Raw genomic sequence first — 288,358 nt, 5'->3', positions numbered from 1 at the left:
TGTAGAAGTGTGTCGCTGTGCATTAGTCTGGCTGGGACACTGGAAATCCACACTTGGCCAAGAAGCCCTCTGCGTGGCCCTGAGGAAGTCACTGTCTATTAACGCAGACTTCTTAATAAGGTCCTTATGAGGTTAAAACATCTCTCTGAACTCCCTAGAGAGCACAGGGGTGGGGCACATTCACTCCTAGGCAACCTTCTGGGTTGCACTGCAGCAGTAGGTAATGCCAGAGGCAAAAGTGGGAAGAGCAAAGGAAGCAGTGCACCTCCGTACAGTGACTCTATTCCAGCTGTGTAAAGGCCACAGGGTTCTGTGCAAGCAAGAGGCATTATTGCAGTTCAAGACGTATTGCAGGCAAATGAAGGCACTTGAGAAAGACACGGAGCTGGGTATATGTTAATGAATCGACAACAAGTAACTATGGATTATTATTCTAATAATGGATGTTGGAGGGTTTTTTTGAGATAAAGTCTTCATACTGGGCTGGAGGAGGACTATTCTTGACATTTAGTGATAATAACAACTGGAGACCCCCTTTTAGACTTTTTATGTGGAAATGAAAATGAATGAACTTGGGGTGTCGGGGGTTGAAGATTGGAAAATAATGTGATAACAATAATTACGTGACAAAATATGATGATATATATTAACAATATTTCAGCTGCTACTAGCACCACCAGTATTACTACTACTACTGTTAGCAAGAAGTCAAAATCCTTTATGCGTCCAAGCTAAGCATATGCATCTTTTGAGGAGTAACTCTGCTGTTATTTGACTTAAAAAAAAAATTCCCTGGAACAGTTCACAGCATGTATATGCTAAAGGAGATGACTCATCAGAGAAAACAGTTTCAATCAGTCAATCTTTGTGGGTTAGAGTGAATTGCTGGGAAATTTCAAGAAACTACAGAGACAAGAAAACAAACAGAAAGTAGGGTTCAGTGAAGCTACCCTGCAGTACTAATTCCAGTAGTTATCTCCATGAGTGAGACTGTGCTGACAAATGGATTCCTAGTGAAGCAAGTACCCATAAGTCCTCCTGGGATACAGAGACATTCCCTTCAAAAATTATTTGTTTTGCACTTCCAACTCTTTCTTCAGAGTAACTTGCACACAATTGGTTCCAAGTTTCCTTGACAGTGGTTCCTTTTGACAATATTCAGTAATGATGTAAGAGCTCAGCATGTATATAGGAGCTAACTTATTAGCTACCGTATTTTTTGTCCTATAGGGCGCACCGGCCCACAGGACGCACCTCGTTTTTTGGGGGGGAAATGAATAAAAAAAAATTATTTCTCCCCCCAGCCACGGCTGCCGCCCCAAGCCTTGCGCACACCTGCCCGAAGCACGGGGCGCCCTCCGGAGGGCTCCCCGTGCTTCGGGCTGCAGGCTGTCGCCCCAAGCCTCGCGCGCCCGGCGGGACCTCCCGGCGGGCTTGCAAGGCTTGCGGATAGCTTCCTGAAGCCTGAAGAGGGGTTGGTGCGCACCGATGCCTCTCACTCTCCAGGCTTCAGTGAAAGCCTGCATTCGCCCCATAGGACACACACACATTTCCCCTTCATTTTTGGAGGGGAAAAAGTACATCCTATGGGGCGAAAAATACGGTACATTTGCTTTTGTGTATCTAATAACTTCCCTTAATTATCTAAGGCCTGAAGAGGTTCCCCCCATATATACATGGTACAGCCAGGTGGTAGACATGAACTTCTACTCCCAAAGGCCAAGGATGTGTCCTGCCTCTCACTGTCCCACTCTCATCTTCTTCTCCAGGTTTTTCGTACCGATCTGATAACAGCTATGAAAATCCCAGATTCTTACCAACTGAGCCCAGATGAGTACTACATCCTTGCTGATCCCTGGAGGCAAGAGTGGGAGAAAGGTGTTCAGGTGCCAGCAAATACAGAAACAATCCCTGAACCCGTGGTTAGGTAAGCCTGATGTTCTTCTGCTTGTGAGATACCTTCAGTTGGTTTCCCCCCTTCAGAGAGTGCCATGTTCTGCCTCCTATGATTTAATGAAGAATCTTTACATGATCCCAGTTGTATAGGGTAGCTTTACGGGGTTAACTTTTCCTGTGAGGGAGTTAAGAGTCAGGCCCAGTGTCACCATGTGGCATCCTCCAATAGCTGTTATGATATCAACAAACTGCTTTCTGATTTAGAGCTGTTTGATATGCCTGAGAGAATCTCATTTCTTCTTTGACTCACTTGGGTTCTGAGCTAGAAGGCAGAAACAGCATTAACTTAGCTGTGCTGCTGTTGGAATAGGATCAGTCCCAGCTTTAACCACTGCACCAGCAGAAATCGGATTGCAAGCATGAAATGGTTCAAAGGAGTTAGTGGTTAATGAGAGGGTTTATGTGCACATGAAAATCTATCTTGGGTATGATTTTCCCTGAGGTGGCAATCCAAAACCTGCTTGCCTGGGTTAAGCCCAATTGAATTCAGTAGGACTTGCTTGTTACTAGACATGATTAGAATTGTGCTGTTACTCCAGATAATTTGAGTGGATTTTGGCCGCCAAAAGTCTACTGCAGGTTGCATTATATGGAATGCTGTTGGGGGATAATGAATCCCAGGCTGTTGCTACGCTTTCCATCCTCCTGATCTTTCCTATTCTGATGGCTTTGCAAAGTCACAGGACAACTATGGTAAGTTAAAGTCAAGTGTGTTTGAACATAAGTGATAAATGTCCCCCCGTATCACCAAATTCTGTTTTCAAAGATTTTCATAAATCCAAACTGGACAGAACTGTATTCTATCTCCCTGTTTTCAGAGTTTCTTTCAGTGATACATTATATGGCAGGGATGTCCAACAGGTTGATTGCGGGGTGTCCCTGGTCAATCCTGGGACCCCGATGCCCCCCCCCAAAAAGCTCAACAACTTTGGCTCATCCTCATTTTTTTAATAGTGGGAGTAGATCACAGTCTCTTGGAAGTTGGACTTACCTGTCATATAGGGTCACTTGAAACTCTGAAATTGTTCTCCATGTATTGCACATTTGACCATCCCCAGGAATGCATTCTTATAGAAACCATAATGTGGTCCAAGCTGCCTGTAGATGCAGCTTCAGGGAAGTGATTGCCACAACAAGTGTGCTGCCACAAGGACACAAATTTCCACTGGGAATCTGGCTTTTTCCTGGGGCATCCTGTGACTCCTTGTGGATGAGGCTGACTGTGAGACACCCCATGATTTTGAGAAGTATTGTTATTGTTGGGACATATTGGCACAACATACCTAAGTGAGTGGCCGGTGCTGAGAAGTTAATGGTGTTGAATAGGCATTTGTCTTTCCTTTTTCATGGTATATCTTGTAGACCAGATGTTTATGGCTTGGTGCTGTGATAACCCGGGTTAAGACTTTATGATAGAATACGACTCTTAGTAAGTAATTGTTCAAGATTCTGCAAAAGAATTCTGGCACAGAACAGTTCCAAACCCAAATCTCCCATCTCCTGGCATCCTTATTTGCTTCTTATTAAACGCTGAAGCCCAAATGGAAAAGGTCCTATTTAAACTAATTCAAGGCTGCTCTTGCACATGATGTACTGCAAAAGCAACTGACTAGCATTTGAGCAGACTTTGGCCAAGAACATCCCTGCCTCTGCATTTTGCCATTTCTTTTTTCTTTCCTGTGTCTTTTCAAGTCAACTTTGATATCGATATCAAAGATCCTGGGGCTTTCTGCACTTAAAAGATGTTACATGTAATTCTGAAACCCACTGTTAATCTGTGAAAATCAGTGCGTTGAAAGAGCTCAGGAGGATTTTAAGCGCATTAAGGTGTTTTCAGATTTCATGCAGGAAATTCCTCCCCTCCCCCCCAAAAAGGATGGAAATATTTCAGTAAAGTCAATAACTGCCTGAAGCACAGCTTGTCCAGCAGTGACAGCAGCAACAGCTGTTGGTGGAGGAAAGTTATGAAATAAACTTTTGTGCACTCATCTCCTTCCATAAGGATTTGGGGAAGGTTGGGGGATGAATGACACGACTGGAAAACAACCAAACTTCAATGAGGAATCTAAACGCGTCCAAAATGGAAGCCATAAAAATGGAATTTGAAGTTTATTTAATCCTTAAAGAAATGTTGGGTGGAATATCTATTTTTACCAACTTTGATATACAACCACAGTCTGTAGTCGTAAATGTCCTGCTCTAGAGCTGAAGGTTGATTTTGGTGCTGTGTCAAGATGAAAAGTGATAGCCTGACGTTGCCTGGGCCGGAGGTGCCTATTTAAAGACAGACTAAACGGATTCACTTTTTTTTTTTTTTGGCAAGTATACTTTGCAGGCAAGCAGTTTGTTTAATGTAATCTGCTCTTTCACCCCACTGAGGAGGTAGCCAAAGGCTCTGGACACGGCCCAGCACAGAGGTGGGCACCCATAAAGCCTTTGAAATCAAGGCTTAAATGTTCCTAACTCCACATTGGACTGCGGACCCTGACCAAAAGATTGCATATGGAAGCTGTGTTGTACAGTGTTTCAAAGGGAGAGAAAAATGCTTTTGCATAAACCAAAAGCATTTTTCTTGAGAAAGGAAATGTGTCCAGTCCTAGGGCTGTTGTGCTTCAGTCTTCATTATTCCACCATCTTTTCTGAACTAATTGAATCATCTGCCACACACTATCAAGCCATTGTTGGCATTTCACAATACCATCTGAAGAACTCTTGACTCTTGGCAAAGGTTATACTGAACCCATTTGTTCTGCCCTATCAGATTTCCAAGGTTCAAGCAGTGGTTTCTGTAAACCAGGCACTGATTTCCTACACCAGTCATGGGTAGACCTAAGGTTTGCAGGATCTACTTTTGACTGTTGTAACTAGAACCCCAAGCTCCAGCAACCAGAACTAGGTGCAAAATTGTGGCTCAGAGCCAGAAGCAAAGTGGTGATTATCACAGCTATCTGCCAACCACCCATTCCCACCACCCTTCTGAGTAATACCCCTCCCCACCTTCTCACTATATAGAAGGATCTGGCAACTTCTGTTTCAGTGTATCTGAAGAAGTGTGCATGCACACGAAAGCTCATACCAAGAACTAACTTAGTTGGTCTTTAAGGTGCTACTGGAAGGAAAAAATTTTTTTGTTTTGGTGATTAAGAGGTAGCCTCAATTAACTATTGCTCTCAATGAACCATACACTTGAATAATCTCCATATGCAAGTATAAATCTATATCCAAGGTACTACAAAAGAGAGATTTCAATGTATTTGAGGGGATATCCTATTTAGGGGCATTAGAAATGTCATTTTACTACAAATCATCCTACAATGTACTAGTAGATAGATCCTGATGTACTTTTTAGCCACTCTTGCAAGGGTCAGTGGTCTGAGACGATGAAATAAGTTTGATGTGGGATACCAGCAGTGCAGCCTGGAAGGGTCCTGCACTTGGGAATTAGGTGATCTCAGATAGCCAGTCACATGCTATTGCCTGCTGCAGTCATTCAGTGTGTTCAACCCATCACGTAGGGAGGCCACCTGAATCCCTTTCCAGCTCCAGAATGTCTGCCACTGGTAGACCTGACCATCTCAAACTACACAGGAGCACCTTTCACAGTTCTGCAGGACGTGGCCCTTCTCTGTTGGCTGTGGATAGGGTGCCACCCAGCAGAGTTCATCTGTACTTCTATCCCTTTCCTGCATCCATCCTTGCTCAGCCATCTGCACATCATTCTAAATTAGTGAGTCGAGATGGAAACCACAGCTTCCTGTGTCAGTAATGCAGGTGCATCTAAAGTGCCCATTATTTCCTGCCAAGTGGCCATTTCAGTTTGCAACTTCTTACATTTTCTCATAGGCTAAAAACAAGAGTCCCACTTCCATAGGAACATATCAAGGCAGCTTTTATCTTCTAAGCTAAGTTTCAAAATAAGGAGTGACTTTTCAGGAGTGTTGCTACCACCTTGCAAGTCTGTTGTATCTCAGTTGTGACCACATTTTAAGAATGGGTAGCATAGCCACTTGCCATAAATGACTGTAGTTAGCGCAGGCAATAGAGAGAACCAGGAGTGTGGAATATAAATAGTGACACTGACGGCTGTCTTTATGGCAGCAAACAGGAAGGAGGGACAGGGGATGTATGCATGTATTGTTCCTTCTCTGAATACCCCAGGGGCATAATCACTTGTCCAGGTGTTTTCCACTTTCTGTCATATGCTAGATGATAGTCCCATTCAAAAGAGGAAGGCGGATTTCAAACACAGAGTTTATGACTTCTGGCTATAAACAACACTTTGCACGTTTCGCTTTATGACAAAAACATGCGCCCTCAACATTCTGTACATGTGAGACCCTGGAAATATGTTTTCTGTTTTGTTCAAAAGCAGGCTTCAAATAAAAACTGAATTTATGGAGGGGTTTCAGACTCTTTGGAAATTTTCTTTCAGATGTTACAAAGTCAGTCCTGGTTAGCTGATGTTAGAACTGCTGTAGGGAGACTTTGTGATGTCTGAAACCACGTTTCCCCCATAAAGATGAAGTAGCTACATAGTTGGCCCTTGAACAGTCGCTCTAATCTTCTTTTTTTCCAGAGTGACTACCCTGGACCAGTTGAATAAGGAGCAGGTGCTTCAAGGCTTTACAAAGCTGCCCGTGTCTAATAAATGAGTAGATTATTTGGATTGATTTTGTGCCATCTGAAAAGAGTCACAAAACCCTCATGCCAAAGAAGCCTTGGAAAATCCCACACCTTACTTACAAGAGGGATTTGGCTACTCGTTAGAGAGGGATGGCTCTGCCATGCAACTTAGCAACTACTCCCCCTTTTTCTGCAGTGTCCCCATTCCTACAGTATACACACCTGGGGAGGGCCTTAAAGTTGTTGAGGTGACATGTGGGGAATGAGGTAAGAATATGTGACTTAAAGAACCTGTACATGAACAAAGCAGCAACTTTCTTCTTCTTCTTCTTCTTCTTCTTTTTTACCAGTTATACCACATCCTTCCACTGCAACATTTGGAATCTCAGACCTTAGTGGTTGTCTTCCTCTTAATGTTTTCTTTTCAATTTGCTCAAATAAACAGCACTGATGACCTAATGCTTGCTCAAACAAAAATGGGCAATTGCCCCCTCTTTAAGGTCTCTTCATAATGGGACAGCGTAAATGCCTCTCTGAAAGTGAAAATGAAGGCCGTGGGGTTTTAAGCCAGCAAGGAGACAAATGCCCTGTGTTCTGTTGTGCTAATGCTGTCATTCTTGACAGTGATTTACATTGGAAATTCCTAGAGGGGAAAAGAGCCATACCAAGGTCTGGAAGCCACAAACACAGGCAATAGCATGTCATGACACATTTAGGAAATAATTCCGCTACATGCCATAGACAAATAATTTTCCTTCGTTAGCAAATGTTTAGATGATGCACAGATAATTTTTTTCCCCTGGGAGGGAAAGACGGAAGCAAGATAATTTCTCTGCCTGTTCCTCCTCCTCTCCCAGCAATGAAGTCATTGGCTTCTGAAGGGAAATATTTTTTTTGCTTTTCTTTTCATCTTTAAGCTTGGGTATCTATAAACTGACAGCCTACTTCCTCATTGCCTCTAGGTGTGCATGCCCCAGACTGAAAAATAGGTTGTGGGACATATTTCTAGTGCTCCTGAATTCTGAAGCTTGGGGTAGGGAAGGCAAGAAGGATTTATTTAAAGATATATATATATATCTATATATTTAAATTATGATAGTGAAAGCCCCCTTGAAACCACTTGGTCAAGAAGTAAGAGTGCTCCCATTACTGTTACTGAATACAAAGGAAGAAGTGATTTCTTGATGGTTTTCTTGGGTCTGAGCCCATTTGATCCAGCCACAATCCTCTCTCTTGTTCCCATTTAAAGTCTGCTTCATACCATGTATTAATTTCTTTGCTCTCCATTATCATTGTGTCTCTTACCTGGCAAAATTTTGGCACAGGCGTCTTGCATCATGAATTTGGGAAGGCAGGCTCCCAGTGCCTTACTCTTTGCACCATTGTGCTGGCATTCCAGAGATGATACCCACTGACCCGCTCTCCACTGCCATTCAGTATCATCACTGTGAAACCTGTCTTGCTTGAACCCATTTGCCTCCAGATTGTCTGCCCTGACAGCTATATTGCTCATGCTAGGCAATCGTTTCTTCATCATCCTTTTCTGTTAAAGTTCTGTTATTTCTTTATTTTTTTTGCAGAGAAGTTCACGGCAATTTTTTAAGAGACCAAATGGCTGCAACAATTTGAATTGATGGTCCCCTTCAATAGTTTCTCCAAATCGTGTCGGGGAGAAAGAGTCAGACAGAGTAGGGCCCACAACATGGCTCTGCCCCCAGAGTCACATCTGCTAATCCTAACCCTCACCACTCCACACCTCCATTAGGGCTGAAGATCTGAAGTGGGGATCCTGGCTCCCCATGTGATTGAGATCCCTGACCATGCAGGGTTCTCAGGCATGCAGGGAACCTGCACTTGTTGAATGTCACTCGTGAATCAGCTGAATAAAATGGTAGAGGCTGTTGTAGAAACCACAGCTTGGAAACATTAAGTTCCAGTTTCAATTCCTGGCACTTCCAGTTAAAAAAGGATATCCATAGCAGGGTACCTCCATAGCAGAGAACCTCTGCTTAAGGTTCTAGAGAACTAGATAGACCCCTGGTCTAACTGAGCTGAAGCAGTGGTCTTACTCTTTATAAAGTGACTTTTTATTAATGCAGGGAAATGATCAATTGGAAACTTGTTTCTGTTAAAAAGGAATTGGAACTGCTTATGGTTAAGCAGTTGATGATAGCTATATCCCCTTTTTTGCAGTACTGTACTGAAAGACCTCAAAATGCTTTGCAAACAGTCACAACTTTCTGGCAGTGCCTTTTCTGTGTATACTCCATGTGTAATATGAATCTGTTTGTAAGTACATTCTGGGTCACTGAGCAACTGTTCTTGATTAGTGTTTTCACTAGACAGTGTATTACAACAGCATCAAGGTCTGGTGTGTTAATACTTTTGAAACAGGGATGCTTGATGAGGACTATTTTTCTGGGTGTGACAGGTTGTGAAATCAGTATCCTCTATAATTCTTGGATTTCACCTTAGTAACTGGTGAGGTGGTTCAAGTATCAAGATGAACCATTGTTTATCGTGATGACAACAATCTGCAACAAACCTTGGGCTTGAGTACTCTCCCTCCTCTCTTCTCAGACATGGCTGCAATGAGCAGATTATAAGGTTTTGCTCTGGTTGTTGTTGTTGTTGTTGTTGTTATTGTTATTATTATTATTATTATTACTACAAACTAAAACTTCAGCCAGTTTGCCTATCAGCTATGGTTTGTTTGAAACAGGCCAGCTTCAAACCATTGAATTCATTGGGGTTTATTCCCAAGTAAATGTGCAGTGGTACCCCGGGTTAAGTACTTAATTCGTTCCGGAGGTCCTTTCTTAACCTGAAACTGTTCTTAACCTGAAGCACCACTTTAGCTAATGGGACCTCCTGCTGCCGCTGCGCCACCGGAGCACGATTTCTGTTCTCATCCTGAAGCAAAGTTCTTAACCTGAAGCACTATTTCTGGGTTAGCGGAGTCTGTAACCTGAAGCGTATGTAACCTGAAGTGTATGTAACCTGAGGTACCACTGTACTTAGGACTGCAGCTTTCATGTATGCACTGGCCTCGGGTGTAGCTTCCCTCTCCTACCCTGTAAACATGTAAGTTTGAATTATTGTTTCTAGTCATTCCCATTCTGTATAAAGCTGTGCAAATGATACCAAATTTTTTAAATGGCGATGTACATTTCTTGCCTGAATTCATCTCTGTGAGTAGCCTCGTTAATATTTTTATAGGTCAGATTTCATAGAATTCTAATCAGCTGTACAGGATTTGAAGCACATAGCAGATGCATGAGTGCACCCACCCACCAAATACAGTTCCTCTTGTCTTTTAATAGGTGGTTGCAAATGCATGCATTTTTAATTGAAACACTTCTGGAAACTTTATGTTGCTTTGATAATCAATCCTAGTCCTTTTAATGTTAGTAACTCTGGTCTAGCTCAGACCTACAGAACTTTTGACACCCCCACCCCAAAAACCAATCAGAGTCCACAAGCCATACATTTCAGGCCACCAGGATCTCAGTAACAACAGCCAGGCTAGGACTGTAAAAAATAGATTTGGATTTCGCTTCTGTCGGCAGTGCACACTATCTCTGAGAAGTTCCATCCCACAAATTTTTACGCTTCCCTCCCATCACATATGCAGAAACATGCCCCTTACTCCACACTCACACTGTCTGCAACAAAGAGGGGGCATAGATCATGACTGGCACCCAGTGCCCCCTTAAAACTCCACTCTGTTTTCAAGAACTGATTTACGTATGCAGTATCTCCTTGGTCCCAAAGCCTGACAAGTGAGTATTCAGTTCCCCCTACTGCCCAATCCATTCCTACCACTCAGAAGGGCCTTTCTCATTAATGGTTTCTCTGAAGAATAGGCATTAACAGCTGGTGCATCGAGCGGCAAATATGCAACTAATATCACTGAACATTGCTGATATTTACAATACAGCAAAATTGTTTTTTGTCATCCAATCCCCTCACCCCAAAAATCTGTCCCTTTGTTTTTGTTGGAATGGAACCAAATCTTTACTTGTTGCTCAGTGTCTTGATTCGATTTGTATCCATAAGCCATTCTATAAAATACTGAAAATGTTCCCCTTAATCTCTTGTGTTTTAATAATAGACTCCCGATTATCCCTCGGAGACACTGCTGTAGGTTGCAAGTGCTTTTATTCTCAAGTACTCTGCGTGGCAGTTATCTTCTGGATGATGGACTGGAGTCCAGACTTAAATAATTCATTTGTTCAGCCTGTCAATTTTTTCTAGAAATGTTAAAAGTGGGAAAGGCATGAACACCAACACTTTTTGGACTTAACTAGTCGGCTGAGTGTCAGGCTATTTTAATACACCAATAACAGCTTGGGATCTATTTTAGGAATGCTGTCTACTGGATGGCAGCTTAGTCTTCCTGTTTGTTTATTTATTTTTAACCTGTTAAAAATGTATCTTCAGACACCTCCCCCGGAACAGATTTCCTGTGGAATTTTCAGAGCTGCATAGGAATGTGGCCAAGCTGCATGCATGTTCATATTTGTTGTGAAGGCTCAATGCATAATGGGATTTGTAGTGTTCATTTTTGTGGATCAAAATGGGGGGGCACATGCTGTCACTTAGTACAGTTGGAATAGGTTGCAATGAAGTTAGCTTTGCAAGTGACATGGTCTGCAGCTTGCTGAGAACCTCCTGTGTTTCTTATTCAGAAGAGAATTGTGGCACGTATTGGTAGTGTTGTTGCTTGATGCGTTGAAATTTCAATGAGTTAAAACAACCACGTGCACATATGCAAATGGGCACATGCGATTTTAAAATAGGATAATAGAGCTATCGCAAGAATAAATAATTCCCATTGCTGCGCATGTGATAACAAGAAAAACTTTCCTGGTCCATGGCAAGCCTGTGGTGGACTTGCAGAAAGTAACAGAGCAGCTTAGAATTGAATCCAGGCAAATCAAAAGAGAAAACCTGTTTTCTGACTCACTTCTACAGGCGTTGTTCGCTGTGGCTAGGATGGATAGTAAACAATCATGGTAAGGGTTTTAAGTTTCATTCCTGTGATGAAGTAGATAAAGTGCTGGGACTGAATGTGAGAGATGCAGACTGAAATCCCTGCTGAGCCACAAAGCTCACTGGGTGGCCTTGAGCCAAGTCAGTGTCTCTCAGCTTAAAATTCTTGGGCCATTACTGTAGTCCTGTGAATTCTTTTGACCCAAAGTCTTAAAGGAGGGAGACACAGGCAGGACTGTTTGCATGATACTTTTCCACGCCTCTTCCCCACCCTCATCACAATGCATAGAAAACACATGTGCATTAGCTAATATAGGTTATGATTCCTGTGTGGCTTGGGGAGGATGGGAACAGAGCAGGAAAGCACATAAGCCTAAGTCCAGCTCCTAATCTCATAGGGCATAGAGATGAGTTCAGAAATGCATCACATTTTAACTCTCTCAAACATGCCACCAGCTGAGATATTCCATTCTAGACAGTGCTCTTGGTAGAGCTGGAAGTGATCCAAACCAAAGGTATCTCTCTGGTAGTAGACTTTAGATGCCAGCGCACTCTCTCTCTCTCTCTCTCTCTCTCAAAAACGAGGGATAAGGTTTCTAACACATTGTTAATTTCAATTTAATGAGCCAGCTCGTGTTTGAGAATTGGTATCAGTGTTGCCAAAAGTGTATGAAAATAAGCTTTGAAAGGGGGAAGGATGGAGCAATACATTAACTGGAGCCAAATTACTAATACAAAAGCATCTGGAATTATTTATCTAATTATCAAAGCAGCAATATTTTCAGAATTCTTTCAGCAATGAAACAGACAACTATTCATTTGCACTCCTCGGTTAAAAAGTGTGGAAAGTGTGCTGTCCTCCCACACCCACCAATAAACTATAATAATTCGCTTTCTGATAACAATTATCACAATGGCACTGATGCTCACTAATAACGGAGAGATGGTGAGATGTCTACCAAAGAGGGATCATAGTGTCCTTGGTGTATACATGGCAGCTGGAGCCCATATGTAATTTGCTTGCAATGTAAACAGACCAGTGGCTATTGATGCCCAGTGAAAAGTTGGAAGACTTCATGGGAAAGTTTATTAACATTTAAAATCCTATATTGCTCCCTGCTACAACACTTGATTTTAAGGATCATAGTCATGGCGGCTTAGTACATGCCATTCATGCACAGAGATGGGTTCTGTGTTTGGATTGTGCTTTTGTCTACCTTGCACAGAAGAGTTTTCGGGGCGGGAGTGGGAGAAGAATGCTTCCGATAGTTGAAGGAGCTATGATTCAGAGATGTTTGTTTCCAGACATTTTGGGATCTCTATTGACTTCAGTGGGAGTTTCTAAACTTCTGTCACCTCGTCTGCAGATTTTATATACCATTCCATACCGTTGTCTCTCAAGGGTGAGAAATGATATAGGAGTGAGTGTGGGATTCATTCTCTCTCTCTCCCCCCCGTCTATTTTTGCTTCTTGTGCAACAGCACACCAGCACACCTGCTGCATTGTCATGCCTTCAGACCCTACCAGTGCAAGGGGACTTGCTAGCATGCTTGTTTTTATCCATAGAGTGTTACTTGTAGATAGGATTACAGCTTTTACTTTCATTGAATGATATTTTGTTGGTTTACCAGTGGGTATGATTTCGGAAAACTTTTCAGTCTTTCCTAGGATTTCTCCCCGCCCCCCAAATAATATCACTAGCCCCTTCCCATATCTGTGAAAGTCATAAGATCTGGCAAAGCTCTAAATCGTTTTGCCAGATACATTTAATAAGCAGCTATAATTATCAGAAAATGAAAAACATCCCTTTTACAGTGTGGTTCATTATTATTTTTTGAGTTGTGCTATTTTTGTAAAATAATTCCTGAGTGAATCAAGGTGGCAGTAAATAACAATGTGAGATTTCATTGAAGACTGCTAGCAGAACTATCTTCCCACTTTAATAAGCTGATTTGTTTATAGGCATTGGCCACGGAGGCTTTATACTAGAATGTAGGTAGAGAGAAGATGACTGACTAATGCATTTGCCATAATAAAATTAAGGATTTGCCTAAGGGAATTAGTATATGGAATGATGTAGCATGCCTATCTAGCACATTAAAGAGGAACAGTTTGTATATAAAATAAGAAAACACATTTGCTCCTGCTGGTTAGCATTCATGATACCGAATACTCAGGAGCTGGACTGAACCATTTTTCAACCACACACCAGCTTCATAAAAAAAATTTTTTCCTTCCAGTAGCACCTTAAAGACCAACTAAGTTAGTTCTTGGTATGAGCTTTCGTGTACTCTGCAGAAGTGTGCATGCACACGAAAGCTCATACCAAGAACTAACTTAGTTGGTCTTTAAGGTGCTACTGGAAGGAAAAAAATTTTTTTTTTGTTTTGACTATGGCAGACCAACACGGCTACCTATCTGACACCAGCTTCATAGTTCAGCTATTGGCTTATTCCGCCCCCCCCCCCGCAAGCGCCTCTGGCAGTTTCTCATGCAGTGTTTTAATTGTTGTAACCTGCCCTGGGACCTTGGGGTGAAGGGCGAGTAATAAATTTTAATAAGAACAACAACAATAACATCATAATAGTACTACTCAGGGGCAAGCCTAGGTTGGTTTGTTACAGAGAATACCAGAATTTTTGGCCAACAACTGTTCCCTGGCAAGCAGACTGGTATGGTACACATGTGGTTGCCACATTTATGCAATACACAGTTAAGTGCATACCTACTGTATTGTATGTGTGTGCTCAGAAACATACATGAGGTGACCCTGCAGCTATAAAACTAACATTTTTATTTATTTTTTGCTTCTGCAGCTTCCTTGAGTGTGTCAGGGCTGTTGCAGCCATTCAAGGATGTGCCCTGACTGGCCTTGATGCAACAAGCACTGTCTGCAAATATAGTAACAGCTAGCCAGAAGTGATCACTAATTGCAGTAACGGAAAATGGGCTGTGCCTAAGGCATAAAACATGACCAGGAGTCTGTACAGTTGTACCTTGGAAGCTGAACGGTATCTGTTCTTGAAGTCCACTTGACTTCCAAAGTGCTCGAAAACCGAAGCATGGCTTCTGATTGGCTGCAGGAAGCTCCTGCAGCCAATCAGAAGCCCCGTCAGATGTTTGGCTTCCAAAAATAGTTCGCAAACTGGAACAGTCATTTCTGGGTTTGCGACTTTCGGGAGCCAAAACGTTCGGGAACTAAGTTGTTTGACTTTTTGTGTGGATATCATGGTCCATATATTGTATGCTCCACACAAATGTTTCCCCAAGGACAGTTGTGTAGTGAAGATTTGAAATACCTGAAATGGCCGCTGGCTTCCGGTTGCATGGCACTTTATCGTGCATATTCCTGCATAGTTGCTGTTAGGAAGGCACATGGAACTAATCACCCTTATCCACTTTTCAGAATACATGTGTTTTGTTTTGTTTTATTTTATTTTATTTAAAAAGAATTAATAAAGATATTCAGAAAGTAAGGAACCATTGTGGTGTTATGAAGCAGCTACAGGAGAAGAAAAGCTAGAGGTGAAAACAAATCATATGAGAAAACCCCATGGCATCTGGTTCAGGCAGATAGCCAGGCAAATGCTTTATTTATTTCATGGCCACATACTGTGCCCCCCGCCAGTAGTTAAGTCATGATTATTTGTTCCATCGAGGTCTCTTGGGCTGGAGTGGCTCCCCAGGGGGCAGAGCTTCAGCGATGTCCTTCACTGGGAGAGCTGAGGAGATGGCAAAGTCATGGATGCACAGAAGCAGCAGTGGGAGCACCGCATTGGCTTTGCTGGTGTGTCTGCCACGTCCTGACCTCGCTGCCTCCTGTTCTTCCTGCTAAGCATCAACTGTAGGAGGCTGCTGCAGTAGCTCCACATGACCAGGAGAGCCATCCCTGGTCAAGATTAGTTTTTAAAAGGAGTATTGCATGTTTGAGATGTGACCTCAGAAGCTGCTGTTTCTGGAATCACTAAGCCATACATGTCACCCCTGTGTTCCAAATCTACCAATCTCCACACATCTGTTGGAGGCCCTGGTTAAATGGAGCAGCTCTTTAGCCCAAGGTGCAGTCATGGTTGTTCAGCCATGAACCCTCCGGTTCGTGTCTAATTTGTAATTATGAGGATAAACTGTCAATCTGGAGTTGAATCAAAATGATCTATATGACTCGGGGCACACCAGTTATAGTCAAACAGTTGGATGTTGGGATAAATGTAAGTGCTGTTCACACTGACGCTCCTCTTACTGCATAGTTTGTTAATTACCTTCTACCTTTAATGAGGGGGAGAGGTGGTGGAAGGAGCACACAAGTTCAGAACCCGCTTTTGATCTTGCCCTATATAGAATTCGATGGTGAAGCAATATCTGAACAGGTCCCAATTACTAGTTAAGGGATGCTGCTTTTAATCCTGGCACGCAGAATATTCACAACAAATGTTCAGTGTCGTGGATGAGTAACACATACAATAAATTTGTTGCAACTTGTTTTGGGGGAGCAGTAATAATCTGGGAATCAGTTCTCTGCTGGGTTCCCAAGTATGTTTTGACTTCAGTAGAACACAATTCTATGCACATTTAGTCAGAAGTAAGTCCCGCTGAGTTCAGCTGGGCTGTGTTGATACCAAACTACTGCGTTTGGTGACCAAATTGGCAAGAGATTTGTTCGCTTACTGTTCTGCAGAGGCCTTTTTGGTCTCCTAGTCTAGGCTGATATTACCAGAGCAGTGCCACAAGGCCTAAGTTGCTCTTTGTCACTTTTGATTGCACTAGGCAAGTCACTTCTTTTCACTGTACATCTTGTTATCCCATTTATCTTGCAGCAGTAATGATTTATTTCTCACATTTATTCCCCACCCTTTCTCTAAGAACCTGGCGGCAATTTTGGTCCTTAGAGAAAGGACCTTGAGGCAGGGCCAGCTGCTCCCATATGAATTTGCCTCAAATGTTAATACCCTCATCAGGCACCTATCTCTAAGTAGCCCCACCTTCTGAGGTTAGGTGAGCAGCTGCCAGGAGCAGGGTCATTCCCCTTTTCTGCACCCTATTTATAGAATTCCCTACCAACCTGACAGTCCCTTTGATGATGATAGTGTGTCAGCTAAAATGATTTTATTTTCCCAGACTTTTAGTGGCAAATAATAATAATAGAATCATAGACTTGTAGAATTAGAAGAGACCACGAGGATCATCTAGTCCAACCCCCTGCAATGCAGGAATCTTTTGCCCAACGTGGAACTTGAACCCATGACCCTGAGTTTAAGAGCCTCATGCTCTACCAGCTGAGCTATCCCAGACTGAAAAATCAAGAATGTTACTGTGGTGCTGCTATTGGTTTTATTGATGTATTTTTTTTGTTTGTTTTGATGTATTTTATGTTTGCTTGTTTTTTCAAAACTATTTTGTTGTAAGCTGCCTGGAGGACTCTGCTCAAAAGGCTGGGTAGACATTTTAAAATAAATAAATACACAGATGTCACTCCCATGTTATTCTTGCCACAGCCCTGTGAGACACGACTATGCCAAGATCACCAGTGAGATTCATGACCAAATAATATTTTGAACCCAGGTCATTCCGGTTCAATTATAGCATCCTAGCTGCTATACGACACTTATTCTCTAGATATATCATATTACAAAAGCTATGAATGACAAATTACAACATAGAAGCAAATGCCAACCGATGGAATTAGCGTTCAATGCTGTGTCTAAAAGAGAGGCTTTTGCTGTGTGGGCTGAGGTGAACTGATGGTAGATTGTAATCACAAATGATATTTTTGACACATCTGGTCTGAAATACGTTTAGGTTTTGCCTCCACTCAGTTGAGTGCATTGTTTATTTATTTTCCTTGTATTGTGTGCTTTCCAACCAGCTCAATAGACTACTTCCCTTTAACATCATGAATTCAGGAACTTAAATTTCTGTCTGAATTTCTGTCTACAGCCCCATTCATGTGTGCCACTTAGCACTTAAAGCTACATATAAGCAGGGCAAGTGATGACGAAGGTGCTAAACTTCATCCCACCCCTATGTAACTGTGCCCATCGCCACCGACAAGTTGGAGGGCAAAGTCCAAAGTGGGGAGACTCATCTACTAGTGGAGGCTGTACCATGATTTAGATGCCCAATTTTGCAGGGCCCTGTATGATGTGGGAAGGCTCAGCAAGTACAGGAGTGTCTCTGCTCCAGCTCTCAGAAAGCGGCTGGCTTAGCAATGCTGAGTGTCTGTGGAGTTTACCATGCTTGGAGACGCCTGTGCTGCTTGTGTGTAGCCTTTGCATGCAAGCAGCACAGCTGAATGGGGCAGTTGAATGTGTGAACTGAATCCATGGAACAGAATTACATTTGAGGTGATAGGTAGGCCACACCCCCCCAAAGCACTGGAAATAATGCAGGGGAACAAGTTTTTTTTTTGCTCTATAAGACTCACTTTTTCCCTCCTAAAAAGTAAGGGGAAATGTGTGTGCATCTTATGGAGCGAAAGCAGGCTGTGCAGCTATCACAAAAGCCAGAACAGCAAGAGGGATTCCTGCTTTCCTGCTTTCACTGTGCAGCGATCCCTCTTGCTGTTCTGGCTTCTGAGATTCAGAATATTTTTTTTCTTGTTTTCCTCCTCCAAAAACTAGGTGCGTCTTGTGGTCTGGTGCGTCTTATAGAGCGAAAAATATGGTAAATATAAGTGTCTTCAAGAAAAAGATAGGCATAAATTACTGAAACGCATCCACTACCTCTGAGCTGCACAGTCCCTAAAAGGCACCAGAGCTTACTCAGCAGAAAGTTGAACAGAAAGTTCTCTTTCGTGGCAGCCCTCCTTCCTTATCATGCTGAATTCGGCCTTGAACTACTTGCCTCCTGGCTGTCTATCTGTTTTAATAGACCTCCCTTGTCATTCATATGCCACCAGGAATCATGGGAATGCAATTTCCCGTGGGATAGGCAATAGCTCTGCTTTGCACATAGAGGGTCTCAGGTTGAATCGCCAGCATAAGCTCCTTCCCTTGGGATCTCTGCTCAAGGAATTTTTAGAGCTTTTCATTTTCTCACCCTCAGACTGGGATGTACCATCCCACACATTTCACTGCCTTAATGTTTGATGAGCCTGGGGTGGCACCCGCTTAGGACTCCAGGTTAACCCTATGCCACCCAATCAGCAGACAGGTAAAAACAAGCATTCTCATTTTATATACAAGCACTCCAGGACAGTAAAGTCCAGTTCCTTCACAGTCTGTGATAAAAGTCATTGTTTGATGTTGTTCGCCTGCATGTTTGAAGTGGGCCTTCAATGTCTTGTTCTCCTTGCTTTCCAAATTTACATATCCATCGTTTCAGGGCATGCCCGTGTCCACCATGCATTTAAACTTTATCTGAATATCTTTGATGTCCTCCATCTGGGCCATTCAGATGAATGTAGCTGAACTGTGTATGAACAAATGGATCTTGTACCTCCAGTGCAGGCTTTACAGTTTCAGACATATCTGCTTCCAGAGTAAGGAGCCCTCCAGTGCCTCTGGCTGTAAATGAAAGCTTTTAATAGGGTGGTTTGCTGCACACCCTGAGAGGAGCTCTCAGAGGTTTCCTGTTCTAACATCACTTATTAACATCATCTTGAGATGACTCATCTCTGCCTTTCAGTTCGTCTTGTTACTCCCACCTCTGGCACGAACTTCAAACGGCTTCAAAGGGGGAAAAATATATAATCAGCATACCAGACTGCAATAGTGAAGGAGCATCTCCTGGCTATTTGCTTAATTTTTGCAGGTACAAACCTTTCCACATGTGGGATAAGCAGTCATGTGGCTCCTCTCTTCCATGGTAATGACAGAGATGTGGGGCTTTTTTTAAAACATCAGCAATAACAGTATGCCCATCGAACATTTTTTTTTTAAACTTTTGAACAATCAATTATATTTGCCTGGGGTAGGGGAGGAGGGAACCAAGCCTAGCAATTGGGCTCTGTGTAGATGCTTCAAATTTAAAAACAAAATTTCCCAATTTTAATAGAGAAATGATTTCCCTTATATTATTGTATTTTACTTAGTCACCTTTAGGTTGAATGCATTTATTCTTTTAATGGTTTCCCCTTTCAGTGTATTTATCCCCTGCCCACTTTCTAGCCTGTTTGAAAAGATTCCCTCCGTACATAGGGATGAGTCACTCAGTTCCTGTGACATTTTCTACCCCCTCCAATGGTTATGATCAATTCTTTCTGTTCTCTTATCTCCCTGTATATACCATGCAGAGCCTTTAAAGTTCAAAAGTGTTATCTTGTTCTCTTAGTGGCAGGCTTATCTCGACATAAAGTTGGTTTCATTCATATTGTTCCCTCCTTTAAACTTAAGAACACTCATCCTGGGCTTTTTGATGTTCACTCTTGGTGCTTCACATTAAATCCCCATCTTTTTAATTCTGAACCTGGAACATTCCTGTTTTCCACCCCACCCCAACACCAACAGAAGCAGCTAAGATATGAGGCAAAATTGCAGCTGCGAGACCAAATCTGCAATGGGTGTTTCACTTACAGTAGGTACACTCAGTGCCTCCTGTTGGCCCAGGCTGAACATCATTTTTAAGGATGGAAAGGCATGCTTTTTAAGCATTACATGGCAAGGATTTCAACTTCTGTATCTCTCTCGCTCCATAATTCACCATTTACACCGTGACAAATAATAATGCCTGTTAGCTACCAAGTTATTTTCAAGGTTTAGGGACTGGGATAGCTAAAGGATTGCCTTCTGTTACTCAGACCTGCTAGGATGTTAAGATCAGTGGAGGAAGCTTTGTTATCAGGTAGCTTTTTACAATATTTTTCTTGCTGACAACATGGATGGGCCTTCTCTGTAGTGGCACCCACTCATTGAAACACTTTCTCTCCTGCTAGACTGGAGGCACTCACAGGAGACTCTTAAAACACATTTCTTTTGCTGGGGCTTTCACCAACTAGTTTGTTGGCCCATTTCAGATATTATGTACATTTCTGACACTGGACAATATCTAACTAATGTGTCTTGCTAGCACAAGTGTTTACACTTGCATAGCAGAACATCCTTCCTCTGCATGCCTTCTGAAGTTCCAGAGCAGATTTGGGGAGGACACAGGGGGAGGAGAGGGGGAAGCGCCATTGCACAAGAGTAAATCCTTGCACTGATGGGTAGCTTGAGTTGGATGCTGCCTATTTATTGTTTGCTATTGATCTTCTTTAAGTCACTGTGTAAGGTTATATTTGCATCAGCCCTAGCTGTGGTAATCACTGACTAGGATTGACCTTATACTCAGAATTTGAAAACAAAGTTTGAAACGGATATGCAAACCCTGGTTATGAGTGAATCTGGTTATATAGTTAAAGCAAACTATAGAATTAATGTGTGTAGGAAAGAAGAGGGGTATGGAGTATGCATGTCTGCATCATGTTTCTGATCTCAGTTGTGACTGCATTGTAGCCTGACAGCTCTATGGCACCAGAATGCTGTTGGTCAATGGGAATTTTCATGCTGGCCAGATGTAAAAGGAGAGAGGGTTCCTGCCTCTTTATAGAGTTGTGTAGAAGAGGGAATTTCAGCAAGTCATGCGAAGCCCTGGGTAGGAGTCTTTCATGGCCACCATAGTTGTGTTGCCAGTTTTTAATCTGTCCTCATCCTTTGAGGCTTGTGTGGTACTAGTGAAGTGCTAACAATTTATACTTTGCGTACATTTATGTGAATTGGTGCTCAACATATTTTAAAAACGCACACGCAAGATCTTGTTAGAAGATAAATTCCAGATTCTGCACAGGCCTTCTTCAAAAGTGCCAAAAGTGATTGGTCATAACAGCAAGCCTCTTTTTCGAAAACAGCGATAACATAACTTACATCTGAATCTATGACTCATTCCATAACTGCCTCAGAACTTACAAGGCCAGCTTTTGCCTCACCAAATGTAATTAAGAGGGCTGGGGAAAGCACACAAATCTTGGCTTTCCCCACTTCCATCATAAGACTTGAGGTAGACCAGGAATGGATAGCATCCTGCCCTCTGTATGTTGTTGGACTACAACTCCAATTGTCTCTTGACTATTAGCCATGCCAGCTGGGGCTGGTGGGAGTTGAAGTCCCCCAACACATAGAGGGTCACAGGACCCCCATTTCTGAGCTATACAACATTTTAATAAGTGAGAGAACAAATTTGCAGTATCCTACCTAAAAAGCGATACCCTGAAAGAATTGCACTCTCATAGAACCTTCCGCTAGCCTAGAACATGGGCAGAATAGAGGGAAAGGATCATAGAGAGAAGGAGCAGTGAAAGAGGACGTTTATTACAGAATATGTGGCAGACAAGGGTGACCTTAGACCCATTAATTTCTCACCCATAATTAAAATGGGAATAACAGTGATCTACCTCATGGTATTAGTGTGAGGGTGAATGAAATAATAGTTGTATAGCATCTCACATGCTGAAAATGCTATAGAGATGACTGATGATGATAATAAAAAGAATTTGGGCCTCTGGTGAGCACCCTTGACCTAACTATCCATCCTTCCTGTCTCCAGATGATGTTTCACACCTGAACCATAGTACATTAGCCTGCCTTTTATGCCTCTCTTTTATTTCCATTGTTAACATATTTATGGCAGGCAGTATTCACTGTGATGGCTTTTTTTTTTTAAGCCTTAAGTGGTTTCACAATGGTGCTGTATATTATAGTGCTAGACCCCTCCAAAAAAATAACTTTGGGGAAAGGTAGTCGTTTATATGTTCCTAGGGTCTCTGATGCCCTATTCATAGGTGATAGTAAGGAACACAATATCCCTGGGATAATGTTCGGTTTTAGATTTCAAGGAAACTTGAAGTATATTTTGGCACTGGACTTCACATTAGCCCACTGCCAGGCAACAAGTCTCAGCTTTCCTCTTTGGAGCTGGAGAGGAGGGGTGAGGTTTGTTTTTGGCAATGGGCCTATGAAGCTCTCGCAGCACAGCTCCACAACAGCAAGGCTCGCAGTGCCAAAGTAATAAATTCCAGCCTCCTCCTTCAGCTTGGAACTGGGAAGGAGGAGACCAGGGATCTTCCCCATTCTTATGCAGGGCTGAGCACCTCCATAGCATGGCACAACTGTGGGGAGGATCCTCAGCCCCTCCCCAGCTCCAGGGTTTGGCAGAAGGTTGGGTCATGACACACTTGCCAAAGGACGAGGCAACATTGGTGGAGTTGTGGACCTCTGGGCGTTATGCTTGGCATGTTATTTTTAGACCCATTCCTTAATTATACTCAACACTGGATTTGTCTTTATTATGCTTGCAGTATACTGAGTCCTTGTTTCCACTGAATTTTCTACAATCCACTAATCTTTTCCTGGGTAGTTTAAGACCTCATCAGCCTATATGTCGTTAGATCCCTCCACCTCCTCTCATTTGCATCACTTTGTCCTTGCTCATGTTGACTCGTACAGACCAGCGCTCCCCAACCTGGTGCCCTCCAGATCATAGAATCATAGAGTTGGAAGAGACCACAAGGGCCATCGAGTCCAACCCCCTGCCAAGCAGGAAACACCATCAGAGCACTCCTGACATATGGTTTTGGATTACAGCTCCATACAGCCAATTCATGCTAGCTGGGGCTGATTGCAGGGCACCGGGTTGGGAAAGTCTGTTTTAAGCTGTTGTGTGGATTTGTCATCCAGCTTAGAGAGCTACTTTTCTACCCTTTTCCACCTTGTTTGGGATTTCACCATCCTGAATTAATTGAATGTTATCTGCAACTTTACTAGCTCATTGTTCATCTCTTGACTCCATATAATTTATGAATAAAGTAAACAGAACCAGTTGCAAGAGGTAATCTTTGAGAACCTTATGTTTCACTTCTAATAATGGTAATAATGATCAACCCCTAGCTCTTCTCTCTCTTTTTTAATTCACATACATAATGTTTGGTGGTCACTGCTCTGTGCCCACTGGCGGAAGAAGAGGAGTGCAGGGGGAGCTCACTGCCCCCAGCAGCGCGATCCCAGTGGGGTGCCATCACGGCTCCCTCCCCCCCCCCGTCCTGGGCGCCGCACTCCTGCAGGCGGTGTGCCCCACACCCAGGACATGCGCCACGCCCCCAGGATGCGTGCCAGCCTCGCCCCTGCCTGCTCTCTGCCCCCTGGTACCGGAGCATAAAGCTCTGCCACTGTCTGTACCTTCTTAAGACCTTCTGAGGCAGAATGAGTCAACAAGTTTGATATTATTTGTTTCATTTATGTATCATTTCGGTTGAAGTGATTTCACAGAACAATAGAAACATATACAAAACAATTGCATATATAAAAACAGATAAAACGGCTGCATATATAAGAACTATAAAAACAATTAACGCATATTAAAATGACTGCACATACAAAAACAATTTCCAATCAAATACAGATAGATACCAACTGGGACAAATAAGCTTTGTTGAAAGAGGGAACTTTCAGTGTGTTAGCAGCCATTACTCTCACCTATGGAACCCAGAGCAGGAAGTGCCTACCAGCAAATTGTTCTGGGGCCTTGGGAGCAGAGCCTTTATACTCAGTAGAAAAAGGGAAGGGTTTTGGCTGTTGTGACCAGGAAGGCACACTATACAGGTTAAAGCTTACTGAGATCCCCATTTGAAAGCAGCAACCCAGAATAGTACCTCAGGAGACCCAGAACCATGTTTCATGTTAGCTCTAGAAGGCCTTGGGCCACCACACTTCATATTAATTAGCAGGAGCAAAAACCCAGAGAGTCACATAATGAGAAATGTAGTTTCCTTCTCTTCCAGCTCTTGGGGGTATTTCTCATTTTTTTCCTCTGAACTGACTCTAAAAAGTAACAAGACTCCCTTCATTTCACCAGGGAGTTAGTCCCTGGCATAACTCTGGCAGCCTCCTTTCTTCTTTCACCTCACGATGAAAAACAAAAGCGGAGGTTACAGTGTAAGGACACAACTCACTGAAATCCTGAGAAAGCCCAGGCCACAGTTACCATCTAGTTTTAATCTATAGTCAAGCTTCAGGTTGTTAATTATGCTGGTTAACAGGTTGGCACTTTTTGCCTGAATTTTAATTGAACAGACCAAAGAAAGTACTTCATCACAAAACACATAGTGCAATTCAACATTGCACTATCGCAAACATTCTGTCTGCTCAAGCAGATCACTTTGCCAGATGGAACAGCCCCCCTCACCTCCTCCGACACACTGTTCTGGGGGTTCTCCAGAGCTGTTCAGAGCAACTTTTGGGGTGAGGAGAGGGGTGGAAGCACCATTGCACAAGCAGAAGCTCTTGTTTAGAGCTTGCTTTAATGGAGTGTGTCACGTGAATGTGTCCTGTGGTATTGTTGTTGTTGTAATTCATTGCTACAAGACATGCTGATGGTTGAAAGGGGATTAGAAAAATTCATGGAGGATAAGTCAGTCAGTGGCTATCGGCCATGATGACTAAATAGAACTAATTTTGCAGGATAATAACTATTTCTTGAAGTTCACCATTACATAGCCTTGTCTAACCTGGTTCCCTCCAGATGTTGGTGGATTGCCATCCCCATCAGCTGCAGTCAACTTTGTCAATGGTCAGGGAGTGATGGGAATTATAGTCCAGATCACCCGTGGTGCAGTAAATTTGGAAAGGGTGGCATCTAGGACATCATCCGTATACGAATTCAGTCCATCCTGTGAATCTCATGCAGTGGGCTATTGCTAGGAAAACTCCCACCACAGCCAAACAGTTAGTTATTACAGAGTTTTGTGGCATGATTTGCTTCTATGGTAAAATAAATGCCATAGATATCTAAGTCAATATATTTAAAAGGTTGCCCTCTTCATTTAGGACTTCACACTCGTACTGCACAGGTGTAAATGTGTTGCTCAAGTCAAAAGTAGTGAATCCAAGCATTTAAAAAACACACCCAAATAACCGCTGTTAGTAAGAAGAAACTTGCAGCCCAATCAGTTCTAGGAGCCACATACTGCCTGCTGTACATGTGTTCAGCATCAGCTGTAATGCACTGCCTTAATACACTGTTGAACCAGTGGTGTAAAGCTGGTAATCCAAGACAGCTTTGGGACATAGGAGGAAAGTGGAAACCTGCCTGTTGCACTGGCAAGAGCCACCAGATGCAATGTAATGTTGATGTGCAAAGCTGTTTCATGGGTCAGAAATGGGCAAAGCAGGGGCAAGGACCCATATGTTCTAGCTTAAAGGTGTTCCAATAAGAGCTAACTGCATTAATTCAGGCTGTGAATCTGCAGGGCCTGGAAGACCTCCTATGAAATACATGTTGATCTGACATGTATTTAGACTGGTGTATGAATAACCAGGATCTGGCCCCTAGTTTCCCTCCTGACTGAGCAACAGCAGAGAAGCTAACCCACACAGTAATGCTACAGAGAGTACGGCTCAGCACTTAACAGAATCCATTACTCTCAATGTACGGTCTTGGTAGTGGCTCTCCCCCCCCCCCCCCGGGCTAATGGAAACAGCTTTACACCTATTACATGGACATTGTGAAATTCTGCACACTTCAGGAGACTTTCTTGGAAATGAAAAAATACTTTCCTTTTTTGTAGCCTCCCATCAGCTTTGTGTCAACATTGGAAGCCTTCTGCTGTGTTTGCAATATAAACGACTACAGCGGGATTCTGGTAGTTTGGAGACAAGGGCTGTTTTTAGTTCTAACCATTTTATGACTAGCGGTTCAATTACTTATGTTCTCAGCTATCAAATGGACACTGTGATATTTATTTTAAGAGTGTGTCAAGAGGCTTGATTCGTGTACATTTGTAAATTAGGCACTGTGAATTATTGCTGTTAGATGAGAGGCTGATGCCTTAATTAAGCTATTAATAGCCAGCCATAATACCCAAACTCTATCCTGTGGTGTAACATATGGAAAAGAAACACTGAGACAAATAAACCGTTTTTGACATGTTTTGCCCTAATCTAGCGATTTCTTATGCGTGTAGGACTCCAATATACACACAGAGATTCCTCGCTTGAAGCCGTGTTACACATTATGTTCTTTTCTTTGTGTGAATTTTTTATCCATTGGTATAAATGGATTTATACACACCCAAACTACAGGATGGGCATTGGATTTCTGTGTTTCAAAACCTTCCCCCACATTTTACATCAGAGGACTGAGACAACATGAATGTGACTGATTTTCTAGTTTTACAGCAGTGAAATGTTTTTGTTCTAGATTGTGAACTGCACTTCTATTGCAAAGTGTGTGTCAGTCAGCCTTCACTACCAGAAATTTTTATCTAGAGCTCCCATAGTGCTGATGAACAGTTATGGTCCAAAGCATATGGAGGACAACAGATTGGTGAAGCCTGGTATAAGATTCAGGGGGCATTGAAGGCATGAAACTTTTGATTGATGTGCAGGTTACACTTGTCATATAGAAATTGTCCAAAACAGTGTATGTGTGGTGCCAGCTCTGCGTGGTAGCTGTAATATATGAAATGGGTGCAGCCAGCTGTGTCCCTCCAGATGTTGTTAGATTCTTTAACTCCCATCACTCCCAGCCGGAAGAGTCAGGGATGGTGGGGCTTTTAGTCCAGCAACACCTGGAAAGCTACTGCTTCCTTAACTCTGGTATAAAGCAATCTTGCAGTGTGAACTAGACTCATTGTGCCTCCATGTTGGATCAGATATTCTTGATGGAAGTCGATGTTGGTGTGGAAATGCTCCCATGTGATCAAGGTGGTCCACTTGGCAATCCATCCATTCTACACATTGCAGCTGTTGCATTGGTAACTCACAATGTGAAACAACAACAACAAATAAGCTTGCTGTGGCATAAGCTTTCACAGTTCAGATGCAATTTTAAGAGGTCTTCATGATGCAACAGCAACATAAGAATTGGCTCCAGGAAACATGAGCTAAATGCAACTTGCGTCCGCCTTCCTTCAGATGTTGATGCATTCAGAGCAAACTTTAAGAATGAAGCTGTGCAGGATCTTTAATCAGGCAGGTCAGAGGGGCTATGAGAACAGCTTGTGGGAAGGGTGTGATTAACAAAACGGGGAGTTATCAAAGAACTGAGAGGACGGTTTTGGAGAACAACCTATTAATGAGGTGGGCGTAACCTTAAGTTAAAATATAAACAGACTTTCTTTTTAAAATGGTATTGCTAGGCATTACACAAGTCCCAGTTCATTGTCATTTCAAGAAAAGTCAAAGGCTGTAATTTACCAAGGAGAGTGACTGACAGCCTGACCCCTGCTAGGCACTGCACAAATGTAACTCATGGGATTTGTTATTGTCACCATCCCAGAACTGGCATAAACTTGCAATTGCTGAGCTTTAGGCCATGCAAGAGGCATACTCAAGTCATGATGAGGTTGCCAGCAGCCCCTTCCCCGGGTCACAGGTACTGTTGGAGCAGTTCTGTATCGTTTGCACAGGCACAGACTCTGGATTGACACTGTCTTTCCCCTGGTAATTCAGAAATCATTGCACGGCTTGGTCTCACTTGTAGTGTTCAGGATGCTAACTTTAGCTGCAGCGGCATAAGTCAGTGTTTGCAACTAAAGTAGCCCCTCAGGACTGACTGCCAGAACTATAATGTTCAGTCCACATCTTCTCTTCTGTGATAATGTTTTTTATCTCTACCATAGAGCAACATGTAGAAAGTTAAGAGTTAAATGTAGTTACTCTGTACCTCAGGTTTTTAGGTGCTTGTAGCCATTATCAGCATTAGACAGGTGATTGCGAGACTGGGTGAAGATTTATTTCTCACCATTGGAAAGTGTCTCACCTCTAACTTCAGCAGAGCTTCATTTCAAATTCTCTTCTGTGAAGTGATAATTTTCAACAGAAGCCCTCAGGGAGACACACACACACACACACACACACACACACACACACACACAAAACACCCCACAAGAGTTGTGCATGCACAGCTCTCTGCAAGCCACCAATGCTTAAAACCTGAACTTTCAGTTATCTTGGTACAATATCATATGTGCAATGTTCAAATCCTTCCCCAACCGCATGCAGTCTGCACTTGCATCAGTATCAGAGCTACTGTATTCCATAGGCTTTCACCGCTCTACTTGAACAAGCTCTTTGGCATTATTCTCACCAGCAAGTGCTTTTAGCTTTTGTTTAACAGATGCTTAACACACCTTATCTCCACTTGTTTTGTCACAGAAGCCCTGTAACATTGCAGTTCGAATGCACAGAACAGGAATAGGGAACCTGTGGCTGTCCAGATGTTGTTTGACTTCAGTAGCCATTGATCAGTAATATTTGGAGGGCCATAGGCTTCCTGTCCTTGGTGTAGTGCATGAGAGGTGTTCAATGATTGCATGGACTGAGCACACACATGTTGGGCTCTATACTTGTATTCCCCTGTGTGTAATGCATGGATGGGAGGTCAGCCCAGGAAACGGCACTGGGCACAAACTCTACAAAGTTACTGGGTTAGAGAGACACCCACCCATCGCAGCTGAGGAAGTTACCTATATTCATTCCTGGGATTCTTCTGTTCACCATCATTTCTACTTTAGAAATCAAACCTCCAGGATAGTGTCATTTAATATCACTAAGCACAATCCCCTTTCATTGGGGAAAAAAGTGGTGAATGAACATAGAATACAAATGAAACAGAAACCAGTCATTCCCAAATAACCCTAAATAACCCTACAGCAATATCTGTAGCTCTTTGCTTTTGTCCATGTGAATGTAGCCTTGGATAGGTACAGTGAATGATCTTTGCAGTTTAATGCCAGGCTAAAAATAAAACCTTCTTTCCGCTAAGGTTCAAAGCCCAGTGCTTTTTGAGCATCATCAGTTGGATGCATTTCAAAATATCACCTGTTGCAAGCTGACTGTTCTGTAAGCAAGTTATGTAAGTAGGATTAATAAAGCTTTAAAGCCTGGTCATGCTGTGTAGCTGGATCAGTTCAGACGTTCTTAGTGGCAGTGAAAAAGCAACACATTTATTGTCGCTTGATCAATTTGCAAAAGAACACTAAGCTTTCTATTTAAAGTAGCTGCCTCATGATTTAACACAGACTTAGATTGTACTGATACTAAGATGTCAAGAGAGTGTTTAGGGCTGAAATCAATCATGGTGGCATTTTTAAAACTTCAACAGACCTTTAGAATAGAATTGAGCCTGCAGATTTTAAAGGAGTCATTTCCTCTTTAATCCAATATACAGTATTTCTGGAGAATCAGTCATGCAAAGGATTATTAGATGGCATTCCAAGTATGGAAGACCTCTCAAAGGACAGTTTTGTTATATGTGCAGGAAGCTGTATACTGAAAAATTGTGAGGATAAACCGTTCCTGGCAAAAAGAGAAAAGGCATAATTCACAAATGTATCAAAAAATAGTTTTGATTAAAACAAAGCCCTAAAATAAGGTCTGTTCAATGGAACTGGCCATTGGGAGTGGAATTGATCTATATTCTGGTCTACTACCCTAGAAAATGTCTTCACAGAACTGCTGTAGGTGAAAAGACAAAAGTAATTATTATATCTGAGGTGGTGATAGAGAATTTGGTTACCACTGGTGACTTCACCTGTTGTCACACTTGCTAGATAAATATACATCCCAGGTTGAGGGGAAAGGCAAATTTCCTGGATACAATAAATTGTTGGCATCCATCTGTCTCAAGAGACAAAGCCATGGATTCAGATATGGGGAAGGCTACCATTGCTTAGTATGCATAGCTCAGGCCTGTTGGTTGAAACCATTATTCAAGCTAGAACTATTAAAACATGAGCTATTAAAACACTGAGGTCCTGCTCCGAGGGCTTTCTGGCGGTTCCCTCTCTGCAAGAAGTCAGGTTACAGGGAACCAGGCCCTGTGGAACATCCTCCCATCAGATGTCAAGGAAATAAACAGCTATCTGACTTTTAGAAGACATCTGAAGTTTAGGGAAGTTTTTAATGTTTGAACTTTTATCATGTTTTAAATATTCTGTTGGAAGCCGCCCAGAGTGGCTGGGGAAACGCAGCCACATGGGCGGGGTATAAATTATTTATTTATTTATTTAGGAGGACAAGCCTTGCTAATGGAAACCAGTGTTATTCGTGTAAAGAGAAGGTTTCGCTTCACCAACCTTTTTAAATACTAGTTTTAAAAAATCAGTATAACATGATAAACATAGCATATGACACAAACTTTAGTGCTTCAAATAACATCAGTTGTGATTCTACTCCCACCCAACTGTTTAGATAAGAAAGACACCACAGAAAACAAACACTAAACTTTTTTTAAAAAATGCTCAGGAATCTATCCAGATTTCCCTTTCTAATACATTATAACCTTTGACCAATGTTCCATAAATCCTGAAAAATCACATTCCCTGCCTTTCCCCCTAGCCTGCTGAATATAAGTCAGTTTTTCCATTTCAGTGTGACATGCCAGACATTAAATAACCACTCATTCAAATCTGGTGTTGTATTTACTTTCCAGTGTGTAGCATAAACATTTTTAGCAGCTACTAGGGAATCCATCAAAACATTCTTCCTTTTACATTTACTTCCTTCATTAGTCTCCTCAGAATGACTTTTGGTTCTTTTCTATGTCTTCCCCTCTCATCAAATCCCAGGAACTTGCCTCCACTGGGCAATCTCATAAAACATGTAAATCTGCGTCAGTCCTAATGGATTCCCAGTAGCAATATATAATTGCTTGGATTCAAAGGCATATTGTGTGAGCAGAAAGGCACTTCAACTTGCACATCGTACCTCACCCCCAACTTGAATATCCCAGTTTCCCCAGTCCCTCTGCAGTTCCAGAAGGTTCCTTGACCCCCAGGAGTGGTTTTTTGGAGGGTGCAAAACATATTTTTATGTGGACCCTTCTGTTCCAGAAGATCTCAGTGAAACTGTTGAGGGACATTTCCTTCTCATCCCTCCTCCTCCCGCCTTCCATATTCTCTCTTGAAAGTGTAAGAGTGACGTGAACTGAATGATCACGAACATCCCAGATTTCACATTATTTCCTGAAGGACAAGGAGGATGTTGCTCTTCCTCTGCTTGTTTTTGTCAGCACCAGTGTATATTGGCATTTGTGTCACAATGTGATATTTCCAGGGAGAGATGTGATCTTTGCAAATACCATGGCAAGCTTCAGCTCCTGAGTGTGCCGAGAGCTGTCAGAGCTGGCATCACAGCCCGCTTCTCAGGCCGAGCTCTTCCTGTGATGGTATATCATTATGTGTGACACTGTTGTTGTGTGCGTGGCAAGTGTCATGCGTAATGGTGCCAAGCTGCTGGAAAACAGCAGGAGAATTGACAGCAAATGCCCATTCAATTCCCACCCAGAAACTACATGGGCAGACAAGGCCCCTTTCCTTTCCTCATCCTTATTTCTCAGTGTTCAAGGCCAATCTTCATGAGTGATGGGTGTGACACCTTCCCTTACGAAACATCCCCCACATCCCAGCACCTCTGGGAAATAGAGAACATTAAAACTCGCATAGAGCACTGTTGATATGCAGTTGCCAATCTGGGCTGCTACCCACATGTGCAGATGTCTACAGTACTAGGTACCACACACTTAGTATGTAGAAGTCTCCGAATATGCTATGCTGCATACAAATGAACTGCTACTGTATAGTGAGAAATAGACAATATATTTATTTCTGAATCGCTTTCCCATGAAACATATTGAAGTGATTGGTCTACAACCAAAACATACGTAATCATCAAATAAAAGTCTCACACAAGCTGAAATTGCCTGCCCACTGAGGAGCCTGTCTGCTGCGTCTCTCAGTGATTCACGGCTTCAGCCTCGATGTCTCCCACTCAGCTTTTCCTGGGGGTGGGTAACTTTGCTGCATGTCTGCGTTGGGTGTAGTTGGATCATGTAGTTGATCCTGATGCAGAGATGCGCCAGAATTAACAGCCCTTCAGAGGAAGCACAGCCAAATCCAGAGCTCTTGCACGCTCTCAAATGAACCTTTTTTGGGGGATAAGATTGAAACATGCCTGCAGCTGTAATTCACTCATAAAAAAGAACAAAAAAGTGTGCCCAAGCTGTCAGAAGTTTTGGGATCCCTAAGCAAGCCTGGCATGGATTCTTTTGCTGTTTAACGCCATTGCCAACAGGGAATTAGCTGCTAAACAGAACATAGACATGTCATGGTCCCTGCCCATGGCTTGATGCTTCCTTCTTGCCAGCCCTCGAGGCCAATAGCACTTGGACCTTATACATGAGGTTGCTGTGCATGGGACAACTAAAATGTATGACAACCTACACGGTTTTTGCCTTTCCATTGTCTCCTGTGTGTTTTGGCAACATTTGTGCCCTTTTCATTAACCATCTGGCAAGGATGCTGTCCAGAGAAAAATCACTTCTGGTTAAATCCCCTTGAAATCAACGAGATGCCAATTCTTAAATTCAACTTGGGACCAGTCTTTCATTTAAATGGGACTTAAGAACACCCCCAACCAAAAAATGCCCGCCGTGTATTCCAGCCTTGATGTTCCACAAGAAAGGCAGATGCACCCCTCTTTTCTCTCTGTGGCTCTGTTTCTCATACTTAACCATTATGACTCAACAGCTGAGTTTGCTTTCTGTTATTGGTTTTGTTTATAGGAAACCCTTCATCAAAAGACAACAGGGTGGTTTACAGTGCGCAGTAAAACAATAAAATCAAACAACAACATTGCAACCAACAAAACAATAAAATTCAAACAAGAATTTGCAGAGCCATAGTACCACAGCAGCAAATTAATAAATATAGGTAACCCAGCTCTAATGAGTGAGGATGGCACAAAGGTCTGGGTGAATAAAAGATGGTGATGAATCATCAGCACCAAAGATGCAGGACACGGCACTACTGCAGAGAAGGCCTTCCCACAGTTCACAAAACAGGTGATGTCCACAGCCAGGACCACAATAGGATGGTGGGTGGTGCAGCGAGAGCTGGCTGGTTTATGGAGACACTAAATAGCAAGGAAGTTGTCATTTTGTGGGGAAAAAAATACAAAATATCTGAGCTTCCCCACCTTTAGAAAAAGGGGCAGGAGGCTTAGAAAATAAGTGCTTTACCCTTAACAAGCACAGTTGTCAGTTTTTATTTTTTATAGACCAGAAGAAGCAGAATTCTTTGGGCTTATTGTCTCCTTCTGGAAGCCCTCAAAGTAAATGACTTTAATTGCTTGGCTTTGCCTACCTCAGCTGAGGCTGAAACAGCCTGTATTCACTTATCATTTTGTATCATATATAAAAATCCCATGGTTATTTCCCCTCCCTTCTCTTCCTGAAGTGGTGGTTTGTACATGTGATTATTCTGAGTGATATCCTCAGCAAGCTCCAGGGAAAAGAAAGCCTCCAGTGTCATAGGAAACATTATGAGAAGATTGATGCAGGCAGATTTAGCCGTAGGTAGGGTTATTTGTTTGACTTCAGAATCAAAACATGTGGGAGGTTGTTGCCGACAGGCTTCTAGTAATGCTGGCAAAGCAACAACAAAAAAAGGGAAATAAAAGAATCACATCTAGTGGGAGGGTGGGAAGAACCACTTTAATTCATTGTGGTGTGAGCATAAGGCATTTGAGTTTCAGACAATCTTATGGGCCCAGCTCTACAAGCTCTACTACTGGTTGCACCCAATAGCTTTTCCATAGATCAGGAGGTAAAAGCAGAAACTAAAAACATGACTCAGTCTGTGCGTTGAATGTGGCAATGTGTGCCATAGCAGGTGGATGGGAAGTAATGAAGCTGGAGGGAAGTAGTCAGGAATTGAGTTAATCATCCCCTGAATTTACTTCAGAAAGAAACTTGTAGTTTTCGGTCCAGTGTAACAGACAGAACAACAGAATTAGAGAAAAGGAAAGGCCAAAGGGCATCTTGTCCATCCCTGTAGACATATTCATGCAATTCATGGTGTCAGGATGGAATAGAGCCACAGGGTGTCATGGGGAGGCCAGTCGGATGTTAAATGAGCTCTTGTACCTTTAATGTGTGGAAGGAGGAATTTCAGCTGAAATTCCTAATTCTTCAGAGCTATTAAAGGTGCTTGAGCTCTGTCTTCTTTTATATCTGGTCACCCTATTCTGTTCATATTTGTGGCAAGCCTCTGGTGCGCCAGATGAAGAATGTTAGGTTAAGACTCTAGTAAACACAATCCCATTACCATTGGGCCACAAATGCAGCACTAGAACAGAAAAACAATACGCTAACGTGGGAGAGTTTTTGGGTTTTGTTTGCTTCTTCCTTTGTTCTGGAGAGGTTGTTCAATTTTTTGCTATTGTAGTAGGGTTTTTTTTAAAGAAAAGAAAAGAAATAAAGTCTTCTTATTTCCAGTCTTCTTTGTAAATAGTACACACACACACCCCCGTACTCTTAGGGCAATTGTAAGCATTAGGTTTATGTGGCATGTACTTCCAGATATTTTCAACCAGGCATGGTTGTCACCTATAGAGGTAAGAACCAATTAAAAAATCCAAATTAAGGAGTTACCTTCAGCAGTACAGTCGTACCTTGGAAGTTGAACGGAATCTGTTCCGGAAGTCCGTTGGACTTCCAAATCGCAGCTTCTGATTAGCTGCAGGAAACCGCAGAAGCCTGTTGCATGTTCGGGTTACAAAAGAACATTCGCAAACTGAAACAATCACTTCTGGGTTTGCAGCGTTCGGGAGCCAAAACGTCCGGGTTCCAGGGTGTTCGACAACCAAGGTACAACTGTACAGTGGTACCTCAGGTTACATACACTTCAGGTTACAGATTCCGCTAACCCAGAAATATTACCTCAGGTTAAGAAATTGTGCAGCATCGGCAGCAGGAGACCCCGTTAGCTAAAGTGGTGCTTCAGGTTAAGAACAGTTTTAGGTTAAGAACAGACCTCCAGAACGAATTAAGTTCTTAATCCAAGGTACCACTGTACTAGCTTTATGATTAGGTGGCCTATCTAAAAGGCCATCATATTCAATTATTTACTTTTATTATTTTATTGTTAATACAGGGGATTTCCTGTTGGACCAACTGTTTCGTGCCGTCTCTGGTCTCAGGTTCATCCTTAGAGATAATCTTGTAATTGTTTCCTGATAAACGCTGGAGTTACCTTTTGGTACAGCAGCTAAATCACTTAGGGTTGCATGCTAGAACCCAAGGTTCGGTTTGGGAAGGGCTTCTTCCTCAGTAATATTACCTGTGACTTAATAGTTGAGCAGCAGTTCCATGGTCCCTTGAAAGTTACACCTCTTGTGGTGCCAACACTAAAGGTGTCCCCGAAACCATTTGCCATGTGAATCACTTCAGCAGTCAGTTTTATCAGCAAGGTCAAGGGGGAAGTACTCAGAGCTTTGTAACAGTGTTGAATGGTTATATCTTTCTTGTCACTCAGAAACACCTTTTTCTTGACGCTGCTGATTATAAAAACCCATTACGTAATCTTTATTCTCTTCATGTTAGGTCTTTTAAAAAGCACTTCCTGATTGTCAGAAAGGTCAATAGTTCCCAAACAAACCATTATTTTTGTGTCATTGGTTTTGACAACACCTCAAAGGTCTTTCAAAGAGTCGGAAGTCAGTGCCACTTTTGAGGTGATTCTAAATTGGCTTTAATAATAAGCACATGCCCCAGATAATTTTCCCAGTCTGGCACTTCAGCCCTGTAGAATTTGAGAAATTTTGGGAAGTGATTCCTTTTAACTTCTTGGTCATTTGTTTTTGGTGTGCATCTGCAACTCATTGAACTCTTCAGCCAGAAATTACTAAAAACTAGCCATCTTTTCTCTTCACATCTTAACCAGCTTAACTATCACACCTTCTCTGAAGAAATCCTAGTGGCTATAGCTCTGTGAATATGCCAATAATCTTTCTAATTGATTTTTTAACAACTTACAAAACTATGCTTCACAGGTTCCTTGAGAAAAGCCATAAGGGTTAAACCACTTTCCATTTGTGGTATAAATGTTGCTAAATTATTCTGCTCCAAAATGGTAAATTTTATATCAAGATGAGTTGACATTTAGGCATAAATTAAGCTTAGACGTCTTAAATTTCAGTATTTAAATGCCCATTCTTGTAAAAAGGAACTTCTTGCTCCCTGTACCTCTCTTTTATGTCCATGCTTGTTTTCTTCCCTAGGATCGTTCCTGTTCTAGAACATTCATCACCACAAACCTCACCAAGCAACCTGTCCAGCTCTGACAGTTTAGATGTCACCAGGACATACTCCCAAAGAGCAAGTCGCTATGACCTGGATGAAATCGATGCTTGCTGGCTGGAACTCTTCAACATGGAGCTTAAGGAAATGGGTAAGTGTTGTTGTTGTTGTTGTTGTTGTTTTGTTGTTGTTGTTGTTGTTGTTGTTGTTGTTGTTGTTGTTTTTAATTCTCTCTTGGGTTGCACACTCACCAGTCTTAAACCAAAGACAAATTTTCAAACCAGTAGGCTTTCGTGCATATTGTTGGGGGAAAAAAGGGAAAAACTGTCCCAGTCTATGAAGGATGATGATCTTTGAGAAGTTGAAAGGCAATAGGCAAAAGTCAATCTAGATGGAGGATAAGGCTGCAGTTGGTTACTGGACAGTGTCTATTCTCTGCCTCCACATCAGAGGTAGTATGCTTCCAAATACCAGTTGCAGGAAACCATGGTATGCTGGGAATGCTCTTCTGCTCATGTTCTGTTTGTAGGTTTCCCACAGGCATCTGGTTGGCCATTTTGAAAACAGGATGCTGCACTAGATGGGCCTTTGACCTGATAAGCAGGCTTTTCTTATGTTCTTACTGATATATTTTTTAATAGCACCTATTACTTTGAGATTATTGTGACTTTTTCATATCCTACAAATGTTATAAGCAAAAAAGGGAGGAGGAGAAGTTATATAAGATGTATTCTTACTTTAGCAGTACATTATTTTCCTAGGACAATTATTTTGTGCTAGTGGACATATCTGCCAATCACTTTGTCGCAGATTTGGGTAGAGTGAGTTTGGGGACAACCCCATGGACCAGGACTCTGTATGTTACCAAGGCAAGATAGCTCCACGTTACTGATTTCCTCGAGCCTCCTGCTGTTCTGGTGAAGGGTCATATTTGTGAGCATACCTCACCATAGCCTATCTGAGCCTTCAATATACTCAGTTCTGTGAAGTGGGATGGTGCTGTGGCAAGGTTGACACAGCCGTTTACCAAACGTATTACAGGAAATAAGCTGGGAATTTACCACATATCTCCTTCACTAAGGGTTTTCCCCCCTTCTCAGGACTAAGCTATATTTATTCAGTATACATGCACAGCCCCCACAATCACACTCTTATGAAAGATCGAGTTGAGGTAGATGTCACAGCGTGTGTGTAAAGGTGTGATAAACTCCATAACACATTTATGTCATTTCTCTAGGGCTGTGTCCTACATTTTTATCCTACACTAAAGTTGCAAGCCTGCGCAAACTTATTTCTGAGTATGCCACATTAAAGACAGTAGAAATAGGACTGTAAAGCAGTCCGGGAAGTTTTGACTTAGAAGTGTCCAAAGTCTTGCTTTAATTAGTACCTTGTTTCCCTTCCCTTCCATTGCTGGTTCCAGAAATTCTCATATTGCAGTAGGAATTCCCTGCTTAAAAGTGGGTATGGGGACAGATCTGTAGCCATATGGATTGTAGATTTGTTGGCACATTGGTCCGAAAATACAAGCTTTCCAAGAAGTCAAGTGACACCTTATTGGGGCCATCCTGAGAAAATAAGGCAGCATTAGAGTTGTACCAAATTAGGACCCTAACAGGGGTCCTAATTTTAGCTTATGGAAGGCAGTGTATTGGCTGTTGCCTGATCCTCATCTTGTATATTCCATTTTAAAAACAAACTAGTTTTTGTCCTCAAAGGAAAAACAACAATGAAGAATTGCACAGAAGCTTACTGCTACATAGAGGGTAAGGAAAAATACCTATTAGAGCCTCTATGCATGTCATCACCTGCCTGATGACATGGAATTGCTCTACCTAGTATAATTTCTAATGCCTTTTCCATGCTAGTTTATATCCTCCACCCCTGAGATGGGATTTTTAGCTGTGCTGATTACACATGCCTCCCAGAAATAAACAAATATTCTACTTTTCTGGAGTACTTTCAATATAAAGTAGACATCTCTACCCAGAAGCAGAAAAGCCTCAATATAAACAAAATGTACAATTAATTCATCAAGCACAAAACAGAAAAAGTCCATTTTCTTTATCAGAAGCTCATGCTGGCTATCAGCTCCCCTACTTGGTGGAAATACGCAATGTAAAGAGCTGCCAGCCGATAACGTGATGAACATTTAACTGTGTCTGATGGTTTTATTGGTTGCTGCTGCTGCCATGTGCGATAATAAAGAAAGTTGGTCTAAAGTAATTTGGATCAAACACTGAACTACATTCACATATAGGACATTATAGGCAGCATAAGACTGTTTTCCTTTTAAGCAGAAGCTGGGCCATTTATGTTTTTATTAAGATTTCACGCCATATATTGTGATCTCCGTTTAATCCAAAGCTATTGTATGATTGTGACTAGTGAGACTTCAAAGGCATGAAAAGTCCCTTCGCTGTTACATAGCCATCTCTCTCCCCCCCCCCACAGAGCCCCCCTTCTGTTCTATCCTCCTGATTCACTAGCTGAGCTCAGTCTCTTTCTGCCACAAATATATTCTCAGAGAATTTGCAAAAAGGTTTTATCTAGTGAAGTCATCCCATTACTGCAAGGACTTCCACCTGTAGCTCACAGGTCCTTCCAATGAATCTCAAAGTTAATCTCAGCTGTTTTAATGATTTCCTTTGACACAAACTTCTCTGCATCACTGCACATAGGGCTGAGCTTAGATTTTCAGTGTCCATTTTCTCGTGCCCCTGGTCCCTCCTCTGTGGTTGGCATCTTAGGCTCCTCCTTGGGCCACAGTGGCAACAGCTATGGGCACTACTGCTTTACAAGAACACCATTTCATAACTTATTCCCCACAAGAGACAGAGAAACAGTGGGAAACCAATGACCTCCCCCCCATCCTAGTATATTTGAAGAGGACCTCCAGCTCCTATTGCAAGCAAAGTCTTAGCCCAGCTCAGAGCCATAGTAAGATAATTTATTCCTTTTTTTTGCCTTTAGAGGCAAGCAGAACAACTTTTCCAGGTCTGTTCTTCTATACCTCTTGGGGGCTAGTTGAGAAGCTGATGACCCCATTGCGTGCCTCAAGCATTATACCATGGAAATATCTATTCGTGCTGCAGACACTCAGAAGGAGATATGATCATTCCAACTGACTTCCACCTTTTGTTGTGGTGGGGGTACTTTTTCTTTAGCAGTTGCCCAATGGCCCCAAATACTGCAAATCCAGATTTTCCAAGTAGCCCTACTTCCAAAAATTTAACACAGCCCTAACTAGAAGAGTTACCTGGCCTGTTTATTGAAATGCTAAGACTCTTCAAGGTATATTCCATGCTGATGGTCCTAGGCTGCTGTCCTACTCTCGGACTAAGTCCCATTGAATTCCTTAGGGCTTATTTTTTGAACGTACGTAGGATCATTTTGTTTTGTTAATTTGTTAATTAGTTACAGGATGTAACTGGAAGTAGGCGATGTCTTTAGTCACCTGAGAAGAAGTGGGTATGAAACAGTTCCAGAGGGATGGTCGCAAAATCACATGTTCTAAATGAGTTGTTCTTTAATACCTCTGAACTTAGAGTAATGAAGGATGTAACTGCACTATAATGTCCTCTATAATCTACTGGGGAAGGTAGAAAATAATAGAAAAAGAACCAGCAGGGAGACTCCCAAGAGAACGTGTGGCTTTAAGCCAGAGAGCCCAGAGTCTGAAAACACAAATAGCAGCTTGCCCTAGAATCAAGAGTCTCCAACGGAAGCTCTTTAAAAATGGACAACTGACTAAAGGAACTTTTAAGAGCTAAATACACATAAATAAACCACAGCAATGCTGATGAAGGGAAAACCAGAAAGCCCTGTGTGGTTTGTTTGATGGCAATAAAATAAGTGGGCCACAGATTCAGCAAAAGATTTATAGTAGGTGTCTTGGCAGTTTCTAATACAGGAAATCAGCAAGCAGGCAAGGTAGATGCTTCTTGTTTTAAAAGCCAGCTTGTGTAAAAATATTCATTGGACTGTAAGATGGCATGATACTGTATATTAAAGATTGCCTTAATATATCCTTTCATATTCAGTCATGATGCTATAATTCATAGGATGCAGATGTGTGTGTTTGTAGGTGTTTGTGTAGGTGTAGACTGTAGGCAACAAAACGATATCAAATTACTAGTGAAAGACTCAGAGACCACAATATGTTATTTTCAAATCCATTGTGTAATGCACTTCAGATTGTTTGTCTAAAGTATCCCGTGGATCTTGGAATTCAGAATCAAAGGCTACCCTACTGAAATGTCTGACCAAAAACTTGGAAAGCATGCTGTGACATCAGAGCAACTAAGCCAATTGCAATCGGAGAGTTAAAATATTGGGGAACTTCTTTAGGCATTTAATGACATAGAGATCCTTGCATCTTTAGGGTAAGGAACCTGGCCACTTGCAAGAGTAACAAGCCTACTGTGGCATGAGAGCAAGTCAGCCATTAGCATCAATAGTAGCAGAGCAATCAGAGGGGGATGCAGTACTGTCAAGAAAGAAGTTTAACAGCATTCATTGTCTGTCATCCAGGCAGGATCGCACATATTAATATTGAACTATCAAGTCATATGAGTGACTGATTTTCAATACATATGTCTAAGCAATACAGAATTCACAAGAATCAGTGCTAAATTCTGTTACCTGTATAAATTATACAAATTGGACAACTTCACATACTTTATTTTGCAATTTAACAAATTTGCATAATTCAAACATGGGGAAGGCAAGGAACCACCGGAAATTTTTGACATCACCTGTCTGACTTCTTGATATCTCAGCACAATTTAAAGCATATATTTCACACTATTTATGCCATTTCAAGCATATCTTCAAATCCATAAGAAGCAGAAATTACTCTTTTTAAAGCTGAAAGCTGATATTCTCAGGGAGTTGAATTCTCTGCTTTTTCCTGCAATACGACTATTGTTTGTGCCAGAGGTTTTCAACCTTTTAAAGTCTACAGCTCAAAAATACATTCTTTCTGCAGCACATCTTCCCTTATTGAGTGTACCCTCATTCTAGAAACTGTCCAGCACTGGCATTTCATTCCTCCATCACTCTTGAGTATGGTAGACAAAAGTGTGTCAACTAGCCCTGGTAGAACGCTGAATGCACCTGGTCCTGTGGTACAAAGATCTTACTAAGACTGATAAGTTTAATGGTACCTGGTAACTCCCCCAGGTGTTTGTTACTTGATCTGAAGGGCACATTCAAACTCCAGTGTGGTGTAGTGGTTAAGAGTGTTTGTTGTGGGGGAGGAAGGGAAAGGAGAATGTTAGCCGCTTTGAGACTCCTTAAAGGGAGTGAAAGGCGGGATATCAAATCCAAACTCTTATTCTTCTTCTTCTTCAGTCTCACAGCTCAGTCTTTGGAGACACTTAGTTTAGGACAGTGATCACTCGTGATTTTTGGTATACCTCACATAATATTTTTATGACATTTTTCAATTTTAGCTTTGAGGTGCTTTCTCCCAAAAAGTTATATGCTGCAACGTATTTGCAGCTCCACTGTGCTGTTTACGTTTTTCTCTTTTATTGTATTATCCTTTCTACCATTTTTCTTGCTCTGTTTGTCCTTCTTTGAGACTTGTAGCTGCTTTCTCTACTTGCATAACAGAATGAAATAAAGGCATATTTGAGGGGCAGGAGGGGAGAAAATTGTAGCTGCTCAGGTACCGATGGCCAAGCTAGGAGTCCTTCCTGTTCCCCCAAGGGTCTCTTGTGCCCTTCAAGTGGGGAGACTGGCCCCTACCTATTTGAGAAATCCTGATCTAATGCACAGTCTCCAGTAAGGCTTAATTAAGGTCTATTTATTCCTCAAGGAGGAAGGGAAAGCAGTTATTAAATTGAGCTTGGGTGCGTGGGAGCAAAGCTCTTCTCATGAGCAGTTGATTTCCTGATCAGTCTTGTTTGTACTGCCAGTAACAGCTGATTAGAGGCACTGTCAATAATGTCTCTGTGTTCGGCTTTCTCCTGATGAGAAGGGGCTGAGAGATGAAGATACACTTGTAGATGGAACTGTAGGAGATGTTTCACATATAATTTCCTGAAATACAGTTTAGTATATTGGTCTTTTACAAAACAGCTAGCACTTGATTTTGAAATAAATAATTCTCTTGTATACTTTGTAGACCCAGAAATGTGTATACTTTACAACTGGTTTCGACTTTAATCATCAGTATTCTATATTTTACTCAGTTTTTGGACCAGAGCACATATGCCTTCTACCAGATCAGACTGTTTATCCATCAACCCCAGTATTGTTCACTTTGCGTGGCAGTGACTCTCCAGGGAGTCAGGCAGAGGCATCTTTAACATCACTTGCAATGTGGTTTCCTAATTGGAGATGCCAGAGATTTAACTTGGGGACAAAGCATGTTCTCCAACACTGAATAGGGTAGCAGTCTGGCTAGTGCTTTCTGTGTTCTGCAATGTGTGTCTTATGAATGGGTAAGGTGGATAAGTAGAACGCAAACCCTACTCCAGTGGTTTTCAGACTTTCTTGTCTGGACCAAACTTCCTTGTCTGAATAAAAAATTGTTCATGCCACACCAATTTTTTTTTTACTGATAAGAAATACATTGGGAAGCAAAAAGAAGTCACCCATGGCAGTGCTTGATTTATAACAAGCGAAATCAATTACCTTATAAGATGATCATGGGGCATCCAGAAAGTATCAAACAACAAGTCTTCTCCAGCACTCTTGAACCGTGATTCTGGATCACAACTAGGATTGTCCTCAGTATCGATTCATGCTCCTGTTCTCATTTTGAAAAGATACCTATCCATATTCTTTAATATAAATATATAGAGATACAGTACAAATACAGATACTATACTGTACTGAAATGTATAAATGTTTCTTTGATTGTCCTTGAAACTTCTTGCCACACCAATACGGCACGCCACACCCTTTGAGAACCACTGCTCTACTCTGTTGCCCTTTTCATGTTCCGATCTTTATTGAATTAAAGATTGGTTAAAGATTCTTTAAACTCCAACCTCCCGCCCTCCCCTGAGCTGTGTCACAATCTATTTTATTTTGTCTTTGCAATGCCTTGTAGGTATCTTCAATTTATGAAACTGATCTTTTTTTGCGCTTCAGTGAATGAAGTCTGAATCAAAACCATTGATATATTGGTATTGTATCTGAAGTAGTGCTTAATACTGTTCCGTCTTTCATCTCCTTGGCACTGTGTATTTTATTTCTTGAACTGTGGGTGGGATGTGGGAAGCCATGTCCTTTTAAGCATGGATTCTACTTCCTTTAATTGTCAGGCCCACTTCCTTCTATCTGCTTTCCAACCAGTTCCTGTGGTATAGATCATCCTTGTTCATGTCTGACTACATATTGCTATTCATATATTACAAACAGGAGGAGGATGCCATTAAGAGTCAGTTCATCCATTTGTCTTCCACATGTATGGTTACCAAGCTCTTTGATTTTGTAGGGGAAGTGAACTCATCTTAGGATAAAGTTTGCCGGAAATACCCTATAATCAGTTTAGAAGGCAGCTTTCATTTTCTTGGAACTCTTTTTGGTAACCCATGTGTTGCACAAGAAGCCTTCAAGTGAGGGCTGATTTTTTTTGTTCTCATCTCTTTTTGTATGAATAAGAAAACCAGTAAACCCACTGCCACTTAACACTGTGTTAACGGTTTTGAATGGAGGATGCAATCAATCATAGGAACTAGATGTGAACTAGCAATTATAGAAGCCTTGGAAACAGATCTGGAGCTTGGTCTCACTTAGTTTTTCACCACTGTCAATCTGAAGCAGCTCCATTGGACATTCCAGAGCTGATTTTGTTGGTCTTTCATTAAATAAGTTATTACTTTTTACAGATCATGTGCAACATTGCTATTAAAATTGATTTTTTCAAATGTATGCAGCCGTGGGATGTATTATTAAGTTCATAATATGAAGTATTTAAAAGCCCTCAAATGATCAATACAAATAAGTGCTTTATAACTAGAGAGACCCGAGGTCTCATTGACTGCAATATTTGCCTTCATGGGGGCGCAGAAGCATAATTCGAGGAAAATGTTCTGCTGTATTAGAATTAAAAATCCATGCAGATCTCTCTGGGACAGCACTTGAGGAGCTAGTAATGATTCAGTTACTGCTGGAAAATCCATTAGGATTACCACTTCTGATGTAGTGGATGTTCTTACAAAGAATGATAGAAAAAATGACAAAGCCAGATTTGTTGATGTTCTGATCATTTTACTTTGCCTGTGGTTGCGATCCTATTATAGACTTAATCCTACTAAAAAGCACCATTGAACTCAGTGGGATAGAACTGTGTTGTAACGTAAGGAAAAGGGCCTTTTCAGTTGTGGCATTCCTTCCCTAGAGAAGCCCAGCTAGTGCAATCACTACTGTTCTTTGAGAAAACAGTGAAAACAGGTGTAGATAATTCTCCACGTTCATTTAATCCTACTCCAGGACCCCCAGTACAGGAGCAAAGCTTCTTTGGGAGCATTGGGGAGGTATGTAAGTTGCTGCTTTCCCTGCCCCTATCTCCTGGTAAGCCCCCCTCATACACACATAGGAACAGGGCTATATAGGGGCAGCACTGGGGGCACTTTGCCCAGAACCTCCTCAAAACCTGGAGCCAGTTATGCATTCGGACTTGAGAGGATATTAGGAACCCAATAGCCTCCTAATCAGAGTTGTGTCAGAACAGATCTGTGATAGGAGAGCTTTAATGCAGAGGCTGTGTGTGTGTGTGTGTGTGTGTGTGTGTGTGTGTGTGCTGATTATAAAGTGACTTCTAAAAACATTTTGCCATCATCTTAAATTTAAGAAATAATTGATGTTGGTGGGTGGCATAAAGGGTGCTAATTGGTTCCTGTAAATCTTTTAAGTGCATTAGCGGGATGTGCTCATAATGAAATATCGAGGAGCTTCATAGCGCACGCTTGGCTCATCTGCTAGCTGTATTTTGTTTCATTTATGGAGAAGGGTTTCTGTGGCACTCATCACTGTATCACCTGAGCATCTTAATGCACCACTTTAAAAAGAAGCAAGCAAGCATTGTGTTGTTCCTTTTATTCCTCTTACAAAGGAAGCAAAATCAGAGGTAAATATTTAGAAAGGAAGGAAGCATGGAAGGGCCCCTTCAATTTCTAAGTTAACCCTTTGACGTTCATGGGATATATCCAGAGTTGGTGATTTGTCAACAAGTTCACCTCCTGATCCTAACAAAGCAAGTTTTAGCGATTTCAGAGGAAAGCACTTGCATGTACTTAAACAGAGATCCCCACCAATATTGAAGTTCGGTCGCCAGTATTTTTGATTTAGGACTTGTGAGTTCAGAAAGCACTGGAAAATGTGATTTTAATGAACTTATATGTGAAGAAGGTTTTAAAAAATATACCCCTTCCAGCTCAGAATTTCCTGACCTCACCATACTGTAGCCAGATTGCATGATTTATCTTTTGACAGAACTGTGCCTCTAATTTCCATTGGAATATTTGAAATGGTTTGGTATCATTGTCATTGAACAATCAGAGCACACCAGGACAAAAATCGTATGTGCCCAAAATCCAAAGGAAGGGTTTGGGGGATTAAGGGAGAGAACCAGTCCTATGTATTTCTCGTGCTTTGAAATCCCAGTTCATGTTCTGATAGTTTTAATAGTTTTTATTCTTGCAGCATCCCTGTGGGTAAAGGGCATTTTCAAAATAAAGCAGACAGATTTTAAGTGCCTTTCTTAAAGCTATATAAGAAAGAACATTGTTGTTGTTATTGTTGCTATTGTTATTATTTATTAAATTTATATACCACCCTTCGTTTACAGCATAAGAATACCAAATGAGAACACAAAATATGTAACAACGACAACTAAAGAAAACCAATAACCCCCCTCCCACAAACATGTATAAAAGGTCATAAATTAAAAGTAAGATAAACATTTAGTGCATAGGAAATACTGTCTCTGATTTGAAATCTGCCTCATGCTGCATTTAAAAACATGATGCCCACGTGCTTACTGCTGAAATTTGCCAAAAGAGTAAAATAAAAAAGAAGACAAAAGACTTAGGGCTTAGCTGATAGAGTTTCTTCCTGTTAAAATTGTAGGATTGCAGCAATATTTATTATATCTCAGTATCTGAGAATGGTTATATATGTTATACATATTAGTATGCATGTGTGTGCATACACACACACACACACACACACACACACACACACAATTGGGTTTGTGCTGTTGGGAATCAACTAATGACACAGCCAGTGGCCTTAAAATTGTTGCTCATGAGCAATTTTATCATCCTCTCCAATATACTCTGCAGGGCGAAAGGAGTACTGGTTTCAGTAAATTGATTTCAGTTGAAGTGCAGTTTAGCTGGAAATAAGTCTCAGTTATTGCACAAGGTGGTTCATCTGTTAATATTTCTCTCTGGCTTATTAAGCAATTCATTATCAGAACACTTCAAAAGTAGAAAAATGTGTATTTAATGGGAAACTGTTGATCCTCTTGCCATGGGACTAATATGAGCATGCCAAACCACCACACCTCTACCACATAACATCATTATGAAGACGTGGTTGATGAGAGTCCATAGAAAGAGAATTCTCAATGGGATGATTGGAGCCTCACCCTTACCTGATGCTAATCTCAGCGGAGAGATTGCATTGGCAATGCAAAGTGGGATCCTTTTTAATAGTGTTTTGTAGTACTGCCCTGGGGGTAGAACTACTGAAGGACAGGGTATATAAATATAATTACAAACCAACCAACTAACTAACTAAATAAATAAACAAACGGAGAAGTTCTGTTTGAAAGTTTTGAATTTATGACTACTTATTTTAGACCGTTGTGAGGTTTTGACACATTTCATTGCCTTTTGCTTTCTATGAAAAACACTAGAGTTGACAACCTTCTTGCTGGCATTCCTCCTGTACCTGTATTTTTGTCCTAAAGCAGGACTGGCAGAAATTAAGCATTTGACACTTTCCTCCAAACATAGATCTGATGGGAAGCATCACCTGTTCTATTTCTGCCTGTCATGCAGTTTTTAGGTGCAGCAGTCCTTCCTCTTTAAAAAGTTGGCAATTAGTAAACATCCATCAAGCAGTATTTCTATCCATCGTAACTCATTTTACATAAGGAGGGATATAAATAGATAGCTTCCTTTCCATAGTGATTGAACCACGGCTTTCCCAGGCCTGTTTTTATGTAGCAGGTCCCCGCTATCAGAATGCTCATTATCCAAAATCTCAGTTATCCAAACACAAAGAATTCTAGCCAAACCTCGCTACACAAATGGCTGATTCAGATATCCAAAAAGCCGAGAGTTTGCCCACTTCCTTACTTGTTTGTGTTTTGCTGGTTGGCGGCAGCCATTTTAAGCAGAAAGCATGGAGGGAGGACGAGAGATTGGACAAATTGGAGAGCTGGAGACAAATCCCCCCCCCCCTGTTTGACTTCTGCTGATTGGCTGCAGCAGTTTCAGTCAGAAAGCAGGGAGGGGAGGAAGAACCAACAAATCACGAATTAGATATGTCCCCATAGGAAATAATGAAAGCCATCAACTTGTTATGCAAACACTCGCTTAACAAACAATTTCCTGGGATATTGAAAAGCAGGACCTGCGTGTACTTTTGAATTCGTTTGTGTTAGTCTAATTACATAGTCCCTTAGCGCTGTGTCTGGGATTGCTATAGTGATTCCAGCTCTCTTTCAAGGGGGGGGGGGCTGCTTGCATATTACATTTCCCCTGCTGCTCTAGAGTGAAAATCACTGAACTATCTAGAAATGGTGCTGGCTCTGCACTTTCTCTCTCTCTTATGCCTGTGACATACGTGAAGAACAAGATACTTGATGGCCAAGAGAGCTCCTCTGTTGAACGCTGTCAAAAGCCAATAGTTCCACTCAGTAGTTTTTTTGTTTTTTTTTAAAGAAAACTTTATGAATAGCAATAACTTTATATGATGCTGAGGAAGATAAATGGAGCATAAATGGAAAAAGAACTTTACCCTCAGGCCTCGTCGTTTAGCGATTCATAAGCCATTAATCGCCTCATACCCATCAAGTACATTTGTCACTTGAATAGGCTCCGGGGTACTTGTGAGTGGAGCTTGGCAAACTAATTACAGTGCTAATGTAATTAAACATAAATGGAATGCAAGTGTATGTGTGTAAGAGACAAGAGAAGGAGATTGGGCATATAACCAACGAGCGTTCCCGTTCATGCAGGCATCGCATATAATTCTTGCTTACTGTTTAAAAGCCCCAGTGGAGCTCCAGTCTTCTGCTCACCTTCAGAACTAAGCGAAGCCAGCCAGGAGATGGAAGAGGTTTTTCAGCAACTCTGTCCCATTTCTTGTGGGTTCAGCTGGCGGTATCACTAACAATGAAAAATTTACAGTCTTCACTGGCCAGAGGGAAAAGGCTGTAACAGAAGGCGTAGGGTAAGGATACAGTTGCAGGCATAAGAAGTTTGTTTCCACTTTGAATTAAATAGGCACCCTCTCAGTGCTTTTGTCAACTCTGGCTTGGTGTTACATTTCTTTTGAAAACTCTCTCTGTACCTTCTTTACCTTTGTCCTGCTTTATGAAAGGAGAACAGTTTGGACCCAATGCTAAGCCATAGTTTGTTTAAACCACAGCTTGTGAAGAAGTAGGGTTCCACTCACAGACAAAGGAGCAGCGGTTTATTTCATTTGAGGTTAATTTCTTGTCCCCCTGCCTCTTTTTAGCATTTCAGGCCTGGCTTCTGTTACAGAGTTTTTATTGGGAGTAGTGACTTTCTTATTTCTTTTTATACAAGTGTTCATCTTCCTGTTTAACTGGTGAGCTGAACAATGCAACCTCTGTAGGCCAACTTCTTCAGAGAGGTGGCTAAATACTACTAGATTATAGTACATTCTCTGGAATTCCATTCTATCTATTCCACAGGTTGACAAAAATCCTTACCTCTTCCTTGTTCCAGTCTTTGACTGCATGCATGTGGGGTGCCAATTGCTGTGAAATCCTTGTATCCTTAGCAGCAGCAGAGGGAGTCGATGAGAGAAAGTCTTGTCTGCTGTAGCTGTGGCATAGACACTGACCTCTCTGTGTGTTTTAGGTCCCAAGAATACCAATTTAGATTACACATATTAAGAAGTTTATTCACCTTCCAAGGAAACATGAAGAAGTGTCAGGTGTGTGTATGGGTTTTTTATTGTCCTTTACTGGACAGTACCTGTCACATGCTCTTCATAGCCTTGATACCTAGGTCCAGCATGACTGCCTCAAGGGAGCATGCATGCTTGGGTCCATGGAAATGGCTTTCTGGAGTCACTCTTCGGTCAACAATGTACTAAGTACAGAGGATTCGCAAATGTGGCTTTCCCAGAAGCAGAGCTGCAAAAAGCACTTGAGTGTGGAGGAGCAAAGGTTGGCATTGTCTGCTTCCTTCGTGTGGGTTTTTGCATTGGTTTTTAAAATTGGATAAGTTGCTAAGAGCAAAATTATGCTTTTATTATGCGTTCCAGGATAGATGTTAGGAAAATGGCCCAACGTTTTTCTCAGGTTTTTTCTTCCCACAAGCGTGCTGCAGAGCTAGGCTGGAGAGAGAGGGCTAGTCAGCAAGGAGGTTTGTGGAGGAAGAAGCCTGCTGTCAGGTAGAGTGAGGACAAGGTGCAGAAAACGTTGCCCCGTACCTCTGTAACCATGCAAAGTGAATGGCTGGGATGGAGATTTGGGGGGAAAACTAGGATGAAGTCAAGAAAGTCTGATCAGACATGACACCAAACCATGGTTAATGCAAGTCAGGATTGCCATGGTTTCAGATTATGGTTTGTTGGCTCCCAATAAACCATACAAACCATAGCTAATTTGTTGGGAAGTGTCAGGGAACTGACATCGGAGCCAGGAGTGGAGGCAAGGCTCCCAAGCGATGCCGGAGAAGGGCCCAGCAGGGAGAGAGGGGACTCATCGGCTGGGGAAGGAAATCAGCGTAACACCAGGGATAAAGGGGGGCGGATGGGGGAATCGGAGAGGGGGCTCCAGGACTCTTCACCGGAGACAGCGGGGAGAGCACAGGTCCTCCGCTACCCACACCCACCCTGCGCAGAAGACTTCCGCGCAGGGAAAGTAGGCGTAGACTTGGCGTCAAAGAACTTCTTTGCTGGAAGAAGTTCAAGAAACGCCCACTGACGGATTCTGCTAGCGACTGAAACAGCCACGAAGTGAAGGGCTGTCCAGCCAGGAAAAGGTTTAACCAGGCAACCTCGCCAAGAGTGGCGGTAACTTACGCACGAGCAACCCCATATAACCATTACAGGAAGTGAGTTGAGATGTGGAAATAAAACCACAGTTAAGCTAAACAAACCGTGGCTTAGCATTAACTTGAAACATAGATTCATAGCAAAGGCACTGCCATGACTGCTGTTCTACTTAATATCTGTACTGGCTCTACCTCAGATTTAATGTATGAGCATTAAGAAAAATGTGGTCAGTTACGGTAGAGTATTTGTTGTCCTCTACCTTAGTTTACCTGCATAAAAGAAAAAAGAAAAGAAAAGGCAGGAATCATGCAAACTAGGGCTTCCAAATATTGAAACTTGTTTGGTTGACTGGCTTTGAATTACTTAACAGTTGGTTGACATAGAAATAATTGCTTTACATTGAAATAAATACATGTTTTTTCTCAGCACAGGTGTCATTTAGGTTATTTGTAGAATGGAAGTGCTGATTTCTCATTTAATAGCACAGCAGAATAATTTGTTTAGACAGACCTTGCTTCAACTTGAATGGATTGTTCAGTTAATGCTTTCAGTCCTATGAAAGAATACTTCCAATAATATATAAACAAAGAATCCTCAAGCTAGCTAGCTTTGTCACATTTGGCCTGCAATACACACTTCAGGTTCTGTAGCAGTGAAGAACAAGTAGAAAGGCACTTGTTTTCCAAAACATAACTGGATCCTGAAATGGTTGATGAACTGACTTGTTCTCCTCCAGCTCATGGAAAGCATTCCAGTAGCTTCAGGGCTAGGGTCCTCCTCCCCCCATTTTCCAGAGGCACGGCCCTTCAACCTTTGTTGATCCAGAAGGGGATGGATCTCCCTCCGTGTTCCCATGTCAGATCTGCCTAATGTCAGAAATACATAGTCTTGTCAGAGCTCCAGAGAAATTTGACAGTCCTCCCCAAAAGGATAGCTTTGATCTTTTACCCAGCCTGTCATGAATTAGGCAGGGCAAGTGCAAGTGAAATGGAACATTAGTCCATTCGGTACCTCTTTGCTCCCTCTCACAACTGGGTGGTGGGAGTTCACAACAGTATCTGCAGGTTCTGTGGGTGGAATGAGCATCTGGGGGCAGAAAGGTAAGGACAGCAAAGGGATTGCAGCCTACACAACAGAGGTATTTTGGTGCAGAACGCTCCGTTTTCTCTTCTCACTGCCATCCCCCCACATCACTGCTCAGCAATGGCATGATATAAGCTCTGCTCCTTTGGTGGTGGTGGGGGGGAGGAGCAGCTTGATCAAAGGGGCCTTCCCCAGCCATTCCTTACCCTGGTCTTCACTTAAACAAGAAGGGAAAAGGGAATAGAAGCAGCTCCCCAGGAAGAGGCAGAGAGAGAGAGAGGCACCACAAGAGCTACAACAGGTTTTCTGGCATTGTGATCCTACTCAGTCCTCAGAGAAAAGGCATGTGTCGTGGTCAGAAACCTTCCAGGATTTGATTATCTAAATGCACATAGCCTCTCCTTCCTTGACTCAGGATCTCGATTAGTGAAAAGGCTTACCATTTTAAAGGGTGCTGATATGCATACTCAAGCTCTCGCTGGACAATGCTTCTTTATACTGCCATCTTCAGTATAAGCCAGTAGCTATAAAACCCCTCTCAAAAAGTTGTCTGTGTGTACTGTGCCATGAAGCAGTATATACTAAGGCTGTGTACCAGCCACAAGATTCAACCTGTACCTGTAGCTTTGGGAAGCAACCCATCTGTTTTAGCAACTTTTATGTCTTTTCAGCTCAACACATTATTTGAGACCAGATAGATCTGTTAGAAAAACGAATTTGTTGCTTTCTTTCCATTCACTACAATGAGGAATATAAACAGGGATATGACTTTTTTAGTTTTACAGAGGTGCATGACATAAGAGCCTCCCCAGAATGGATTAAGCCAACAAAATTGTAGGCAACTGATTTTTTTATTATTTTTTTTAAATGGGGTTTCTGTTCCCCATAACATATTTTTGCAGATACAGAAAGAGAGAGCTCTCTATCAACTATGCTTCACTTTTCCTTTTTTCTTTTTTTAAAAAGGCCACCCAGGTCTACCTGGGACTTTAGGAAGTTCCTGATCCATTGCTTTGTTAACGGCACAATCCAACTACAGAATATGAAAACCTCACCCAAATCACCCCTATTTGCCTTATAATTTGGGAAGTACACAGAGTCAATGCATGCTTCCTATTATATATCAAATTTAGATTCTGAAAGCATCCTGTAGTCATCCATGAGGTTTGCCAGCAGCAAAACTGGTACTGTTAGGTTTCTCTGCATGTTCTAGCGTAACTATTCTAGCATTTGAAAGCCCTAGTAGGGAATTGTGTTGTCTGGCTGGCTGAATCCCAGACTGACATAGACATGCAAGATGCCAATCCAGATCCTTGCCTAAACATGTCAGGCCAAGGAAAACAGCATGAAAATGGATGGCTCTTTGAGACGCTCTTTATGTTGCCCAGGTGTCCAAGCACATTGTAGATCTGCATGTTTTCTGAGCCAATTACTCCCTGCCAAAATCCAGATAGTGGTATCTGAATAAATTGTTCAAATCACATACACCTTATTCTCTCTACAATGTTTAACTCTCCCTTCTCCCTCTCTCTTTTAATATTGTGCCTATCCTTGGTCTTCTGCACAGCTGTTAACACAAAACTGCTCAGATTTCTGCATTATTTTCCATAATTTATTCTGTGTACAACCTTAAGTTTTTCAAAGAATTTAGTGTGCTTGACAATTTAGTGTGGCTGAGCTTGCAGGGCAGCAGCAAAAAGGGTTTTCTTGTGTGTGTTTCTTGTGGCTGATTAGCTGCTCTCCCTGTGCAAAGGTCAGAGGGGGCAGGGTTTCTCTTGAGGTAGGTGATTAGCTGTGGGAGGAGCTTATCAGAGCTTGCAGGGCAGCAGCAAAAAGGGTTTTCTTGTGTGTGTTTCTTGTGGCTGATTAGCTGCTCTCCCTGTGCAAAGGTCAGAGGGGGCAGGGTTTCTCTTGAGGTAGGTGATTAGCTGTGGGAGGAGCTTATCAGTTTGATCCATCTTTTAGATTTAGGGGAGCTAGTCTCAAACGTTTGTTGGGGGAGACCTAGGTTTTTTGGGGGGGGAGTTATTTGTCCTGTCTTCACGCTTTTTATGATGGAGGACCGCTGTAGTCACCCCCAACGACACGTTCTCAAGATGGAGGGTGAGGGAACAGCTGCAGTCACCTGCGGTTCCTGTGCAATGTTTGCCATCTTGCCAAAGGTTGCAGGCAGCTTTACCTGCAGCAATTGCATGTTGATTGCCCTCTTACAAGACAAAGTCCAGCAACTGGAGGAACATGTAGCTACGCTCCAAAGAATTAGAGAGCTGGAGCTCTTCTTGGAAGCAACAGAGCATACCGTCTCCACCAAGGAGGAAACAGGGGACTCCCCTGAGAAGGAGGCTAGTTCACCAACACAGGAGCCAGATATATGGAGAAACGTGACTCAAAGAAGTAGGAGGCCCAGGGTTCGCTCTGATTGTTTAGAAATACACAATCGCTTTGAGGTCCTCTCCCCTAGCATGGAAGACGAAGAGCAGACTCCATTTGAGGATCTCTCCCTCATTACAGTCGATCGGGTATATGAAGACGAGCAGCAAAGTCAGTCCTCAGGGAATGTGCAGGCGACCTTGGAACGGACAGCTCACGGAAGAACCCCGACCAGACCTAAGAGGAGGCGTGTAGTGGTGATAGGGGATTCCCTACTGAGGGGGAACAGAAGCAGTGATCTGTGGGCCTGACAAGATGTCTCGGGAAGTGTGCTGTCTCCCCGGGGCTACGATCCAAGATGTAACTGAACGACTGCAAGGAATCATAAAACCCACTGACAAATACCCCTTCCTCTTGGTTCATGTGGGAACCAATGACACTGCAAGCAATAGCCTCCAGAAGATCAAAAGAGAATACGAGGCTCTGGGCAGGAAATTGAAGCAATTAAATGCACAAATTGTCATCTCATCTGTCCTCCCAGTTGAATGACGTGGCCCAGGGAGAGAGGGAAAAATAGTGGAAGTGAACAACTGGCTTCGCAAATGGTGTAAACAGGAATGGTTTGGATTCTTAGATCACGGACTGCAGTTTCTTAAAGATGGACTTCTGGCAGGCGATGGGCTGCACCTCACAACGGTTGGGAGGAATGTTTTTGCCAAAAATCTCAGAAACCTTATCAGGAGGGCTTTAAACTGACTAATGTGGGGGAGGGAGACAGTGCTCCTGAAGGTAGGAGTCTATCAATTGATGAAGATGATCATCCAAATGTCATAGACCAAATGGAGCAGACAGCACGCAGACCTAGTGGTGGGAGGAAAAAATCCTTAAATAAGAGACACGGGGGAATGATTAATGGACTTCAATGTCTGTACACTAATGCGCAAAGCATGGGAAATAAACAAGATGAGCTTGAGCTCTTGGTACAGCAAACTAAATATGACATAATAGGCATCACTGAGACCTGGAGGGATAAGTCCCACGATTGGAATGTAATAATGGAGGGATACAATCTATTTCAGAGAAACAGACCAGACAAGAAAGGAGGAGGAGTGGCGTTACATGTCAGGGATGTGTATACCTGTGAAGAGATCCAAGATTTAGAACCTCAAAGCCAAAGTGAGAGCATTTGGGTCAAAATTAAGGGAGAGAAGAATAACAGGGACCTCATTGTGGGAGTTTACTATAGATCCCCAAGCCAAACGGAGGACATAGATGATGCCTTCCTGGAACAGATGGCCAAGCATGCAAAAGGAAGGGAGATAGTAGTAATGGCGGACTTCAATTACCCGGATATTTGTTGGATGTCAAACTCAGCCAAGAGCATAAGGTCAAACAGATTCCTCACTGGCCTTGCAGACAACTTCATTGTCCAGAAAGTGGGAGAAGCAACAAGAGGAACAGCCATTTTAGATCTGGTCCTAACCAATGTTGATGACCTGGTTAGTGGGGTAGAAGTGGAAGGATCATTAGGTGCGAGTGATCATGCTCTTCTGAAGTTTACTATACAGCGGAAAGGAGCAGCCAAGCATACTAGGACTCAATTTCTTGACTTTAAGAAAGCCGACTTCATAAAACTTAGGGAAGTGCTGGGTGAGATCCCATGGACAGTAATACTAAAAGGAAAGGGAGTTCATGATGGCTGGGAGTTTGTTAAGAGGGAGATAGTAAAAGCACAACTTCAGGCAATACCAATGAGACGGAAACATGGAAGGTGCCTAAAGAAGCCAGGGTGGCTATCTAAAGAACTTTTAACTGAGTTAAGATTAAAAAAGGATGTGTACAAAAAATGGAAAAGGGGGGAAACCACCAAAGAGGAATTCAAACAAATAGCCAGCACGTGTAGACACAAAGTCAGAAAAGCTAAAGCACAGAATGAACTCAGGCTTGCTAGAGAGGTTAAAAGCAACAAAAAAGGCTTTATGGTTATGTTCGTAGCAAAAGGAAGAACAAAGAAACAGTGGGGTCACTCAGAGGAGAAGATGGTGAAATGCAAACAGGGGACACAGAAAGGGCTGAACTCCTCAATGCCTTCTTTGCCTCAGTCTTCTCCGATAAAGAAAACAATGCCCGACCTGAAGAATTTGGAGCAAATGATTCAGCAGAGGAAACACAGCCCAGAATAACTAAGGAGATAGTACAAGAATATTTGGCTAGTTTAGATGTATTCAAGTCTCCAGGGCCAGATGAACTGCATCCAAGAGTATTAAAAGAACTGGCAGATGTGATCTCAGAACCACTGGCAGTCATCTTTGAGAATTCCTGGAGAACAGGCGAAGTCCCGGCAGACTGGAGGAGGGCAAATGTTGTCCCTATTTTCAAAAAGGGGAAAAGAGAGGACCCAAATAATTACCGCCCAGTCAGTCTGACATCAATACCAGGGAAGATTCTGGAGCAGATCATTAAGCAAACAGTCTGTGAGCACCTAGAAAGGAATGCTGTGATCACCAATAGTCAGCATGGATTTCTGAAAAATAAGTCATGTCAGACTAACCTGATCTCGTTTTTTGACAGAATTACAAGCCTAGTAGATGAAGGGAACGCAGTGGATGTAGCCTACCTTGATTTCAGCAAGGCTTTTGACAAGGTGCCCCATGAAATTCTTGTAAAGAAGCTGGTAAAATGCGGTCTTGACTATGCTACCATTCAGTGGATTTGTAACTGGCTGACTGACTGAACCCAAAGGGTACTCATCAATGGTTCCACTTCATCCTGGAGAAGAGTGACTAGTGGGGTGCCACAGGGTTCTGTCTTGGGCCCAGTCTTATTCAACATCTTTATCAACGACTTGGATGATGGACTCAAGGGCATCCTGATCAAATTTGCAGATGACACCAAACTGGGAGGGGTGGCTAACACCCTAGAGGACAGGATCACACTTCAAAACGACCTTGACAGATTAGAGAACTGGGCCAAAACAAACAAGATGAATTTTAACAGGGAGAAATGTAAAGTATTGCACTTGGGCAAAAAAAATGAGAGGCACAAATACAAGATGGGTGACACCTGGCTCGAGAGCAGTACATGCGAAAAGGATCTAGGAGTCTTGGTTGACCACAAACTTGACATGAGCCAACAGTGTGACGCGGCAGCTAAAAAAGCCAATGCAATTCTGGGCTGCATCAATAGGAGTATAGCATCTAGATCAAGGGAAGTAATAGTGCCACTGTATTCTGCTCTGGTCAGACCTCACCTGGAGTACTGTGTCCAGTTCTGGGCACCACAGTTCAAGAAGGACACTGACAAACTGGAACGTGTCCAGAGGAGGGCAACCAAAATGGTCAAAGGCCTGGAAACGATGCCTTATGAGGAACGGCTAAGGGAGCTGGGCATGTTTAGCCTGGAGAAGAGGAGGTTAAGGGGTGATATGATAGCCATGTTCAAATATATAAAAGGATGTCACATAGAGGAGGGAGAAAGGTTGTTTTCTGCTGCTCCAGAGAAGCGGACACGGAGCAATGGATCCAAACTACAAGAAAGAAGATTCCACCTAAACATTAGGAAGAACTTCCTGACAGTAAGAGCTGTTCGACAGTGGAATTTGCTGCCAAGGAGTGTGGTGGAGTCTCCTTCTTTGGAGGTCTTTAAGCAGAGGCTTGACAACCATATGTCAGCAGGTGTTTCCTGCTTGGCAGGGGGTTGGACTCGATGGCCCTTGTGGTCTCTTCCAACTCTATGATTCTATGATTCTAAGAGGTGGGGAAACAGAAATGTGTAAAGAGAGAGAAAGGACTGGATACTGAGACCTAAACGCTTGTGAAGGGGTGTGTACTGGGAATAGCTACAGGGCAAAGAGAATAGAGAACCAAAGTCCCAGCTCTCAATCACTGGCAGTGCTTCACCAAATGCTACAAAAAACCAGCTTCTTTCTACTTAATAGCTTTAACTAGGAAGTAACTACTTGTACCATAATCATACCCTAGATCAGTAGCTCCCAACCTTTTTTGACCATGCCCCACCTAAGCATCTCTAAAATCCTGATGCCCTCCTCCCGTGAGATAATTCTTATTATTTAAAAAGTGAACTCCTATCCACGTGGAGGAAGCCTAAAATGAGTTATTAACTATTAATAACTCATTCTCGAATTCCCACCCCCTTAAAAATCAAATTGCCCCCCTGTGGGGTGTGTACCCCACATTAGGAACCATGGTCCTAGACCCAAGCCCAGGAGGGGGTGACATTTCAGGGTCAGGACATCCTGAACTGCAGGCCCATTACCATGAAAAAGAATAAAAGAGGCTAAATTGCCAGACTTAATTATCTGTAACTATATGGGGTATCTGGACACTGGTGGCACTGTGGTCTAAACTACTGAGCCTAGGGCTTGCCGATCAGAAGGTCAGCAGTTCGAATCCCTGCGACTGGGTGAGCTCCCGTTGCTCGGTCCCAGCTCCTGCCAACCTAGCAGTTCGAAAGCACGTCAAAGTGCAAGTAGATAAATAAGTACTGCTCCGGTGGGAAGGTAAACAGCATTTCCAGGTGCTGCCTTGGTTTCGCCAGAAGCGGCTTAGTCATGCTGGCCACATGACCCGGAAGCTGTACGCCAGCTCCCTCGGCCAGTAAAGCGAGATGAGTGCCGCAACCCCAGAGTCGTTCACGACTGGACCAAACAGTCAGGGGTCCCTTTACCTTTTACAGTGGTACCTCGGGTTAAGTACTTAATTTGTTCCGGAGGTCCATACTTAACCTGAAACTGTTCTTAACCTGAAGCACCACTTTAGCTAATGGGGCCTCCTGCTGCCGCCGCGCCGCCGGAGCACGATTTCTGTTCTCATCCTGAAGCAAAGTTCTTAACCTGAGGTACTATTTCCGGGTTAGCAGAGTCTGTAACCTGAAGCATATGTAACCTGAGGTACGACTGTATATGGGGTAACTACTAAAGGTGCACCATTGATATCCACTACCCCCTGCACACTTTTACAGGGCCATGCATACCCTGAAAAAAAATGGGGTGGGGATATTTGGAGACCTGGGGAGGAAATGGCAAAATTCTTACACCTTTTTAGGCTCTCTTTAGGTTGCTAGCTCTGTAGAGAAAACACACAAACAAACAAACAAACAAACAAAATATGCTTGTAGATGAAATTCTAGAATTTGTGGTTTGAGTCACCAGAGAGTCCCGTGCCACTCTGTGTGACATGCTGTCTCAAGAGCGACAAGCCCCAAAGAGTTCCTGCTGGCATTTCCTAGTTTGAGGCACCAACAGGGTCTGGCAGCAGGAGGGTGGAACAAGCACTACAATAATCAAGGGCATTAACATCACAGGGAAAGTGGGAGTCCATGTTGCCTATAGGATTTATAAGCCCCAGGACATATGTGGCTTCTGAATCCTGGCTTGCTTGGAAGCTGTTGACCTTAGTTTCAGAGACGTACATAGGGTCCCTTGCATCCTTGCAAGGAGCTGATACAGCACCCACCCACCCGCCGAAAAATATCACTTTACTGCACGCTTTTGTGCCATGGTGCAGGAAGGACTGGAAGCTTCTCCTGTGTTTGAATTCACTGCGACAGTGGCGGCATGCCATCACACACATACATTGTACACTCCATAGTCTGAGAGATGATTTCTTCCCCCTCCCTGGGCCTGCGCCCCCCAGCAGGAGCCAGTTTCACAAACCCCCGGGTACGTCTCTGCTTAGTTTCCAGTACACATATGGCAGTAAGCTATGGTAAACTTCACTTACTACTTTGTTTTGTCCACTCACATGAAGGAAGGAGTGAAGCAGCAGCAAGGGGGTTCTGTGTACTTATATGAATTTCCATTCATTCATCGAAAACATGTACCTCCTGCTCTGCAACTGGAAAAGCTCCCAATTAAACAACTAGCAAACCAGGCTTTCAATACATGACGAAAAGAAAAGGGGATGGGAAGCGAAGAGGAACAGAAGCTCAACCTATTATTCTGTTTATTTTGCAGTCTGGATCCAACCTTTACACTATCTTGCAGTTGTTACTTTTCTGCCTGTATTAAGAGAAACCTTTTATTCCCCCCCTCTTTTGATCCTCACATTCAGTTCATCACATCATTGTCCCAGGGGTCATGGCCAGAGGTTAGGGTGCACCACCTTAGAGATCAACAGGAAGCTCATTGGACAGGAGCACCTGCAGAAGAGCCTTTGAAGATAGCTTACATTGATTGGTCAGATGTAACCAGTGTATTTGGTCTCAAGGGGAGTTCATAGAAGAATGGATCTGAGTGATGGGGAGCAATGTCTAAAGGGCATTTGTTATTTGCGTAAAATTAATATGTATGCTCGTCATATTCTCATGTCTGGCAGTCATGCAGCCAGAAACATAAGAAACTTAAACAAGGGGACCTAAAAAGCCCAAAGGACACCAATCAATGCTCTAATATTTCAAAATAGGAAAAAAGGAAGCAGATCTGTGTTACAACTTTGTATTGGGTGCAGAGGAATAATTATTGGGCCCTGAATATGCGCTACAGGAGTGTAAGTTGTGATTAGCCAATTGTGTTTACACTACTGATTTTGCACTGAATGCAATGTGTGCATATTGCAGATAAATCACAGCATCATTCTGTACCATGAACATACGGTGTGAACCATAACTGAAAATCACTTTTATGATCCTGCTTATGAATAAGATAATCTGTATCGCTCTACAAATTTAGTTAGGTGGTTGTAATTGTGTACTTTTGATTTAATTGTGGTCATCTAACCTGTTTTCTTTTGCATATTCATCATTTATTTATTGATTTAGATTTCAATTGGGGAAATATGATGCAAATACCCTTAGCAAAATAAAATGTGTAGCAGCAAGAGTGTCTTGCAAATATAGCACTTCTCAAAGTACCCCTCTGAGACACCCTGCTTATTCAGTGTTTTTAAAGGTAAGAGCTATGGTGCGCTAGTTAGCCTCATTGTACATGCTCAGTGCCAGGCTGTTCCATTGAACAGTGGGGTTGCATTCCTATTGGCCTTGGAAAAGTGTTGAAATGGAAAAAAAAACCCTCAAAGAAGAAGTTGAGTGAGAATGAAGGCTTGGTGAAATTTTAACATTTGTAGATTTTCCTGCTTTAGTTGCTAGTTTATTTATTTATTTGTATCTTTTTAAAAACTGTATATCATTTCTCTCCCATTATCAACATCTTAGCTAATTAACAAAATATCAATAAAATGTCCAAAGAACAATTATTAAAAAACAAATAATCACATGACTAAGGTAGCAGCCAGAAATTACTTTAGCTAACAAGACATGTTTGGTATAATTTCAAAGTAAAGATTCCTGCTGTGGATCAGCCACTGACAGGATCACATTACTAGCTATTGTTACTGAGAAATCTGGTATAATGAGAATAAAAAGCAAAGTAAGACATACAAAAAGTAAGCAGACCACCCCACTTTAGCATATCAGCTGACTAGGGAAAACAAAGAACCACTACCACAAAAAGGGGTAGATTTTAAGAGTGCAAGAAAAAAAAATTTATAAATATTTATACAGTTAACATAAATACCAAAAAATACAAAACAAATTAATTTTTCACTTTTTGTAGAGTTTGTGAATGCCCCCTCCCCTTTAAATTTTGTGCGGGGGGTGTAAAGCAAACTAATAAACACATTGTGAGCAGTTGCCATTACTGTTAAAGTGGATCAGTTTTCACAAGCTTATTTGCATCAAAGCATTCTTTTTAAAAGTTCAAACAACAGAGAACATCCTTGCAAGACATAAATGTTGATACTGCCAAAGCAAATTATTGGCACTGGTTTGACTGATCTCATCCCTCTTTACGACCCACTGTTTGCCACTTTAATGGACACATCCTTTTGTTACTAACTGTGACACATAAACTCAGCCTTCAGAACCAAAAGCAGCTTTCTGAACAAGACCTTGTTTTACCAATCCATTTGTCTATTCAACACTATAAAGTGTTTCTTTTATGTACAATGGCCTTGTGAAAATACCCTTTATAGGTAGTTACTTATGTAGCTCAGGTACAATGGCAGGTACTCCAGGGAGTTGCTTCCAGGGCTAAAAAGCAAGACTGGTTAACAGAACAGTCATAGTCCATTGTTGTTTCTTTAAGTAGGCACCAATTATAGTCAAGGGAGGCAAGCATTCTTTTCTATGCCCAGCTTTGGCACATATTTCGATTGGGCTAAGGTGATGAGGCTCTGTCAACGATGTGCTCCTTTTGCGTCGGTTGTGCTGCAGTTAAACATAACACCCACCCTTTCTCACTGCGACAAAGTTTGAGAACCCTTGACATTAAAGTAATTTGAGCGTTGTTTTTGGTCTTTTAGAAAAGCCAGAAATGGATGAATTCACCTTGGAAAGAGTACTGGAGGAGCTGGAGACGCTGTGCTATGAGAACATGAACGTTGCCATCGAGACAGAAGAAGGTCTCGGCATAGAGTACGATGAGGATGTCGTGTGTGACGTGTGCCGCTCGCCAGAAGGAGAGGATGGCAACGAGATGGTTTTCTGTGACAAATGCAACGTCTGTGTGCACCAGGTGAGTAGCATTTCTCACTTTGCTGAGGCAGTACAGCCCCCTCCCCCAGAGGACTTAGTTGCCTGGCACACACCAGAACCAAGAATGACAGCCATCCTCCAGCCATTACTGCTGTGGCTTGTCATGTCCTCTCATGACATGGGAAAGTTTGGGCTTTTCTTCACAGTTAGCGTGTGCATTGAGACAACAGTCTTGCCTCAGAGGTAAGAGAGAGGAATCACTGCTAGGGAATAGAGGATGCCTCCAAACTCGTCCTGCTTATAATCTGCCGGCCTGCCTTTTGCATTTCTTATTCTTCGGTATTTATGTTCTTCATATGTTATTTCTCCCTGTATTTTGTTTTGTATTGTATTGTGTTCACATTATTGCTTACCATAATATTGGAGGAAAAAGAGACTTCCTTCAGGCCCACCTGAACATAGGCTTAAGTAAATTCACACATGCCTGTGTTGACCAATAGCTTATGCTGGTATAAAAACAGTAATATAACGGGTGTAAGGCATGGGGCTAAGTTCTTAAGTTTCGCCCCATGATTTCCTTCCCCTTTTTTACTCAAGTATAGTTGAATCTGGTGTATCTTTAACTACTCATTTACATGCCCTTTTGTAACAAAGTGCTGGTTGATGATTTAATGGTCTTGACTGAGCTGAATATGGCTGTGACTAAGAGAGGATCTTGGATAAGTTGCTCGCATTCAATTTAATAGACAAATACGTAGCAAATATCCTATACAGGTCTGTCCAGTCAAGTTTCCCGACTGTCCTTTAGAAGGAAAGAAAATCCATTGAAGTCAGGCCATCAATAGTGTGAACCTGACTCTGGGATGTTCTGTGTAATCATAGGTAGCTTCCTTTAGGCAGAGAGAACAGGCTTTCTCCTCTTTCTCTTTTGGTGGAGTTTAAGTGCTGTCACTTGCTAGCAGGATTTGCACCAGAGCATTTTGGGATTTAGAAAAAGAATTGTTGAGGAGGACACAGGGCACAGCTTCCATCACTGGTGTCCATTTCCTAGTGGATCACAGTTATACAAGTCTTTGATACGTTAAAAGTAAAACATTATCATATCTTCCAGAGATTACTCTTAGGATGTTACAAGACCAGCATTACAAAGAGGAGTCAACTCTAGTACAAAAGGTGCATGTCCTTAAGTAGAACATGGAAATGAAATGTACGGTATTTCTACAGAAGTAGCCTCATGTATATGGAAAAAGTAGTCAGCATCATAGTGCTAGGAAGGCTATGGGCTTCTAACTTTTCCTTTCCAGTGAGTCTTCTTTTGTTTTTGTTCCCTGCCCTCTTCATGTCTATAACAACTCCTCACTTATATGACCAGCCCTCTTGTCACTTTTTTCTGCTTTCGTGTGTTGTGACACAGTATAAGAAGCTTTAAACACATCCCCCCCCCATGAGTTCTAATGCCAAGGAGGCCCAGGAATCATAAATATTTCTTACACGGCAGAATATAGTGTGGGCAGGCTATATCCCTGGGTTGATCCAGTATAATGGAAGAAAAGGGTTTCGATAACTCTTTAAGTGTTGTGTACATGAAAGAATTTCAGAACATGCTCTCTCTCCCCCCCCCCCCAACTATATACAACAAGCTGCACCTGTCAGACAGCTGCAGAAGTTCACTTCTCCTTTGTATCTGTTTACCCTCATCCAGACAAATTCTTCCCTGGTTTATGTGCTTGAGCAATAAATTTATGCAGAAAGACACAGAAGTAGTCCCTTGTGAGGTTTTTTATTTGTTTGTTGGTTTTGTCTAATTGCTTCATTTGTTGATTTCACAATTTCCCCCAATACATTCAAAAGCTACAATTTTAAAGAGAAGTCCAGCAGGGACAGCTGTATTTCCATGGTAGAAAAAGTTCATGGTGTTGAACTTTTGTCTGTCTTACATGGGACAGAGCCTTTGTCAGAAAAAGGTGGTGCTTAATGCACCTCATTGGAGAGTTTCACGCTGTGTTAAGAAGCAAACATTTCTTCTCTCACTCAAGGCTTGGGCTCATGATTGAATTCCTCCAGGAAGGCAGGAATTGCTATGTCAGACTGGCTGCATCTTGACCAGTAGCAACCAGCAACCCCGGTCCCTTCTGTAGCCTCTTTAAGACATCGCAGTAAACTGAAATATGGCTTACCAAAACCATGCAACTGAGCTGGCTCTCAGAAAGAAGCTTCCACCCACTTTGCTCCTCCTCAGTCTTTTTAGCTGTGCTACAGGTCATGGTTAACAAGGCGAGGCCTTAACTAGGATCCTGGGTTCACATGTTCTGCTCAGCCAAGCCTTAACTTAGCTGCCCCACCATACTGTACTAAAAGGACCGGGGAAGAGCAAAGCAGGTGCAAGCTCATAGTTTGCCTTATCATGACATGCAAACCACATGCAGACGAGGAAGGCATGCCTTGCAATTGCCCACAAAGTGTGTCACCAGCAGTTTCTGTGCACGCTAAAATTTTACGACCTTATTTTGGCCCTCTACCAAAAAGCAGATGAGAAAACTTTGCCTTTAAAAAACAACAACAGTCATATGAATTTCAAAATTGGAAACAGGTAGGGGTGCTGAGGGGGGGGGGACGCGGGTAGCGCTATGGGTAAAACCTCAGTGCCTAGGACTTGCCGATTGCATGGTCGGGGGTTTGAATCCCCGTGGCGGGGTGAGCTCCCATCGTTCGGTCCCAGCTCCTGCCCACCTAGCAGTTCGAAAGCACAATTAAGTGCAAGTAGATAAATAGGTACCGCTTTCTAGCGGGAAGGTAAACGGTGTTCCGTGTGCTGCTCTGGTGCCGGTTCGCCGGAGCAGCTTCGTTACGCTGGCCACGTGACCTGGAAGTGTCTGCGGACAGTGCTGGCTCCCGGCCTCTAGAGTGAGATGAGCGCACAACCCTAGAGTCTGTCAAGACTGGCCCGTACGGGCAGGGGTACCTTTACCTTACTAGGGGTGCTGAGAGCTGGTCTTTGAAGGAAATACATTTTCGTTTGGTTCATTAGTACCCTTTGCTACTTCTTTGGGTGCAGTTTGTGTGTGCCCCCCCTCCTTTCCAAACAAGTATGCTGTTGATCTCAGTGTAGGGATGCAAATGACAGGTGAATTTGAAGGCAGTTGATTATAGATTCCTCTTTGCTCCTAAGGATTTCTTCTTACTCCATTCTCTCTGGCACAGTTAAATCAAAGCTGTTTAAACACTGTGCTTCCAAGACACATGAGCTCAGAATGAAGAAAATGGATATTGGATTTTCTTTAAAAGTCCATAATGTGATTCACACACTAACCTACAAGTGAACTAACCTGGAAGGAAGAACACAACAATCTGGGACACATTGTGAATTTTAAGGAGCTTATAGTTAAAGATTGCAAACAGCTGCAGGAAAGAGCACAAATTCTACCTTTTCCAAGAGGAACTTTAAATTGTGCATCAACTGCCGTCTTGCCACACACGTCAGATCAATTAAATGAATAAGTCAGGAGCTGGTTTTGGATTACCTTTAGGCTTTAAAATTTACCACCTACAGAGGGACCTGCTAATGAGGCAATGAGCTTTTAACGTCTAATGTATTCATTCCAGTATGGGTAGCCCACACTGATGGGCTTGAGCTGTAGCTTTTGTGGAAATGAACCTGAGGTGTTACTCTTTCTCCAAGAGTGCCTTAGTGACTTTCAGGGTGGCTTGAATTCAACATGAACATAAGGAATTGCTTTTTACTGAGTCAAAATGGTCCATTTACGCTGGGGGAAGGAGAACCTGTGACCCTCCAGATATTATTGGACTCCGGCTTCCATCAGCCCCAGCCTGCATGATCAATAGTCTGGGACAATGAGAGTTGCAGTCCAGTAAGATTGGGGTGGGGAATCTAACCCAAGAGTGTATGCTCTGACTGGAAGCATCTTTCTCCAAGGCTTCAAGCAGGTCTCAGGCTTCTTTAATCCTGCTAACTTGAAATGCAAACATACTCCCTCCCCCATTTTTTAAACCAGGAGGTGCCAGGATTGAACCTGGGACCTGCTGTATGTGACAAAAACTATCCTCTAGAAATCCATGACTCTTTAGTACAGGCATGTCCAAAGTCTGTTTCGGGGGCCTAATGTGGCCCGCCGTTTGATTTAATCCAGTCCCCGTAGCAGTATACGTCCTGGGGTAAAATCCTAACAAAAGCCCAACAACGTCAATCCTAGAAACAGCTCAACAATCTTGGGGTCAAATTCAACAACTTTGGTCAGCCCTCACGCATGTTCACTTCATCATATCTGGCCCTCTTTGAAAAAAGTTTGGGCACCCCTGCTTTAGGATGTTAATATGCCTAAACTGCCTCAAAAAAATGAGAGCCCAGTACCTGTGTTCATTCCTCCCATGTTCACTCCTCTCCCAGTTGTTCATTAGTAGCAAAGATACCAAGCTCTGGGATTGTCAAAACACCAGAGAGAGGAAGAGCTCTGTAATGAGATCATCATTCAGCCCCCATCATGGGTGAGGGCCAGTTTAAGCTTAGGGATGTCCACAGTACATATTTATTTATTTTTTATTTCCATTTATTAATTGCTTCCTTTCAAATATCTCAAAGCAATCTTGACAACAGTTTTTTTTAAATTATGTAATTTAAATTAAATAATTAGTAAATTATTTGAAGTTCAATCTAGGCATAATTGCACAGTGATGTACCGTTTAAACATCATACATAATATGTGGGTGTATAATGAACGAAATCTGGAAGTTAATGCCACTTTTGGCATATAAATCATTTAAACTTTGCTGTGGAATCCTGAAAGGTGTGTTTGGAGCATGCCTGCCTACACACACACACACACACACACACACACACAGTTGCATAACTTCTAGAATACTTAAGATTTGGACACTTGTGACTTGAACTCCAGTGCTTTGTAAATAATCATACTGATGGATTCTCAAAGACTAAGAAAATAAGACTGAATAATGTAAGAAGTGCAATATGTCTACCAACAGGTAGACACATGGAATTAAATGTATCAGAGATAGCCACATTTAATTTGCCTGTCTTGGTTGTAGTGTATTTTACAGTGTTGTTTTCCATCCCTCATAAAAACAACTTACTTTTTGCAATATGTTTACTTAGGCTTGCTATGGAATCCTGAAAGTTCCCATTGGAAACTGGCTTTGCCGAACCTGTGCCCTTGGAGTCCAGCCAAAGTGTTTACTCTGCCCAAAGAGAGGGGGAGCTCTGAAACCCACCCGGAGTGGGACAAAATGGGTCCACGTTAGCTGTGCCTTATGGATACCTGAAGTAAGATACTAAATGACTTTCTAAGTGGTAGGTAGATGTGATATAGATGAGATATATTTGGATTTCACCATGCCAGGTACTGTCCAGAATCATTGCCAAGGATTATGTTGAGCACACAGGACTTAAGGATGCCTGAAATTAAAAGCTTATTGTTGTTCAGCACTGTGATCTCTAAACAGTCCATTCAGACATTCAGAACCTTCTCCATGCAATGTGCTATAATTATCCCCAGGGCTATTCACACTACAGTTGTAACATGCATTGCAGGCATTCCATGGGTACACCTGCAGTTTCCTGGTAGCAGTTTTCACAGTTATTTCTGTTTCACATATTACATGATTGATGTGTCAAATTTAGTTTGTATCAGAGCCACCCTTAGAGTTCTGTTCTTATCCTTTGAGAAGATACATGATGGCCAATAATTGGTGTGTTCTGTGTTGTGCTCAGGTTAGCATTGGATGCCCTGAAAAAATGGAACCCATTACGAAGATATCACATATCCCAGCAAGCAGATGGGCTTTGTCATGCAGTCTTTGCAAGGAGTGCACTGGAACATGTATTCAGGTAAGCAGTTATCTGTAGTCAAACTGTGCACCACCCATATCAGAAAGATAAAGAAATAGTTTTAATGAAATGCGTGTTGAGAGTCACTGGCAAATAATATACACAAGCAACCAAAAGGCGCAACCTGTTAGGCCTTGCTGGGTGTTTATAACGTTTGATTGATTGATTGATTTCATTTCTATACCACCTTTTTCTTCCAAGGAGCTCAAGATGGTGTACCCCCTAAAAAATTCATCCTCACAACAGCCCTGTGAGATAGGTTAGGCTAAGAGATGGTGACTGGCCCAAGGTGCCCTTCTTGACTGAGTGGGGATTTGAACCCTGGTCTCCCAGGTCATAGTCCAACCTGCTAACCATTACCTTTCTTTACATTGATCTCACTGGCTTTTATGTCATGTGCAGCTTTTAGTTGGAAGGGAAAGGAGAGGGATTCGCCCTCCTCTCCCAGTGTCTCCATGGAGTCAAGGGGGTTTGTGTGTAAATTATTTCCCTTCCTGTCAGGTTTTGCAGGAAGTAGCAGCAGAATGTTGGTCTTTTTTATCTTTAGTTCCCAGGTAACAAGATATGCCACTGAATACAGTCGAGTGTTCTTTTCCACTTCTTTTATCACAGTATTTTATCTTATCCAAGCTCACTTTGATCTCTAGGAAGATTACCGAAGTGTTGATCTCTGGGTCCAAAGGGAGGATCTGTCAAAGATTGTTTGTATGTTGAGGCTGTAACTGTCGTGAGACAGCTATCTGGTGGAAGGAAAGTCATGTGCTATATGAACAGAAAGTGTGAAGCCACCACCATAATGTTTGGGGCATTGTAAGGGAGAAATTTTAAAGCAATCCCTTTTAGCCTGAAGTGAAACCTCTCACACACGTTCATTAAATCTTTCCAACATTTGATTCAATTCCATTTGCAATGGCTCTGGGTGGATCTGCTTATTCACCCTGCCAGATGGAGATATTCTGTCATAATGGCAACTGCTTTTGAAGAACGGAAGGGCAGGGAAACGAGACGGCTACACTTGGCAGCGTTGGGTGGGGGGTGGGTGGGAAGAAAAGGAAGAATTCAGTTTTCTCTGAGACTTCATCCTCTTAGCTCTGGCTCGCGTGTTAGTTTTGAAATGCTCTGAGCTGAGTGGATTTGCATGAAAGGTCACCTGAAATGGAAAACAGGGTTTTATTGTCTCCTTTGCTGACATCCCACATTTCATAAGTCTTCATAAGACTGACAGTTGAGCTTTTGTTGGCGCTGGCCTCGTAAGAGGGAGAACATTTTCACCAAAAGAAGGAATGAAAGAAATATGTAGATGATTCATTTGTTTAAATGTTTAAGCAATGACTAAGCATCAAACTGAAACATAGGGGGGGGGAATTAGAATTCAGATCTGCCCCCACTTTCATCACATTAGGATTGCAAATCTCATTATTTGTGTTGATGTAGCATCTCCATCTGGGTTTGCTTATGCAGGTGAAATTTAGCATAGAAGACTCCACAATAGCTTTATAAAATAGCTTTTGGCTGGGGGCGGGGGACAACTTTCCTGAAACCTTCCAGGCAAAGGGATCAAAATTCATGCAGCTCAGTGAAAGTGACAATAGCCAGGGACTTAGTGGAGAAAACTAATGGAGTAGGTAATGGAGTAATGGGGTTGCTAGGAATTGTGTTACTTGTTTGTATAATCGTATACAAATCCTTCCTCCTTTACTTGTATGATTGTATTACTATAACCCACCCTGGAACCTTATGGTGAAGGTCAGATAAGAACTATTATAAATACATTTGTTGTTGTTGTTAAATTTATTACCCACCCTTCGCCAACAGGTCTTGGGGCAAGTTTCAACAATCTAAATTTAAGAATTCAAAACAGTTAAAACAGTTTTCAGCCACAGGAGTACGTTGGGCTCACAGGCAGAGCTGCATCTTGAGCATTCTCTGAACACTCTGTAATGAAGAAGCCACATGCACCTCTGTAAGAGGGAATTTAGGGGCAGACACAGAGAATGCCCTCTCCTGGGAGGCGGCACTACCAAGAGGGCCGCCTCTGCTGATTTTAACATCTGGGAAGTGCAGTAGGGAAGGAGGTGGTCTGGGAGATAGTACCTTTAGGCAATGCAACATCAGTACAACTACAGTGGTACCTCAGGTTAAGTACTTAATTCGTTCTAGAGGTCCGTTCTTAACCTGAAACTGTTCTTAACCTGAAGCACCACTTTAGCTAATGGGGCCTCCTGCTGCTGCCGCACCGCCGGAGCACAATTTCTGTTCTCATGCTGAAGCAAAGTTCTTAACCTGAGGTAATATTTCTGGGTTAGTGGAGTCTGTAACCTGAAGCGTATGTAACCTGAAGCGTATGTAACCTGAAGCGTATGTAACCTGAGGTACCACTGTACACTGGTTTAGAGGTTCAACAGTGATACAGAGGATCATTCACAATAACCACGTTGGCGCGTAAACATATGACTTTGGTTTTCCAAGGGGCAGGGATGTGCAAGAGTACAGTACTAAGCAATTCCCTTTTTGAAAAGACTAAGTCTACAACCCTATACAGTGGTACATTAACACAATTCCCAACTCTTTCTACCTTTCAGTATATTCTTCCCCCTACTCTGCTGTATGGTTTTATTCTGCTAGCTGGGCTGGAGGAGGGGAATAATGCATCAATAACGTCTTCATTATCACTTTAATGCAAGGTTCTTTGGTAGCTACTGCTGAACAGGTACTTTTTGTTGTTGACCTGTCAGCTCAGCTTGCTAATTATTTCCTATTTGCATTTCGGGCAGAGTCCCTGACAACTGCTACTTGCCATCTGTCAGAGGAAACCCAGGATGGGTGGCATTCTGTTTGTTTTATCTCTAAGGTAGCGCGGATAATCTTTCCTTCATAAAAGGGCACTGTGTAGGCTGTTGTTCTAGCAAAAGTCATAAACAATTTAATAATGATATTAATACTGTTTGTGACGCAAATAGGGAGGGGAGGGGAGAAAATGAGATGCATTTATTTCAGTAGCTTTGCTAAGCCGGAGAGGTCCTTGCCCAGCTTTCATCTCAGCACTGCAGCTAGTTGTGTGCACAACAGCACAAAGGATCTTTCCAATCACTCATTTTAAAGTACCCCCAGATGTTACTCCAATATAAACACAATTGGCTCCATCAGTAGCTATCTAGCTATGTATGCAGTAAAATTACAGCTTTGGCTACCGGACAAGAAAACTCAATCAAAGCTGTTTACTGCTGGCAAAAGCCTGTAACCTCAAAATGCAATAACACTTAGGAAAGTGACTCCGCTGCATCTTTTCAACATAGTCTCCCATCCCCAGCCCAGGTATTTATATCAGGCAGGCCTATGATAAAAACCGCATGATAGCAGAACAGCATTGCTTTACAAATCTGGGCACTGATACTGTGCATCCAGCAAAATGAATGAGAACTCAATGCTCCGATCCTTAGGTCATGTCTGTGTCAGTACATCCCACCACACCTTATCCCTGCATGGAATGCAGTTTAAAATATTTGATTAGATCTGCTTTTTAGGGGCTATCAGATCACCACCCTGGATAGATTTCTGTTAGTAGCTCCACAAATGGCAGAGTGTCCCATAGCACTGTTATGGCTCTTTTGCCCTCCTTAAGATCCTGCAAATATGAGGACCAAACCTGACCTGTCAGTATCAGACCTCTTTGTTTAACCCTAGGTCTGCCCCAGTCACAGGGATACGGGTCTGCCTTTTTAGAGGAAAGGGAGATGCTCAGGTGAGGGGGAAGTGAACTCTCTTTGCCCCAACCTCTTATATTCCCTTAGCATCGTCTCACCAGATGTTTTTCCTGGAGCTCAGCAGAGGAGAAAAGCACCTTAAGGGACCAGTGGGGCAGAGATAAAGCTGCACAGAGTGTGCATTTAAAACTGAACATAAAATTGTTTTTCCTCTTCCCTGAAATGCCCTCACACTCAATTGAGTATGTGTAGTATCCCGAAACGCTTCTCAACATCCTTCAGGAAGTGTCCCCTTGCGTTAATGCAATCATTCAAGCTGGAGCAACCATGGTTCTTAACAAATATATCTGAACTATGTAAACTGCTCAGTGTGGTGTCTTCAGCAATAAGGTCTTCAGAACAGCTCCTTATTGCTGTTTAACTGGCCATTAGCAGCTGGAATAGACTGATTTCTTATGGGTTATGGCTTAAATAATTACCTGACACTCGGAGCTATTAAAAAACAGTTAATGAATAGTGGGTGGATCCATGAGGAGACAGCAGAGTTACATACAGCTAGCTGGGGAATGTGTTATATTGGGTAGGAAATGGCACTTCAGATGTTGCTGCCTGGGGGAGGAGGGGGACAGAACAAATTAGATAGGGAGGGCTTTAATAAAATTGTTTGATTTTTTTCCCTTTAAAATAACTGTTGACAGCTATTTAGCGACTGCAGTGAGCGTTAATCAGTTAATTTTTATGTTACTAGCTTGCCAAAAGCTTGAGGCTCACTTTTTTGTTCTCTTTCTTTTTAATATATAATTAGAGGACATATATCAAAGGGGAAGATACTGTTAAAGGTCCAGTCTTTCCAGGGGCATTGCAAGCCCCTGAGAGTGTAGATTTATTCATGAACTTGTGACCCAGTCTGCGACCCAAAAATCACATTAGCTAAGGTAGTTCAAAAAGAACAGAACAATGTGGTAGAAACTCTGGTCTCACCACCACCCTCATAAACACACAATAATATCATATGAGTGTTTCAGAAGGGCAAATGTATGCTTCGGCAAGGAATATGCATTAGTTACGTTTTGCTGCTAATTTCCCACAGTTCCATAGTTCATGTTTGTTGTTGTTTAGTCGTTTAGTCGTGTCCGACTCTTCGTGACCCCATGGACCAGAGCACGCCAGGCACTCCTGTCTTCCACTGCCTCCCGCAGTTTGGTCAGACTCATATAGTTCATGTTACCCCATGCTAATTAGTATTATATCATAGCTAGCTGACCTTTTGACCAGCACGCTGGCTTCAAGTATCAATAACTTTCAAAATGTAGTAAGCAAGGCAAACGCATGGCCCTTGTGTGCTCTGAATAATTGGTCACCAGGGGAAAATATGGAGAGGAGAAATAAAAATCCTCCATTGTTCTTTTCTGATTTGCTATTTATCAGGATGTTAATGTTTGTGACATCCTACAGAAATTGCATTAGCCACCTTGGAATCCTTTTGGATGAAAGGCAGTGTAAAAATAAACAAGCCAGTAGATAGATAGATAGATGGATAGATAGATGATAGATAGATAGATATAGATAGATTGACCTGTACTTCCTCTGCGATGCAGCTTGTTAATGTGAAATCAGTGCACTCTTCCTGCCCTTCCCCTCCAGAGGAGAGGCCACCTGGACAAGCTTCAAGAAGAGCAAAGAAAACAGCAGATCACATCTTCACCCCATTCCACATAGCACCTCTTCCTGGATGGGCTTTCATTCTATTTTTGCTAGAACAAGGCTTCTGAGTGTAATCAGTGGAAATATAATAAAAAATTAGGAAAACTTGGCCTGGCCATGCAAAATACCTGACCATCACACTGAGCCAATTTGGTGGGACACAGGATCAGCTGTGCTGTATAATTAAATATCTCCTCAGCAAAATCAAGTAGACAGATCCCATGAGGAATGTTTACATGAAGGAAAAACAGCAAGAACATAAACGTAGCGTGTAAGCAAGCTGTAGTGTAGTGGATAGAAATGTACTGTGGAAGATGAATAGTGAGAGAGGGCATTATGGAGGGGTATTTTTCCATCTCCTCAAGAAAAGTGAGGGGTCTGAACAGAGAGTAATGGGGATGTGGTACTTTCCACCATCACCCTCTGTTAATTTTACTGCTATCTTTAATTACGGCAGGAATTTTTTTGCTGTTGGTACTCTTGTAAAAGTGATCCTAGTTAACCATGAAATGGTTTTACAAGAATACTCAGGTCTTCGCTCTGCTTTCTTCCCCTACCTGTTGCAGTGTTCCATGCCTTCCTGCATCACAGCCTTCCACGTAACATGCGCCTTTGAACGCAATCTGGACATGCGGACGCTTTTAGCAGAGAACGATGAGGTGAAGTTCAAGTCCTTCTGTCTTGAGCACAGCAGCGGTGCCACTAAGCCACCAGACGAAGCACGGACGGATGCAGATCAAGGCAAGCTGGATATGGAAAAAGTAACGCTGAGGAAACAGAAGCTCCAACAGTTGGAGGAAGACTTCTATGATCTTGTGAAGCCCTCTGAAGTGGCTGAGAACCTTGACTTGACTGAGGGGCTAGTTGATTTTGTCTATCAGTACTGGAAGTTAAAGAGGAAAGCCAATTACAACAAGCCTCTAATGATGCCCAAAACCGATGAGGTGGACAACTTGGCTCAGCAAGAGCAAGATGTGCTGTACCGACGCTTGAAGCTCTTCACACACCTCAGGCAAGATCTTGAAAGGGTGAGTAGAATTACAGGCTTTGTGAAATGTTCTGCTGTTCTACCGTTTCTAGTAATTCTTTAACTCCAGTGGCCTGATTACCCTAACAATCACTTAAACTTCACAGCGCCCAGGCATAGCTTCTGTTCTGATCGCTATCTGTATATTCATTTTCGTTACGATTTTTACTCAAGGAGTTCCATATTTTTCATTTGCCTGTCTAGATCATCCTTTTGTAAAGATAACGAGAAAAGGCCCAGCCTTCCTCTTTACCTTGGAGCTAGGGAGAAGGGAGAATTTGTCCCCACAGCTGAGTGAGCTTCCGAGGGTTCAGTACAACAGTGGAGAAAATCCCCACCCTCTCTCCAACTCAGAGAGGAAGGTTTGGCTGGCACATGGATCTTCTTGGCCACATGGGACCAAAATGAGCATCAAACCTTTCCTCCTGTTCCTTGGGTACCTTGTGTGACAGAGTGAAGGACTCAAAGCACTTTTGTCAGCTAGCACTAAAACAAGTCCCTGCTTCTCTTCCCCAGGTGACAAATGAGGGCTGCACTCCTGTGTATATTTACCAGGGTTAGGCCGGAATGAACACAGTCAAACTTTACTTCCATGTAAACCAAAAGTTGTAGGTCCATGCTTACTCCAAGCAAGCACAAAAATCAAATGGAAAAATGGGGGTAGGAATTTTGTGTGTGTGTGTGTCTGTCTGTGTGTGTGTGTGTGTGTGAGAGAGAGAGAGAGAGAGAGAGAGAGAGAGAGAGAGAGAGAGAGCAGAACAATACTATCTGTTGTAGGTCCATGACATGGGGTGTCTTTCAGCACAGACCCATTGGCTTGGTTAGAATTAGCTCTTGAAAAGCTCAGTAGGGAAGTCAAATGCCCATAAATCCTGCAGTCCCTTCCACCCCACCACACATTTTGGTCCCTCCTAAGCAAATTTTAAAAAGGGACGCGGGTGGCGCTGTGGGTAGAACCTCAGCGCCTAGGACTTGCCGATCGTCAGGTTGGCGGTTCGAATCCCCGCGGCGGGGTGCGCTCCCGTTGCTCGGTCCCAGCGCCTGCCAACCTAGCATTTCGAAAGCACCCCCGGGTGCAAGTAGATAAATAGGGACCGCTTACTAGCAGGAAGGTAAACGGCGTTTCCGTGTGCTGTGCTGGCTTGCCAGATGCAGCTTGTCACGCTGGCCACGTGACCCGGAAGTGTCTGCGGACAGCGCTGGCCCCCGGCCTCTTAAGTGAGATGGGCGCACAACCCTAGAGTCGGACACGACTGGCCCGTATGGGCAGGGGTACCTTTACCTTTACCTTTAAGCAAATTAAAAGCACACTGCTAGGATAGCATAGACAGAAGTGTATCTCATTAAATTTATTCTTTTCTTTGTGATTAATTTTTATACTAGGAATCAGTTTCTAGATACGGCCAGGGAATGCTTTGTTAATAATCTTTTCAAAGGAATGGTCAATGTTGGTGAAGTTGCTCAGTGTAACAATTTATGATGACAGACCTTCATCTACTTTTATTTTGCCCTACTTTTCCCCTGCTGTGTCTAGTGCAGGCTGTGCTGCCGCATGCAAGACAGTAAAAGGAAATTTATTAGAGTCCTGCTTTCTGAAGTTCCACGTTGCCAGAACTCTTGGACTCTTGTAAATTTCTCTTTTATTAGCTATGCATACAAAAACAAACAGTGGCGGAACCAACTGTGATGCTACAGAAAGTAGAGGAGATGGGGGCAGAGTTGGCACTGCATAAACAACTGAGGAGATGGAAGACACAAAACAAATTGCCTAGTGAACATCTCTTGAGAAAGGAAAACACAGAGAAGCAGAAAGGAAAAGCTAGGAATGGGAAGCAAAGAGGATTTAATAGTGCATGGGAATAAATGTACAAGGGGTAAGCGCTGACAGAGGATATTGCAGGTGTCATCCTTGTGACTGACTGCCCTAGTTGGGCCACGTTCAGAGGTGAAACTGTGGAGGTTCAAATAAGCCATGAAAATACAAGATCCGTCCTGATCAGAGAGAGGAAGATGAAGAATCAAAGCATTTTGTAAAACACTGTATTCACACTTAATTTTGATTCTTTCTCCTATGATTATATGTGTGCTTACGTTAAAATGTATCGCTTGCCTTTCTACCATAAACAGTACTCAGCAGCACTCTTTTTAAAAAATGCATCAATGTATATGATGCTTCAGAAGGTTCACAGGAAATGCAATTCCTGATCTCTACCATGTGAAGCTGGGGGACTTCATGCATTTTGTGTATAAATGCCACTGGGCCTTAGGAAGTGTTCTGTAGCTTCATGAAGGAATTTAATGCTTCACTTTAAAAAAAACACACCTTTTTACCCCCTCAAAAATTAAAAAAACCCCAGCTAGTGTTAAGTTTCTTCCAACTCATTATTATTTCTGCACCAGCTGCTGCTACAGTCTTAAAAACAGGTTTGAAACCAGCATCATGCCCCCAAAATGCTATCCAGATCTCTTCTTATGATGAGGATGGGGCACCTGAGGCCATCCAGATTTTGTTAGACTCAACCAGTCCAACAACATCTGGAGGGCCACAAGCTCCTCATCCCTGTTTTATGATGTAATTCATGGTCAGAAACCTGTTTTCTCTGCTCTTTTACAAATATTCTAATTGATATTAAAAACTATATGAGAGCCCAAATTAACTTTATCCATAAGATACAATTGCATCTAGGACAAAATTGTTCATAAAAACCACTATTGACACCATTTCAATTCAAAAGAACCAGGAACAAGAACAGGGCCAAGAAGAGGAATATCACAACACTTGAGTTGAGGCTAATAGTTCAAGTTCTTTAATAAAGTACTAGTTTTTGTGGAGCGGGTAAAGGGGCAGGATCCTGCATTAAACAGGAACAGTAAGTGACAGATCACAGGATGAGGCATGGATTGAAAGGGGGGAACTCGTGCCAATCTGAAATATCTTTAGAATTGGACTAAAAGATTTTAAAAGTGGAATAGAGATTTCCTGAACCAGATATAACCTTTATCCTAGATGACATGATTATGCATTGAGAAACTGTGTTGGTCTTACAAGATTGCTCTTCAGCCATGTACATTCCCTTCACCCTTTATTTTCTTCCTGTAACATAGGAAAATGATTCTCTTGCTTACATTTCTGATCTCTGTAATTTTAGGATGTTGAAGCTGTGTTTTTAGCAACAAAGACAAACACAGCAAAACAAGCTTCCGAGAGCCACTGTCCTAACTTCCCCCGAGACTCAGTGAATTCAAAACAATGCAGCTGTAAAAATTAATTTATCTTAATCAACTTCAGCAAAGCTTCATAATCTTTCAGTTACTTGACAGAGAAGTGCAGCTTGTTTATGGTGTGTGTGTAGTTTTAGCAATGCTGGTGAAAGTAGTTAAATGGCCAATAAAAAGCATTTTTCTCTTAGACATATAAATTAAGAAACTGAAAGACATTCTAACATATATCTTGCCAGAGGCAGCTGTTTCCCTTGTAAAGAGATTTCAGTCTGATGTTCACTTCAAACCATAATAAATCGAAAGGTGTGTGTTAAAATATAGATCACATAAAATATATAGTGCATAAATCACATTTCTATACTTGAGTCTTGGGTATTTATTCTTACCGTTTTTTTCTAAAAACTTTTCCACCTCTAAAACAGGACCTTCCAAAATTTCTTGAGATAATACTAACATTTTGTATGGGTTTGCAGTCCAAACCATGTAGGTCTGACAGGAAAGTGCATCACTGTTAGAGCAGTCATGATACGTTTATGCAGATAAGACAGTATTGTTTCGCACCAACTTCCTTCTCTGTCATCCACTTTCTTATTGCTTTCTCCACCAGTTTTATGGTGGGACTAGGAGCTGTCTCAGTATATTTCAATGTGTGTATTATAAGACCAAGCAAGCAATGTATAAAAAACTTCACCTAGGGGTCATCAAAAAGAGCATACAGGATATATTCACAGTGTGAAGACTGCTTTCTAGGGTGTTTTACAGATAAGACAAACATTTTACTATTTAAACCTTCTTCCATAAAAACCTACTATTCCCGTTACAGTGCCGCCCAATTTCTAGACCCACCCGGTTTTTTTAATGCCACAAACCTCCCATCATCCTCTGTTGGTTCACCTCAATTGTCCCACCTTCCACAACTAGTTGTCCACATTTCTTTTAACCCGTTTTTATACCACACCATTCCCAGTCTCTGTAGTCCATTTTCACCACCAGGTTTTGATTCTAAGCAGTCCATAGTATTTAGTTTAGAGACTATCTTTGCTTTATTGCCCTGGGTAACAGCCTGCAAGTTCATGTAGAGGCCCCTTGTTGGCTATCTTCAGTTACAGATATTGCAGCTGGGGAAAGTGTCAAAGGAGTTGCAAAGTGTAATCATGGCTTGAGTTGGTATAAATTTACAGATCTGAACCTAATGCAGAAGTGGACTATGTGAAAGGGAAGTTCACAGAGCAAAGTGGACTATCCACCCAAACCTAAAGTTAAGGAGGGCAGAATATCTGGCACAATTCCTACCAATAGGCAGCTATTTAAGCAATGATTGGTCTCCCCACAAAAAAACCAACAAAAGAAACATCATTGATAGGTTTAAAATAAGCATTCTTTGATCACTGAGTACCCACAGGAGTTAGAAAATACTGAAAGCCTCATCTATTAGCTGGAGGTGTCATACCTTATAGTATTTAAGGCTTGTTCCCGTGAGCAGATTGATTCTTGTGTTATTATTCAGGATTAGCTGTCCATGTAGGAACTACTTAATCCTGTGAGTGCTTAACCAAATTTTAGCCTGATCCTACCTATGTTTATTCACAACTCAGTCCCACTGAGTTCGGAAGGCTTTCCTCCCAAAGAAGCATGCATATGATTATATCCCTAAAAAGTAATTGTGCAGTAGGAGCCAAACCCAGGAGCTGTGTATTATTGAAGCATTGTATTGAATCCAGGATTCGGGCTACTGCACTCACGCAGGACCTTTGTTGCTTTGGCAATGGGAGAGCACAGTCAGAGCTGCCCTGAATAAAATTATAAATAAAACTCACAATTATATCCTCATAAGATGATTGTTTTTAGATTTGGTGCACAATATGCATTTTACCAATCTACTCAAACCCTTTTAAAACCTTAATGAGCTTGTATCAGTAAAGTCAAGCCCTCTGCTTTTGCATATTTAGTTCCCTTTGAACTGTTACAGCACACATTCGTTTCAGGAGGGTGTTCTTTTTCTGGCTAATTAGGACTTATTGAGGAATTAGTCATATTTTCAATTCACTTTTGATTGCTTTTACTTCCAAACTGACATCATATTTTGTATTCATGTTACTCCAGGAAGCCTTTATTTAAAAAAACAAAAAAAAAACCCCAAGAAAGACAGAAAGAAAGAAACAAAACCACCCATTCACAGATGTGACAATTTTAAAGTATTCCACTGTCCTGTTTCTTTGATTCTTTTGCCCCTCACATTATTGACCTTGATAGACCAAAATTAAGAAACTGATGCGGGTGGTGCTGTGGGTTAAACCACAGAGCCTAGGACTTGCCAATCAGAAGGTTGGCGGTTCAAATCCCCGCGACGGGGTGAGCTCCCGTTGCTCGGTCCCTGCTCCTGCCAACCTAGCAGTTCTAAAGCACAGCAAAGTGCAAGTAGATAAATAGGTACCGCTCCGGCGGGAAGGTAAACGGCGTTTCCGTGCGCTGCTCTGGTTCGCCAGAAGCGACTTAGTCATGCTGGCCACATGACCCGGAAGCTGTACGCCAGCTCCCTCGGCCAATAAAGCGAGATGAGCGCTGCAACCCCAGAGTTGGTCACGACTGGACCTAATGGTCAGGGGTCCCTTTACCTTTTTTATGCGCTATCCCAGTCTAGATTCCATTGTGTCTTAGGGTGGTAAAAAGCCCCCATGCAAAGCAATGTGTGTTTTGTCAGAAAAAGGGCACCTGCATGCTTCACTGGGTCAGTTTTTGCTTGCAAAACTGCATGGGCATTTTTTTACCTGGATATGTTAATATAGATAGGGACAACAAAGCACCTCAGTGGCAAAAAAAAAATCAATAATTTCAGGGGTATTTTTTCCCCACCAAACACCTTTCAGAAGCAGAAAGAACCATAAATTGTAATACCTTAAATTTTGGGACATCAGTTACTATTGTGCAGGTGACAGTCTCCTAGAAGGATTACATTGTAGGTCTACTCTGACATAAACACTGCAATGAAAATGCACCCAGTCTGGATGCAATTTTCTTAACTGCACCCAGAGAAAAGAATAATTGTTTGAGTGCAGGGTTTGTCCTCCTTAATTACATAAGGAACAGGCCCTTGTTTTTATTTGTCTTGCTGGTTATTTACAATTAAGATCCAGGAAGCTCACTGCCCAAAGTCTCACTCACATTAATTCATCAGTGAAGACAGAAGAAACCCAGATAATTGGGCAAGTGTAAATTCATGGTGTTTCTGTCACCATAAAGCTTTCAAAAAAAGCCTGACAAGCAAACAACTCTGTTTACTATTTTGGTTCCAGCTAGCAGAGATTAATGGTGAGGGGCAGATCAAATGTGATGTTAGAGATACACAGGCTCCTAAATATTTGCACTGTTTTGTAAAAGCTTACCAAAGGGATGCATAGCCATGGATATCCAAGGCTTACTAAAGAGATGGATATTCATCTCCCCCACCAAAAAGCGAGGGGGAAGAATGAAAAATGTTATGTGAATATCATTCTATGTCTGTATAAATTACTGGAAATATTGTTGAGGACATTGTGCATTAAGCACTCCAGTGAAAATTTACTTTTCCTCCCTACGTTCACGCCATCCCACAGTTTTTCTTCAGAAATACAATGCTGTTATGAGGGGGATTTGTTTATTTATATACACATAGCCTAATCCAGTCAATTGGCCTACAAACATGGAATCAAGCTTCCACATGCACAGTCCCTAGTTGGAAGAAGATTCATAAACACAAGTAGATGTAAACAACAACAACTATATTTATACCCCAGCCATCTGGCTGGGTTTCCTCAGCCACTCTGGGCAGCTCCCAACAGAATACTATATTAAAAACCGTGATAAAACATTAAAAACTTACCTAATCAGGGCTGTCTACAGATGTCTTCTAAAAGTCAGATAGTTGTTTATTTCCTTGACATCTGATGGGATGGCATTCCACAGGACGGGTGCCACTACCGAAAAGGCCCTCTGCATGGTTATATGCATTTGTGATCCATCTATTAGGGCTGCACACGCATAGCTATTGGGAACTCTCTTTTTTCTGGAGTGGGTGGGGAAGAGCTGAATTTAGTCATTTTTCCTACCTTGGACACTGTTCCTCTTGTGCAAATACTTCGCTGAATTCAACCCCCCCCCCTTTTCTTTACTTGCTTGGAGATCGCTTCAGGACTTTTTAATGTAAATCTGTATACAAATTTAATGAGCTAAACATCATGCAAGACACAGAGTTGGTGCTTAAATTGGTTCAGAACTTTGTTTTGGTTTTGCTTATTTTGGGTTGTCGTCCCCCCCCAAGTGCCTGTTATGCACAGTTGTGGGTAAGGTCCTGATGAAATAGCACAGTTTCTTAAAAGTTTGATGCAGGTAGGAGTTGGCAGGGATTCTGAAGGAGGGGTCTCCAGAGAGATTTTTTGTTATGTGAATAAAGCTTTATTTTCATACCAGCTGCTGTTATTGTTCATGGGCATGAGTGTAACAGCATTGCACAGGGCTTTAATGAATCAGAATTTGGCCCAGTTAGTATATGAATGAACCAGGGCAGACTTAGGTCAGAAGAGAATGGGTATATTTAGATGCCTGTAAAGTCTATATTTACTTCACACTGTGCCTCTGACAGTGTGTGACAGGGTGGCTTAAATCATCAATGAAGTCCTGTTAGAGATTAGCAACAGGCTTTTCATGCCCCTGTACTGATTTGGAAAAGCAAATGTTAAAAATCAGGAGCTCTTCTGCTTGAAGACTGATCTTGAACTTCAGGGGTCAGGGGTCGAGGTCTTGGACCCCTGCAGTTGCCTCAGCATGATAATGTGTCAGGAAGTAATTTGACACTTGAACAGCTCTTTTTGGTCTCCTTGATCTGTGTCTGGGCTTTGCTTTCTCTTGAACAGCTATGCTGTCGAAACAGGATAGCCAACTGGTACAAGGTTTTCTTTTACCACTGACATTCCCTCTGCATACAGTATTTATGCTGAATGGAGCTTTTCTCTGAGGGGGATTTCTTGCAACTGGGTCATCAGTCACTGGTGAAATGACAGCAGCTCTCCTGAAGGAAGCAAGACAGAAGTGACCTTTGAGTGACTGGCTTTGTTTTAGAAGCACTGTCATTTGCTGTACACCTGCCAGAGAGAAAGGTGTTATTGTTTTGAGTGGGGGTTTTTTATTTTTATTTTTAAAAGAAGCATTTGGAAAATTCTGTGGCAGATTGTTGTCCGTGGGGACAAACAAAGCCAGTAGTAGTAAACCACATCCCCCGTCTTAGCACTATGAAGAGTTGTGGTTTTCCCCACTCCTTGTAAACCACAATCTGTAGCCAAAGTTTGTTAGTGTACCGATCATGGTTTGTTGGAGTGAAACAAACCATAATCCCTGGTTCGGATATAACACTAAGCCAGAGTTTCCTCTGCATGCTAGCAGGGAGCCAACAAATAGTCCAGAAAGATGCACTCATGGTGAACCATTAACTGTGGTTTACCATGCCATGCAAAGTGGGCCACTGTATCTTTTTGACATTTGTAGATCAATCCTGCTCCTCAAGGCTCCAGCAGTGTCTGCAAACTAAGCCTTTGCTGTATAATTCTCTTCCACTATACAGAGCTCTTACTAACAACACAGGACCTTTAAACGTAATGACAGAAAAACTTGCAGTTCTACTGCAGAATTCCATAAAAGTACTATTTTATATAGACACATCCTGAACCAAGCTGTATAATTAAAACAGTAGGTTTTAATTATATTAAACATATCCTACAGATGTTGCGATTTTAAAGTTCATTCCCGTTACCAGAGCCATGCTCAAACAAAATAATGCGCTGTACCAATAGTTCAATCTTTGTTGGAAGGAAGGACAGCTGGGCTGCCTCTGGTCGCCGAAGGCACAGTAGTTGCCTGCTTGAGAGCGGTTGTACCATAGTGGCTGGATTTTGAGCTTGGACGTGGATGCAGAAGATCCAAAGTCCAATCCTTTCTTATCTTTGACATTCATTTAGTGGCCTTGGCCAAGTCACTATGTCTCAGCCCTGCCTGGCTGACATTGTCATATGAGAAGGATATGAGTTGTTGTATGAGAAGGATAAAACGAGACAATTTCATCTCTTCCAGCCTAGAACTTTGTTGTGCCCTGCAAGTGTAGGGTAGAAAATTTTATTTAGAAGAAGCAGAGACTTATTTGTCAATAATTATTAAAAGATTCAAGACACAACAGAGATTTTCTTACCCCAGTCTATGACTCATTAATATTTGCTAGTCATTGCAATTACACAACCATCAAGACTTGTAGTAAGTACTGACAAAGTTCACTCTTATGCCAGGCTGTGTGAGGTTTAGATTGAGTGGCAATGTCACTCCACTTGGCTCTCCTGACTGATTTGACTGGCCACCAAACATGTCCACAGGAGGGCCACTGGTCGTATTGCTGCTGGCAGAAAGCCCCACAGCAAGGTTTCATTGGATCTCAAGGTGGATCATAGCTGTCTGCTTCAGGCCCAGTCCGGAACCAGTTGCTGTTTCAGGCTGCAGCAGGCGTGGGAATTGGGCTTGATCAACCTGCCCACCCTCTTCTCTGCTGTGACTGCCATGAGTGATTAGACTGCAGATGCAGTGATGGCTCCACAGTTCTGCAAAGCCCTGTCAAGGGGGTGGAAGAGTTGGCACTGCAGCCTTAGTTATAACTAACATTAACTGCATTGGGGTGTTGGCGTTTCCTAAAATGGTCTTCTAATGCAGAGCAGATGTGTTAGCTGCAAACATTTCCCAAAGGCTTCAATATCTTGGGCAGGACATTTTTTTCAACCGAAACTCAGTTCTGGAACCTCTCAGGTGGGCACCATTGCCATTATAAGAGAACAAGGGAGGTATTCATGGTGAATACCACCTCTTTTTCTAGAAAAAAAGCGCTGATCTTGGGTAACAGAACATCACCCTTAACTAACAGAGACATAGGTAGCTTACCGCATTTTACTTCCTCTTTAAAAGAAGTTACTTTGCCTCTCCCCAGCACCAGCCATGGTCTATATATTTTGTTTATAAGAGTTTGTAAGCTTCCTTAAAGTTTTAAAAACATGCGAAGAAGCAGTTAAATATTCCTTAAAGGCAACCTAAAATTAAGGACCCAGAAGAAATATGATCATTAATATTTCCTTTCTTTTTCTTTATGGAAGTTCTCCTGATTCAGAGAAAAGGGTCTTGAGAAAGTGAATTGTTTAACTCAATTTAAAGGCAAGATCTAGGGAGACTCCCCCACCCCAAGAACCAGCCATGTGTAAACTGGAATGTGCAGGTTAAGAATTATTTTTTTTTAGTAGTTTGGAAACTGTAGGATTTAATTAAAGCCATCTTATTTTAATTATCTTAGCTAATATGCTTTGATTTTGGTTTTATTTTCTTGAAAATGTTTAAAGAACTATTTTTGAAATGATTAGTTCTGTTCATTCCTTGATCCCTTGGATAGTCTTGACACCACTGTCTCTTCTCTGTTTCCTTCATGAAGTTCTCTTACACAGTCCCCATTAATTTCAGTGGGGTTTGCATAACTCCCCAGTGACTCTTGCCCCTTGTATCTAAAATGGGGACAATGATGTACTGCCTAATGTTACTATGAGAAAAAATGAGAAGTGGATTGCAAAATACTTTTTACATTAAAGGCATAAGTTCTGCCTGCACTAAGGTATAAGAAAGTACAGAGACTTGTTTGAGAGATGTACTGCTGCAAGTTTTCCAACAGGGTGCCTTCTGACAAGTGCAATTTGCACATTTCACTTGCCCTCATTCTTTCACCATAGTTCTTGCTCTCATACACTTCATGGCATGTGTAGACTCTCTCCTGCCCTCCACAGATCAACTCCATTCCCGGATTAAGACTGGACAAAATATTTGTGGCATCTTCTCTTTGCAAACAATTGCTGCTTGAAAAGGTAGATAAGCTACACCCCCCCCCAGCCTATTACATGAATTAGATGCCAGACGGCCTCTGTTGATGGTCAAAGGCAGCTTATAGCAGCCTTTGCCTTGAGCCCAGGTATAGAAAACCTGCCACTCTCTAGATATGGCTGGACCCCAACTTTGGCCAATGGTTGAGGATGGTGGGTATTTCACCAACATCTCGAGGACCACAGGTTACCCATTCCTGCTTTAGGTTATTGTCCGTTATTCATAGGTATCGGGCTGATAACTGATCCAAGAGGGAGGTGTTTCTTTTGTTGGTGGTTTCTTGCCCACAGTATTTGCATTATTCGAACTGCCTCCAGAGTGTACAGGAATGCAGGCATGAAAGATGGAGAAACAAAGTGTGCCATGGAAAGATTTGATCACGATAAACAAGAGGGCAAGGATAAGCAGAGAAATGGGGTGGCATTTTAAGTAGCTGAGATGCCAGTGGATTTTTGTCAGAATTCACTACTAAAGTAGAAACCGGGCTTATTCTATTTTGCAGGTTAGGAATCTCTGTTACATGGTGACAAGGCGAGAGAAAATGAAGCACTCCATTTGCAAACTCCAGGAACAGATCTTCCACCTTCAGATGAAACTTATTGAGAAGGACCTTTACCCAGGTATATGTTCCTTCTGGGGCCCAAAAAGCCTACTGTCAACATAATGATTATTGCTGATGTGTTTGCTGACATTTTAAAGTGCTACATTTATTTATTTATTTTTGGTAATGGGTATGTATGTGTTCCTGTAAAGATGCATTAATTCAAGAGCTTAATTTCTAAATATAAGCTGCAGGAGCTCAGCTTGGTTGGATGTCATGCTCACTCCCTCTTACACTCCCTCAAGCCAGTTTAAATAAGGAACGGTCAGAGATTTTTTTTAAAACCCCCACTTAATGTCACTATGTTAAGTCATAACATGACTTATAAAAACATATTTTTTTGTTATAATAGGAAACTACCACCTAACCATTCCAGAGAATTAATTATTATTCATTTGTAATGCCGAGCCATGAAAATCTGAAATGGTACTACAGTTAATTGGTTTGCCATTAGCTACCCAGAGCCTAGCTTACTTACACTGTAGAAGCTGTAGCTGTTTAAAAGGTAACCCAGTGTGTCATCACCCAGCTATTAATGGGGATAAGCAACAAGGTTCCTTCTGAACACATAGGAAATCATCTTAACATAGTTAGCAAGACATCAGGGCAAATCCTTTAATTTCCTGATTTGCAGAAGAACCTGATATCGCAGCTCCTGCTGACCGTGTGCAAACAAGCCATATGTCACATCTAAGGTAGAAATTAGCTAGAAATCCTAACTGCATTGGTTAATTTCTGTTTAATCAACCTGACCTGTTATGAAATCCTATTGCAGAAGCATGCTGTTTGCTTCCCACCTTCTTTGGATTATTATTGCTCATCTTGGCCCCCAAGCCTCTAGACTTTAGTGTTTTTAGTGGCAGCATCTGGTTCACTAGCATGGTTTGCCAGCAGTTACACTGGCTTCCTGGCAACTGCCTCTGACTCTATTAAGGATCAAAGGTTGAACTGCTGGCAGCTGATCTTTTTGCTCCTCTTTGCTCTTAGCTTTATCTGCAAATTAAGTTGTGGCTATCCGTTAATAAGGAGAGCCTTAAGATGCATGCAACCATCGGAAGATGTTAAAAATAAGCTCCTTTGAAAAGGCGCACACCCAGCCAAAAAGCACATAGTTGTTGAGTCCATATCTTGTAAATTAAAAATTAAAAAAAATCCCCATTTGCAACAAGAGCACAGAACCCAAAACTCAAAGCTATGTAACATTTTCTCCAGAAGGAGCATCTGGCTGTCTGGCAGAGTTTCCAGTCAGTTGTTGTGTTTGTGGCTTTGGAGCCTCCTCAGAAGCCATCACGTGGTTAGGGTTTCTTTAGGACTGTCTGGACCGCATTCTCTTTTGCTGAAAGCTTTCTTCTCAAGTTCAATTTTGAGGGTCTGAGGAATGTGTTACCTGAGAAATGTGCGGTTCCACGTTTCTTTGACCACGATGCAAACTTTCTTTGTGCACAGAAGATAAGATCCCATAACTACATTTATGGCAACCCAAGCAGAGGCAGACAAAAGCTTCAGAAAACTCACATCAGGGACACCAGTGTAGGGCCCTCCAAATCCTATTTTACAAGTTCCATCAGTCCCTGCTAACTTGACCAGTGGTCAGGGATGATGGGAGTTGTAGTTAAACAACATCTGTTAGAATAGACTCCTGTTGTGAATGGATCACTCTGTTTTTACCTTGTATACATTTGGGATCATCATAGAAATGTCACAAATCTCCTGCTGTATACTTGTGTTTTGAGGCATGGTGTTTACAGTTTTTGCAGTATTCATGCATCGCTCGAGGCCAACTGGGGATCATTGTTTATGCATCTAGTGGGCTCTGGTCCAGAAATGTTTATGCCAAAAGTAATATGTTAAACTGCAGTTCTTACCCTGGCTGCTGCCTGGCAGGACTCAACAGAGCAGTGGGGCCACAGTAGGATGCGCAGCCCTCTAGGTGGGTGGGACATCCAAATGACTGATGCTCTGATCATGCCCAGATCGGCATCCAGTAGGTCTGGGCTGGCTCAGCCCTGGAACACATGCAGAAGGGGAAACTTCCCGCTGCCGGAGGCCAGCAGGGCTGGCACAGGGACATCCAGGACAGCCCAAAGGGGGTTTGGATCACAGTATTTTGTCAGCTGCTGTGTAGCGCTCTTTTCTCTATAAAAAGAGAGCATTAACAAAGGAAAGAAGTCTAAACTCAGCCATATTTTCTTCATTATCTTAAGTTTTCTTACTGGAAGGAAACAACCACGATATAACAAAGTGTTAGGGAAGTTCCAGAATTTCCAGTGGGTTTAAGGTCACCTAATTCTGTGCCGGATTCTGGACGATGTGTTTTCCCTTTTTTTAATGGCATGACTCATCCTATTGCTGCAACAGTCTGTGGGGGTCACACATTTCATAGACTTAATTTGCTAGGGTTACTTCCTCATTGGCTAATATTTCACTTCAACATGTTTGTGCAGATTTGCAGATTAGGTTGGGAGTCAGGTGTCAAACAGGAGCCTGCATAGCAGAAAAGGGGAGTTATATTTATGCTTAATTATTGCCAGATTGAGGGGGGGGTTGCAATAATTGGGGCACATTACTTAACAGCAGCTTTTCACTCAATTAATGGAAATAAACGGGAAAATAGAGATAGCAGTGGAATTAGGACCACTTTGGAAATTCTGTGTCCAAACAATATTGCCATTAGCAGAACTATTAAGAGGGGCGGGGAAAACAGAAGGTGAAGGTGGTAGGGATGTCATGAAAACCTTCAGTGCATCAAGAATTGATGCTTATCCCCAGAAGCAAGTTACACAGTGACTAAGGGAACAAAATTCATTTCAGGCTGAATAATTTAAAGTCCTTCTTTGTGAACATTCTATGGAGCGTATATGTTCAAAATAGTGCTTTGCCCTTCTTTCTTTCTTTCTTGCTTGCTTGCTTGCTTGCTTGCTTGCTTTTTTGCAGACCTTGAATTTTCTGTAACTAGTAGCAAAGCAGCCATTATTCTAGAAAACATGTGAATTTGCAACAATAATTTATTTATTTTAGTAGCTCTGTTTGAATACACTAATAAACTCTTGTGAAGATAGCAGTCATCATGGCACAACTAATCAATATAACCTACCTACAAGAATATTCAAATATTATCTTGGAATTTCAGTTCCTATACAGTGGTACCTCGGGTTAAGTACTTAATTCGTACTGGAGGTTGTTCTTAACCTGAAACTGTTCTTAACCTGAAGCACCACTTTAGCTAATGGGGCCTTCTGCTGCCGCTGCGCCCCCAGAGCACAATTTCTGTTCTCATCCTGAAGCAAAGTTCTTAACCCGAGGTACTATTTCTGGGTTAGCAGAGTCTGTAACCTGAAGCGTATGTAACCTGCAGCGTATGTAACCCAAGGTACCACTGTATTACATGCAAAATGCCATAATAAATACAAATGATGACTGGTATCCAGAGTGAGTCATGGGTACGTCTGCACAAGCATGGGTGGTTTTTTTCTTTCTTTCAGCCTCTTTCCACCTTTGGGCATAGCTGTCAACTTTTCCCTTTTCTTGCAAGGAATCCTATTCGAAATAAGGGAATATCCCTTTAAAAAAGGGAAACGTTGACAGCTATGCCTTTGGGAGAGCACTAAGGTTGAGGAGTTTCCACCAGAAACAGTGAGATAAAAATACCATGTGGATGCATAGAACTTGTGCAATGCATTTATAGTTGTGAACCACTTAAAAGCCATTTTGGCATATAAGCAATATTTAAACTAATAAAGAATTGGAGGAATCCAACATAGCACTGAGCAGGTCACTCCATCAGCATACGTATTTCTCAAGTTTCACCCTCACAAGTTGTGGTGATAGCCATTTACTTGAGTTTCAAAAAGGATTGACAGACTGATTTAAGAATTGGTCTATCAATGGTTAATGATAGCTGAAAGGAGCCTTGTGGACCTCCAGTTGTTGTTGGACAACAGAGAATCCTTATCCTGTCTGTGACTCCTTCCCTACTCACCCCTGTCTTTGCTGCAGAATTTGGATCGGAGCTTTTTGTTTGTGTTCCTTACACAGAGTATATATAGGCCTGCGTGTAATCAGACTTCAGATAAGGGAACTGTTGTTTATATAGGGTGATAATGGTAACCTTGAGAATTCAGTTGAACTATATTATCCATGAGCCACATTTGGATTAGAAGTGTGTTAATATTGCATGTATGCTTGGGAAAGACTGTCCCCACCTGCTAATCTAGCGGTTGTTCCTGCCAAAATAAGCTGTCAAGGAGAATATTGCAGCTACCATTTGATTCACATGGCAGCTTCCATGCCGGTTTTGTAATTAGCCAGGATGTTTTGGTGCAGGTGTTTTGTTTCAGTCGCCTACTCCAAATGGTTCACATTTGCCAGTTTAGATTTTTATTTTATTTTTTACAGGAGCTGAACTGATTGGAGCTGAGTTGCCTTTTCTGTTTCAGTTGTAGTTGAGATTTGACTGCTAGCCTCAGGTGATGCAGACTTCCACAAAAGAGCTAGTGAGATTGAGAGAGACTTGAGACTGAAGAAGCTCTTTCCGGCTTCCTGTTAAGTGAAGTGGAGCTTTGCCACTGACAAATGCGGAAATGGGATCAAGCCACAAATATCAGTTCTGTGATTTAAGGAGAAATTGCAGCTTCACTAGAAAAAGCAATCTCAGCCATGAACACAATCATAAGGCAGCATCTTTGTTTACTGCTCTCTATGATTGTAAGCCTTTAGGCAGAGCCTCTGCCCCACCTCCAGCTGGGTAGAGCACCTAATTATTTTACCTCTTTTAAAAATAGTTATAACAAGAATACATGGGCCTCATGCTTATCTCCCCATTTATACAAATCAAACCTCTATTTAAGTGAAATAGGAATAGGTTTTTGTTTTTCCGAGACTGATATGCAGATCATTCACATACATGCCACTCTGCTTTGGCAGTCACTAGCTAGACCTGCGATAATCATTTTCACACATACTTTCTACTTACAATGTGTTTGGATAAATAATCACTCTTGCCCTGGGAGTTTAATTTTGGCACATCATTCTGTAATCCCAGTGGTCACAGAGGCTATTAAGTAACCCCAAGAAATGCATGAGAGTTGCATTTCACTCTTTTGATCTGTAGCCCAGAAGCCTTTACTTCCAAAACAAATCTGTTTTCTTGGAAATGTGCTTAAAGTGGCCTTTCGTGCTGTCACTTGTGGTCACTTTGGAAGCTTGGCTTGTGAAAGATGAAGTTATGGAAATTCTTGTAGCTTGTCCTATATATCACAGTGTAGGTTGTATATTCATGTGATACTCCAATAGGCAACTATATAAGGGCTATTAATGGCGCAGGTTATGGCCCATGATAATCGGGTTTGCGGTTGCCACTAGCCAGGCCACCCTGCCAGCCCCTCCTCCACTTTGCAAGCAGGGAAAAAATGCATTATCTGTAGCTGCTGAAGGAGTAGTTAAATAGATGCAACTTTTCTCCTTCAAGGTTTCTGACTAATGTATTTCCTCTTAGCACCCCTAAGAACAGCCAGGCAAGTTTCATGGAAGGAATAACATGTTACCTGGCCTCTCTCTATCTTTTAGCAAGTAGAAACCATAGCTGGGGGTGAGGGAGGGGGAGAGAGATAACCATCTGGACCAGGGGCATCTGCTGAGAGTAGGGGGAAGATAGCCCCCCCCCAGTGTCATTTCTCTTGAAGCTGCTTATTTGTATGGTAAAGGAGGACTTGTGTTTATGCAGCCTGTAAATGTACCCCCCCCCCAATTGGGCAAATACTAATTTGCAGGAAGAGATTGGGAAAATATATCATGGGGCAATGGGAGACTTAACTCTGTTCCCCAGCCCAACAGTCTCAGTCTGTATCACACCTCCCTCCCCAGATGCTCTTTTCCAAAATTTAAAGAGATGAAAGAGCCAATTGTGCAACTTCCTTGTCTCATCTAGTTTTGCCCCCAGATACACAAAAATACCAAATTGCCACTCTAAGGAGTATGGGCACAAAGGTTTGGTATTGACTTCTTCAGAGCTTTGGTCCAGGAACTGGCACTTGCAGGTTTCTCTTTAACCCACTTCTGGTTTCCAGAGCAGGAAATGGTTGAGATGAGCAATAGACTGCCAGCAGCTTCTATGAAGTGGGCGCCCTGGTAGGAGGCAGTGGGCTGGAAGATGAAGTGCTATAGGCCATATGTTGCTCACTGTACTTCACATAATATATTTATGTCTGTACCAATTCCTGGGTGCAAGGGATGGAGGAGGCTTGCTTTTTTATGATTATGGGTCAATTAGACAAAAGATGAAATCACTTCCTCAGCAAGTAGTTACACTGTGAGTTATAGCCCTGCCAAATTGGCATTGTTTGGAATCGAGAGCCTGCATGGAGCTGGTAGCCCTTGGAAATTGGCTGAATCTCCTCAACTCCTGTTGCATTTAATTGGGCACAAGGATCAGTGTTGTGGATAATTCGTTATTAGTGTTACTATCCTTGCACGGAACGACATGCTTTCTGAACAAAATGCATTGTTGAGATTGACCCAAGATGTCTTTGTTGTCTTTTCTTTCTGGAGGGAGAAAATTCTTCCTCATCCATCATTAGCCCAGTGCAAGTTATTAATTAATGTATGCCACAGAGGTTAATGAGCAACATCTTGGTGAAGCATATTTGGCACACTTCACTTTTGGAGACGGCCCTCGTAAAGTTAAGCTTGCCTTTTTATTTTGCCACTGATGAATAATCATTTAGGCATTGCCTCTTGAAGTGGGAAGGGGCTGCCCGTTTAAAAGTGGGAGTTTTCTATTTATCTCCCGTGAACTGAAAAGCTACCCCCCCTAGCTGTCAGACTTTGAAATGCAGCTGTTGTTCCTTTTGACAGGCTTCCTTTTCAGAAAGGCTAACATTCATATTGCTGTTTGGAAGCATTGCAGCATCTAAACAAAAGCCAGATACTTTTATTTGTTAAGTCAAGTGAAAAATGGGTCTGCCCTTCTCCAGTTAGCTGGCAGGAATTGAGCAAACATCAATGTTGCTTTTCTTTCTTCGTGCAAGTCAGTTCAGTACTTGTGAGGGCTGGGTGGGGAGAGGGAAGTATTTGATTGGCATGCCTGGAAACATAAATTCTCCACATCAGTGGGTTTATTAAGTGACTACCAAGGACAGCCTAATTAGTTTAAGCCAGCAGTTCTTGAACACCACCACCATTTGTATTCTTCCTCTTAGCACCAGACTGTTCTGCATGCTTGGAAATAGGTTCATAATAGTATGGCCTATTGATGTGTGCCATGGTAGCTGCTGTGTTTATCTCTTAACCACCAGCCAGCATGTAGAGGCAGTTCTCTTGCATTAAGGAAGTAATCTAACCATGAGCTGTCTATTTATCTCACATAACATCAAAACGGGTAGAAGCCTACTAAAACGCAGGGTGTTAGCATTCCCACAACACTATTACAACAAGCTGTCCACCACAAGCAGAATCAAGTGTGCAAATTCATTTTTCATGTGGCATCCTAATACGGTCCTAGGTGTAAGCATAAGAAGAGCCTGCTGGATCAGACCAGTGGTCCATCAAGTCCAGCGATCTGTTCTCACAGTGGCCAACCAGATTCCTATGGAAAGCCGTAATCAGGACCTGAGCACACAAGAGCTCTTCTCTCTTTGCAGAAGGAGCTCTAGGCAGGACCTCGCTGAGAATGCTCAGCATCCCAAGGAATAAGTAAAAAGCTTGGAGAAGTTCCTTTGCTGGAAAAAAGTAATATTTTAACAAAAGTCCCTTGTTATTTTAGTATGAATCAGCCAAGGGAAATAAATCCTGGGGATCATTCAGATTGTTTTGTATAAATTGAATGTTGGAGCAGGATTCAATTTAGTTTGTTGTATTTGTGGAATGAGGTCAACTCACACAATGGGACATTTTCCCACCACTATCTTGGCAGCCCCTAAATCTGCTCTGTAGGGAGGGAACCCAGAACAAGTTTAGGTGGTACACAGGGGAAGGGGCAAGGCCCATTATACAAATGGAACTTGTTGCATTTGCATACAGCCGTTGGGGTGTTTTGAATGGAATTAAAGATAAGCAAAGTGTCGTAAAAGATAAAGAACCAGTTGATTATGTCCTCCAATAGCTGGAATGCTCTGCTGACCCAAACATTCTAAAGATGTGCAAAACTGGTACCATAAAAATGGATTGTGAATCACAGCCTAATAGTCTGATTCACGAAGAGAGGTACTTGACTTTAAAAGATACTGGTTTTAATCCAAGGAGTCTTATTTATTTCAGTGGTTCACATTGAGTTAAATCTTATGTATTCAAATAAACCCGTGTGCCAGTGACCCCATTCGTGTGTCTGAAAACAAAAAAAGTCTTAGACTGTGTGACATAGAATTGCAGCCTGTGATGCTTTGCTCATGGGCAAGCAAGTTTGCAATGTCCACTTTCCTAAAATGGTGGTAAATGAATTTTCCATATAACTTCACGCTCTACTAGCAGCCGTTGTAATACTTTGTTACATTTTGTTTCTTCTTAGTTTACTCTGTATTTCCTAAGTGTCTGCTGGTTGTGTTTAGTATTAATGATTTCTGTTTTTTAAACCCAAACAGAGGAAACTGGAAAGAAAACAAAGGGAAGAAGAAGTGACCCAAAAAGAAAAGGAAGAGATGATAGGAAAAGCAGCCCAGAGAAGAAAGAAAAGAGGAAATCGGGGAATGAGTTGGTGCTGGGGCAGCTGGGTAAGTTTGGCTTCAAAAAAGCTGCTTTAGCACCTGTGGAGAGGTTACCGTATTTTTCCCTCTATAACACGCAGATTTTTTCTCCTAAAAAGTAAGGGGAAATGTCTGTGCGTGTTATTGAGCGAATGTGTGGTCCCTGGAGCTGACAGGCACGAGTGAAGGCAAAAATCAGTCAAATATCAAATCGTCCGGAGAAGGGAAGCCTTGAAAAGAGGAAGCTGCTGCTTTCCTGCATTCTGCCTCAGGGTCTTACTGCCCACCTGCTTCTGTTTCCTTACTGTGTTTGCTCAAATGGAACAAAGAGCAGAGAAAACCCCTCCCCTCCAGGCAAGCAGAGGGGAAAGCAGAGCGTCCTTCCTTCTAATTCCTCTCCGTGCGTCTAGGGACTCGCAGGCAACATGCAGGTGGGGGGGGGAGAGAGAGAGAGAGAGAGCTGGCTGGCTTGGGTGGGTGGGGGGAACTTTTGCCTTCCTTTCCTCCCTCCGGTAAAACCCCTCTCCTGCATTCTTAGCCAGCTGCTTCTCTGCACACCCCTCTCGGTGCTCCTTGTCCCTTCTATGTTTTTCCTTCCCTCCCCACTTAAAACGTGGTTCCAATCATGGATCCACATGGATCCTCAGGATCTTTTCATTGTCACCCCAAATTCACCATCAGATCACATAGCAATGATCTGATGCAAAAACAGGGCTGCAATGGTGGAAAAACGTGGTTACAAAGCACGGATCCACATGGATCCTCAGGATCTTTGCATTGGGTCACCCCAAATTCACCATCAGATCACATAGCAATGATCTGATGCAAAAACAGGGCTGCAATGGTGCAAAAACGTGGTTACAAAGCATGGATCCACATGGATCCTCAGGATCTTTGCATTGGGCTACCCCAAACTCACCGTCAAATCACATGTCTGTGGCCGCAGCATGAAGCACAAAAATGATACATCCACTGTTTCATTCAGAATTTTTTTTTCTTGTTTTCCTCCTCTAAAAACTATGTGCGTGTTATGGTCAGGTGCATGTTATCGAGCGAAAAATACGGTAAATGCTTTAAAAATGTTGCCCATGGAGCTTATGGGTGGGAAGTTTAATGATTGCCCCATTCAGAAGCTTTTATTCACATGTTAAGTGATCATGTGAACAGGACTGCACTGAATAGCTATGCCCCAGGCATGTGGGCACTGGCCAGCAAGGACTCAGAGTATCACATGTGCAGCATGCCCAATGGCAGGGACTGGCAGATGGAGTCTTGAGTCCACACAACCTGGAACTCTTGATTGTTATTGGTATTGTAGAACAATTCATACATTAAAGAAAGAAGGTTCTACTGTTAGTGAAGTAATCTTCAATATGACTCCTTTAGCAGGGCTGTTTGTCAGCCAGTGACGCTGAGGCCCATAGGTGTTACCGCCTGCTGATCCTGAGATAAATTCTGGTCTCGGTTTACTAGTTAACTATACCAAACTGATTCTTTATGAGGATGAGGAAGTACTAATGTATTTGTGAACCCCATGTGTTTCATGAAAAGAGTTGGCTATTTAGATAACAAAGAATCCACTCACGCACTCACTCCGTGGGAGTTCATCCAAGTCTAGGAGTTTCCATCTGTGTAGAGGAGGGATCCCTGACCTTTTTGGACTAGGCACTTCTGGAAATCTAAGAAACAGTTGTGGGCACCACAGTATACCCATTTCACAGAAGAAAAGCAAGCAGTTCTCAGGTACTCCCCCTCAAACAACAAACAAAACAGCCGCCCACACTCCAAAACAAATAAAACAGAAACAGCCAAAAAAGAGAGTGTGGGGGGGAAACCCAGACAAGGAAAAGGACCCCCAACAAACTGACAAAGCACCACCATGTGGGGCCGAGAGGAAATCTGGAGAAAGCAAGGATGCCTTGTATCCCGCCCAGTGCCACCCATGGTTAAAAGGGGGGGGGAGTGAACATGTCAAATTGAAAATACTAAGAAATTGGAAGGGTGCCATTATGTATGCAGGTGCCGTGTTGCAGACCCTAGGTTGTAAAGCTAATGATTCTCCTCTTGTTCACTCCTAGCTATAGAGTTTCATGTTACTATATCAGGGCTTTGTATCCAGCCATGATAAAATATTTGATGCAAATAGGTGGCCGTGTGATTCACATTCAGGCTTCCCCCGACTGAACAATCTACTTAGGTGTTGTGTTTCAGAAAGATGACACAATGATATGTAATGTCACATTTTGCCTTGGTCTTTCTGAAACTTCTGTCTGCCTAATTACTGACCCAAATTTATTTATTTATTTGTTTGTTTGTTTCCGTAGCCACCCTGTACCGTAAAGCCCCATGCTGAGTTACAACAATGTAATATACAATTATAAAAATTAGATTAAAATGTTACAATTATAAACAAATAAAACTGTTCTAATTGGAACAGAATTTACCTTTGTGACGGCGGTTAAATGTTTACTGAATCCTAAGGCATCCTGTTCTTTTTCTACTCCTTTTTGGTTTAGGTTTGTCCACTTCCTTTCCCATTGATGGGACCTTCTTCAACAGCTGGCTGGCTCAATCTGTACAGATCACCACTGAGAACATGGCAATGAGCGAGTGGTCCTTGAACAATGACCACCATGAAGACACCACCCCAGGCCTTTCTGAGGAACTTCTGCAAGACGAAGAGACCTTGCTGAGTTTCATGATGGATCATTCCCTGAAGTCCCCGTTGAAGCACAGTGACACCGCAAAGAAAGCTAGGAGCAAAGTGCGAACGCACACAAAGAAGAAAGTGGCAAGGAACGGTTTGAGTACCATCTTTAAGAGACAAGAGGACTCACATCACTGGACTAACGTGAGCTCTTTGCCAGATAGCACCACCAAGTCCTCACCCCATGATTTAAGAAACAGCAAAGCAGAGAAAGGTGGGGACAAACTTCAGCCAGAGCGCAAGGTGATGTGCGAAGTGAAAAAGTCGGCTAAGAAGGGCTCTTCACACCCCACAACTCTTCCAAAAGCAAATGATTCACATGCCTCCCAGAGCCTGATAAGTAACCTGAGCAATGAGAAGGAGGAACCACTGAAATATACTCCATCTTCTGATCCCAAACCCCTGGTTAAAGTGCCTGATTCAGTAGGTAGTCCGAAAACAGTAGTGAGGTTCAGATTACCAAAAGAAGGCAGAGGGACTCGGAGATCCCAGAGCGAGAAGCCTGCTGAGCTGGTTAATGGACCTTCAGGAAGTGAGAGGTCGAAAGTTATCTTACACCCTTTTGACAATGAGACTGATGGCTACTTCTCAGATGCAGAAATGAGTGACTCTGACACAGAATCTGGTAGTGGCAGAGGGCACCATAGCCAATTAGATTCAGGAAATGAGGATAATTTCAGAATGAGCATTTTGGCATCCTAATACGCCAGATAGACCAATTGTGACAGCTCTGTGAGCCCTAAATCCAGTTACAACTGCCATGTCTAATTTCCACCTGGTATCATAACAGAGGGTTTTGTTTTTCGTTTCGTTTTTAATTTGTATATATAGTTTAAGAAAAAAGAACTGTTGTTTTTCCTCTTCTCTGTTTGACTCAAAGCTTCACTGACTTAGACTTATATACTGTAACAGTAGCTAGCCTCTCCTAGTCAAAACATGTGTATCATAGTGAAACAAAATGCAAGCATGTGCATTATTAGGGGCTAGTGCTTGCTGGTAGTGAGCAGGACATCCTAGAATTTTAACAAGGAGGCCTGAGATTGCCAGTATCTGTTGTTCATGCAGGGATGACAGTTTTATGGGCATTATTTAAACCAAGCAAATAGATTTAATGGTCTGCCTGGTATTGCCTCTGTTTAGCAGGCTGCAGAATGGGGGTACTATTGTAGTAGCCAACTATATACACATAACTTATGGAAAAGTAAATTGTGTGTGTGCATGTGTGCGTGTATGCATACATCTGCAGGATTTGTCAGTGTGTGTGTGTGCGCACGCAACTATGAAGTAAAATAAGCGATAATTTTTTAAAGAAGCACAACAAGCTTATTTGAAGAAAGCACTTAATGGTTGGAGGAAAGACAACATTGTATTTATGGTCTTTTAAATCCTTGATTTTTCTTTTTTACCTCCAGTTTGATCCAAGTCCATCCAAGGGTTCAGGAACCAAGATTTAGCCCTATCACTCACAACTTATCAGCTGGGCAGCACCATAAACCCTCATCCAAGGGTCTAGGTAGATAAAGAATGACATATCTTTGTTAAAGCTGCTCTGCTTTTAATCAGTATGCATCCTGAGTGACATCCGATATTATTTATTGGTAAAACCTAAACCTTTGGTTGTCTGAAGCAATTCCCGTAATTTGCTCAGGTTGATTAAAGTAGCCTCTTACCAAAACACAATGGAGATAATAGGACGGAAGATGCAACTCCATGAACCTGAGAAAAATATTACTCAAATGAGTTGGGGTTTTGTTTTGTTTTTTTAATCAAATGGCTTCAGTTCCCATAAAAGAGGTCAGTCTACATTTTCAGCATAAATACCCCAATTATGGCTCCTGTTCAGGGAGCAAAACATGTAAACCTCCTCTGTACAATCATTTTACTGTAGACATCGAGAGGCGATTGAACCTTTTTTCCTTTGCCATTTCTTTTCTTTCTTTCTTTGTAATGGAATTGATGGTTTTCCTACCTTTTCCTCCCTTGCATTTCATAACTGAAATCCTACTAGGAGGCCGTTGAAAGTGATAGACAGATGTCACCGTTCTAAATATTTCAATACTGTTGTGCATAAATTGTGTCTAGTACGCCTTAAGTGTCATTCATAAACTCATATTACCTATGAGTCACACAGGTTTTCCATGTTTGCACTTAATTACACCATTACTTCAGTTTTGGCTTCAAAGGTCATGGTTAAGGTTTGCTGCATACTTTATTGGAGTGACCCCAGTGTGAGCTCAGGGAACAAAAACAAAAAGAAAAGTGAACTTCACTAAAACTTTTTGTTGTTGGTATGTTACTTTAAATGTGTGTATGTGAGCGTGTGCGTATAGATATAGATATATATATACTGGGACACTTCCGCTTGTTAATCCATCACTTTCAAACTGGGGGAGATGAAGACGTTGCAGTTGTTCAGATGAATCAATTAAATTATTTTATGGATGCCAAAGAATATTTTGAGAATAGCACAGCCAGAAACCGGAAATTTGTCATTTTGGGGAGGGGGGGTGATGAATGAATGAAAGCTGTTTAGCTGCAAAAGGACTAAATCAGTGTTCATGACACAGCTGAGGCATTAGGTTGCAAGCTTGCTGAAGATGATGCTTTTATCATTTGGATCACATCCCACCATTTTGATTTCTGATGCTCTTTGCTCATTGCATTCTGAGCAATGTTGGTTTTATGTTTTCCGATGCCAGACATTGGCTGTCCTTGGTTTTTTGAGAGTCATTTTACAAGCCTTCCAAAGTCCTTAATATCACTCCAGTTGAGCCACAACTTGGAGAACCTTTATTCTGAAAAGAAACCAAAATCAGGAGCCAAACACACATCAGTGTTTTTGCTGATTTGAGAAGTTATGTTTGCAAAATGATTTTTCAAAAGCACTGACTGAAATGGAACAATTTGGTATTTGCCTAACCCATATGAGTTGGCAAGTAAATTCTGCTCCTTAATTAAGGCTTGGTATGTTCAGATAATGTTAAATACAGTAAATAGGACTTAGTTTTATCTTATCAAGCTTGCTAGGCTTTAGCTACAATATCCTAGTTATGTCATACAAATAATCAATATGCTGCCTTTTAATGGCTCTTGCTTCCGTGTGCTTCAGTTCAACTATAGCTTAAAAAAAAAGAGAAACAGAGAAACAGAAATCCAGAATTCTCACTGTACACAGCTTTGTTCATCAGCTACTGCATAACCTGCCTGCTCACCAGTACAGGACAGCAAAAGGAACAAACTTTAAAGAACAACCAAACTAAAGCAGCACCTATCGTCTTGATTTGGATTATATGTAGCACTCCGAGACACTCCCATTGTTACTGTGAATAAGAAGTAATAGTGAACCAAAAACAAAAATTAAAAATATATGGAAAAAAGAAGAAATGCTTTCTCCCATTCTAGCACCTTCAGCCCATTAATGAGACCCTGTACACAAAGTCTCTGAAATTACACCATGGAGTTACACACTAGGAGAAGCCCCACAAAATGGAAGAGAGCCAGGGCTGCCGTTGTTCACAAGGGAAACCAAAGCCCTGTGGAGCCTTGGATCACAGCCTTTCCATGTAATATATCCACGTTTGCAACTAACAGGGAATAACACTGGGTGTATGTGGATTCTGGCCTTTTTGTATGGAGAAAGATGAAAGAAAAAGATGCAGAATACTTTACTGGAAGCCAGGAATATAACATTGTTCCTAACTAGTTGATGACAATGCCCTTCTGTTCACAATGCCCTTCTGGCTTGGATCCAGAAGGGTCAAACAGAAGTATGGGGTGCAGATTCCCCATGCAGCCCCCCACTTCCCATGATGAAGATTGGGGGGGAAGGGAGAAGTAGTATTTTAAACAATTGTGTCACACATGTGAACAGAAGAACACCATTGGAGCCACCTGTGTGTTAGAAAATATATTCACTGTATTCAGTGTAGACAAGCATGCGGTAGAAGACGTAACTACTTTTACCTTGTTGCTTTGGCAAAATGTTAGTATTTTTGTATAACTGCTGTGGAATCCCTTGATCTGGATTCTGCAATGTGCTTGGCCTGGCAATAATGCTTCTAATGTAACTGCAGATGTGGCAGCAGCGGCCAGTGAGTGCCTTGGAACAAGGCATAGTTTCTGGAGTTGTAGAGGAGCCCATGTAAGCTGCCACCTTACAAGCAAAATGCAGTGCTAAGTACACAGAAGTGCTCCGTATGGTTAGTCCAGGTTCACCTCTGGCATCAGAGTTTTGGTATGTATCTGGCTGGCTACGCTAAAATGTTTGTAGCCAAAAGCATTGCTAATGAAAAGGGGTTTTCTGGCAGTGCAGCTCTGACTTACTTTAAATCATTTCCAGTTCTGATTATTTCATATGGTCTCCAGTAGTGACCATCTAAAGTCTTGTTGACGTTTCTGTGCGGTTGACATATCTGCATATTGCTCAAAAATATTTTTAGAAGAACTCCAATCTTCCTTCGCTGTTTTGCACTTGCCTTTTTCTCAACAACAGCAACAACAAAGATTTGCGTAAAGGAAGAAGAAATTGTCCATGGAAAATATTTTTATGAACTGTAAATGTATTTTGAGATGAACAGAGAGCATATATGGTCTATTTTATTAAGCAACGGTCTTTAAGATGATGCGTGAACGGCAAGCATTTGTATTTGCAATGTAAAGGATGAATCTCATTTCCTTTTGAAAAGCAGCATCATACTTTGGCATTAACATGGTCATAACGATTCTCCTCTTTTGTTCATCAACAAGAATCAAATCTTGCTTTTAAAATATCAGTGTTCAGTCAACTGAATTTCCTAAAGGCAATTTTGTAGCATATTTTGCATCTCTGTGAAGATTTTAACATTTATTATTAAAAAATAAAATTAAACTATTATTTCCTCAAAACACAATGGAGAATTAGCCATTTCTGCAGGAAGAAAGGAGAAGATTTCAATCCCACCTGGCTCCCCCCCCCCCATGAGCTCCTCAAAGTGAGGTTTTTGCAAGCTCTCATAAAAAGACTCCTGTTTCCTGTTACCAGGTAGGTGTGTTAATTTGGTTGTTCTTTAAGGAAACTGTAGTATACTTTGCTCCATTCCACACAGACGCAAAACAGGCCCACTCCATATCAGTTACAGGAAACGATATGAATGTCACAGAAGGTAAAGCCCTTCTGTTTTCTTTGTTTCAAAGAAAGTGATGTGCCATTTGTTAATATAAAAGAGAAATATTGAAAATATATTGAAAAGAGCAATTTTAAATTATTTTTGGCTTATGTTGCGATATTTATTTTCTTGTATTAGAAATTCCTTTGTAGAGAAAAAAATGTATTTTTCATTAATGCAAAAACCTATTTCTCCTTTTGTACATTTTCCATGTTAGTTAATCCTTAAAGCAATATAATGTATCAAAAGTTGTTCTGTGTGAAAGCTGTATTATGCATGCTGTTTGTGTTGCTTTGGAATAGGTCTGTCTGCCATAATTTTCATCATGTTTTGATTCAGTGTATGCTTTAATACACATTGGGACCATGAACCATTTGCTTATAAAAAAAGAAAAGAAATACCTTTGCATTCTTCAATGTGTTGGCAAATGCAGTCAATAAAGCCGTGTTTTCTGTGTACTTTTGTTTGGCTATTGAGTATTCAACAGGACTAACTCACCTCCATATCCAAAGGAGTCATCTTTTTCACCTTTCCATAAAATCTCAGTAGCAGTGAGCCCTAGACTAGTTAGTATCTATGCAATATTAATCAGTTTCTATCAAGATTGAGGGCATAGTTCCTTTTTAATTCCTCAGTAGTGGTACTGTGTTTTTGCCACAGGACTTTGAAAGTTCAAGAAAGCTGCAGAATAGTAAACACTGTAGAAAAGGGATGTATCCCTTCTATTTTTTATTATTATTATTATTATTATTATTATTATTATTATTATTATTATTATTATTATAGCAGGATCCTTCAAAGCATGCAGCCAGTGCAATCATATGCACTGGAGTTTACTCCCAAACAAGTGCACATAGGACTGCAGCATCAGGAGTGTAAATGCCATAGGCAATCTTATACACCCTTACCTGGCGGTAAATCCCATTGAACCCAAAGGTGTGCACAGCAGGCACAAGGTGCTATACACCTGCAAAGTAACATTTTATAGGAGTAAGAGCACAACACACTGAGCTATGAATCAGCTGTATCTTTGAGGTGCCATTTCCTCCTGGGGATTTAAATTCTAAGGCAGGCATCGGCAAACTTGGCCCTCCAGATGTTTTGGGACTTCAACTCCCATCATCCCTAGCTAAAAGGATCAGTGGTCAGGGATGATGGGAGGTGTAGTCCCAAAACATTTGAAGGACTGAGTTTGCCTGTGCCTGTTCTAAGGACCACTTTCCTGTTCAGAAAGCACTGTAATGTAGGGAAATAATAATTTGAATTGAACTACATCCTGCTTCCCACAGTGACCAAAGTCCACTGGTTGGGCATGAAAGCAGTCGTCTCTTCTACTCCCCAGCTGCTGGTCATCTTGACATGTGCAGGTTTATCTCACTATGTTGTATGTATTCACCTTCCCAGCCAGCATGCAGTATGTAAATATACAAAGAAATAAGAGGGGAGGAGGCAATCGTTTCAATACATGCTTGTTATTTCCTGTGACTTCCATACATAATGCTTTAAGAGTCTCATGCTCTACCGACTGAGCTAGCCGGGCGGCTCATACATAATGCTTTAACCCCCATTGGTTATGTGTTCCAATCTAGTAACTGAGTGAGACAACCACAAAATACAATTTAAGGTAAGGACTTAGAGTTTACACTGCAATCCTGCAGGAATGGTTGACTATAATAATAGCAGGAACGTATCAACAATGGAGAAAAGTACAGATAGCCCCCAAAGAGAAGGAAAGACAGACCAAATTATTAAGTATTCCTTTGTAGCTTTATCCCAACACAGAATGATTCCACTACTCCCACTGTGTATTTCTGTTGTATCATTGCCTGATCAACAAGTTTAAGATGACTTCCTCCCCATCAAGAATATCTAGATTGTGCCACTAGGCTTTGAATCCCCAGTTTTGTTTAATTGTCTTGGAAGTCACAAAACATATGGGAACACTCCAACCTACTTAGAAGCAAGTTCACACTAGATATGGAAGGAACATACCCTTGTCATCTGTTAAACTGGAGAGACCTATACTGTCACCAAGGTAAATGGATATACACATTTTGAAGATGCAACCTACCACATTCTTGAAGGAAACATGCATGCAATATTGCATGAAGAAAGCTCGTCAAGAGTACAGTTCTGGAGAAGATCACACACTACAAGGCACTTATAAGATAAGACAAGACACACTACACACTTATAAAACAAAACCAGCAAAATATCAGAAAATAACGAAAGGGCAAAGCTCTTCACATAGTGTTTAATTTTATATCAAAAACTCTGAGGCATAAAATCACAGTCATTTATAACAGCTGGGTTTACATGTTCTTTTCTATGTAATTTTACTTTTACATATACATCCCGTAAATGAAAAGTATGATTTTGCATCCACAAACACAATATTCACATGCTGGGTCATTCAAAATAGTAGTAGGTGTATAATGTCTGTAAAGGCAGCTAAACTGAGTATTCTGATCTTTGTTTATGCGAAGGTGGCTCTTAAATCATATGAGCGCTCAACATGAAATTTTACACCGTTATACTTCTTACAGTATTTTAACTTTCTAAATTTGAGGGAAGTGGGAGGATTTATATATATAAATAAGTTTTCAGCGCCACATTGGTTTTTGCAGTTAACTACTGGTACATGTATCCTAGAATTTGGCATGCAAGTCAGGCCTATAATAAGCCTTAGAGCAGGAAAAAATTCCTGTGGGGAACAATCTATCCCCTATTAGAATCCCCTCCTCTGGACAGATGCGTGGCCACAACCTGAGACCTACCAGGAAGTCATCACTGCTCTCCCCTTTTCAAGGCCCTCCTGGTTCTAATAGATGGTGGGGTGGGAGGAAGGTGGGGAATATCCTGCATGCCTTCCTTTGCCTCCCTTGGTTCCTGCCTTGCAGGTGGTGTGACACCACATAAATCACTGGTCCCCTCTCCTGAGTCACTCCCCTGGTCTGCTGCCTCCGCCACACACTCTTCAAGGCCTTGCCAGTCCCTGGCCACCCAGTGGCTTCATAGGGAGGATTGGGAGAAAATGGAAGGATTGGGAATGGAGGATTGGGAGAAGCACTTTATTTTTCAATGTGGTGAGGGAATAAGATTTTTAAAAGCTAACATTAATCCAGTGGCCACTGATACATCTTTGGGTGACAGACAGCAAACAAAATCTAAGATCTATGTAGGAAGAGATTGGAATTGTGCTAGACAGTTTCTACCGCCTTCTGTATGTTTGAAGAAGGTAAAAGACAATTGTTCCCGCTGGCTCATAGCTAGACCAAAGCACGAGTTCAACAGAGGCATCGTTTGTTCATCTTCCAAATGTCTTAATAACCAGACCAAATATAAACTTTTTAAAAGCAATACACCCCCATCTCCTTTTTCTGAAACTGCACACTAGGACAAATGGAACCAAATCTATTAAAAAGTAACGTTTTGCTAATGTAATACCCAAATGGAAAAGAAACAGCTGAAACATATAAACTGCTATCAACGTTGGTCAGAAGCCAACGAAAATAACAATAAAGTTGCACTCTCTCATATTGGAGATGAAATATTGGCTACTTTTGCTGTAAACATGAATAATGGCCATAAGACAACCGCTGGACTCATTCGGCGGAGTTTTTTAAAAGTGATAAATGGCCATCTAGTGGCAGTTATGGTTTCCATTCATAACAGAAATGCAGCTTCACCCAAACAAACGATAATCTTCCAGCCATGTGATTGTTCTCTCAGATTACTAGATGATTACCCGGGTGGGTCTGATTGTGTCAGAATATAGGAAATGTTTCCCCCCGTTGTAAACCTTGGCTCCCACTAGATCAACTCCCTGCTTTTATAAGACAGTAAGTGGTCTGGGACACATTTGTAATGTTTTTTCGTTCTGGGCCAATTGCCATGTCTATAAGGTATGCAGTAAGGTAACTTGCTTCTGAAGAGATGCTGCAGTATGATGACTGCACCACTGCTTTGTTAACCAAAAGAGAACAGTAACTTTATTATGCTGAAATCAGTAGTGCTGGAAGAGCTACGAATGCATCCCAGGGCCCGATTCAAAAACACTCTCACCAAACCTTCTAATGGTAGCAAACAAGCTATGACCACCCATTGTTAAGGATGCTACAAGCCATGTCTTTCCTGTATTGGGCTCTACAGCCACAGCAGGCACTCTAACTCTCCAATGGTTTGACCTCACTCCCAAAGGCACACTCCTCCACTGTTCCCTGAGACAGATGGATGCCAACCAACAAGTCAAAGGCAAAAGGAAGTCAGGTTTTCGTCAAAGCACCCTATATATTAGCAGGAAAGCAGCAGGAGACATTCCGATTGGCAGGTTGGAGGCAAAATGCAAGCACATTCAACTTGACTCCCCCACTCCCTGAGCTTGAGCCAAATGGCTGGATTCAACCACACCGTTGTGCTAGTGGGAGCCAGCACAAGGAGTTGTGCCAGCACAACTGGACTTTCCATCCTTTCCTCCCCCCGTGCCTCTCAAATTGGCTCAGGGCAGGAGAATCCTCAGAACAGGCCACAGGGATAGGACAGACCATTTCAGCATAAATGCTTGCACTGATGGAACAATCAATAATAGCATGATGCTGAATTCTTCCCAGAGATTTGTATGGTTACTTTAAATTACTAAATGATGTTCATCTTGCCTCCCGTATCCCAGATCCATCCCAGGTCAATAACGGGTCCCCAGGGTTTCCCCAATTTTTCTTCTTGCTAAAAGCGTGGAGCCAGGTCTGTTTTTAGGTTCTGTGTAGTTATCCAACCCTTTTCTCCCCCTCCAGCTAGGGATGGGGGAGAAAAGGGATGGGATTCAGTTCACAATGAAAGGCAAATCTACCTCATTTTGCACTTTCTGAAGCAATATGTGAACCAAAATTTAGCCAACCTTCAACATTCACACTATTCTGAATTTTGCAGTTTCCCAGCCAAGTACTGTGTACAAAAATGCATATACTAGAGTCAAATGTGCACTAAAATGCATATAATAGTGAAAATAACATATAAAGTGCATTCTAGTAGGGGGAATTGCTTTGCAAAAAAATAAATGTCTGTTAGGAGAAATTAGCACTAAAATGTTGATGAATTTTCACGGGGACTTTTTTTGTTTTATTGCAAACGGATGTGGAAATGTGGGGAACTGAACGTAAGACTGGTAAAATGAGAAACTGAAATTGACAGATTTGCCCATCCCTACCTCCGCCTTTCCCCTCTTTCCGGGCTTTCCTTTTCAGCCGACTCTCCCTTCCTACAACCACCCTGGCTATTTCACATCCTGCTGTCTCCACATCCTCTGTTTCCTTTCCCACATTGATTTTACTATCACCAATCCCCAGCCTCTTTGCAAGCAAATGTTAGGTCTCCACATTTTCCCCCAGCAGCGCTGAACCTCCTGCTCTAAGCAAAGCAATCCCATATGGCTTCTTGAAGGAGAAAGCCACCAAGGTTCAGTGACACATATTTGCATGGAATGTGTCATTAGCCCTGGAATCTGCACAGTGTGATTAGAAGCAGAATTGAACAGGATGCTCATTGATGAGCTCTTTTCCAAGCATCACCAATGGCAATATAATACAGTTATCTCAGTTACATTGTTCTGTAGCCTCACACTCCACCATAATATAGTGTAGTGGTGTTGGACTAAATGACTCTCAGGGTCCCCTCCAACCCTGTGCTCTTGCTGTAACTCTGGATTCTAAAAGAAAGAGGCTGCTGAAGAGGTCAACCCTCTTCAGAGCAAGCTTAGCCTGGCAGATTATGTTATGCTGGGAGGTTGGGCCTTTGCAACAGATGGCCAAGTACAAATGACATGTTGCCATAGAACAAAGTAGCTGGAGAGCCTTCTGCAGGCAACATGTCTCTCTTTCTTATGTCCCCTGGCTGGTGTCTGTGTAACTCTATTGACTTTGGGGCTGCCCCAAAATACCTACAGAGGGAGCAGTTCTGTGGATGCTGTGAATCTTCCATCTTATACTCAGGTTGTATAGTTGCATAAATAAAACCTCATATCGCAGAAACGCTAAGTTCCCAGTAACCTTCATTCAAGGAAAGGTAAAAAAGGTAAAGGTAAAGGACCTCTGGATGGTTAAATCCAGTCAAAGGCAACTATGGGGTGCGGCACTCATCTTGCTTCAGGTCAAGGGAGCCAGCGTTTGTCCACAGACAGTTTTCCGGGTCATGTGGCCAACATGACTAAACCGCTTCTGGCACAACAGAACACTGTGATGGAAACCAGAGTGCACAGAAATGCCGTTTACCTTCCCACCACAGTGGTACCTATTTACCTACTTGCACTGGCATGCTTTTGAACTGATAGGTTGGCAGGAGCTGGGACAGAGCAACAGGAGCTCACCCCGCCACGAGGATTTGAACCACCAACCTTCTGATCGGCAAGCCCAAGAGACTCAGTGGTTTAGACCACAACGCCACCAGCATTCCTTTTTTCAAAGAATACCAACCCAGGGTATATTCAGGAACCACATCTCATCTCTTAGACAGACGTACGTGTGTGTGTATGTGTGTTACAGCACCAAACCCAGAGCTGTTGAGTGCATAGAAGTGGGGCTCTGAAGATAGTGATCTGTGGCTCTCATTAAGGATGCTACAATCTGGAATATAATTCAAGAAGGTGGTGGTCTTTCCCCAGACTTCAGAGGGCAAGAGGGATAGAAACAGTGATTAAGCAATGTTATCCCCAACTGTAGCCCTTTACTTCATTTACAGATGAATAGCTCCTCCTGCACTCTAAGGAGGGAAATAATTATTGCAAGATGCCCAACTACTGTCCATGGATGAGCTAAACCCCACCAGCAAGGGGTGGGTGGGAGCAAAGTATACAGAGAGGCATTGTACATGTGCCTACAGCTCATTGGTAGAGCTTTGCATGCAGGAGAGTTCAGAATCAGTCCCCAGCACCGGAAGGGTCTGAGAAAAGCCTCAAACCTGTGGTGCTCGATAGCTAGATGAATACTGAGTTAGATGAACCAATGACCTAACTCAGTACTAAGGCACTGTCACATGTAGCAGCATGCAAGTGATGTGGTGGGGCTGTGTGACTATCCTGACCTCCATCCCACTGGGACACTGCAGCAAAGCAGGATGGAGAGAGGAGCAGCATGGTGGCAGCAAGGTCAGTGCTGTGGAAATGCAGCGGCAGAAGTCCCAGGGTTGGCTCTGCCATCATGTTTCCACCTCACACTGCCTGCTGCGGTTCATCCATACATATGTTCTCGCAATATGCTGTCCCTGCTTACGCACACATAAAACCAAACCACCTGTTGTAATGACAGGCTTTTTGATAGCAAACGTAAGACTGGATGATGGTCTTGTCACAACAAGATATCATAAGAGGCAGCATTAACTAGCCCTCCAGACGTGATGGAAGATTATTTTCTCTCTCGTTGCATCTTTCACTACATCAACAACATTTCTAGGTTTTGGAAGGCTTCTGAAATGCAAGCACAAATGTTTGTGTTTCACAGGAAAGTTCCTCTGCTGAAAAGAAAACAAACAAAAGCCAGACAACAGCTTTGTTTACAGCTTTATATGAGCCTGGCAATGAAGTTGCATAGAGTAGCCTATGGGGTTATGCACAGCATTACACGGACTAATTCAGAAGTACCCAGCAAAAATTAAATGGAATAAAATCCAGCTTTGGTTAATGCTTCTAGAAAGGAAGTGTTTGAATAAAAGGAGTGAGTGTGGGTCCATTTCACCAATGAATATGAAAAATGCTGAACTTACAAACTTAAAAGGAGTGGCACAAGATATTTTATACCACAGCTGATTCAATACTACTGTAAAAGCAATATGTTCCCTAAATGTGAAAAAGATGGTGCTGTACTTGTGCATAAAGGCATTTAATTTTACACATATGCATTATAAGATCTAGCCTTCCCAAATTAATCCATTTAGGGCAGCCATGCTGGGTACTAAAATAGCGCATTTCTCATGGATGTCCATGTAGGGATGTAAAACGAGGTGCACCTGCTGCAATTTGCAAGCAATGATTTGAAAACAAATCTACTATTAAGTGGCAGTGAACCAAGGGAAATATCCCGTCTGGGGGAAGCAAAGACCCTGGCTCACAGACATGTGCTACAACTTAAGCTTTTGTTGGAGTCTGCCAATTCTGCCAGGAGCGACAGAAAGGAATCAGGTTTTGATTGCATGCAAATGTTCAGGGGTACCTTTCTGAATGTGACAATTTGCAAGTCTATCATCTCCTAAGGCACAAGGCTTAATGCCCTTGCTGTTTGTCAATGGGAAGCAGCATCTCAATACAGAGCCCAGGTGCGTCCTTTGGAATACTTTAATAAATGCATATAGATATCATCAGATGGGAGAGTAACAAGGACAAATAATAATCAGCACACAGGAGTGGATTTGCTCATTCGTTGCAGGTGTTTTCTCCTCCAGCAATGGAGGGGGAGGCGTAGATGGAATGCAAGGGTTATCTGCAGCAAAAGAATGTGAGGGAAGTCAGCCAATGGCTACGTCGGGAACAGGAATAATCCTGAGATGAGAACCAACAGCTTTTGCTGTTTGTGGCTGTTTGCAGAGAATGACTCAGCAAGCAATGCTTGTGTCACTCAGGCAGATCACCTGCAGACAGAAAGGGCTCTGGAGAGAGATTAGGACTGGCACAGAGAGGCAAATAAGGGAGGAAGGGGGCTTGCAGGAAAGAACGAAAGGGAACTCGCATCCAGGAGCTCAAGACATACTATCAGGAGTTTAATTAACTTGACAGAGCTGGAAGCAGCAGCAAGGAAAACAGCACAGCCGAGATGTATGGGTGCCAAGGATCCAGATGGATCCTTGCTGGAAGAATACATTCACTCCTTTGGCAGCTGCAGTACATGATAATCCTGCACTGAGGAGATGGAAAAGTTGGGCATTCGGTGGCCTTGTCTCTTGCTGGTCTTAGTAAGAGAATTCAGACTACTAGACAGGCCAGGGTGGTGTTGACCTGAATCCCCAGCTTCCTGGTGAAAATTCCCACAGGCGTAAAAAGTATGTCAAATCCAAAGTTCAAGTCAGAAAACATGGTCCGGGGGTCAATCCAAGTAAGCAAAGTCTGAAGTCCAGCAGTTAGGAAACACAGTCCAGAATCAAACCCCAAGTGCAGTCCTGTAGAAGTCCTGGAGCATCCAAAACGAGGTCCCTCAACATGGGCCATTGAGCAGACACAGCATCTCAGCTCTGCTACCCTTTTATACTTTGCATGTGGATTGCAGCATCTGGGCTTGATGAGACCTGTTCCAAACCTATTCCAGCTTTGGACTCAAACCCCTCCTCCCAGAGCCAGTGAGCCCCTCCTGGGCTGTGGGGCCTTGCCTGCCTCAGCCTGCCACTGCTCTCTATGCTTCACACAACCATGCAGCTCACCAGATGACCTTGGGCCAGTTACAGTCTCTCAGGCTAACCTACCTCACAGGGTTGTAGAGAGGATAAAATGGAGGAAGGAGAGCTATGTACACCACCTTGAGGTCCTCGGAGGAAAGGTGGGATAGAAACGTAATAATAATGTCATGGCATAAGCTGCAACCCACAGGAGAATTGTCCTGCGCAAGTTCCCATTCTTGTCAAGGAGACTCGTGTAAGAGAACTTCCCAGGGGATTGGGCCTATAAGCATGAATTGCAAGTGAGCCCCCATCTGATAATTAATCAGGTACACAGATGTATATAATGTGTAAATTAAGGGGCAAAAAAGGTAAAAGGTAAATACCCTAACAAATGACCTGACAAGGTTCCAGGACCTGCAGAATGTGGGTGGCAGTTGAGACCAGAAAGAAACAGGAGCAGAAGGTGCCTAAAGGAACAAGAAGTCAACCAGATTGTGCGACTCTGCCAATTCTATGGTTGGAAGCAGCATGTTAGAGTCTCTGTGGAGGAGGTGGGAAAGTTAAATGGAGAGCAGGGAGAAAATGGCCTGTAAAAGCTGCTTTGTAGCATGTATGCTGAAAAGGGTGGCTTAGGGTAGTGGAATTGCATGACCTGAATGTAAACCCCACTTCCCGCTGCACAGGAATGTTTCTGGAGGAATGACATTTCCCTCCTTTTTTATTCTCCTCTACACACACACCATAAAACGCTCAGGTTCCAAGTCTACTGCTATGTAGCATATAATGGGAAGGAAAAGGTGTTCCTCTCCCTTACCTGAAACTTCCCTCTTTCCATCAAGTTCTGAAGAGGCCTACAAGGCTCCTGTTCCAGGCTGGCTGGATCTGTAAACAGAAGCACTCCTTTTAGGGGCGAGGGATGCACTGCAACATTATGTTGCAGATCCCGCATCATTTTAAATGCCACTTTTGCCTTGAAATATTTATTATGTTCACAGACCACACACTACCACCACCCTGGGCTGATAGAGAGGGTGGACATCAACGTGGAGCTAAGGGGATCATTCTGTCAACATAAACATTCCTGCTTGCCAGATTGAATGAACTCCCCTTTCCTCCCACCATGCACTGCTCTGGGAGTTCTTCTGATCCTCCAATGTGGGTTTGTTGGGGGAGGAGAGTGGGGAAAGCCCCATTGTGCTAGCAGGAGTCTTTGCACTGGCTTCCACAAATGGATCCAGGTGGCTAAATCTGACCCCAACTGTCCAAGGCTACACATTAGACTCCAGTAGAAGTGAACATTCTATATCCAGTTCCTCCACCCCAACCCACACCCCAGGGGTTCTCCATTCAACTTCAGGTGGTGATGTGAATGCTAAACCAACCATGACCACAATGCTCATTTCCATTATGAATGTATTTCTGCTACACTTAGACATTAGCATAGATGGGGCAGGAAAACCACAGCGGTGATATGTGAGTGCCTAACTCTGTTTGCTGGACTCTGTTGGCTTCCTGATTACTATATCCAGCCCTAAGTTTCCCAGGGCTATTTGTGACAGGTTTGGGGAGGGCTTGCTGGAGGGCAGATGATCTAATGTTTTTTATGCAAAAAAAGAAAAGAAATACTCTATCAAGGTACATCACAACTCTTCACATCAATAAAGTATATTTTTGTGAGTCAGATTTAGGGCAGGCTCCAAGAAGGCAATTTCAGCTAAGAACTACTACTAAAAAAAAATAAAGTAAAAAATAAAGGAGGCTTAAAAAAAAAAGTGGAGAATTATTGTTGTACATTGAGTTTTAATGATGACATAATAGCTAGCCAGCTGTGCTTCTCCTTTGAAACAATGATTTACCCTACTGCCATTATAACAGGTACTAGGGAAACAGACGTTCCAAAAAGATGGAGGCTAAAAGGGCACTCATGCAGATTGGCCATTAGCGGCTTTGCTCTTGAGGCTGAAATTGTCAGGTCAATAAAGCTGAATTTTCCCTGAAAGTCAATCAAGTTAAGTAGCAAAATAACACATGCATACAATGTTGCAACTCCTGCCAAAAAGATACAGAAGATAACTGCTTTCAGAGCCTCCCTCAGCAAATCCATCTGGACATAAATGAGACGTTGATCCAAATGTACCCGAGCAATTCATTATCCCTCATTAAGGGTTATCCAACACACAGTGCTCCCAATTGCTAGAGCTTCAAATTTAGCAAAGGGGGATAAAGAGCCAGCATCCAAGGTCACGTTTGATTCTCCTATCCATGGGATGGATGAGCCATGTTTTCCAGGCAGTGATCTGACAGGTGTCATGAGGCAGGCAGCCCTGGTCCCTGCCCCTCTTTATCAGCACACCATCCACTTTCGTCTGCTTGGAGATGAAGGTGGCTCCGTAACTGCAAACTGTGGGAAGCTTAAGAAACCAAGGGGAGGGACCAAAGGAAGAAATGGAGACGACTTATTCCCGAGTCTGAAAATAGAACATGATCCAAGGGGGAGGAACTGCAGAGCTAGAACTGTGACCAAGTTTCCAAGCATTGCTCCACCTTGTATACTGTGTCTCCTCCTCTTCCCTTCCCCCTTTCTCTCTGCTGTTTTCTTTTGCTTTACAAGCATCTTAATTAAGGTCCAGTTAGCATATGGGCTTTTCTCTCCCCCTCCACATTGACTGCCTGACTGGGTCCCGAAGTCCAAATGGCACATGTGACAACCCGCTTTGTTACCCAAATTTCTGGTCCTATATTGCACTTCTTTACATGTTCCTTGTGCATATATCTTTGCCTAGTAAGTTGCCACTGAATTTATAATTCTTCTGATGGGCTAGCAAGGGGTGTGGGAGAAATTTGATCCAGTTCACATCTCAGTGCAAAGCTCCCTGATTTGCACTTCCTAGAACAATATGAGATCCAAAATTCAGCTATCCTTAGAAATCAAAATGCCTGTATTTGTGAACATACACAAATGCATTTTATTAAATGGCGTGCAAAAATACCCCTGTATATTTGGCAAAATTGCATGCAAAAAGGTATACATATCAGGAGAAGAAATGCTTGAGTATTTTCCTGAGGAATTTAAAAAAACGAGTTAATTGCAAACAGACTTTTAAAAAATCACCAACTCAAGCAGACTAAAGGCTGGCAAACTAAAGACTGAAATAAGGGAAGTGAAAATTGAGAGATTTGTCCATCCAACACCTGCCAAGATGGTTAGCTGTCTACACACACACACACACACACACACACACACACACACACTGCATCCATTTTCTGTGCCACTACTCAGCAAAGAGATATTAGTGAGTGGATTGTGGGAAGATGATTGTGGAAGTGTTCACCCACTTCCCACACACAAGCCTCACAAGCTCTCACTTTGATCTTATGGTAGAGGCAGCCTCCTACAGAAATGAGGATGACAGACAAGGCATTAGCGGAGAAGCTGCTGTGGAGCTGCAGCAAGAAGGTATGTTATGCACTGCACAAAACCTTCTGCTGCAGAGCCAGAATTTCCTGAATTCTCTTTCTTGAAACAATCCTTCGCAGACATAGACATCTGATAACTAATGTGAAATCAGTTTGCAAAAAAGACAAAATGGAACACCCCCTCCTCTCTCTGTGCATGCCCCACACCCTCCCCAAATCTGCTCTGGGCAGCTGTGGGGAAACCCAGAACAGATTTAGGGGAAGCAGCTCTATTGCACAAGTGACAATCCTTGAGCTGAGGTAATGAGCTAGTTGGACACTGCCCATGGCTGCCTTTAGTAGTTGGAGGACGTCCAGAGCAGATTTAGGATGGCTGCAGGGTGCTGCTGGGTGCCTGCCTCTCTCCTCTTTCTACTGATGTAAGCTTTCCGTCATCAGAGCAGCATCACTGGATACAGCCCAATATAATACAGTGGTACCTCGGGTTACATACGCTTCAGGTTACAGACGCTTCAGGTTACAGACTCCGCTAACCCAGAAATAGTTCTTCAGGTTAAGAACTTTGCTTCAGGATGAGAACAGAAATTGTGCTCCGGCGCCGCGGCAGCAGCTGGAGGCCCCATTAGCTAAAGTGGTGCTTCAGGTTAAGAACAGTTTCAGGTTAAGTACGGACCTCCGGAACGAATTAAGTACTCAACCCGAGGTACCACTGTAGTACAATCCTGTCCATATTGACAAAACGGAATCAACAAAAGTGAAAAGATAATAGCTGCCCGGGACAGCAAGATAAGGCAAATATATATATGAATTTCAGAAATAAATGGCTAACATTCAAAATCCAAATGTTCAGCAAGCATAGGAACATCCATCTGTTCTTTTTAAGCTTTAATTTTTGTACAGCAATTCAATTTTTGTTTTTTTTTTTTTTTATAATATATTTATTAAAGTTTTCAAATAAAGCATATATTAGATAAGCACTTATCATTGTCCATTTAACATCTCTCAATTGTTACATGGGACTCCCCCACACCTCCCGCATACACTTACATCATTATTAAATTAATTTCAAACAAATTATCATTTAACTCATCTTAATTAATAATCTTAATTTGGTTTGACATATAATTCAGCCTTAAATCTAATTTAATGGTAGACAATTGTCTGCACTGGCATCCAATTCAGCACTCAGCCAAATTACAATATTTTTGTAAATAAATCTTAAATTTCCTCCAGTCTTCTTCCATCCTTTCTTCTCCCTGGTCTCGAATTCTGCCGGTCATCTCGGCTAATTGCATATAGTCCATCAGTTGCATCTGCCATTCTTCCACAGTGGGTAGCTCCTGAGTTTTCCAATTCTTGGCAATTAATATTCTTGCTGCTGTTGTTGCGTACAAAAAGAATGTTCTGTCCTCTTTTAACACACTCTGGCCGACAATACCCAGGAGAAAGGCCTCTGATTTCTTAGTGAAGGTGTATTTAAACACCTTTTTTAATTCATTATATATCTTCTCCCAAAAGGCCTTCACTCTAGGGCAGGTCCACCAGAGGTGAAAAAATGTTCCTTCATTTTCCTTACATTTCCAACATTTGCTATCAGACGAATGGTATATTTTAGCCAGTTTAACAGGGGTCATGTACCATCTATACATCATTTTCATCACATTTTCCTTCAACGCATTACATGCAGTGAAGTTCAGCCCAGAGGTCCACAACCTTTCCCAATCTTCAAACATAATATTATACCCAATATCCTGCGCCCATTTTATCATTGTTGATTTTACCATTTCGTCATGTGTGTTCCATTTCAGCAGCAAGTTATACATTCTTGAAAGTACCTTAGTCTTAGGTTCTAACAGTTCAGTTTCTAACTTTGACTTTTCCACTTGGAATCCTAGCTTTTTGTCATTTTTAAACACTTCTTTAATCTGAGCATAGTGTAACCAGTCTCGCACTTTGTCTCTCATCTTTTCTAAACTCTGCAATTTCCAGTTGTCACCATCCTTTTCTATTATCTCCCAATATTTTGGCCAATTGGCCTCCATATTGGCTCTTTTCCGAGCCTTAGCCTCCAGGGGTGACAGCCACCTCGGAGTTTTATTCTCCAGTAAGTCTTTATATTTTGTCCAGACATTAAAAACTGATTTTCTGACAATATGGTTCTTGAAGGCCTTATTTATCTTAGCTTTATCATACCATAAATATGCATGCCATCCAAACGCATTATTAAAACCTTCCAAATCCAAGACATCCGTATCTTCAAGAAGTAACCAATCTTTTAACCAGCAGAAAGCTGCAGCTTCATAATACAACTTTAAATCTGGCAGGGCAAAGCCCCCTCTTTCTTTCGCATCTGTTAATATTTTAAATTTGATTCTGGGCTTTTTGCCCTGCCAGACAAATTTAGAAATATCTTTCTGCCACTTCCGGAAGCACTCTGTCTTGTCTACAATCTGCAGTGTCTGAAACAAAAATAACATTTTTGGCAATACATTCATCTTGATGGCAGCTATTCGGCCTAACAAAGAAAGTTTTAGTCTTGACCAACTATCCAAGTCTCTCTTAATCTCTGACCAACATTTTTCATAATTATCTTTAAATAAACTCAGATTTTTTGCTGTTATGTTTACCCCTAGGTATTTAACTTTTTTAACCACGTTTAGTTCTGTCTCTTTCTGAAGCTGTTCCAACTCAATATCTGTCATGTTTTTCCCCAAAACTTTAGTTTTTTGCTTATTTAACTTAAAACCTGCCACTCGACCAAAGTTTTGAATCAGTTGTAGTACTCTTTTCAAACTAGACTCCGGCTCCTGTAATGTCAGAACTAGGTCATCTGCAAAAGCTTTAAGTTTATATTGTTTCGCTCCGACCTGAATCCCTTCCACCAACCGGTCCCCCCTAATCATATTCAGGAGCACTTCCAGAACCGAAATAAACAGTAATGGGGAAATCGGGCAGCCTTGTCGTGTACCTTTTTCAATTTTAAACTCTTCTGTAACCACATTGTTAACTATCAGTTTAGTCTTTTGTTCTGAATATATTGCCTCAATCCCGTTCTCAAACCCCCGTCCCACTCCCATTTCTTTTAAATTCCCCTTCATAAATTTCCAAGAAATGTTGTCAAAGGCTTTCTCCGCGTCTATAAAAATTAAAACTGCTTTAGTGTTTATGTTTGTTTGTAAAAGTTCCAATATGTCTATGATGTTCCTTGTGTTAGTACAGCAATTCAATTTTTGATGTATGCTTCAGGTCCATCCTAGGTTAGTGGAGATTAATTGTCCAGAAATTATTTTATTAGCCTACGAGAAATTAGCTGGTGCTCTGAAGTCTTCCCCTTAAATCATCAGTGCTCACACTACAGTTGGTTGGCATATATACTGTTATGAGTTTGGGTGGAGGAAGTGGGCTTTATGCAAGATCCTTCTAACCCCTGGATCCAGCAAGAGTTAAAATATAAGCCAGGCTAGTTTCCTGCATTGAGGTGATAACCTGTGTGATGGGCCATTAAGGGAAACAAAGGAAAGGGGCTCTGTGTGAGATGGCAAACTGGTGGGGCCCCCTCACCCAGCTCACGGTTAGTTGGACAAAGCCAGAGTTTGGAGTGGAGAGTGAATTGCTGTGACCTAGAGGTAAAGCAGCAAGCTGGGGAGTCAGAGCAACATTTGAGAGAAATGTTTGATTTCTGTTTGTATCCAAGACTGCGACTTTGGGAGAAACAAGACACTTTTGGGGTGTTGATGCTATGAACCCCTCAATCCCAAGTTCAGGTTGTAGATATGTGTAAATAAGCCATACCACAGTCTCTGCTGTGCCTCATTTCAAATGGAAACACGAACCCTGGGTAAGTGCCTGGAACCCCAGAAATCTCACACTGCTTGGAGACTGGGGTGGCATGCAACAATATGTCACCTGATTTCACTTTTGATTGAATATGCTTGTCATAGGATCTATTTTAGTTTAGCTGCTCTTCATTCTTCAGTGACCAAGTTTTAAAAACATTATATTGAGATTTTAATTTTAATGCCGTTTTATGATATTTTTATGATGCTGAATTCATTAATTGTAAGCCTCTGCTTGGTTTTCATAGAAGAAAAGCAGCATATACAGTTAAATACAAAGAAATTCAAATAAATAGGGTAGATATTCAATCTAGATTTCTCTCTCTCTCTCTCTCTCTCTCATATATAACTCAAGTAGAGGTGTCAGTCTAGAATTTTTTATTGTTACCTCTACATTTACCACATGCTTAGATGCAAATGAAGTATTAGCCACAGACATAATTTATAAGACGCACCTCCTGTATAGTAAAGAAGGAACATGCAAAATTGTAAGTAGCAAGAGCAGCCTTCCTAGTTTGATCAGGTCAACAAGTATGTATGGTGGTACCTCTGGTTACGTACTTAATTCGTTCTTGAGGTCCGTTCTTAACCTGAAACTGTTCTTAACCTGAGGTACCACTTTAGCTAATGGGGCCTCCCACTGCTGCAGGCGCGCGATTTCTGTTCTCATCCTGAGGTAAAGTTCTTAACCCGAGGTACTACTTCCGGGTTAGCAGAGTCTGTAACCCGAAGTATTTGTAACCCGAGGTACCACTGTATGACCTCAAAGCTATTATAGGAGTCAGGGAATATCACCTGACTGCTCAGGCCTATCGGAACATGATCAGAACTGGTGTGGTGGGTCTCCCTGCAGTTTCTTCCTGTGGCTATGGATGAGCAAATCTATTAATTTCCATTTCTATTGGTTACTCGTTTTTCCAGTGTTCAGTTCAGGCTTAGAAACCCTGGAAAGTGGCCGCCAGTCAGTGTCAACAGCACTGAACTAGATTGACTAATGGGTTCTGAATCAGTGTAAGGCAGTTTCCTATGTTCCTAGAGTCAGCTTCCTTATAAAGAGGAATCACTGGAGCCTTTTGTGATATATGTTTATTACAGATATACACGCTGAGCATAAGGGAGCAGGAAAGTGCTTGAACAGACAGTGCTAGCCTTCATAACAACAACCATCCCTCCAAAATCAAACAGCATGACCTTGGAAGTAGCCGGTACCACCTATGCTGAAAGTTATGAAATGGCAAATACTTTGAGCGGTGTACTGCTTGCACATGGATGAATGGTTACAGTAATTTGATTCCTTGTACCTTGGGGAGTCAATCATAATTTGTTTCGATTTGGTTGACTCCATTTACACATTATTTCTAATACAGCAAGACACGGATCATGGAAACCAGAGACAATCACAGACATGTTCTTTCACTGACATGTAGTATGGTCCTAATGAAAAATGAGTTTGTGATTCCATAGCTTTGACCTGCCCAAAGAATCTATGAATCGGTTGTTAGAAAAGAAATGTGCCTCAAGGGGCAATGTTCATGCCAGTATTTTCTTTTATTCAGAGATTTCAAATCTGAAGGATTGTGGGTTACTCAATTGGAAAAACATCTAGCTTTGACACTGGACTGGTAAAAACACTAATTTTCAACTATTTAAAGCAGAAATTAATTAGAACAATAGCAAAAAAATAGAGAGAATTGTGCTAATTTCAAAAATGACTTTCTTCCTGAAGATTCCAGAATCTAGTCTCTGCTAATATATAGCCACCCTCTACCATTCAGCAAACATGGTGCCACAATAAAACTGCTAGCACATTTGCAAATCATAAGCAGGGTCTGGTATGGTTTCAAATTGAATGTCAAGGTTCCTGCATTGCAGGGGGTTGGACTAGATGACCCTTGGGATCCCTTCCAATGCTACAATTCTATGATTCATAAACACAATGAACCCAGTCTTTTTCTGTCTTCAGTGAGCAGTTATTGTTTACAGAGATTCCAGCACCTAGCACTGGATGCCTCTAAATACCTGCAGAGTTTCTTTCTTTCCTGAGGAGAAAGATTTTTTTTTTAAAAAAAATCACTTATGGGCAAAGTGTACCTGAGCATGTGAAGAATATCATTCCCATGTGAAGGGACAGAGCACTCATCTGTTCCAAGATGGCACTGCCAGTTCAGAAATGAACTGGTATGAGCAGGGCCGTCTCAAGCATATCCGGCACCGTGGTGCAAAGCTCCCTCCGGCAACCCCCACCCCCATTTCCCAGAGTTTTTTTAGGGAGGATGGCGCTGCCAGCAGGGCTGGAAAAGGAGGTCAGTGGCTGGAGGGTGTCTCCTCTGGCAGGGAAGAGGCAGAGGCTGGACACAGCACCTCCCGGCTCAGCTGGCTGCCTCGTGCCACGGTGGCCACGGCAGATGGAGGCTCCGGGCGTGGCGCTGCTTTGGCGCAGCATGGTGGAGGTGGGCAAGGACAGTGAGCTGATGCTGGGAGGTGCCATGTCCAGCCTTCGCCTCTTCCCTGGCGCCCTCCAGAACTTGGCACCCTGGCGCCCCACACCACTAGCCTCTATGGGTAAGAGATGGAAAGTAGTAATTCAGTTGATGGGCTCTATTCTAGGCTCATTGCATGCAATGGAGAGACGGACAAAGACCTGCAGTTTCACCTAATGCAACATGAGGAATGGTGCTATTCTTCTCTATGGTTCTTTTATGGAGCAGCCCAATTTGCATGAGTTCATGCCAGAAAGCTTTCACAGTGCATCCATATGTACCCTGCAAATGCAGCCGCTTCCCCCCATTGATATGGCACCTTTGTGCATATGCTTTCAGTATCACAGTGCTCATTTAAATACTGTTAGCATAAATTACTCAGCAAGGTGCTTCCATTTCTGCCATTAGGTGACTGCTACTTACACAAAGGTAAAAACACATCCTGAACCCCATGTGGAAAGTGGAGCGGGGCAGCAGGGTGGTGATTTGGAACAGGAAAAGGTACTTAGGAAGTGGTTAAAAATCTCCTTCCCCTACTGCTTCGCTGTTCAAAATCACATCTTCTGAAAGCTACTTTTCATTTAAAAAATAGTCTCTGAGATTCATGGCACACACTGCCTGTAACATGTGGTTTTCTCCCAGGTTTCTGCCACTCACTCATGGTGGCTGGGCAACATGGGATATGGACATTGCTGAAAAGAACCCATACAGTGACTTGTTTCCTTGGAGGGCATCATTTCCTGCTCCAGCTATGCCTTTCTGCCTGCTCTCAAAGCAGAAAGTGGTGGCTTTCTGAAGGAAATCCCCTTGAGTCCCCATAAAACCATAAAATGAACAAAACACATGAGGAAGCAACAAGCAGGAACAGTTATGGCAGGAAAAGATGAAGATCTAAGCAATATTTCCACCTCTGATTTCTAGAATTTCTATTTAGTAATGACAATAACAGATCTCAGTTTCTGAGTCACTTGTAAGAAAGGCTGTTTCCCTCTAGAACGGTCTCCTGCTCAATCCATATGGGCTGTTTAGTTTCATCCTGTACATATTGTTGTGAGTTTGAGGGAAGGGTGTTAGGCTGTATGCATGAGTCCCTTTCTAATTTCTGGATCCAGCAAGGATTCAATTACTGGAATGGCCAGGCAAGCTTCTTGGTAATGGCCCCCTAAGTATGGGTCTTTAATTTAACAAAGGAAGTGGCTCTAGGCCAAAGGGCAAATTTGGTGGGGGGCTCCGGCAACTATTGAACTACCTGTTCATTAGAAGGACAAAAGTCAGAGTTGCATGTGTGAGCTGGGCTAGAAGTAGGGAGAAACCAGAGATTAAAAGCCATGCCTGATTTCTGCTGGAATCCAAGGCTGTGGCTTTGGAAGAAGCAAGACCTTATGGGGTATTAATGCTGTGAACTCCATCACAGGCTCAGGTTGTATATATGTGTAAATAAACCAAATACCTTAAACACACCACAGTCTCTGTTGTCCCTCATTTCCAAAGGAAACACAAACTATGAGTAAGTGCCTAGAATCTCACATCACTCAGAGATTGGGGTGGTATGAAATGATATTGTTTCTGAATTACCCCCCCCTTTTCCTGTTAGGGAAAGTTGCAAACCTCCATTTACAAATCAGTCAATGAATCTGAAGTTCTGTCTTAAACAGCAAACAGCAAACAGCTTACTAAATGAATAGGCTTAATTGCTAAGGATTCACACAATCAGCAAGTCTTGATCACCATGTGTGGTATTAATGCAGCCTGGTTGTGTATTTTTTTCAAATTAAACAAATTAACAGAGCAATCCTAAACATGCATACGCAGATGTAAATCCCACAGGGTCTAATGGGACTTCTAAATCATTGTGTTTAGGATTGCAGCCTGATACATTATAGCGGTTTCATGAACCAACCTAGTATACAAATGGTATATACAAGCCTACAATGATGAAGATTTTCTCCAAAGGCTGTTTCATATGCAAAAAATTTCCCACGGGGATATCACTTCCATGCTGTGAGTAATATGTTAGGAATGCGCACATATCTATTTCACTGTGCTTACATTTCATTGAGCAGCTACCATTGCCTATGGCTTCCCACATTGTAAAATAGTCAGAGAAGTTTGCGCCCAAACCCACAAAAATGATGAGATGGACACAGCAGTTTGCATTTAAAATGGGCAACATTTTAAATCAAATATAATGAAGGATTTATGGGGGAGGGGTAGTTCAATTACTACTTACCAGTGCAGATTCTTAAAATCTGAGTGCCTTTAAAATTAAACCAACTCCTCAGATTTTTTTAGCAAGCTACCTTGGTTTGAGGTCCCCAAATAGTTAGCTTGCTACACCCCTGGCCCTTCACTGCTGGCACATTAACTGTGCCTAAGGATTTCAGCCCAGTTCACCCTCTGCTCCACCCTTGAGGCACTGGAGCAGCCAGCAAAACCTGCCTCAAGAAACCATTCTTCATCCAAATGATTCTAAGCCCAGGAAAGGCAGAACGGATTGAAACAAATTCCACCTCAGCCTGAAAGCAAATGTATATGCTTTCCCTCAAGTCCAGGTTCATTGTCTCTCTAGCAAACCAACAGGACATCAGGCAGGGAGCCACTGAGCCACCATTTGGGTCCCTTCCAACTCTACACTTCTGTGATTCTATGCCTGAAAGGAGCTGGCTTCAAACCATGCCATGCATCCCAGACCACTTGATACAAGCAATCAAACTAAGGCTGAGATGTGAACCCATGCTGGACACCCATGCCCCGGGGTACAAATGCAGCTTGTCCGTTCAGTGTAAGTAGTCTTGCCTGGACACCTTTTTTTCCTTGTCCTGTCATGTTGGCACCATTATCATAACATGGAAGTCTTTAAGGTTAATGTTGTTTTCCCTCTGTTTTTCAGCAATAGTTCTGTAAGTCTTTCTACGACTGATTATTGGCAAGAACTGTACGGAATACTGTTACACACCACCCCAATCTCCACAGTAGTGCGAGATTCCAGAAGTTCCAGGCACATTTTACCAACCAGAGTCTGTGTTTCCTTGGGGAAACAAGGCATAGCAGAGACTGTAGTGTCTTTATGGTTTATTTACACATATAGACAACCTGAGCCTACTACTGTGGAGGGGTTCCCAGCATCCCAAGAGGTTTTGATTTTTCCAGTAAACCACAGCAGCCTTGCTCTCAAATGTTGCTCTCTCCTCCTCTCTCCAGCCTGCTGCTTCCTAACTTTGTTGCTTAACTTCTAACCCTTTCCACTAAAATTCTGCCTGCATTACTTCTCTCTATTCTTAACCCCTGGTTTTTTGTAGGCCCCACTCGTGTTGATCGGTTGTTGTGCTAACAACCCACCTCATGCAGGAGGCTAGTCCTGATTTAATTGGCTTTTAACACTTGGCTTAATTAAAGGATTAGCAAAGCCTAGCACAGCTCAGATACACATGGGTCTATCCTAAATACACATGAGTGTTTCCAGGTTTTAATTCTCCAAACCTTAATTAATTTCTAACAGCAGCTTAATCCAGAATTTAGGGTGTCCTGCACCCCACCCCACCCGGATTCATAAGAATAAACAGTACTACAAACTGTTCATTTACCCATCTTTCCCATCTTCAGCAAATCTCTTGTGAATGACATTTTTTCAGAGCAACTTACATTAAGATATGCAATCCAGTGTGAAGAATAATCTGTTCTGTATGTTCTCTAACATTTCCTTGGGACTACTGGTTCATTCTGAATAGTGTTCCCACAGCAGTGACCATTACGCTCCTTTGAAAATACACACCACAAATGTTCTCCATTTCTTCATTTTACTTGCCAAGCAACTGTACAACAGAAATATTCCGTTGCCTCTGAACAGCTTCTCCGAAAATCTCTGGAATGCCAAATCGTGCACCATCAGGGGCCGTGGAATATCCATTAGGCATTTGAGCACACCCTTCCAATGCTGAATTTCTTGGTTTATCATCCGCTGATGTTCTGCATCAATGCACTGGTTCAGCCTCGACCTAGATTCAGTTTCTATCCAGTTGCAGAATGAAGTGAAATGCTTGGATGACTTTTTGTGCTGTTTCAGAGTGTTTCCAGTCATTGGCCCTAATACTCCCAAGCGAAGAACTGGCAGTGGCAGTGGCACCACCTGGAAATGTTTTGCAGAAGCAGCAAAAATCCTTGCTGGTACTCTTAGAATAGACAAGCCAGCACCTTTTCAGCTTATCTAAAGCCCTTTCAGGAAAAGCTTTTGAAAAATGACATTTGTTTTCATCTCGAGGAAAACCCATATCCTCAATTTCATTTCGCCCGTTGGAAACCACAGAATGAGAAATATGTATGTAGAATGAGAAATATTGTTGATAGGTACATATAGTGGGGGTTCCTTCTCTTTTACTATTTCAGCAGGAGTCTCATGAGAGGCAGAGTTCTCATCTTCTACATTAATGGAAATTGGATCATTTAGACAGTTCTCATTGAGAACTCCTACAGGTATTCACACAAATGCCCCACTTATACTATATGCCTCGATGCAGTTAACAGTCCGGTGATATCAGCCTAAATAATACTACAAAACTGACTGGAGTTCAAGGCAATTGCTTGACTTGGTCATGCGGTTACTGCCGCTCTGTATTTTGGGGCAACAGCAACTTTCAGTTTTCTTTAAAAAGCAGCAAGGGAAGAAGGCCAAAGAAGCAGCTACAGTCTGGGAGACTGTAGCATGTCCTTTAAAGACCAATTACCGTATTTTTCACCCTATAGGGCGCACTGGCCCATAGGATGCACCTCGTTTTTTTTGGGGGGGGGAATAAAAAAATTATTCCCCCCCCAGCCGTGGGGCTGGGGCGGGGGAAGCCTGAGCTTCCCCTGACCCCAGCCCCCAGAACAGGCTGCTATCCGCAAGCCTTGCGAGCCCAGCAGCAACTCCTGCCGGGCGCACAAGGCTTGCGGACACCTGCGCGAAGCACGGGGCACCCTCCGGAGGGTGCCCTGTGCTTTGGGCTGCAGGCTGCTGCCCGCAAGCCTTGCAAGCCCGGCGGCAACTCCCGCCGGGCTCGCAAGGCTTGCGGATAGCTTCCTGAAGCCTGGAGAGTGAGAGGGGTCAGTGTGCACGATGCCTCTCGCTCTCCAGGCTTCAGCAAAAGCCTGCATTCACCCCATAGGACGCACACACATTTCCCCTTCATTTTTGGAGGGGGAAAGGTGTGTCCTATAGGGCGAAAAATACGGTATATCACTTCAATGGAGAGCCTACTTCATGTAGCTGAGGACAGAGTGCTAGAGAATTAGAGAGGAGAGCTTGTAGCAGGAGCCATTTTGTGTGTGCGCTGAACATAATAAAGAATATAGGCCTACAAATCCATGAGGCCTTACTGAGTAGTGGAGAAGGCCAGCAGCAGGCCACAACCAGAAGACCTGTGAGACTGAGCTCTGCCCAAAGGGCATTGGAACTACATATTGAAGGAGGCGCTCAGGAGACGCACAACCTGATCCCTCATGTAAAAAATGAAGCACACCTATCATTCTGCTTAATTTCAGAGCAAGAATTATCACATATAACCTGTGCATGCAATAATTCTAACATGTGATCCCTAGCTTTGTACAAACCTGCATAGGTCCTTGTAGGGGGTTCACAACATCATACCTCCACCAGGCCCCATAAACACTCTGGGTGGCCCTGAAGAGCTGGCCATGGAGGTGTGGGCAGTATTCATTTTAGGGCAGGCCCTGCCTGGCAGACTAAACATCTGGACATGCCTTGTGGGGTCATGCCCCATCAGAGATGGGCCAGGTGCAAAAGGTTTTTCCCCACCCCAAAGCTGAGCTCAGGTTTGGGGAAAGGGATCACAGATATCCATGTACTAAGACCATCAATTGTGGAAATGAAATTGTCATTTGTTAGGAAGGACTGTAATTTTTGTTCAGGTAAATACTCTTGGCAGAATTCACTCATACGGAAAGTGTTATTACTACTGTTGAAAATCATAGTGATGGTTTCTGCTTTGCTTCTAGCCACTTGGTCTCCTTATCACTGCTTCAAGCTACAAACTGCACAATGGCTTCTTCCAGTCTTAACACTGCAATTCATAACCTAGATAAGCAGAGCTTTTGATATAGGCCACTAGGTCGAAGGGAACTAAATTGGTTACAATTACAACTGCGTTGTTGTGAACTGAGCCATGTGCGCTATGCTGAATTCTCTTTTATGCGACAACCCATCTAAAAAGAAGACTCTTCATAGACGCTTCACTTACCCACAGAATAGCTAGAGGCAAGCTGTAATGGCCTATGTAAGAAAGCCGTCTGACTCGTTCTGCATTCTAGTGCTTGCTGGAGTACTGCCCACTGCTTAAAGTTCAGTTTTTATAAGTTTTGATCCTGTTTGAAAAGAGCATTACTCTCTAGCTTACATGAACAAAGGCTTGTCTTCCCAGCCTTGTAAATGTGAGTATTGGTATTTGTGCAGAAGCAGTAGTGACTTGCACATTATACCTAAGTTTCACTCCTGGATAATTACTTGTGAAGTCAAAAAAGATGATCTTCCCACAGTGCTGGTCTTAATTTGGAAAAGACCTACATCTCTGCCTCACCTTCACTTGAAACATGGTGGACATAAAGGGTAGTATCCAACTAAGTTCTACTCAGTGTAGGGCCATCAAAATTAAATAGCAATTGGATTTTTATGCTAGAGCCAATCACCCAAGCTCTGTAATCTGTTAAGTTAAATGTAATGGGAATGAAAGCACACAAGAACAATACAGTGGAGCAACTCAAGGGTTAGGCTAATGAACCATGCCAATCATTCAAACTAATCTGTTAGTTCATCTACACGCCTTACCTGGATTAACTGATTGCTTCACTGAGGATTTGTTTCAGGGATGAAAACCAACCTGCTTACAGTTCGTTGAAACTACATCTATCTCAGCTATATCACATTGAAGAAAAAGAGTTTCAAGTCCATGTCAATTCTATTCAGGAACTTTACAAATCTGAAAACTTTAGGGATTAATCTGCTACTTGGTAAGAGTTGTGGGCAAAAAGACATACCAAATAAATATCACCCATCATTGCATGACATATGCAACATGTTTTAATGGGTATTATTTACTGGCAGGATATATTAATTATATTTAATACTCTACAGATCCACATGTGTGGGATAGGGAAACGAAAGAAAAACAGTTGGTGCTTGTTTCTAAAAACACAGGGCTTGCACATAAAGAGCCACAGTAGCAGAATTTAAATCCAATCGTTAGTGAAGCATAGGAATAGGCTTTTAAAACTTATTTTAATACTTTCCAGCTACCTGAGGTATAGCTGGCCCCCTTTATCCCTCTTGCAGAGAAACAGACCACATAATGAAGTAAGTTTTAAATATACTTTACTTACAGTCATGCATTGTCCTTAGGAGCAGTGATAATAGGCAGGTAAATGTTCTTAGCTGAAAAATACACTGAAGGCAGCCTCAGATATATTCCTGAGGCAGAGAGATATGTTGAGGCATGGCTGCCTCCATCACATGCAATGTGTGTGAGAGAGAACAGAAACAGGATACAAGCCTTACTTACTTCCTCTCAGGAGAAGAGGGGATGTGACATTCCTGAGCCTACTCTAGAAATTTAGAACTCTGTAGTCCTCTGTAGTCACATACAGCCTAGCATTGTTAGGTTTGACTGCAAATCTCTCACAATATGAACCTTATTGAACTACTGGAGCACACCAAACTGCTATTAAAATGGCCAGCCTCCCAGTTTCTCTCCAGTTACAACACACACACAACTGAACAATCCTTTAGCGCTTTGTGCAGTGTGAAAACATGGCTACATTCAACCATGAGTGAAAACTGATCGTCTAGATGGTGTTCGCTGAATGTCCATAGAGAAAAGTTGAAGATCTCTCCCAAAAGAGAAATTTCTAAAAGAAATTATTGACTGTTTTGGCCAAAAGTGTTGAAGACTCCAGTTTTCATTTTTAAAATGGTTCACATTGTGTTCTATTTTTCCTTACGTTATGGACAGACAAGCATTAAAAAAAAAAGTCTGCTGGTTTCAAACCTTATGTCTTGCATTCACCATCATAGCTAAGGCAGTTTCTGAGCCAAAGGTGTGGCACTCAGCCTTAGGGTTTTGTTTTGTTTTTTTAATTTGGTTGAGAGTGCTGCAGTGTTGTTGTTCAAATTGAAGCTCTATGTCTTTCTAGTATCCTACCCGGTTATTGCTAACTGGACAAATAATGCAATTCGTTTGAAGTTAGTTCTGAAAGGTACAATCCCATGCAATACAGTAAATCGCCAAGAGGCACAGCCCAACATTGTTTCTCGTTGCTTCTTTTCATCACATGTAATGGGGCGTGGGGTTCAGTAGTATAAAGACTGCAGTAGTCAACAACCGGCTCCTCCCCCAGAACTATTTATGTAGACACCCGTGCTGGCACCAGCAAAGTATTAAAAAGAAAAAGGTTTAACCCCCAGAGCAAAGAGCCTTCACTTGGAAAGGCCTGTTGACGTTGGCCAGGCTATCAGAATAAATAAGCAAGGAAAGAATGCAGCCGGGAGAGGTTCTTCCACTGGGCGATGATGAAAAAATAAGTGTTTCATAACTTGGACAACTGAATGCATTTATGTAGGTAAATTTAATAATACCAAAGCCCTATTGACCTGAGCACGAATTAAACTACACTGCTGGTAACTTAATGGCATGCACACACTGTGTGATAATGGACATTCAGGGGTGGTTGCAGGCAACTTTTGGGGGTGCCATACACATAGTATAATCCCCATGTCATCCTTCCCCACACTATTTGTCAATCTAAGGAATACTCTGCTGAAACACTTCTCAAGCACTTGCTGCACACATTTGTCCACAGAGTATGGTAACTTACCCACCCCTGTATACCAATGTGCATCCTCTTCATATCCATATATCAACACACCAGTATCCAGCCCCTCTATTTGGAAAAACTGAAAAATTGTTACTTTAAAAAATGATATGTACAAACAGTAACTGAGGGAAAGCGTAATAAAGGACACCCTTGCATGCTACAGGGATGCGGGTGGCACTGTGGTCTAAACCACTGACCTTTAGGGCTTGCCGATCAGAAGTTGGTGGTTCGAATCCCCGTAACAGGGTGAGCTCCCGTTGCTCGGTCCCTGCTCCTGCCAACCTAGCAGTTCGAAAGCACGTCAAAGTGCAAGTAGATAAATAGGTACAGCTCCAGTGGGAAGGTAAACAGCGTTTCCGTGCACTGCTCTGGTTCACCAGAAGCGGCTTAGTCATGCTGGCCACATGACCCGGAAGCTATACGCTGGCTCCCTTGGCCAATAAAGCGAGATGAGTGCCGCAACCCCAGAGTCGTCCGCAACTGGACTTAACAATCAGGGGTCCCTTTACCTTTACCTTTAGCTTGCATGCTACTTTGAAAACATGCCCACCTGTGTGTATAAACCACACAGATAGGAGCTACTGCTTTGGATTTCATAAAGGTGTGTACAACTGCAAACCATTATGCACAAAACAAACAAAAAAAATTTCCTTCCAGTAGCACCTTAAAGACCAACTAAGTTAGTTCTTGGTATGAGCTTTCATGTGCATGCACACTTCTTCAGATACACCGAAACAGAAGTTGCCAGATCCTTCTATATAGTGAGAAGGTGGGGAGGGGTATTACTCAGAAGGGTGGTGGGAATGGGTGATTGGCAGATAGCTGTGATGAGCCTGTTGACGACTCTTAACGACTGCAATAGGTCTTACAGGAAAAAGCAAGGGGTGAGAAGGTGAAAAATGGCTTTGTCATGTATAATGAGATAAGAATCCAATGTCTTTGTTCAGACCAGGTTTCTCCATGGTTTTAAGTTTGGTAATGAGTTGCAATTCAGCAGCTTCTCTTTCCAGTCTATTTCTGAAATTCCTTTGTAGTAAAACAGCTACTTTGAGATCTTGTATAGAATGTCCTGGGAGATTGAAGTGTTCTCCTACTGGTTTCTCTGTCTTGTGATTCTTGATGTCCGATTTATGTCCATTTATTCTTTGGCGTAAGGTTTGGCCTGTTTGTCCAATATAGAGAGCTGAGGGACAGCATTTGGCATTTGATGGCAAAGACGTGTTGTGAATAAAACCCTCAGTGCATTTCAAAGGCTATGTGTGTACACAGCCCACATACAAACACTTATACTTCACTCACAAGCCACCCCTACCACCAGATTCCTTGGCAAATAAAAACACTATTTCAAGTGACAGAGACCCATTTATGTTAATATGCAACATGCGTATGAAGATTACATAGGGACACACTTGCCTCTGGACACTTAGAGCTATCTAACTTGAAATTCAATCAGGTTGTTTTGGATTACATTTTTATCACTTTCCTTCTTGCTCTTTCTCCCTCGCTTGTCAGACACACACACAAACACATACTCTTGCCCTATTACTCATCCTTAAAAGGTAACATTTTCAAAGTAACAAGAAAATTGGTCTGGAAAACAAGTTTCTGGCAGCTGCTCTCTGTCAATTTCTGTCCATGAGTCAGCAAACGGCTGTGTAAACGCCAATGCTCCACAATACTCATCAGGCCCTGGCAGTGCCAAGGCCCTTCCCACTGCCAGGGAGACAAATCCATCATCTAGAGCTGCTGTAAAGACAGCACTGACATTTAAAACCTGAGGGCTGCCTCCATTTCACGGTGTGCCTCAAAGACTTCAGGATTGCAGTGCAAGAGGTAGGAGGGTAAGTCTTCAAATTCCAGTACAGTGGTACCTCAGGTTACATACGCTTCAGGTAACATACGCTTCAGGTTACAGACTCCGCTAACCTAGAAATAGTGCTTCAGGTTAAGAACTTTGCTTCAGGATGAGAACAGAAATCTTGGTCCAGCGGCACGGCAGCAGCAGGAGGCCCCATTAGCTAAAGTGGTGCTTCAGGTTAAGAACAGTTTCAGGTTAAGAACGGACCTCTGGAACGAATTAAGTACTTAATCCGAGGTACCACTGTAGCTGCTTTGGTACCAAGCAGTCTCCTTGTCAAATGAAAAGGAATTCTGGTGAGGTTGTGCAAAAGCTGATTTGTCTCCATCTTTTTAAGAATAACAAAGGTCTGTGGAACTTAGGGACTAACTGCTCTGTTGTGGGCAGAGCTTTTGTGGACTAGAGCCCACGCGCAACTGACAAAATAGGTTCTACTCCAGACACAGGCAAACATGTGGAGGGCCACAGGTTCCTCACCCTGCCTTAGAGACATGAATGAGTATATTTGATTTCAGGAGGCACTGTTCTGAGCTCATTCAGCACACCCCACAATATACTTCTGTCAGCAACCTGATACACACAATTTCAGCGGTCTAACTGGGCCACTCGATAGTATGTGGCTCTCCAGGCCTCTCTGTCTAGCCCAAAGAACTATATCCAGGCCACATACCCTCACTGGCCCTGTTTTACAACCTCCATGAAGGTTCTTGCCTGGCTGGAATGTGCCCCTCAACTCCAATAATGCTTCTCACTTGCATGGATGGAGGATAGAGAGTAGCATGTGAGTAGGAACAAGCCTACTGTGCAAAGGTAAAATTCACATTTGTTGCTCTGTTCACTTTTGCCTCTGGTCTAATCCACCAATGCCGTATGGCCCGCAGAAAGGGATGGGACCCTCAGGTTGAAAATGGTTCCCCATCTCTGCTGTTATACAGAGATAGTCCTGACCTACCAAATGCTTGCAACTTGATTGCACAACCAGAACCAAGCACTGTTTGCTCAACCCTAGTCTTGTCATTAACCCCAGGTAACAGCTTAAGACTTAAATATTAGGTGCCCATAAATACATGTCTTAAAAATAAGATGTAAAAACAACATAAAGGTGGGATTCTGTTTGCAACTGGGATTACAGCATGCCCTCTGCAATCCTGGACCATCTCCCACAGTTGCAATTAGCAACAGAGAGTGGGAGCTCCCATTAGTTAGAATGCTGGCGCTCAGGTGGTGGTGCATTACAAATGAGAAGGCATTTGTTTCCAGGGAAACAAACTGATCTTTTCTACATCAAACAATATTACACAATTACATTCTGCATTCAAATTCCCAGCATCTAGTTAAGATGTTCAGAGATGAGACAGAACATTACAAAAGAGCAAACTAAATCCCGGCCGCAAAGGGTCAGCAAATATAAGGATGGAAGAAACCACAAAATAAGCCATCTTGGAATAATCTCGACACTGGAGGCAGTTCACTCTAACCATGCCTTATTTGCTGGTGTGTGCCTTGAGAGTTAAAAAACACTTCTTGTATCATATTATTATGACTGAGAATTTCCCTCTTCTCCTTAAGAATTCTCTTCCTCCATACCAACTGCGTTCAACCCTAAATTGCCAAGTCCCCATACCTTATTCACTGAGAGGCTCTTGTCCCATGAGGCAGCAACTTCTGGAAACTAGCAGCTGCCTCCCTGCTTCCTACCATCTATTCACAGTGCCCTATTCTCCTGGAGCTCCAAAACAGGCGTGCAGCTGGGTAATTTTAGACTCAAAGTTGTAATCTAACCCTGCTGCCTCTGGGGTCTCCTGCCTTACACTCCCCTTCTTTAGGTGGTATTGCTTCATTTTCTTCAAAATATGTAGCAATACGGTCCTGCTGGATTGGGGTGGGCGGGCTTTTAATGACTGTGTAAGACAGGGGTCAGCAAACTTTTTCAGCCGTGGGCTGGTCCACCGTCCCTCAGACCGTGTGGTGGGCTGGACTATATTTTGAAAGAAAAAAAATGAACAAATTCCTATGCCCCACAAATAACCCAGAGATGCATTTTAAATAAAAGCACACATTCTACTCATGTAAGAACACCAGGCAGGCCCACAAATAACCCAGAAATACATTTTAAATACCCCTTCATGGATCACTGCCTTGCCGTGGCGAAGGGGCTTGAAGAACTCAGAGAAGCTATGAACTATGCCGAGCAGGGCACCCAAGATGAACAGGTCATAGTGGAGAGTTTTGACCAAATGTGATCCACCTGGAGCAGGAACCGGCAAGCCACTCCAGTATCCCTGCCAAGAAAACTCCATGGACAAAGACAACAGGCATATAAAAGTTATGATGCTGGAAGATGAGCCCCTCAGGTCGGAAGGCGTCCAACATGCTACTGGGGAAGAGCGGAGGGCAAATACAAGTAGATCCAGAGCTGATGAAGCGGCTGGGCCAAAGCCGAAAGGACGCTCAGTTGCGGATATGCCTGGAAGCGAAAGGAAAGTCCAATGCTGTAAAGAAAAATCTTGCATAGGAACCTGGAATGTAAGAACCATGAACCTGGAGGTGGTCAAAAATGAGATGGCAAGAATAAATATTGACATCCTGGGCATCAGTGAACTAAAATGGACGGGAATGGGTGAATTCAGTTCGGATGACCATCATATCTACTACTGTGGGCAAGAAACCCGTAAAAGAAATGGAGTGGCCCTCATAGTCAACAAAAGAGTGGCAAAAGCTGTACTGGGATGCAATCTCAAAAATGATAGAATGATCTCGATACGAATCCAAGGCAGACCTTTTAACATCACAGTAATCCAAGTTTATGCACCAACTACTGGTGCTGAAGAAACTGAAATTGACCAATTCTATGAAGACTTACAACACCTTATAGAAGTGACACCAAAGAAGGATGTTCTTCTCATTATAGGGGATTGGAATGCTAAAGTAGGGAGTCAAGAGATAAAAGGAACAACTGGCAAGTTTGGCCTTGGAGATCAAAATGAAGCAGGGCAACACAAGAGACGACTCTACACATGGACATCACCAGATGGGCAGCATCGAAATCAGATTGATTATATTCTCTGCAGCCAAAGATGGAGAAGCTCTATACAGTCAGCAAAAACAAGACCTGGAGCTGACTGTGGCTCAGATCATCAGCTTCTTATAGCAAAATTCAAGCTTAAACTGAAGAAAGTAGGAAAAACCACTGGGCCGGTAAGATACAATCTAAGTCAAATCCCTTATGAATACACAGCGGAAGTGAGGAACAGGTTTAAAGATTTAGATTTGGTGGACAGAGTGCCTGAAGAACTAAGGATGGAGGCTCGTAACATTATACAGGAGGCAGCAACAAAAACCATCCCAATGGCGCCTGGCGTTCTCTGGTCCATGGGGTCACGAAGAGTCGGACACGACTAAACGACTAAACAACAACAACAACAACAACATTTTAAATAAAAGGACACATTCTACTCATATAAAAACACACTGATTCCCGGACTGTCCGTGAGCCGGATTTAGAAGGCGATTGGGCCGCATTCGGCCCCCGGGCCTTAAGTTGCCTACCCCTGGTGTAAGACCTCTCCCCCAAGCTCGTTAACTGAAAATGTTCCCTTTAAAACTTCACTGTGACCAGTTATCATTTGGGGAAATACGAAGTCATATGGATGTTCTTTCCTCAACCAGACAGTTCACATTAATCATTCTGAGGGGCCTGTTTGGCCTTGTTCACTAGTGTTATGGTAGCTGCCATAAATCAGCACCACCTGGGCACAATTCCAAGCAGAAGCTGCTTGTTCAGAAGGAAGTTGTAGCATGGTATTGCCCATTTTAATTACCCCAGCTAATCCATTCAGGGCAGGCCCCATTAGGATTGTGGTACCGTTGCTATTGCAAAGTAGCTCCACAGGGCTGGCTCACACATTCCATTAGTAACTGATAGTTATCAGGATCTCATAAGCAGTTTGACTTGTGGGTACTTACTCAGGCCACTGTCTCTTAGAGCTGGCTGCTCTTGCTTGCTCAGGAGGTATCCATGTGATCCTGGCTACTCATATGCTCCAAACATCCACACTGGGCTAAGTTCAGGGTGCTGGTACTGCTATATAAAGCCTTATACATCTCAGTACCAGGGTACCTAAAAGATTGCCTTATCCCTTCCATACCCAACTGATCACTGCACTCTGCAGGTGAGAACTGTTAAGTATAATTGACTTAATTGACACTGAAATGAAAACACCTGTATATTAATGAAGTTCTAAAATGAAAAATAGCTAAATGTGTGTTGGTGAAAAGGTTTAACTTGGTGCCCCCCCCCCCATGGGGCTATATTAAAGACAAGGAGAGTGCTCTGAGCTCTTGCTGAGTTAATGATTAACTGATGGTTGTTCTCTGGTAGCTAATATCTGAGTGAACTTTTGATCATGTGATGAAGGTATTGAGTTGCGAATCTCTATTTTGAAGGGAGTCGCCTTTGAGTCCTTTTCTCCCAAACTCCATGGAGTGAAGATGTAAATGAAGCTCTCCTGAAGGGAGCCAGTGCAGGCTGGAATGCAGGCGGTGGAGAGGAGAAAGAGAGACCTTTGCTTATAGGTCTGTTTGAATTATTTCATATTTTGTAAGATGCTGAGCCTGTGCCTATGGATATTTTTGGTTGCATCTTTGATGCTTCTGTTTTATTTTGCAGAGTTCTGCTAGTAAAATTTGAATAACATTTTCATGGGTCTGGACAATGCTTCATTTCCAAAAGGAGGCAATTTTATTGCATCTAGTCACTTCAAACTGCACAATATCTGCAGCAAGGACAGATGCAATCTGATCAGGAGGTTCATTCTGTGTGATTTTAGAATTGTGCCTTCACCTGCGCTTTGGAGCTCCTGATATGAGGTTTTAGCTGTTAGCCTCCATGTTGTGTCAGGAGTGAACCAAGGATGAGTTTGGCTAATGCAAAAGACCCTGGCTTGACCTTAGGTATAGTATTGCCATTGGTTTTTCTATGCTTGATCTTTTTGTCAGCATCGAGGATCCAGAAAGTTCGTCTGACTCACTAGAAAGCCAACATGCAATAATTCTAAATAAGATAAAATGACTGGAAAACAAAAGGTTAGCTGGGGCAGACTTCTGGCATCTAAAAGCCCCTGCATCTGAAGACAAATTTCCTCCATCAATCAGAAAATCCACAAAAATGTAGATGCAGATCAGCAGAACAATAGCATCTGTAGGTAAAACAGCATGACTCACCAGAAAGCTGTTTGCCACAGTCATTTTTCTTAATAGGTAAATCCATTCAGGAGGATTGTCCACTATGTAAACATCCTGGATGAGTCACCCTTGTTGTGGACATGTCCCAATCTAGTTCTTACCTTTAAGACTGGGGTCTTCTCTCCTGAAACCCTTCCCCTATGTGCAAGCACACCTACCTGGATTTTGCCCCCTTCTCATTGGTTATCATGCCAACTCACTGAGACACACTTTTGAATCCCCTACAAACCCTTGCAAGCCCAGATTTTAACCTTGCTCTGTGTGTGTGTCATCTCTATGACTTCTGTCTCTATATGCCATCTTTCTGGAGATCCCCTCTGGGTTTCCTCTCTCTGCACCCCAAGAACACCTTCAAACTTGCTGCTGGACTTCGAACCCAAAGCTCAGCGAAGGGTCTGTGCCTGTGACCCTGTTTTACTAATAAAGACCTGAAATCTCTTTGGCCATAGACTCCTGAGCAAAATGCCTGGGTCACTCACAGCTCTTTTATTGTCTACACTCACATGGTGTCAGGAGTACTTTAGCCAGAATGGAAAATGAGCGAGGTCCCAACTAAAGAAGAATGGCAACTTAAGCTGATGGAATATGCGCAGCTTGCAGACCTAACATACAGAATAAGAGAAGAAGAAGAATACTGTATTGGTAAAGAGAAGATTGGAAAATGTTTATTAAATATATGGAGGGGAATTGTGTACACTTGAAAATGTTGGCAGCATTAAGATAAATACAACAGTGTAAATAAGTTTTGATGGATGTAATAATGGAATACTGAATGGTTTAATTTATGTAAAATATGCAGGGATATATGGTATGCAGAATGAACCATGGAAAGAGAAGAAGGGAAGATATTGATAATTTAAGGATGTTTAAGTAAGTATTCAAAATAGTGAAAGAGAAAATTTAATAAAAATTATATATATATATATATATATATATATATATATATGGAGTACTTTAGCCAGCACTAGAAGAGGTGAACTTTGCAACGCTCTCTGTTTTTAGTGCTATTCCCTCCTTTTTAGTTTAGAATTTTTATTTCTTTAAGACAGAAGTGTGAGTATGTTTGAATATTCTTATGTGTGCCTGACACTGTACCTAGATATATATGCTGCTGTGCAGTGTTGTTAAATACTACATTTATAATTATCTTCTTTTCTATCATCTTTGTTTGGGTATAAATCCCTAGCCTGAGAGGGTTCAGATACATGTAAATAGGACAGCACTCAGTTTGACGCTAGCTAAATATCCTTTTTGGGGGAACATCTTTCCAGGACCTATTGAATATCTTCCTCTTCCAACAAGTTTTTATCCAAGTCTTTATATAGATTGGACTACAATTGTATTTTTATGTTTTTATTGTTACATTGCTTCAGGATGTTTTATGGGAAGCAATTCAGAAATGAAAATAAATGTATGTATGTATGTATGTATGAATGAATGAATGAATAAAAAGTTATCTATGTGGTGTGGGAGTGAGCCATGAGCGAGCAGATTTGGGGCAACAGCTTCATAACAAGAGTAATGAATGAATTGGGCCTTTTTATTAATTTGCTCGAGCCATTCTGGATGTAGCAACACAGTTGGCTTAGTTAGCAAGTGAAGGGGAAAGGGAACTTTGGGGTCACTTCATTTTGCAATTTTTTTTTATATTCATCTGAAGAAGCTGAGTTTTTCAGCAGATTCTGGCAAGTGTAACCAGTCACAACTCCTTTGACAAAGGACCATTTTTTAGGGGATGAAGTCAACGCAAGTTGGTTTCTTCAGCTTTTTTGGCAAGCCGAGTCAGGTTTACGAAATTTCTGTCAGGAGTCCAGACTGCCGCCTGACTCATCTCCGTTTCTAAAGTTCTGTTAAGATATGGCAGGTCACATTTTCAAACCAATACTGCATTTGAGTGCATAAATCAGGGTCCTGTGACTAATTCTCTTGTCAGGCAGAGCAGTCCAAACCTCCTTATGCTGGGCTGGGCGAGGTGTTCCTCTACTCAGCTCTGCTGGCTGAACTTGCAGATGAGAGGCCTATTGGCAGTTTCCCCACCAGCAGGAAGCTCCAAAACAGGATGTTCTGAGGACAGAAAGGGAGCAGGGATGAGCCGGCACAGGATCCTGAGCTCGTCTCACCGCCATCATACCATGACCTTGGCTCTAATTAGGAGTGAATCTGTCCAAAGTTTAAACTTTATTGCATGAACATTTTAACTAGGGCCTCACCTACAGAAATTTGCCTCTCCGCAGAAACACTCAATTGTGTTATTCCTGCAACTTACCAAAATGCCAACTAGGAGTGATTCTAAAATGCAAACAAGTCACTTATTAGGGTAACAATGAGGAAGTTCCATACAAACTAGAGTAGCAAAAGTTAATGCTGATGCTATCTTTAAATTGCCCTGACTCTGCGATAACTGACTCTGAAAGTTTGTGACACCCAGTAGCACCACAAAATGAGGCAAGAGCTGACTGCATGACCCTCAGGTTGGAAACTTGCATGTTGAGCATAGAGAGCCAAATAGATCCTCTGCTACTGGTTTAGAATTCAACAGATGGACAACACTGCACTACAAAAAAAATGCCTGATTGAGCTCTCGAATGGATTATCCCTTAAAAACTGGGTACGTCACGCTGCCCAACTGTTGGGCAAATATGACCTCTCAGTGACTGAGATCAAAGAACTTCCCTTATATTCACAGATAAATATTTTTAAACAAACTGTAAGGGCAGTGGCAATTAAAAACGGCCTAAACTATGTACACATCCACATGTGCCCCATTATATTTTAAACTTAGAGAGGCCCATGAACAAACACCTTATTTTAATGAACTGACTTTTGTACAACTTTGGAAAGCTTTTACAGAGTTACGATTAAATACAATAAACTCTGATAATAGAGATGGGAGACACAGAGGCATACCAACAAACAAAGGTGTTTGCATTAGGGGGTGTCCTAAAGTAGAGGACCTTATGCATTATATCTTGTGCTGCTCCTTATATAATGAAGCAAATTATATAGCCAAGATAGCCACCAACTGTAAAGGAGATGAATTTATTTGACCCTACCTAAAAGGTAAAGGGACCCCTGACCATTAGGTCCAGTCGTGACTGACTCTGGGGTTGCGGTGCTCATAGCTACATCAAGCTATATTCTCTCTTTATCACCAAACTCCGAATATAATTGTACACTGTATTAATTAACATTATTTTTAATATATTAGTGGCCATGTGGTGATTTTAGCCTATAAATTTTATTGTTTAAAGCCTTAACCTGTATATTAAGGTACTTCTATAACTCTGTTTAGAGTAGGTTATGTCTTGATAATATACCGGTAAATGTTTTAAGTTTTTTGTATTAACCCAGCATATTTCCCTTTAACTGTTGATTGATTTTGTGTACATTGCGGCAGCCTTTGGCTATGTGCAATAAAACTAAGTGACTGCCTGACTGCCTGCATGACCCAAACAAATTATGTTAATGGACCTCACTGGCTCTCATATTTTGTACTACCTGCTATGATTCCTGCTGGTACCTCTTTTTAGTCTTGAGTTTTGTTTTCATTTGAATCCTAAATCTCAGGCTCTTTGATCACCTTGGAAAGACTTCCTTTGTTTAATCAGATTACTGTAAATACTTTGTTAAGAATGAAATCTGAAGGGATGCTTTGCTGTAGCCCTGTGTGTGGCTTCTCTAATTATATCTGATATTCTTGATATCAGTGTGAGATCCATGTAAAAAAAACAAAAGTGGCAAGCTGTTGGTCTGAGAAAGTGACATTTGCTTACCAGCTCTAGTCACGTAATGTGGGCCAGGGCTGCAAAATGTTTTATCCTTGGCACAGTCAATATCCCTTGACTCCAGGGTCTATTTTTAAATTTGCACTTTCATAAAATTGAGCTGAAGTCTCTTACGCTTGGTTGGCTGGCATCAAAAAAACAGCAGCAGAATTGCAAATTATTTTCAGTACTCACCTCCTTGACAATTACTTCTAATGTCTTCAGACATTATTTGTGTTTGGCAATACCTATGGAGGAAAGGAAACAGTTGTATGTGAAGAAGCAATATCTTTCATCCGGCTGTGAAGTCACTCTCAAGGACACTAATGACACTGTCTGAATGGTATACGAACCCTCCCTTCCTCTTGTGTCATCAGCACTATAATAAATTTTAGCCCATCTGTTTCAACCACAGTTCATAGGAAATATACAAAGCACACTGAAATGCAGCATTGCTGTAACATCAAATATGCAGTTCATACAGAGCAGGACTGTGGCCCCAAAGTTTAATCACATTTTAGTCAGCACTAAAGTAATGGGTGTGACCTTTTCGCAGGACTATCTGGCATCAATTGCAAGTTTGTTTTTAAAAAAACAACAACAAAACATTTAATTCTTCTGTATGGGGCCCAATGAGGTGCTGGGGCATTCAAACCATCAATGACCCAGGAGAAAAAGTTGTGTGAGCATTGTAGAAAAACTGTTGTACATGGGCAAAGTTGAGTGTTATAAAGAGGTGTTTGTGAAAAGCAATATGATGAGCTTACTAGAGCCTCGAGATTGTGTGAAGCAGCACTGCTTGGGCTGGATGGATCTCTATAAATATGGTCCATAAATAGCAACGCCCTAGTGGTCCCGGGCCCTAAGGAAGTTAGATTGGCTTCAACCAGAGCCAGGGCCTTTTCAACTCTGGCTCCGGCCTGGTGGAACGCTCTGCCTCATGAGACCAGGGCCCTGCAGGATCTGATTTCTTTCCGCAGGGCCTGTAAGACAGAGTTGTTCCGCCTGGCCTTTGGCTTGGAGCCAATTTGATTCCCTCCCCCTCTTTCTTTTTTCTTTTCCTTTCTGCTCCTGTGATGAGACTACATTTTAATATTTTAATGTTTCAATATTTTTATGTTGTATTTTAATTTTGTTTTTAAGTTGTATTCATTCAACTTGTTTTTATTATTGCTTGTTAGCAGCCCTGAGCCCAGCCTTGGCTGGGGAGGGCGGGGTATAAATAAAAATTATTATTATTATTATTATTATTATTATTATTATTATTCCCTCAATTAGCACAGTTGCAAACACACAGGTGATTACAAAGACACCATCCATTTCCATGACTTCTTTCCCTTCGTTTGGGACGAAACTAACCCCTGCCCTAAAAGTATGAATCTCCAGATTTGAAACATATCATCAGAATAGTGGACCTGGGGTCCTTTACGATGAAGAGTGGGATATACATTTCAGAAATAAATGAAATGAATAACTCTTACTTTGTTAGCTAACTTGCACCATATTTATTTCTGTTGAAGATCTCTTGCAAGACTACGTATTCCTACCCCTGACACCTTCGTTAATGACAACATTACTAGACTCCTGGTGGGCTGAAAGGTAGACTGTAGTACAAATACAAAAATAAAAATAAAAGTAAATGAATGATTCAATAAATACTTCAGTTGGGCCCTCTCAGTTACTTCATGGAGAGCCCCTGCCTACAATCAATAAAATTCATATTTTCTCTCTGGAAATAAAAAAAGGTATATTTTCATACAACTTCCCTGACAAGACTCTATTTTGGGAGAAAGATGGAGAATGCTCTTTTGTGCACAAAATATGTGAACAGGCCCTATAATTGTGCATTGCCAGAATCCTGTGTCCTCATGCAGCATCCTAAGAACATCCACAATTCTGCTGGCACAGTAAAGGCTACAGCAAGGCTGTGTGAAAGACAGAGAAAAAGAGACAGTCAGACAGAGAGACTTTGTGTTGCTTATAAGAAGCCAGGACCTGTACGTATCTCAGTTATATTTTGCTAAATTGTGCATATATGCAGTCTCATGTTTAATACTGGCGAAAGGATCTCTCAGGTAGGAGTTCTGGGAAAGACTTTAATGAGCTGTTGCCAGTTAAAATACTCAGGACTGTGCTGGGTGGATTGTTAATCTGGGTATAAAGCAGCTCTTTATAAGCTTGGGTGTGTGTGGTTCCCACACTTGCATGTTCTTCCTGGTGCTAGAGCCTCTGAAAAGGAGGGTAGAATTAAGCCATAAATTACGTAGTTACTCTTGTCAGATACTTACATGGACACTTCACCTTTATGCTTCAGATCTTAATCTGAATCACATTTTTAATTAATTAATTAATTAATTAATTCCAACAATTTATATGCCACTTGACTATGCAGTATACAGGAGATTGAAATGAGTTTAAAAATGAGTTGAAACTGTAAAATCTCAAATAAATTAAAATGAAACAGTTGTCAGGAGCTGTAGTCCAGGGGTCAGCAAACTTTTTCAGCAGGGGGCCAGTCCACTGTCCCTCAGACTTTTTGAGGGGCCAGACTATATTTTGAAAAAAATAATAATGAACGAATTCCTATGACCCACAAATAACCCAGAGATGCATTTTAAATAAAAGGACACATTCTCCTTATGTAAAAACACACTGATTCCCAGACCATCTGCAGGCTGGATTTAGAAGGCAATTGGGCCAGATCCGGGCCCCGGGCCTTAGTTTGCCTACCCATGCTGTAATCAGTAATAAAAAAAACCCTGATCAGTGAAGTTAATTCTTTATTCAAAGAAACAAAAACAGCACAGACCTAGTAATCAGAACAACTCTTCCCAGTAGGTCTTGCTCCAATGAGGCAGTTGTGAGGACTGAAGATCCCTGCCTTCCCACCGCTCTCTAAGGTTCCTCCTCCGGTTCCTTCCTCAGCAGCCTAAGGCTCCTTTGTCTTGTCTTTCTTCACTCCGCTCTCTTCACTTCTCTGCATGTTCTGGGAGACATGGGAAGAGGGGAGCTGGTTGCAGGAGGAGTAGGAGTAGGATTCTTCAGCAGCATCTCTATCTCCTCGCCCCCACTCCTCTCCTGCCTCTGAGTTTGGACTGCTCTCTGCCAGAGCCTCTTCCTGCTCACTGTTGCCTCTTCAGCTTTGACACTTCCTCTTCCCAGTCTGCTCCCTCTTCTCCCTCTGACCACTCACCATCGACCTACCAACAATCCCCTGGCTCTGAGCCTTCCTCTCTTCAGAGTTCCCTTGGGGGTTCCCCCAGCTGGTGCCTCCCATCGCTCCTCTGCATCCAGTCAGTCCATGACAGTAGTGAACTCGTGTTGAGTTATGAGACCCAGAGGGTCTCCAAGCAGCCTATATTGGTCAAAATATATATGCATAAATACATTATACTATAGAAAAGGAGGAGGGAGATCATACAGGACATTAATATTTAATACAGAGAAAACAAAAACAAAAAATACCAGCATAAGCTCCCTCAGAACAGTGACAGAAAACATTAGCAGCATGCAAACAATAAACAATGGTTTCTCTGCTTATCTTACTGGGCTGTATAATAAAATTGCAATGCTGTTGTCATGCTGCAGTTTATGTGGCCTCCAATAGTGTGAAGACAAAACAGCAAGCAGGTGATCAAGCAAGCAGGGCAGGGGGCAGGGGGCCAAGGCAAACTGTTTAAAGGAGGGTGGGAGGTGCTTCCAAAAATGCTTTGGCAAACCATTCTCAGATGTGCCTGCCCCTCTCCTTTAAAATAGGGTGGGGGGTGCTGGGAGGAGGTAGGCAAGGGGTAAAGGGAGGGAGTTGGTCAAGTGTAAAGGGAGCAGTGGTTGGCTAGGTATGTGGGAAGCAGATTGGCAGGTAAGTGGGGTTGGTGAGCAGAACAAGCAGGAGTAACAGCTCCGAGTACATAAAAAGAACATAAGTAAAGCCCTTCTTTAGCAGGCCCAAGGCCCATCTGGTTTGGCATCCTGTTCTCTCATTGATGAACCAGATACAGGTGGGAAGCCCACAAACAGGACATTAACACAATAGCAGTTTTCCCACCCATGTCCTCCCCTCCAGCAACTGATATTCAGAAGCATATCACTTCTGATACTGGAGGTTGTATACAGACATCATGACCAGTCTCCATTTATAGTTTTACTGTCCATGAATTTGTTTGTTGAAAGTTGTCCAAGTTGGTAGCAAATTCAATAGCTTAACAATGCACTATGTTTCTAGATTAACTATACAGCAAGTGAGGATTGTAACAGTGGATTCTGGTGCCACAGTATGGTCTGTATTTTTACCTCATATTCCTGTTCAGAAGGCTCAACCAGACAGCGCATGCAGGTGTGTATAACATAAGCCTAACAACCTGCAATAAATAAGAAAAGCCACTTCTGTAGGGACAAGCGGGATTGGAAAAGGTTTGTGTATTTGTGTGTGAGAGGGGTATGTGAGAGGGGCGGGGAAGAGAATGCAACTCTTTATTTGCACATTGTTTCCAGACAACATCTCTATTCTTCTTAGAGTGGGCAGACGAAATATTTAGACAACTGAGAGACAGGAGAATATTCAACAACAAAATTCAAGAGGCAGTTTTGAGAACTTGAGGGAAGAACATTTATTTCAGCTTTAGTCTAAGCTATCCTTTCACACATTGCTGACAGACAGGACAGCATGCTCAGGGGAAATACACCCCATAATAACTGCTTGCTGCCACTACAAATCCTCCTTGCTGAGAGGAATGTACAAGGAAGGTCAGTGCTGCGGGCACCAGGGTAGAATCTTGCCCAAATCTGAAAAGAAAGCTCTAGTTGGATAAAGCCAGTTAGAGAAGCGTGGAGTAGGGCTGTTTGTCCTGGCATGGCGGCTCCTGTCCCTGTTCTTAGCTAGCTCTGCCTTTGACACACATCTGGCATTTTGGCCTTGGGCCCAGAATCCCAAGTAATTTTCCAAACCCTGCTCCCTGAGTAGGCAAGGGGGGGGAGTGTTGTGGGGGGGGGGAGAAGGAGGGAGATCAGTTTCCTTGTTAACAAAGGCTAACAACAGACAGAGCTTCCTGCTTAAATCTCAGTCCGTTACCCACCTCCTCCCTGTCATCTGTCTGCTCATAACTGCTGGAGGAGAATGCTGTAGCAAGTTCACCTGAGGGGGTGGGGGAGGAGGATAGAAGCAGAGCGGGAGAACTGATCTCTCGCAGCAGATAGCATCATCTTCCCTGTGAAATGAATGAGTCATCTCTGCAACACACTTTGCCTCTGTCAGCCAGAGACACGGGGTCCCATTTCCCTGCCTGCGGAAGCAGCCCAAATGTGCATCAGCTTGACAGCACAACCCCCCTCCTTTTGAGCCACTTCTTTCATTTGTTTTTTAATGGTCGGCACCTTTTATTTTAATACACACACACTTTCAATTATGTTTGCTCTTTTGGTCTGAACTAGTCACTTTAAAGGACAGATTATTTGTGCCTTTTATAGTACTGGCACCATACAGAGCCAGTAAAACAAAACACATTGTTTATTTAACTACACTAAAAAAGGGTGCATGCGAAATCTAGCTGAAGTTCTTTACTGCAGTGGCTGCAAAGCTCTTTGCAGCTCTTGGCTCAAGCTGCTTTGGAAAGACAAGAATGAAGGACGTTTTTCTCCCAGCTTGCGAGTGGGAGAAGAAGAATAGCCCTCTGCCTCACCCTGCCACCAATTTCTACCCAGCCTCCCCCACCCACATAGGCAAATGTGGAAGGATGACTCAGCACACCAAAGCAAAATATATTGAGCTGTCTGAACTCCAGTGTCTCTCCCCCCCCCCCCCCCCCCGCAATCTTCTCCTTTTTCTGAGCAGCTGGTAAGGCCTGCAGAGCCAGGGGCAATGGACATTTGTTAGCTCCTGCATTTCCAAGCGTGAGAGTCCAAGGAAGAACATATGCCCTTGGCGTGAAAAGCTCAAGAGAGCCCTGCTTGGCTGAGGTCACAGAACAGTGGAAGAGAAGGGGACCGTGCCAATCAGCACTAAGTGACATGTGAATACCAGGAGATGAGATGGTGTTTAATGATGCCATTTCACATTTTAGAACTGGAGTGGGCAAAGATGGATGGGGGGTCCTCAGCAAGATTTGAAAGTCCATGAAAACTAGTTGGCGGGAGGGTGGGGTAGTGAAAGAGTTTCAGTGGCCATTATTAGGAGAGCAAGGACTTTGCTAGACACATTAGATACAACATAGGAGCCACCTCCTAGGGGCCTTGGGGGCTTTGGCCCCCACAATAAAATACTTGAGGGGGCCAGGGCTCCTAAAGTTGATGGGCATTGCCATTCAAATGGTGTGTGTGCACTGCGTCATGTACGGTAATCGATTATGTGAGCGGGGCTTATCTGGGCCCCCACAATATCTTATTCAAGTTGGCACCCCTGAGATACAAATATACTGTGAGTGAAGACTAGAGAAACAAAAGAGGTGCTAGACCAGGTTTCCTCAACCTCGGCCCTCCAGAAGTTTTTGGCCTTCAACTCCCATGATCCCTAGCTAGCAGGACCAGTGGTCAGGGATGATGGGAATTGTAGTCCCAAAACATCTGGTGGGCCAAGGTTGAGGAATCCTGTGCTAGACAATGTTGGTGGGAATGCCTGGTATCCCTCCTTATTAGAAGGAGTCATTCTTGCTTAAAAGTCCACTCTTGAATAGTGTTATTGATGTTCAATATTTGTTAAGCTGATTGCTTGTTAACAGAGATGATTGGTTGATCTTTCTTCAATGGGAGAAAATAAATGACTCATTCATTAAAAAACCCCAAATCTATCTGCAAAATGGGGTCTGAGGGTGTGTGCTCAGGGGTATGTGTGTGAGAAAAGAAAGTAGTTGGTCATTTGAATTAGGACAAAGAGATAAGCAGAGAGAATTTAATGTTTGTAGCTGGAGGAAGCAGCTGAGGAAGAGGTTGTGCCGTTGCTTTGTGAGATCCGAAGCAATGTTTTTAATAGGCCAGTCAAAATGTCACAAAATACTGGGTGTGAGCTTTCGAGTTATCCAAAACTCTTCATCAAGCCAGGTGGTTTGGGCGGGGGAACACAACTTGACTGATGTTGATGCCATAAGGTCTGAATCTGATCATAGTCTCTGATGGAAAAATTCATTGGAAGCCAAAATCCAAGTTTGGGGCAAGTACTCTTTGGTGAGAGAACCCCAGAAGAGATTTAGCATGGCAAAACATGTAATGCTTCTGAATGTCAGTTGCTGGAAACTACGGAAGGGGTTCTTGTGTTTATGTTCTGCTCCCTGGTTTCACACAGGCATGTGGTTGGCCACTGGGAGAACAGAATGCTGGACCAGATGGGCCATTGGTCTGATCCAACAGGCTGTTTTTATGTTTATGTTCTTAAGCAGCCCAGAAATGTTAGTGGATCATGTAATTATATACCTTAATCACTGGTGCCACTGGACTTGGGGTGGAGTCAGGTACTATTCTATTCCTGTTTAAGAGAGACAATAAAGTTATTGCCTTGCTTCTTCACTGACATGTCTTGACCATCTTTCTTCCCATCATTTGATCCTGCCCCTAGAGGTGAATGTTGTTTTCAATAGTTAAAATGGCTTCCAACAGAATAATGCTGACTGCTTGAGGCAATGCAGAGTCCCTTGACAGTGTTTTCTTTTTAGTGCCGATCTTTAAAGCTTACTGTGACTCATTCCCCATGCCAAAATAATGCTAATATGTATGTGACAGCAGAAAACATTCCCACATAGCAAACAGGCAGAGTACATTGTATATTCTAAGAGCTCCTTTTCTAAGGCCATGCTGTTTTTCCCTTTGGACCCCTACTATACCTCTCTCAGAGGCTCATTGGCTGTGCTCCTAACTTACATTTGATCTTGTCAAGCAAAGGCAGGAAGTGTCAGGTTGCAACGTACATGTGTGACAGAGAAGAGGAACAGATGCCAACTGGAAAGGGATAATATACGAAGCTGCTCTACAGCAAGTCATACCATTAGTCCACCTACCTTAATATTGTCAACCCGAACTGACAAAGGCTCCCAGCCCTATCTAAGGACACCAGGGATTGAATATGGAACCTTTCACATGCAAAGCATTTTCTCTGCTACTGAGAGAGGGTTCTTCCCCTGTGTTGCTTGAGTGGGATGGTGGATGTGCACAATGCATGTATCTGAGCTACTTGGCTTCCAAAGCAGGAACATTTGAGAATGGTCCCTTTCTTGAAAATGCTACTGTTTGAGCCTCCTCCCAGAAGAATCGATGACACAATTTCTCAGGATGCAGCCATGGGGCAATTAGCATCTTTGTTATTATTATTCCTTAGGTAGTGTATAGTTGTGGATCATTTGCAGGGAACCAGGTGCACAGAGGTACACTTAATACCCGGCGGAAGGGCCTTTATTTCTTAATGATCATTACAATTGGCTCTTGAGGAATCGCTGAGAACATTAGGAGAGGCAATCATGTTGGATAGCTGCTCTGGGGTGAATGGAGCTGAGTCTTATTAAATCTTAATGTGAGCTTTATTCCTGGGAAATGTATAAAGCAATTAGGTAGAAAATTCTCATGATTTAATTAGAAAAATGTCTGGGAAATGCTGTGCCACGTGACATTGCAGTTGTGGCCCGATCCTATTCTCAAGAGGGAACGGCCAAATCTCGAAACACAATATCTGAAAAGGAGAGTGGAAATTTACCTACTCCTTCCAATAAAGTTGCAAGCTCATCAGATCCCATCCAGCCTTAAGATAGTAAGTGGGAGGCATTTTAGCACACCCACTTGAATAGTCTTTCCCCAAAGATGCAGCTCCTTCCTCATTGCTATAGGCTAGCTAAGATGGCATTTTGGTGCCTTCGGGACCAGTTGAGTGGTCTATTTCTTCTCCTCCTCACCTCACCCTCTTCATTCACAGTGATGAACTTACAACCACTCCCCAGCCATTCACAGTGCATATTTGTGGTGGTATTTTGGAAACTACAGGTCTCCTCCAAAGCAAGCAAAGGAGCTGATGGTACTATTTGGAAACTCCTGCATTAGGGAAAGAGACATGGCTCAGTGGTACAGCAAATATTTTGTATGCAGAAGGTCCCAGGTTCAGTCCCTGGTATGTCCAGGTAGGTCTGGGAAATTTCCCTGTCTGAAACCGTGGAAAGTCATTACGGACAGTACTGAGCAGTGGTCAAACTTCATATACATCAGTGCCTTGTGTTTCTGCCTGGTCTATATCGTAATTTTCCCATGGAGCTAGAATGGGGTTGCTGTTCTTTAAATCATAGGGAGGGATTCAACATCATCAGCACAAGCATTCCTTCTTGCCTGGCAGAATGACCCTCCCTCTCTCCCCACTGCATCCTGTTCTGGGGAGTCTCCTGCTTCCCCCAGAGCCGATGGGAGGAGGAAGGGGAGGAGAGGGGAGCAAAGTCCCATTGCATTATCAGTGACACACTGTTGTTGGGGCTATGTAGGGGAGATGTTGGGGAGTGGTAAGATGTGAAAGAATCTGCAGTGATGGTGGTTGTGGGAGGGAGGGTGAAACTGGATGGCCATAATCTCACACAGCATTAGGCATGTTTCAGTCCCTTGATCTAAATGTCCTTAAGCATCTCTATGGAGTCGCAGTCATCAATTTTGTAGGTCTTTTCAGCTCTATGATTTATGAACTGTTAATGAGGCTTCTCTTGTTCTTGGCCATACTTTTTACTGATTATGTGGTGAAGCGCTAGCCCTGCGCAGACAGACCCCACAACAACTATATTTAACTGTAATGTCTCTCTTTTTGGAGTGTAATGAAAACTTTAAAGGCCAACACATGTTGTGTGGGCCAGAATCTAGAGAACTGGAGTTTGGGGGCATGTCTTAATGTAGGGTGGCCATATTTCAAACAGCAAGAATATGGACAGAAAAGTTGTTGAGCTGTTTTTGGCAAAGGTGTTGAGTTTTTGGGGAAACTGGCCAAAGCAACACTGCCAGCGTGGGCTGCCATATGTCTGGATTTCCCTGGATCCCCCCTTTTTTTTGCTGATTTCCACCCGGACACTGCTGCCGACTGCAGTATTCTGGATATGTCCAGGAAATTCTGGACGTATGGCAACTCTACTTAATGGTCTTCTTATAGATTAAGCTCATCCCACCAATGGCATTTATATCTCACTCTGTTTCTGCTCTGCGCTGTCAGCAAAAGAGAGATAAAAAGGTGGAAGATGACCGATTGCTGAGTCATCCTTTTCTTTTGCTCCACTTCCTGTCACCTGCTACTACTACTACTGTTAATCCAGGAACTTTGAGTTCAGCCTAGAAAGGCAGAGGTATTTATTCTTCCTTGCAGGCAGTATTTCACGCTGTGCTGACAGACTGCAGCATGCAAGCTGTGTACTAAGATGCCATCTTCTGGAAGCTGACAGTTGCGAGTGAATTAATTGTGACAGGAGAAGAAACTCTGCAGACTGGCTAAGGCATCAGGAAGAAGTAAAGGGTTGTCTCCAGGAGCTGTTGGTGCTCTTTTCCTTTTGTAGCGAATAAGTTGAGCTTCATCTTAGACCACTTCAGCTTGTGGGTGATGAATCAGCATGAACACTAAGATTGCATGGACATGTAAACACAAATCAGGACTCAAAATGATTTTTCCTCTTGTGGTTTGAGCCCAGCTTCTCTCTGAATTTGCGACCCATTTGATAGACGCACTGGCCAATGAATCACATTCTGGCTCCTTATTCTTTTTACTCATGTTTCAGGCAATCTGTCCAATTTTTAATTTGTTTACTGTTATTAAATGTAATGTACCTTCACCCTCTTCTTCTATTTTCCTTTAAGGGCAGAATAAAATTTTGAAATGTTGACAAAAATTTCTTTCTAGAAGAAAGAGGAAGTTAGTAACATCAGCAGTTCCCAGCCAATCAGTGCTACCCACCACTTGTTTCTGCAAAAACCAGAAATTATGTTTCCCCCCTTGAACTTGATTTCAGGGAGTACGTCTTTGACTCATAGAATCATAAAGTTGGAAGGGGCCATGAGGGTGTTGAACAAAGCATGGTGGATGCTTCCACTGTTGGCTCACTGCTACAATGTGCACATTGAGATTAGGCACGAGGGAGGAATGCTATTCAGTTCCAATTTAAAACATATATCTAATTCTCACAATATACCTAATTCTCACTTTCCAAAAAAAAAAAAAAATGTGAACTGAAACACAGCCATACTTTCAAATTTACACTTTCTGAATTATGCAGTGCAGTTCTCCAGGAAAGTAATGTGCATAAAAATGCATATACTAGGATAAAGTGTTTGTTATTATATTAATTTGCAAAAATGTGTATTTTAGGAAAAAATTGTATTAAAAACTGCATATTAGGAGCAATTTGCACTAAATTGCTATTGAATTTTCACTTTAAAAAAATCACAAACTGATATGGAAATGTGGACAACTGAACTTAAGAATGGGAAAATGAGAAAACATATTCTACTGTCCTTAATAAAGACACATCTTAAAATACAAAGGAATGGCTAATGTGCATTCAATTTTAAAAAAGATGGTTTAACTTCCTTTGGAAAAACCACTCTTCTCATCTCAGTGCCTCCAGGTGTCCTACTGCAGATGTCAGTAAATGAATAAATCTTATCCATGTACTCCCTATTGAACTAGCTAAGTTCTTTCAAGGCAGATAAGTATATAAGAGACACTACCAGACTATGCAGCATCTTAATACTCCCCCCCCCCAGCCAATCTTGACCAAAGGGATTTGAAGTTCCAAAAGCAATGGAGCATCCATTGCCCATGAATTCTGCTGTGATCACATTCCACCATGCCTGGTACTGAATTAAAAGATGTAGCAAAATGCTCTTCTCTTTAAGAATGATATAATGGTTTGGGCCAATTCTATGGGCAGAATCACCAAGCAGATTCACAGCTATGTTGACAAGGCACTAGCAAAACTGAAATGTCTGCTGCCAGTTTTTTCAGACACGACAAATCCATTGTTTTGTGTTATGAGAACAAGTGACAGTGATCCTTGGACTCACATGCTTTCCCCCAACTTATACATTGTGGTGACAAGGACATAACCAGAAGCTTCCACTCCACTTTAGATTAACCTCAGTTTGCCATGATGTCTAAATGGTGGTTAATTGGTACTATAGTCTGTTGAAACAAGCTGACTTCAGACCATTATCCATGGAACAGAGCTGTTGCAACTAGTCATAGTTATGATCCATCATATTTTAGGGTTCAGAAAATAAACTAAACCGTGTTTAAGCAGAAATGATCTTGCTGGAGGGGAGGAAGAGGACTCATGAGCCTAGGCTCACCGAGATTTGCTCTCATAACATAAAACACTTGGTTTAGTGTTGTGTCTAAACTCAGCCAATAATAGGGGAAAGTTAATGTAATTCTTAAGCATATTTAAAACTTAATGCAGCAGGCAGAGGAAGCTGGTAGAAAGCCTGTTCAGATGAGTCACCTTATATATGTGAATAAATTACTAAGCAATTAGTGAGGAATATACTGTGAAAGATAATGACTTGGGTTAATAGATGCTGGCATGGCCAATTACATAGGCACCTGACCCAGGAGCACACCAAAATGAGAAATTAATTTTGAATCTCAATACCTGTCATAAGACATAGGCTTCTTGTTGTTATCTGACATTTCCACAAATTTCAACAAGTAAAATTATGGTAATACCAGGAAGTAGAATTCCACAGTTGTTGCTAGCTAAAGATCTGTCTCAGGCACAGAGAACGTGGTACTCTCCAGATGTTGCTAAACTATAACTCCCAGCACCCCTGACCATTAGCTCTGCTGGCTAGAGCTTATAAACATCTGGAGGACACTACATTTCCTACCCCAGTTGCTATCTGCAACATGGTCAAAATACACCCCTTTTTAAAAGTTTAATAGTAATCTCCTTCAAAATTATTATTTATTAAATTTCTATACCATCCTTTTATCTGTAGATTTCAGGGCAGTTCACAACATAAAAATACAAGATAAAAGACACAACATACATAATAAAAACTAGAGCAAAAAAACAACAACCTAATAACCCCTAACTACGGCTGCATTCAGACAGCATTTTATTTTTCCTGATATTTCATTACCGGATAATTTTATTTTATGTGATCTTTCACATGACAGAAAAGCCACTTCTCAATATCTAGTGGAATCTAGCAGACGTTTAGCATTTCTTTCCATAAGTACTAGAAAAATCCATTTGCAACTTCATTAATCCAGAAAATTATGGGTGTTTTGCATTGTATTCCTCCCGCAATTTTCATGGATCACGCCACCACTGCTCACAGGGCAAAAATTGAGGTTGTATTCCAACATACAGTTATTTTGTGGGGGAGCAGAACCACCCATGACATGTCCAGTAACATCCGCTCTTGGTGTTGGCAGTAACTGGACACAGCAAACATACTGCGGTGGAGATGGTGGTGGGAAAGCAAAGGGAAGAGATGGAGGCTCAGCAAGTCTGACAAGGCCCATGAACTGCCTATAAGAAACAAAGATCCCTCCTTTGGCTCTCTGGTGGGGTCACATTCTGGTATTATGACACATACTGATTCACAGGAGCAAAGAGGGGTGTGTGTGGGGGTGTAGTTCCACTCCTGAAACAGGACTTCCCCTTCCTCCCACTACATGCTCTCAAATCTGCTCCAACCCTCTAGATCAGCTTTTGAAGGTGTGCCCAAGAACTGAACTGGGGGAGAAGAAAGGAAAGAGGGCTTTTAAGATTCTGGTGAACTGCTAATGTGTTCTATCAAAGGTGGCACAGGGAATGCGGCCATGTTGACCAGCTCTGCCCCCAGTGCACACCCTCCTGCTTGCCTCACCCCTTCCATCTGCAAGTATATGTGGCCATATTCACACCATGTATTTAAAGCACTAGGATACCGCTTTAAATAGTCATGGCTTCCCCCAAAGAATCCTGGGAGCTGTCATTTGGAAAGGGTGCTGAGAGTCGTTAGAAGACCCTTATTCCCCTCCCAGAGCTTCAATTCCTGGAGTTCCCCGTGTGGAGGGATTGATTTGTTAAACCACCCTGTGACTTGTAGCTCTGTGGCAGCAGTAGGGTCTCCTAAAAACTCTCAGCAGCCTAATGAAGCTACAGCTCTCAGAATTATTTAGGGGAGGACATGCCTGTTTAAGGCAGGATCATATATTAATTGTGTGGTGTGAATGTGGCCTGTGAAGGCTGCCTACAGACTTTTGTACCAAATGCATAGATGTGGAAGGAAGGGCTAAGAGCCTAAGAAGAGCCCTGTGTGACTTGGACTGATCTAATCCAACAGGCTGTTTCTCACAGTGATCATCTAGTTGCCTATGGAAAGGTCACAAGCAGGATATGAGGGCCATAGCCCTCTCCCACAGTTGTTCTTCAGTAACTGGCACTGAGAGACCTACTACCTCAGATGCAGCAGATAATATACAGCCATTGTGATAAGTAGCCATCCACGTTGGTGGCCATTATTCCAACTGTCTGCAGAAGCAAATTCTGTCGTTTAACATGAACTGTATCCTGAATCGTTTATCATTTGGCATCTTTAGATTATGAGATCAGGAGAAAAAAAATCCTTTCAAATTCCTCTGCAGCATGTACAGCTTCTCTTCACCCCACCCTTACTTGCCTTAAAAAAACCCACACTAATGCTAAAAGGGGTGGCTCTGTGTTTTATGTGAGAATCCCATCCTATTTATACCCTTTGCATCAGCTCGGAATAAGGATATTAAAATTAAACGCATTTCTGGCTATTAAAAAAACTAAAATCCCTTTGCCTTTCGAAAGACTTCCAAGAGGTAGACTCCTATTTATTTGCAATACTACATGTGGATATTGTTTAAATTAATGTTTTTGTGGAATTTCTTCTCCCCCCCCCCCCAATAATCAGAAAATACTTTTGGAAATTGCTCACTTATTTTCTGACGTTTGATTATCAGCTGAAGTCAGCCACAGTAAAATGAGAGAAGGTCCAGTGTTTATGGGTTGCTGCCACCTAAAGATGGGAAGTAATAAGGACACCCTGAAAAAACACCTTTAAATAGCTTTCTCTGCATTATATCATGTCTTCAACAACAAATGGCCAGCAAGGGGGGGGGGGGCTTGCCATTGCAGTGAGGAATTGCCATAGCTTACTTATGCCTCTGCTGCCCTCCCCCCAAAGCTGGAGCCAATATAGCATAAGTGTGGACATGGCATAGCCTATGTGGGCAGCCTCAAATAAGAAGCCCAGAAGAGGAGGGGAAATGGGGTTAATTTGACACTGGGGGAGTTTTTAAGATGCAAGTAAGAAGGAACTAGAGAGACATGAAGATAAATTTCTCTAGAACTGTGAATATTCCTTCTAGGTATGCAATTAGACAAGAGCTATTTTGCACCAGAGATTTGTCAAGGCTTCAGCTGTCTGGTGAAACAGAAGGCAACTGCTTTCCTCAAGCAGAAGTGGTTGGGCCTGAACTATTTTCTCACATGTGAAGCTTCTTCACAATATCACTGCCCACAACTGTTAGGTTTTTGAACTTTGAATTTGTCCGCTATTTCCCTCCACCACTTTTCACCCTATCCAGTAATCTTTGGTGCAGATTGTGTCCCCATTCTGCTCCCACCATAACCACAATTACTAAAAGAACATAACAGATTTGTAATCGTGTGCTACGATCTTTGGCAGAGGACCAATAATTTGGTTTTTAATAATAAATCTCCTTCTTTAAGGCTGTTCTATCTTCCAGTTAACGTAAGTGGCACCAGGGGCTTGAACTGGGAATCCTGCGGCTGCTAATTCCACTATTTTTGTTTGCAGTGTTGTAGATTGGGCGTGGCTTAAGCCCAAAGACAGAAATAGGGTCTTAGAAGCCTTTTCCCCGAGTAAAGCATCCATGGCCTTCTTCCAATGCTGCCTTTCAGTTTAATTCCTATACAGTGGTACCTCAGGTTAAGTACTTAATTCGTTCCGGAGGTCCGTACTCAACCTGAAACTGTTCTTAACCCAAAGCACCACTTTAGCTAATGGGGCTTCCTGCTGCCGCCGCGCCGCCAGAGCATGATTTCTGTTCTCATCCTGAAGCAAAGTTCTTAACCTGAAGCACTATTTCTGGGTTAGCGGAGTCTGTAACCTGAAGCGTATGTAACCTGAGGTACCACTGTACCTTCTTTCTATCCATGCTGCTCTTTGCCTCAGATACTAACATGCCTGTATCCTGCATGTTTGTCCTTTGTCATACTTACCCTTATGAAAGGTTCCCTGCTTAAACAACTCAGGGTCACACCCTTGACTCCTTTCATGTTTTCCTCTAAGCAGACTTTAGTTGCTTGTTGAGTTCAGTTTGTCTTTTGTTGTCAGCCCAACCTGGCTGCTAACCATGTTCCCTATGGTTGACTTGGGCAGTATCTTTTGTGATAATCAGGAGCACATTTTTGGTTAATACCTGCTTCGGGCCTGGCCCTTAAGAGTGCAAAGTGCATCATAATGCATTCTATAGCAGAGGCTATGTGTTTAAAAAGTAATAATTAAATACTGATTTTAAAAAAGTCAGTGCACAATATGGAGCTCTTAACAGCAGAAAGATGTTTCTGTCGGGAGGGGGAAGGATTAAATATTTAATATTTAAGAATATGAAGAATTATACAGGAAAAGGCCATGTGAAAGTTATGAAATTAGCCATTTCATAACTTTCATGTGGTCTTTTACTGTATAATTTCTTAGACTATTATTTCCAAATCCCACACCACATTGTAATATTTAAAATCAACAGCAGGTTGATTTTAGGGGAAAGGCCTGCAGGTACTCCATTTTCAAATTATCAACTTGGTTTGCAAGTTGAATGATACAGGAGAGAGCAACAGAAGTTAGATAATTCACTGTTCAGTTTTATAAATTTGAAAGACTGGCTTAAATCACATGACTGTCCCAGTTCGGGATCGGAAATGAGGTAACGGGCAGCACTATAAAGCACTGCTTTTTATTAAAGGTCAGAACCATAATGCTAAGCTTTGTACTTGGAAGTTGTGCAGTACACCTCAAGTCTGTATCTGGAACCAACTCTGATATACAAATCTTTTAATCTCTTCTCCAGGAATAGTTGCAGTAAATTTATATTCTGTGCAATCAGACTGTCCTGGTGAATTCTTTCTATCCATTGATTTTGTAGGGCAGCCTTCCTAACAGTTCACATTAGGACTTCCTAATAGGTCAGGTTAGGACTTCAGTAAAAAAAACACCCATGCAGGATTTCATGTTTACAGTCATATAAATAGATCTGATAATGCTGTCACATGGGGAAAGATTAGTTTCATTTTCTTGGAATAAAGAGGAGCAGGCAAAGCTCATCTCTGCTGTGGTTATAACACACCCTCTCCTGCTTTTGAAATTTATGTAATGGCAGTGCAGCCATAAGGTATTGGTTTCATCCAGCATAGATTAAATCTAAATCAAAGGCTACAACTACATTTCCAGATATAGAATCAGCTGTTTGATAGTCTACCACTTCCTCTTACTGTACAATGTTGCAGATATTAGGCTATTAACTAGTGTTTCCCAGTATGGGAAAATATTTGAATCGCTAATCTCCAGAAAAGAGACTCGAGTTTCGTCAGTCAGTTATTAAGGACACATTTGAGGAGGTGCTGAAATAGGAGCATAAGGTTAGAGAAGGATATGTAAGACAAGAAGGCTGGTGTCCATGACAGTCAAATACTCAGTGCCATAAGCTTATTCCACAGAGTCCTGGTTTTGAACTGCAGGTTTGATTCCTGGGGTAGACTTCTCTTGGGAAGTTTGCTACGTCACAGTTCCAAACTCCAGCTTAAGCAGAAAGACTACCTATTGAGTGTGAAGAGTTATTAATACAACACTAAGCACAGCTCTCTTGAATTTTTAAAGAGGCACAACACAGGAACTCTCCACTATAGTATTGTCTGTCCGCAGTCATTGCATCCAAAGGAAGTGTTCAAACACACACAACAAAAACAGTTCCGCAAACAGTTGAAAAAGAACACTCCAAGGATAAAATGGCTTCTTTCTTTTGCTGACATTCTGCCTTACATGCAGAAACTCAACAGGCTGCTTTCTCCATTGCTTTTTCTGCATTTCACGCCTGTGAATGGAGCCTGGAGATAATTCAGAACCAATAAGGGAGGGTATACAAAAGATCCATTTATTTGGTGCATAGAACATTAATATATAGAAAAAGCTATAGCTAGAGTTTCTCTTAGACCTTCAGGCCTTCCTCTTAGCCTATATTCCCACAATCATTTTAGTCCTTAGTAATTAATTCCACATCTTTAAACATGAAACTCAGTGCTTTTCTTCTAGAAAAAAAAGGTGCTGGTACTCACCATGAAGTTTTTACAGTAAGTGCCACAATTTTAACCAATGCTTATCTAGGGGGGGAAAGGTGCCGGTACTGCGTACACTTGAGGGGAAAAAGCAGTGATGAAATTGTAAGACTAGAGAATTAGGATGAAGTGTGCATATTTACATAATTTGCCTGACATTCTGAGCACATAATCCAAATTTCATTGAAGCAAAATATAAAGGGTTTCTTTTGGTTTTAAGAGTAGATACAGTTAAATCAAACCGTAAGTCTCTAAATACTGGAAAATCATAGTGGCAATTCTACTTCATAGCCCAATGGAAAGGCACTGTGGATAGAAACTTGGAATCGGATGTAGGAAACCAAGGTACTAATCCTAGAATTTCTCTACTTCATTGCCTCTCTTGTAAATATATATATATAGAGAGAGGGGGGGGAGTAATCTAGATTAAAAGTGGCCAAGGACTACTTATTGTGAATCTCTTGGTTTTAAAAACCAGCATTTCTTGTCAAAACAAAAAGAAGAGCTAAGCAGGAAAGCTCTTCACCCCAATTTCCTTGCATTTTCAAGGGGAATCTGCATTTGAAACACACATTTCCAGCTTAATTTGTGACACGTGTTTGGTTTCTAAACACAAGCCCTAAACAATTAATGAGAAGCAATTCTAAATCTTAAAAAAACCCACAAATCTAACCACAATCCACCCACTTTTTGGTCTAGCATTTATTAAGTCAATACTGATAATGCCAAGAAAGACTTATAGTTAAAATATTATCAGTATTGTACAGCCAAATGTTAATCCCAATTTAGTGACTATAATACAAGGAATCATAGATTTGGGAGGAACTCCGAGGATTGTCTAGTCCAACCCCCTGCAAAGCAGGCATCTCAACAAATATGTATGCTTTAGTCTCACTAATGACAGTGGCATGCATGGGGCACCTGAAACTACTGTAGGAAAAATTAAATTAGACACACTTCATTCATATTAACATTTTATTAGTGAGTTTCTTCCAGCACAGTCTTAAGAGTTACTATCCTTTTATATGAGTTAGCAAGCCAACTCTGAGTGGAAAACAAAGTATGAAACACTGCCAACTCCCCCCACAAAACACAGAAATAATGGCTGAATAACCTTAGGAACTGTCTGCTTTCTGGAAATAAATGCTTAACTTGCTAAATAAACTAAAACTGCCTCATGCTGAAGAAACAAAAGCAGCGGGAGAATAATTCCTTCATCTCTTTCTTTGGCATTTCTACCTAAACCTGTTAACAAAGTCATTTTGTTAACAGGAGAGTGGCTGGTTTGGACAAAACACTAAATTAGTCCTTCCCCTTTCAATTTCTTCCTCACCATCACACAAGCCCAGGAGGAGTCTAGGCTCATTTTTAAAGCACTAAACCAGGGATAGAGAATGTGTGGTCCTCCAGACACTTTTGGACTCCCCAGCCAGCACGGCAAATGATCAGTGATGATTCGAGTTATAGGCCAATAGCTGGAGGGCCACAGGTTCGCCGTCCAGAACTAAACCATAGTTTAGTGTTACATCCAAACATAACCAGTGTCTGATTTCTCATTCTATAAATACTGGCAAGGTACTTCAAGAGAAGACTGTAAAAACCCAAAGGGAAAAAGGATGATCATATCACATTAAAAACAACAACACTACTGGGCTGGAACATGAATTGTCAATACAGGCGTCTACTGATGCTTATCACGTTTGTTATATCCCATGTATCAAGCCTCTGCTTTGCTGCCAGTTGGGGATCCATGAAAGTTCCCCACATGTGAAATTAATTTCTTAATGCCTTGTGTGGAGCAGTCCTGAAATTGGGGCCCTAGGGTGTGAAGCTAAAAAGGGGCATGTGCTAAAAAAACAAAACAAAACCTTACATAATGCTTCTTAAAGCATTAGCCTATTCATACCTCTCCCCTACTGTTACAGCTCAGAATGAGACTGATAAGGCATTCCTGCACCATTAAACAATATATCTTGACAGGATAGTGTCTTTCTTCACTAGTGACATGAGAGGCCTAGTCTCCAAAATGCTCTTGTCGTCACACCACTATTTTAAAACCCTAGAAAAATGTTTAGGTCACAAGGTGGAAACCTTTAGCTGTTGTATTTCCTTATGCATGTGTGAAATATTATGTGATAATTACACTCAGTCTATCAGCTAATAGGATTGTGTGCTCAGTCCATAATTCAGTGATGGGGAAACCTGTGACCCACCAGGTATTTATGGGTTGTAACTCCTATCACCCCTGACTATTCATCACACTTGTTGGAGTTGATGGAACCTGGAGCCCAACAACATCTAGAGGGCCACAGATCCCCTATCCCAGTATAGTTGAAGGTAAAAAGCAGATCATCTCTATTCCTTCATGACTTCATATCTCAAAGGACAGAAGATAATCAGTGGGTATCTGATTCCGCAGCATGCACAATAATGTAAGGTGCTTAAGCTACTGATTCATTTAGTAAGCAAATGTAACCTTCGGAAATATCCGAGGAAAAATAGAATCCATCTGGAAAAGACAGTAAGTTGAAAAACTTCCCAGATGCACTATATCTTACAAGAGATTAAAGCACAGGTGATGGTAAATGACCCTCTCCTCATTTATTCAAAAAAGCTTATCTAAGACAGATCTCATATTTGACTATTTAAAGGATTCCAATGAAAGTCAAGACACCCAGAAAAAGTATCAACAATAATCTGTATAAATATATTCAAAGCCCTAAATTAACTTCATTGGTACAATACTGGGACTCAGATAGTGATTCAAGCACAAGTACATTAAAGAATTACTCTGCCTCTCACCAACAAACCTGGAAGTGTTATATTTTAAAATTATAAATAAAGAAAAATATTAAACACATGTTAACAGCAATAAGCCATATTTCAAGTTCTTTTGCAACATCTGATATTTAGGCACCTGTTTTCAAAAGCACTACATCAGCCCTCACTTGATTTTAGTGACAGAATTTTTTGTACTTATTGAAAAGTTGTCTTCAATATCTGAAAGCCTTCTAAATAGACAAAGACTCTTCTTTCCATGGAAAAAAATGGAGCACTCACTTTGAACAAGGCTACAGAAGAAATATGCAGAATGAGCAATATGGGAAGTATAACCAAACTGTCAGTTCCTCCCTTACAAGGGATTGTAGAAACTGTAACCTTGTACTGAAGTTGGAGAAATCTTAAAATTCTTAGCAGCCTCTCAAAATTAGTCCATCGTTTTCTCTAGGGAATGCCACATAGTTAAACCAGTTTAAAATGGTTTTACTTGCATAGTACAGTGGTAAGCAGAATTAAAATCAGGTACCAGGTAGCAGCAGCCATACTTGGATATAGATACATAGAAAAGCTATCCTTGAAGTCTCAACATTATAACAATCTCTGAACATACTTCAAAAATAAGTATTCGATGTATTACGTAACATAGGTTATGTTCAGGTGCCACAATAATTGTTTATTGTGACAGGAAGGAGCCAAGTCCCTGCTCCTCACATGACTCTTACATTAAGGAGATGCTTACTCTGCCAGGTTACTTTTGTAGGTAGTACCCCAGATCAATCACCTCTGCCAAGAATCTTAAACTATTCCAAAAATCACAACGTAGTACCTACTCATGAATGAGGTAACTGCAACGCTTCTTCTCTGCACGGCAGCTATCAATTTCATCAACCCATGAACAGTTCATTAAAGAAAGCATTGTATCATAGCCAAAATGGGCAACTAGGAATCTCCTTCCTAGGGAGTACTGGCTGATAAGAGATAACAAACACTGCATAGCAACTAACAGAATGCACAAACACTTCCAAGAGGAATGAAAACTGCTCAAGGTAGGGGGTATAACAGCTACACTCAGAGGCCTCAACCTAGTGAACAAAATCTAGAAAATTTAGGGAAAATTTAGAAAATCCAGAAAAACAAAATCTTGTAGATCTTAAGTGCTGAGTACACTGCCCTATTCTTTAGGCCAATAGACTGCCATCCTAAATTATCCACCTTTGCCACATCCCAGAAGCTTGTGCAAAACACTGTTTAACCTATGGATGCAGCAGGGCACAAAGCCTTTTGTTCTTCCTGTGGTTCTTTAAATTCCTGCACGAAATCCAGGCATTCACTAGTACTATGATACAGTGAGATCACGGTACCTCTTGCTGTACAACGTGTAGAACTGTGAATGAATGCTGATATTCAGAAAACATGGTTAAAATTAATTGGATTAATTCCCAGCAAAAAAGTAATCAGATAAATAAATTTAAAAATCTACAGTGCACTGAAATTATACTGCATTTCAAAAAGCTACCCCACATATTCACATTTTGAGACATCCTTACTAGGTTAAGACACATTAAAATGAAGTATTTCCCATTAAAGATGTCAAGAAATGGGATTTAGTTTTATTGCATGACGTTGCATAAGAAAGTATATTATTGAAAACTGTAAGGCATCATGCAATTGTCCATAAGCTGATTCATTACTATTCTTTGAGAGGTGGTTATACACTCTACATTTATAAAACCAGTTTTGAAAAAAGTACATAAAAATTTAACATGATGAGCATTATATATGACCAACAAGTCTGCAAAGTTGAGCTGTTAAAAAGTGCCTTTAAAAAAAAACCATACTGAGCTAGAAAGTCACTTTCACACAAAAAAGGACTGCAGACAAGAGACAAGCTATGAATCCCAAAAGAAAGTGGTTTTATAGGACTAGAGACTAATGTTACAAGATCCAAATTGACAAACTTGCTTAAAATCCATTTTCAGTCTTTACACTTAAAATTTAACACAATTGATACAATAATAAAAAAAATACGCTATTGTAACCAAAGTCTATTGAGTTCAAGTTATGTACACTGAGAGATCAAATAATGAACAGGCTTGGGATAGTATGTACTAATGTGATTTTGGCATTAATCAATGTATTGTGCCATCCAACGAAATCCTTCACCATAGCCTTGCCTCTTTAACACACTGCACATGAAGACTTCTAAGGGTCGGGTGTTCAATTCTTTCACTGAAACATTCCCCTGAAAATGACATAAAAAGAAGGTGGGTCAATAAATTGAAACTCAATCTTTCCCATTTCTCTGTACCTTTTGAGCCTCAAGCAGCCAAACTGAATGACTTCCTATCAGCTGAGACCAATATGGTGACCGCAACCCTCTTCTGGCCAGTTCTCCAAGCCCTGTTAAAGATCACTACAGTAATCCAACCTAGAAGTTGGGTAGGGGAGCTATAATTGAAAACAATTCAGCCTTATAGTTCTTTTCACCTCTACCCCTCTCTTCTTTGGGACTGTCAAAGTCCCAAAGTTAACACCAGGCTTCCTCAACCTCGGCCCTCCAGATGTTTTGAGACTACAATTCCCATCATCCCTGACCACTGGTCCTGCTAGCTAGGGATCATGGGAGTTGTAGGCCAAAAACATCTGGAGGGCTGAGGTTGAGGAAGCCTGGTTAACACACAACTGCCTTTGATTTTGCTTTCTCAATAAAAACTCATTTTCTGGGAAAACTCAGGTTCCATCTCTGTTGCATCCACCATGTAAGTACCTTACAAGGGTGATCTGCTACCTATGCAGTACTGCTGTATGTTTTGGTTCTGTGCTAGTTTTGAGGCCTCTCCAGTATACTAACAGGATTTCTCGCCTCTAGCAGAATAAAGTGCAGAGAGTTGAACTAGATGACCAACAGGACCCCTTCCAACTTTACAATTCTGTGATTCCATAAAGACACAACCACTGAGGGAATAGGTTCCCCTAGCGCTAGAATGCAAGTGTCTTTCTCTCCATTGTCATTCATGTTCAGGGAAGGCTTATTTCCTGAGCATAGAAAAGTAGGTTTCAGATGAGTGGGTGGTAACATTTTCAGAAGCACAAGAAATAATAGAGAAATCTGCTTCTGGTATTCAAAGTTGCCTATTGTAAATGACACAACCCGGGTTATAATTATATTTAATTAAAATATTTAAAATAAACTTTGTTTAAAATTGGAACCCTTTGGTTTATTGCTAGAGGCATTAGCAAGAACATTTCGCAAGGCAACAATTCAGATTTCCATTAGACAATTAGCTCTAAAAATTCTGTATTATATTAAAAGTACAATTTAACAAAGCCAGCTTGGCTTTATGGTGAACAAGTAATCTGTAAAGGCTTACTTGTTAGTGACTTATTTTAAAAAGGAATCTATGAAGTCCTGTAAGCATCCTTTTAAACTTGCATCTTGAGAACAATATAGAACCGACAAAGAATTACCGTACTTTTCTGTGTATAAGACTAGGTTTTTTTCCTAAAAATAATGTCAAGAATCAGGGGGTGTCATACTCTGGGCCATCTCCCCCCATTTTCTTGAATCTGAGTCCCCAGAAATAGGGGGTGTCTTATACATGGGGGCATCTTAGATGGAAAAATACGGTATATGCAAGCTTTCAGTAAAGCAGACCACAGAAAAACTGGGGGGGGAAATGATAGGCACATTGAAATTCTGTATTTTGAAGCAATGGGAACAGGACAATTAATACCTTTCCTGTTGTCTGGCCATACAAACCGAACATCTCTCGTAGCCCTTCTTCACTGATGGCTTCTGGTCTGTCAATCTTGTTACCAAGAATTAGGATAGGCACGTTAGCAATAGTTTCATCTGTCATAAGTGCCTATGTAGAGGGGAAAGACACATGTGTTAGGTTTTATACATTCACATACAACATACATGAAGTGAAACTTCAAAGAGTCAATGGAGAAATGATGGAGAAAATTCTGACACCTTTAAAAATATTTCATTGAAGGATCTCTCTCACTCTTACATCAAGGCCAAAATATATTCAAAAATAGAGAGAATGGGCACATATTAATCAACCATAACATGGCTTTCCTCCATTAAACTAAACAAAGATTCATTAATTAACCAGGGAAGGAAAATAAAGTTTTACATAACTGCACATTTAACAAATGTAGAAAACCAGTAGAAATACCAAATATGATAGAAAGCTGTGAAAATCAAATGCAATCAGATAATCCAGTGACGGCTTGTGCCTAATGAGACTGGTGGGGCAGAAGGCAGGGAGACTAACAGTAGGTGGAGCCAGAGCCAACTAATTCTAGTTTTGTTCCCTTCATCCTATTTTCAGAGTTCTACAAGGACAACCTATAGACCAGGGGTCAGCAACCTTTTTCAGCCATGGGCTGGTCCACCGTCCCTCAGACCATCTGGACTATATTTTGAAAAAAAATAATGAATGAATTCCTATGCTCCACAAATAACCCAGAGATGCATTTAAAATAAAAGAACACATTCTACTCATGTAAAAACACGCTGATTCCTGGACCATCCGCGGGCCAGATTGAGAAGGTGATTGGGCCGCATCTGGCCCCCGGGCCTTAGGTTGCCTACCCCTGCTATAGACTATGGAGAATGAAGCTGACAGGTTGTACCACCCCTGGGGTGGTTTTAAATAGGAAGACCAACACTGGTGGGGCAATGTCCCATTTGCTCTTATGCACCAGTCTCCAGCAAGATAACCCTTCCCCCAAAAGTTCTCTTTTTTATTTTTATTTTATTGAGTTGTAGGGTCATATATAATGCTGTAGCCATACAGATGCAATGCCCACCCCCGTCCCTGCAAAACACAGACTCTCCCTCTTTTCCCCATCCATCAAAATGTCACACACTTCACTAGTATTTTACAAATACCAAGTACATTACTAACTCACATCAATTTCTTGCTTTGATTCAGCCAGTCTGTCACGATCTGCACAATCCACCAGAAAGACAATCCCATTGATGGCAGGCAGATAGTTTTTCCACACTCTGCGAGCTAACAAAAGAGAGTTATAAAGGAGCTGCAAGAGGAAATTATCTGTTATTCTTCTAACTCTATTCATAGTAACACCTCATTAAGGAGCAGAAACTTTAAAAAGGGCATTAGGAGATATATTTAAAAGCTTATTTAAAAGCCCACTCTCTTTTGTTCTACAGTGTGAAGTACTGGGTTTAAAACTGAAAAACCATATTAATTTTACTGCAAGAAACAGCCTTAATAGCCATAAATCCACTTCTAAACGTGTGCTACAGTACATGGCTTAAAGGTTTTTTAAAAGAATGCTAAACTTCATGGTAAAACTTAAAAAACAAAACAAAATGGCTGTATCACCATCAGAAATATTTATCTCCTAAACACGTGTTTATGGAAGACAATCTTACTTGGCTACGAGTGATCGCCAAAGAAGAAGATTTATCTCCTAAAAAAATTAAACTACCCCCAAGACAATAACATATTTTCTGTTTCAGCCTCTAATAAATTCTTGAAAATGCCCTCTTTGATCCACCAGATACCTGGTATCCACGTTGAAGTATTTAAAAACAAAACCAAGAAATATGTGAGGATCAGTTCACTGTATCCAATGTAGTCATTGTTATTGTGGAACTTCCTCTTTCTCTCCTTTCTTCCAAATCTTAAGAGCCTACCAAATCTGCTCTGGGGGTTCCCCAATCCCACTGGAACAGATTTTGGGGTCACAGGGGTAGGAGAGGAAGGGGGAATTCCATTGCATGAGCCGAAGTTGTTCCAGGAACACAATGAGCTCCATTGGATACAACTATTAACTTAAATCCACTTGATCAAATTGCTGCCTTAACCTATTTTTATTGTGTATAATGAAAACAGAGGTGTTTCACAACTTTAAGCTCTCCAAAGAATCAGAGACTAATTAAAGGCACACATTGACTTTTATTTTAGCATTGCATTGAAAATTAAATGCTGCAATAATCCTGGACCTGTTAGAAAATTCTATCACCATAAGTGTAATGCACTGCTTCCATTCTATTAAGTACAAATATTGCAGTTGAAGCATCCTGTAGCTCACGTCAGTGTGTTGGTTTTTCTTTATCTTAAAGTGGTCAGTGAACGGGGTTGGTTAATTGAAGCTCACAGGTGTATGTTTGCAGTTTGACCTACTTAGCTGCACACCTGTGATCTCTTGACTTTTTGCCTAATTAGAAAGGGAGTTACTTTCTGCACTGAATGCAGGAAGGGATGTGATAGGATAACTGATTATTTGAAAACTGTATTTAAGTTGATCGTATGTTTTGTATGCTGCTGGTGAGGAGTGGTGATGGCTTGCAGCGTTTGGCTGTTACATTTTCAAAATTAAAACTAAGCAAAGATATTGCGGACAGCCTTTTATTTCTACGCTCCAGTCGCTGTGCACACTCTGTGTTGATGAAAAAGTCCAACATCCCACACACCTTACATGTGTATAAATACAAGTAGACTACAGTAAAAATGTAATAAAATCAGGAATGTTTTCAGAATTGAAAATACACAACCCTCTTGCAATGCAATAACTTTTGATGTGCAACCAAGGAAGCTTAACATGTTAAAACAAGACTTCTGCATGTTGGCATCACTTACCTTGGGTATGTCCGCCTAGATCAAAAGTAGTGAAAGTCATACCAGCAATTGTCAGCTCTTCTGCAGCTGCAGAAACAGAAAATACTATTTTTCAAAACTCTATCTTACAGCAAACTATTCTCTAGTAAAGGTAATAATCATACTGATAAACCATATTGCATTACAGTGGTACCTCGAGTTACAAATGCTTCAGGTTAAAAACTCCGCTAACCTGGAAGAGTTACCTCCAGTTGAGAACTTTGCCCCAGGATGAGAACGGAAATTGTGTGCCGACAGACCTCCGGAATGAATTAAGTTCGTTACTAGCGGTACCACTGTATAGAACAAGGAAATGAAACTGACCCTATACATGCTTCCTCGGAAGTAAATGCTACTAATCACCTGTAAGCATGCATAAGGTTGCAGTCTAACTCACACTGAACTGAAGAGTTTATTCTGGTTCCCCATTCCTGATCTAGTTCAATAGTCTACTAAAGTCCTGAGATTTGAAGCAGCACTGGGCATGTTACAGTAGTACCTCGGGTTACAAACAACTTGGGTTACAAACATTTCGGGTTACAGACTCCACTAACCTGGAAGTAGTACCTCAGGTTAAGAACTTTACTTCAGGATGAGAACAGAAATTGTGAGGAGGTGGCACAGTGGCAGTAGGAGACCCCATTAGCTAAAAGTGGTAAAAAGGTAAAGGTAAAGGTACCCCTGCCCGTACGGGCCAGTCATGTCCGACTCTAGGGTTGTGCGCTCATCTTACTTAAGAGGCCGGGAGTCAGCGCCGTCCGCAGACACTTCCGGGTCACGTGGCCAGCGTGACAAAGCTGCTCTGGCGAGGCAGCACCAGCACAGCACACGGAAACGCCGTTTACCTTCCCGCTATAAAGCGGTACCTATTTATCTACTTGCACTTAGGGGTGCTTTCGAACTGCTAGGTGGGCAGGAGCTGGGACCGAAAGACGGGAGCTCACCCCGCCGCGGGGATTCGAACCGCCGACCATATGATCGGCAAGTCCTAGGCACTGAGGTTTTACCCACAGCGCCACCCGCGTCCCCTAGCTAAAGTGGTACCTCAGGTTAAAAACAGTTTCAGGTTAAGAACGGACCTCCGGAACGAATTAAGTTCGTAACCAGAGGTACCACTGTATGAGAGAAAGGATATATTGACTTACTTGCATGTAGTGTGGGGACATGTTGACCCAGTCTGCCATCTTTAAGCATATGTAGGAGAGTCGTTTTCCCAGCATTATCCAAACCAAGGAATACTAGTTTACCAGTTTTTTTGTACAGTCCTGGAAAAGATAAAAGTATTTGATGAGTAAGTACTAATTTCCACAAGTGTCTCATCATAATAGAATGTCTGATGATTAAGTTTTGCGAAATGCTTATTTAGGATGGAACACAACAATTTCCCTATCATCACATAATCTCAAAACATTCTACATATGTAAATACAACCATATTCAGGATCAGGTTACTCTAGAAAAGATGGAAAGAGGATGACACCTTTAAGACAGGCTATCATTCTAGCTCAAGTTTATCTGCTAAAACTAAGAGAAGAATGCAGTACAACAAGCGTAGGAGGCTCCATCTAAGATCTCCACAACATTTGGGAAGGGATCATAGGTCAGTGACAGAGCACATGCTTGGCATGCTGAGCTTCTAGGATTATTCCCTGACAATTCCAGATAAAAGCATCCAATAGCAAGAGATGTGGAAAACCTCTGTTTGATATCTTGGGGAGCCACTGTCAGAGTAGACTATTGAACTAGATCAGGAATAGCGAACCTGCAGCTTTCTGGATGTTGCTTGGCTTCAGTTCCCATCAATTCCAATTTAGCATGGCCAATGGTCAGGAATAATGGGAGTCGAAGTCACTTGGGTGTGTATATCTACATTATGAATGTTTGTGTTTTGATCCAGGCAGACATTCTCCTTAGTTGAACAACAAGTCAGCCCTCAGATGTTTCCTAACACATTACTATGATTATAATGCAATTATAGTTATGTTTCTAAAATGCCATTTTTAATTTAAGCTCGTTTGAATAATGAGTAATAGAGAATAGGAGTCAACTGAACTGAGTTTTACTGAGCCAACTAGGCTGACCGTGAAAAAAGAAATGAGAAAGGGAAAGCTTCAGAGCTGAACACAAATCTTCAAGCAGAAATTGCAAAGATGAAAAGTGATAAAACATCTGTTGAGTTCTAAAAGTTATTCCTTTCTCAATGAGTCAATTACCCCCTCCCCCACAGTGCCTATCTCCTTTTCAGAAACATTTAAAATTACTAATCATGTATTGCTCTGAAGGCTTGCAGAACGAAGTCAGTTTTGAGTGTGCTTTTCCCTAAATCATAAGAAAATGTAGACTGAAAGGCTAAAAAACAACCTTCCATTAGCATGCATCATCAGAAAATGAATGGAAAATGAATGTGTTTCAGAGCCTAAAATAATACATGTTAGCTTAAAATTCATGCTTTATCCATGTACTGATTTTTTAAGGTGAGTCATAGAATTATAGAGTTGGAAGGGACCATGAGGGTAATCTAGTCCAACCCCCTGCAATGCAGGAATCTTTTGCCCAGTGTGGGGCTCAGGTCCACAACCCCAAGATTAGGAGTCTCATGCTCTACCGACTGAGCTAACAGGGGTTATTCACTTTTAACAACTTACCCATAAATGGTGAATTTTGACACTTGACTGGGAAGGGCCATAAATCCCAGGTGTCTCCACGTAGGGTTGGGAGACACCTGTACCTGAAACCCTTGAGGGCCATTGCCAATCAGCATAGAAAATTCAGGACTAGATGAATGGTATAAGGCAGCTTCCTATGTTCTCTCTGAGCAGCTGCAAGGGATTTCAGAGAGCTCTGCTTACCTGGCAAAATTTCTGAACATCCAGTCTAGGAATAAAAGACGCTACCTTATACTGTATCAGACCATTGGTCCATCTATAGCCAGTGCTGTCTACACTAACTGGCAGCAGGATTGCTTTTTGAACTTTTGCATGCAAAATATGTGCTCGAACCAATGAGACACAGCCCTTCTCGTGGTTACTGCTGCCCCTGAGGAGGAGGAGGAGGGTTCCCACCAGAGGGACCCAATCCTCAGAAGCATGTAAAAGGCAGCAGGTGATGACAGCCACTAATGCTCCTCCTGAGCACCGGGGAGCAGTGGTGGGAGTTCCCAGGGTGCGTGGGGCCTCAGTTCTGAAAGTCTAGCTAACTTCACAAATGATGCTTCTCATACATAGACTATCTTTGTGTAAGAATTATGAACACAATACTATTTTAGACACATTCAGGATGTGATGAAAAGCACCAGCAGACCTTTAGATGAACTCCTGTGTGTCATAAACATAATGATGTGACACATTTGCTTCAAAATTGCAGTGAAGCTCTTCACACTGCTGGTCCTAAATGGTTTATACAATCTATATTTTTAGCTTTTGCTGCCCTGCTCTTCAGTTCAACAGATTCTCAAATCGGCTTATGATGAAATTTAAAATCCACAATGAGAATCAGGAAAACAACAGCACTTTTTAAAAAAGACAGCAACCACCAAAAGCAGAGCTTTTAAAAAGACCTAATAGCTTTTAAAAGCTGGGGGGGGGGATAAAAATCTTTTTCATCTCTCCTTTCCTCCCCAGACTTGCAACCAGGGAAATGATTTAAAAGTGAGGAAGCTACCTCAGAAAAGACCTATCCAGGGCCTGCACCAGATTTGAGAAGGTCCCTAGCATAGTGCCCTCCAGTGTGCATACAAACACCACTATTTCTGTTTCCCAATGAAAGCTGCCATTTTAGTTTCCCACTATTCCTTGGACCAACACTATGTCAGGGGTGCTCTGGGGCATCCCTAATGGTTGGCCATGCTAGTCAAGACTGATGGGGATTTGGGGGGTGTAAAACCAACTGGAAGGTAACAGGTTCTCTACCCCTCCCTTAAACTGTATTTGAAAATATATTGGGATTTTTTTTTTTAAAGAACTGGATTATAATTCATTCTGTTCCAGGCAGTAATGTAACTACTGTATTTTGAACCAACTGTTGTTTCTAAACAGTCTTCAAAGGCAACCCCAAGTATAATGCACTACAGTAATGCAAACAGTGGGGTTGTGCTGTGTTTGCAGATAGTTTTTGAAATATATGTGTGTATGTATGTATGTAAAGTTAAAGTGATTTATTCTTCTCAATAAGATGTATTTTCCTCCTTTAGGAGTTTACAAATGCACCATCTTAAACCATTTCAATGTCCAGAGCTGCAATCCCATGCATCTTTATTTCTGAGCAAGGGAAGCCCCATTACATCGTTAATTTACTTCTGAGTAAACATGTGTAATCTGCAGTTCAGTGCTGGTTTGTACAATTTATTATGTTTGTCATGCTAGTGAGTAACCTAGATTGCTTTAAGCGGCAGTCTTAATGAGCTCATCTGTTACAAAAGATCTGCCCCTAGCAAAACTGCAGCTCATAATGATTTGAAGGGCAAAGTTCGCTGCTGCTAAGCGTACTATGATACAAAGGTGCCTTTATTGCTGCCAAACTGGACAAAGTCAGAAGGCCTATCAGGGGTGAAATCAATTCAGCAGGGATAAGAGCATTTTACAAGAACCAGTGGCAGTTTAAATCAATTAGAAAAGGTGTGTTCTCTCTTCAGGAAGACTTGCGAACAAGTACATTGTTAAGGCTTCGACAGGCCGCTTTAACATTTTATAGACCAAATTGAAAATGCTACTACATTTTAGTTTTTAATTGAGGCTTTATTACTATCCCCAATTCAAGGTATATATTTGCGGCACAGAAGCTAATTTATAGAGGCAGTGGTCAGTCTGTAATGAGAAGATCATAGTGATGATTAACTAGGGCAGGCTTCCTCAACCTCGGCCCTCCAATGTTTTGAGACTACAATTCCCATCATCCCTGAACACTGGTCCTGCTAGCTAGGAATCATGGGAGTTGTAGGCCAAAAAACATCGGGAGGGCCGAGGTTGAGGAAGCCTGAACTAGTGCATTGTAGAGGATTGGACAAGATGACCGTTGGGGTCCCTTCCAACTCTACAATTCTATGATTCTATGATAGTACTTAGTCAGTTAATTGTACTGCATGGACCAATGGTCTGACTCTGTATAAAGCAGGTTCCTATGTTTTTATTAATAGCACAACACGCTTTACAGTTGGCATCTTTCAGAAAAGAAAATCAGCTCTCAGAAGGATGCTGCCCAACTTGGCAGCTGTCAAGCAGCTTCCTTTCTCACATTGCCAACTGAAAGTACTTTGCTTTCCACTCCAGCTTCCCATGTTTTGCAGAGCAAGGGAGAAGAACATGGCACATGGGGTTAGAACAATGCTGTGTATTTCTGTGGCTCCCCTTCCACTGCAACTGCCAGGAGCAGGTTAATTTATTTGTCTGTTTAAAATGCAACAGGTAGAAACACAGGGAAAAGGAAGAGCATTAGTAAAGATAGGTTGCACGGTACTGCATAGGCTAAAGAAAAATTAAACCAAAAATGGAACATTAGTGAGGTGGACTGCTAGCAGATATGTATCATGGCAGTTGACTGTATCCAAGGCCGTCCTTCCATTCACAGACAGCTCTCTGATCAGCAGGGGTTTCTTTGAAGGCAACATGGAGGGAGGTATTTTTTGCTGGTTTCCCTTCCCTCCATAGTTCTCTCTGCTCCCCAAACTGGAGGGTCTCACAAGTCTCTGAAACAGATGGGTAATTGAATAGAAAGGGAGAATCTACCCCCCCATACCTCTCCTGCTTCCATTCATGAAAGCCGTTGCTGGATCAAAGAGCCATCCATGAATATATGGATATAATCAGTGTGATGGAAATGGAAGTAATCAGAATTGTCCGTTCCATATGAAGATGTCTTACCTAAAAACTGTAGTACACTACTGAAACCACTGTAAATCCAGTCAAATATAAAGGACATGTCCAAATCTTGCAGGTTCTGAAAGAAATCAAAAGAGAAGCCCCATACATCAAATGGCATTAACACTCTACTGAAATAACGTTGAAAATGAATAGAGAAATGTGGAGTACTTGACAGAAATAACATATCCAGAGATAAATCACTTTTAGTATTCAGTTGTGAAACCACCAATACTGATGGATTGGAATCTTAAAAATTATTCTGGAGAGGCAAACTTTCTGTTTTGATGCTTTAAAAAAGAAAGAAAGAAAGATTAAGGCCACATTCCACTGAAATGCACAACTAGTTCTTCATGTCCAACAGGGTTTGAAGTGTCATTTTGCACTCGGAGTAGGTGTGCGCATGCATGAATGTGAGACCCATACAATCTGCTCACCTACAACCTTTCTCTGCAAGAACAGCACAATGTAGAAAGAAAAGCTGCAGTCTTCTGTGACTTTCTGTGACTAATGCAACTTGGAGTGCTTGTGGGAACAGTTCTTCTAGCATAAATCTGTTCATCAAAAGATATCTCCAAAAGGCATTTTGAAGTAAGTTTTGTGGTATGCCAAGCACCTGTGCTACACAAAAGACTCAATGGGTATGTGGAAACCCCTTGACTTCATCTGAAATAACTTGGATCCAAGTCTACAGCAGCTATTGTTATATAATGGGATCATGTAAAAAATAAAAGTGAATTGCCTGTGTGGCTACAGTCCAGGTACACACATATTTAGTGGGGTTTCCAAGGTCTGCTAATGTGGAAGTGTTCCATCAATGCACAAAAGTCACTTTCCCCCTTGTATTATTAACAATGGAGAGAGAACAGGATTGGATTCAGAAATCACAGAATCCAGAAGGCAGAAACAGGGAATTGAGTAGAACCCAAAGCCCAGAAATGCCAGTTTCATCTTTTTCCAAATAAAAGCATGTATCTTCTTACACAATTGGTAACATTGCTTAAAATGTACACAACCAATTATACTTTTTAATCTCATTCTAAGACTAGCATTGGTTCCACATCCCAAACTGTTATTGTGGCACAGCATAAATCTAGTTTGGTTCCAGACTTCAGTGAATGGTAAGGAATATCACATCCAGAGGAGATAAAGAGTTATCATCTCTGCCAAAGGATTGTTGACCCCTTCTTTGATGTTTTACGAAATAAGAATTTACTTTGATAAAAGTGGTGAAATAGAGTTTAACACTCCTCCCTTCCATATGAAAATTTGGAAGTACTTTTTGTGAATCATAATTTAAATTCATGGCCATTCATGTTTATTTAACTAGGTAAAAGACCCAGAGGAAATTTGTTTAGAGTAACTGGCAATGCTAGCAAAAACAATTAAGTAGTTCTCCCAGCATAGCATAATCGATTTCATATAATTTTGGGTGGGACATCTCCATTTCAAAATACAAGGAATGTGACCTTCTCCAGCCAGCCAACACAAGAGAAGACATCACAATATTATTCAAATTAAACTCTACTATTGCAGCTTGATGTGTTGTCTGAAAGTTCTCAGAAAAGTAACCAATAGTGCTGAGTATAACCGCAGGGGGGAGGGCATTGTGAAAATCATTAAAATTTTCACACACTCTGAAAAAGAGCGCTCTTTTCGGCCATTTTTGCTGGGGCTCCAAAGGACACAAAAGTATTTGCAGGAGGGTTAAACAACTGATGTATTCCTTTTTCGTCTCCATTCCATGTTAAGACAAAGCTAAGGACTTTGTTTGCCTTCTGTAACATCACCAACTAATTAAATCTACATGCTGCAGTGACATCATAGTGGCCACATGACTGGCTGGGACCTCAAAAAGAGAACACACAAAATGGTTTTGAATCAGTGGGGCAGCAAATAGGTTCACCACCTAACAGACCCTGAAAGCCCATTTTCCATGCCAAAAATATTCACCCAAAAAGTGTGTTACAGTAACTAATCAACATTCTGAGCACATCATGGTATGGAATTAAGTCTTAAACAGCCTTCAGCAAAGGGCACATCCTTCGAGCAAACCAAGATAATATCTCTCATTTGGAGGAGCCGGTTTTATTAGTTACAAACTAGGAAGCCTACAGGACTTATAGATTCTTATCTATTGGCCAGTGAACACTTCCCTCCAGTCTTAACTCTTAATTGTTTAGATTGCATGAGATTGGTGTACAGTGGTACCTCGCAAGAAGAAATTAATTCGTTCTGCGAGTTTTTTCGTCTTGCGAATTTTTCGTCTTGCGAAGCACGGATTCCCATAGGAATGCATTGAAAATCAAAAAGGAAACAAACTTGCAAGATGTTTTCGTCTTGAGAAGCAAGCCCATAGGGAAATTCGTCTTGCGAAGCAACTCAAAAAACGAAAAACTCTTTCGTCTTGCGAGTTTTTTGTCTTACGAGGCATTCGTCTTGCAAGGTACCACTGTACTTGTATTAGGGTTATACCATCCATCCCTTCCCTGCTGCCATTCATGTTTTGGGCTTCTACTCCCATCATGCCAGACCACTGGCCATTCTGGGAATAGTTGTCCAACACATGTGGAGAGTACCAGGCTGGGCTTATATCTATAGGGTTTCAATGTAAAACTGGGAGGAAACATAAAAGTACAGCAAGTGTCCCTTTGTTCCTGGAACTCCTGAACCAGCAGCAAACCCTGGTCCAGACACACTGCACAAAGCATCTGCATCAGCCATTAAGAAATGAATTGGTATGAGTACAGCCAGGCCTGAAAGATCCTTTCACCCTGAATGCGACTAGAAGCACCACAATTAAAACAGCTGCTGGGGGAGCAGTTCACTATCACCACTGCCGTGTCTAAGGAAACATGTGGATCCAAGTGACCCTGGCACTCTTATTTCCTTATCACTGCACTGTCCTACTTCCAATCAAAATTAAACATGTCTTCAGTTCCTTGAGTGTGTGCATTTATAGCCTGCTCAGAAACAGATTGCAACACCACCAGGATAATTACTGATTGGGTTCAGTTTCCCTGATGGCCCAGGAATTTGTGGTTACAACTTTTTATAAATGTTCACCCATAACATCTGTGTGGATTGGGTCAGGTGATATGAGTTCAGAGTCCCTTGGCTGTAGTCAAGTGTAATCAAAACTTCAGTGATTCAGAGAAGGCTCCAATGTCCATTTTTGTGACAAGACAATAGAAACTGCGAGAAAGCCACATAAGAGAAACTTTAAACCTTTCTATCACCTGGTGTTGCAACATGGAGATAGATGGTCAATAGTTTTTTTTGAAGCAGCCAGAAACTATATCCAGATCGCAAGGACTAGATCCTTATTTTCTCTTTTGAGAACTGCAGTGCTCAGTATTGTGCATGAAAAACATGTGAAAGAGGAGAAAAAACAACTGCTTCCAACTTGCTGCTTTATTTTATTGAAGTCCCTAGAACTCATTACATCTCTCAAATGCACTCTGAACTTCTGAAATACTTTAAATTACCACAAACAAACTGCAAAGGTGGCACTCACGTCCTTTCAATCCCAGCAATGCCTATATACTGGCCTCTCCCATGAAAATATTCACAGATTTGCAATACATCCACAATAGCCATTGGCCACAAATTTATTATTATCCCACTTACCTCATTAATATTAGCTATCTGGAAACATAGAAAGGCTGAATAAGAAAAAAATGTTTTACAACACTTCCTCTCCCTGCTCACCAGGAATAAAATAATAATCACCATAGGTGATCTGGTAGTTTCTCTTTACAAGTCTGGGATAACATCTTACCGATTATGATACAAAGTAGCCAGGGCAAAATTCAACAGTGGATCAAGACCTAAAACAGCTCTATAGCCACTGTTATTAGGAGTGAGGAGCTATGTTTTTCCTAGATTCCTGAAGACTATTATTAATTATCAAAAAACCCCAGAACCTTCTGTTGTTAACATAAAAAGCAAAGATCTATCACATGAAGTGTAACAAGAAAAAACTAATATTAGGACCTGTGCTGTGCTTCCCCTTATTAGAAAAAACTGACAACCTGATCCTATGTTTACTCAGAACTAAGTACCACTGACTTTGATATGATTTACTCCCAAGTAAGACTGCATGGGACTGTGCTGTAAAAGGCTAGGCTAAACTATACAACAACTGATTAGATACAAGATGCATTACAAAGAAAACATTAAGGACAGAACACGCTCATCACATGAACTCCACATTACACAACGGCACGTCTAAAACTGACACTTACATGACTGAAAAGCAAAGGTCAAGAACAAGCAAACACAGCAGTACATACACGTCATCTGATTTATTTATTACTTGAACAAAATACCGAACAGGAAAAGCTTCCAAGAGGTTTAGAAAAACTATCTACTCAAGTAACATACAAATCAGTCCACAGGGTGTGATGCAAAATAACTGCTCATATTTCAGAGGTGAAAATAACATGACTAGGCTTTAGGAAGTTGAGCTGGAAGGATCCTTTTGGGTTAAGCAATCTTGTAAATCAAAACAGAGGCCTCTGGAGATTTTATTTAAAGTTACACTTAAATGCAACACACTATGTAAGAGAGGAAATTGATATATTGGATTGAAACAAACTATGGAGGGGGAGCACAGTAGAGAAGATACCCAGCATCCAAAGTGGACATTTCTATTGCTAAATGGGAAATTACATCTCTTACTGAGAAGCTTGATACTCAAAGGTAGTTTGTTCTTTTATAATTGCTGCCCTATGCTCCTTGCAGAAGGACAGACAGGATGGAAATGATGCAGTAGTAACACAACAACAACAACAACAACAACAACAACAACAATCTACAAGAGTGAAATTGAATATATCTACCATGGGAAAGAGGAGGAGAAAGAACCATAAAAATGCAATAGTGCAGTACTATTGGCATGTACAATTAAGGATTTTGTCACCAGATATCTTTATATAAAAATCCTGTTTGGGTCTTTCATGTTTAGGCATATTCAAGCCTAACCAAAATAAAAGACATATGCAGTTGTTTGAGGAGAAACGCTAAGTTCCCATATGGCATCTCCTGCATGAGGAGTGTCAGAGATTGTGGCACAGAAGGAAAGTCCCACCACAGCTTCACCATTTGTTCGTCCAAGTCACTCTAGGTTAGGTTAAGCAAGAATTCGAACCAGGTCTGGATACTGGGCCCACCCTGGATATTCCATGCACTGTAACACTGGCCTCTAGCACAAGTTGTGGAATGGGTCAGGAATCTTCCACACCTCATCACATGAAGTAAACAAAGGGTAAGGGAGGGCATCATTTCTTCCCCCATTTCGCTGCTGATTACCTATTGCACATTTCAATACTGTATTTGCTAATGTCCTATTCTAATGTTCATTACTATGTGTTTGGTGCAATGTGGCCTCCACAGTGATGTTTGAGATATCCAAAGAAATGGATCAGCCTGACCCAGGTTCTTGTGGTTAAAACTCTTCTTTTCAATGAAGCTTGCACAGGTCAGATCGAGTATCAAAACCCCACAAAACACAGCTGGTGTTCTTTATTTCAGAATGCTATGGCTTTGCCAGATATAAATCAAGATACAGCAGTGCTTTTTTGAAAGGTTGATTTCAAACCTCTCACTGCAGGCCAAGGATACTGATGTGATTTGCACACTCCTGCCTGAATACCTATGGCTATGACTACTAAGAACACAGCAAGAGGCAAGTAAATGTTATAGGAAATGATCTAGGAATAGGTGTGCTTTCACAAAGAGTATAATGTTTGTTGTTGCTGCTGCCCACACTCAGCGTGGGGTGGCAGAGAGAGGGCAGATGCAAGAAAGTAACATTGCATAAGCATAGCCCACATAACTCTATCCAATGCCTTCTTCCTACACTGCGGTCCTAGAAGTTCACAGTTGTTCTACACTGTCTGCACAAGCACATGGAAACATGCGCACACTTTCCTTTCACCCTACCATATATGCACCCAAGGTTTTGCCTCGCTCCCTAGCTACCACATTCAGAATGCAGAGTCATTTTTTAGATCTAAACAGCTTTAACCCTACAGGATCTTGCATACATTTTAAAATGCATTCTAAATGTCTTTCTATTAGTCCTCGAGAAGAGGGCACACAGATTCAGGCAGCCCCAGTCCCCACAGCAAATGGTCAAAGATGATGCAAGAAACATCTGGAGGGCAGCAGATTCCCCCTTTCCCATTCTAGAATAAAGGGATATTTGAAACAGTGGCTTTCTCCAAGGCTAAGCATCATAGCTTCCCCCTAGCCAGCATACAGGATGACAATTCTAAGGTAATTATTTTATTAACGTAGAAAATGATAACTTACTATTTTGGAAATTCCCCCCTCAAAATTATGATAAATAACTAGAAGATAATTCACTAGATAACAGCAACAGCTTTGTTTCGAAATATCAAGTAAAAACTCCTCTAAGAAAAATTACGGAAAGAGTTAACATATAATCTGATTGCACTTTAGCCATTGTACTTTGTGCACCTAGAATTGTAGAAATTCAATCTTCTAGAAACAGCTTGGCAAATGAAAGTTTAAAGTCTACTGTGTGACTCTGCAAGACTCACAGCAGTTTTATTGAACTTTGTATTCTAAGAACTGCCTGTATTTTCAACTAATTTTCTATTGATGATTGAGTAAAGCAGAAATATATTATGGTCTCTGGAAGCTAAGTAGTATCCAATTACCTTGGAGAACAAGAAAGTTTCCAGATGAAATATTTCCATATAAATCAAAACTGTGATTTATGTAAGCCTTTTTTCTATGGCTATCTGGTTACAGTACAATGTAGTGAAACCTATTAGATGGTCATGCATTATTTGAGATCTACCAAAGGGTGAGGTAGCACCTTTTATTTGAAAAACAGAAGCTGACCTGAACCTGCAGGCTTCTAATTCTACAAGCTATGCTAAGCATCTTTATGTAACTTCTGTAACTGAATACTGCTTACCAATCTTTGATGTCTCAATAACCAGTTAAGTTTCAAATCTCAAGTAAAATGGAATCCTGGTAAACCTTAACTGCAATTAGTGCTAATGGAGATTTTGGTAGGCTTCAGACTGACAGGGTATGAGCAGTGACAATTCACGCACCAGAACAGAAGAATTGGGGACAGGGGGAGGTATATGACACCCAGCCTGCAATGGCTCACACCCAGTCTCTTAACTATAGTTAAGAAATTGACTACGCCCAAGTTAATGAAATTATATCATGTACACCACTTCTGTTTCCCTCCCTGTCCTCTGTATCAACTTTTCGATTGTAAGCTCCATAGGACAGGGCCCATGCCACTCATACCTTGCAAATTACTTTTGTGCATTGATGGAGCTATAAACAAACAGTGAGCTCTAACTAGTCCATCTGCACCATGTGTGTATGTGTCCCCTATGAATGAACATAGTCATAGTGATCTATACCAATGGGGTTCAAATTTCTCAGACCTTCAGTGATACCATTTCATATTGCTGTTCACAGAATCTCTGCTCATCTTCCATTGAATCCTTGTGTGTTACTGTTTCGACCTAGTCATTGCCCCATATGTGCTGACAGGCCTTCCTAGAACACACACCTCAGCCCCTTCACAGCTGCACATTGCAAGGCAATACTAATGATGACAGACAAACTGTCTATCAGGCAGCTCACCCACCACTAATAATCCTATCACTATGGAGCTACCAAGCTTTTATGGAATTCCAAAGTTTTGTGAACACAGTTTGAAAACTGCCACTCTATTATTGAAGGGCAATTCCGTAGTGACCAATATAACATCTGGAAGCTTACGTACATAACATTTGTGTTTTAGCTACTTTTATTTGAACTCCAATTAACATTAAACTATTTGTGTGGTAACTTTATTGATCTTCCCTCCAAAACAAAATCAGTAAGTATTTTTAATTTAAATACTTCCTTTTTCTTGTTTTTTTTTAAAAAGATGTGACCAACATGACAATCTTGCAACCTTAAGAATTTACCTATAACTTTAATAATGTTATTGTATTTAAAAAAAACCAATCAAAAAAAGAAATCCATCTGCAGCAATATATGTAAAAAGCTAATGTTTCACGGACAAGAGTCAATCATATGCTGATGTTTCTTGGGAACTGTGGAAAAATGGTTTTCTGTCAAATGATCTGTGACCACTATAACTTGCTACAATTCAATGACAGACACTTACAAATAAATGCCTCCAAAGCAAGAGCCTATGTATATGACATTTAACTATGCATTGACAAGTTGTAGGTCAGCATCAAGTCCATGTGGAAAATTGTAATGTCATTATTTGTTTCTTTTCAACCCAACATTTATCATCATTTGCAGGGAAAACAAAGGTCACAGAAATCCCCTTTTTAAGATGATGATTTCATATCGATGAATATAATCTGGCGTCATTTGGCCAACAAATTTTCATTTAAATTTCTCTGCCTCAAACTTAACAACGAAGTTGCCAGCTGACACCAATACTTCAGTGGCTATTTCTGCTTCTGCATCCTTTCAGGATAACCACATTTTCCATAGGGGAAGTATTTCCTGTGCTTGTAGCTTGTTTTAAATTACCTGAAAACTTCATATACACTTTGTGTTCAAGCCTGTTTTCAAACTTTACAGGGTTGTACGGCTCCCTAAGGCAAGGCAAGATATCTTCAGCATTTTTTTTTTGTGAGGGGGATATATCTGAGGAGAAGATAGAAGCCCCTATATGCTTCAAGAAATGGGGTGGGATTCTAGTAGCAACATCAATTCTACACTTTTCCAAACCATACCTAGTTTGAACTTACTAATAATTAACCTAAAAGGTTTTCCAACTATTAAATATATTGTCTCTCTCTTGAAAGCAGTAACATATATCCACTCCTCATCCGACCTGTCTTTCAGATTGTAAGCTTCTTACAAAACCTCCATAAGATGCCCTACATGGTACAAATTTTAGGCCCAATAATTATTAAATTCTCAGGGAAGGAATTATGACAGTCCTAAGAAGGGATTTAAATGACACATATGACAACATATTTACGGTATGTAAGTTGCACATTGTGGCGTAATATGAGTCACAATAACTGTTGCATATAATATACATTTCAAGTAACATTTTATAACTATAATGCACTGTATGTGACCTGTTGTAAGAACATATGGCTGGGCTAGTAGAGGGGTGTGTGTGTGTGTGTGTGTGTGTGTGTGTGTGTGTGTGTGTTAGTTTTCTATGTATGGCACTCAACGTGTTTTGTCACTTTCAGACAATGGCCAGTGCTGGATGATTTGGAAGAAACATACCAGAAGGCTCAAGGCAATTATTTAGTAATCCAACCCCTGCCATTCACTGCTTAGTTTTGAGTAATCAGAAGTATAAGGACACCTTGGGAGTAGTGTTGCAATTGTTTGGCTGCCTTGCGTCTCTATCATCTCTGTCTCAACCTTTTAACACAACTGCATTCCTACCTTTCAACATGTAAGCAGCAACCTTTCTTGAAGTTGCACTACTACAATGCTAAAGCTAAGAAAGTATATAGGTCATGCCATGCAAACACTTATTTTTTACACATTCTTAAAAAGCTAGCCTGCTTCATAGCACTTTGTAGTGGTATATATGTATAACAGATTAAATACAATGATTTTAATGCCAATTAGATTCACTATCAGAGAGATGGTGGCACTTCTGTATTCATTAAATAATGAGGTGGTAATGGTGATCAACTAAAAGTAATTTAATACTGTTTAAGTTTACCTTGAATGAATTTCATTTTTTATTGATTCATTCCATTTCACCTAATGCTCCTTCCACCCAAAAAAGGTAGAGTTAGTAATGCAAAATAATCTACACTGACATATCAGATTCTTAAATGTTAGGAAATCAAAGTGAAACTTCTATGCCTGACCTACAGTGACCTACATATGACTAAGATTGCAAAATTACTTCTTAGTAAGAAACAACTTCTTACAAATTCCCACAGCAGAACTTACAATTTTAAATAGACGTGTGGTTAATGTTTAGTGTACTCCAGAGTCCATTTAAATACTAGCATATTGATTTGGTATGCATTACATTCTACAAGTAATTGATGTTTTCTTTAAATACAGACCTCTTTCTTGTATACTATTTTGCTGTTGTTAATCTCTGAAGACTTCGTAACTTTCTACCAATGTAACATAATGCCTGCTTTCTTTTCCACATTAAATATTAGAAATATATGAAGCTTTATATCAGTGAATAATATTTTTCAGTTTGCCTTCTGGTACAATTCATTTTTTGAACTTCTGACACATGCATAAATTTTCACTCATTTGTTCTAAATTAATTCACCTAAAATTCCTACCACCAAACATCAGGTCCACTAATGTGGTATCTGCATTCCTACTTCATTGATAAACAAATTTAAAAGTAGGAGGGTAAGTCTAGAAAATCCTGATTACAAACACTACATAGTTAAAGCATGTTCAGGGGGAACTAATTTGTATTAAGCAACCTTAATATCCATACCTATTATTTTTAACAAAGGAACACAGTCCCCAGGAAAAGCCTCCTAGCCTGACTTCCACATAAGAAGCATGAAAACATTTTAATGAGCTGGTTGAGTAATGAAATATGTTTTAATACCAGTTGTAGGAAAACAAGCAAACGGAAGCACTTCTTAATAGCTAAATTATAATTGTATTTGCTAGAAGCAAACAAAGTTCAATGGGATTTCCTTCCTGGTGCAAGTAGTGTTAGGACTGCTATCCAACAATACTTTTGATTTGCTTCCAGGGTAGAGCTGCAGGAACCAGTGATACTCCAGATGGTGCTAGATTACTACTCCCATCATTCCTGACCATTGATCATACTGGCTGGGGCTGATGGGAGCTGGAGTCTAATACAGTAGTATCTGGAAAGCCTAAGGTTCATCACCCCTACTCTAAGTGACTTCAGATGCCCCAGAAACAGCAGTGAAGAGCGGACAAAACATTAAACGAACTATAAGTTTATGGGCTATTTATCACTTCATGTATGCATTTAATTCTGTACAAAACAGCTGATGGGACAAAAAAGGTTATTATAAAAATTATGGTGTGTGCTTTCTCCTTCTCCCAAGCTGCTATATATACTACACTATAATAGCCCACCAGCACCAAGGCAGCAGTTTCTAATTTTCAATTAAGCCAAGTTCTTCCCATACAGCCAGTGGTGTGTCTTCTGAGCTTCCCACCACTGAGAATGTATCAGTATTAAGCCTTTTGTTTCATAATTATCAATTGGAAGAATTTGCCAACTGACATCTTATCTGAGAACATCATGTCTTCAGTGAGAACATGTGTGGCCATGGGCACAGCTTGCCAGCTTGGTCCAAAGGTGGTGCGCTTGGCTTGACTCGACTTATGTTTATGTGGGAAGTTACCTGGGCAAATCACTCTGAGTTCCGCATCCGTATATGGAAATGACAAGGGCCTACCTCACAGAACTGTTGTCAAGGGTGAAAGAAACAGAAACCGCCACACATTTTTTAGCTCGTTATGTGTGCTATAGCAGTGATTCATTAGTGGCAACTTGATATGTGACAGCGGCAAAGGTTACTACTAGTCAAATCACCAACCCAGTTTCACCCTTCGTGATCCCTGCACTGACTCATCATATGACAACTGGGCAAGGCACCATACTTGGTTTCCTTTCTAAATTGCAAGTGTCCTTTAGTTAGGCAAAATGCATGACAGCACTGATGAACTACGGAGCCACCAACATCTATTTTCAAATAAATAAAAACCACCATCATAAACAAAACAGGGAAGAACATAAAGAAATAAAGAGGGGGGCAGGCAATCTAGAGACAGGGAGGGTGCGGGGGTATTGGGGGCAAGTGACAAAAGGAGAGGGGAAGAAACAGCACGAGATTATTATTGTTATTTTTTAGTGGGAAGGGGAAACAATCAGTGGGGCGAAAGAAGGGATCTTTTGCGGGAAGGGGCAAACAAATATCAGAGGCAGCACTAAGGGCACAAGCAGAGCCAAGGGGTCGGGCAAGGGAGGACTGGGCATGGGGTGGGGGGCAGCAGAGGTAAGGTGGGAGTATATGGCTAGCAGGACAGACCCGGCAGAGAGGGGCTATGGGGCCGGAGAGTCGTCGCGGGGCTCTGTGGGGAGGACAGGCCAGAGGCGGCGAGAGAAAGGGGAGCCAGTCCCTGGCCAACCACCTTCCCTCCCGGCCGGCAGCCCCGCCGCCAAGCGCCACTCACCCGCTACCGAGAGCCTGGGATCCGGGCCAGTCCGTCTTCAGCTCCGCCCGGCACCAACACAGGAGCCCGAGGCCGCTCCGCTCGGCTCTTCTCCTCTGCTCCGCTCCGCCCCTCGCCGGGTCCTTCCTTCCGGGTCCCGTCGGATTACGGCAGCCGCTGCCGCCGGTAGTTGAGCCGCCGCCTCCTCTTTCTGCTGTGGATGATCGGGGGTCGGCCGGCGGGGCGTTTTGCCTCTGGCTGGGTCGCCCTCGAGCATCCCGCCCCCCAACGAAGGCTGCTCCTGTTCCAGACGCTTCTCGTTCAGAAAACAACCGCCACCATCGCCCTATAGCTGCTTTCAAGGGGTCTATTCGGAAAGAGGGTCCTTTCCCCTCAAGAGTACTTATGGGAGGGGGGTCTCGCTGGAGGGCTGCGGCTTCAACCCAAATCCGCGGTTACTCCTTCAGATCCTTTGTTAGGCAGGCTGCATCCACTCCTTATTTCCTCACCCTTTTATTATAGTTGGGTGTTTTAGGGTTCCAAGCCCCCCCCCCCAATATTTACCACGGGGCCAAGAGCAACATTTGCAAAATGAGAGATATTACTAGATCTGGTGGTCCTAGATATCACTAGGCCTTGCGTTGAGTTCTTCGCAGCGCAAGCCTAACCATGTCTACTCAGAAGTAAGTCCTGTTGAATTAAATGATGTTTACTCCCAGGTAATAGTTATGGAGCAGGTGAAAGTGTTCCTGCTACCCTGGGGTCTGTCAAACCACTGTAAGTCACAAGACCCCTGCTAGTATGTCTGGGTTGTTGCTATTTTATTTTATTTTTTATTTATTGCATTGTACTTTGGTATTTGCATTTACTGTAGTTTTGCTATATTTTCTTTGTAGTAATCATTTCATCACTTTGGGGCCTGTGACCAAAAAGCAGTACAGAAAATAACCAATGATGATGGCTGGTTTGCAGTCCCACACAGTCTGTGCCTTTCCCTTTCAGGATCTCCTCCACCCCAGATGCTATGCAATTAGGACTTCGACATTGCCACATGTGTTTGTATGTTTGTTGCCATGGTGTGGGAAGCAGGAATCCCTTTGCCTCACACTGTTATGATCTGGCTTCAGCTGCCCTCAAAATGGGACTTTCAGTAGGGAGCAGGGAAGTTGAAAAGCTCAGACACAACAGCCCTTCCTCATTCAGATCCTCTGGACTGTGAAGGAACAGGCTCTCAGGGTGCACAAGAAGAGTGCATGTTGTTGCCAGGGTACATGAAGCAATCATTTGGAGACTGGGTGGGGGGGAGAGATGGGAAGAAGGGGGAAAAGCAGAGGGCAGAGCCCACTGGGCATTTAGCTCTGTTGGGATGCTACCTGGTAAGGCTAGCTTATCAGGCAACATTGGGGTGAGGTAGTAGGTCAAGTGGGGTGCCCCTGCTACCCTTTAATATACAAGCCTTTCCTCGACGTGACTCACTTGTTGAAATGTTAGGCATTTTATATAATAAAACATATATAATTATATATATGTTTTTGGTCATGTATTTTTTTTAGAACCCTGAATTTACACCCTGGGACACTTCAGTCAAACATCAAATTAGGTAGATTTCCAGGGTGCAAAGGGATTGTTAGCAACTCTGCAAAGGATCATAGCCTTAAGCCCACTAATTTCATTAGATCATCTTAACTGTGTGCTGAATTGTGGTTAGGATGTGAATATAAGTAAGGTCCAATTGCTATGTTCTTCTTTGTAAGCATGGCATATTAGCTGGATGTAAAGATAATAATAATCTGGGCACTGAAATGCTGCATTCAGGAAGTCTTGGTAAATAATCTGGTAGTCTTATTTTGCAAAGTATTGTTTGCAGCATGAGAAAAGAATGCCTGATTACCTTGATTCTTCCCATTGTATAATATTTCCTTAACTTTCAGCTGTTGCATAGTTTAAGTTTTCAGTATTTGATCAACAAATGTCTTCTGTACTCAAGTATTAAATAACTCAAGCGGTTGGCATCCTTACATGTAACTTTGTAACTGGGGCCAAGAATGGAATGCACTAAACTATATCACTCTACTAACATCATTCCAAATAATTTTAGAAAATAAAATAGTTCTGTGATTAGGAAATGCTTTACTAGGCAAATATTTAAAAGGGTTAGGTAACATTTGTATTGTTCAGGGCAATTATAAGTAAAATTAATGTGGTTTGGAGTTTCGTGCTTGGTTTCTCCCCTTTCAGGAAAAAAAACTGAAAATACAAGGTAAATAAGACTTGACTAATTAATGGGATAGGAATAAAGCTTAGTCAGTGTGGCCTTGTGTCAGGGGAACGGCCCATCGCCCATCTGTAGAAAATTCAACATGCCAATGTGCCACGTTCATCAGAAACATTGTCAGGATATCGGTCATAAGAATCTAGCAACCATGTTCTTCTCTCGTCATTAAACACTCCCTCCATTAAACACAAAAAAATGATTGTGGCCTTCCTCCACGATAGAAAGATTGCATCATGGAAACGACTTCTTTCACAAGTCACTTGCTAAAGATGCTTTTTGGTGTACAGTAAAAGCCAGAATGAATCTTGTTGATTTCATTTTGATAGTATCACAGTTTACCTTGTAAAACCTATTTTCCAACCCCACCCTTTCAGGTAAGGGATGTATTGGGACTCTCTGAAGCTGAGAATTTACTTCTTGTGACAGAGTTTAATCTAAAAAAAAATTAAAAATTGACACAAGAACTGCATAAATTCAAGCCTACCAGCGAGCTACTTTTATTTTTATTTATTAAATGTCTATACCACCCTTCATCTGAGGATCACTGGGCAGTTTTAAATATTAAAACCACAAAAATACATAACAGTAGCAACAATAAAAAACCAACCCCCAAAGTTTAAAAGGCCATAGATTGTTTTATTAACAAAAGGCGTGGGAGAAGAGGAATGTTTTTGCCTCTAGTGTGCACTAACAGTCATTATTTGCTACTGTCTTTGTAATAATAGTGTTATGAGTTGTGGGTACAAGATTCCCCTAAATTCTTGGGTCAGATAAGTGTTAGAATTTAATCAGTGTTTGGGGTGTTAAATTTGGTTGCCAGTCACAAAATTTAGCAAAGTTAAAATACTGGCCAAACTAGCTTCCTATTTTCAGGAAATCTCCTGGGAGATTAGCCATTAACCAAAGACAAAGGGAAGGTAATGGGCCATTAGGAAAGCCAGACAGAGGGCACTTTTTGCCAGTCAGAAAATGGGAGAGGTCCGTTACTCAACCCAGATTTAGTTTGGAAGACAAAGGAGAGTTTTGAGATAGTTTTAGAAGTGACTTTAGGATTGGGTTTTTGCAGTGATGCTGCAGTCTGTGAAATGCAGCAAGTTGGAGAGAGGGTTAGAGCCATGTTTGAGAGCATGTTGGATTTCTGTTTGAATCCAAGGCTGCAGCTATGGAGGAAGCTAGATCCTCTTGGAGTGTGATGATGAGAATCTTTCCATTGTAGCAGTGGCGTAGCGTGGGGGGTGCAGGGGGGGCGGGCCGCACCGGGCGCAACATCTGGGGTTAGGGTTAGGGCAAATCCATGGGTTAGGGGGCGCAAATCCACGGGTTAGGGGGCACAAATTACTTGCCTTGCCCCGGGTGCTGACAACCCACGCTACGCCACTGCATTGTAGTCCAGGTTGTATATATGTGTAAATAAACCATATATCATAAAGACACTACAGCCTCTGCCAACCCTCATTTCCTGAATGAAACATGAACTCTGGGTAAGCACCTAGAAACCTCTGGAATCTTGCACCATTCAGAGATTGGGGTAGTGTGCAACAATACATATGTATATGCTTACCTTCAAACTGGCGTTAGATCACAATTTGGATGGCAGATGCAGAACATGAGGTGCGTTTACATTCCATTCCATATATCTATAAAAAGGAGGCTGGGCTGGAACACTGTAGAGTCCATGGACTGTCATCCTCTCAACTGCTAACCGTTGTTTCTAGGAGGGAAACGCAGCACAAATGTATCTATTGCATTTAAATTATAAATCAAAACACAGTTAGCATAGGCACAGGGATTTGGCAAACACTGAGGTACATTCGATTAGCAGAGCCTGCAAAATTGCTTTGAGCCCACAATTGAGGTGTAGAGCAGGTTGGTGTGAAAATGGTCTTCCAAGTCAAACCCTGCTGATGCAGAGGTTCCCCACCACTGTACTTTCTCCAGAAAACATGGACAAAATATTACTAGAAACCACCCTCCCTGAAAAAGTATTTCCCAGACAGGAATATAATCAGACTTAGCACCATGCTTATTATACTTCTATTGATACATATATTAGAAGAGAGTGGAGAATTCATGTCATTGTAGAAGTGAAGGCTGACATTACTTTACAAGAAGATAATGGGTGGCAGTCATTACTTGATGAAGACATAAAAAGCTTTTATACTTTTCTGTGTAATGCCATGACTCTGAGGAAGGAACTAATGCATTAACACTACTAGGTATCTGAAGAAGTGTGCATGCACACGAAAGCTTATACGTACCAAGAACAAACTTAGTTGGTCTCTTAAGGTGCTACTGGACCATTTTTTTATTTTTTATATATATTTTGACTGCGTCAGACCTACCTGAAACTATTATAATGATTTATGTTAATTTATAATATAAATACTAGATTGAGGCACATGTTTAACTACATCATAGTGGCTGAATTCTTTCAACAAATGATATGATTAATTAATTGGTTAAAAAAAGACCGCAGATGTGTAGTATCTTGGTTTTTGTTTTAAATATAATGAAAATAAAAGCCACTCGATAGCACTTTTGACATGCTTGTTTATATTTATTTATTTTTCAGCAAAAAAAGAGTAGAATGTGGTGGAGTGCCCTTATATCTGAAAACCTGAATCCTCTGGCTGATGGGGGAATCTATCACTGTCATGTTGGTGCCACTATATGAGGAGTGGGCAGAAAAAAGTTTTCAACTTTGTTTCAGCTTATTGGAGGGGAGAAAATAACTTTTAACTCATTGACAATTCTATATGATGAACATTTCAAAATATACCAACAGGCAAGTCCCAAAGCCTGCACTCCCAAAATAATATAGTGTATGTAACAGGGAGTAAGTAGGTATTTCCACACGATCTAAAGGTTTCTTAAAAGATATTGTAGAATGATTTGGAAGTGACCGTTTTGTCTGCAGAATGCAAAATAACTCATAAGCAACCATACTCTCAACATTTAGATAACGATCTAAAAGAAATACAGTACATTCAAACACCACAGTCTATAAAACAAGCAGCAACAAGAACATGCACCCCCCCCCCGCCCACGGCCCAAGCCCAAACACGCTGGATCTGGCTGGTGGTGGTTATTCGATGGCGAAGAAAGCTCACTCTGCACATCCTCAGAGATACCCTAATATTTGTTCGTCGCACAGAATTACTGTGGGTCAGGTCTTGCATTGAAAATAGACACTGGCGAGCTCGGTTGCAACGAACTGATACAGAATAGACAGGCTTCCTCAACCTCGGCTCTCCAGATGTTTTGAGACTACAATTCCCATCATCCCTGACCACTGGTCCTGCTAGCTAGGGATCATGGGGGTTGTAGGCCAAAAACATCTGGAGGGCCTGGAGCAGAACAACAAGCAGAAGTCCAGGGCAGCGCGCTCGCGGTCCTGCCCCTTTAAGCACCCCCGCCTCCCTCTCTCCCGGGCCACTGCTCTTCAGCCATAAGCCCCGCCCACGACCCCTCTCGCTCCCTCTGTCCCCGGAAGTGCCACGTGTACGGAGTGCGCTTGCGCGGCTGCGTCCGGTTCCTTCCGGTGTGAGGAGGGTGAGCGCCTCCCCGCCCTCCCACTCTGGGCTTGGCGCTGGGGCCGGGCGCGCAGTCACAGGAGCCCGCGCACCGACGACCCTCCTGCCGCCGCCGCCGCCACCACCATGGCCCAGCCAGGAAGACCCGCCGCCTACAGCAGCCAGAACGGGGCTGGGCAGCCGCAGCAGCCGTACAGCAACGGTGAGGGAGGCCCGGCCGCGTCCGGGTGGGGTCGGGTAGGGGCAGCGCACGGACTGCGCGGAGGACCCCAACATGCCGGCGCTGGCGCCCGTCTTGTGCCTGGAAGGGCCCTTGGGACGGGGCGCGAGGCGAGTGAGCGCCACCAGCAAAGGCAGGGAGGGGTGTGCGTGTTTGTCTAGATGTGTCTAATGAGGAGCGCTGGGTTTTCCTTCTCGTTTGTTAGCCCGCCTTACTGCTAGAAATAAGGGCTAGACGACTCACACGGCTTTGGGAGCCTTGGGAGGGTTTCTACTTCTTATCCCTGACCCAGACCTTTCAGGCTTCGTTTCCTGACCGGCTCCTTAAGTCGCAGTCACGGCTTCTCTAGTAGCGAGTGACTAATGGGGAAGTGCTTTGAGCAGTAGCACTCTTATTATTGTTCAGGCTTGATTTGATATCCGGTTTTGGCTTCATGGCAGACCTTAGTGTTTTCCTGCTGGGAGGCTTGTGAATGGCGTGGGTTCGGAGCCCTGGTGGCACCCTTAAAAGCGAAACGTTCCTTGCCGGAATATTCGCTTACCTTAATACAGAACAAAAGGAGAAAGTGTCGAGTGACTGCTCTGTACAGCCAGCTGCTCATGTAACCTTTTAAAGGTAGTTTCTCGATTTCACAATCACTTGATCGATGATAAGTTGCGTCTTCGGAATAACCGCCCCACAGTTTTTTGTAAGAATGAAGGGCTTGACGTGAGGACGGCTGTATGCAGTGTGGTAGTAGCTTTAGTTTGTGTTCTTCATCTGCTACAAAGAATCTAGGTGGATCATGACCAAGAACTGCTGGTGTGAGTATTTGGATACAAAGTATAACATCGAATCTCTTTTATCTGACTGATTGCTCAAGTCTTCTTTTACTGTGGAACATAACTATAATCTGAGACTGGGTTGATACATGTCTGAACTATGCCCCTTCACCCACAGGTACACCTACAGATGTTTCTGGGTTAAGCAACACAATTCATAACCTTTAGTTCTGGTCCACTGTGCATTTATGTGGTTGGATGGGGCTGATAGAAAGCAATTGCTAAATATCTTTAAATTGTACTTGCTGGAAAACATAGGAGGGGAGAGTGCTCTTGAATCCTGTTTGCTGGTTTGAATCCTGTTTGCTGGTTTCTCACAGGCAATCACTGTGAGAACAGGATGCTAGACTAGATGGGTCATTGGCCTGATCCAGCAGGCTCTTCTTATGCACCCCAGTTTCAGGATTTCTGTTGTCTGAAAGACACTTTTCTTACTGATTTCACCAGTCCTTAGTAATTACAGGATTTATAGGAATGACCACAGAACTTCATTATTTGGAATAATAAAATGCTATAGCATTGGAAGTATGATCTTCCATATCCCTCCTCTTCCTGTTGCATGCTAGCTATAGCAAAAACATTCTGTCTTCTGTTAAGCCAAAGTTCCCATTACATACCAACTGGGAAACACTAACTTAATGTCAGTCATCCTGGTTTGCTAGCAAACATCAAACCAAGGAATTATTGCTGAGACGTGTCGTGTCTAGAGTTTTGTAAACCATGGCATATAAAGCTCTGGACAATGCTGCCTCTATGTCCCAATGCTGCCTCTATGTAGCAGCAGAGTGCTGCACGTTAAGTTCACATAAAATCAAGTTGCTCACTCTTGCTCATATTTCTAAACACTATCTGAAATCTGTGTAGCACCTTAGAAAGGAACATTTCTTGTTTTGGAATCAAATGAGGAAATAAGGTTACAGATTCAGTGTGGCATTTTGGAATATCTTCACTTAGCTGAAATATCCTTGAGGCCTCAGTCACCATTTTGAACTTGGTTTGCCTATGTGGCACTATGTTTATGTGGTGGTGGGAGGATCTTTATTCCCCCCTGAAGTACGGCTCCTACACTTAAATAGCTGCAGATTTATACTTGAATATCTGCAGTTGAAATGGCTAGCTTTAAAAGATTGTTGTTTTATAAAATCATCATTTAATTATTTGTCTCATAAGAGATTCTAAATAAAGTTTGGATACATGAATGTGGCTTGTGTTTTGCCAACATCATGAATAGCTCATATAGCATAAAGACAGCCCTTCTTCTGAACAACTTGTACTCTAAATAGAACAATCTACAAGCAGAGAGTAGGTTGCCAAAAAAGTGCTGCTGTTAAAAATGCACAGTTCTGAACAAATGAATTTAATCATATGTAAGTATAGATGGAGTAAAGAAGAAGTAAGTTTAGAACATGCTGAAACAGGGAAACCAGTGGCCTGGATCAGACATAATGGGAAACATGAATGAGCTCCTCCTGCCCTTCATTTATTTATTTATTTGCATAATTGGAGGACATTTGTTTGGCAGAAAACCAAGGTTTTTAGTTATGCCTAGAGATACCCTGAGGCCACTGGAATATGTGAGGGAAAGGAGCAAAATATCAGGCTAGTGTGATGCTTCCCAATAATGGGAGAGTTCTTTGCTTGTGGAATTAGGAATTGGTTTGGTCACCTCATAAGATGAGAAGACTCTCTGGAAAAGACCCTGATGTTGGGAAAGATTGAGTGAACAAGGAGAAGGGGGCGGACAGAGGACGAGATGGTTGGACAGTGTTCTCAAAGCTACTAACATGAGTTTGACCAAACTGTGGGAGGCAGTGGAAGACAGGAGTGCCTGGCGTGCTCTGATCCATGGGGTCATGAAGAGTCAGACACGACTAAACAGCAACAACATCTTAAAGGAACTTTTTGGCAGAGTAAATAAATACCCACCCTTTACACATGTCAGGCATACCGCTGGTCCACATCCCTTTAACACCCATACCACCACTGTGCAACGCCAGTAGCATAGCCCCAGTCATTATGTGAGCTGATGTTGTGGTTTGCTGTCTGGAAGGCCATGTTTAATTGTCTGAATAGGACCCAAAAATCTAAAGACTGTGTGTAAGGATGAATGTAGATGTAGAACTTACCAGGTCAGTTTGTGAGCTTCTGAGCAGACCTGAGATTCCAGCAAAACGTGCCTATTCCGGCCTTACATGACACACGTATTTATTCCTCCACATCCTTTATACTCTAGTGATTCATTTCGTTCCCAGAGAATTCTCATTGGACTTACCCTTGATACTTTGCATCTCTTGATGTTCTCACTTCGGCTGTTCTCATTTATTCTCATGACTTCTGGGACAACATATTCTAGCAGTGGGAAACCTCCAGCCTGTGGGCCTAATTAAGCCTGGCACGAGTCCCAACTTGGTTTTTGAGGCCTTTATCCACAAAACACACCCACTTGCCCCACATCTCATGCAATTAGTGGTATCAGGTGTGAGGCAGGTATGGATTTGGCTACAAAGGAACAAATGAGGGCTGAGGTCCTGATCATTCTTTTGGAAGTGGTGCTCCCTGCCAGTGCCAATTGCTAGCTACTGGCAGGGAGTCCCATTCTGACTGGCTGTACTAGGGAGTTCTTTGACCAAAATAGTGTAGTTGAAGGGGACTAACTTTATCTGTTTGGAGCAAGCTTTGAATTCAGACCACTTCTTCCAAATAGTGCATTGATCCTTCTGCAGATGCATGCAGAGGGGGAAATGCAGTTTGGAGGACGGTTATAGCAAACCCCTTTGAAGGTGTGCTTCCCATCTGTATCCTTATGTTATGACAGGTAGGTGGTCTCTCTCACCTGTCAAAGTTACCCTGCCCGGGGGGGGGGGGAATTGGGGATCCATCATGATGGATGCCCAGTTCCCCACACCTGCCTTATACTGATACCAATCCTGTTTATCTTGATTTGAATTTTGTAATTTTGCTGTCTAGTATTGTTTTGATTCATTTATTTTATTTATTATACTTTTGTGGTACAGTCAAACCTCGGTTGATGAACGTGATCCATTCCGGAAGACCGTTCAACTTCTGAAATGTTTCACAACCGAGGCAGAGCTTCCGATTGGTTGCAAGAGCTTTTTGCATTCAAGCGGAAGCCGCGTCAGATGTTCAGTTTCCAAAAATCATTCGAATACCGGAGCATTTACTTACAAGTTTTTGGCTTTTGGAAGCCGATACGTTCCAGAGAGGAGGCATTCGGGAACCAAGGGTTGACTGTATATTTGTTTTGTATTGGGAGGTGTTTTTATTTCTCCTATGAACCACTTTGAGCTCAAGTTGGTTGCTGGGGAAATGACATACAAATATTAAACAAAATCATTTTAAAAATCTGCCCGATCACTTACCCTAAGTATTACAAGGCTATCTGGATATTCTTCAGAACGCATCTGGCTCGATGCAGATCTTCTTAACAAAGAATGCTTACAACACTTGTATATAATAGAAGAGTGGCAAGCTCTAAAGAATGGAAGAGCAGAATTCAGCTTTGAACTCCAGCTTTGAAATGTATACAGGTGCAATTCTATTCTGGTATACCCCTGTTCATAGCACCCATAAGTTTGGTCCTTCCACAGGTAATTTTGTCTTATGGCAACTTCACATACTCTGTGTCATTTGATTACTTTTCAAAATTATATGGATTGCAGTTCCCTTACAGTCCTGTCCTGGAACAACTGCAGGATATTAGCTGGGGATGGGAAGGGAAAGCGCATTCCTAAATTTACTGATCTTCATGAAATCTGGCTTGAGGAATCAGAAATCAATGAGAGCTCACTTGACTGTTCGAAAGTGTGATCTTGCTGTTTTCTGAAAAACAGGAAGTACAGATCAGTTGGAGAATTGACTGAATTGATGAGTTGTCATCTTGAAACTGAAAATCAAATATGAAAGAGTATCTTAGACTACTTATGTTTGGCAGTTACGCTATGCATAGAACAAGCACCTTAAAAATTATATTGGCTACCAAATTATTTTAATGGCTAGGGCATTTGCATGCACGGGGAATGATTTTCCCAGTAAAAATTATGCTGTGTGGTAGGTATTATTTAATATCTTTATTCCACAATATAGATTTGATTTGTACTTGTTCAGATTATACACAAAAATCTGCCCACTACTGTTGAGCAGAGCTTTTACTGAGGTAAGCATTGGGGAGGGGGTGGAGAGAGGGCATGATGTTTTTCACCTTATTCTGGCTGTCGGTGACAGTTGGAAGCAAAACGATTCCTTACTGCATCCAAAACCCAGCATAGATTAGAGATTTTCCCAAGCCCCTTTCCTTCTCCAGAGAAGGATGAGAAGAGTTCCTGCCAGAATAACGAACATGCTTTGTAGCAATGACATTGTGGACCTTTGATTCCAGTCTTTCCCATGAAAGGAGGCAGACTTGGCCCTGCAGTCACATTAAGATTCAGAGGCCCATGAAACCTCAGCAAAATGTATTTTAGAGACACTGCCAGCCTTCTGAATGATGGCTAGTCAAAATGTCTGTACCCTTGGGTACAGCTCTGTAAAAATTACTCTGTACTGGTCAGATTATCACTTGTTGTAATTAGTTATTTACTCTGTTACCTATCTAAAACTAGGTCCCTCACACCCATTTTTCGGATCGCACCATCACAGAGACCCAGGGCGCAGTGGTGGTAAAATATAAGATGTGGAACTTATTTCTCATGGATCTTAGCATTTTGTTTTTAAAAAAACCGAGTTAATTTTTCAGAAACAGATTGTATTTTGCTGAACATTACTGATGACGAAACTAAACTTATATTTGTGCACCAGCCATGAAACTGAACAAATAAACATCTGTTTCAAGATAACCTATCTAAAAATTAAAAATTAAAAGATAGTCAGCATTTCATGCCCAAACTTTTTGAGGGAACTGTTTTGGCAGATTGCCCTTTATTAAAGATTATTGTCCAAATTATGCCTCTGGTCTTAAGCTACAATTTGAGAGAATGATGGGCTTTCTGATACTGATTTTTTTCAGAAAAGTTTTTAAGAACTATTCTAGGCACCCCAGCTCTCCATGAGTATTTTCTCTGAAGTGAAGTAATACTTGGGGTAGAATTGTATGTGCATTTGAACCTTTTCAGGTATTGAGTTATATTGCTAATAGATCCAAAGCAGACTCCCCAAAATCTGTTGTACAGAATGTACTCAGCTCAACCTACCAGTTAGTCATATGATACAAGAGTTTTGCAGTGATGTTTTGATCATGTGGATTTTTGTTCATGAGTTTTCTCAATTTTGAGCATCCTTTGTAATGCTGGGACTTAAATGCAATAATTCTGTCTTAGTAGGATGGATGGGCTACATGAAGATGGCCCCATGTTGTGTTTATGTACTAAAATGTTGCTGGAAATTATTTAACTGATATTAACAGTTGTGTTGAGCAACCCAAGTGTTTATCATTCTCACATTCTACAAAATACCACATGCAGTTCTGCATTAGAAATATTGGAAATCCCCTTCAGTTTGCACCTTTGTGTCACCTTTGATGGCATTATTCGTTACTTGCTTAGTTATTCTTCAACTGCAAGTATTGGAAATATATTTGTCCTCCAGCTGATAAATTTGGTAAAATCTACAAAACAAGTCCTTTTATAATGAAAATAAGCAGGCTGCACAGTCACCACATCTTCCCTGGCAAAATTCTTTTTGAGCCTGATGCTCTTGATCTGTTCCTTGGATCAGTGTGGTGGTATTTGCTATGACTCTTCAATAACAGGAAAGACTCCTGCAGTTATTTGTTCTTTCATCTTATCTGTTTCTGCCTGTTTTGTGTTTTTGTTTTATGCCTGCATTTGTTTGTGTATGGCCTGTGGCTGAAGCAAATTAACTATACCATGGTCCCCTCTCTTACTGCCTCGTGGCGGCTTGGAGCCAAACCAGATGTGACACAGGATACATGGGGAACATCTGCTGACAGCTCCTGTTCTGTTTTCAGTTTAATGCAGTTGCAGCAGGTTCTAAATTTGATCAAAGCAGTAGTTTGGGATGGTCATGCCCCCTTCTTCTTTCACATTTGTAGGGGAGACATCAGATCAACTTAATATTTCCTCTTTGGGGAGAAAAATATCCTGGATGGGAGAGCTGGATTTTTTTAGGGCTAAGCATCCCCTTCCCACTTCTCTGATCAAACATGGAGCTCTCTGTGGCTGCATTAAAGTATCAATCCAAACTGTTGTGATACATTCCATATCATGCCCATAGGGAGCCTAAACATTTTGGGAAGGGGCACCAAAAAAGCAATAGGGCATTTATCTGGTCTGTAGGACTTTTAAAGACAACATTGTAAACTGTTTTTATTTAGCCTTTAACTGTCCTGCAGCTTGTGTACATTCAAAATATTTCACTAAGCAACTCCGACAATTGCTACTTTTCTTGCAATCAATTAACAAAAAAGTTAAGAAAACAAGACAAACTACTAGTAGAAAGTCAAGAATGAGCTTCAACAGTATTCTTACAGTTTATAACAAAAGTTTTCTTGTTTTCGATGCTGCAAAATGTAGTGAATCTAAGACCAATGCTATCGTCATGACGTTACTGCTTAAAAGAGCAAGCTCTGCTTTACATTATTACAGTACTGTCAATAGCTGTGAACCTTAAAAAAAAAAAAGGGTAAAGGACCCCTGGATGCTTAAGTCCAGTCAAAGGCGACTATGGGGTTGCGGCATTCATCTCGCTTTCAGGCCAAGGGAGCCGATGTTTGTCCGCAGACAGTTTTTCTGGGTCATGTGGCCAGCATGACTAAGCCGCTTCTGGTGAAACCAGAACAGTGCATGGAAACACCGTTTACCTTCCCGCCAGAGCGGTACCTATTTATCTACTTGCACTTTGATGTGCTTTCGAACTGCTAGGTTGGCAGGAGCTGGGACCGAGCAACGGGAGCTCACCCAGTCACAGGGATTCGAAGCACTAACCTTCCGATTGGCAAGCCCAAGGCTCAGTGGTTTAGACTACAGTGCCACCCGCATCCCTTGTGAACCTAAAACTAGTGTTAAATTAGGAGAGCAGATTTCAGCTGTTGCAGTACTACTTAGAATAGTCAATGCAGTCTTAATGAAATGACCATGTCCTGGAAATGCTGTTCCATATTTTGTGAGCTCGTATGCAGATTGCGCCAATGATAGACATTCTTCAGTAAGGGATTTTACCAACTCAAGCTCTGATTTCAAGTAGTCTGGGTTGTCAGTATTTCAATGGGTGGATTCAAATTGTCCTCATTCAGCGCTTGAGCAAATGTTTGCAAGCTACAGATATAACAGTATTGTATGTCTCCTTGAATATATTTTTTGATTTATGAGTGCAATGGTCAATAACTCACCTAACTGTGGAATTTAGATACTTAAGAACAAATTGACTAGCTCTGTCAATCTTCCGACTTTCCATTTTAATGGAAAGCATCTTACCCTTGTCACATGATGTTTAATGGTAGGCAGATTCTGCTCTACTACCACCCCGAATAAGAGTATATTTAAGAAGAAAAACAAAGGTTGTCACGTTCATTTTCTAAAATAATTTTAATTATCAGTTCTTTATAAGTTAGGGGGTGCAGAGAATTTTGGGGGCAATCTCCCCTATCCCAACTACGGACCTGCTTCACATGTCTCCTGCATGACACCTGGGTTGGTGATTCAGGGTGTTAACATGACTTAATTCCATTCCCCTGTGTAACCATGTGCCAACCAGCTTGCTATAATGCTACAGTGCTAATGGAAAGGGTCTCTGCTTGATTTGGGACTATTTCCTGTCTTCTCTGGTAGCTCCCCACCTCCCATCCAAAGGCCTTTACTAAGGGTTCTTTGAACCTTTGGAGAAGATATTTAAGGTCACAGGGAAATATAGTGAGGAGCAGTGGGTTGCGAATTGCCTTGGTGTAAGCTTCCCTTCTTTTTGTGCAACCAAGCACTTTTTGTGCAGCCCTTGTATGTAGTGATTGCATACCTTTTTGTTTGACTGTGCAAAATCTTAAACATGTTAGTTCTTTTTATGGAATTATACCCCGTTGTGAACAATGATATGGGGGCTTTATAATTAATGTGAAGCAAATCGGCAAAAATTGCATATAGTTACTGCTTTTCCTGGTGGCTTTCTCTCTGCCTTTAACTTGGATCTTCAGGAAAATTTAGTTTCTGTTCCTGAAATGTTTGCATTCCTCAATGGCAAGAATATATAGCATTCATTCAGTGATTTTCCTCCTTCCCCAGGTCCTGTACAAAACCCAATGGTGAATTCATCACGCTTACCAGGTGGACAGGGATACAATTCTTTTGTCCCAGGCATGTATTCTCAGCAAGCGCCTGCAAAGAACCTGGTGCATACATCTTCTGGACCCTATAACTATGGTGCACCTCAGAACGCTTCACCTTTTAGTAATTATCAGGGACCTGGGCAAACTCTTAATCGGCCACCTATTGGATCTGCTTCTCTAGCAACAGCACAACAGGGACCTGTTGCCCAGATGCCTCCTCTATCGCAGAACTCAGCTGCTGCATCAAGCTCTGCAGGTAGCTTTCATTCTGGAGTTAATCTCCCAGCACACTCAAACTGGCAGTACGGACAGGCTCCTTCAATTCAGCCAGCAATGGGCTCTCAGCCAAACCATTTTGCTCATGCAGGGGCAACTCAGCCATTGTTACCTTCATCAGGGAATACAAATCCATCAGCAAGCTATCATGTTTCTTCTGCTGGAGGTCCTCCAGTTCAAAACAGCTATACAAAGCCAGGTAAGAAAAGAAATTCTCCCAATATATTTCTGCAACTGGAGTAGCAAAGAATATTGACTGTCATTCATCTTGAGCATTCTTGAGTCCAGACTTTTGAAGTAATGATGTACTTAAAAGCAATCAATTTTGGAAAAACGAATAAATGTTCTCATGTGTATTGTGAGTGGAAATCAGTGCTTTTTTTCTGGGGGGATGCAGGGATACGCATACCCCTAAACATTTTGTGAATCTATGTTTGGCCTCATTGAGGGGCAGTATTTCAATATGAGTAGGAAAATGAGCGTACCCCTGAACATTTTTTAAGATAAAAAGCACTGGACGAAATTCAACATTGTGCTATTATGATGGTTCCAGTAGTGCAAGCATTTTGCAACAGACAAGTAGATGCTTCATTGTTGCTGGTATGAGAAAAAGGTGGGTGGGGAGAACACTTTATCCCTGCTACATCATGGTATATGTTGTACCTTGTAGCATTATAGACAGAATGTGTCATATGGATGGGGGTTACACCATGTGTAGCTCTTACCTACAGAGTGATTTGTTACACTTGTACGAAACAAAATGAACAGGGCTAAACCTGGTGGTGTGGGTAGCCAAATACATTTCACAATATTCACGCTACACTAATTAGCACCAACATTCTAAGTGAACTCCCTCAACCTGTCCCAGCAGTTTTGTATGACATGATTGCATTGTGAGTGATATATTATCGCTATATTATTATTATTATTATTATTATTATTATTATTTATTATCACTATATTATCATCATCATCATCATTATCATCCCTGGCCATTCTGCCTAACGAAGACTTATGTGCATATTCCTACACCTGCTCTTTGGATCAATATGCAGATTGTATTGAAAAGGGGAGTAGAATGAGTTTGGCTTTGAATTTTATTAAGGTCACCTAAAATATCCCTCATGTAGAAGAAATTTAATGCACTTATTAAACCCTCTTGGTTGGTTCTGTGCAAAAATAAAACAAATCAGAAGCAATGTTGACTCTATGTTCTGATGATTCTTGCAGGTTCTGTTTCTCTTCCAGGTAATCAGCTAACATATTCGCCAGTTAGACCTCCTTTAGGACCTCCTCCAGTTAGCAGTCCAGCCTCTACACGGCCTATGGCTCCTCCAGCAAGCATGACACCCCAGGCTTTACAGAATTCATCAAATACACGAGGTAAGGAATTGATCCTGTAATAAGGAAATGTTATTTAATGTTACTACTAAGGATTAGTAGGGTATCAGTGTTGCTCTATTAAACAGCAAAAACAAGGGTCTTGTTGCACCATAATATATACAGGTATAAGCTGTTAAAGGCAAGTGTATAGATCCAGAGGTGTGTAGGGGATGGGTGGGATTAAAGATGGCATTAAAAATCTAAAAGTATAGTCTTAGCAATTCAATTAGAACTTAAATTAGCTTTCCTCAACCTTGTGCCCTCCAGATGTTGTTGACCTACAGCTCCTCTAATCCCTAATCCCTTGGTCATGTCAGCTGGGATTAATGGGAGTTATAGTTCAACAACCTCTGGAGTGACCATTGACAACAGCAGTCAGGGGACCCTCCCACATGGCATGGGAGGAAGGAATCGGCAGAAATCAGGGTTGGGTATCTCTACTTTTAATGTTGTCCATAGCCTTGCCCTATCCTCTTTCAGCTCTTGTTATATCTTGAATGTTATAACTTGGATGTTGTTGCTTATGTATTAAATATTATTATATGGAAGGAAATCTATGCAAGATTCTGAAATCCTAAATGGTTACTAGGGAGTAAGCCCTATTGACTTATCATGCATAGGATTTCATTGACTTATTGTAAACTTGAGGTGACAGTCTTTATCCATTCATAACTTCCAATTCACTCTTATTTTTCTAAAATAAGAAATATTCATCTGGTTCAAGTCTGATCAAAGGAATCTGGAGGGAAGAACAGGCCACCTTTGTTTTCAAAATAGGCCAGAATAATGAAATCATGGCTGCAGGTATCTTTGAATACTCTTAAGCAGCTTTGCTTTTCAAATAGTTATCCCTTAGGATCTGACTTAAACTCAGGGTGTTATTTTACATGCCAAAAAGCTTATGCCTTACTGGATTTATAGGACTACTGTTAACCTTACTTTTGCAGTACTGCACGACAGAGGCCAAGGGGTAGCCACCAATTTTATCAGGCTGTGTATTTCTATATTTACATGTTTGTGTACCAGAAAGTGCATTTAGAAAGAGTCTGTTAAAGGTGACTTCTACACATCCCTTCTCTCATCATTCATGTAAGCATGCTGCAGAAAGGTAGCCTGATGAATTGTGGATATTGTACTGTTTGAATGGGTAGAATTGTCATGTAGGGTGACTGAAGAATTATTTTCCCAACTGAGAAAAGCTGTACAAAATGGGGATTATTTAACCTTAACAACATTTAACCTTTGCATATCATCCAGAATTGTTTTTAGTGGTAAATGACCAATAAACAAGAACTACACAAGTACTAGATTTAAGCATTTGCTTTTAACGGATGCCTTTCTTGGCAGGTGATCCTGCATCCACTGCCAGTGATGGATTGTTGGTCCAGAACAATTATGATACAATAGAAGGAGGAGGCTTCTTGGGTAAGACATACTTTCTTCAATTTATCAGCCATTTCATTGCTACTTCATGACAGCAGCTTCCTGCCTCTTCCATTGCTTAAATGTAAATATATGGAGAGTTAACTGTTTCATATCCATGCAATGGTGTGACAGGTAAGCCTTTGGGTGAAAAGATTTATAAGCCTTCTGGGGCAAGAGACTGAAGTCTGTAATAGTTTGGCATCTGCTCTTTAGCCATGCCTATTTTTTAATGAACACTGTGATGCTTTTTTTTTTTTTTGGAACTGTTTTACTTGTTTTATAAAGGTAGAAACTACTGGGCTTGTTTGATTATATTGTAATCTGCCTTGGGATTTTATGCTGGAACGGCAGTAAGAAACATTATGAATACATTTTATTTTAGAAAGTGAACATAACATATGTAGATTATACATTGTATAAAGCTACTGTAAGCCCACTTTAAGTTGAATTACTTCCTTTTAATTTTAATAAACTGTAATAATTTAACAGGTAAGATTAATATTCCTGAAAGTATTAAGTCACTCACTGAACTCACGTTATATTGGGCAAGATGATAAAGTCTTGACTACAGGGGGAAATTGCAGATTATAGTTAAGACCACCTAGTGCTGCTTGAGGACATAATTGGTCAAACACAAAGCATGAAGACAAACAGGCAAATGGAACCAGTTGACACTTGCAGAACTAAAGTCACTAAGCTGCTGTTGGCAAATCAGGAGCTGAAACATGTTTCCTTTTTCTGATTGGCTAATTAATGAAAACCCTCTGGCCATATACAGTATTCCTAAATTAAGACTAGCAAGTTAGAAATGGAAATACTTTAATGTTAGATTGTAATAATATTGTTGCTGCTGTATGACCTATCCAAGTGCATGCTGCAATGCAAGCCTTAGGTCTTCTTTAAACCACATATCCTGCAGAGTTGTTCAGTCAGAAAGTGTTTTTACTTCAGTTGCAGCAGTGTATGGGTTGTATTGATTATTGGGAGCTTGTGGCCCTCCAGATGTTGCTGGACTGGGTGGCGGGCGTATCTCATCCTTGATCATTGGCCGTACTGACTGGAACTGACGGGAGTTGTATTCCAACAACATCTGGACTCACAGTTGCAGGTTCCTTATTACTGAGCTAGAGTTTTAAAGAACATGTAAAGTGGTGTGCATATTGGTTGCTATATAGAAAAAAATATGAAGAGAGTTCCACATTGTTACGACTGGAATGTTAGTGTTATTGCTTGCATTTTAATGAGTGCATTCTTCTTTTAGCAACTGCACATCCCCCTTCTGCTCCTCAGAATCTTAAAACAAACAGACATGTTGGGAGTGCTTATCCCACCTTGCCACCAGGCTACCAGAATGCATCTCCATCTGCAGGACCAAGAATGCAGTATCCAGGTGGATCACCACAGTTTCCTCAAGTAAATCTTTAAAATCTTACTAAAATGTTAACTATGTAAGCTATCTTGGGAGTTCATTGAGCTGCCTTGAGCACTATTTGTTGGAGGGGGGCACAGAATAAAAATTTAACAAATAAATATATTTACATAAATACATTGCTGACTTTGAAAGTCAGCCTTCTTTATTCCAGAGAGCTTGAGTGAGTCCAATAGACCAATTGAGAATTCTGGGTATATTATTTTTCCACCAGTCTTTTCTGCATTCCTTTCTAATAATCAACAATCAAGCATTGTTGCTTGATATTGTAAAAGAATATTGTCTGAATTATGTGTTTCAAAAATTATTTAAAGTACAAAGAGATCAGATGAGGCTTTTCATGTCCAGTTTGGCTCTTAGTTCAAACAGCATTTTAGGCAAGATCAACTTCTACTTAAATGCTCTAGTGCAAGTGATCTGCAAACATAGCATTCTTCCATCCAGTTGATATGAATGAATTTTAAAGGTGATTCAAACGGCTAACCTTGCAATTCTGTTTTCATTAGCCTGGCCTGGGAGCAAATTCCTTAGCTGCATCTATGGGTGGACTGAGCCTTCAACCAGAAGGATTAAGACCTATTAATCTTCTCCAAGACAGAAATATTCTCCCTGCAACCCCTTTGCAAGCACCTATTCCGAACTTGCACGAAGATATCCAGAAGGTCAACTGTAATCCAGAGTAAGGCCAATTTAAAAATTATTTATTTTGAGGGTTGGGGGAAGGAAGACTCTTCACTTTCATATGTCCTGAAGGTGCGTCTGTCTTCTGTTGGGAGCTTAGTCGAAAGCTGGCATGTAGCCTGTGATTGCTTTTCAAGCAGGATTAATAGTAAACAGAAGAACACTTCTGTAGATACCCTCTTCAGAGTGTGTCCCTGTGGTTTTCACCTGGGGTATTATAAACTATATTTAGATTTTGCATTTGTTGGTGGTTGTCACACTGCATAAAACTGAATCTGAGCTTATTGCTTGAATGAAACTTTACGTAAGAGAGGGTCATAAGGAAAACTATCTGTCCTGATCAGGAAGGGGTGATGCATGCAATTAATAGTGACTTTCACCATTTGTCCCTCATGTAGGTTATTCCGATGTACCTTGACTAACATTCCTCAAACTCAGGCCTTACTGAACAAAGCCAAACTTCCTTTGGGTCTCCTGCTTCATCCTTTCAAAGACCTATCGGTATGATACATTATGTAAAACTCTGAGTGATGGGGAGTTGGCTTTCAGAAGAAAGCATTCAAATAATCCTCCAAACAATATTTGGAGGATGGAGTGTGAGCGCTGTGCACATGCATTCCCCCCACATCCCATTTCTTCTGTAGGGCTTGAATCAAATGGTGTGGCCAGTACCTACAAATCGGGATTGCAAACCAGGATAGATCCCTTTACGCAATATCACCCAAAGCGACAGTTCAGTGGTTTGGGTGGCACTGCAGCTTGTGGTTTGGTTCAATACAGAAAGTAAGGAATTAGGCCCTATGTGCAAGGGAAGGAAGAGTGTGGCCAAAATTCCCCAAACCATTGTTTTAGAAGATCATATGACTGCAGCCAGTATAAACAGTTTTGTTAGCCTTGCCCTAGAAAAATAACATTTCCTGCAAGATGACATTTCAGAGCCCCACTTGAAAGGAGCTTTGTTAATGGAGACCTTCCCATTCTTCAACATCTTATCTATACCCTTGTGGTAGTAACTTTGTGCATCATTCAGTACTGAAGCCTTCAAAAGCCGTATGGTGTTAGGTTTATTCTTAACAGATATTTCAGTTGCTAATCTTTAAATCAAAGAGTGCATTCAAAATCCGCCTTTCCCTGATTTTTAACCTGCTGTGAATAGGTTGCTGTTTGCAAATAGGTAGAGGGTTTCTAGGCTGGGGAATAACTACTTGATCCTAGTGGGAAATGATTGTGGCATCGGTTGTTATCATTGTAGACAGCCACTCTACCCTGTTTTCTTATAATGGGTTTACTTTTTATGTAAATGTACATTTGAATGTGACCTTACAGGATTAAGTTTAATACTCCAGTTTAAGAATATGCTGGTAAGGGGACTAGTGGCCTCAACTAAACAACACTTCCTGATAAAAGTTATTTAGAAGCAATTTTGATTGTATCCTGCAAAGTCATTGCACCAGTGGAACAACATCCTCTTGCAATGGAATTTCTCTTCCCTCTCCTCCTCCTACAACTGCCCCAGTTTGCTCTGGGGTTTTTCAGACCCTCTGCAGCAGTTGATGGGGGGTAAGGAAGGAGAGGGAAAGGAAGTTCTGTGGGACAAGCTAAGTTGTACCATTAGGAACAACCCTAGCAGTCCTTCTGCTTCCATTTTACTGCAGCAATAAAATTTGTGCATTGTCACTTAAGATAATTTTTTGCTTGTAAAACTGGTGATTTAACATAATATGGTGGTCTTGCAAAACCATTTCCCACCACAGAGCATGATTCATGTATGTCTCAGTGTCAAATAAAACACTGGGCCGCAGTTAAAATAATTGTTGTTATCACACATGTGGAAACCCACCTTCAGCTGACAGAGACGCTAGTGCTTAGACCATTGTACCATATCTGTTTACATCTGGGCCAGAGGTAGGCACCCAAATTACTCAAGGTGGCTGGTGCATTCCCAACACATGACTTACAAAAGCATTCCTCTTTTCCAGCAATTGCCTGTGGTAACCTCCAGTACAATTGTGAGGTGTCGTAGCTGTAGGACATACATCAATCCTTTTGTCAGCTTTCTTGACCAAAGGAGATGGAAGTGCAATTTATGTTACAGAGTGAATGATGGTGAGTTTTCTTTGTCAAATGAGCATAAATCCACTAAAAGCATCAACTGTATTGATATCAGATACCTGCTATATGTTAATATGCTACCTGATTCCAGTGGGACATAATTGTATCAATTGCTAGCTCTTTCAAGGGTTTAGTGCTTGAGGATGTAACATGTTAGGGGGATAAATTTTATGTGATAACCCTAGGGAATGCTAGGTGTACGACTATATCTAGAATATTCAATCCCTAGAATGCTTGTATCTTGTAGTAAAGCACTATATTTTCCCCCCTCTTGCAGTTCCTGAAGAATTTATGTACAATCCTGTGACAAGAGTTTATGGAGAACCTCATAAAAGACCTGAAGTTCAAAATGCCACAATTGAGTTTATGGCTCCTTCTGAATATATGGTGAGGTCCTTTACCCAAGCTAGCTGCCTGCTATAATAACCCAATAAAAAACAGCTTCTGTTCAGTAGAAGACCTTATTCCCTTTCCTGTCGTTTACCTGCAAAGCAGGGCTTTCAAAGTGACTACCCCTGTTCTGTGGAATAGCATCCTTGTTAAGGTACAACAGGTGTCCACTATCTGTACTTTGGGAGTCAACTGAAGACATTTTTTATATGACAGCCTTTTCCAGATGGATGAAAAGGCAACTGCCTTGGGTTTAAAAACAAATCAAGGGAACACCTGTCTTCAAGGGGTAGGTAAAGGTAAAGGGACCCCTGACCATTAGGTCCAGTCGTGACCGACTCTGCGGCGCTCATCTCGCTTTATTGGCCAAGGGAGCCGGCGTACAGCTTCCAGGTCATGTGGCCAGCATCACTGAGCCACTTCTGGCGAACCAGAGCAGCACACAGAAACGCCGTTTACCTTCCCGCCGGAGCGGTACCTATTTATCTACTTGCACTTTGACGTGCTTTCGAACTGCTAGGTTGGCAGGAGCTGGGACCGAGCAACAGGAGCTCACCCCGTCGTGGGGATTCGAACCACCGACCTTCTGATTGACAAGTCCTAGGCTCTGTAGTTTAACCCACAGCGCCATCCGCATCCCTTAAGGGGTGGGTGGGGGTTGTTTTTGTTTTTTTTTAAATAGCTGTTTTGCATGTAAATGATCTGGCAAAACATGTAAAATGCAATTTATAAATAATAAAAATACAAAAGTAAATCAAGGTAAGTGTACTGCTTTAGGAAAAAGTTGCTATCTTAATATAGTTCTCATTTTGATTATATTGCACTGTATTAGTCTAGGAGAAATGGCTGTGATCCTCACAGTGCCAAGCATAAGTATAAGTGCTTATGTTTTAGTAATGAGGGATTACCCATTTTTCTTTGACTATAGCATTCACACCATGTTGAATGCTGTTCCCTAGTGGTGTCCTTGCCATCAGGAACGGCTCCCCCCATCCGTGTGTGTGTGTGTGTGTGCGCGTGTGTGTGCAGAAGGGAGCACAGATCAGCCCTGGAGAACATGCAGCACACCAAATCTATCCCATGGATGCTGCCCACTGAATACAGCTTTTTTTGTAAAATTACAAGCCTATTGCCTATAAATGCAATAGATTGGTTGTATTTACTCTGTTAAACTTCCATAATAGAATTGTGACCCATAAGTGTATCTGGCTTGGTTATCAGGCATAGCCTTTCTCTGTCTTAATATGACACCAAGAAAAAGAATGAAAATCCTCTCAAATAAAGATGTTAATTTTTAGTAGAGAAAACACCCAAGACACCCCAACATTACATATTTTAAAATGCTTCCAGACCACCCTTCAGCAATTGAGATAACAGGGTGTCATACAAAGACAAAATAAAGCAAATTCATTATAATGCAGTGAAGGATAAAACAACAAATTCGTACATGAAAACAATGGCAAGCAGAACAGGTTGGATACTAATCAACTTTAAAACTTCAAAAAGCCTTGGTAAATATGTATTGACTCTGACGTTCCAGAGATCTGGTACCACAATGGGGAAGGCTCTGTCCCTCATTGTCACATAATGAACTTAACCCAGCGATGAGTCAGGAAGACAAGCCATGTGTATTGTGCCTTCCAAGGAAAAGATGATGCATAATATATTTTCTTCAAAGAACAACTGCTTGTTGTTCCTTGAGACTAGCCTCAGAATTTCAAAACATATTTGAAACCTTGGACATGATTGGGACAGGACATGGGATAATGAGTATTCCAAATGTGTGAGAAATTTGGTTTCCTCTCCCACATTCCATTCCTGGCATGTATATTTCAAGTGATGGATGAAAACACACAATGCCTGGTTGTTCTCAGTTTGTTCCCCCCCCCCCAGCAAAAACCTACGTTGTCCAATTGTGCTTCTAATTTTAATTTAAAATCAACTAGGAGTAGTGTTGTGACAAGGTTTAGAAATTTAAACTAAGGTAACTGTTTCTTTTTCAGCTACGTCCACCTCAGCCTCCTGTGTACCTCTTTGTGTTTGATGTGTCACATAATGCAATAGAAACAGGATACTTGAACACTGTATGCAAGACCGTGTTGGACAATCTAGATTTGTAAGTCCTGCACATCTTTTCACTCTGTCCATATAGTTTTTAATGTTCATGTCATTGTCATGTTTGGTCCAATCCTTTCATGTGCCAAACCTGGAAAAAATCAATTGATGTTATTTCAAGCTGCCATTTTCATAATATGCACCCTACGCACTTACTGTGAATTTCAGGTACCAAATTTGTATTCATCACCGAAACAATTTACATTCTCAAGCTCATTGTATTAAAACCCCCAATTTGCTGCACTGTATTTCTTTTCATTAAAGCAACTAAAGGACTTTAGTTTCTTGTGGTACTGTACTGGATTTCAAAAGAATATATTCAAGAAGCACATTCACGCAAATTCACGCAGGTACTTTGTAGAGGCATTCTGATTAGGAACATTGTGCTTTTGTATTTTTTTTCAGTAAACAAATGTAAATATATTGGTGTAACAGATGAAATCTTTATAGAACCTACAGTGCATTTGAGATATGCTTGAAATAACCCTAACCTAGATCCAACCCATTCCAGATTTTTTCTTCTTGCAAGATTATTTTTCCTTAACATGGAGCATTGCATAGTGATATGTTTTTGTTACCTTAATAAAATCAGCATAAGGTTTTAATCTACTACATTGAATGCTGCTACCCTGAATGACATTTTGATAGCTGTTTGCAACAAAAATGAAGCATTAAGCAAAGGGTAATGCATTACAAGCATTTATTCCCAAAGAAAATACATCTATCTGACATGAATGTGCACCTAGGGCCTTATTAAACATGATACCAAGTTTCTATGTTTAATTTTCAGACTTCCAGGAAACACTAGAACAAAAATAGGCTTTATAACATTTGACAGCACAATCCATTTCTATAGCCTTCAGGAAGGTCTCTCTCAGCCCCAGATGTTGATAGTTTCAGATATTGAAGGTAAGTAGAAATAATCTGTAGCATTAGATTTATGAAGTATGCTTTGTGATTCCTAGAATCAGAACTGGTGTAATAGACTTGCTGCTGTAGAGGTGCAGGGAGGCTGCTCATTCACTTGGTTCCTCAGATATTACAGCCCCTTTGAAAAGAAAGGGCAACTTTATTGACACTCTCCTGTCATTTGTCTACCCCAGTAAAAGGAAGATTGAGGCACTGCTGCTTCCTGAAAAGGCTGCCTGAGTCAGCACATGGGACATCCTTGTGCCATTGCCACCTCAGAAGCTGCAGTATGGGTCAAACCACCTTTTTGACAAGAATGGGATGGAGCACCTCACTTGCCACTCTCAAGGCTTTTGCATCTTCATTTTTATCCACTTCTGTGTTCATTAAACAACTTTTTACCTGGGCTTTCTAATTATTGGGGGTCATTCATTCCTCTTGGAAGGGACATCAAAGTTGTTGGTCTTGCCTTTGACTGGAGAATGGGTTAACTGTTTCCTGCTCACATACAAGAATGGGACTTTGCAGTAAAACCAACTTTTCATTTTCTTGCAGAGGTGCCTTTTTTTGTTTAATGCATTTTGAGATGTGGGGAATATTTAAGAATACTTCTTAAACAGTCAAACTGATTCAGAGAGCTTTCATCGCATTTTTGTTTTTCTTGCAGAAGTGTTTATCCCAATGCCGGAAAACCTACTAGTAAACTTAAATGAAAGTAAAGAGGTAAGATTAATACTATACAGTCATTATGCAAGTATATGTTTAAAACAGATGTCATTTAACTCTGTCCTTTTGATCATTTCCCCCTAGCCCTTATAAGGCTATGAGCTAAAGTTTTTTGCCCACTCCAGTTGATTGGTTGCGCAAATATGTACAGTGCAAAGTTCTTTGGCAACTGACTAGGCGACATCTCTTCTAAGAACAGAATTAATGATAAAACCACTAATCTGAATTTGAGGGAGTGGGGGGAGCTGACTTCTGAAACTTTAACAATTATACTTGAACATGTTCAGTTTGAAATCCTTTTAAATCAGTGGTGTCCAATCTTTATCTTCAAAGTAATGTTTTAAAAAATTATTTCCTTTATGCTTCATGTGTATTTGGTATAGATTCCCTCTTTCTAGAATAAACCAAATATGGTATAAACAGGTGCTTCCCAAATTATCAAATCGTGTGGTATTAGTGTTTCCCAAAATATCCAAGTCTTCAGTTTTATTAGATTATGCTGCCATATACAGTGGTACCTCGGGTTAAGTACTTAATTTGTTCTGGAGCTCCGTTCTTAACCTGAAACTGTTCTTAACCTGAAGCACCACTTTAGCTAATGGGGCCTCCTGCTGCCGCCATGCCGCTGGAGCACAATTTCTGTTCTCATCCTGAAGCAAAATTCTTAACTTGAGGTACTATTTCTGGGTTAGCGGAGTCTGTAACCTGAAGCGGATGTAACCCGAGCTATCACTGTAGTCTGATAGAAAGCAAAGTTCCATGTGTGCTTGCATGTGAATAGGTAGGATATAATGCATATTACTGGAGTTGCAAGACTGTTTTAAAGCACAGATACTTTGTAATACTAATCAAGAGGACTTTAAATCCTTATTAAAGTGTTTCTATATGAGATTCCACTTCAGGAATTTAGCATTACTTTTAAGCTCATACCCTTGGTGAACACGCTATAGGCACAATAACTAAGCCCGCCCCCCCCCCCCCGCAAAAAAAATCCCAAATTCTGTTTATCTAACCGCCCACCTGTGTTGCAGATATTGAAGCTTCTTTTAGTCCATCTTGAAATTATATTTAGGGAGGCAAGTGTAGTAATGGGCTGGAGATTGGGACCACATTTTTGGACAAGTATGTGAAAGATAGAAAGGACAGTTGATTGAGTTTGTGGACTTATGTTTGATTTTGAAAGAATGTATATCTTGGAAGGGGTTGCGTGGGTTGGGAATCTTCAGAGACCAGTTGCTATAAAATGACAAGGCTTACTATTTGCTAACAAAATGTCTTTTATGAATGCTTCTAATGAAATTTTGAATTCTATGGGAGACATGTCTTTTGAATATTCTAATGCTCTTATTTCCCCTCCAGCTAATTCAAGATTTATTGAAAACTTTGCCTCAAATGTTTACTAACTCCCTGGAAACTCAGAGTGCTCTGGGACCTGCACTACAGGCTGCCTTTAAATTGATGTCCCCCACTGGTGGTCGGATTTCTGTCTTCCAGACACAACTTCCAACTGTAGGAGTGGGTGCGCTTAAACCTCGGGAAGAGCCTAACCAAAAAGCTGCTGCAAAGGTTAGCAAAAGCTGCTTTCTATGTATTCTTTAAGTAACCCTCAATTTAACTTGTCTTATTGGCTGCAACTGCATCCCTCAAAACACGCTTTTGAACCCATGCCCAGTCTCTTTTACGGATAAGTTGAGCTACTGCTTCAATCCATGCGAGTTTATGGAGAACAGCAGAAATGTGTATTTTGAAGTTCTATCATTTTGACTTTTTTTACCAGGATATCCATCTTACACCATCTACTGACTTCTATAAAAAGTTGGCCTTGGACTGTTCTGGACAGCAGGTTGCAGTTGACCTGTTCCTCCTTAGCGGGCAGTACTCTGACTTGGCTTCATTAGGTAAGTAAGATATTTTCACATTTGTGCTTTCTGGTGTCTCATTGTAAAAAGGAAAAGAAATCAGCACGATAGTTTTAACAATACGTTTTAAATAGTAAAAACTGAATCTTAATGGTGGGTTCCATTTGGAGTATAGGAAGTTAAATTTTTATACAATAAGCTGAATGCGCACAAGTTAAATGTGCATAAGTTTTGGGCTTACTGTAACATTTCTACAATATTTTAAAATACCCTGGCACATACTTTCTCCCAATACTGTTAGTGCATCTCCCAATACTATCAATGTTAGACTGTATTTATTGTGTTGACTGTAGTTTGTTCCTTCAATTTATCCTTGGATTTTTATTTTTAGGTTGTATATCGAGGTATTCAGCTGGTAGTGTCTATTACTACCAATCTTACCATCAACAACACAATCCTCTTCTGGTGGAGAAACTACAGAAAGAGCTGAAACGATATTTGACTCGGAAGATTGGTTTTGAGGCTGTCATGCGAATTAGGTGTACGAAAGGTCAGACAATTTAATTTGCTAATGTTAAGCAAAGCAGTGCTTCCATAAGTGCCCAAATAAGTAATTGGCAGAAGCGCACATGCAAATATTTAAAAGCTTAGCATCGTGAATTTAGAATATTTAGAACAGTGAACATGCATCTGTGAATGTATTAGATTCTCCCAGTGTGTTGTGATCCAGTGGTCCAGAATACTGGGTGGTTGTTCTCTATGTCGACGAGTAGGCCAGGCTGTTTTCAAAAAGAACAGACTTGGATGAGTTGAATTTGGAGTCAGGAAGCAGTTCCCACGTCCCTAGAGCTGGATTTCTGCTTCTTCAGTTTTAATGGATACAGGTCTTTAAATCTTTCCTTATACAAAAAATAACACCTTTGTCTATTCGTTATTTACTTTTAAAAATAAATAAAACAAAATTAAAGAGAATGTTCTTGACCTAACTAGCCTTGAGAAAGGTAAATGTTTGTTTGTGTGATCTTGCCCTAGATTTACATATAGAGTCTACCAAGTCTAGTTAAAAATAACCTTCAGACAGTTCTGCCAGTGGAAAAATTCGTTAATAAAGTGAGACCATCCGTTAATTCCTTAATAAAGTGAGGCCATTCGTTAATAAAGTGAGTGTTAATCTGTAAATCAAGATCAGGTGAAATAGTAATGGAGTTGCTTCTCTGTCTTTTATTTTGAGAGCATTATTTTATTTTCCCTAGTCCCCCTTACAGGACTTGACCGACTCCCTGTGATAATGCAAGTGTTAATACATGTGTGTAATTATTCCTTAAGATATTGTGCTACTTATCTGTTTAGTCACTGAGACTGAGACTTTGAGACATTGGCTTGGGCCAAAGAGCGCTCTGCATGTGCCAAAATAGCTTCCACATCAGCACAGGAGGATTGTTGCCCTTTGCACTTATGTTAAATATTTCTCTAATAAAGCTTTCCAGCAATGCGAGAGTTTGTACAGTGGTACCTCAGGTTACAAACGCTTTGGGTTACAAACTCCACTAACCTGGTAGTAGTACCTTGGGTTGAGAACTTTGTCCCAGGATGAGAACAGAAATTGCGGTGCAGTGGCGGTGGGAGGCCCCATTAGCGAAAGCGCGCCTCAGGTTAAGAACTGTTTCGGGTTAAGAACAGACCTCTGGAACGAATTAAGTTTGTAACCCGAGGTACCATTGTAGTGGAAATGGGTGCTAGACGGCGTCAGTATGTCCATGGAATATCACATATGGCCCTTTGGATCTCAGACATTACATTATACAAGTTCTCTGAATAGAGGACACCCAGTAAATAGGTGTTTAGTGGCACTGCCTAAGGCTGGTCTGATGCTGGAGAACTGGATAAATTACTGAACTTCAGCAGCTTTCAGACGTGCTTATGACTTTCTTTGCAAGGAGACAATGCAGTCAAAGTGATGTGCAAGATTTGAGTTGAAATAGTATTCCTTAAACACTTTTCTCTTCCATAGGCCTTTCGATTCATACCTTCCATGGCAACTTCTTTGTACGGTCAACAGATCTGTTGTCTTTACCCAATGTGAACCCTGATGCAGGATATGCTGTACAGATGTCAGTAGAGGAGAATCTCACAGACATGCAGGTTGTCTGCTTCCAGTCAGCTCTCCTCTATACATCTAGTAAAGGTAAGGATGTCATGGCATCAGTTGCCACTAGTAGTATCTGCTACAAAATATATACATGCTTGTTGATCTACATTTTTTGTGAAGATAAGATTAATTGGTCTTGAGTCCTCATAGATCTGACTAATTAGCACACACTAGCTTGTTTGTAGAATGCACATTGTTAAATAGAATGACTGCTTAAACTGAAGATGGACAATTGTAGCATTTACAATTCTATGATTCTGTGTTGAGATTCCTGCATTGCAGGGGTTGGACTAGGTGATGCTCGGAGTCCCTTCCAAATCTACAATTCTATGATTTTTCTTCTAAAGTCTCCCTGGTGGAAGTTTGGTTGAAAAACTGCAACCTGTGTTTGACTTATTTGAATGACTACATTAAGGCGGGAGGGGGGGACTATTAATTATAATGTTGGGCTACATCTGTGAAGGTTTCTGAAGCATCACCTGGACACATTTGTTAGATGCAGCTCTGATGTTATGGATTTCCCTGTACAGGTGAAAGGAGGATTCGTGTTCACACTTTGTGCTTACCAGTTGTTAGCCAGCTGAGTGATGTTTATTTGGGAGCTGACGTGCAAGCAATTACCGGGCTGCTAGCCAATATGGGTAAGTGCTTTGGTTGTTTTTTGAAAGTAAGGTATTTGTAGTTTTGAATAATAATGTCTGAACAATTATTATTTTATTACCACCATATTGCTCTTGAGATACTGAAGGTGGTGGTGAATGTTTTTGGTTTGTATTGACATAGAATGCATAGCATTCTGCTATAGCTGTGTGGGTTCAAGTGGCTGGAACAATGACTCACTGTGTGAAGGGCTGACATTCTGCCATCTCTGGTTTGCATTCTTCCTAGCTTTTTGTTTGTGTGTGTGTGTGTGTGTGTGTGTGTGTGAGAGAGAGAGAGAGAGAGAGAGAGAGAGAGAGAGAGAGAGAGAGTCTTAAGCAACTGTAGAACCATAGATCATCAAGGACGCCTAACTTAGTAGCCAAAATCAGTATGTACTTTTTTTCTTTAGCTGTTGACCGGTCAGTTACTGCTAGCTTGAGTGATGCTCGAGATGCACTGGTGAATGCTGTAATAGATTCTCTGTCTGCGTACCGGTCCTCTGTCCTAACCATTCAGCAGCCTGGACTCATGGCTCCGATTTCATTACGTCTCTTCCCATTGTATGTGCTGGCTCTCTTAAAGCAGGTAAGGACAAAAGTAAATTTGAAAACATAATATCCAGGATATGAAGGTCCCGAGATGTGCACCAAAATACATGGAAACACTGGCTTTTAACATTTCCTCTGTCCACTGCAGCTCCAGTGGTTTTTCAGTGTTCCATTTTGGCTTCCCTGAAACTTTACAAGTTGTGGTGAAAGCTTTTTGACAGCAGGTTATGATAGGAAGTTGTTCCTCAAGTCCTGGTGTGTGAGGAGAAACTGGCCCTCTGGATTTAGACTAATGAATCCTTGCTTCTAGATTGATTAGTGTTTGTTGCTGTTGCACTTTCAAATTTATTAACTGTATTTAAATCAGACTTTTTCTAACAACATGAATTTTATAAAAACAAATAAGCAGAGCACAGATAGATCTTGGTGTGTTGCCCTCTGAGATGTCCTTTCATCTTCCTCTCTTACATATATTACCAAATGGGATATAAATTGTATGCTATGCTGTGTAGGTTTACTTCCTGAGTAATGGATGTGGTAATGCTGCTACTTTTATCCACAGAAAGCATTCCAAACCGGGACAAACATACGTTTAGATGATCGCATCTTTACCATGTGTCAAGTGAAGAACCAACCTTTAGTGTACCTCATGCTTATGATGCATCCTAATTTATACCGAATTGACAATCTCACAGACGAGGTATGATCATTTTTCTCTAAATTGTGCCTGTAAACACCACCTCTTAGGCCTCGATAAGGTTTTGCCATGATTAAGGTTAATCATAGGTAAAGGTAAAGGGACCCCTGACCATTAGGTCTAGTCGCGGACGACTCTGGGGTTGCGCCGCTCATCTTGCTTTATTGGCCGAGGGAGCTGGCATACAGCGTCCAGGTCATGTGGCTAGCATGACTAAGCCGCTTCTGGTGAGCCAGAGCAGCACACGGAAATGCTGTTTACCTTCTTGCCAGAGCGGTACCTATTTATCTACTTGCACTTTGACGTGCTTTTGAACTGCTAGGTTGGCAGGAGCAGGGACCGAGCAACGGGAGCTCACCCTGTCGCAGGGATTCAAACCGCCGACCTTCTGATCGGCAAGCCCCAGGCTCTGTGGTTTCACCCACAGTGCCAACCGCGTCCCTTAAGGTTAAACATACTGAAGGGTAAAATGCAGTTGCAACATACGGGTCGGTACATTGTGCCTTTTTACACGATAAGGTCTCTATTCCTATTGTTAATCAAGATCTGACCTGTAGCCTCTTCATATCTTACCAATTATATGCATATTTCTTTAGGGAGCCCTCAACGTCAATGACAAAACAATACCTCAGCCTCCCATTCTCCAGCTGTCTGTGGAGAAGATAAATAGAGATGGTGCCTACCTTATGGATGCTGGCTCTGTAAGTTACATTCTGCTAATATTCGTATTGTGTGCAAAATGTGGCTCATTCTCTTTGAAGCTTCATAGCTGTCATTTGCCAGAAAGTGTATGAGAGGAGTAAAACGCACAGAGTAATGTTTTCTGGTTATCCATGTCTGTCTTTACAGGTGATGTTTTTGTGGGTTGGAAAGAATTGTGGACAGAACTTTATCAGCCATGTCCTTGGAGTTCAACACTATGCATCAATACCACACAATATGGTAAGAATGTGCAGGCAACTCCCAACTCGCAAAACTGTGCACAAGGGTGCACAGTGCCGAAAGGGTGCAGGGGCAGAACAGGGTCAGAATGGACTTCTGCACATCCCAGAATGGAACCCCCATGTAAGTGAGGATTCCTCTGTAATTCAGAAGAACTTCTGGCTCCTTAGAACTACGTGAAAAAGTTAAGCTACACAATTAAAATTCCTGCTGTGCAAACTGCAGTATTTTTAAGGATTGGCTTACAGGCAGCTCACTTCACCTGTTCTAATCTTTAGATATCCCTCACAAGTGTCTGAATTTACGGGCAGCATTCAGTGAAATAGTTGCACTAGTGCAGAGGGATGTCTTTCCTCTAGGATTCCTCCAGATTGGCTCCAAAGAGTTGAGAAAGCCCCCAGAGCAGATTTGAGGGTTGTGCAGGCAGAGGAGAAGGGGAGATGGTTCCATTGCATGAGGAGAAACCCTTACACTGATAGAATGATCCGCTTAACACAATGTTGAATACACCCTGTATTTCCTTATTTAGGGGAACAAAAATGTTTCCTCAAAGATTTTCCACTATGTAGGCCTGAGGGTGGGGAATCTCCAGACTGTGTGAGCTGCCATCATTTTTAAGGCTGTTTGCAAGTGGATGGTACAGAAATTGCTTGGATAGGGACTTTAGAGGCAAGTCCCTTTGACATTGTCACATGATGTCACAATGGTGTCAGGTGATTGAGGGATCCACTTCCAGTCCTGAAGGAGACATTTGGGATAGGATCCAATGGAGTGCAAGCAGGTGTGCACTGCAGCTTTCCCCTCTCCTCCTGTCCCATGCACCCCAAAACATGCGCTGGAGAGTTGGAGGAGCTCCCAGGGGGTGGGGGTGGGAATCCTGTTGCACAAGCAATTTTCTATTGCACATGCAAGTGACCCCATTGAATGCCTCTTTGTTTAAGTATACACATTGTTCACTACCAATTAGCCAGGAGTTGAAGTTAAAGAATGGTGCAGAGAGTGAATCCTACTGCTGGCTAAATCTAAATCTAATCCTACTGCTGACTAAGTTTCAGAAGGGCTGCTCTTGCACCATGGTTCATTGATAGTGGGTTGCTGACAGACTGCTAATGGCATTTTGTACAATGCAGTTTTACTTGAGCAGCAGTGCCTGAAAAAATGCAGTGGGAACAGTTTTTGCCGCCTTCAAATAAATGAGGGTTATGCATATTCTTGCAGGTATATGGGGGCCAATGTCAACCTGATTATATCTGAATATATATAACCTGAATACTTTAGATATTATTTTTGATTGGCATTCACAGTAGCTCTTTTTATGACAGACACAACTTCCAGAACTTGATACGGCTGAGTCTTCTAGAATGCTTGCTTTTATCTCTTGGCTGAGGGAGCAAAGGCCCTTCTTTCCTATATTGTATATTTTAAGGTAAGTGGCATTTTTATATGAGAAGGCTACATCAGCATACAGACCTGGTAGCCGTGCAGCTTGCTGCTCACCTGGGACAGGTGGCAACTGGCTCTCTGCAGAGCTTAGTTACAAACTTCCTCTGTTGCATGCCCCCCGCCTATTAAAAAGAGGAACATTCTCTGCTTGCTTCTGGCAGATATAGAGTGGCACCACATTCAATGAAAGTAAAAAGGGGTAGCAACACTGATCTTTGGCGGCATATGGGGAGTGTTAAGGGATGTACAAATGGAGGGATGCTCAGACCCTTAAGTACTTACCTGAAATGGCCAGTCTTGTGGCATGCATGGAATTCCCACACAAGCCAGTAGTTCCCTTCCATTTCAATAGCAAGAACAGCTACAGGGCTGTCCCAGGTGCTGCCATGAATGAAGAAGTGTTTGCTTCCTCCGATCCATGTATGTATCAGAGTTTGTGCCCATGCAAACAGCATGAGCATCTTTAATGCTGTAGATTCCCGACATGTTAACAAAATAGATTTTGCTTTTATCAGACAATTCACATTGTAAATATTTTCTAGGAATGAAGCATTAAACAGTGTTGACGCTCATGAAATTCTGTTTGCTTTTATTTTTAAGGGATGAAAGTCCATGGAAACCAAGTTTCCTGCAAAATATGATAGAAGACAGAACAGAATCTGCATTATCGTACTATGAGTTCCTTTTGCATATTCAGCAGCAAGTGAATAAATGAGCCCCTTTCAAAGGACCGTTCCTGCATACAGAACACTTGTGCTTGTAATGCTCCTATAAAGTTTTTGGCCTGATGCAGTTGATGAGAATCTCACTGTGATTTTCAGAAAGAAAGGAAAAACAAAGCAAATAAAGGACCACCAAATCTTGTACTTCAAACAATTAAAATCCATTTGAACATGTTGGATGCCTTTTTAATTTGCTGCAGAATGTTTCACTGTAAGTAGCATTATAAAGGCAATATTGAAGAGCTGAACCTTTATACAAGATTTTTTTTGTTCAAAATACTATGTTTCTAACTTTTTGTTTTGTTTTTCTGCTTTGTTTTGCTGCTATATTTCAAACCTCCCAAGACTGAGTTGCAGGGAAACTATATTGTCTTGATTTATACAATGTGTATCACTAATTTTTTAAAAAATACATTTTTAAAGAAGCAATGAAACAATTCGTGGTGAACAAAATATTTAATGAACTTAGTTTCTAGTGCTTTTCAAAATGGATTATGATAAGCAAGGCAGAGTAAACGTGAAGGGATCTGACTGGATTTAAATGAATATGAAACAATTCATTTAAAAAGCTTTAAGATGCACCAGTATTCTAGTACCTGAAAGAACCATGAACTTGCACTATGTCCATTGAGAATTATAATCACATGGCCTGAATTGGCTACAAAAATGGTGACCATGGATTCTTGTCTTCGATAGTAACATGATGTGTGTAAGTCTTAATTCATTAATTGAAAGTAAATAGGGGAACAGACTGTCCAACCAAAAGTCATGGATTGCATTTGATTAAATATAAAGTCACATTTTTATATTCAGTTAAGATTTTTAATACGAGTGCTTAATGGTGACACTAAGCCATAATCATCACGTTAAAAACAGTGTTGAGTAACTTGTCTAAAATCCAGATGAGCATCTAACATGCTGCCATTTAAAATTGAAAAAATGCAGGGAAGAATTTTTGTGGCTTTAATGGAAAAAGATTTCAGAAATCCCACTTAATAGGCAAGAATCCCATTTTCTGCATAGTATAAGCAAGAATAATAAACATTAGTTTTACTCATACCCAGGAAACTACTGTGAAATAAATCATGGCAAACAGCATTAGTGTTTTTATGTAGATTACCACACAAGCAGCCAGCACTGGTATCATCCTTCATCCATGGTAGAACTTCAACTTGTAGCTGTCTTGGATTTCTATTTTCTCTCACACCTCTTCTCCTCTCCCAAGAAAAGTGGATCGGAAATATATTTCCATTGCACTTCTTCCTTGGTGTTCCTTTTGTGGAATGATACTTTGCAGCCATTTTTTCAGACCGTTGCTTTTGTTCAGTTATAGAAGATTAACTGAAATGTCCTCAGTGACGGGCATGGGTAAGCATTACATGCACAAAAAGCCACTAAAGTTCTCTAAAGAACTGTGGTGTTTATAAACCAGCATTTCGAATCGGAATACCAACTCTTATCTACTTCTAACAACATTGTCTGCTAATCTATCCAGTGTGTCAGAGTGGTCTATAAAAAGTTGCTTATAGAATTGTTTACTTTCATGTTACAGGTGGGGGTGAATCTCCCTCTTCAAAAGGGATTAAAATACCTGTTGAAATCTGCAAAAGAGAAGTTCCTTATTGCTGGTGTCATTCTTTTTTTTTATAGTAGTAATCCAGTTATGGAAGTTGCTATCAAGAATGATATGCACATTTTCAGCATGTGATCATAATGCAGTGCGTGCTTGTGAGTACTGGAAATCAAAACCTGAATATTATTTTGACCATAGTTCCATTGACTCTTCTAAACAAAAGTGTAGAAAATATACCAAGAACAATTTGTGCATAGATTGTGTGCTTAGATTATTTTTCTGGCTCAGGCACAGGTACTGTGGATGGATAACAAATGCATCCAGCACCCCTTGGGTGAATAACTGCTCCCTATGCTGCACGCATAATATTTTGAACAGATAACTGGTGTCACCAGGCTTGACTGCACTCCTTGGGGTGGTGGGAGCCCTTAAATGTAGCACCATGCCCAGCTATCTCCTGTGCACAAAGATACTTTGTTTGAAGAGTGTGTCGTGGGGTGGGTGTATTTCAAACGTGGTTTCACTTCCTGTAAGACAGGATGATAGGCCTTGACTGAACTAGCCTACCTGAGGGAGAAAATGATTTCAAAAATAAATCCCTAATCTCCACCTCTTTAACAAAAATAAAAAGGATGGTGAGCACATTATACTGTCTGGATAGGAATGCTTTTTAGAATGTTCATACTCTTTTTTGCAATATTGAATTTTCTAATTTTCCTCATGATGGACAAAACTACATCTGCTTCAAGTTGTACTCCTTTTTTAATAATAGGGATTGCAGGGCAGACCCATGTGTAAAATTGCCTATGCTATACTTTTACTTACAACTGCCTCTTTTAAGATCTGTCACAACTTAACTAGGCAAGAATGGCCCTGATGCTTCCGTCTTAGCATGGCAGTTCACAACAGATGTTCTCTATTTTTCTAGTTTTAAGATTTTTAAACAATTTAGTATGATTGATGGATATGTTAAATTCAGTCAGCATCAAAACCATCCATTTTAATTAGCCTTTACATTTCTGTAATTTCATAATTTGCAATAATGATGGTTTATTTTGATTCAAAATTAAACAGAATATATAATCATACAGAATGTGAAGGGACCATCAAACGTGACATAAAGCTTCTGTCCACCAGTTACAGATTAAATCCTTACGTAGTAAATTTGATTTTGTAAAGTAGTGTAAAATATTGTAATATTAATCCTTGTTTTCTGAACTCAGACATTGATATTCGGTGTGAAATTGTAAACCATGCTCTTCTGAAATTGGAGGCAAGGTTTTACTTGTTCCCCTTTTTACAGTTTGTAATTTTCACTGTTTTATTCCTGTATAAAGTCATTTGTAACACATGCAAATGCTTATTTTAGCTGTGCTAATTTATCAAATTTGGCTACTCAATAAAATTAATTGAAAGAGCTCACACAGAACTTCATCAGTCCTTTTTACAAACAGAAGTTGGACGCCACAGGAAACTTGGCAGTGTTAGTGCCATAGCCAGGCTTGAAGCCAGACTGGAATGGATCAAAGGAATCAGTTTCCTACCAAGTACAGTGGTACCTCGGGTTAAGTACTTAATTCGTTCTGGAGGTCCGTTCTTAACCTGAAACTGTTCTTAACCTGAGGTACCACTTTAGCTAATGGGGCCTCCCATTGCCACTGCATCACCACCGCACAATTTCTGTTCTCATCCTGAGGCAAAGTGCTTAACCTGAGGTACTATTTCTGAGTTAGCGGAGTCTAACCTGAAGCGTCTATAAACTGAAGCATCTGTAACCCGAGGTACCATTGTATGCCTGAAGCTGGACTGCCATCACCTTCCTGGCCACCTTGCCCCAAAAGGAAATATTCACCATTGTGCAATAGATTAACACTTCTGGGTCCAAGTAGGTTTTCTTGAGGAGATGCATCACTGCCTCCTCTATGACAGATGGTACTCCTCATTCTCTATTGAAGAATTAATCACTTCCTGAACCCACCTAATCAACTCCCTGCAGCTAGCTCTAAGAAGTCAGAATCGGCAAGGGACAATGAGACCTGTGGTCAGCTACACTTCTCTAAACAGCTTGCCCACACCCTTAGGTTGCAATAATCTAAACTTATCCAGTGCTCCAGATGCCTTAGTTGGACTTAGTGTACCCACGAGGATACTGCCTACCACCCTATTCACAAAAAGTTACAAGTAGAGAGTCATTAGTGCACATAAAGGAGCTTAAAAGCAAATGTCTTCATTATATAACACACACACACACCAGGAAAAACTAAAAGTTTGTTTAGGGGGTGGTATGGGCCTAATGACCATAGGGCGCACCTAGTTTTTAGAGGAGGAAAACACACAAAAAAATATTCTGAATCAAATGTTGCACTAAACTATTTAAAGCACAAAGCGGGCGGCTCCTGTCCGTTTTGCGCTTTGCTGCTTTAAATCGAGCCTCAAAGGAGGGTAGGAAGGGGAACCATGGCTTATCTAAGTCCAGTTAATAATGCTGAGCCTGACTTATGGCCATCGAGATTAGCCTGGCCGTCTCAGTGGAAATCTGGGGAGGCTGAGATGGACTTTCCAGTGGTCAAAGTGTGGTTGTGCCTTCCTGCCCGGCATCTATTTCCTGCCCTCTTTCCCCCCTGCACCCCCGCACCCTGCTTTGAGGGAAGGAAGTGGAGCCATGGATCCTCTGCTCGCAACTGCAGTGGACTGCCTCCACTTTGAAGCAGGAAAGTGGGAGAGGAGCTGCTTACACAAGTGTAAGCTGCTCCCCTCCCACTTCGCTGCTTCAAAGGGAGCCCAGGAGGAGGGAATCCTCTGCAGCCGCAAGCAGAGGATCCATGGTCCCCTTCCTTCCCTCTTCCGTGATTGCTTTGAAGCAGGAAAGTGGGAGAGGAGCTGCTTACACAAGTGTAAGCTGCTCCCCTCCCACTTTGCTGCTTCAAAGGGAGCCTGGGAGGAGGGAATCCGCTGCCTTCGCTAGGAGAGGATCCATGGTCCCCTTCCTTCCCTCCTCCGTAGTTGCTTTGAAGCAGGAAAGTGGGAGAGGAGCTGCTTACAGGAGTGTAAGCTGCTCCCCTCCCACTTTGCTGCTTCAAAGGGAGCCGGGGAGGAGGGAATCCGCTGCAGCTTCCCCCACCTCCTGGAGAGCGCGCAGAAGCCGCCAGCTCTTTAAAGGGGCTGCGCATCTTCTCCTGGCTTTTCTGGGACGTGTGTGGGGGATTCCCCCACCTGCCGCAAAACCGGCAGAAGCCGCCAGCTCTTTAAAGGGGCTGCGCGGCTTCTCCCGGCTTTTCTGGGAGGTGGGAGAAGGGACTGATGCAGCCAGTCAGTCCCTTCTCCCTCCTGTGGAAAAGCCCGCAAGAGCGCACGGAGCTTGTGTGCGGCTCTTGGGGGCTTTTCCCGCCTGACTCCCCCCTGCATTCGCTCCATAGGACGCACAAACATTTTCCCTTGCTTTTTAGGAGGGAAAAAGTGCGTCCTATGGTGCGAAAAATACGGTATTTAGGAGGAGGGGAGGAATGAAGGATAAAAAACGAGCAAGTAAAAGCGTAATTGCTTCATATGTTGTACAAATGTTAATGCTGCAATCCTATGCTTGCTTGTTTGGATTACAGCCACTGAATATAATGTAAACATGCATAAGATTTGGGGGTGCATGGATTTTACAAAATCTTAGGAAAGAGCATTTACAGTGGCAAGGTATATTTCACCAAAACTTTAAAAACAACCAGAAACTATCAGGTATACACAACCCCCACAAAAGACATATCATGACATCCTTGGCACCCATTTATATATCGACTCTATTGCTGTTTTTTGTTTAATTGAAAAGCATAGGTTTAATGCATTTTATGAATGTTATCCTCTAGCTGTAAGGATTTATACATTTAGGAAACAACCAGTCTATAATAGCATAGCAGAATGGGACAGCATTCCTTACTTGTGTAACCATAGAAGTGTGAGTAGAAGACTTGCGTGTTTATGCAGAGATTGCTGATGAGGGCGGTGAGTGCAGCAAACAAAAACAACCCCTAATTGGTTTTGAGGATCTAGAGAACAGTGGAAAGAAAGTAGAATGGGAACACATGGAATTAAATGGTGCCTGAGTATATCTTTTTGTGTTATCTTTGGAACACATTAACACAATGACACAGTCGCTTTCTCAAATTACTTGACAAGGCTTTAGAACTTCTAAAATCACCCTTCAAGAATTCCAGTAAGAATGGTGCAGTCCCTTTTATATTCAGACAAAAATATGGTGATCTCTAAATCAAAATATTGCAATTACAAAGGTGTGACAAAACAAATTTAAGCCACAGAAGAGGTGGCTAAGTGTGACATGTTTTATTGCAACAGTAGGGTTTTGAAATGGGCACTAATATTTTAACTTCTAAGTTATTAGCTGGACCAAATGATCTCACCTGCTAGACTTTTTTCTTTTATCCATATGACGACACTGTCTGTAAATGACTTCACTGTTGTAGTTAAGTGTTCCTGTAAATGTGTATATGCTAGTCTTTTTGTAAGCAGAGGGAATTCATGGTTCTGCCTGAGGGAGAATATGAACCATAGAAAAATATTTCTCCTAACAGTACTAGGAAGACTGACGCTGTAGTAAGTTTATTATTACAGTGGTACCTCGGTTTACGCACTTAATCTGTTCCAGAAATCCGTTCTTAAACCAAAGTGCGCTTTCCCTAATGAGGCCTCCCGCCGCCGGTGCCCTTCCACCGTTCAGATTCCATTCTTAGACCGAGGTAAAGTTTGCAAACCAGGACACTACTTCCGGCTTTGCGGAGTTCGTAAACTGAATAGTTCGTAAACAGGGCTGTTCTTAAACCGAGGTACGGCTGTATAGAATTGTAGAGTCGGAAGGGACACAAAGGGTCATTGAGTCCAGCTCCCGGCAATGCAGGAATCATTGCTAAAGAAGAAGAGAAGAAGAGTTTGGATTTGATATCCCACTTTATCACTACCTGAAGGAGTCTCAAAGCGGCTCACAATCTCCTTTCCCTTCCTCCCCCACAACAAACACTCTGTGAGGTGAGGTGAGTGAGGCTGAGGGACTTCAGAGAAGAGTGACTAGCCCAAGGTCACCCAGCAGCTGCATGTGGAGGAGCGGAAACATGAACCCGGTTCCCCAGATTATGAGTCCACCGCTCTTAACCACTACACCACACTGGCTGAATTCCTGACAGATGGCCATCCAACCTGCTTATTACATTTGAGGTTTTGGTCTACTACCTTCCCAGGTAGTCTGTTCCACTGTCAAACAGCTCTTACCATTAGAGGACTTTCTCTATTTGCAAAACAGCTCTTAGGTTTGGAACTTCAAGCAAGATGACAGAAACATGGTTTAATTCTAACAGTGTCATTTTTAACACTCCATAGCAAGGAACACTTTATTATATTTTAACTGCTCATGTTTATGATTTCACATGCCAAATTCTGGCAGGCCTGCTTTAGATTTTGTTAGGGTTGTGAAAGAGTAAAGAGATTAATGTATATTTTGTAATTTTGTGCATGAGAAATATCTTTGTATGCATTGCATAGCTGAGCCAGTTTACACCTTGAGCCTTGGAACAATCTTTGATTCCTTAACTAAATACAGCTCTTCCTGCTTTTATCTTGGAGAAGTCCTCCAGACATCCAGGTGTTTTTAGACACCCATGATAGGAGAGGGAGACAAAACCTTGTATGTGTGTACCTACTGCTCTGTTTAATATATTTTTCCATAAAAGACCACAAGCTTCCATGAGAGATGTGATATGATTAGCAGGCATTTTCTGGAAGACCAAATAAAAACGCTAAGAGCAATGAAAACGGGATCTGAATGAGACAAACCCTTAAAATATGGGCAAGTTATCTGTATTAACTCAGATTAAGGTGCACGTTGCTCAAAATTTCTTAAAAGGGAATATTAGTTTTAAAGGAGCAAAATGGGTGCCCGATGATTTTTCTTTAAAGAAAACAAAAGGCTGTTTAAAAAACAAAAAAATAAACACTAAAATTTGTGTTTCAGTATGAGAAAGGCAAAAGTAAAAATCGATATGCAATAGCTGTTGGCAGTTGTTCGTTCATAAATTGAGATCAGGCTATTCAGCTTGGATGCTGGGCTAATAAACGTTAACTCCAAAAATAAACCCGATTGTGGACCTCTGGTGCTTACTCCCAAGTGCATAGGATTTGCAGACTACATTTCCTTGAGTAACTGTCGTATTTTTCTGTGTCATTCCCCCAAAATACATTTGTAGAGTCAGGTTTGAAGATGCCACCATCTCCTGCATTAGGACAAATGCTACAGCGTGGAGCGATTGTGACACACACCCACCCTTGCTGTATGAAGTCATTGCATACTCCTCATCCCCGCTCCGGCGCTATCAATGCCTCTCCCTCCAGCGCGCATGCGCAAGCACTTCTTCGCGAGGCTGCTTTCGCCATCTTTGCGAAGGGCGCCATCCTCCAGCGAAAACAGCCTCAGGTTACGAGCCCGTCGAGGGGGTTTGCCGTAAGCTCTCGCGGTTACAAGTAAAAGCCTGTCCTCACAACCCGCATCCAAGATGGCGCAGCTCGTGCCACCGGCTGGAGGCGGTACCTAAAATGGCGGCGCCGGCGGCGCATGCGCGTTAGCGAAGGGTTGTCAGTTGGGGCCTGGCCGTTCCCCATTGTGTGCCTGCTGCGGAGAGGAAGTTCGAGGGCTTTTCGCTGCTGCTGCCGCCGCCGCCGCCGCCTCGGTGCTGCTAGGGATGGAGACGGAGCCTCTGGAAGGAGACGGCGGCGGCCATGAGGGGCCTAAGACGACTTCGGCCACGGCCCCCGCACTCACGGCCTCTCAGCGCCGGGCTGAGATTCGCCGGAGGAAACTGCTGATGAACTCGGAGGATCGGATCAACCGGATCATGGGCTTCCACCGGCCAAAGGCGGGTGAGGACGGGGCGTGGCTTGGGGGGGCGGTTTCTGACGGCGCTGGGCATACCCTGCCTTACCAGGGCGCTTATGAACGACCTCCTTCCTTCCTTGCCGGGGGTGGGAGCTCAACGCGCGCCCCTCTTTCCCCCTCACGTCCTCCTCTCCTTCTCGAACAATGGGATAACATAGTCCGTATATTAACAAGCTAATCTGATCGCTCAAAATGACGCTGCCCCTCCTCCCCGAGCGATATATCGCATTCGTCTTATTTGAGGTGCTTCCCCCCTACTCTCCTTTTCAGTAAAGGTGCTTTGTTTGAAGATAAATCAAGTTCTTTCATGCGATCCAAGGATGTCTGTTTCAGCATTGAAAATGGTCACACCTGCCTCTACGTCCTTTGGAAAGAACAGATCATGCACAATTTGTAAACTAAAGTGTGTTTCGTTCAGGATTTGTGCTTCCATTTGCAATGGAGAATGCTGAACGCTCTTATATTTGACGCGAAAGTGCCAACAAACCATGCTGAATCATTTCAATACTTATTACTGAATGAAATCAATATTTTTTTTCATAATTCTATTCTCTGAATCATTTTTATCCCACCTGTTGCTTATTTATTCACTCAATTTATTAGTTTTTTGGGATGACATATGGGTTTAAAACAGCTATTACCACCAAGAAGCCCTGGGTGGGTGTATCCTTGCAATAAGCTTGCAAGGTCTGACTGCGCAAGAGCTTTATGTGAGAGAACTTTGAGAGTACAGGAATTTGAATCTTTCTGCTCCTTTAACCCTAACCAGTATAACACGCTGACTGGTCTCTCTCCTGTTATTTATCATTTAGATAATGTTTCCAGTTCACAATATAACTTGTAACACTTGTTTGCCTTGTGTTGCCATTTTTAAATGTGGAACTGAGACCATGGTGATTTGCCTACTGCTTGCATAATGAATCTTTGTCATGTTCCTTGATTTCCTATTGAATATGTAGATTGTTTTATTAATGTGCTGTGCTTCTGGCTGTATTTAAAAGCAGAGAATGTAACTTATCACTTAGGTGGGGAAGCTGTACAGTAGCTCCTGCTTTTAGTACTTTTTGGTCAAGAAGGGGAGGAGGAGAGCTGTGGAAATCATTAGAGCTTACAGGTGTTTACGTGCTTTGATTCTTTCTGTGTCCTTCCAGTACTCTTTAATATTTTCAGAGCTGAGATTCCACAGTATGTATTGGTGCCATGCTCTTCCTTCTAGTGTGTCTGAAATATTGGAGATTGAAATTGTTTCTTTCTAGTTTAAGGGTGCTAGTAATCCTCTGAAGAAAGATGACAACTTGAAGCACTTAAGAGTCCCTGAACCAGGTGTTGCTAAAGCTTTTTTGTCCCATGGGTCACATTCAGTATCGGCCAAACCTCTAGAGGCTACAGGTCAGCACTGGATGTGGCCACCCCATACCCTCACTCATGCACACTTGCATGTGTGTACTTTGCTCTCAGCTGATTTGTGCAGATTAGCTGAGGATCATCCAAGTATTATTGGTCATCAAAGTATTGGTCTGAAGGCCAGGGAGAGGGTGATTTTCATTCCCATCAGGTTTAGAGCTTTCTATCATTGTAGCACCTTTACCAGTATTTTTTTTCTAGAAAAAGAGTTGCAGGAATGCCCACTTTTTTTTTTAGTTGAGCTTTTTTTAGGGGAAACCAAAGCTGGCCTGGTGGGCAGCCACCCCTGTGCTGAATGAGGGTTTAGCACTGCTTCCTCCCCACAAACATGCCCTCCTTCCTTCTCTTCTTCCTGGCCAACACTAAGGGGAACAGATATCTTCATTTTAGATTAACCACAGTTTAGTTTGCTGTCCAAACCCTGAACTTAACTATGGTTAACTATCTTAACACAGTTTGACTAAGCTTGGATGACATGAGAAGCTGTGACTAATAAAAAATGGAAAGCTCTGGGAGAGGTTGGGTGAAAGCATGTGAGCCTGGGAGAAAGATAACTTGCTTTCGCAACACTAAACTGGTTTAGTGTTCTGTCCAAACCAACCCATTATGGTCAGCTTTCTCCTTGGCAGGCTTTGTGACTTTTCATATGTGTTCTATAAAGCAGTTTTGGAAAGCCTATAGAATGGTGTTTTTAATTATTCTGCCACAGTTCTTGGAAAAAATAGGCATGAAATGTTTATACATTTAAAAGATTAAAGATCGCATTTCTGGTTTGTACTTTTCTTCTTCCTTCTACAGTTTGTAGTCACAAATCCCTCTTGGTATGACTTGTTTCTCTCCAAACCACTGTTATATGCAAAATGAGTTATTTAAAGAGCTTTGGCAAAAAGTCTCTCTGCAATCAATCTATTTGACTCAGGAAAAAAATATGTGTGGAAAATTTATTATTTGGTTATTTGGCCTCGATAAACTACTGTAATTGGAATGGAACCAGAGGAAAGCACATGGAATGGAGTTGGTAGAAGTAACCACTCTAGCTTCATGAAAATCTGCTCTTGAGTATTAGGGAATACTTTTGGTTGGAGTGGGCTGTAGTGCAGGGGGATGAAGGTGGGAGAGGGGATCCCCCCAAATTAGGTGGAGACATGAGCTCTGATTGTGAAAGTTGCTTCTATCTGACTTTTTAAAAAATTCTCCTGCTGTCCATATAGTATGAAAATTAAACCAGCAATAAAACACAAGCAGCGCAACCCTTTTTAAAATTACCATGAACGACTAGTCCTTGTGTTTCTTTCAAAAGCCAGCAAGTAACTTGTCCTGTGTCCTTTTGAAGGGAGCTGTTTTGTAGGCTGAGGTCTGCAAGGGAAAAGGCACCAACTCTTTGTATCTTTTTGAAATGGCATTATGCTTTATTTTTATTTATTTAATAAAATTATGCCCTACCCCTTTGCCGTATGACTCTCCAGGACAGGTTACTGTAATAAAACACATAAAGCAACCAGTAGTTCAAACTCATAAAACAATCAGTATAAATAACTAAATCATTGGCTATTTGTCAGTATATCACTGCACAGGCCAGTTCCTTAATGCTCAAAGACCTGAAAGAAACAGCAGGTATTTAGCTGGGGCAGGAAGGGGGAGTGTCATTAGGCTCAATGTGAAAAGTATATGCCATTCTTCTTTGACCCCTGTTTTCCTTACAGTGCTTAGTTCCACAGCTACATGGCCTAGGACCTTAGTCTGTAGGGATCCACTACCAGTTTATGACCTCATCTGAGATGGTCACAACAGCAGCCCTACCACTGTACAAATATATGGTAAAAAATATATATATGGTAAAAAAAAGTAATAAGAAGAAAATGTTCTCCAGATGCGTGTTTTGGTTTAAAGTGGGTCCCAGGTTTGAAAACATGGAAGACTACTAGCCTAGGTCTTGTAGAGTAACCTGCAATATTTAGCATAGTGACTCCTTTCTTTTTTGCCTCCTCTTTAGATGATGACAGCCATTCAGAATCAAAACTTCAGCTGGAACAAGATAAGCCAAGCACCCTTCCCACTCCTGTTTCCAAACGGGTTGTGCTAGGTGACACTGTTTGCAGTTTGGCAGGAACAGCCGACCATGCAAGCAGTGCAATAGAGCACAAGGGAGAGAAAAAGGACTTGTTTAGCATAACTCCCGAGGTTGGAAATGATGGCACTGGCGAGCTCCGACAGCGCAGCAGAGGGGATCTGATGGAGGTTCCGCAGAGAGCACCTCGCCACGGGTTAGACCAGTATCTCTCGAGGTTTGATGAAGCGATGAAGTTAAGAAACCAACTTATCAGTGAGAAGCCAAGCCAGGAAAATGGAAATGTAGTGGAGGAATTTGATTCCTTCCGCATTTTTAGATTAGTGGGGTGTGCACTACTTGCCATTGGAGTTAGAGCTTTTGTGTGCAAATACTTGGTAAGTAAAGAAAAGTCTTAGTAACTTAGTACTTCTTGTTTATTTGACCTGGTTGCCTTACTGATTAGCTCAGAAAGTTTGACAGTGGAATTTGCATTTGGCAGATAAGGAATTTATGCTGAGAAAAGTAATAACTTTCCCTAAGCCCACCCATCAAGTTCATAGCTAAGTAGAGATTTGGATTTAGGCCCAAATCCATAATTCTGTCCACTCTTCAACAGTGGCTTGCCCTAAGTAGTGATGATTGAGCATTGATTATTTTAAGACACATGGTGTTTGGCAAGAGGATCAGAACCACAAGAAATTGTAAGCCCTGGCCTAACAAAAGCATCAAGAAATTACTGTACTTTGGTGCTCTTCTGTATTGATAATAATTAAGCTATGGGTAGCCCTGGAAGCCCAGGACTGCCAGCAGTGTTGTTTGCTTTTCAGGCTGTGCCAAGTACTGTTCTAGCCTATGCAAATGGTGCTGAAACACAGCTGACAGTTTACTAGCCAGTGATAACATTTAATAGTGGAACAAACGTGGCCTTATGCATGAAGCTTAACTACAAAATATGCCTAGGTTTCGCCTTGTCTTAATCCTGTTGTGAGCTAATGAAGCAGCCTGTCCAAAGCAATTGGGCTAAAGTTTTCTTGCCATCAGAACCCTTAAGGAAGATGTAGCCATCTGATTTTAGGACTGAGGTCAAGTTGGCAAGATATGGACACAAATTCCTAGACATCAAAAATGAAGAAGACTGCTTTCTTAAATTACTTAATCATCTGTCAAAAATCATACAAAACAATTCAAAGATTTCGAGATTCCCAGGCTCGTTTTTATGGGAACTGGATAATCAGCAGAAAAGCATTTCATAACTATATAAAGTGCAATGCCTAATCATTGCTACTATCAAGTGGCCTTAAATTATTCAAAAGTAAATTTGAATGTTATTGTTTAATTATGTGCAAGGATGATTATTTACTGAATGATTCATATGAAAGTTTTCCTTGGGGACTTTTTGAATGGACATCTTCCTAGACATTACTATAGCACTCTAACTGGTCTGTACCAGTACGTTAGATATATGTTAGTGACTTCTCTGGATCTTCCTTAAATATAAATTCAGTCTGTTTTGACAGTGGTGCTTTGAAATTTGGTCATCTCTATATTTTCCAATCAATTGGTTGAAACACTTCATAGACCATTTCCTTGAAATAATGTAGCAATGTGAATTTGTTGTTACTACTTTCTGTTTCATTTAACTTCTTTGTTTTTTCCCCCCACAGTCAATATTTGCTCCATTTCTTACCTTACAGCTTGCATACATGGGGTTGTCAAAGTATTTCCCAAAGGTAAGACCTTTTTTTAGGACAAATGGATTATCAAAATATCTTAACTTAAAATAAAATTTGACAGAGAAAGCTCTGTGTTAGAATTTTCTTAGCTTTTATGCAGAATAGCAGATAATGACAATACAATGCTAATTTAGGTTTATCAGCAATTGTTTGCATTTTGTGTATATACATTTCGAATACTTGAGAGTAGTCAGCTACAGAGACAATGCATAAACTCTTCAGTACATCTTCATGGGTGTAAGTTACATTCAACTTTAGAATACCTTATTTCTGAGTAAACGTGTTTTGGACTGTGATTCTAGGCACGCTTACCTGGGAGCCACTCTCTGAACTCCAAGCAGCTTGCTTCTGAATAGAAAAATACAGGAATGCTCTGTAAAATGGGCTAACCTGTTGATGTTGCCCTTACCTGGAAGTCACCATCTATAAGCTTGGTGGCATCGTTATTGTAAAATAGACTTTGTCGGACTTCAGGTCCAGGGTACCAAACTCCCATTCTTCTAGGTGCATATTGCGACAGGGAATTTCATTAGCTTGAGCAGTTTTCTGAGCTCTGGGCGCAATACTGCTCCTAAAATTTCAGATTAAAACTGCAGAGTTGAAGGAAAGGAGGACCTTTTTCTGCCTCCCCACTAGACTAGAGAAGAGACCCTCTTAAGACTATTAGGGGGATGGGCAGGGGATGGACTAGACCATGTGAAAAATGAACATAATATTTGTATTGTTGTTATAAAAAAGCATGCCTAGACATTCCGTTGTGCCCATAACATAGATTGAAGGTGCCATTTAGCTCCTAGCTTTCATATCCCAGTTTCTAACACTGACCAGGCCACATATTGTGGCAGATTTCTCAGAGGCTTTTTGTAGCATAGGCCATGTATTTTCATCTTGAGATTTTCTTACGGCATTGGCAATAATATTTATGTGACAGACTGATCATCTGAATTCTAACTGGGAAGAAAAATTCCCTTGATTGAATAGGGCTCATTCCTGTTGGTGTATGTAGGGTTGCAGATGGTTTGTAAAAGAAAAGCACAATGTTTACTTGAGAGTTGTCTCTCCTCCACCATGTTTTGCGACTGTGAATCCAGTGAACTAATCACTTTTCTGCAGATTACTTTTGAATAACTTTTGTGGGAGATGTTGGAACCCTTTTCAGTCTGAGCGCCGCATTCCTGTGTTGGCAGCGTTCCAGATGCCAAAAATGGGCAGAGAAACAGACGTGGCATGTACCTTTGTATGGAAGGTGACATTCCAGCCACACACAACAGCCAGATGTTTCTAATTACACAAACCTCTCTCTATCTTCCATCCAGGCAAGCAAGGTGCATCATTGTAGTCCTAGCTAGGCAGAAGTGCTTGAGGGAGGGCACAGATCAGGACTCATGAGGGCTGAATTTAAAGGCCTTGCAGGATTTTAAAGGCCTTGAATTTGAGACCCTGGGCATGAGGTTTCTGTCCCCTTTGCTTTACATTTTTGCCCAGGGATTGATGCACAGCCTCATGTCTTCTTCTCACCTTTTAGTGTATTGATCAAATATCTTACTTTTCTTTCAAACTGGTGACATTTTCAGCTAACTTTCCTTTGCTGTCATCATTGTTTTTGTGAGAGTTGTATTGAGTGAAACATGAGAATTACCAAATGTGGGTGACAAAGGACTTATTAAGTAACAATTAGTGGACAAAAATCCCTTTTAGTATAGGCAACTGGCAAGCGAATGTAATGGAACTTTGAAGAAAGGAACCATTTCCAGTGTGATAACACCGTTTCCAGGTCCCAAAGTCATTACTTCATCACTGTAGCCTCTGCCCTTGCCTGATGAATGTAAGAGAATAGCACCAGCTGCTATTTGTGAACAGAAAGAGCTCATCATAATAGAAAGAAGCAACCAAGATTACAGGAAAATACCTTTGAGAGGCATTTTTAAATGCACTTTGAGAAGTGTATGGTAAAATATTAGGTAACCTTATGAAATGTATTATTATTATTATTATTATTATTATTATTATTATTATTATTAATTGAATTTATATACCTCCCTATACCCGGGGGTCTCAGGGCAGTTCACAGAATAAAATCAAGATATAAAACCACAAAATGCCTAATAAAAATAAAAATTAATGTATTAAAGCTCTGATAAGGTGCTTAAAGATGAAAGCTGTGAAAAACGAAGTAATTTTTATTTCTTATACAGAGTGAAAAGAAAACGAAGACCACGGTATTGACTGCTGCTCTTTTACTGTCTGGGATCCCTGCAGAAGTGATTAGTCGTTCCATGGACACTTACAGCAAAATGGGGGATGTTTTTACAGACCTTTGTGTCTATTTCTTTACTTTTATCTTCTGCCATGAACTGCTTGTGTTTTTTGGTTCCTGAAGTGCCATGATAGCTGTGGAACCTGGTGTAATACTTCAGCTGGACTGCGTCACTCTTGATTTCATACATGCCTCTGGATATATAAACAGTGTTAACCCTATATCCAATACTTGGTTCAGTGCAGCTTAAACATACTTTGATAGGGAAGAGCTTTGAAGTCCCGGCTTTGAAGCTGAATTGGTAGATTTTGAGTACAGTGCAGAGTGATCTCAGATATGGACGGTCAAATGCAAATATTGGTCAATGGTCCAATGACACACTTTTCTGTAAAACTGAAATGTGTCCTTTCTGTCCCCCACCCCAGTTAAAAGGAATCACCCTGAAACTGTAACCTTTCCCTTTGGCTCTATGATTGAGAGCACAGTGCAGCTGAGGTCTCCTACTTGAATAGAATTATGTTAGTCTTTATGGGTGAATCCAAGGATTCCATGAGCAAAACTCAACTCATCAGACGCTCCTGCTGGAGGAAAGTTGGGGGAGGTGATTTTTGTGTTCCTCCTATACCAGAGGCTGGGGATTCTCCAGAACTTGCGGGGATGGCACAGGAGGAAATGGAGATCAGAAAAATTGTTACCCTCTCCCTTTTCCCAGCAAGAGTCTCTGATGGGTCTCTGTTTTTCCTCCAAATGGATCTTTCTGTTCATGGAAGGAATGCTCTGAATACAAGCTTATCATAGCAATATCCTATTTTATTAGCTTATATCCCTCAATTCATGCATTTTAGCAGTCAGGATAGTCTTACCAAAATACGGCCAGCGCCAAGATTGATTCTACAATAGAATTAGGCTGGATATAAGTCATCATTTTATGTCTTCCTTAAATGGGCTAGTATTCTCTTTGTTTTCTTGTAGTTAGGGAGGTTTGATTTTAGGATGTGAATGGAAGAGCTAAGACGAAGCAGTGAAATTCAACTTCTTTATGTGTTCCCATTAAGCATTCATTGGGTGATATCAAACATTAATCATACTCAAAGTAGACTCATTAAAATCAGTGGATTTTAGTCCTTCATTTCAGTTAGCCTACTCTTGAGTTTGACTTCCATTGGATATTGCCTGTTATCTTTTTTTTACCTGACTAGGAATCTTAATTACTTGTGTTTACATGATCTAATGCAATATACAGCATTAGTGCAGATTTAAAAGCTGCTCTCTTGGGTAACTATACTTTCGTACCTAAAAATGTCACAAGTTTTGCTCATTCCTCTGACTTGACAAATGCTTTTTTTCCGTTCATTGTAGTGTAAACTAACACAGGTTTCTGCTTCCTATTTCCTATATCTTCCGTTGCAAGAATATTGCATGTGGAGTCCAGCCTCTTCTGTCTGGACATTAAAGGGATCATTACATTTATCAGTAGCAGGGGGAAAATGTGACTTGTAAGAGTACAGACCAGATTTTAACCATAATTTTAATCAAATTATTAGTTTGTACAGTTTCTTACATGTTCATTTCACATGGGAATGCTGACTCACAAGTAAGTTTTTATAACCCATCTGAAACAGATACTTGAAGTGTCTTCCATCAAAACCATTAGGGCAATTCTAGGTAAATGCTCTTGATTGGTTCATTTCTGAAAGATTCCGTTCTATTGGTCAGTACCATAAAGCAAGTCTTTACTTGGTTTTAGCTGGTGCTCCTTCATATTTATTTAGAGTTAAGTTCCTTCAGTAAATCACAGTTGTTGTTTACCATTAAAAACAGATTTTATTACTAAAAAATAAATAAAAATAAATTAAGAACCCTATAATATTTAAAGGCTGGTTCAGAGGAAGCCCAGATTAAGAGAGCATGCACACCCAACCTTCCTTTCTCCTTCCCCATCTTTCTCTGCTCTGCTTCAGTGCTGTGTGCAATGTTTGCGATCCCTGGTTCACTTCTGAACCTGCCACCCTGACAAGTAATTGGCACCAGGCTTAGGTATTCAGTGAGAAATTAGGCTGGGAGAAATCAGGCTATTATGTAATAGTTCCCTTTATGCTGAAGGATGAGTGGATATTTGCCTGGGACCTTAAGAATTAATGGGAATAAATGTTCTGGAGGTACAGTGGCCATCGTAAATGATAGGTGTTACCCATGTAGTTGTGATCCCCTAAGTTACTGAAATCATTCTGTGATTATAGAGGCTAATATAGCTTCTCTTTTTAAAGGTGGTCACTTTTTTGTTTTTGTTTTGGATAATCAAAATAAGCTGTTTTCCTTATTTTGCTTCTTTCTTCCGTTACAGTTTTAATACTGCATTCATTGACCCAAGTTTCATTGTTCAAATTGTATCTGTTACATGAAGAAAAGAGTTTTTAGAGTAAATATGGATGCACTGGAGACATCTGTGCACTTGGATTGAGGTGTTTGCCATGGCAGTTCCCCGCGCTGAAGACATGATTCTGCTCAGTTTAAAAAACCAACTTTACCCTTTAGCAGTAGGAACTGTTGTGGCAAAAACAGCAAGCAAAGCCCTGTTTGTATCCGAGTTCTTTCCTGGGCATGTATTTCTTTCCTCTCTAGAATCGGGCCATGATATATTCTATTGTGTTCAGTAGACTTTGCACTACGATAAACTCTCAGCATCTAATTGTATATGTATATGTTAAGGTCTGACTATATCTCTGTCGACATGTTGAAAGGTTCTATTTGAAGCTAATGGATGTAATACAAAAGATTCAGAACAACTGCTTTGCAAGTGAGGGCTGAAATTGAGCTGGCATTAATAATTCTATCTGTAAGGAGTGACTTGCAGAAATACTGTATCTGCGTCACACCTTCAAAATGCTTTGAAGTTTTCATCATTCCCAACTAATAGTTTCAGAAAGCTGATAGACTTAACCATTAAAACACCTTTCAGCTGGTGTTTCTGAATTTCTTTAATTCATATTTGCCAAGCTGGACTTTTCAACAGTGATAAATCAGTATCAAGTCTAAAATTTAATGGGTAGAATATAGAATTTTCCCATATTGCCCACTTCCGCTATGAAAAGTGATGTATAGGGTGGGATAGCAGGTGAATAGTAAAAAGGTGTTTTGTATGTGGTTCCTTTTGCAAAAACCTCATTTTGCAAAATCCAATAAACCTCATGTGGTCATGTATGTCCTCTAGTGTAATTATTTCTAGACTGCTTCTATGAAGTCTGTTAACCACTTATTTGTTGGCATGCCTTTGTAATTCATTTTTAAAGACTACTTGGGTTGTCAAGTGTTTTACTAATATATTTCCAATGTTATTTTCATTTCCAACTATAGAATATATGTTCATGTAACTTATGGACAAGCATGATTTAGAAAGTAAAGAATTAAACACTGCAGTTAGCTCTGTTGAATCTGTTTACACTCCACAATAGCAACATGCCATCTGCCAGCTGAACAAGGACAATAATGTGTAGAAAGACCAGAATGGGAGTTATGCTGAACAGCTGGTAGCAACAAGCATTGCATCTCACCCTTCTAGAAAAATTAACACAGGAACTAATGAGAGAATTAAAGAAATGTCATATTTCTATTTACAGTTGTGGAAAATGTACACTGTGGTACTGTACTGTGCAATTCCACCCTGAAAGAACATCTGGAGAACTACGGAACACTGTGTTTGGACATCTGTAAAAAAGGAAGATTATTTCACCCTTTGCCATACTAACAAACTGAGCATGCTTCTCTGCCAATCCTGCTCCCGTCTCACCCACCCAGTTCCATCACGACCACGAAGTAGCTTTTTAATGTAGGCTATACCAATGCACTACTACTAGGTCAACAGTTGTCCAGTCTCTCTCCAGATTTGGTGGTTTGTTTTATTTATTTATATCTACATCCATTATTCACATGGTATACTGGAGCATGTTAACATATTTGTAAGATGCTTAGGCAGTGACTATATTAAAAAAGTATGTATACACACAACTTAAAGCAGATTGATAGTGTAGCATGTTTCCGCGTTTAAAGTCACTGAAAGCAGCATGAAGTAGCGATAATTCCATACAATTAAATAACTTGCTATGCCAGGTCTCCTCATCCCATGATTCTGCTCACTGTAATACTGTTGCACACACCTCAATTCAGTTTCCTTGGAGTGAAGGTCACTAGAGACTGGTGATTTTAGGATATATGATTTAATATAATAACAACAAATTATTATTTATATCCCGCCCACCTGGCTGGGTTTCCCCAGCCACTCTGGGTGGCTCCTAACAGAATCAAAAGCACAATAAAACATCAAACATTAAAAACTTCACTAAACAGGGCATTAACACTTGAATAGATCTTGCTTCCCCATTAAGTTTATAGGGAGATCTCCAAACCCATAGTACACAGAGAAAGTCAGGCCTCCTGTCTTTTTGCAGCTTCAGCCCAGACTAAAAATTGTCACTGGCTCTTGGCTATTCTCCTACCTACGATATGTCATCTCTCCTCCTGGAAGCACCATTAGCTTCTTGTTCCTATTGCAACATGGCCAACTCTCTATTCTTGTAACAAAAAAGGTGCTTAGCAGCCCAGCTAGGCTGTTAACTTAAAAAAAAATAAACTGGTTTGGCCAGTTCAGCAGTTCCTTCTACCACAGACTACAGTCTTATAGATAAAAAAAAAATCAGACTTGGCTGGGATCCACAGGCATTAGCCAAACCAGCCACCCAATCCTATAGCAATACTCTTAACCATCTCCATTAAGATAAATAGTTGCATACCTGGTCTGTGTTAGACATGAATCCAAGTTGTAAGTAGGAAGTATTTGCTATCACATCATATTAGCTAGTTTGGGGTATTTGTGTATGTTAATATTAATACTAGATGGTTGTACACAGGGCATTGAAGCAATTGCCTCCAGCTTTTTCCAACCCAGCACCCAGGCATACATTTTGGGGAACAATTTCTTAATTTCTGGGGTGGTAGTGCTGCTTTTGCAACCCAGCTTAGATCAGGCCATGATAGTGTGTCCCTCCTCATCAGCTGAAGACCAATACGTTAAATACATTATAAATTTATTGGGTGTATTACTTTTGTGTTCTCCTGGAGGTAACACCCGCATTTTCTGTCTCTGGCATCAAACCGTACTGTAGCTAAAAAGAGACTTCGTGAATTTTATTTTTATTTCAAGGTGGCTTAGAAATCATGGTGACCAGAACGGAATCACAGACAAGTCAGTATTAAATGCAAACACGAAGAAGCAGCTGATAAATGGAACTTGTCTCCTAGCTCAGCACCGTCCAATACAGAAGAGATTAAATCTGTGCAATTACAATTGCAATCCATAGGCTGAACATCAGCTTGCCATGGACATCCGTCTGGTCACTATAAGAACGAGATGTTGGACTAGATGGGCTTTGGGACGCATCCAGAAGGGGCTCTTCGTGCGATCTCCTCACCTGCCGCCTCTTCCACACAAACACGCAAGAGAGAGCAAAGTCCCGGCTAGAGTATTGCCGAGAATGCTGTTTCTGTTTCAGACATTGCAAATTGTGGACAAGATGGATTGTTTCAAGAAGTGGCAAAGAGATATTTCAAGATTTGTCTGGCAGGGCAAGAAGCCTAGAATAAAATTTAAAATATTAACGGACGCAAAGGAAAGAGGTGGATTTGCCCTGCCGGACCTTAAACTTTATTATGAATCAGCAGCTTTCTGCTGGCTGAAAGAATGGCTACTTCTTGAAAACACAGACATCTTGGATTTGGAAGGGTTCAATAATGTATTTGGATGGCATGCATATCTGTGGTATGATAAGGTCAAAGCGCATAAAGCATTTAAAAATCATATTGTTAGGAAAGCACTATTTAATGTTTGGATAAGGTATAAAGACTTATTGGAAAATAAAACCCCAAGGTGGCTGTCACCGATGGAAGCGAAAGCTCAGAAAAAGCTTAATATGGAGGCTAAATGGCCGAAGTATTGGGAAATTTTGGAACAAGATGGAGATAGATTAAAATTGCAGAGTTTTGAGAAACTAAAGAACAAAGTGCGAGATTGGCTCCATTATTATCAAATAATGGAGGCATACAATTTGGACAAGAAAATTGGCTTCCAGGTGGAAAAATCAAAATTAGAAACAGAATTGCTAGATCCCAAAACTAAGATACTTTCAAGAATGTATAACTTGCTGTTAAAATGGAATACGCAGGATGAAACGGTTAAATCTGCAATGATTAAATGGGCACAAGATGTTGGACATGACATAATGTTTGCTGACTGGGAACAGTTGTGGACCACAGGTATGAAATTCACGGCATGTAGTGCCTTAAGAGAGAATATTATGAAAATGATTTATAGGTGGTACATGACCCCGGTCAAGCTTGCAAAAATTTATCACTTGCCCGATAATAAATGTTGGAAATGTAAAGAAAATGAAGGCACATTTTTTCACCTTTGGTGGACGTGCCCAAGGATTAAGGCCTTCTGGGAGATGATATATAATGAATTGAAAAAAGTATTTAAATATACCTTCTTGAAGAAACCAGAGGCCTTTCTCCTGGGCATAGTTGATCAATCGGTGTTAAAGAAGGATAGAACTTTCTTTATGTATGCCACAACAGCAGCAAGAATACTTATTGCAAAACATTGGAAGACACAAGATTTACCCACTTTGGAAGAATGGCACATGAAGGTGATGGACTATATGGAATTGGCGGAAATGACCGGCAGGATCCGAGACCAGAGGGAAGAATCAGTGGAAGAAGATTGGAAGAAATTTAAAGAGTATTTACAGAAATATTGTAAAATTAATGAATTTTAGAATAATGTTGGATTAAAATTAAGAGATTTCTAGCTGTAATGAGTTAAAAGAATATGAAAAAAAAATAATGGGTTTACAAAAGTAAAATATTAAGAACGTAACAATTTAAGAATAAAGACTTAGGTAGAATAAAGAGGGAAACAAATTGCTGAGTTAATAAAGTGAATTGGAATACAAAAAAGAGAGGTATGAGGAGGTCCAAGAAACAAGTAAATGAAAAATAATGTGATGGAAAGATCTTTCTTCTTTTTTTTTTCCTTTTTTCTTTTTCTGTTTGTTTTTATCTCTTGTAATGTAAAAATCTCAATAAAAATCTTATAAAAAAAAAACAAAGTCCCGGCTAGAGCCTGTGAAAGCTCGGCCCTCCGGACGCTAGGGGTCGCTGTGCCCGGCTGGCGGAAACGCGGGTGAGGGCCCCTTCCTTCCGCTTTCTGCGTAGCGCGGTTCATTTCCGCTTCGCTTATTCCTTCGGAAATGGCTGCCGCTGCTGCCGTCGCCGCTAAGCCTTGAGGGATCAAGTCAGGAAGGAGGAGGAAGAGGCCGCTATGGGTCGCGAGTCCAGGTGAGCCGGGAGGCCTTTGCGGGAGCGGGTCGGGCCCTGCCCGCGTTGGCCTTTCCGTAAGGGACAAAAGTGGCCGGCCCCTCGGGGAGGCCCTTCGCGGGGCCGCGTCAGGGGGAGCCGCGCGGGAGGAGGGCCGTTCGGGGGTCGCGAGGTTCTCCACGAGCTTCTCGCCGTCGGGAGTGTCGCAACTGCCAAACGGGCCGGGACTTTATTTCAGACACTTTCATAGAGTCCGTCATGATATTTTTATATTATAGTGATTTACAACTTTAGACGGGGCATCACCAGGGCAGTTTTTCGCTCTGCTTCTCTCTTACGTGTTTGAGGCGGCTGATGGCCGTCCTTCTCTCCCAGCCCACCCCCGGACAGGAATGTTTTTGTCCCTGTTTTTGAGCCCACCTCATCCCCAGACCAGGGGTCGATAGCAGTAGCTTCAACGACCCAACAGAATGGTGTTCTAAATATGAATTTCATCCAGAAAGAGCAATGCTACTTATTTCCCGTGCAAGGTTGGATTAATTTTGATGTCCATGAGATCAATTGTAATACAGTGGTACCTCGGGTTACAGACGCTTCAGGTTACATATGCTTCAGTTACAGATTCCGCTAACCCAGAAATAGTACATCGGGTTAAGAACTTGGCTTCAGGATGAGAACAGAAATTGTGCTCTGGCGGCGCAGCGGGAGGCCCCATTAGCTAAAGTGGTGCTTCAGGTTATGAACAGTTTCAGGTGAAGAACGGACCTCCAGAACGAATTAAGTACTTAACCAGAGGTACCACTGTACTCAATTGAAATAAAATATGCAAAATGATACCTCCTCTCTGCTTATTAATTTCTAATTTGTTGCTGCTTCTCACCTGTACCAGGCCATTAGTTATCCAGACTGGTCATAATCCTCTGTAAATTGGGATGACCTGTGCTTATGAACAGCAGACTCGATGTGACTGTTATGAGAGAGGTTCTAACAGACTGAGAATGTAGACTTTAAGAGTACAGCATAATAATAATAATAATAAGAAGAAGAAGAAGAAGAAGAATTTATTTCTACTTTCCCCAGCCACTCTGGGCTGCTTCCAACAAAAAATTAAAAATACATGAAAGCATCAGTCATTAAAAACTTCCCTAAACAGTGCTGCCTTCAGATGTCTTCTAAATGTCATATAGTTGTTTATTTCTTTGGCATTTGATGGGAGGGCGTTCCACAGGGTGGGTGCCACTACTGAGAAGACCCTCTGGCAAGGTCAACTTTGTTCATTTTTAAAAGTTCAATATGTCATTAGCTGCCACTGTGTTACTGCTGTTAATCAATATTGGGATGAAACAGATTTGCAGCACAGGTTTATGGTGGCTAGGCTGAACCGAGGCTAGCAATGAATGGTTGTAGCATACCTGATCCAAAATAATTTGTAGAGAGAGCCTTAATAGTGACTTGGCAGATTGCGTATTTTTATTTTTCTTGGTTATATCTCATTCTTATTTTAGGAAGCTCAGGGCAACTTTTGTGGGGCCCACAGTAATCTGTTAGGCACTGATCTAACCCATCCCTGCTTAACATCATTACATCCTTTGAGGCCTTCGGACTGTTCACTGAACCAGTAACAATAACACAAGGCTGCTTCTTACGATTTTTGTTGTAGTATGTGGACATGAATACCTAAGTAAAATTCAGTGTTGTACTATGACAAACGTTCCATCTGCACAACCATCACTAGACAGAATGATATCCCCTCTTTCACCTGGACACTGTTCTGGAGGTTCTCCTGACTCCCCTTAAGCTAACTGGGGGGTGGGTCCAGGGGGAAAGCCCCATTAGGTGAATCCCACTCCATGAGTTTAAAATGCACATTATCCAACAAGTATGAATTGTGCATGTGTGTGTTTTTAACTGTGTTCCATACTAAAGAAACATACAACAGGTGATTGTGTCTCTACCTGCATGTATGTTGAATTGAAATAGTGTGTGTATGCATATATGTATGTGTATATGTTTTAATGGACAACGTGTGTATTTTGTGCTTGGGAATTCATAGCTGATTACTGACAATTCTTATAATATTTGGACCTCTGTCTTTTCCAACATCCCTATGGTTTGCCCTGGAAATTATTAATACTGTTGGAACAACTTCTACAGATTGGTTGTCTTGTACAGGTGAAGCCTGGCCTCAAGGCAAATGGATTCCCATATTAGCCATTTCTTAAAAGCCAATGTAATGCTTCTTGGACCAAATGGAAGAAAACTTTTGACTGGCATGGAACATGGTTTGAAGACTTATGTAATAAGCTTGTAATGACTTTCACAGTAACACATGGTTTCATGACATTAGGGAAAATCCCAGTATTGCATGGCATGAGTCTGGACCATTTATGTCACATAGTGTGAAAGGTTTCATGCTGGTTTAGTAGAAGGTTTCATCTTGCTTATCTTAATCTCTCTCATTTCCTTAGATCAACAAAGCAACAGGTGTCCAAACAAAAACAGTGAGTTACCCTATTTAAAATAATAGTTTTTGATCTCACACTTTCTAAGCTCAGATGTACTATGTTAATGATTATGTTAGTAAAGTTCTCATCCTTTTTCAGCATATCTGTATGGGGCCCAATTTGGATATTCACAGGGCCCCTATTCTTTTCTAACATCTGTGGGTTCTTCCTGCTCAAGATGAAGTGCATTTGTTGCAAAGGAAGAAAACAGTGCTAGGACCTGCCGGTTTTTCATAGTACTACAAGATACAGTTATTTAATTTTCAGTTCCACAAAAGGTTTTAGCAAGATATTTATTTAGGTTGCAGTGTTTTAAGTAATACTTTACTCTTTTCACCCTATGTTTGATTTTCTTGGTGTGGTTTGCTTAGCAACCTTAGCTGTGTTATAGGGTGCTAGTGGCTCTCTTGAGAATGTTTGGCATGTATTTTGGATATTAACACAATACTTCTAATTTATGATATATGGTAGAAGGAAAGTACAATTCTTAACATTTTGGGCATAAAAATACTACTGTTTCTACTGCATTATTTCTCTACCCCATCTCAAAATTAAACAATAGGCAATGCAGAAATGAATGGCTGTCCCATTGTAATTTAGGGGCTGAGCATACAATTATCCAGAGATTGGATTGCTTGATCAAGCTGCCAACAACTAGATAATGTTATCTTCTAATTTATAATCTACATGACATTACAGCCCTAGAAAGTAACAGTGTTAATAGTTAGTTGCCTGGAAATGGTTCACAGGATGTTAGTTTATCATTTATTTTTGCTTTTACTCGCTGTTTTATTAATTCCTAAACTGCTTTCCTTCTATTATTGTTGTGCTTCTTTGCCTTGAGCCATGCTTCCATTTGAAAAGGAAATACTTTAAATACAAAATAATAGAACTCGAAGAACCAAAATGACATTGTCAGCGCCCTCTTATGAGTTCTGAATTTTATCTTATTTACCATATTTTCCCGTGTATAACACGCCCCTGTGTATAAGACAACTCCTATGCATGGGGGATTTGTAGCTGTGCCTCCTCAATCCTTGTCCAGCATGTGAAGATAAGTCAAGAGCTAATTTTTAACCTTTTTAAAAGCTCTAAAGATTGTATTCTTTGAAAACATCTGTGACTGTGTATGCTAAACTCCAATTTTGGTGTTGTATATCTTGACCATTCTGTTGCTACCACAGGCATTATCGGAAGCGCTCCTCATCACGAGGGCGTTCTGGTAGCCGTTCTAAGAGTCGCTCTCCATCTGACAAAAGAGCAAAACGTGGAGATGATAGACGTTCTAGAAGCAGGGACAGAGAACGTAGGCGTGAAAGATCACGGAGCAGGGACAAGAGGAGATCTCGGTCACGTGATCGAAAGCGTGTGAGGTAAGCAAAGGAAAATTGAATAACTTATTAAAACATTCCTTCCCTGGGAGATATTGGGTGTTTTCTGGTGAAAGAGGTTGCTTCTAACTAGAAGATGTGTTCAGTAGGAAGTGTTCTCAGTTGGTCATTTTCCTTGAAAAGCTGTAATCATTGGTATTAATGCTTGTCCTGTTTTCTTTTTAGATTACTAATGAAATCTTTTTAGATTACTAATGAATGTTTTCTACTATCTCTCTTTTTAATGATTAAACTAGAAATAATATTTTGTTTACACAGTATTACCCAAAATCTGCTTGTGCGTAGGCGTTCACGAAGCAGAGAGCGGGAACGGAGCAGAGAAAGGAGACGATCACGCAGTCGAGAAAGAAGAAGATCCAGAAGCCGAAGTAGAGGGCGGCGGTCCCGATCTTCTAGCCCTGGCAAGAACAAGAAAGTGGAAAACAGGTAATTGACATACTAATGCATGCCATTTTGTGAAATATTTGAATGCTTTAATAGAATAGCTGTAATTACGGTCAACTTTCTACAGACAAGTCATAAGAAAGTTTGAACTTACTCTGGATAACCATGAATTAAGCATATACACAAAGAGGGATCCTGCCATCAGTACAGCTCATTTGAAGATTAGGGAAAAAATCCGGGGGGGGGGGTGTTTCATTGTGTGTGCTGTGAAGTGGTGATGGTGACATTGGAGCATCTCTGATAATGTGATGAAAGAGTTACAGCTACCTGTTCTGTGACTTTGGGAACGGAAAAAAACCTCTTTGATAAATACCAACGAGAGAAGAAGAATGTCCCTGGGTAGAGAGCAACATATAGGAAGGCATGGAGATAAGCATGGTAGAATAAAAAATAAGGAGGATTGTATTGAGTTTGTGAATAGGGACAAGAGATTGAATATGAAGAAACAAGTGAGTTAATGAAGTGATTAGGGAAGAGCATTGGGGAAATATGCCTAGTTGCTTCTGTATGGTATCCAGTTAATAAGTTCTTTTCACCCTTCCCTCTGTCCTGGTGTGAACTGCAAGTAAATTTCTAATGCTTTTGCTGTAACCATTAGTGCTAGAGATGAAATGCCGAGGTTCTGAAAATTCAGAGTCTGACATTAGAAGATTAATTGTTGGGAAATACTATATTATAGAGTCCTTTCCTTTATCAAGTTTTATTGCAATATTTCATCTGACTGCTTTGAAATCTGCTTCACCACCACCACAGTGCCAAAAAGGAAGAGCCCCACATTTTTTAACATACGTTTGCCTCATCTGAACTTGGCATGATTGCAGCAGAAACTATCATGATAATAACAACCTTAAAATTTTGCTGAGATCCAGGACAGATGTTTTGCATTTGCCTTCTTCTTAGGTTTGACCTGCTGTTCCACTTTGGTGGACTTTCTCCTTATAGAACTTTTATTTACCTCAGGCACTTCAGTTCTGTATTCTCTCCCTCTCCCCCCCCCCCAATTCCTAAGCTGTATCCACACATTTTTAAAGCAATCCCAATAAAAATGGAAGAGCATGTATGGGCAGTGTTCATGTACACAGCATTGCAGAGAGTCAGCAAAGACACAAAACAGGAAATGTTGAGTATTGTGAGGGACATGTAATGCAGAGTACTTTTTGTATCTGGCTTCATAATGAGGGAACCATTTCTTCTTGTTGAGGTTCTTAACTTGTATCCAAAAACCTCCCTTCATCCTTCCTGACAGGGGGTTGGTGTTGCATACACTCTATGTACTCCAGTGTTGTTACCTGTACCATTATGATAAAGGTAAAGGGACCCCTGACCATTAGGTCCAGTCGTGGCCGACTCTGAGGTTGCAGCGCTCATCTTGTTTTATTGGCCGAGGGAGCCGGCGTACAGCTTCCGGGTCATGTGGCCAACATGACTAAGCCACTTCTGGCGAACCAGAGCAGTGCACGGAAACACCGTTTACCTTCCCGCCAGAGCGGTACCTATTTATCTACTTGCACTTTGACGTGCTTTCAAACTACTAGGTTGGCAAGAGCAGGGACTGAGCAACGGGAGCTCACCCCGTCGCGGGGATTCGAACCGCCGACCTTATGATTGGCAAGTCCTAGGCTCTGTTATTTAACCCACAGTGCCACCCTCGTCCCCAACCATTATGATAGGGAGCCCTTTATTTTTATTTTTCTGTAAATAATACTATGTAAGAAAAGATTTAGTTCTGTTACTTGTTTGTTGAGTAGCTGCTCTTTATAGAGAGAGTTGTGTGCATGCTCCACCTAGTGATTGATCTTGGTGTTCTCGTTGCTGGGCACTGTGTTTATCTGCTGTTTCGGTATGCTGGGCTGCAAGAAATGGCATTGGTGATTCTCTGGCCTCTCAGAAAATCAAACCATTCTTTATAACTTGTTCCTTTGGGGCCTCTGTGCTGCTATCACTACGTTTAGAAAACCTGAAGGAGTCCTCTTTGTTCTACAGATTTGCTTTCTCAAAATTAAAAACAGGTGTGTTAAATGAAAAGTATTGAGCAAGCATGTGGTTAAGGTATACAATAAAAATATGTAAGCCATTTCAGAAATATATCCATCTAGCTTTATCAACCTTATTCTAAAGTCACAAAGATAATGTCTTGAAAGTTCAGTGACATAAACTGTTGTTTAAGATAAGCATATGGTTTTTGTTAAAACCTTTCAGTGGGCTCTAAAGAGAACTTTATAAGATTTTACCAACCAAAATGATTTCTACATTTATAGCCAAGGGTTAGCACATGTTTGAATTGGATTTGTCCTTTTTGTGGGAGAAGAGGTGGGAATAATAAAAATCCATAATAAACATGATAAATGGCTTTCATATTGAAGCCAAGTCTGTCAGATTCTGAGGGAAGGTGTGTGTTTTAAAACATTCATTTTAGCCAGCAGTGACTCCTTGGAGGACACTAACACTTCCAAAGCAAGTGCTAAATCACTTAGTGAAACAAGCATTCATTTTTAGTTGATTTGCACAAGCTGTTTCCTTCAAGGAGGTGTAAAATAAACACTGGGACTATTAGTTACGCGTAGGTATTCTGGAAATTAAATTTTCAATAAGTGTTTGCTTTCAAAAAGAAAGAAAGAGAGAAAAAGAAAAAAAGAAAGAAAAGATCAAAATGGAGCCTAACACTTGGTATATGCCTATAAATTGTAAATGTCTAAAATTATGTGCATGATGAGATTAAGGCCAGGATCTAAAGAGGCAAATACAGAGCGCTGCAGACAGTTTTCTTTTCCTTTTGAAGCCCCTTGAGTCACATGGGCATAAGAAGGGCCTGGTGGATCAGGCCATCTTGTTCAGTGTCCTGCTCTCACCATAGCACCATATGCCTATGGGAAGCCCACAAGCAGGGCATGTGCAAGAGCACTCTTCCCTCCTACGGTTTCTTGTAACTGATATTCCAAAGCATACTGCATCTAATTGTGAAGGCAAAGCAATAGCCTTCATGGTTAGTAGCCAATGGTTGTTTTTATTTTTTACTTCCATGAATTTGTCTAAGCTTCTTTCAGAATCATCCAAGTTGGTGGCTGTTACACCTTCCTGTGAAAGCAAATTCCATAGTTGAACTGTGTAAGGAAGACACTTTATTGTATCTTGAATATTCCAAAATTCAGCTTCATTGGGTGTTATGAGACAGAAAGAAAAACTTGTCTATCCACTTCCTTCATGATATGCATACTTTTATAAACTTCTGTCGTGTCTCCTCTTACTTGCTATTTCTCTGAATTAAAAAAAAAAATCCAAATACTTCAACTTTTCCTTATAGGGGAGTTTTTCCATCCTCTTGATCATTTTGGTTGCCGTTTTCTGAACCCTATCCAACTCTAAATTACTCTTTTTGATGTGTGGTCACTAGAACTGTACACAGTGTTCCTAATGTCTTCATACCAATAGCTATGTATAATGCTGTTATGATATCAGTAGTTTTATTTCCAGCTTCTTTCCTAATGATCCTTACAGCTGCCACACACTGGATCAACACCTTAATTGAACTATCCACTATAACCCCAAGGTCTCATTCCTGGTCAGTCACTGCTAGTTCAGACCCCAGGAGCATATATGTGAAATGCATCACTTTATACTTGTACTCTAGACTGCTTATGAACAAGTTAAAAAGCACTAGTGTGGGGGGCAGTGGTATGCAGTAGGGCCTTTTCAGTGGAAGCTCCTACATTTTGGAAACACCTATTTTTAGATGTGTGTCCGATGGCAGCTCTACATATATTTTGAAGGCATGCTAAGGTACAGCTTTTTACTCCAGCTTTTGGGAGGGTTTGGTTGTTTGTGATTGTATACTGGTTATGTTGAACTGAGTTTAGCTGTCATTATTTTATATTGTACTGTCTTTTTGCTGTGTAGACTGTTCTGTGACCTTGTGGTGTAGGGCAGGTAATAAATGCACCAAATAAGTAATAAATCCTCTCCAGCCAGCATGACAGTAGTTAGGGATGATGGGGTTCTAGTCCATCAATTTTTGGGGACTCAAGGTTGGGGGATGGTGCTTTAGATTATATTTTATGGCTGTAATGTTTTGCACATTTACTTGGGTGTGAATCCTGTTGAACATGATAGTCTTATTTTTTAATAAACATCAAATTCAGCATGCTTATTGAACAAATTCTACTTGTTCAATGGAACTTCTCCCTCTTTTCCCCCTGTGTGCCCCTCCAAATCAGCTCTTAGGATTCTACAGTGCAAATCTCCTAATCTGGGAAAAGAGAGGGATGGGAATTTCTGTTGCGTGAATGGAAGTCATTCTGCGAGTGCAATAACATTATTCCCAAACCTTTTGCGTTTCAGAGCACATTTAGGAAACTAAAACTATTACTTTCAGCACAAAATTCAGTATCCCACGTCATGTAAGAAAAACCGGCAGTGCTCAGAACCCCCCTCTCAGTGTGGGCAAAGCACCTGCACATATGCCAAAACAGACAGAATGCACAGGAAAGAAGCAGGCAGCTCACACCGAGCAAAAATTGAGAGAGGGAGGGGGCCTTGACAGGTGCAAAGACTGTGTTTGTGGGTGCCATGTTGGGGATTCCAGTGTTAAATAATAATTTTCCATAGTTTATTATTACTTATGTGCAATACCATTTTTGTTTCCTTCACTACACCTAAAGCTTCTTAAGGGAAGCTGACATTCACCATCAGTCATATGCAACTCTTGATACTGTCTTTCAGATCACGATCAAAAGAAAAGGTAGAAGGTGTGGAAGTTAACAAAGAAAAGAAAAAAGAGAAAGAGGACAAAGAAGAAGAAAAGGGTCAAGATGTAAATGTATGTATAGTAACTGTTGAAAAGTTTCATTGTTCAATAATGGGCACAATACTGTAGTTTATCGACTTCATAGTGTTTCTAATGCTGTATAAAGTCTTGTTTCTCTGCATGTAGCACAAACATCTGTTCTAAATCATCCTTCTGGACAGAATGTAGTGGCTCAATAGAGGACTTCTAACAAGTAGAACATAAGCTACATTTGTGTTGTGACTGTGGGCATTTACTTACTGCTGCTGTAACAACAGTTTCTTGTAATTACAGCTGTGCAGTTGGAACCTGCTTGCTTTTTCCTATGTTCTGCTGCTTATGTTTTGCTTCATTAGTGAATGAAACACAGTAGCTGTCCAAGGCACAGAATGACAGTACTTAATTCTCCAAGAGAGTAGACTTGTATTGTTACACATGAGTTTCCCAAGATTTTATGTTGGATGTGACTGGCAATGTCTTGCATCTCCTTTTAGAAAAACAGAGTTCATGTCAGTGATCAGTAACTGCAGATGGTTGCTTTTTCTCCCTCAGAATTTCGATCAGAACAAACTAGAAGAGGAAATGAGGAAGCGAAAAGAAAGAGTAGAGAAATGGAGAGAAGAACAGCGCAAAAAAGCTATGGAAAATATAGGAGAACTAAAGAAAGAAATTGAAGAAATGAAGCAGGGGAAAAAATGGAGCTTAGAAGATGATGATGGTATTAACTTCTTATGTAACTAACTGTGGGGAGGGAAGCCTTTTTGTTGCTGTTGAACATGTGCAGATGTGGAAGATCATGTGCTGTACAATGTCATATGTACTTTACTTTTTTGCTTTCAAAGTGGTTAAGGGAGAGGGGAAGATATGGGCTGCATTTGCATGTCATGCTAAGCCCAAACCATGGCCGATAGTATGCAAATATGCAAACTCCCAAGGAGGAAATAACACCCGCTTTACTCCTTCCCAGACTTCTTAGTTTGCTGCTGTGTAGCAGCTAAGCCGAGGTTTGGTTCAGTGTGTTGTCTGAACCCAGGATCATGGTTGAGGTCTCTCCTGAACTATGATATGTAGCCAAGGTTTGCAGTTACGGGTCCTAGTTAGGTAGGGGAGACATTAGCCACAATCCCATATTCGGACGACACACTAAGCCAAACCTTGGCTTAGCTGCCATCCCATGCTGGGGAGGAGCAAAATAGGTGCACGCTCCTTGTTGGGAACCAGCATTTTTGCATTGTCATGATAAATCATTCATTGGTTTACAGTGATGTGCAAACCCAGGCCATTGGGTTGGGCCCATGTTAAGCTTCTGAGCCTATATGAACTGACCCAGACCCTGTGATCATCATCTGAGGTCCTTTGTGTGCCCCCTCCATGGGAGGTCCAGAGAGTGGCAACATAAGAATGGGCCTATTTTGTGGTGTATCCCTGTTTGTGGAATGCTGTCCCAAGGGCAGCTTGCCTGGTGCCTTCATTACATATCTTTAGGTACCAGGTGTAAATGTTTCTCTATAAGTAGGCCTTTGCCTGATTAAATATTCTATGGCCTCTTAAACGTGTTTGTGGGAGGGGATTTGTTTTTATTATATTTATGTATTTGTGTTCTCATTTTCTATTTTTATGTTGTGAACCGCTCTGTGATCTTTGGATGAATACAGTATACAGATATTATAATGATGATGATAAATGGATGCATGCAAGTGTTAAGAGTTTTCCAAGTTGTTTGGCAAGAAGAAACAATTTGATTCATTTGTTTATGAAAGCATGAATTGTAATTGTACAAACTTCTTGTATCTCAGAATGGTATTAAATACTGCTAAAATCTCTTTTTGCATTAGATGATGATGAAGAAACTGCAGAAGGGGAAAAGGAAGGTAATGAGATTGAAGATGAAGAACTTGATCCATTAGATGCATATATGGAAGAAGTGAAAGAAGAGGTTAAGAAGTTCAATATGAGAAGTGTAAAAGGTGGAGGTGGAGGTGGAAGTGAAAAGGTAAATTAAAAAAAATGTTCAGGTCTTAAAATAGTTTTTTGTGCATTAAATCTGAAATATATGAGATCAAAACTAGCACCTACTAGAGTTTGCTAGTAGGATGGCTTGTAAAATTTCTAATGTTTATGAGCTTTTCTTTTTAAAGAAATCTGGGCCAACAGTTACCAAAGTAGTAACAGTGGTGAAAACCAAAAAAGCATCTCCAGAAACAGAAAAGAAGAAAGGAGAACTTATGGTGAATGACCAAGATGCAATGGAGGTAATTACAACATGCCAAATTCTTTATTTTGCCATATGAAATCCCCTATCAAGTTTATAGATTTTAGAAAACAGTTTGTTTTAACCATGTATGTAACCCAGTTTTGTGGTGTTCACCAATCTATATGCAAAATTGTATATTTCCCACAGGAAAAATGAAGAGTTGCCATAGGCATTGTGAAATATAATGGCATTTGCCTATACTTAAGTCTTAATACCTTCCTTTTGAGATTTATACTTTCAGAACTGCAGAGTCACTGATAATAATTAGAAGTGAGAAGGATTAGGATAAGCATCTTGCGAGGCCTTATGGTGGCAACAGAAGAGGGCGGCAATAGTAGTGGGGCTTACGAGGCCTCGCCATGGTGGAAAGAAGTGGCGGCGCCCTGCAAATCCTCCTGGCGGTAGTGGGAGGTGGTGGTAGAAGCTGTGGCAGCCTACCTCAGCAAGGCCTTGCAGGCCACCTCTGCTTCTTCTAGCGTCTCCTGCCACCACTACAAGGACTCACAGGCCGCTGCTGCCGCCACCGCCTTGAGAAAGGCTTGCAGGCCGTTGCCACTTTTGCCACTGTGGCAAGGCCTTGAAGGCCACTGCTACTGGCGCCACCACGACAAGGCCTCTCAGGCTGCTGTCGCTGCTGCTGCCCATTGCCATGACAAGGCTTCTCAGGCTGCTGATTATTGTGCCACTGCTGCCAGGCTGCCGTGGCTACTGCCCCCCCCCCCCCCCCGTTGTTGATTTTGCCACTGCCAGGCTGCTGCTGCCTCTGCCGCCTAGAAGGCCTGCTGGCAGTCCCAGATTATTTCTTTTCACTATGACTCATCACCATACTTTGGATTGTCCTGAGTACCACCATTTGCCAAGTCCCAAACCAAAAATTTGGATGAATTTTGGCTTTCCTGCTGAAAGTGGCCATGAGGTGATTGATAATATCATCATTTATCAGTTTTAGACCTGTAAGTAGTAGCAGTTGCTAGGACATTGTCCTGTTCGCTTCTGCATATTTCCTTATTTCAGATATTGTGATATACCACGATGTTTAGCTGGTGATATATTGCTATATTGGAAAGCAGTTATTGCCCAGCCCTAGACTGCTCTTAGTATAACTTTCAGTTAGCAAGGTAAGGTAAACATGCTCTGCAGAAAGCAGATTTTACCTGAATATTACTTTGCCTGAATGTTTGGCTTTTGTGATTTTATAACTCAACAGTATTCTTCTGAAGAGGAGGAAGTAGATCTCCAGACTGCACTGACAGGGTACCAGACCAAACATAGGAAATTGCTGGAACCAGTGGATCATGGGAAGATTGAATATGAGCCCTACAGGAAAAACTTCTATGTTGAAGTCCCAGAGCTGGCTAAGATGACTCAGGAAGGTAATAACAACCGACAAAGTAGTAGTAACTCTAGTTTCAGAGCTGTTGCATTTCAGATGACCATGGATAAAAATAGGGAGATACCTGGCATACAGTAAGCATTCACGCTTACGTGGGGGCTACATTCTGGGGATTGCACTATTTTGTATATAGTGCATATATAGCCAATTTTGTATATAGTCTAAACGCATTGGGTACAATGTTGGTGGGATTGCCAAATTCTTTTCTCCTGAACACCCACACCCTTCCCCCCCCTTTTAATTTTTTTCTTTTTCTCAAAGTGCTTAAAGCTGAATGTACACAAGTTAATTACGCATAAGTTGTGGGCTTACTGTGTTAGGAAAAGAGAGTCATCAACATATATTAATGCCTATATTAATGCATAACACTGTCTTTTGTAGTCATGCTTACAACATAGAAAGCTTATTGGAAATCTCAATATGCTTTATCAAAAACATTGCTGCAGAGGTCAATAATATCACATGTGCAGAGAATATCTTACAAGAGGGCATTGATTTATGTGGCTACGTTAATCAGTATGCTAATCTGGATTGTGTTTCAGAGGTGAATGCATATAGGCTGGAAATGGAAGGAATTATAGTCAAGGGTAAAGGATGTCCTAAGCCAATTAAAACCTGGGTACAGTGTGGTATTTCAATGAAAATCCTGAATTCCATGAAAAAGTAAGTGAACAACAGCAAAATGAAGCATGCATGTCTTGAAGTGTATATGAATTCTCCTTGTGTCTTTGCTTTCTGACTTGTGCTGTTAATAATAATAATAATAATAATAATAATAATAATAATAATAATAATTTTATTTATACCCCGCCCATCTGGCTGGGTTTCCCCAGCCACTCTGGGCGGCTTCCAACAAAACACTAAAATACCATAACCTATTAAACATTAAAAGCTTCCCTAAACAGGGCTGCCTTCAGATGTCTTCTAAAAGTTTGGTAGTTATTTGTTTGCAGCACACAGTTACCATGTGGGTCTGTGTAAAAGAAATTATCTAACAAAGCCATGCAAATTCAAGATTTCAGGGTAGCTACAGGTAACTTAATTATTTAGTGTCACTTGTTCACTAATCATATATATGTTGTGATGTATTTTAATTTCAATTAATAATTTTGACTGTAATTTTTTTTTAAAAATGTACATAATAGAAAGTTCAGGTTCTTAACATACAATCTCTGATTTCCTTTAAGGCATGGCTATGAGAAGCCCACCCCTATCCAAGCCCAGGCTATACCTGCAATTATGGGTGGACGTGATTTAATTGGCATTGCTAAAACAGGAAGTGGAAAGACTATTGCTTTTCTGTTGCCCATGTTCAGGCACATCATGGATCAGAGACCACTAGAAGAAGGAGAGGGTCCAATAGGTACATGATAGCGACATTCTTTTTAATGCCATGCTGTTTGTGTGCAGGTTAATAATTAATTTAATGGATCAACCATGAACTGGAAGTGAACTATGAAAGGAAATGCCTGCTTGTGCTATATAGTTATAATTTCACTATTAAATTTGGTAACTGTTCTCCTTGCCAGGCGGAGGGGAAGACAATACAGGATATGCTTTGCTTCTGTGTTGCAGGTGTATCTAAAATGTTAATTTCTTCTAGCAGAATATGTGTGGATTAGTTTATGGAGCCATCCTCAAGTTTCCTTCCCTCCCCAGTCTTTCTTCCCAAACACTGCCTCATATATATTGAGGTACTGGGTGCTACTAAGCAACTTCAGGATTTACTAAGGAAAAGCACCAGGTTGCAGTTCAAAGGAGGATGGAGCACAGCAGGAAATGTGCAGCAAAATCAGGAACAAAACTGAAACAAAATGCAAAGGATGGTTGTCTGAATGTGCCTGTAAGCCACCAAGCTAGAGCTTTGCCAATTTGTTATCTAAAAAAAGCAAGTTCATGGCTTAATGGGAAGAAATTGGATGAAATTCATATTTTCCTTGTTTCTTTACACACTTTTACATTGTACATAAAATCCTATACATCTATAAAATACCTATTACTGTGACATATTAGATTTCTCTCACAAAAGAAAATAGTGTCATTCTAGAAATTGGATTTCTTTTGTGGAAGGAAATCTCGCTACCTTCTAAGCATGTGTTGGAAGTAAGGTTCTGAAAATGGTGAGATTTGTTTATGAGTAAAGAGTCAGGATTTTTGTAATTACACTGCTTTGTTCTTTTCAGCTGTTATTATGACTCCTACTCGAGAGCTGGCTTTACAGATTACAAAGGAGTGTAAGAAGTTCTCAAAGACACTTGGGGTTAGAGTTGTATGTGTATATGGAGGAACAGGAATAAGTGAACAGGTACATATAAATCTTGTCTCTCTATTCATAGTGTCTTGATTTGTGTTGCTATTGGTGCAGAATATGTTTGGAATCCTTTTTTTTTTTTTTTAAGGTTTCAAGTAGCTTCTCTGTAACAGTTGTTTAATTTAGAGAGAATGCGAAGGTTACTATTTTGGATCCAGAGAGGCATGAGCTGGGCTCTGCTCTTGCAGCAGCCTTCCATGGCTATTCCACACTACACCCACCCCAAGAGGGACAGGACACCCATCGGGGGGGGAGTTCCTATTTCTTCTCTGATGCATACATTAGCAAAGGGGGCTTTTTGCTGAAGGATTCAGCAAAATCACCATCTTAGTAGCTCAGTAGGTAGAACATGAGACTCTTAATCTCTGGGTCATGGGTTCAAGCAAAAGATTGGGCAAAAGTTTCTTACATTGCTTGCAGGGGTTGGACTAGATTACCTTTGTGGTCTCTGCCAACTCTACAGATCTATGAAAATGAATGTGTTCCTATTCTGGTAAAATTTTTATGAACTTTCAGTTTTGTTAAAACAAAAAAAAAATTTTTTCTTTCCAGTAGCACCTTAAAGACCAACTAAGTCTTCAGATACACTGTGTATCTGAAGAAGTGTGCATGCACACGAAAGCTCATACCAAGAACTAACTTAGTTGGTCTTTAAGGTGCTACTGGAAAGAAAAAATTTTTTTTTGTTTTGACTATGGCAGACCAACACGGCTACCTATCTGTTTCAGTTTTGTTGTTGAACCCACAGCTGTTGTTTTGACTGCAGAGTTGCTTTCACAATTTAGATAGTATTTGGGAGTTTCCCAGTTGTATATTTGGGACATTCCACACTTAATAATTCACAAGAAATGGAATGTATTGAGTCTAAACTCTGCCACAAAACAAGAGCGCAGTATTCAACTAAGTTTTATTTGGAATAGACCCACTGAAATTAATCAACATGGCTAAGTTAGCTCCATTAATTTCACTGGGTCAACAGTAAAAGCTGGATACCACCCAAGGCAATTTAAATTATAATAGGTTGGATGCAGACTTTGCCTTCTACAAACAAAAGGCCACCCTGAGCTAGCCAACTGCACATTAATCTTTGTTGGACACCATAGTAAGTAAGGTGTTTGCAAGCATCTTACTATGTTTTGATTTGTTTTAACTGACAAAAAATGAGCCAATCAGATGTTGCAGGGGAATAGTACCCCCAACCTTTAATGTTTACAGCTGAGGGAATTGGTACTAAATCACTGATGAGTAGAATAAATTGCTTAAGGGTTGCTGATAATACCATAAGTGTTATATATTTTAATTTTCCTCATCTTATTTTATAACCAGATTGCTGAACTGAAAAGGGGTGCTGAAATAATCGTTTGCACACCTGGCCGCATGATTGACATGTTAGCAGCTAACAATGGTAAGAAGAAACTTTCATTTAATGATTTTCTTTAATGATAAATAAATGGAACATTTTATTCATATTCATAAATGGAATTCTGGAAGTTATGTATTTCTTGAAGCTGTGATATCAGATATCGTGAATATAGTCATAAAAATGGTTCTTTCCAATAACTTTTAGATGTAGGTCTTATAAGTGAAGGACAGTAACTCTTAAGAATTTTTTAGAACAAGTACATGCATTTTAGACTTATATCTCAACTTCAAAATTGGCTTACTTAGGATTATTGTTTCTTAATTTGAAGTTATGCTTCCTGTCTGATGCTTGTTGACATTAATGCAACATAGTAATTAACTTTAGTTGAAGGAAATATAGCTGCACATTTCTAAATTGAAGTAAATCCACAATTCTTTTTCAAGAAAAACATGAGATTTCTCTCATATATCGTAAGTTTTTCGTCTCAGTACAAATCAATATACTAAACAGAGATATTGCAGCTTTAAAATGCTTTTTATTTCAGTATTGCATGCTTATCAAATAATGTTTGATTTGCTTAAATATTGTACTTCAAAACCTCTACTAAACTGTTGACATTTGACTTCTGTGGGAAAAGTTCCTTCAAGAATTATAGAACTGGGCTTCCAAGACTTAAGCCATCAAAGGTAGGAACATCATTGCAGTTCCCAAGCAATGTACACTTTTAGGAGCTGAATAAATAATGAAAATTCTGCCAATTAAAATGGGATAATAACATATGTATTTAGTCCTGAAGAAGGAGATTTACCTTTTATCCGCTTTAAATTGGCTACCTTAAAAGCCACATTAAAACAGCTTTTCCTCTTCCTTTTCTTTAAAGCAATATCCTTGCTTCAGAATAGCTAAATTGTGTGTCCCCTTGTGTGTAACTCAGTCCGGCATCCAAATAAGTAGTTGAGAAATTCAGATCATAATTGATGATTGGGGTGGAAGTAACCTAGGGATCTGCAGAATTAAAGAATCACCTGGAAGGGAGCTTGTGGTGGAGTGCATAACCCCTAAGCTGTGGAGAAAGCTCCATGCTTTCTTAGATTGTAATGTACCCCAAAATTCATGTCAGGTTTCTGCTCTTCCCATGTTCAGAGGAGGTTGGGTAGGGTTTTTCCTGCCTTACCCATTCCCTTTACAGCATATAGAAGCAGCAATACCTGCAGGTTTTAGACATTTCAATTCTTCCCTTGTTTTAAGTGTCTAAGGGTTTTGTTGTTAAAACTCAATCTGCTCTCATGTAATTCCGAATCACATGAGATTAGATCCTAAAATCCCAAGTGGACAGCACTACCACAAATGCAGGGTGTATATGTGTTCTTCTGACCCCACCCCTTATTTTTTCATCCACACCCTGTGCTTCACACTGATTCATGACCCCCTAATGTGGTGGGGGGGAGGGCTTTAGATGTTGCTGCTACTGGAGGGGGGAACCCACAAATTGCATATGCAATGTGTGTAGGGCAGTGTGTTCTGCTTACATATGGGGGTTCTTCAGTTCAATGATATAATGTAGAATTGCTACTGTGTACAACATTTAAGTTTAGCTTCAAGTGCCTTTTGTATTGGCACTTCTGAAAGAATCTGTTGTGATTTATTTTTAAAGACAAATTCTTTGAGTTTAGACCATAAAATAAGACAAAAGACATACTATGCATAGACCCATTTGCCACTACAATTGGGGTAGCTTTTTAAAGACTGAATTATAAGTGTTAAGGTGTGTCTGAAGGTATGGGAAATGGGGCTTATACAATTCTTGTTGTTAGCTGCTGTCTAGATGATTCTCCTTATCTTCAAATCAGTGTGAGAGGTGCTGCTTCTGACGAAAACAGTGACAAAACTCTTGTCTTCTTTGTGGTTGTTTTCACCCATCATAAATATTTCAAATAATAATCTATGTAGAGGCTTTTGTGGGGCTTCTTCAGTTAGCTCTTGAACTTTGCCTTCCACACATGCGCTGTAATCTCTAATATGTTTTTTTCTAGGTGGCGCTCACAGATAGTGGCTGATGTGGCTCGTTGCTTCACCTCAGTCTTAGTTTTATGATGTGTTTTGGTGAGGGCTGTTTTCTGAATTTTACAGGTTCTTCTGGCCCTGTACTGGTATGCAAGAGAGGAGTTTGACAAAATAATGGGCCTTGTGCATCAGTACACAATTGCCAAAATGTCAATGGAGCAAGAGATAAGGCATTTAGCAAATTGCTTTTCTAAAATAAATATAACATTTAATGTTTGTTTAGCCAGTAGTCAGAATATGTACCATTTTATTTACATTTGCTGTTGAAGAAAAATGGCTTTTAGATTTATTCTTGTTTCTCTTTATTTTTCTCTCGCCTTTTCATAGGTCGAGTGACAAATCTTCGGAGAGTGACATATGTTGTCCTTGATGAAGCTGATAGAATGTTTGATATGGGCTTTGAGCCTCAGGTGAGAATGGGAAACTACTAGACTTAGAATAATTGTAGAGTTGGAAGAAGTTATGTGTGTCGTTTTAGTTCAGACCTTGGGCCATATTGCAACCCTCCAGGTCTTTCTATCTGGTCCTTGGGACTCTCCCTAAACCACATCCTGGCCCTGCTTTGCACCATCCTTGAGTGTTTTGCCTAGTGTCAGTTTGTCCTTGAACACTAATAATGCTACTTGCTTGGCTGGATGGAAGATAGAGAAGGATGTGTAAACAGGTGTAGAAACTAGTTTGCTGTACAAAGCAAAATTAATATTTGTTCTGCCCATCGTTACCTCTGCCCTTGCCCATGTGGCCTCTGAAAGATGCCTAAAAGTGATTTCAGCTCCCAAGACAAAAATAGTTCTTCCATCCATTGTTTAGAGCATACTTGATTAATCTGAAATGGGTGCCTGGAAAGTTCACAGGCTTGGCTGGCACATACTTAGCCCTATAGTGCTGCCTGCTCCCCAGTTCAGTAGACTATATACAAAATAGCATCAGGCAACAACAAAAGGGATGTATTTAAGAAACTCTAGAAGGCTTATGCTTGTGGCAAACTTATCAGAAAGATTAGCCACCACTAATGTAGACACTGAAGTTTCTTTCCTGTAGAATGCAGGAGGGTTGTTCTGCACTTTTTGTTGCAGAATTTGTACAGAAGTAGACCTGCAAAAATAATCCTTATAGGAGATTGTCCCATGCCCAACAGTAAACAATGTCCCCAATATTCACTTGCTTTCCAATTACAATTTTCTTTCAGTAAATGAAAAAGCACTGAGAGCATATTGCTATTTGAGTATTTGTACAACCAATGTAAAGTGTTGGGGTAAACCAGGCATAGGCAATCTCAGCCCTCCAGATGTTTTGGGACTACAATTCCCATCATCCCTGACCACTGATCTTGTTAGCTAGTGGTCATGGGAGTTGTAGTTCCAAAACATCTGGAGGGCTGAGTTTGCCTATGCCTGCTATGTTCCATAGGCTTTTGCAAAAATGTTTGGTTACTAAAATGTTTCCCAGAACTGTCTATGTAAGATTTTGCATTGTATTGCATGAGCTAAGATGCAAGTAATTTGATTTGGAGAATTGTGGTGTTAACCTTCCCTTTGAACTTGCTTTAGGTTATGCGCATTGTAGACAATGTGAGACCTGATCGCCAGACTGTTATGTTCTCTGCTACCTTCCCTAGAGCCATGGAGGCTTTAGCTCGTCGAATATTAAGCAAGCCAATAGAAGTCCAAGTTGGTGGTAGAAGTGTCGTCTGCTCTGATGTGGAACAAAAAGTGGTAAGTTTCAGGAATACATCTGCTGCATTTGCAACAAACTGCTCAAAACTCAGTTGTACATACAAAACTATACATCCAAGAAGGCTTCAGCTCTGGATTGTTTTGAAAAAAATAGACCTCTAAAATACATTCACTTTACAAAGTAGGGAATAGTGATTATGTTTATCCTTGTCTTACATGGCTTTGGCTAGTGACAAAAATATCTTACAGTAGTGAGATTTATTTTTCCTTATACCAAGGATATTATTTATTTTTCCTTCGACCAATGTTACTATTTGTATCCACAGTCTATGAACTGTTGTGCCAGGAAGCTTATATATAATGGGAGCTTCCTAGCAGCACAGCTCTTTCTTGTACTTCTTTCATAGCAGGGTGACTCCCCAACTCCCAAAAGCAAGAGAAGAAGAGCAGAGCCTTGACCCACTTCCTTAGATGCAGCTGTAGTTTTTCTTGCAAAATTTAGCAATTTGCACTATCAAAATTAAAGCAAGAATCATAGAGTTGAGATGGAAGAGAACTGTATATTGACATACTTGATTTTTACTTCCAGTATCACTGGAAGCCAATTTAAGCAATTACCCGTGCGATGCTGTCTCCTTAAACTATGTTGTTCTTTCAGATTGTCATAGAGGAGGAGAACAAGTTTTTGAAGTTACTTGAATTATTGGGACATTATCAGGAACAAGGAGCTGTCATTATATTTGTAGATAAACAAGAACATGCTGATGGATTGCTGAAAGACTTAATGAGAGCCTCTTATCCCTGCCTTTCTCTTCATGGAGGTAATGGATATTATTCAGTCATTACATCTATATAACTAGAGTAAGGAAACCTGAATAATGTCATTTCTCAACATCTGTATTATGTGTCCTCCACAGGTATTGACCAGTATGACAGAGATAGCATAATCAATGATTTTAAGAGTGGAGTGTGCAAGCTTCTTGTGGCCACATCTGTGGCAGCCCGAGGTCTTGATGTAAAACATCTTATGCTTGTAGTCAACTACAGTTGCCCCAATCATTATGAGGATTATGTGCACAGAGCAGGCAGAACCGGACGAGCAGGCAACAAAGTATGTATGCAATATGTTTTATGAATAAACTGCTAAAAACAGTACTCTGATAAAGATGATTTTGTTTGCTGGAGATAGAGAATTTGTAGAACACTGCAGGTGGATCAGTTTTAAATAAAGGCTATTTTAAATCTAGGGACGCGGGTGGCGCTGTGGGTTAAACCACAGAGCCTGGGACTTGCCAATCAGAAGGTCAGCGGTTTGAATCCCCGCGACGGGGTGAGCTCCCGTTGCTTGGTCCCTGCTCCTGCCAACCTAGCAGTTCGAAAGCACGTCAAAGTGCAAGTAGATAAATAGGTACCGCTCCGGCGGGAAGGTAAATGGCGTTTCCGTGCGCTGCTCTGGTTCACCAGAAGTGGCTTAGTCATGCTGGCCACATGACCCGGAAGCTGTATGCCGGATCCCTCGGCCAGTAAAGCGAGATGAGCGCCGCAATCCCAGAGTCGGTCACGATTGGACCTAACGGTCAGGGGTCCCTTTACCTATATTAAATCTGATCTAAGTCATGATTTAAATCAGCAGGAAGTTCATTTTGACATACATGTTTTCTGAACAAGCATGTGTTCTAACTGATCACTCAGTTAGATCAGAAGATGATAATGATAATAATCTTATATTGGTTTGTAACTATATAAAGCCACTGTGTAACCTCAAGGCATAATTCAGATTCTATTGGCCATGCCTCCCACACCAGTTTTGTACTGTAGAATTATGTTGGCTTCAAAGCAACCATATTCATATGCAGGTACAGTAAGATCACTGCAGTCCTGGAACAAATTAGCATGCTAATTCATGTTGCACTGAACTATGGATAATGTCTATGTACAGCATATGTTTGCATTGTTCCAGTTTCTTTTTAAATGAGGTTATTTTTTAAAGAAGACCTTTTTATAACTGAAATGTAGAAAGATAAAATTAAGTCTTAAAAATGTAAATTCTGGGTTGCTTCCAATGCTATGCCAGTGGGATTCTGCTGGTGCAACAGATCTTCTGTTCCCTTTCCTCCCCCCCCCCAAAAAAAAATCTTCTCCAGAGTCCCCCAACTGTCTGGACTTGATGAGTGGGCTGTTGCACACACAAAGGTTTCTTGCATCAGTGTAGTTGACTTGTTGGATGCTGCCCCCTGTCTCTTACTTTTAAAAAAAGCTTAAGTCAATCCTGGAATGCTATCAGGTCCTGTGGAAACCTTAGCAAAAGAACTGTGATACCACGGAAGTCAGTGACTACATTCCCATTGGTTCACCTGTGGGTCAAGAAGTCACCACAAGATTAAAACAGACTGGTGTCTTGTGATTGCTCTTCTTACCTGTCACCCTATTTGTTATATATTTGGTTGCCCCCAAACAGTGAATTAAGTTCTTCACATGAGCTTGGTGGATTGCTGTGTCCTAAAATATAACTGCCCCCAAAGTTTATACATAATATTTTATTAACAGGGTTATGCATATACCTTCATTACTGAAGATCAAGCACGGTATGCTGGTGATATAATTAAAGCTTTGGAGTTGTCAAGTAATCCAGTTCCTCCTGAGCTGGAGAAGCTTTGGACTGACTTCAAAGATCAGCAGAAGGCTGTAAGTAATCCACCTTTCCGTTGTCTGATAATGTTTGTGCGAAGACAAAACAGTTGTTAAATAGGCTTCAGATGGGCACTTGTTGGGACACAGTTTTAACGTAGCTTTTATGGGGTTGGAGCCAAAGTGTCTTCTGCTCAAGAACACCTCCCACTTTGAGTGTTGGGAGAGAAAAGTGAAACTAATCCAAATATGTTTTTCTGAGAAAGCAAACAGTAGCTTGAGGTCTGCCATAGAGCCTGCCTGTTTGAGCACTGTGTGTACTTGTTTGCAGGAGCTTTGTTCCTTTTGCTTTTTGAACCCAAGCTGTACTTTTAAAGTTTGGAGGCCATGCTGTAGCGTTAGGCCTGGTAATAATATAATGAGAAGGAGGTAAAAGAATGTAGTTTACTTCAGACTGTTGGTTTGGTGATGGCATTTTTGAGTGCTATTGTGTGCAACAACTTCCCACTAGTAGAAACCTAGAAAAGGGAGTGGCCTTTGTTTGACCTTTCTGCCTTGTGTTTTTGTTTTTACATCTAGGAAGTTTTATACATAAGGAGCAATAAAAAATAGCACCTGCAGCTTGAAGTGGTGTTATCTATTGTCCCTTCCATTTTGCTGCATATGTACATCATAACTCGATTTATAGGCTGAAAAGCATTGCAGTTTCATTTTTTAGTTTTTCGTTAAAATGCTGCTTGGGTGTGCGTGGAAATATCTAAAAAAGAATAAGAGTTCAGTGGATTTGTTCTTTTTGTTCCACAGGTGCCATGTAGTTATTTTTTAAGGTGAAATATATTTCTACTTTATGTGTGATACCTGTTAAATCTGCTTTTTTGTTTCTACATTTGGAGTTGAAGTCTGCATATGAAATTTTTCTGCCTGCATTATGTGTTGTGAGTGCTTAGCAGCACTTTAGCAGGATCAGCTCCCCCATTCATTAACATAAACAAGTACTGAAATATTTGCAATAGACATGTTAAAAGCTAAGTTGGAATTTTTATATTGTGGGAGTGACTTCTGAACAAGGAGATTTGCCTTTTAGGAGGGGAAAACAATTAAGAAGAGCAGCGGGTTTTCTGGGAAAGGATTCAAGTTTGATGAAACTGAGGAGGCTTTGGCTAATGAGCGGAAGAAATTACAGAAAGCTGCACTTGGCTTGCAAGATTCAGATGATGAAGATACGGCAGTTTCAGTAAGTATTTAAATTTACTTTTTAGTATAGCATTCACTTCGTATATATACATAGTAACTACAGAATTGTGACTCACTTTTTCTGCTTCTGTTCTGATTGATTTCACAAAAACATGGTTGCTTGTTAGCTGAATTTCCTTTTTATATACAATTAAAAGGATTTTTGGCATTCAGATGCTTCATACTCTTTACATCAAATGGAAACTGAATACTAGATGGCATCCAACCTTGCACAAGTGGACATCCCTTCATGCAGCAGGAGTTTCCTGTCTTCACCTTTTGTAGGCCCCTGGGAGCTCCCAGGCTTCACTCCAAAAGATTGTCAGATCCGCTGGATCAGATTTGGGGACATGGGGGGGGGGAGGCTTCAGGGTTGAGGAAAGGAAGGGAAGTCATGTTACACAAGTGAAGTCCCTTGCACAGTTGGGCAGACATCACTGGATGTTACCTGCTGTTTATAACAAAGAACCTTGTGAGACCTTGAAGACAAACAGATTTATTATACATAAACTTTTGGGACTAAAGTCCAGTCCACTTCATCAGATGCATTTGATGGAGTAGATTTTGGTCCATGACAGCTGTATGTCATAAGAAGTTTGTTACACTTCAAGGAGTCACAAGGCTCCTCATTGTTTTTTTCTGCAATGAACTAATTTATCTGCCTTTCTTGAAACTGTTTATAATGAAGGTCAGGCAGGGTTTTCAAGTTTTGATGATTTTTGTATTGCCTTTCACTCAAAATGATACTGTCAACACCCCAGGCCGAATTATTTCAGAGACTGATTTTTGCTTTTATTCATATAATAGGTGGAATTCAGAGTTGCACACATCAGATGGAACAATCCTGCCTTGACTGTGTGCTTTTCTGGGGGGTTCTGACCTCCCCCAGAGCCAATTGTGGGGGTCACACAGGGAGAGGAGATGGGAGAAGACTCATTACAAAAGGAAAAGCCCTTGCACTGGGCTTCCACTGACGGAATTGACCATGATTTCCAAAAACTTGAAATTACATTGTTTTTTCTTTTTCAATAGATTGACGAGCAGATTGAAAGTATGTTCAATTCAAAGAAAAGAGTAAAGGACATGGCATCATCTGGCGGGACATCTAACGTTCCTGCCCCAACAGCAGGAAATGCAGAAAAGTTAGAAATTGCTAAGAGATTGGCATTGAGAATCAATGCACAGAAGAATCTTGGAGCCGAGGCACAAGTATTGGTCTCTTTTCAATTTAAGGTCACCCTCCTTTACAAAGCAAACATTTCTAAACTTTTATTGAATATGTTATATGTTGCCGACTGCATCCAGTAGAATTCTCATTATCTGGACAACCCTAAGAGACACACACATTTACACTGGGGCAAAAAATGGTGTAGACATTGTTTACAGAGTTCTGTGTTAAAAAATGCTCAGTTTTGATTGACACAAAACCATACAGTCCAAGTTAAGTACTATTGAAAAAGGAGTAAAAAAATTCACATTTCCTTTTAATGCCTTTCTGTGGTTCTATATATGTAACTATCCCAGAAGTGAGGAGTGAAGTATTTATTTTGAATAGCTGCTACAGCAGGGATGAAGAACCAGGTGTTGCTCGGCAGTCTAGGAATTTGATGGCCTGGTTAGCAGAGCAGAGGGGCACAGGGCATGAAAAGGAATTCATATATGGGAGGTCCAGATAACCAAAAGTTCCACTGCATATATGTTGGCAATATTTGAAGTGTTTTTGATGTGACTGTTGATGCACAAATTCAAAGTAACTATGAACATTATAAATACCTTAATAATTTTTCAAGGTCCCTAAAAAAAAGTCATTAACCATATTTGACATGCAAATATGCCTTTTTAACAAAAGTTCTTTATAGAATGGTATTTCTGCATGAACAGTTTTTTTGTGGTTGGCTGTTAGCATGCTCAGTATCAGTGATTACCAAATAAGAATTTTCTCATTTTTGTCATTCTTATATGTTTTTTATGAATGCTTCAGTCCTAGCTTGGGATAGATAGCAAAAAATAGGTCCCTATTTAGTCCCAGAGGACATTGAATAAAATTAAGTAATATGTTTGTTGACCAAAAAACAATGGAAATAGAAAAGGGAAAAGAAAAGAAAAAAGTGCCCCAGTACTATAAATACGTATGTACTAATGCTAAACAGGCCCAACTTACTTCAGCCATAAAGTTAATATCTGAAAATATAAGGGTCTGGTGACTTCTGTTTCAGTGTATCTGAAGAAGTGTGCATGCACACATAAACTCATACCAATAACAAACTTAGTTAGTCTCTTAAGGTGCTACTGGAAGGAATTTTTTTATCTGAAAAGGGGTTACTGTTCATATACTTTTTGCTCTGCATGAGCCACTTCCTAGGTGAGAAGTATTTTGCCCACTATTTGTGTGCAATGTGGAGAACATGCCAGAATCATGAGTTAATGCAAAGTTCCCAGAAAACCTTAAACAGGATCTCTTTTCTTTGCAACAATTCACAACTCTCGTTTCTTCCTCTGTAGGTATTTTGACACTTATTTTTTTGGTCTGAGCTATCTTCTCCTCTGACTTACTCTAACTGGTCAAGGAACATAGAGGAAATCATACTATAATGGCCAGTGTTGGCCATGCCACCACAGTACTATCAGGGAGGGGAGTAGGACACATGCCCTAGTTGCTGAGAAAGCTGGGCGGACGCTCCCTGCCTTGCTGTGTGGCAGTGAAACTGCCACAGTGCAGTAAAATCGGGAGCATTCCCATTGCTGAAGCACCTCAGTCACTTTTTCCTATCTTGGCATGCTGAGGTAATTTCACTACATGGCAAAAGAGTGTGTTGGCTCAGTTGTCTTGGTAACCGAAGGCATTAAAATGCTACAGAATTTATTTGCTGCTCTTTCAGCACAGACTCTCAGAGCAACTAACAGTCATAACATAAAACTAAACAGTAAAAATTTAGTTACAATCATAAATAAATAAATGCAGTAGAGCAATAAAACCATATGAGAAGCCTCCTGTCACAGCAAAAAAAAAAAAGAGCAACCAGTTATAACAGCTAGTTGAATGATCAGTGACTGGTTGGGATCATTCAGAGAATAAATAGCATGCTATTCAGATTATCACTAGCAGGTGAAAGACATCACCATTACTAATTTTATATTACTTTTGGGTGTAATCTATTCAATTCTATTGGTCCTTGGATTTTATGTTTGGGGTGAGTTCATTTTGCTAAGAAGCGGAGGGTTTTTCTCATAGAAGGTATTTCATGTTACAGTGGTACCTCGGGTTACAGACGCTTCAGGTTACAGATGCTTCAGGTTACAGACTCCGCTAACCCAGAAATAGTACCTTGGGTTAAAAACTTTGCTTCAGGATGAGAACAGAAATTGCGCAGCAGCGGCGTGGCGGCAGCAGGAGGCCCCATTAGCTAAAGTGGTACTTCAGGTTAAGAACAGTTTCAGGTTAAGAATGGACCTCCAGAACGAATTAAGTTCTTAACCCAAGGCACCACTGTGCTAGGGTAAAACCCCATTCCAAACTTAGGCCAGAATCCAAAGATGCATGCAATTAATTGCATGCAGAAAATGCAGGTGTGGATTTCTGGAACAGCAGTGTTTGGAACAGTTACAAATACAGTTTTTTGCCTAGCATTGTTTTCTTTTGTATAACAAAAGCATCCTGAAACCCTTGGGCTTTTTGGATCTCCACCACTTGGTTGCTTATACAGAGTTGCAACCTAGGAAAGGGAGTCATAACTTGGGGGCAACTGTTTTGAGAAAGTGCTTAATCCTGTTCCAGATTCTTTCCCTCTTATTATAAAGCTGTTAGTCCACGCTCATTCTGCAAACAAGCCAACACAATACAGTTTAGGCCATGTTTATAGACATACCTGTGTGTAAACCCGTGCAAAATTGGACAAGAGCCTGCTAAGGCTTTTCAGCATTTTCGTTTAAAAGCATAATTGGTAGCAAAATGCTGTTTTAGTTCTGTTAGGCCAAACTTGATGTGATGGGGCAGCCATGTTTATTTAGGAATATGTCTAACTTTCATGCCTTAATTGGGCAGACATAAAAAATAGTATTTGGATGAGCCAAGCTAGGCCACCCCTTACTTTGCCTTGTGCCCCGTTGCTTCAAAACACTCCCAGCCAACTCTAATATCTGAACTGGGGAGAAAAATGCTTGCAGCAGAGGAAGCCAGCCGTGTCGGGCAAAGGAAAGAATAGCTCTCCTCACTGGCATATACTCCTAGGTGCAAAAAATAAAATAAAAATTCAAAAAGGACAGATGTTCTGCTTCATACTTGAATGCATGTAGCTGCTCCAGTCACTTATAATTTGGCCCATAGCTGACCTGCCCAGTTGATAATGTATTGATGAGTTTAAGTCTGTAATGAGAGCAGCTCCACTGTTAAAGTTTCAGGGTCTAACGATATATGAACAAGATCACTCTTGGAAAATACACTGTGTTGTTTATTATCTAAATAAAAGATATATCCAGTATTGCAGATCTGTAGATTGTCACAGCAGTGGCCCTAGCCTGCATTATTTATTCTGGCAGTTCCTTCTAAAACCTGGGCACGTCACATCTGCTGTAACCTGGATTATAGCTAGTGCATTTCTTACTACACTGTGTTTGATTTCAGGCTTAACTTTGAACACCAAGACTGCATGGTTCTGCTCATAATTGTATCAATTTTTTATGTGAGGTGTGCTGTGCTTATATATATAGTTGCTACTAGAATGCAAAGACAGTCTGAAGGCCCATTTTTATGATTAAAAATAGCAGTTTATGGCACTTTAAAAATTAAGAAATTTATTATGGCATAAACTTTTATGGTTCATCATCCATGAAAGCTTATTCAATAATAAACTGGTTAGCCTTTAAGGTACCACAAGCATTTCCCCCCCCCCCAGTCTTTTTAACTGCTTTTGCTGCAACAGGCTCGCATGGCTACCCATCTGGGAATTTATGAGATTAGTTATCCTGGGATAATATTGTCTTTGTTTCAATTCAACATTTGTTTTGTTTGTACATCCAAGGGGGCTTGGAATTAGTCAGTGATAGGGACGTCTCATTTGTGCAGGTTTAGAATATATATGCACAGATGGTTATGAAACAACATTCATATGCTGATAAAATTCTTGTACTACCTTGTGCTGTGGTATGTTTCTGAAATTTGTTTTGTTTTGTTTTATTAAAAAAATACCTTATTACAGGATGTGATGCAGCAAGCTACAAATGCTATCCTGAGGGGTGGCACCATTCAGGCTCCAACCGTATCTGCAAAGACCATTGCAGAACAACTGGCTGAGAAGATCAATGCCAAGCTGAATTACGTGCCCATAGAGAAACAAGAGGAGGAAAAACAGGAAGGCGGACAAAATGAATCTTTTAAAAGATATGAGGAAGAACTGGAGATCAATGATTTCCCACAGGCAAGATTTTGTGGTGGTGGATTCTTCATATTGCAATGGTGGTTGGATAGCTCAGGGCTCTAGCTAGGAATCTAGTTTCTTGCAAGCATAGGTTCTTAATTGCCACATCCATCCTTAATATTACCAACAGTTTAACTGCTGCTGTGCAACTATGGACTTTCTCACTAAGCAGCATTTGTGGTTTAATGAAGGATTGAAACTTTCACACTGAAAAAGATATTCTTCCACTTAATAAGATTTCCTTACTTTTTGTTTTCTGACCAATATATTTTTTGTTGTCTTGAAAATTACTTTAAAAATATGTCAACTATATTCACACTTAATAATCCATTGACATTCTGCCAAATAATTTTTCTTTCCAACTCATAAAGGCACTTCAGAAACTCACTTCAGAGACTTCATTCATGAACAAAACTACACTTCCACCAGGGCTGTTTTATAATAATATATATAATGATTATCTGAGGACAGCTTGCGCATATATATATAGCTGTCTTCTGATAATGTTTTATATAGACTATTTCTGATACATTAAGAAGTGTTTAGCTTTTTAAAATTGTCCTACGTAGTAATGAAAGAAAAGAACTATTAAACTATTATTATAATTTTTATAAAATGTTACTTATAATTTTTTTAAAATTCTAAATATCAAAGCATTAATCACTTACACTGTGTCCCCATTTCTGGTTTCCGGTCATTCTGTTATGCTACGTACTGTGAAGTCCCTTTGTTTAGAATTCCACTTAGCCTTTTTAGATTTAATACTTAGCATCTTTCCTTTTCTTTGCTTCTTTTGTTTTACAGACTGCCAGGTGGAAAGTAACATCAAAGGAAGCTCTGCACAGAATAAGTGAATATTCTGAAGCTGCCATTACAATCAGAGGAACATACTTTCCTCCAGGCAAAGAGCCCAAGGAAGGAGAACGAAAAATTTACTTGGCCATTGAGAGTGAGTATTGCTAATCATTTCCACTAAAACAATATATTTAGTACAGTCTAACAATTGTTATGGGGAAACTCCCATTACAGCCGTCTGGTGAATGTAAAATGAATGCCACATAGGGCATGTTTTTAGCAAGCATTGCAGCTAACTAGGCTAGAAAGTCAAGTGAATTGTGTTCTTGTGAAAAGATGCCCAGACACATCTATTGTTGCTTTCTTAAAGGGCAAAGAAAGGAATTCTGCCTTGTTCTAGAAAAGTTGGCACAGCAGGTGATATGTGCCCCTGTTCTCAGTGAGGTGGGAGAAGTGCTTGACACAAATATTGGCTGTAGTGATTAACCACATAGTCAATTTGACACAAGCCAGTATTCAGGAGGGTACATCTGCAACAAGGTGTGGAAAACCTGCAGTATTGAGTAGTTTCAGGAGTCAACATGGTCTGACATTTCCCTGTGTGCCCACACCAGCAGAGGGCTCACTGTTGACCAGAGTGTCCAAAATTGCTGACAAGAAGAAATTAAAGGAGCAAGTTGAACAATAGTAGCTTTTACATTTTTAAATACTGCCATCTGGACTTCCCATTGGTTCACCTGGAGATGAAGGACAATGGATGTGTGTTCCGGTTACAGTGGTTACTGTGAAAGTGCATGGAGTTCAAACAAGCTGTCAGCTCATTACAAGACACCTTTCCCATCAACCAGCCAGCGACTTGACCTTCTAAAGATATTTGCGATGATTTGTCAAAAGCAAGGGGAAGCGCAGGGCTTCTGGTGGTGGCATTTTTAAGCTGGAGCAAAACAAGTACCCAGTCTTGACCAGGGTAACACACCAGAGTAGATTCAGGTTTGTCCTCCCAAACCAGAAATGCCCATACAGTAGCAGAATGAAATGTCAGTGGTAGACAGGGTCTGTTCCCTGTCTTTCTCTCAACTGAAGGGGGGGTGAGCACACTCCATTGCATTGTTCTAGTTCTAAGACCAACACCAGACACTCTTGGCAGCCTCAGTTATTGGAGCAGGAATCTTCCATATTGTTAGATGTTTCCATGTGATGGGGAGGGGAGCCACGTTAGGGCCAGCTCCAAGAACTTACAAGCTCTAAGGCGTATACAAATTTGTATCACATCTTGCATGTACAGGTCATCTCAGCAAATGGGGCTCTTGGGATGCAGCAGGTAATTGCCTCTTCACATCAGCCACCATTTTACTTTTGGCTCCAGCTAGGAGGATGGTAAGGGTGGCGCTGTGGTCTAAACCACTGAGCCTTGGGCTTGCCGATCAGAAGGTCAGCAGTTTGAATCCCTGCAACGGAGTGAGCTCCCGTTGCTTGGCCCCAGCTCCTGCCAACCTAGCAGTTCAAAAGCACGTCAAAGTGCAAGTAGATAAATAGGTACCACTTCGGTGGGAAGGTAAACGGCGTTTCCGTGCACTGCTCTGGTTTCGCCAGAAGCGGCTTAGTCATGCTGGGCACATGACCCGGAAAAACTGTCTGTGGACAAACGTCGGCTCCCTCAGCCAGTAAAGCGAGATGAGCGCTGCAGAGTCGTTCACAACTGGACTTAACTGTCAGGGGTCCTTTACCTTTTTGTTTTTTTAGGAGGATGGTAAAAAAGATTCTACAAGCCTCTTATCTAACCACCGTCAGCCATAGCCATAAGACGCTGCCAGTGTAACTTCAGGATGTTGAATTCTTAGTTACAGGCACATCTCACTCTTTTCTTTGGGGGCATTTGCAGCCCATCATCAAGAAGGCCTCCTTTCAGATCACCACCCACAGTGTCTCTGCTGGGAGCAGAGACTGGAGTAGGGTTTCCTTTATTTAATCAAAGTGTGCAGGCAGTTTCATATGGGAAGCCACTGTTTTAGACCTAAACTATTTTAATGGCTTTTAAATTTGGTGTAATGTTATAGAAAGAGAGAAGTGCATCACTCCTGCATAGCTATTCAGACATACAAAACTCACTAAATATGTAACCCTGGCAAGCACGTTCCCATACGTATATTCTTGTTACTAATTTTGGTGGGAACTCCATGCAAGCCCCATGGGTTTAAGGCGACATGAGGGTGCTTGTTCCATTGTTCACTAATTTCTTCTTTCTGTTTTTGCTGAATTTCTTGGTAATGTGAATATGTATATGTATATGTATAACATTATGAAACTTGATGTAGGTTTAATGTCACAATATACAAATTATTGGATTACTGAAGCACTTTCATGGCTACAAACACAATGTGATTCTTCTGTTTGCTTGCTTCATCCTTGATGATTTAATTTTTGTTTACTTTCTGCTTTCAGGTGCCAATGAATTGGCTGTGCAGAAAGCAAAGGCAGAAATCACCAGGCTTATCAAAGAAGAGCTTATCAGACTGGTAGGTGAAATAGTCATATTTTTTGCCTGAAATTCCAGGTATTTCGTAGCAGTTATCAGTGGTGGGGAGCAGCTCACCCACGGGCTTAATTAGGCCTTTCGGGCTTCTCCTTTTGACATGTGGCATAAGTTTGGTCTAAACCACGCCCACCTGTCCAACACCTGACATCGTGTGACAGCAGGTGAGGGGCAGGTAAATCCACATGGCTAAAATGTAAAGGAATAAATAGGAGAGCAGCCAATTCATCCTTTCCAGCCACTGATAGAATTTGGCACTTTGATATCTTTTTCTGTTGCCCTGCCAAATTAAAAAAAGCACCAGATTAAAGGAAGAATGCATTTCTTCTTTTGCAGCAACAACTTGAATTCTGGGGTTTTCCTTTTGATCTTAGAAGGGTATTAAGCTAGAGCTGCAAAGGAAAAATCAGGAGCACGCTTAGAGATTCAAAGGAAAATCACCTGATGTCATGTGACAGGTGGGCAGCCCCACCCATGTGTAGAAACTGCTCAAGGAACATGAAGGAATTCTGGATTAGCCAGATGCAGTTTGCCACTTGTGCTATAATTCTGCAATACTATCTGGACAAATTAATCCTACAAAGTTCATGGAGGGCGGGGGAGACTCAGGGGTGAAGTAGCCTCCATTTCCAAAAGCCCTACCAGGTTTATGCCAGACAGGGCAAAATATAGTTGTGTGGGTGGCTTCTTACCTAATCCTCCCTCTTTTTTCCTCACCAATTCCTTTGTTTGAAAAACCTTCCCATTGTTTCCAGTGGGAGGGGAAATAACCTAGACCAGCTCCAGAACTGGTATAGTTACTCCTGCGTTCTCGAGGCATTTCTGGGAAATGGAGGAGCTTTGGATCCAGGAAAGCCAGTGCCTCCCCCAATCTGCCCTGACATGCTCCTGTAATGACTCGCTTTGTTTTACTGCCTTCTGAGCAGAGGACAAATAAGCTGTGGCAGCAGGGCTTTGTGCTGCCGAACCAGTGAGGCCTCTGATCATGGTCCTCCCTTTCTAGTCATGGAGATGAAGGTTCAGGTTATTCAGCAGCCTCCCAGGCGCCCTCCACAGAAGCATAGGATTGCTTCCTTAAGCTATTTATACTTAATACCTCAAATCCAGAAATACTGGACCAGTCAGCCCCCCAGTGTTCTTGCTAGTCTGTTATAGCAACAGATAGAGACAGAATATTGTGAGGATTTTGCTGTTAGAGACATCTCCCCAAGGGGTTAACAAACATATCCTTGTACATTAAAAAATTAAGAGGGTTGCATATGTGCTTCTTTGGAAACATCTCTTACCTTTCCATAGAAGACAACTGATTTATTTCCTTTTGTAAATTGAAGCTTTCTTTTTTTCAAAACCAGTGTTAATAATTTTCTGCTCTGTATCATGTTTCTTTTGGATTTGGGATTCTTTGTTTATTCCATGGTGAGCTGACTTCAGACACTTAAGCTCACAATCAAATGCTTTATTGAGCTTTCCATTATGTGTTTCCTTGCCCTTAGACACTCTTGTTTTGCTACACTTTTGTTACTGTTTTTATAGTTGAGTTGGCTTAGAAAGTATGCTAATTATATGTCTGATTAATCATATCCTGATTTCTTCTCTTACAGCAAAATTCATACCAACCAACCAACAAAGGAAGATACAAAGTTTTATAAATATTTGGAGTAAATATGTCTGCCAGTTTTCATTTGTGAAACTTGTCATTTCTGTTTATCTTTGCTATTTACACTGCTTATTGTAAATTACATTTTTTAATGTAGTCATGCTGGATTTTTTTAAAGATCAAAATTACTTTTGTCAGGGGGTCCTTTTCTGCGCAGATTACAACAGTTTCAGGAGAGCATAATTAAAGGTTTTTTTAAAAAAATTGTGTGCTTCTAAGTATACGGAATAAAATCAGTTACAACTTTTCTGAACAACTAGTATAAGCTCAGCTTGAAAAATCTTAAACAGGGGGTGGTAGTTGTACTTCAACAAAGGTTGAAGTTTCCCACTTTGCATAGAAAAAACCTCCCTTGCCCATCTTCCTCCCATTCCGAGTTAGATCAGTGAGAGGCATATGAACTTCTAGAACCATATAAATGGCCTGGAAATCATGAGTACTTAAACTCCTAATGGACTTTGATGCATAAGGATAACAAAAGTAGTGTCTGTATATTTTCCTGCAAAATGAGAAATTTGGAAGATTTAAATAAGTTTTCTATACATGTCTGGTTTTAGGAATTAGCAAAAAAAGTTTTTTTAAAAATTGAACTTATTATTTAATGAGAGAAATCGTACTTCCATTACATGAGAAATCTTTTCCATAAGGGAAGTACAGAAGTAGTCAAGCTTATTGTGAATGTGTGTGTATATATATTCTTTAATTATTTCCCCCCATTTTTCTGTGTTGACATATGAGAAAATAGTTTGTCAATCACCTCCAATGTTGGTAGCTATTGTATCAGAATATGGTAGCCTACTTGAGACAGTCTCTGACCCGTAGACACTTAACTGAGAGCTTAGTCTAACTCTCCCTGGTTCCAAAGCTGTTCTGTTTTCCACTTCTTATCACATTAACATTTATGAGAGAACTTTTCTCAAATTCTTGTAATTTTGCCTTTATTATTGCGTCACTGGTGGTATCTGTGTAAACAATGGCAGTAATAATTGGAGCTGAGAATTTGTCCAGTTTTGAAATGTCTGTCTTGTAGAAGGGTGTGATGCTATGGGGCAAAATCTAATTTTAATATGTAAAATGTACATTGATCTAAATAAATCAGGCTCTAAATTTAATAAACTGGAACACCAAAACAAGCTCATGTGTTTTTCAAAGCATGAATTGCCTTTAACTGTGTTGGACTTCCCAAAATATTTTGCCAGATTAATGACATGTGTTGTGCTGATTTTATGTTTCACTTTTCAACAGCTTTGACTTGCCATGTGGTAGGACTGTAGCTGTTTTGTTTTTAAAAGAAAATCTAAAACACTTTCACTGGGCTGTAAGAATTCATGGGAAGGTGAGGAGATTAGCAGGAGCATGATTGTGCTGTTAAATACTTTGCGATGGGAACTACTTTGAGAAGCCATGATATTGGAAACATTTCATTTGAGAAGATACTTAATTCTTTCTTTACCTGTAATTTTCAGTTTTAGAATGAATACAAGGTCTTTGTAAAGAACAATTTCATTATATGTGTGTTTTCTAACTTCCTCATAAAATAAAATAAAACATCATTGTGTATTCCTTTTCTGAAAATACTGAATAGCTAATGTTTTTTCCTTACTTGGTATTTCACTCCAGCAGTTCAGCTACATTTTTAAAAGGAAGGTTAAATGCCAGGAGCTCTCTGTGATAAGCAACAGGTCACAAGAACTACAGTTTCAAATCTAGAAACATTGAAATGCTTTAAAACTAAGGTTGATTTTTTCTCATCTGGATCTGAGCTTATTTTGGTTTGAGACGTGGATGTTTTCTTGACTCAGCCAGCTTCTGCTGAAAGAAAAGTACGTGCATATTTGTAGACATAGTGGGTTCTATGTCAAATATAGGAGGTGTTTTTGTCAGTACCTACACTAAAAACATTTGCTACCTCTGTGGAAATTGACATAGAAAGTGATACGCTGGATCAGACAAAAAATCCATCCTGTTTCCCACTGGAAATCTTTGAAGTCTGCTTTGACTTTTAGCATCCTGAATAATACCATATCATCTGCTTACTAAACTACTTTATGTAACACTTCCTTTTACGTGTATAATTTGTACAAAGTTTGTAGGCTGTTAACTGCTTTGATATTTTATTCTTTAAAATGTGTAGTGTTATAGAATTGAAATTAATAATAATGAAGCTATGCATAAAAATGAAATACTTTTTGACAACTTGAGTTTTAGGTATTGATGAGCCATCAACTTGTAAACTTGCTTTTGCTTTGCTCCCCATATGTTCTCTCTTTCTTCTTCCTTGGATTCTTCATAATCTGTTCAACTTGTCCCTATAGCTATGTTTCCTGTTTGTTTCTGCTTTTTATATTGGCTAATTCTTTTCATATTCTACTTACATTTCTTCTGTTAACTTTTAAATGCCTTCATTCTTACAGCTCCACTTATTTATCTGCTACTCCACACACTCTTCGCTCCTGTAACGTCCACAGGATTATATCCTCCATATCCTGAGCTTGCCTCTTCTTGCTTGCTGCTCCCTGTCATTGGAATTCTTTACCACCTGACATCTGGCTAGCTCCTTCCTTTTATTTGTTTATAATATTTTTATCTGCTGAGCCTGTTTCCGGTTTTAAGCTTTTTTATTTTTATATATCAGTGTTTTTTATTGTAAGCTTAACTGATACAGATGTATGAGAAGGGTGGGGTAGAAGCATTTAAAAATAACAGTTCCTGATTTAAAAAATGTGCCTCTTTATACTAGCATCTTCTAACTGTTCTCAAACATCTACCCCTTTCCTTTCACTTCCCTCCCCTGCTGTGTCTTGGCTATGATTTAAGCTCTGATGGCAAAACCTTTTGTCTTCTTATGTAATGTATTTAGTCTTGAAAGATGCTTTGCAAATCTTATACCACTTGCAACTTGCTATCATCTGTTGGTAACATTTTATGTTAACATAATGGGGAGAGTGTTCCTGCGTGTGCATGCACGTTTATTTAATATATTTCTACCCCGCCTTTTAGGGCACGTTTATTTGCTTGCTTTTCCAGTCACATGACTGAAAAGGAATGTGCTGCTCCTATGATTATTTTTCTTGACCAAGATCTCTTCCAAATATGGTATCTGCTTAAACAAGTTTGTGTTCTTAAAGGCTAGAATAGAAGAAATCCTGCCTCCTACTTAACCCTGGTTTAGGACAGGAAAAATGCATTTTTGCTCAGCACTCTTGACTGAAAAATGTAAAATCCATAGATCAACCTTAAAATTATTATTTTTTAAACTGTTTAAAGATAACTTACTGTGCAGTCCTGTATTTATCTAGTCAGAAGTAAGTCCCAATGGGACTTATTCCTGGGGAAGGGAGTGCAGGATTGCAGCCTTAATTTTAGGGTTTAGTAACTTCTTTGTTTAGAAAGCATGCTTTAAAATAACAACTGTGAAGGTAGCTATTGATCAATATAGAGGAAATTATAGGGGTGCAGGGAAAGGACATGACTGACTGCCCTGGGAATCAGAAAAAATAGTTTGCAATTTGCAAGGCTAAGGATTGATGGTGTCTTCTGCATATGCACACACTACTCATTTTTATGTTGAGTTTCTTTACGCAGGTTAGAGAGGACTGTAATTCAGTGATATATTAATAAAATATCTACTTTTCCTACCACTGACTGAAAAAAGATTAACCCCTCCACCTCTACATTGGAGTAGTAAAAGGAAGAAGAGGTTCAGTCAGAAAAAACTATTCAAGCTATGTAAAGCTGTATATGGAGAAAAACTCATTCTTTAAGGGATGTCTTCTATGTCTTACAAATATGACTTGATGCGATGTCTGTTTTTTTGCTGCAGACTTCTAGGGAGGCCACAGATAAGATTAAAATCAGTGAGGCAGAAATAAGTCTCATACATAATTAACAAAATCATTATGGAGCACAAAAGCTGGTTTGACTGAAAAGGTTTCTGTGCTACTTCTTCCTGCTACTTAGTGTTCCGTAAACATGCAAAAACTCATACTACTGTTACTTCAGCCCTTTCTAATTCTTCCCGAGATCAAGGCTTTGGTTTGAGGTAAGATAAATTACTCATTTCTGCAGCTGCTTTTATTCCAAAGGTCTGAAATATTTTTAACAATCCTATCTGAGCTAGAGAACAAAAGCCATCGCATAACCCAAGAGGGGAAGGTCATGTCCATTTTTTTTAAAGCCACATTCTTGTTGAAAAGCACAGCCAAACAGCCTATTTAGTCTGGTAGAAAATATGGGTTTCCTGAGGAAATTCTGTGGTGTGTCTATAATAATACAGACCTCTTGTGGTGAAAATATTACACGTGCGTGTAGGCAGCATCTGCTGAACCCAAGATTTAAAGGGCACCTTGTTTCTCAGGCTACCTCATTCTGTTTGCCCTGGCATATTATTCTAGCACATTTACCAACCTTGCTCTTTACAGGGTATTTTATTTTCCAACATGTTCATGCTAGGAGTGGGAGAGTTAGTGGTAGTGTGCAAGCAGATGTAATGTAACAGCACCTAAAAAACTAAGCAAAACTCTCCTACAGGCCTAAGCCCCCTCTCTGAATTTGGCTGTTGTGCTATATGAGGAATGGTGCTCCTGATAGCAGAATATATGTGCTAGTAGGCTGCCACAATTGGATGTCACCCAGCTACTTTGGCTTTCACCCACTACTGTAATGAATACATTATGGAGATGTAAGGAAGTGATTTAAAGTACAGAATGTGCATTTTCATGTGTTGATAGAGTGCTGTGGTACTTGGTTTTTTTAAGCATATCAACCTGATATTACATGAACTTTCCACAGTAGTTTGTTTATCATTCAATATCCTTAGCTTCCCCTTGTATCAGAAACCTGAGCCAGAGCAGCAGGAGGACATCATGTTTGCTTTCCACTATGTCAATGTTTGAGGTCCACCAGCCCATCAATGGAACAGTTCTTAAGTATACTGGAATTCATTCGTTTCCCAAAATTCAGAAGGACACCCAACCTAGTTGGTCTACCACTGTGGCAGCAGTACAGAAGATGGTGATCTGACCACACAGCTAACATTGTATATATATTTATAATGTATATATTTTTAAACCTGCCAACTTGGGATAATTTTCCATTCATCTGCTGAAGTGGGCTCTAGTCCATGAAAGCGACTATAATTAATTGCTTAGTCTTTAAAGTTGCAGCAACACTGCTGTTTTTGCTGCAACAGTTTATTACCTCTTTGGAAACGCATGGCAGTAATTCATTAAGTAATAATCTGACATGATAGATGCCTTCTTGCCAATCCCAGTAATTCCAGGTGAAAATATAATCCAGTTTAAATAGAAATACAGGCAACTCATTCCTAAGAATATGTTCTAACTAGCACTGAACAATGAGTGGTAATTCAACCCTAGTATTCCCCAGTGTAGTAATGCTGTGGGCTGTTATGTGAAATGTGAAGCAGAGTCCCTTAGTCCTAGGAGGAAGGTAGCAGACGTGGTGTAACAATTCTGCTGCTGAGAGGGGCAAGGAACTAGACGTGGTTAAGAGGGAGAAAATATGAAGTGGCAGGGTTGGTGCTTGCCTTAATTCTGAGAGGAGACGATTCTACAGAGATGGTGCCACAACAGAAAAGGCTCTCATTCTGCTTGTCATCTCTCTAGGCTGCTGCACAACCAGGAAGGTCTCATCAGCAGACCTTAATGACAGCTCAGGCCAACACATAACAAAGCACTCCCTTAGGTAGCCTGATCCCAGGTTGTTTAAGGGTTCACATGTTTTTTTAGATGTTACAAGGAAATAGCACTCTCATGGGGGTGGGGCATCAGTTTTGTCTTTTACAATTGTTTGGTCCTTAGACTAGACAAAATTATTTGCTAGTCTGGTAGCTCACAGAATCTAGTTACTAGAGATACAAGCTAATAGTTTTCAGTGGGGTTTGCCTGCAACCAACTATGGCCATCCTATGAGTTTATAAATCAGAATGAAATTCCATGAATGTAAACATGCATTTATGTGGATACATTTGTACATCAATGTGGTGGCAGAGGAGTTTACACTATTGTCACACAAAAGTAGGACCTGTTTTAACTGAAGGAAGAATGAATATGTTGTCAACAAGAATAACTGATGTTTGTGCCACCATGAATATGTGCAGATAAATTATGAAGGTTTATGTTTCCCTAATCCTTGGTTTTGATATTGGGATGAAGGGTCCAGCATTCACGGATTCTGCGCTTCAGCTCATATTCTAAAAGGAGTCCATTTTATAGCAAGCCTTTCTAAGGAAAGAGCCAGCAAGGGAACTGCACTCTGGCTCCATTCCGCTTGCAAGCGTTATGAAGAGTGCAGTAGATTAATATTTAATTGTTTATTTGCTGCTGCAAAGACTCTGCTGCCTCATGCTGCATGTACCCAGCTACTTATGGGTAATGTGTGGCAGCAGGGTAGCAGCTGTCTTCCCTGTTCAAAATAACACAAGGTTTTGTGTTTTTTTTTAATCCACACAATGTCTTCCTTAAAAATAGTCTTTAAATCTAATGCTTATTTATACTGTGTGTGTGTGTAAAGGAAGTAAGGTGGCCCTTTTGAAGGGAATGCTGTAAAATAAATTTAGTTTTGAGGCAGATATGCTCTTGATACTAACCCTTCACATGCCCACATCAGAAGATAATTTAAAAACATCAGAGTCCTGGTGGTGACACCCTAAAGATTAGCAAATGTATTGTGGCATAAGCTGCTTTGGGCGAGAGCCCACTTTATCAGATGTAACTTATGAAAGCTTTTGTCACAATACATTTGATCTGATAATCTGTTTAAAACACAGATGACACAACAGTCTTGAAATTGCTATGGAATACTATAAAGGCCAAGTAGAATAGCATTTTATAAAACTAAGAATCTGCAAATATTAATTCAATTTAATATTTCTAATATTGTGTAGCATGTGTAGGTATAGAAATCACCCACAGAATGAAGCTAAGATCTCCTGTATCACTTACAGTACAATCCTATCAGTATTTATTGAGAAATAAAAGTCACTGCATTGAAAGGCATTTACTCCTAGGTAAGTGTGTTTAGGATTGCAGCTTTGATGTCATAACAGAAGGATCATGGTAACACTCATCCTAGATTT

At 41.3% G+C, this 288,358-nt stretch overlaps 6 protein-coding genes and 5 long non-coding RNA genes across 19 annotated transcripts in view; 7 read left to right on the top strand and 4 right to left on the bottom strand.

Moving 5' to 3' along the window:
* Positions 1 to 103,816, top strand: part of JADE2 (jade family PHD finger 2) — a 145,665-nt gene extending 41,849 nt beyond the window's left edge. For all 3 annotated transcript variants that reach the window (XM_083600010.1, XM_083600009.1, XM_083600011.1), the window contains exons 4-12: positions 1,770 to 1,927; positions 36,601 to 36,770; positions 62,617 to 62,828; positions 67,917 to 68,084; positions 68,532 to 68,648; positions 74,623 to 75,084; positions 86,734 to 86,851; positions 95,406 to 95,534; positions 98,024 to 103,816. In XM_083600010.1, the coding sequence (XP_083456136.1) occupies positions 1,770 to 1,927; positions 36,601 to 36,770; positions 62,617 to 62,828; positions 67,917 to 68,084; positions 68,532 to 68,648; positions 74,623 to 75,084; positions 86,734 to 86,851; positions 95,406 to 95,534; positions 98,024 to 98,916 (2,427 nt within the window). In that variant the 3' untranslated portion in view covers positions 98,917 to 103,816. The remainder of the gene's footprint in view (positions 1 to 1,769; positions 1,928 to 36,600; positions 36,771 to 62,616; positions 62,829 to 67,916; positions 68,085 to 68,531; positions 68,649 to 74,622; positions 75,085 to 86,733; positions 86,852 to 95,405; positions 95,535 to 98,023) is intronic.
* LOC310756315 lies at positions 46,987 to 61,797 on the top strand. Its single transcript, XR_014544805.1, has 4 exons — positions 46,987 to 50,463; positions 50,902 to 53,578; positions 58,050 to 58,992; positions 59,208 to 61,797. It is a non-coding gene; the product is annotated as an uncharacterized lncRNA (long non-coding RNA).
* On the top strand, positions 53,614 to 57,396 carry LOC310758136 (uncharacterized protein; the record flags this gene model as incomplete). The annotated part of the gene is made up of 3 exons (XM_083604069.1): positions 53,614 to 53,765; positions 53,857 to 56,285; positions 57,351 to 57,396. Exons 2-3 carry the CDS (start codon positions 55,138 to 55,140, stop codon positions 57,394 to 57,396), a joined length of 1,194 nt encoding a protein of 397 aa, XP_083460195.1. The 5' UTR covers positions 53,614 to 53,765; positions 53,857 to 55,137.
* Positions 103,817 to 139,469: 35,653 nt separating the features above from the next.
* LOC310756308 lies at positions 139,470 to 145,193 on the bottom strand. Of its 2 annotated transcripts, none has more exons than XR_014544797.1 (3): positions 144,977 to 145,193; positions 142,363 to 142,415; positions 139,470 to 140,467 (listed from the first exon to the last, which is right to left on the bottom strand). It is a non-coding gene; the product is annotated as an uncharacterized lncRNA (long non-coding RNA). The 2 variants fall into 2 exon arrangements; XR_014544798.1 differs by lacking the exon at positions 144,977 to 145,193 and adding an exon at positions 143,649 to 144,051.
* A 17,981-nt stretch (positions 145,194 to 163,174) lies between these two features.
* On the bottom strand, positions 163,175 to 188,084 carry SAR1B (secretion associated Ras related GTPase 1B). 2 transcript variants are annotated; one of them, XR_014544789.1, is made up of 7 exons: positions 187,944 to 188,084; positions 175,743 to 175,818; positions 171,034 to 171,153; positions 169,871 to 169,936; positions 168,171 to 168,274; positions 165,934 to 167,113; positions 163,175 to 165,789 (listed from the first exon to the last, which is right to left on the bottom strand). XR_014544789.1 is itself a non-coding variant. In XM_083600057.1 (7 exons), exons 2-7 carry the CDS (start codon positions 175,798 to 175,800, stop codon positions 165,373 to 165,375), a joined length of 597 nt encoding a protein of 198 aa, XP_083456183.1. In that variant the 5' UTR covers positions 175,801 to 175,818; positions 187,944 to 188,084; the 3' UTR covers positions 163,175 to 165,372. The 2 variants fall into 2 exon arrangements, 1 of the variants encoding a protein (XP_083456183.1); XM_083600057.1 differs by having other exon boundaries at positions 163,175 to 165,489; positions 166,982 to 167,113.
* SEC24A (SEC24 homolog A, COPII coat complex component) lies at positions 188,082 to 226,504 on the top strand. The gene is made up of 24 exons (XM_083600003.1): positions 188,082 to 191,415; positions 191,586 to 193,932; positions 203,018 to 203,536; positions 204,586 to 204,720; positions 206,068 to 206,145; positions 207,407 to 207,558; positions 208,081 to 208,253; positions 208,654 to 208,756; positions 210,235 to 210,361; positions 210,645 to 210,754; positions 212,761 to 212,873; positions 213,663 to 213,781; positions 214,449 to 214,504; positions 215,867 to 216,073; positions 216,285 to 216,405; positions 216,758 to 216,916; positions 218,378 to 218,551; positions 219,046 to 219,156; positions 219,567 to 219,742; positions 220,268 to 220,405; positions 220,999 to 221,103; positions 221,252 to 221,344; positions 222,667 to 222,770; positions 223,388 to 226,504. Exons 2-24 carry the CDS (start codon positions 193,857 to 193,859, stop codon positions 223,500 to 223,502), a joined length of 3,264 nt encoding a protein of 1,087 aa, XP_083456129.1. The 5' UTR covers positions 188,082 to 191,415; positions 191,586 to 193,856; the 3' UTR covers positions 223,503 to 226,504.
* Positions 226,505 to 228,752: 2,248 nt separating this feature from the next.
* LOC310756306 lies at positions 228,753 to 231,362 on the bottom strand. The gene is made up of 2 exons (XR_014544795.1): positions 230,248 to 231,362; positions 228,753 to 229,991 (listed from the first exon to the last, which is right to left on the bottom strand). It is a non-coding gene; the product is annotated as an uncharacterized lncRNA (long non-coding RNA).
* An 83-nt stretch (positions 231,363 to 231,445) lies between these two features.
* On the top strand, positions 231,446 to 242,648 carry CAMLG (calcium modulating ligand). Of its 2 annotated transcripts, XR_014544788.1 has the most exons (5): positions 231,446 to 231,991; positions 235,405 to 235,856; positions 237,126 to 237,191; positions 239,390 to 240,431; positions 240,471 to 242,648. XR_014544788.1 is itself a non-coding variant. In XM_083600056.1 (4 exons), the coding sequence occupies exons 1-4, from the start codon at positions 231,814 to 231,816 to the stop codon at positions 239,570 to 239,572; spliced, it is 879 nt and encodes a 292-aa protein (XP_083456182.1). In that variant the 5' UTR covers positions 231,446 to 231,813; the 3' UTR covers positions 239,573 to 242,648. The 2 variants fall into 2 exon arrangements, 1 of the variants encoding a protein (XP_083456182.1); XM_083600056.1 differs by having other exon boundaries at positions 239,390 to 242,648.
* Positions 241,213 to 244,962, bottom strand: LOC310756316. Its single transcript, XR_014544806.1, has 2 exons — positions 244,791 to 244,962; positions 241,213 to 243,156 (listed from the first exon to the last, which is right to left on the bottom strand). It is a non-coding gene; the product is annotated as an uncharacterized lncRNA (long non-coding RNA).
* A 1,731-nt stretch (positions 244,963 to 246,693) lies between these two features.
* DDX46 (DEAD-box helicase 46) lies at positions 246,694 to 282,834 on the top strand. Of its 4 annotated transcripts, none has more exons than XM_083600005.1 (24): positions 246,694 to 246,840; positions 249,288 to 249,320; positions 250,508 to 250,696; positions 250,973 to 251,140; positions 255,875 to 255,971; positions 256,491 to 256,656; positions 257,774 to 257,931; positions 258,077 to 258,190; positions 259,400 to 259,565; positions 260,128 to 260,248; positions 260,773 to 260,948; positions 261,769 to 261,890; positions 263,223 to 263,301; positions 265,651 to 265,733; positions 266,874 to 267,038; positions 267,658 to 267,820; positions 267,917 to 268,110; positions 269,547 to 269,684; positions 270,712 to 270,861; positions 271,893 to 272,069; positions 276,056 to 276,274; positions 277,079 to 277,223; positions 279,512 to 279,585; positions 281,204 to 282,834. In XM_083600005.1, the coding sequence occupies exons 1-24, from the start codon at positions 246,824 to 246,826 to the stop codon at positions 281,249 to 281,251; spliced, it is 3,162 nt and encodes a 1,053-aa protein (XP_083456131.1). In that variant the 5' UTR covers positions 246,694 to 246,823; the 3' UTR covers positions 281,252 to 282,834. The 4 variants fall into 4 exon arrangements, with proteins under 4 accessions (XP_083456131.1, XP_083456133.1, XP_083456132.1 ...); XM_083600007.1 differs by having other exon boundaries at positions 246,695 to 246,840; positions 251,000 to 251,140; XM_083600006.1 differs by having other exon boundaries at positions 246,695 to 246,840; positions 251,000 to 251,140; positions 271,893 to 272,093.
* LOC310756307 lies at positions 272,619 to 276,030 on the top strand. Its single transcript, XR_014544796.1, has 2 exons — positions 272,619 to 274,122; positions 274,155 to 276,030. It is a non-coding gene; the product is annotated as an uncharacterized lncRNA (long non-coding RNA).
* Positions 282,835 to 288,358: the final 5,524 nt, after the last annotated feature.

Source organism: Podarcis filfolensis (assembly GCF_964270895.1).
Source record: "Podarcis filfolensis genome assembly, chromosome: 2".
NCBI lineage: Eukaryota > Metazoa > Chordata > Lepidosauria > Squamata > Lacertidae > Podarcis > Podarcis filfolensis.
This window is presented reverse-complemented; position numbering and strand designations above follow the sequence as displayed.

What these genes read in the sequence shown, in the direction of transcription:
- SAR1B (XM_083600057.1), bottom strand. Translation starts at nt 175,800, where the DNA reads ATGTCCTTTATATTTGACTGGATTTACAGTGGTTTCAGTAGTGTACTA. An exon ending in TAGTGTACTACAGTTTTTAG is followed by an intron (nt 171,154 to 175,742) that starts GTAAGACATCTT and finishes TATCTTTTCCAG; the next exon opens with GACTGTACAAAAAAACTGGT. An exon ending in TCTAGGCGGACATACCCAAG is followed by an intron (nt 168,275 to 169,870) that starts GTAAGTGATGCC and finishes CTCTTTTGTTAG; the next exon opens with CTCGCAGAGTGTGGAAAAAC.
- SEC24A (XM_083600003.1), top strand. Translation starts at nt 193,857, where the DNA reads ATGGCCCAGCCAGGAAGACCCGCCGCCTACAGCAGCCAGAACGGGGCT. An exon ending in ACCAAAAAGCTGCTGCAAAG is followed by an intron (nt 216,074 to 216,284) that starts GTTAGCAAAAGC and finishes TTTTTTTACCAG; the next exon opens with GATATCCATCTTACACCATC. An exon ending in CCTATATTGTATATTTTAAG is followed by an intron (nt 222,771 to 223,387) that starts GTAAGTGGCATT and finishes TTTATTTTTAAG; the next exon opens with GGATGAAAGTCCATGGAAAC.
- CAMLG (XM_083600056.1), top strand. Translation starts at nt 231,814, where the DNA reads ATGGAGACGGAGCCTCTGGAAGGAGACGGCGGCGGCCATGAGGGGCCT. An exon ending in CTTTTGTGTGCAAATACTTG is followed by an intron (nt 235,857 to 237,125) that starts GTAAGTAAAGAA and finishes TTCCCCCCACAG; the next exon opens with TCAATATTTGCTCCATTTCT. An exon ending in TGTCAAAGTATTTCCCAAAG is followed by an intron (nt 237,192 to 239,389) that starts GTAAGACCTTTT and finishes TTTCTTATACAG; the next exon opens with AGTGAAAAGAAAACGAAGAC.
- DDX46 (XM_083600004.1), top strand. An exon ending in AACAAGAAAGTGGAAAACAG is followed by an intron (nt 251,141 to 255,874) that starts GTAATTGACATA and finishes ACTGTCTTTCAG; the next exon opens with ATCACGATCAAAAGAAAAGG. An exon ending in GGCTAAGATGACTCAGGAAG is followed by an intron (nt 259,566 to 260,127) that starts GTAATAACAACC and finishes ATTGTGTTTCAG; the next exon opens with AGGTGAATGCATATAGGCTG.